This window comes from Mustela erminea, chromosome 10 (genome assembly GCF_009829155.1).
Source record: "Mustela erminea isolate mMusErm1 chromosome 10, mMusErm1.Pri, whole genome shotgun sequence".
NCBI classification, from domain to species: Eukaryota; Metazoa; Chordata; class Mammalia; order Carnivora; family Mustelidae; genus Mustela; species Mustela erminea.
In genome coordinates, this window is record NC_045623.1 from 103351108 (window position 1) to 103631087 (window position 279980).

Genomic DNA, 279980 nt, shown 5'->3' on the forward strand with positions numbered 1-279980 from the left:
GTTAAACATCTGTCTTTGGCTCAGGTCATGATCTCAGGGTCCTGGGATCGAGCCCTGAGTCAGGCTCCCTGCTCATCAGAGTCTGCTTCTCCCTCTCCCTCTGCCCCTTCCTCTGCTGTGCTCTCTCTCAAATAAACAAATAAATAAATAAATAAAATCTTTAAAAAAAAAAAAAAAAAGGTATCCTGTCGTCCAGCTCATTCATCTTTCTTTCTCTGGGAGAGAAAGTGTTCTGAGGCAGAAGGACAGGTCCCAGCAGCTGGAGAGCGTGGCTGGAATTAGGGGTGTGGTGGTGGCCTCGTGACCAGATGGGGAAGCTGTGTCACAGGGACCATTGTTTATAATAAACTCTGAGCCCCGCTCGCATGTTGCTGCTTAACTAGTCAAGCTCGGAAGCAAATGCTGGCGGAGTGAAAGCCATCAGGAGACGGAAGCTCACACTTGAACTTCTGGGGGGGAAGGAACGAAAGGTTCTTTAACGTCTGGGAAGCTCCACGAGCTCCATCCCGGGAGGGTAGGCCAAGTGGGAATTTCGAAGTCTGCAACGGTGCCTACCCACCCTCGCAGAAGCTAAAAGGACAATATCCTCAGTAGGACGGAGCTGCCCAGTGGGCTGTTTGGTGCCCGGGTGGGGGGGAGGGGTCCTGCCCGAAACCCGTGCCCCTCCCGCCTGGCAGGCCTGGCGTGTAGGTACCGGTGCCCCTCCCGCCTGGCAGGCCTGGCGTGTAGGTACCGGTGAGGTCAGCAGGACAACCGTGGGGAACCCGTCACTGTTTCACGCACCCACCCCTAACGGAGCCAGATTTAGCAAGTAGAATAGAACTCCCAATTGCCCTTCAACTTCATATAAACAACAAATCACATTTTCATCTAAGCGTGTCCCCTGCAAGGTTTGGCAACATTGTCGGGTCCGTCCCCTGCCTACCCGAACCAGTCCCTGGGCCAGCACCCTGTCTCCCCAGCCCTCCCCGCTCTGGGGAGGCCGGCTGCTCGGCGAGGTGGGCTGAGCCAGCCCCAAAGCGGGGAACCAGGGTCAGACCCAGATGCAAGGAGGAGCCCAGGATCTGGAAGACACAGAGAAGCAGCGGGGTCAGGCCAAACCTGTGGGGGCAGAGCGGGACCTCAACCAAGATCGGGGGCTCGAACTCTTCAACTCTCGCCTGCTGATGGGCATGCTGGCACCTAGCTTCTCGGAGCCCTCATGGTCCCATCTGTGAGATGGGGAGAATGATACTGCACACAGGTGGTCGTGATGGTTGCGGGGGGTGGGGGAGGGCGCTGAGCACCGTGTGTGGTGTATCCCGAGTGTTCACTAAATGGTAGGCATGACCATAGGCTTACCCGTTACTATATATATCATATCATGTCATTATCAATAATTATTTACCACCATAATAAGCGATTATTGTTCCAGATTGGACTGTTACACGGCCAGCACCTAGAATGATGGGAGGTGCTCAGTGACTATGTGCTGAAGGACTACACCACGGGAGTGACAGCTTTGCCAGGTGGCCAGGAAGGAACCCAGCATCCAGCATCCCACCTGACTTAGCCACCCAGCAATGCCCAAATGATAAATAAACTAGACATGTGGGGACGTAGAAAACCCAGGCTGAAACGTGTGGGTTCATTTCCGCTGAGCTCTGGAAAATCAGACCTTTCTGACCTGGGACAGAAGGTGGGTGGCCTCCCGGTGGGTCTGGGAATCCTGGCTCATCACGGCCCCGTGGGAACGGAGCATGTTGTGATCCCGGCCCTACCCGGCCCTCCTGGCAGATGGAGAGGAACCTGGGAAAACAAATGCAGGACACACAGCCATAGTTTCTATTCCAGATGTCCCCGTCCGCTCTGGCCCTCACCAGAGCCCCAGCTCTGTGGCCGGCAGTGCCGAAGGACACAGCAGCCCCCCAGCCTGGGGCCTGAGCTCGGAGTTCTGGTCTCCCGGTTATTTGGGCAAAGGCACTTGCAAATTCCTGGAGCCCTGAAACACCCCACAAGCTCCAAACTTGGCATGTCTGAAACGGAGCTGCTGACCTCCCACTCGGAACCTGCTTTTCCCCCAGTCTCTGCCTCTGACAGTGGCCCCTCCACTTTCTTGGATCTCATGCCAGAAACCCAGAGTTCTCTTGACACTCTCTTGCACACCGTCTCTCCCTACATCGGAGCCAGCACCAGGCGCTCTGAGCTCTGCCTCCCAAGAATCTCCTGATTCTTTCCGCGCCCCCTGCCACCATCCTTGGCTGGCTGCATCCTGCCCTCCAGGGCTCAGCCCCACTCAGTATTCCTGCCGTGGCCCTCCAGACCTCCTGGCCCCAGCTTGCCCTCCATGCACCAGTCCCTGACTGTGATCCCCTGTCCTGTGTCCCCTCTCCCCTGCTTCCCGCTCAGCCTCCTCGAGGAACACCTAAAAATATTCAAGTCAATCACAGACACAATGACACCTCACTCCTGAATATTTCAACAAGTGCCTTCTAAGATCAAGGACAGCGTCCTGCACCACCAAAATTCTGTTTTCTTGTCTTTTTTAAAAAAGATTTTCTTTATTTATTTCAGGGAGAGAGAGTGCACAAGCAGAGTGAGCAGCAGAGGGAGAGGGAGAAGCCGGCTCCCTGCTGAGCAGGGCGCCCCCCCATCCCAGGACCCTGGGATCATGACCTGAACAGAAGGCAGTGCCAGTGCCGTCAAATTCCATTTTCATACCCAGGAATTTAACTTCAGTGTGGGAGGAGTTTAGACGGTGCAATCGAGGTTTTAATTCCAATAGTCCCTGAAATTGGTTGCCGTCCTTATTTTGCTCGGATCCAGGACCCAACCAAGAATTTCACCCAAGGTCTGATCGTGCACTGCTCTTAGCTCCGTCATCCCTCAGGCAGCACCCGAACCTGCCCACCGAGGCATTTATCCCCCTCCATGGAGCTTTGCTCCTGGAAATGGGACTGAGCCTGGCTCGGGTCGGGCCGTGTCCCCCCCAACCTCCCGTTCCCTAGAGTTTCTGGCCTATAGACAGCACGCAGGCAATGCTTTCTGAAGTTAAATCGAGGAGATGACACACTTCCTGGGTGCTCACAGCTATCCTGTCCCTGTGAAAACCACCCCCTATAAAGGAGGCACAGCTGAGGGGTGCCTGGGTGGCTCAGTAGTTAAGCGTCTGCCTTCGGCTCAGGCTGGGATCCCAGGGTCCTGGGATGGAGCCCCGCATCGCGCTCCCTGCTCCGCGTGCCGTCTCCTTCTCCCGCTCCTCCACGTTTGTGATCTCTCTTGCTGTTTCTGTCACTATCTGGCTTGCGCTCTCTCTCAAATAAATAAATAAATAAAATATTTAAAAACGGGGGAGGGGTGCAGCTGAGGAAGCACTTTGAACTCAGACTCTTGCCACCTACGCCGAGGGTAGAGCAAGCCACGAGGCGAGCAAGGGCAGCTCCGTCTTCCTCGGCGTGGCGTCCTTGGTGTCCTGGTCTGGCACGGAGAGAGGCAAGAGCGGACACCCGGTCGGGGATGTGGGGAGAAGGGCCAACCAGAACATCTTTCTGGCTCTTTCTAATCCATCGCCTTAACCACTCGGCCACGACTACAGGTTTTCTGGATCTTTCCGAGAGTCATTCATCGGCACCCCAGGGCCATGAATGCCCCAGAGGCCTGGGAGTTCTTGGGAAATGAAGACGCGCAGCAAGGTCACAGAAAATGCATCCTGGATGAGGGACTCCCTGGGTCACACTCACTCTCCAAGGCCCTCGAACTGGCAGGGAGAGGGACACGCCGGCTAGAATAACAATGGCCCGGACCGGGTCTTTGGAGGGGCAGGAAGGCTTTAATGGCCCTGCGAGACGGAGAGGTCATTCGGAGTCACCAATATTTATTGACACAGCCATGACTGGTCCTGGGACAGCTGTGAATCAGAGGAACTGCCGGGAATAGCACTCAAAGGCCAGACTCACACTGTCTGACCAGCGGCCCGCTGCGTCCCTCCCTCACCCTTGCCCCCAGCCTCGGGGCAGGAACTTCGCTAGGGCCCGTCCCGCCCAGACTCAAGCACTGCCCCTGGGGGCTGGACACAGCAGGGCGCCTACTTCTATAGACACCTGCCCCATGCCAAGATGACTTTCATGCCTTCGCTGGCTCAATACATCCCATGCAGCGCCTACTGTATGCCAGGCAGGGTTCTAAGCCCTGGATCATCCAGTCTACATTTTCTGAGCCCTACTGTGTGCGAGGCATGCTCTAGATACTGGCTTCTAGTTATTGATCCTTTTTTGGTGCACCTACTATGTGTGTGCCCGGTGTGGGACCAGGATGCTTGACCAGGGGCAACTCAAGACCCAGATCCAGGCCCTGCCCTCACTTCCTTTAGGTCTGGACCATGCTGCTGCTTGGGGCTGGGGGGAAAGCAGTTTTCCCTCTGCTCAGCGGGGATCCTTGAGCCCTGATTGGGGGAGCAGCCCGTCAAGGGGGCGGCAGGGGTGGGTGGCCCAGCTCCAATCCGGGACGGGCATAGCTCCTTGGCGGCTCACAGGGCTGCGCGGCCAGGTTGGCTGCGGCTCTCACCAGAGTGGCCCCCGTTGCTGGGAGACACCGTGCAAAACAGTGCTGGCTGTTCTGCAAACCTGGCGTCACCCCCAGCCCCGAGGCCACTGCAAGGAGCCCAGGCCCTAATTAGAACCTGCCGGCTTGGCCCTCACCCTCCCCAGGCCTGAGCTGACTTCAGTGGCCGTAAAACTTGCAAACTCTTTCCTGTGTGCTCTCTCGGGATACGGCCTGCAGGAGCTCTGGAGGCCAGTCTCTTCCCCTGGCCCGGGACGGGGCAGGTGCAGCTGCGGCCTCTGGCTTCCCGGATGGTGGAGGCTGTGGCTCCCAGGGGTGGGGTTGGCACACTGGCCCATGCCTCGCAGGGTCTGGCACTTGGTGGGCCCTGGCAAGGGACCGCTGGACAAATGAGCACCCCCTCCCCAACCCCGGGCAGAGGCCTCTGTGCGGCATCTTCATGGTTCCGACCTGCTCCAGCCCTGCTCCCTGTCCTTCAAGAGTTGGCCCTGGGGCACTTCCCAGGCTCTTCTCCGGCTTCCACGGCCTCTGTGTGGTCATACCGTGTTGCCCGGAATTCCTTTAGAGTAAGAGACAAACTTGCATCCGTCACCGCATCCAGCACCCACCTCTTGGGTCCCGGCTACGGCGGGAAGGAGCCAGCCAGCCCTCTTGTCCAGGGCTTCAAGATGCCAGAGCTCAGCTTCTTCTCCCTCCAGACCCCTAGAGGCTGAAGCAGCCCGGGCCATCCATGTCTCCAGCCAGGTGGATTGGACTGGCTCCAACGCAGAGGCAACTTCTGTCCAAGCCCGGGCCCGAGGTTTTCTACTTGGAGAAGGTCCCCATGGTTGGGCTGGCGGAGGACCCAGTTCGGAATTTCTGACTAATCCCAGCTGTCCGACCTCTAGTCCCCGAGTGCAGGGGAGCAGCTGGCACGAGCCTTCCTCCCTTAGGTTCTCCTCGGCCCTGCCTGTTGAGGGGTGGCGGGGAGCGGGCCTGGGCTTGGCACCCAGAGGTCTTCTGTGTCCCCCTTTCGCACCCCACAGCCCATGTCAGTTTGCAGAAGGCCATGGTCCCAGCCTTCCAGAACTGTGTACAGTGGTTTCCATCTGGGCCAAGCCCGGCTGCAGGTTTCTTGGAAAGATGGCTGCTCTTCTCTGTGCTCTAAGGGGGTGTCTGTCCACACCATTGGGATTCCCTGGTGGGAGGCCGGAGGGAAGTGTTGTCCGCCAAGACAGGGACTTGAGAGGGCTCCTCCGGACTTCCTGCCTGGGCCACCAGCTGCAGGATGGGCCCAGCTGCCAGGCTGGGAGCAAAACACGGCTCTGTTTTCTGGAAGCACCAATGAGCAAACAAGGCTGTGCTCCCGGGCAGCCTTCTAATCAGAGTGACCTAGGATCCTCCCCGGGAGTGGGGATGGGGGCTGGCTCCGCAGGCGGCAGGCAGAGGCGACATTTCCCTGGGGCAGAGTAGGCAGGATCCCCGTTCTTTCAGTGTGCGGGACGCTGGCTGGTCCTCGGGTGGCCTCTTTCCCCGGGGGGGCAGGCCGCTCAGCTCACGCTCATGATTAGTTACTCGTTTGGGAGCGATCCCTACCGGGACCAGGAGGGGACTCAAAATACTCTGGTTATGACACATAAGGAGGAGAAGGAACTAGCATTTTTAAGCACCAGCTGCATGCCTGGCTCCGCGCGCGACCCTGGGATGCAAGGGGGAGGCGCAGCCCCTGACGGCAGGAGACGGAGCGAAGGAATGCGGAGGCCGGTCCCTGTCCCCGTGGGTGGGGCAGGCCCGTGCGCCCAGAGAATGCGGTCTTCGGTGGGCCGTGGCCCTGGGAAGGAGTGAGGGGAGGAGGAGACGTCTTTCCAGCTTTCCCTCGAGGCTCCAGGCCCCCTCTCCTCCTGTCCCTGCTGTGATCGTAGCAGAGGCTGTGGGGGCCCTCCCGTCCCCCCCCCCCCCCCAAGCCACCTGCCTCCTGGTCTCAGGCGTTCCCGTGTGACTCAGGAGGGTGGAGAAGCAGCCTGGATGCAGCTCAGCATCCTTTTCCATCTCCTCCCGGCAGGCGGCCAGAAGTCCCCACCTTTTCTATGAGACCCGGATGGCCTGCTCAGCTCCTCGGTCCCATGGAGCATATGGGATTTGAACCCTGTTTCCACTCAGGAAAAACCTGGCTTGCCCATGGGTGTGGCTGGCTGGCCTTGGCCGGGGGCCCTGTGCCAGCCGCTGTGCCGCCGCCGGGCCCAGGCTCATACACCCCATACACCCTGACTGACCCAAAGAGTCACTGAAAATTGCTCCAGGGGCACCCGGCTGGCTCCGTCGGTGGGGAGGGCGGCTCTTCACTTTGGGGTTGTGGGTTCAAGCCCCCTGTTGGGTGTGGGGATTAGTTAAAAATAAAATCTTCAAAAAATATAAAACAAATACAATAAAACCTCCGCAGTTGCTGGGCCACTGAGGCCGGGATGGAGGATTCCAGGCTATGGAACCCATCCAGGGGCCAGGCCGCAGGGCCCGGGAGACATCTTCCAGCTCCTGGCCCCGGCCAGGACCTGTTCCTCCCAGAGAAAATGTGGGGCACGGGCACTGGCCAAGCCTGGTGATGAGCCTTGCCAGATGCTGCCATCACCTGGGGTCCAGTGTGAGAGCACCCAGGGAGACCCTGGGCTTGTATGGTGTGGCACTTAAGGACGCAGAAGTTCGCACGACAGTGGGCTTCGGGGCACTGGGATTGCTGGACATTCTAGAGAAGCACCTTCCTTTCCTTCTCCCCACCAGGGTTGGCTGAGATCCTCCTAGGCCATCGCCATTGGGGTCAGCTCCCTGCCAACAAGACTATGGCTAGGTCCTCCTGGCCACTCGGGGGCTGCTGGGGTCCGCCCATTACACCAGGCAGCCCTATAGGTGCCAAGCCGGGGAACAGAGCTGGAACCCACCCCTTCCGTCCCTTGTAAATCATTTACCTTTTTTCTTTTTGTCAATCCTAGAGGAGGTCTTTACTGGGTCCGAAGTTCTGCCCCAGGTAGGTGGATTTGAGATAGTGTAGACAGAGGCTGAGTTCCCCTGTCTCCCTTCCTGTGGTGACTTCCTGCAGGGACAGTGACTCTCCAGGGATCTCATCACCCACCGACCGGGCTTCTGCCTCCTCTGCACACACCCCACCCAGGCCCAGGTGTTTTTTTGGAGAAAGCTCTCCACGGGCGCTGGGGGTTGAGAGCTGTGAGTGACTTGCTGCCCTAAGTTAGGGTGGGGAGGTAAGGGCATTAGGATGAAGGCGAATCCAGGTAGGGGACGTGCTAGACAGAAGGAGGCTGCCCAGAGACCCCATGCCCCGAGCCTGGGACTATGATACTTAGTGAGGCAAAAGGGACTTTATGGATGTGATTACATTAAGGATCTTGTAGTGGGGAGATTATCTCTGCTTATCACAAAGGTCCTTCCAAGAGGGAGGCAGGAGGGTCAGAAAGGGCAGAGATGGTAGGAATGTAGGAATGTTTGTGTCCCCTCAAAATCCATGTGTTGAAACCCCCGTGTGCCTGTATCTGGAGACAGAGCCTCTAACAACGTAAGAGGAGAATGAGGTCATGGGGGGGGGCCCGGATCCCGTGGGGTTCACGGCTTTTTTCTTTTTCTTTTTTTTTTTTTTTAGATTTTATTCATTTATTTGAGAGAGAGACATGCACAAGCAGGGAGGAGGGGCAGAGAGAGAGCTGAGAAGCAGACTCCCTGCCAAGTGGGGAACCTGATGCGGGGCTCGATCCCAGGACCCCGAGATCATGACCTGAGCCGAAGGCAGACACTCAACTGACTGAGCCACCCAAGTGCCCAGTTCGTGTCTTTATAAGAAGGGACACCAGAGAAGTTGTTCTCTCCCCCTCCCCCAGGGCTGTGTACACACAGAGCAAGGCCCCAGCCCCAAGTAAGAGGCCGGTTGGCTACAAGCCAGGAAGAGGGCTTTTACCAGGAACTGAATGGGCCAGATCAGTCCTTGATCTTTCCTTCCCAACCTCCAGAACTGTGAGAAATAAACTTCTGTTGTTTAAGTCATCCAGTGAACGATATTTTGTGTGGCAGCCGGAGCACTAGTGGGGGAGGTGGGGGGGCGCGGTGGAAAAGGGCCCATGAACCACGAACCCAGGAATGCAGGCAGCTAGCTTCTCGGACCTGGAAAAGGCCTGAAGCCTCCAGAAGTCAGCCCTGCCGACACCTTGACTGGAAGACCCTGGCCCCCAGAGCTGTAAGATAATAAATGTGTGTTGTTTTCAGCCGTTTTGTGGCGGTTTGGGACAGTCGCCACAGGAAGGGAACACAGGGGACACATGAGATCTGGCTTGCCCCGTCTGGCCTTGCTTCCCCTTCCCCTGGTGACAGCCCCCAGCCCTTCCTCAGGACACCTCCCCCCTGCCCCCAGCCTCTCCCTGCGTTTGGGTGGAACCGGTGACCTGAGTGTGGAAAGGCCAGAACCGCACGTCTCCTTGTTCATCTCCGGCGGGGGGTGGGGGGTGGCTGCAGGCCAGGGGGTTCTGGGACTCTCACGGAAACCGGCCCCGGGGGCTAAAGAGAACCGCTGTCTCCACCAAGGTGGCGGAGCATGAACGTGAGCCTGAAGCCATTGCTGCCCTCTGCGGGGTGAAAGTCCGCCTTGAAGCGGAGGCCACCCAGAAATGGGGAGCACAGAATGGAGAGTGGAGGACTCTCAGCCAAGCCGGGAGCGACTTGAACTTTGCAACACAGGAGCCACTAGATCCCCTGTTTTGCTTAACCCTCTTCAAGGAGGCATTCTGTCCCTTGCAACTTGAGGCCTCCTAGGGTCATGTCACTGAGTCCCCGCCATCCATCGTAAGCTCCCTTTTCTCAGGTGGGAAAGAAGAGGCTGGCATCACAGCCAGCAGTGTGGCCTTCGTCCCGGCTCTGGCCTGTCTTATCTCGACAGCGGCCGCTTTAGTGTTTGTGGGGGGTAATTAGGAATGACCGCACTGCTCCCCAAATAAAATTGTTTTATTTTATAAAATTTTATTCGGGGAGCTTCCATGAAAACCTGAGCCCTGCCTGTTTGAATATCTTCTACTCATTATGGTTTCGCACGAGGCAGCAGAATCTAGAGAGAGGGAGAGAGCAGCCTCTCCCCAGGTGAGCACCTGCTTCCGTTCTCCTGGCCCCCGGCCGCACATGGAACCCTCTGTCCCAGTGTTTTTCATTCATTCATTCATTCATTCATTCATTCATTCATATGAAGTTTCTGCTCCCAGCGTGGAGCTCAACCCAGGTCTTGAACTCAGGACCCCAAGATCAAGACCTGAGCTGAGATCAGGAGTCAGATGCTTAACCGACTGTGCCACCCAGGCGTCCCTTTTCCAGTGTTTTATTCCATGGTGGTCTGGGAATAGCGTATGTGGGGCGTGGGGGAGAAAACAGGCGTGACTCTGGAGCAATCGCGTGGGTGCACATGTGACATGGCAGAGTAAATGTGTACACAGGCCCAGGCGATCACTATCGGCGGCAGCACAGAAACGGGGCGGGCTGGGCTCCGTCGAGGTCCCCGTGGCTTCCGTTCTCACAGCCTTGGATACACAAGAGCAACCGCTTTTGCTTTGGGGTCCGGGTGTGATACCGCTGTCATAATGACTCGGTATCTTCCACTGGCCCCTCAGATCTTGGCTCCGCCTTCCCCTGATCCCCTCCTCAAGGCTGCCCTGTGCGCACAAGGGGCTCCTGTGCCCTCCGCCTTCTGGCTGGGACGTCCCCCAGCAAGCTAGAGAGAGGGAGGAGGCTGAGGACAGGGGATCCACTCGTCCTGGCTTTTTCCAGTCCATGCCTATGTTAGTTCCCTGGGGCTGCCATCAGAAAGTACCCCAGACTGCAGGGCTTAAACAACAGAAATTTGTTCTGGTACAGTTTGGGGGATCATTAAGTCCGAAATCAAGTTATGGGCAAGGTCGCAGCCTCCCTGGAGGCTCCAAGAGCATCTTCTCCCGGCTATCCTTGGCTTGGGACGACACCGCTCCACTCACAAGGGCGTCTCCTCTGTATCTCTCTGTCTCTGCTCCTTCTCTTAGAGGGTCACCAGTCCGTTTAGGATGCACCCTAAATCCAGGATGACCTTTTCAGCTCAGGATCCTTAAATAATTCCACCTGAAAAGATCCTATTTCCAAAAAAGATCACGTTCTGAGGTCCCAGATGGACATGAATTTTGGAGGACACTGTTCAACCTGCTGCAAAGCCCTTTGGGACTGGCTGCGTCCCCTGATCAAAGGTCATTGTCCCCTTCAAGGTGTCCTGATCTGGTTGACCCTTTTATTCTGGACTTGGATCTTTTGGTGCCTCTGGTGGTAATGGCTCTGCTGACACCAGCCCGGGGGTCTACATTCTCTTTACTCGAGGTCCCCCTGCGCCCCACCTTGCAAAGGGACCCTCCTTGAATGACCTTGAAGTGCCAGCTGCTTCCCGCGGGGATGCTGACGGGCGTACTGACCCGCTCTGGGCCCTTAGGCCATCTTCTTCCACCCTCACAAACAGGGTCTTTTCTTCCCGAATGAAGAGAGACACAGCAAGACTGAGCTCCTTCCTGAAGCGGAGATGGGGCTCGGGTCTGCCTCCAGACCTCTGCTCCCTGCCCCCAGGAATGCCCTCCTTCTCGCAGCACCCCGGGAGGAGCCAGTTCTGTCTCCGAGAGGCGTCCTTTGGGGGCGTGGAGAGGTAGGAAGAGTGGGGGCTGACTATGGGACCTTTTCTGGGTGAATCGTACCCCCACTCCAGTGGATGTATTGGCTCATGTGCTTGAAAAGTTTGGGGTGACAGCCTCACCTGTGCAAGTGATGGCTGAAGAAGGTCTGTGTCCCTCCTGTCAGCTCCGGATCTCTGCGCCGACTCCGCTCTTGGGTGGCTGTGCCTGGGAGGGGTGGGGGGGCAGGACGGCTCCTGACCGCCCCGCTTCAGGTTCCCGGCAGAAAGGGAGTTTCTCTCTCCGTGGTGGCTGCAGAAGTCCCAGGGGAGACGCTGGTGGATTGGGTCACATGTCGGGCATGTGGCTCCTCAAGGGAAATCAGGCTGCTGCTGAGACTCTGGAAAGGGCAGGTGGGGAAGGTGGGCGGAGCTCTTGTCTGTCACCTGCCTCGGTGGGGGGAGGGAGGGGTCGGGCAGATGTGGGATGGGGGCTCCTTCTGCCTTAGCAGAGGGGTTGTCTCTAGCCAGAGACTGGGAAGGAAGAGGTGGGCAGTCGGTCTGGGGAGGGGCATGAAGGTGCTTGGGTGCAGAAGGACACCCTACTCGGCCCCAGGACGTCAGCACCATAAACCCTCCCTAGGGATGGGGGTGCTCCCTCCGAGTCCGCCCTGGCACGGATGGCCCCAGCTGCTCTCCAGGAAGCCTCCGGAAGCTGAGTGAGCAGGACGGCCCCCTCTGCCACATCCTTGCTGTGTGACCTGTGCATAAGCACCGTCATCCTCCGGGCCTCCGTTTCCATGCCGGATAGAGGGGCCTGCTCCCCCTTGTCGAGAGAACCGATGAGGTTCAGCAAGCATCTGACAGGCGCTCTTTGTGGTTCTCGGAAGCCGACCTCCAAGACTCATCTTCAGGCCCTGGAGTCAGGACAGTGTGCCTGAGTGTCTCTCCTGGGTCCCCTCGGTGTCCCCTCGGGTCTTCCTGTGGCCAGGCGGCTCGGAGGCCCATGGAGGCTGGCTGCCAGTGACCTGCTGTCCTTACGGCCCTCCGCCCCCTCAGTCACTGTTTGCGGGCGGCTCGTGTGAGTCACGAGAGGCACGGGAGTGTGGCCATGGGGGCAGGGGCCCCGCTTTCTCCAGGCCGGCTGGGAGAACCAGGTCTGGTGCCAACTTGGGGTCAGGCCAGCGCAGACCGTGGAGGACGATGTATCAGAGCATCTCTAGCTGAACCCAGGCCCTGCCTCCTCCCAGCCGGAGTCACACCTGGGGCCAGCCTATCCCCTGGGTGCCTCCCTCTCCGCCTCTGAAGGGGGGACAGACAATCCCCCAGCAGTGCTGCTGGAGCTGAGCCGGGTGGAGCGCGCGCCTCGCCCGGGGCCGGTCACTGGGTTGGAGGCTTGGTGGCCTGTTGATCGAGCAGCCCAGTGTGGTTTGACTTCACTCCAGTCCCTTGGTCCCCAGCTGGGCTCAGTCACACCGTTCTCTCCTTGGATCACAGAGCTTCCTTCACTTTCTGTTTGAGCAAGCGGAGACCTGGGTGTTCTGATTCTCTGGTGTCGCCGTCACTCTCGCCGCTGCTCTGTCCCCCTTCCTCCTCTGTGTTGGGTTGGGGCCGAGGGGACCGAGATTCAGGGCGTACGGTCTCAGTCATCCTGGTCCTTGCTGTCTCTCTCTGGAAGCCCTGGGCGGGGGTGGCGTGTGGGGGGAGTCCTCTCCCCTTGTCCTTGCCCTCTGCTCCTGTCCCTGGTGAGGGACACCCTTGATCCCTCACCCCCTCCCTGGGTGTAGGATCAGAAAGGGTGACCTGTCCCTTCTTGTGTCATTTGTCTGACCCCAGGGGGGCCCATCCCTGCCCCACCACCTCTCTTTGACTCTTCCTCTTCTGAGAGGTCCATCTCGAAGTGTCAGCCTCTTGGTTCTCTGTAAGTCTCCTTCTTCAGCTTGACCACTGACCCCCCTGGGATTTTTCAGCCCCTACTAGAGGGTGAAATAAAGATTTGACAGACCAGGGAGGAGCCAGGTTTTCTGTTCCAGAGACTCAGTCCAGCTGGGTCTGGGGAAAGGGAAGAATGGTGGCACAGGGCTGCCTTGTACAGGTGTTCAGGTTATGTACTGCACAAGGGGGCCTCAACTTATACAGACACTATTGTCAACATAAACTGACCTGTAGGAGGTATGTGGGTAAGTGTGGGCATGCAGGCCTGTGTTTCTGTGTAGCTGTGGCAAGCCTCCTTGATGCGAACCCCGCATTGTCCTGGACACGCTCAGGGAGGCTCCTGCATCCTGCTGGCGCGTGCGCGCGCGCACGCAAACACACACACACACACACACACACACACACGTGTGTGCAGCTGTGCCATCTCCTGCTGAGCCCAGAGGATGTCTTGAGCTCCCTCCACCTGCACGCTGCTCCTGCACCCAGTCCCCACCCTCACTGGGCTCCTTGGAGGCAGTCCTGGGGCAGGGCTCAAGGAATGAGTAGAGGCCAAGTAAGCGAACGAATGAAGGAAGGGGCAAAGTGACAGGGAGAGAAAGGAGCGGACAAGTCGCTCTGGGCCTGAGTCTGCAGCCTCTCCCAGCCTAGACTGGGGCCTTGGGACCGGTGGGTGGAGCACTGCTTTTGGAGTCCACACCCGCACCCCGCCACCTCAGTGTCCGCGGCCCCGGCAGCTGCTGCAAGCCACGGACAAAGGGAAGCCTCAGAGATAGGGCAGATGCCTTACCGGGGACTCAGCGGGCCACCTTCCTCCCTCCCACAGGCAGCATGGGCTCGCCGGCCCCCCTGGGAATGGGGCTGGGGACTGGGGGCAGGGAGCCGGGCCAGCTCTGTCCCCGCCAGCCCGCGGGGAGGCTGCGGCCCCTCCCCGGGCACCGATGAGAGAGTGGAGCGCAGATCTATTTTTATTTATGAGCGCGTCAGTGGGCTGGCCTCCGTCTAGACAGCTGGTGTTATCGTTCGAGGCCATCCTGGAATGCGCGGCCCCGTTTATTGAGAACAGAAGAGTGTGCAGATTAAACAGCTCATAAAAATAAGCGAGGACCCGACACTGGGCCAGGCAAACAAAGGTAACCGGCTAGGTCAACTGTCGGCGTTGGTTTTGGACACTGGGCTGTTTTCAGAGAAAACGAGATTGGTGCGGCCCCGGGGGAGCCAGCAGGCTTTGCTGAGGGCCCTCGAAGAGATGCCCGTGGGGAGGCTGCTGGGTCTCCAGAGTCTCTCTGAGGAGCTGCGGGCGGGCAGCCATGAAGGAGAAGCCGTCTTGCTCAGGACAGGCGCTCTGGGACAGGTGGGACTCTGTGGACATGTCACCGTCCCCAGGGCCACCAAGCCCCCAGAGCCCCTCTCCTGAGGCTTCTGGCTTCAGCCCAGAGGCCAATGCTGGCTCCCCCAGTTAGCTGCCTGCACAGGGACCCCAGCCCTGGGTGACTGACAGAGGGGACCCGTGTGCACATTCGCCCTGAGCGCTTCCAGGTGCTCGGCGGTGACTCGGGTCTTGTCTTCTAGAGGTCTCCAGACAGGCACGGAAACACGGGCTCACGGCCTGGGGCTCCGTGCTGGGGACTCTCCCGGACCTGCTGCTGTCCCTGCCTCAGTTAAAGAGCGACTGACTCTGCGGGAGGCGGCACCCGGCCTCCTCGCTTGTCCGTCCCAAGCCCGGTGCTGCGTGCGTGCGTCCTCCAGGCGCTGATGACGTCCACTCTTCCCAGGGGTCCGCTTTGCCCATCCAAGGAGCTCCTTGCTCAGAAGCCTACTTTTCTCCCCACCCCCTTTTGAAAAAAGATTTATTTATTCGTTTATTTTTTTTTAAGATTTTGTTTATTTATTTGAGAGAGAGAGAGAGAGTTCAAGCAGGGGGCTCGGTAGGCAGAGGGAGAAGCAGGCAGGGAGCCTGACGTGGGACTTGATCTTACCACCCCGAGATCATGACCTGAACCCAAATCAAGAGTGGGTCACTCACTGACTGAGCCACCCAGGCACCCCAGAAGCCTGTTTTCTGAGTCTGAATCCCTGGCGTCTCTGTGTGTCTGGCACAGATGGGGGGTGGGGTGGGTCAAGACACCTTTGCCAAATGGGACAACAGAGGTGGCGGCCCATCTTCTCTTCATTCCCCCAGGGCTTCCTGGAAGAAAAGGTGGCTAGTCTCCCTCATAGGCGGCCGGGATCCCCTGGAAAGCCTGTCCTCTGGCGGTGAGTCTGGGCTGGTCGGCAGCTCATCCCCAGCTTATCTTTCCAGGAAACTGGGGGTGGGCGATCCCCAGAAAGGGGGGGGGATCAGCTTCCAGGGTCAGCTGCAGGATGCCTGGGGAGAAGCCATAGGACCAGAGGGAGGGGTGTCCCTCGGAGGGGCAAGCATACCCAAGATGCTTCTCTCTCCCACTTCCTCACAGGCAGAAGTTAGAAGACCTCGGGCATGTGTGGGCTTTGCCCGCTCTGTGGGCAGTAAGGCTGCCCCCACCCAGTCCTCACTCAGCCTTTGCAACCCCAGGAGCCTGGTTGGAAGGTATCATTAGTCCCAGCTCACAGAAGAGGAAATCGAGGCTCCCAAAGGTGACGTCCAGAGTCACAGGATCGATGACTCGTACCCCAGCCCTCCTGCCCCTCGCCTGGGGCTACGGGGCCCTTTGCAGATGCACCCCGCGTCCCGCCAGCCGGGATTCCACCAGCCTTTCCGGTTCTCCGTTGAGGGCGCCCTGCTTGTGACCTTCTCTCTTCCCAGTTCTTGGGAGGACTCAGAAGTGAGAGCGGGTGTAGGGGCTGGGTCGGGGGGGAGGGTGGCAGGGAGGAGTTGGGCTCCTTAGGTCCACCGGGAAAGGTGGGCTGGAGGTGTCCCCTGGGGCCCCAGAGGAGCAGGGTCCGGGGACCCACATGCTGTTCCTTCTGTCCCACAGCCACCAGGCCCGGCTCCTCCCAGCGCAGCCCTCGGGATGTCTCCTTAGTGGGAGAGCCAAACCCCAGCGTGCTCATAGAGGATGTTTTCCTGCCCAGTGGACAAAACATTTCTGGCGCTTTCAGGAGGGGACTGAACACTCTGTCCACTTGGGCCGCGTTCGGGTTCCTGGACGGACACAAGCTTGCTTTCCCGTGCAGCGAGATTAATGACACAACCCCCAGCCCTCCCCGCTTCTCACCTGCCCCGCCCCTTCCCTTGTCACCCGCTCCCTCCAGAGCAAACTTCTGAGAAGTCATTCCAAGTGGCCTCAGGAAGTGAGCACTTGAATCATGGGCCTCCTGCGGGAGGCCTCCTCCATGGGGGGGAGGAGCTGAGAAACACCCCCACCCCCACCCCCAGCCGCCCTGAGCCCGGTGAACCCCAACCGTGTCACGTTGGGCACATCCCATCTTGACTGGCAGGCCTGGTCTCTGACCTGACACAGTGGCCTGGATCCAAAGCTGGGTCCTACTGGTGCCTCTCCGAACTTCCCTGGTTCATTCGAGTTTCCAGAGGCTTGAGAATGTTCCAGAACCCCCTGGATGAACTCTGGTCCCAGCTCTGGTCCCCTGTGTTCTTCTACGCACCATGGGAAGGGGCTGGCCTCAAGTGGCCACAGTGAAATCAGTGGGTGGGAGCAGGAGGGACGATCAGGAGAGAGAGGGAGAGGTCCGTGTCCGGGCCTCCCAGGCCACACCCAGGGCTTGGGGGACAGCCCTGGCTTGGAGGGCCTGCTCCAGGGATGCCTCATTGCAAAGCTGTTCTCGAGGTTGTGAGTTCTGTTTTAGACCCTGACTCTCCCGGAGGGCCCAGCAGTAAACATCAGGCAGAACATTCCACCAGCTCAGGGTGCTGGCAAGACACCCCGAAGTTGGGGCCACTCTGCCACCCCAGGAAGGCCGGATGCTTGGGAAATTGGGCTCCTACCCTGGCTCCGCTCAGAGGAGACCAGGCTCGGGCTGCGTGGGAGGGAGGGGCGGCACTGCTCTGCAAGGGCCTGTGGGCTGCGGCCAGGGCCCTGAACCCGCTGGGGCAGGCTGAACCCCGGCGGGAGGCAGGCTGCTAACCAGTAAGCAAGTTGTAAAAACCCAACTCAGACACAACATCTGGCAGCTGCTTCAAATAGTTCTGTGTCTGAGGCCGGAGTTGCTTGCGGCCCTCCAGTAAATCAAACCATGTGCACAGAGGAGCCCGCCCCGACCTGAAGCACCCTGCTTGGCCAGGCCCCAGCCATGCCTCCAGGCCCTCTTTAAATAGCCTGGGGCTCACATTCCATTTCCTTGTACGATCAGTTCGGAGCTGGCCCGGCCGCAGAGGCTACTGAACGTGAGCTAGCACCCTCAGTCCCAAGGAGAGATGGGGGGGGTACATGGCCACCGAGAGGCCTTCCTGCCCCCAGTGTGCAGCCTCTGTTCCTGATGACCCCTGAGCAGGGCTGGCGTCTTCCTAGACCCCGGACCCCTTGCTGTGGCTGGCCAGAGGGAGACCCAGGGAGAGCCGCAGGGCTCCTCACATCCAGGCCCGAGCCGGGCCCCATGACTCCCACACGCAGACTGGTTGCCCAGCCCAGGGAAGCACAGCCACCAGTCTTAGAGCAGGTCTGCTCTGGTGGCACTGGCCATGAGGGGCAGGGGCAGAAGGGAGATGCAGGTACAGCCAATGACGTTAACCCTTACGGCGCCTGGCCCCGGGGTAAGTTCTCCACGCTCATCGTTTTGTTTATCTTCATGTTCAATCTAAGAGGGAGTACACCTATGAACTTTATTTTTTTTAAGACTTATTTTTTATGTAATCTCTACACCCCGTGTGGGGCTCGAACACACAGTCCCCAGATCAAGAGTCACGTGCCCCACCAGGTGAGCTGGCGGGCGCCTCTACGAGCTTTGTTCTAAAGATACCTGTAGAGGGTCAGACGATGGCCCTCAGAATGATATAGGCTATGTTCTAACCCCAGAACTAGTGAATATGACCTTATTTGATAAAAGGGTCTTCACAGGTGCCATTGAGTTAAGGATCCCCAGATGATCTCATCCTGCATGGGCCCTAAACCTAGTGACGGGTGTCCTTATGGGACAGACACAGAGACACAGAAGAGAAGACCATGTGACCACAGAGGCAGAGGCTGGAGTGACAGGACAGCAAGCCAAGGACTGCCTCGGGACCACGAGAAGCTGGAAGAGGCTGGAAGGCTTCTCCCCTGAAGCCTCCAGAGGGAGGGAGCACGGCTCTGTCCACACCTTGATTTTGGATGTCTGGACCCCAGGAGCATAAGAAAATAAATGCGTATTGTTTTAAGCCACCCAGCGCGTGGTGCTTTATTCCAGCAGCCACAGGAACCCAATGCCACATGGAAACCGGGGTCAGAGATACGGAGCGGGGCCACCTAGCTCTTTGTCTCCCTGATTATGAGGCTGATTTTTTAGAAAACTGACCTCGTTTCCATGCAGCAGGACAGAGGCTCTGGGGCCCAGGCAATGTCTTTGCAAGATGCCTTCCTAGGAAAGGCTTGTCGGCCGACCTCTGAGCACACGAGGGCCTGGGGGAGCCGCATGTGGTGCGCGAGGCTTCCTGCTAGCTGCCGTTGCTACTGACCGCTTACTGTGGGCCAGGCTGTGTTCTAGGTTCTTTCCGGACACGGGTTCCCGGAATCCTCGTGGGAACCTCCAGGGAGGACATTTTCTCTCTGTTTTACCAAAGAGGGAAGCAAGACAAAGGGAAGCCAAAGCGGGGGGGCGGGCGTCGGGGAACACCCCCTTGGAAAGCCGGCTGGAGTGAGAGAAGTGGGACATACGGGCCTCGTGGTGTGTGACGCCGGAGCGGAACGGCACAAGGACAGCTAGAGTCCAAGTGCGGCTGGGCGGTTGCTGGGGGCTGGGGAGGGGAGAGGGGAGGGACTCCCCTGAGGGGATCAAAATGTTCTGGAAGCAGATGGGGGGGGTGCCCGTCATCCGGAATGGGCTAATGGCACGGAAGCGCACTCTTGAAAGTGGTGACTGTGATGTCCTATGAGTTTCACCACAGTTTTTTAAAAAGCCAGTTGGAAAAGGGTGAGGTGGGAGGGCCTTGCACCCAGGACCTCGATGCGTCTCACTGTACGCTTCCAGTGTCTCAGAGGGCCTGGGGAAGCAAGTGCGGCCACCATGTCCCAGACGGGCATGGCAAGCCTCCTGAGATCCTTGTTGGAGGTGACCGTCCTGGGTGGGCTGGGGAGCTGGGCGGGAACCCCAGGCTGTCCTGGCCCCAGAGCCCGGGCCCTTTCTGGGGTCTCACAGACTCGACACACAGGCCAGTTCGAGGGTCAAGTCCTTTGTTTTTCGGCTGAGGCTTCTTCTACCTGGGGTCATCGCTACCCCGACGGGGGCTTTGTTCAACAGAATCAATGGGAAGGAACTTCCGAAAGTGCTTTGGTTGAAAAATCTCCCAAAAGGTGGGGCCCAGGGGTGCAGGTGGAAGGAAGAAACGGCTCCTCTGCTCTTCGTGACTTAAAGAGGGGAGACACGAGTAGGGAGAGACGTGGTCCTGGGTGGTGCTGAGGTCATGGGGCAGACCCAGGGCACCTCCCAGGGCACAGCCCCTCTGGATGGCACTTATGCTGTGGCTCCAAGACCTCCATGCAGGCTACGAGCTGCTGGTTCAGCTTTCCAGGGCTAATTTCCTTGGGGAAACTGAGGCACGGGGGACGAGCCCAAGGCTGAAGTTTCCTGCCTCCACTTGGGTATTTTTTTTTAATTTTCTTTTTTAATTTGAGAGAGAGAGTGAGCACAAGCAGTTGGTGGGGGGCAGAGAGAGAGGGAGAAGCAGACTCCCCACTGAACAAGCAGCCTGACGAGGGGCTGGATCCCGCGACTCCAGGATCGTGACCTGAGCCAAAAGCAGACACTTTACCAACTCAGCCACCCAGGTGCCCTCAGTCTGGTATTTTTCTCAGACTGTACAGCTCACACTTCCTTGCCCGGGAAGAGGCTGGTGGTGTGGGCCCAGCTCTGCAAAACCTCAGCACATGCTCTGAAACACAGGGCAGGGAGAGCTGATTTTCACGGAATCTCCAGGCTTCTCTGAGTCATGGACCCTGTGAGCCTCTGAGGGGAATAGGAAAGGCCAGGGGGGCTGCAGGGGTCCAGCCCTGCATCCACCCCGGGGCAACAAACACATCTGACTCAGCTCCAGGGTTGCACAACACAGATGCCTGGGCTCCATTTACTGCATCAAAGTTTCTGGAATTTTGCTTTGTTCCCAAGGTGCCCTCATGATTCCAACGCAGGAGGTACCTGTGAACTCCAGCCAAGGGCCCCCAGGCCAGGTCCTGCTCTCTGTGTGTTTCTAGAAGACACAATCTCGGGGACACCTGTAAGACCCACCCTCAGAAGAGTCAAGGGAGGGATAAAGGAGACCTTTGCCCTTCCTGCCTATGAAGGAGACGCTGAAGGGGCGGCCGCTGGGTTGGGTGGGGAAGACAGAGCCAGGGTAAGTCAATGCCACCTTCCATCCAGCCAGCTGCCCTCAGCCTGGGCTTTTCCCCCGGGAACATTCCCTCCGCTCAGCAAAACCATTATCAGACCGGCAGCGGCAGCTGTGCTCTGGCCCAGGAAGAAAGGTTCCAAAGAAGGGTTAGCTTTTGGTTTTCTAGAAGAAGAAGAAAGAAGGAAGAAGGAAGAAGAAGAAGAAGAAAGGCAGAAAAGGGAAAAAAAAAAGAAGGTCAGAGCCCTGCAGAGGACACGAAGGTTCGAGGCTGGGGCAGGACAGCACGGAGTACACCGGAGGACCGTAAGGCTGGCCTCTCCGCCGGCAGCTGAGCCCTAAGAAGCCCTCGGAGAGCCATGAGCGGCTTCCTCTGGGCTTGCTCGGCCGGGACATCATTTGTTGATTCTAGAGCCCAATCCCTAGCTCATGATTTCCTCCCCGGTTGCCATGGCCCCGTACAGAAAACACAGCAAACTCCTGGCCCCGGGCAGCTCATTTATTTCAAATATTCCTTGCAGCTGGACTCCAACCATGTTTGGGTGTCTGGACTGGAGCATGAACTAATTGCTCTGTCTTCAGCCCCCTCCCCAGCTCCCCCAGCATACTTTATGGTTCAGTAAAGTCCACATTCCTCATCTCGCCGCCGAGGAGGCGCGGGAGGAAGGGCGGGAGGGAAGCCTGGGCAGGAGAGGGAGGACGGCCTCTTCCCATCTCTGGCCAAGCCCCAGGCCGGCTACCTGCTCGAAGGCAGGGTATTAATTACAACCACATGGGCTGGTCTGCAGAATGGTTTTATGAAGGCTGCTCCCTCCAACTCGAAACCCTGCTCCCCGAGAAGTCTCCGGGCAGTACAAAGGGCCTTGTTTTCCCGGGGTTTCCAACCCCCCCCAAACCCCACCCTGCCTGACGCCCTTTCTCCCCCTGGCACCTCCTTCAAAGCCAACAGAGTGCCAACAGCAATCCAGACATGAACTCCAACCGAAAAATAATTCCAGGCCACCCCTTTCCTCCAAACGCATCTGGGGAAGGCATCTAGGGCTCCCTTTTCCCCTGTACCCACCTTGATCTTTGGAGACTTTACCCAAGAAGAAGGAACATTCATCGGAAAGTTGGTTTAGGGATGTTTGGACCATTTTCCAGAACAGAAGTTCATGAGCTTTAAAAGCATCTATTCGCACATTTGCTGGTATGCCAGGCCCTGTTCGAAAGCCTCATTTCACCCTTGCTACCCTCCTACGAGATGAGCACCGTGAGGACTGCCATTCGACGGAGGCTCATCCAAGAGCCCACAGCGAGGGAGGGGTCAGAGCCAACATCTGAACCCAGGTCTGACTCAGGAGTCCCTGTTGCTCGTCGCTGGGCCAACCCACCAACACACTGAAAGAATTTCCCTTCCCTCAGCAACTTGTCCGGAAAAAGAGCTGACACAGTCACAAACAGTGGTCTCCAAACTCTTAGGCAAGGTCACTTGGGGAGTTTGAGAAAACTGCAGATCCCTGGCCTGGTCCCAGAAACGCTGATTCGGTTCAGGTCGGGCAGAGCTCTGAGAAAATGTGCATTTTAGCCAATACCTCCCAGGGGCATGCCAGGGCAGGTGGTCTGAGGAAAGCTGGCTAGGAGGCGGGCAGAGAAAAGGACAGGGGACTTTGGTCCAAGGGCTCCCAGGCCCCCAGACCACACCAATTTTCACAGCACCAGGAGATCCTGACGGGTCCACGGGGAGCTGAACTGCATTCTTGCCAATTCTTTGCAGACGAGTCATGACATGCGATCGTATCTAGTAAATGTCTTGACTATTCACGTATCGCTCACCAGTCCGCTGAAGAAGCCGGATTTTTCCGTCTCCTCTGCTAGGTCATGGGGTTGGGGGGATCCTGCCCACAGCAGCGGGGAGAATAGGTTCGCTGAGAAAGCTCGTCAGTGTCACTACGCGCTTGGCACTGGGGACACAGAAGTGAGTAAAGGACCAGCTCCTTCTACTGCATGTGCAGAGCTTGGACTCAGGAGAATGCCCCCTTGGGCTTCTACTCTGCCCCTAAAAAGCCCACTGTCAACTCAAGCTGTAGGACACTGATGAGCCAGAGGTCTCACCGATGGGCAGAATCCTTCTTATCGGGCTTAGAAAGGCTCAGTCTGGGCTGCAGGCTCACGAACTTCTGAAAAGGGATGGAGACATTTTAGGATCACCTCTCTAGGATTCCTCCTCCTCATGGGGGCTCTGGCTGGCCTCCCCATCCTCAGCCATGGGGTCCCAAGGGATCACCTCATTATCTATTGAAAACTGGACCCGGGGAGGGCTTGGCTACACCCCTTTCCCTTTCCCCCCGAGGCACAAAGAGGGACTCAAAGTGGTTTGGTATTTTAATAAACTCTTCCTTTATTAGGTTACTATTATTAATCATCATAAAATAGAACGGAGTTTCAAAACTGTACAGGTCACAAGGTTCTGGGCGGAGAGGAGAGAAGGGTGGGGCTGAGGTCTGGGAAGCCGGGGGACAGAGGGGCAGAGAAAGGACCAACAGCCACGATTCATCCAGCGCCGGCGGGAGGACGCTGGGTCAAGGCTCCCAAGTAAGTAAAACTCTCTCTTGTGTGCAACATCATGAGAACATGACCCACCCTGAAACAGAAGTGAGGAAAAGTCTTTAAAAGTCTTACAGGTAAGGTTTCTCCCCCGACTTGGAAAAAAAATTCAAATAATAAGGGGGTAATTTTACATTCCTCACCCAGACTTGGCACCAATTTTGTGCTTTAAAAAATATACTCCACTGGAAGACTTGTTTTTTTTTTTTTTTAAAGGTACCCTACAGCAGCTGTTTAAAACATAATTCTTACAGACAAATATATATGTATATATATTAAACATTTTAAACAAATAAAGTCATCTATTGTACCTGTACAGAAATGAGCAGAAGTCAGATTCGAAGCGAGCTGACTTCGAGATCAAAGAAGCGGTAAGCGCGGCTGCAGGGTTGGGGTCTGCTACTTGGGGGGGGGCTGCGGCAGGGAGCCAGGAGTCCTCCTCCTCCGCTTGTTGCCCCGCCCCACCCCGCCCTGCTCCTTGTATGGCTCTGGGGGGTCGCGATGAGCTGAGGCTGCTCCCCCTGGGCACAGAGCCCAGACGGGGACACTAGGCGGAGGCCTGCACTGGCTTCCGAGGGGCCTCGACCTTACTCTGGGCTCCCCGCCCCGCCGCGCCCCTGGCTTCCCTGGGGCTGGAGACCTGCTCATCCTCCCTGCTTAGCTCCCGGCTCTGGCGGAGGCCAGAGTTTCTGAGGATGTGCATGGGAGGTCTCTGCTGGCAAAGCAAAAGCAAACCCCCGACAGAAGACTAAAGAAGGAAATCACGTGCAAAGATGGATGTCTCCTGGCTGGAGACAAGGGGCGCGCCACAGCCCTTGTAGACGGGTCCCCCAAGACCCTCATATTGCATGGGCTCAGGAACCCCGAGCAGAGCCCCTTGGGAACTGTAGGTCCGGGGACCCACAGGGAGACACTGTTGTGCCCATGTAAGGACACACCACAGCCACAGCCCGACAAGAGGGACAGGGGAGACGCACACATCCCGGGGAGGGGCGGGTAGAAGGGAAGCTCCAGAACACTCCGGAGAGAGAACGAAACAAGGTTTCCTTTCTAAATGGAATAAATAAATGGCTTTTGTTATTGTTAAAAGAATAAATACAGGGTACCGGGGGGCTGACAGCTGGGGCTGATGCTGGGTGCTTGTGTGCCTGTGGAAGGTCCCATTTTGGCTTCTGCCTCAGTGTCCGTGAAGAGTTTCTGATGTCCTGAGTGTGGTCTGCTGCGGCGTGGCCCCGCTGGCCTCAGCACCAGCCCTCATCCGAGCACCTCTTAGCGGCCCTGGGATCTGCTCTTGGAGAAGGCCGGGGTGCCTCCTCCTGGGCCCTGCCAGGTCAGGGCAGGGGGCATGGAGATCCTCGTGCCACCCCGAGGGTGGGCTGGAGCTCCGTGGAGGGCTTCCTAGGAGTCTGTTGTCTGGGTCTTCTTCCGCAGAGGGACTGTGGAAACGGCGTGCAGGGGGCTTCTGCCAAGGTCGGGACGGGGAATGGAGGAGCCTGCGTCGAGCTGTCGGTAGCCGGCAGGGGCAGCAGGGGCGGATGGACAGGGGGCCGGGGGCCGGTCCGAGGTGCGGGGCACGGCGGCAGGCCGGCATGGTGGCACCGGGTGGCTGGCGTGCTGGCGGTGCAGGGGTGGAGCATCACTGGTAGAGGAGGTAGGCCTTGAGGGAGGCCGGCAGTGGTAGCGTGTGGATGTCAGCCAGACGCTCCTTCCCCAGGGCCAGGCGCACCGAGCGGCGGCACAGATCCATGAGTGGCAGGGGCTCGGCTGGGGGGACGGAGGAGAGAATGAGGACAGGTTAGCATGGCTCTGGATGGCTCTAGAAGGCTCTAGAAGGAACAACACGAACAGCGACAGCCACCCTAGCGGTACTATGATGTGTCACTATACAATCAGCAACGAGGCAACCTCACATTTTCAATCAACTGTTAATGGCAAACACGGAGAGAACCTGCTCTGGGCCAGGCCCCCTGTGAGCCCCCTGAAGACGCAAACTCATTGAAGAGTTTGTTATGGTTCGTGCGGAGGGACTTAACAATCGCAGGGACACATCACTATTATCGTCCCCACTAAACAGATGACACTGAGGGACAGAGAGCCCCAATAACTTGCCCAGGGTCACGGCGCTGGAAGAAGGAGCCGGGCCCGAGCCCGGGGGGCCCCTCCTCTTACCCAGCCGACGAGCCTTCGCTGCGTGTCCGACCGCAGCGCATGGAAGCCAGCCGGGCCCAGCACGGGCCCCGGCTCCAGACCCCACACAGGAGCTCGGGAAGGGAATCCGCGTTAGCCTGGTGCTTGCGGGTCCCGCAGCCGTCCCCACCACACTGGTGAGGGCGCTGAAGCAGAGGGGGCCCCACGTGTCCAGGTTAGTGCTGGGGTCCGAATCCAGGCAGCCCGGCCTCGGCAACAACATCCTTGGCCACCAAACCGTGTGCTGCCAAGGAAGATGGAAGAAATGCCCGGGAGGCAGGCCCGGCCATCCCACGGCCTGAAGGGGCAGAGTCCGCAGAAACCCGAAGTCCTTGCACTTCTTCGCATCTGACAGGGTGAAGGTCAGGGGCCCAGGCCAGGGCAGGTGACAATGCCAGCCCAGCCTCCACAGCCGGGACCCTCGAGGCTGCCCCCGCACCGCCAGAGCATCTCACAGCCAGGGAAACTGAGGCAGGGCTCATGGTGCTGCCTCGGGCACCTGGATTTGAGAGGAATTTCTAGCCACAGCCTGTAAAAGCACTTCGGTCCTTATGTCCCCAGACAGCCTGGACCTGTCTTCCCCCAAGAGAGGCTCCATGCAGCCCATGTCTCAGATGAACTCTCCTCTGGGGTGGGGGGGCAGGGGGGGCCTCGCTCTCCCTGCCTCCCTGCAGGTGACTCTTCCTGGCGAGCACACCTGCAGCTGCTCAGGGCTGGCCCGTGGTGTTGCAGATCCGGAAAGAGCTAAAGAGACGGGCATCTGTGGCTTCGGCCAGGGTCTCCCCTTGACACTGAGACTCCCCTGTGGCCAAAAACAGAAAAAAAAACCCCAGCATTTCCCTCGAGACCCCATGTCTTCAATGAGAAGGGGATCAAAGTGTGTCTCAGAATATTAAAAATAACATTGAAAAAACTCAAGTGTTGAGGAACAAATGTTACAGCTGGAGGCTTTGGGAGGAAATGGGGGAGTGAGGGCTGTTGAGGTTTTGGAGGGGCCATGAAGGTGTTCTAAAGCCGATCACACAGAGGGTGGCCTAGTGGTCGCGCTCTTTAAACACGGGACTGGTACGGCCTGTGAATCACATCCCGACCAGCTGCTATCCACAGACTCGGGCTCAGGCTTGGTAACGCATTTACTACATTCCCAGCTCTCGGAGAAGGCAGGCAGCTACTCTTCATCTCCCATGGGCCGTCAGCCACAGCGAGACCGGAAAGGGAACTGAAATGATCAGTGTTTTTCATGAAAAGCTTTGAATCGGGGCCATTCCTGGACAGCCCAGGATGATCAAGGGGAGCCTCGGTCAGAGGCAGGAGGATGAGCTAAATTATCTTCTGTCTGTCACCACCTTTGAGGTGGTGAGCATTCCAGACGCCTGGGGAGCAGGGGCGGGCTTCTCCCCAAGCCCACGGAGCCCTGGGTCTCCCCCCATGGTGGGGTCCTGCGCGTGCTCCTTGCCCTCCTCCACTCAGGAGCTCTCTCCCTCTGCCACCGTGGGCCAGCCCCTTCTCCCTCCAGAATGTGGTTTGGACGCCCATGGGGAGGCAAGGGGCTTTCCCCTGGTCGGTTGGGGACCCTTAAGAAAGTATCAAGAACCACTGACTGTGGCCAGAGTGCCGAGCAGGGCTGTGGAGGGAAGGTTGAGACAGAGTTTCCCATATCCCTCTTAGCTTAATGGTTTCCAGGCATCCCATGGGGACCCTCACTAAGAAATGCTTCTAAGCGGCAAAGCCCTGCACACCCTCTGCTCCAGCTCCCTTATTTTTGGTGACAACCGACCTGAAATTAACATCAGCAGCAGCAGGGGCGCCTGGGTGCCTCAGTGGGTTAAAGCCTCTGCCTTCAGCTCAGGTCACGATCCCAGGGTCCTGGGATGGAGCCCCGTATCGGGATCTCTGCTCAGCAGGGAGCCTGCATTCCCCCCCACCCCTGCCTGCTTCTCTGCCTACTTGTGATTTCTCTCTGTCAAATAAATAAATTATATGTTTAAAACATCACCAGCAGCAACTTGCGGACCATGAATGGGGTGCCTGGCAGGGACTGTGGCCCCTGCAATCTACAGATGGGGAAATGGCTTGGGGAGCGGGGAGCCAAGGGCGAGAACATAGACATGCACCCACATTCAGCCAATTCCATAGTCGGGCATGCGGAGGAAGCTCCCGAGAGCCCCTGCGGTTGACCCCAAGGGGTGAGGACCTGTGGCTACCTCCTTCCGCTCCCCCGGAAAGCCTGACCATCTTAGGACCACACTGAGCAATCTAGGTGGAGAGCAGTTGTGAGCCCGGAAGGGATGTGTCTTTCAGAGGCCCCAGTCCCACCAGGATGAGCTGTAGAAGCCGCAGCCGGCACATACAGTGACGCACCACGAGCTGAAAATACGACCAGTCACGCAAGCATCCCACGGATGGGTCTGTTCCTGGGGGACGCAAACACGTGCACAGGTCATCCCCCTCCCTCCTGGAACTTGTAGGGGGCAAGTGATGCACGGGGTCATGGTCTGGCTGCTTTCCAAAGGCCGGGCAGAGAACAGGAGTGCAACCGGACTTGGGTACCGGGCCATGGAAAATGTCTGTCCTGATTTCAGTTGGTCACTGATGGAACCCAAGAAGGCTTCCCCACCTCAATGCCTTGGACGGGGGCCTCCTGACTCTGTATCCAGCTCCACCCACAAAGCCAGGAGCCCACTGGAGTTCCACACCCTGAAGTTCCCAAACAGGGAAGGCCAAGGTTTCTTTGGAGAGTGAATCAGTGCTGTTTATGGGAGCGGAAGGTCGAGGAAGGGTCTCTGTGCTAATTTCCACGTTTCTAGGTTTCTAGGAGGAATGATTACCGGGTGGCCTGTCTGACTGTGCGTGGCCCAGCACGCCGACCCGACCTGTCCACACTCCTCAGAGAGGCTACAACCCCACTCACACCTCCAGGGCCTGCCCCTGCACTAGCTCACGAGCTCAGGGAATGAACTTCAGGTCTGTGAGGTCAAGGACAGGAGTCTCACTCACGTCAAGAAGCACTCCTGGGGCGCCTGGGTGGCTCAGTGGGTTAAAGCCTCTGCCTTCAGCTCGGGTCATGATCCCAGGCTCCTGGGATCGAGCCCCGCATCAGGCTCTCTATTCAGCGGGGAGCCTGCTTCCTCCTCTCTCTCTGCCTGCCTCTCTGCCTACTTGTGATCTCTGTCTGTCAAATAAATAAATAAAATATTTAAAAAAAAAAAAAAAAAGACGCACTCCTGATCCAGCCACGTTCCCGTTCCCACCCGTCGCCTTCACTGGTCCCGAGACTGACCTCCCGCTCACTCCTGCAAGAAGCTTGCACTGAAAATGCTCCGTGAAATGGATTCTAGGAAGTCATGGGTGGAGGTCGGCCATCGCGGAGGACCATCAGCCTACGTGCGCGTTTCCCCTCGACATGAAGCGGTTCTTACAAAAAAGCAGCAAAACAAAACACGACCCCTTGTTCTTGGCAGCCAGGAAACGACGCCTGACGCCCGGCTGGGTGGCTTGGCAATTCTGGGTCCCTGCTCCCCCCACTCTGAGAGCCTACTGTCCTCATATGCCAGCCTTTCGGGGGACAGGGGGCCTAGAAAGATCCCCTCCCTCCTCAGTGGCCTCTCTCCCCCGGATGGAAGCCCCTGCAGGTGCGAGTGATTAGCGTCCCTGACTAGGGGCTTCCTGGAGCGCAGGGGAACAGGTGCAGGTAGGATCCACCACTGGGTGAGGCACCCCGGGAGGGCATCTAGGGAGGCCAGGAGGACCCCAGGAGGAGGCCACCAAGTCGAAAGTCTCCTGAGGAAAAGAGCAGAGCCCTCTCCGAACCCACAATCATAAAAAACCTCACCAAACTTATCTGGGAGCTATAAAGGGGAGAATTTGAAAATGGAGGAACTCAGGGGAAAGCCTTCCTTAGCGGGAGACGCAGTCACAAGTGGTAGGGGCAGGGAAGACCCATGGGGCAGGGACCCTCCCTTGGGTGGTGGCCAGCCTCCGGCTTGCAAGTAGGTCTTTGCTTTTTGCGTCTCAGGGAGGGGGCAGGCAGGCCTGAAGGCCACAGTGAGCCCTGCCTCCTCGCTACAATGGTCATGTCCACCCCTTCACCCCAGGAAAGAGGAAAGTGACACCACAGTCCCTCTGGCTGTGGCTTCAGCCCCAGAAGGTCTCAAGGCCTGAGGTGGTCAGAACAAGTAGCCTGTGGTCAGAGCTGGCTGGACAGTGTGGGGGGGGTCACATAGGGACACACTGATCACTAGCTCTGCTTTTGCTCTGGCTCTGGCCTCAGTACAGGGACAGGGACTCTGCTAGGAGGGTCTAGGGGGAAGGGGACAGGGACTCTGCTGGGGAGGGTGGGCTTGGTGCACAGGGGAAGGGGACGGGGCAGTGCTGGGGAGTGTCGGCCTGGTGCCCAGGGGAAGGCACTACGGACTGCTCACTGCGGCGAGCCCTGCAGCACGGGGGAGGCCCTGCTTAGCAAGTCTGGCTGACCAGCTCTGCAAACCGCTGCTCCCTGTGGAGGTCAGGACCTGGTGTCTGGGGCAGGGTGGGGTGGGGTGGGGCAGGGTGGGGAAGGAGGGTGAGGATGACTTCCCAGACAGCCCAGGGAGGGCTAACAAGTCAGAACGCCTCCAAGGCCGTGACCCCGAGATGATGTCTCTAGCCAGCCCTGGCCAGATTTTCTGCTTTTCACACTCCGCTCCCAGTGGACCACAGACCCCGTCTGGCCATGATATTCCCCCTTCCTCAGTGACCTTGGAAAGTAAGGCAAACTCTCATGGGCAGAAGACTTAGGTGCCCTTCAACCTCACCCAATGGATACCCCATCTGACTACCGTCTCACCTTCCCCTAAGGGGGTGGCCTGGGGGTCTCATGGGAATGGTCTAGAGTCACTGTCTCCACATCTCTCTCTCTATATATATACAATGGGGGAATAGTGTCCCCCTCTTCTAAATTCAGAGCACCTGGAGCCTCAGAATGTGGCCCTCTTGAAAATAGTATCTTTGCAGATGTCGTTACTTAAGGTGAGGTCATGTTGGAGTATGACCTGGGCTGGGCCGGGCCCCGAATCCAACGGCTGGTGTCCCGGTAAGATGAGGACAGACACAGGAGGCCATGTGGGGATGGAGGCAGAGACGGGGGAACGCGTCCACAGGCAAGGACTGCCGGCAACCAGCAGGAGCCAGGACGGAGGCCTGGGGAGGAGTCCCCCGAGCCCTCAGAAGAAACCAATCCTGCTGACACCCGACTTTGTAGTCTGGGCTCCAGAGCAGTAAGAGAACGCCTTCTGTTGGTTTAAGCACGCAGCGGCAGTCATCTGTTCCAGCAGCCCCCGAATCGAACACACCAGCCTTCTCGCTCCTCTGCACACCCAGTGCCCTGTCAGGCGTCTGACCCCACCCAACCCTGACAACTTCAGTCAAGGTCACCAGCGATGGCCTTGTTGCCACAGCTGATGGACACCTCTCAGCCCTCCCGGTGCTCGGCCTGGCACCGCCTCGTCTTTCTAGAAGTCCTTCTTCAACTGTTGTCCAGGCCACTCCTCTCCTCCAAGCCTCATGGCCACTCTGCCTCGTCTCCCTTTCATCGAAACCAGTAACCAGAGAGTTCACGGGACTGATCGCAGTGGAAGACTCCCTGTGCGACTTTTTACCCACACTTTTTCCTTTTGCCTTTAAGTTACCCTGGCTCTCCCTTCAGGGAGCTGGATTTGAGGCTTGCCTCCTGCTTCCTCGTCTGACTGCCTCTTGAGTAAATCCTTTCCTTGCTGCCTCCCAGCAATTGTCTTGGCCGCCCAGCAGGAAAGCAGACTCCGCTGGGTTATAGCATGACATTTCGGGGGGGGGGGTCCTCATCATTAATCAAGACAATCCAAGGTAGGCTCAAGCCACCTGGCACTTGGAGTCTCCACCCAAGACCCAGAACCAGATGCAACCCTCAGCAACACGTTCCCACGCCCATTCCCACTCCCCTTAATCCCTTTCCGTTTCCTCCCGACAAGAAAAATTACAAAATCACTCGACCTCCCATCTGATGCAGAGCTGACGACGGGCCTCTGTCTCTTTATAAGATGCCCATCTGGGCCTCCAGGACTGTTGTGGCAGAGCCTTTGCCGAGGCTTGCCTTGATTCAGCAGAGGAACAATTGTGCTGGGGTGTGCCCCGACTTGTCACAGTGAACAGGCTAGTGTCCCCCTGGGGCCCTGGGCGGTCTGTGTTCTGTATTAGAGCTGGCTCTGTGAACGGGGAACGCTGATGCACCTGTTGCTGGGGGGGGTGATGGCTGCACTGCTCTTGTGGAGACCAGCAGACCAGTGACAGCACGGGCAGCCCAGCAATCCATTCCTCCATCTGCACAGAATGGGCAGTAAGTTACCGAGGGCTATGGTCACTCCTTTGCCAGGGCTAGGGCTCCTGAGATCCTAGGTTCTGGGCAGGAGGTGTCTGGTTCTCCCAAACCCTGCCCATCCTGGCCTAGGGCAGATTTGACTATGGACTTTCTACTACCATCACCTGGGGAGACAGACTCATGGAACTTGCTCTGCTGGTTCCTGAGACCAGATCTGAAGTTACCTCCTCGGGGAGGCTACCTGCCAGAGGCACAGCTCATTGTCCCTGCCGCAAGTCTGATGACCCAGGGATATTAGACTGCACTGGTGAGGTCATTGCCATCACCAGGCCAAAGGCAGAGGCAAGGAGCAAGGGAAAGACGGGTAGTGGCCGCTTCCAAAGAGAAGCGTTTAAGAGGTCCCTCTGCCTTATGTCCTGGATATTTTCTCCGATATTCTCCAAGGCTGAAGCAGGGAAGAGGTGTGGGAGAAGCTGACGATTTGGACGTTGCAAGACCACAGTAAGCATCTGTGCCTCAGACCCCGGCAGGGGGTCCCTGACTGCTCACCTGGCCTACTGGGTGCCAGGCCAAACCTGTCCTGTAGGGACAGTCAAGAGGTGGATGGGCAAAGCTTTCTGCCCCACCCCCTTTCCAGGTTGAGGTCTGAAGATGGTAGAAAGGACCTATGGAAGACAGGGTCAAACATGGGGATGGATAATTCTGGAACTCTGGGATCTCCTGTCACCATGGGTCTCAGCCATGAAGCCACAGAGTCCTCTACCTCCTAAACTAGGACATGTCACCACATGTCCTATTTTCACGTGTGGTCTGAGAAAGGCTACTCCCTTTTCCAAAGGATTGGTGGAAATCATTGCTGATTCAGCCTGTTTCTAATCCACATGTTCTTCTCCAAAGGCCTCCTGACATCATGACTCTACAAGCTCCTCCCAGGGGACCTGGTCTAAAGGAACCAACTCAGAAGCCTCTGGCACCAGAAGAGAGAGACCCTAAACCTATCTAATGAGCAAGAGAGGTCACTGGCTTTCATTTATGTAAGAGGTCCTCATAACCCCAAAATGGCAAATCCCAGTTCAGTAGTATGTTGGCTATTGTGACAGAATTTGGTCAACTGCAGATCAAAACTGGAGGCAGGTCAACCAGAAACAAAGAGCATCTAACCATGTACCCATCCACCTTTCCATTCATCCACCCACACAGCCATCCATCCAACCATCCAACCATCCAACCATCCAACCATCCATCCAACCATCCAACCATCCAACCATCCAACCATCCAACCATCCATCCAACCATCCAACCATCCATCCCTCCATCCATCCATCCACTCATCCAGCCACCCTTCATTCACCCATCCACGAGAAGCTATCAGGTAATCTGGCAGACTCCAGTTAGAATTCTTCACTGAAGCAGAGGCATGCAAAAACAGCCTCTGAGGGTCTGAATATGCTGGGATAGCTACTTAAAGACTTTCTAGTTCCAGTGACTGTAAATTTTGGGGCAGGCGCAGCTAGGACCCCAGGGCCACAGGGAGTCCAGGAACCCTCACACTGGACAAAACACAGGACACTTACGATCGAGTCCATTCAAGTAGCGCATGCGGATCTCACAGTGGCCCCACACGGCACTCACTACAGGATACAGTTTTTTGCCCTTGAGTCCTCGAAAAGCCACTCCCATGTACTGTCCGTCCACAATGAAGCTCAGGGTGCCATCATCCATGTCCAGGGCCACGAGGAATGAGTCAGGGACAATAAATGTTTCATCCGGCTCCAAAAAGGCCGGGTAAGTTTTGCTCGGTTGGTTTTTGCCATCGTGATAGAGCCGGTTGCGCCCCAAGTCCCAGCCCCAGGACTCGTGGTTATTCCCCACGAGGGTCGTGTACCCCACGGAGTGCAGGGGGGCATCTGCTGTCGCCACCCCCACCACAGCGTGTGTGCCCCGCTGCCTCATGGCCCACGTGATCTGCCACACGTGCAGCCCGCGTGTGTACCCGACCTTGCCCCTGATGGCGTCCGTGCTCTGGGCCACCGGATGCCGGTGAAAGATCAGCTTGTCGTCCTCCTTTACAAAGACGTTGAGCGACCGGTCGTTGTTGTTCCACGAGTGGAGCAGCTGGACGTCGTAGGACACGGGGGGCATGTCCAGCAGCAGGTCTAGGCGGGTGGGCTTGCAGTAGTCCAGACCCTGGAGCTCCTGCTTCAGGGGCCGGTACGTGGGGTCCCTCATGTCCACGGTCTTGATCCCTCCAGTGACCTTCTGACCCATGTTTGCCCTTGGTTTCACCTTTGCATGGACTCCTGGGGCAAACTCAAGAGCCGTGGGGCCTCCCGTCCAGTTTGCTGATGAGGCCCAGACAGCGGTCCCAAGGAAGGGTGGTGGGCGGCCTCTGGAGACAGCGGAGCCCTCAGTGTTGCCTGATGGATGGAGAGAGAAACAGGAGGCTGGGTCAGTAGAGGTGCGGGAAGAACGGGCAAGTTGGGAGTCTGAGGCAGCCTGCGCAGACACGTCCCGGCAGCCCGGCTTTGGGGCTCCGGGCACACCAGAGGTGGGACACGCTGCGGCCGTGGCTCTGTCCCTGAGACTACCGCGAGGAAAGAGTTGGCGTGGAGAGGGGGGCCTGGGAGTGGGCAACATGCTCGATGGTGTTGGCTGCACAACCCTCACCAAATACCCCACCATGGTCTCTCAGGGCAGAAGGCCAAGTTGGCACGGGTCCTGAATCAGGCCTGAGGCAGTGGGTATCCTCCTTGGTCAAAGGAAGGGAAAACGTATTTCCCTTGTCTACAGTCTGGGGCGAAGTGAGGCCGTGAGAGGCAGCAGAAGGGGCAGGGCCCCATTTCCCAGCTCCTCTTCTTTTCTAGCACAGCTGCTTCTGGGGGCTCATGCTAGGGAAGGGGACCCAGTGTAGCCAGAAAGCTCACCTGGGGGTCTGCATGGGTGTTCGGCTGGGAGGCCCTAGGGGTCCCCTGGCTTGCTGGTCCCCAAGGCTGCCGCGACCTCGCCAGCAAGTCCTATGTCCCTCCTGGCCCAGGCCACCAGCGACACTCTTCTCATGGCCCTCAGGCTGGCCCCTGGTCAGGTGAGGACAGAGGCTCTCACCCCCTGCCCTCACGTAGTGCTGGACCAACACTTCAAGGACTGCCACTTTCCCCAGCCACACCCTTCAACCAGCAGCCAACATTTGGCCCCTTGGGTCCCAACAGCCCATCTGGGTCGGAAGTCGGAGAGATCTCACTGTGTCTGTCCCGATGTCTCCATCGGCAGTGCCAAGGAGGGGGGCCTGGAATGTGGGGCCAACCGACCACCCATGCCATTCCTGTCCTGTGTCCAGTCTTGGATAAGGGAAGAGAACACGCTATTTGGGTTTCCTGAGCCTCACTGGGGAAGAGCTTCTTTCGGCCATCACAAACCTCCCTGGCCTGTGGGACTCTTGGCTGCCTGGTCTGGGGGACGGGCTCCTGGGACTGAGCAGACAAGGGAGAAGGTAGGCTCCAGGCTGAAAAACTGGAACTGAATGTGCATGCGGGGGCGAGGGGCCTGGGAGCCTGTGATGAAGAGAGTCCAAAGGAGCCCGCTGGGGGGGTGCTGCGGGAGGCCCCTCTGTGGGTGGCAGGGACAGGGCACCTGCTGGGAGAGGGGGGCAGGCTGTGCAGGGGAATCTGGGCTGGGGGCCAGCAGGAGCCGGGAGGAGGGGAGGGATCTGCAGTGGCCTTGCTGCCTCTCATCGCCAGTCTTCTAGCGGACCCAAGCTGCCTCTGTCCTCTGGGACCGCATCTTCAGGGTGGCCAGGCCTCTAGGAGGCTGGCTCTCAGGAGGGTGAATGTTCCTGTGTGTGTCCCCCCCGCCGCCCTCACTGAGCACATCAAGCTTCTCATCGGCCCCTCTCTGCTATGGAATGGAAGCCTGCCTGAGGCACGGTCATTTCTTCAGAGCCAGGCTAGGACCTCTTGTGTCCAATGTATGCAAAGTTGCTACAGAGCAGAAGTGTGCCTCTGCGGCTAGAGGGACCCCCTTCCCCCGGTTCTGGAAATTTCTGTGGATATTGTGACCTCACGTCCTGAAGCCCCAGGACATTCCCAATTTCAAGCCTTCAGGTCCGTTGACTCCTGAGAGCCATCAAACTCTTCAGGACTTGCCTGTGGCCCTGCAGAGGGGGCCCCCATGGCATCGGCACCTGCTTGCCAGGCTGCGTGGGGGTGGAGAGAGCCGGGGTTTTGGTGTGCAAACATGGTCCTCATAACTGTAAGTCTGGGGGCCGCGTGGCTGCAGCCTTCCCTGACTCCTCTCTCCTATGCCTCCCTAGACTCCATTCCAGTAGCCTCCTGAGCTGGGCAGGGTCAGTTCCCATAGTCGGAAGGAATCCATACCCTCCTTGCCTGGACATCTCACTCCGGCAGGTGCCCAGCGACCTCCCTGTACAGGGCCCTGTGGGAAGCCCTGTTTCTGGAGCAAAGCGGTCACTGCCCTTCGGTGGGCTCTGTCCCAGCCTCTCGGCGCAGGAGATCCCAACCCCACCACGGGCCCAGGTGAGGAGTGAGGAGGAGGCTGGGGGTCGGGGGAGACACTGGGCAGGCAGCTGTGTGGGAGAGGGAGGTGGCGCGGAGAAGTCCTTCCAACACGTTAATTTATCTACTTGGAGAGAAAGCGGTGGGAATGGAGAAGAACTGGGAAGGTGGGGAGAGCCGGGGCAGGTCGAGGGTGGAGTGGGGGAAGGGTGATGGGGGTGAGAAGGGGAGAGAGGGAGGGAGCTCTCAGGGCCCTGAGCCGGGACCTGCATGTGTACATCCATACACACAGTAGGAGTACGCGAACTCCTACTGCAGCGACGCGGTGACCAGCAAAGGTCTTGTGCACGGCGCCAGACAGTAAGTGTTCTGCGTCTGCGGCCAGGCAGCCTCTGCCAACTACTCAACTCCGCAAGCAGCCACGGACAGTGCGTAAATCAGTGAGCAGGGCTGAGTTCCAATAAAACTTTATTTGTAAGAATAGGCTGCTCCTTGGTCTAGACTAGGGGCCTCCCCTGAGCTAGACTAGGGGCCCCGCAACGTCATCCCCACGGAGGACAAAGTCTTGCAGGAGTCCCTGGGAGGAAGGGGGACAGGAAAGAGCGTGCGCAGCCCCGTGGGAGGCTCCCGTGCAAGGGCACCCCAGGGCCTGGCCAGGGGCCGGGGCCAGCCCACTCTGCTGCTTCTGGGCCATCCTGCCTTCAGAATCGCCCCCACGGGCCAAGCACTATAGCAACCCTGGAGCCACTCTTGACACACCTGTCACCTGCCTGTTCCCACCCTATGTCCAGGCTACGGTCAGAGCCGACGCTTCCTTCTCGTAGACCTCCCGTTGTCCACACCGAGCCACCTCCTTGCCGTGCAAGGCCGCGAAGCCATCCGGCTGTTCTCTCCTTCCTTCTGTTTTTAAATGTGGCCGCAGAGATCCGCCCTTCTGTGGGGTCTCCTGCAGCTCCGCTAGCCCCGTCTTGGGGATGACCAGTAGGGTTCTTCCCCCCCCATTTGCACCTCCCTACTTTGTCCTCCACCACCGGCACAGCTGCTGGGGCTTCCAGTCCTGGGGGGAACCTGTTCACCCAAACAGCGCCTCGGGCCACTGCCTAGGACTCTGCCTTAGCTTTCGCGAAGCTCCGTCTGCTACTCCATTAAGACGGGTGTCCCATGCTTCCTAAGGCTCCACTGAGACAACGTTCCAGAAGGACCTAGTACAGCTGGCATTTTCTCTTCTGTTTTGTTTTTATTTTTATTTTCTAGGCTGTGTTCTGTACACTGAACAAAGATCACTGTTATCCGTCTTCTTGGTCACTGCACTTGGCCCTGTGATGGATGCTGTTTTTGAGCCAAGACCCAAGTATCTGAGCAGATCAAATTTAAGGTCCCTTCCAAGCCAGGGGCTGGCAAACGTGTTCTATCAGGGGCCAGACAGTAAATATTCTAGGCTTTTCTGACAATATAGAAACGAATGGGCATGGCTATGTTCCAGTGAAACTTTCTTTACAAAAAACAGACAGTGGGCCAGATTTGGCCCAGGGTCCATAGTTTGCTGACCCCTGTCCTAACCCCAGGCACATCGGTTGACGCCATCTCCAAAATGCCCAGACATGTTGCGCCACCCCCCCAGGTGTGGAGTCACAGAAATACTGGTTTGGCCTGTGCAGCTCCTGTCAACACTGGGCCGAGGAGAGAGCCCCCAGTGGATATCAAACTTCAGGGAGGCAGCAGAAGCAGCAGCACAGGCCCCAGCTCTTGCCTTCTGAGAGGCAAATGCAGACGTCTGGGCCTTTCAGGGCCTAGGGTTGTCCTGGGAGCGTCAGGGCCCAGGATGACTCTGCAAGTCCTTAGTGCGTCCCCATGAATCAGGAGGACCCAGACCTTGTCCCTTCAGGAGAAACAAAGCTGCAGGGGTGTGGCTGTGTGGCCGTGGAGTGACCCACGGGCCTAGAACAGGAGAGGCGGAGGACAGAGATGGCCCTGCCGCCACCCCCACCTCCTACGAGTCACACGCAGCCACACGCACGCCCAGAGCCCCGGCAGCTGCAGAACCAGGGCTAATGAGCAGGACGGGCGCCCCATGCAAGTCCAGGCAGTGCTGGCAGCAGCTCCCTCATTCCCCCCGCCGGAGCTCTCGTGCCGAAAGCTCAGACACACATCCGCCGCAGGGCCCTCAAGACCAGCTCTGCCTGTCCCTACCACGGCCATCCCAAGCCAGCCCTCAAGACAGTTTCTTGTACCCCTCCCGCCCTGCCAACCTCTGATTGCCCAAAGAACACACTGTTCTGCCTGTCCTCAGTCCCTGGGGCGCCCCGAAGACCAAAGCCACACCTGGAGCAGGGGTGAGAAGGGCTCCAGTGTGACCCGAGGCCTGGGCGCGGGGGCAGGCAGGGATCTGCCCACTGGGTAGTGGGAGGATCGCTGCCCTCCCGGACAGGCACCAAGACAGCAGGATGGGTGCTGCCACCAGGAGTAACAATGCACTGTGTACATACAGACACACGCGTGCACACAAACACACACACATACACCCCTGTGTGCACAGGCACTGAAATGGAACCAAAGCAATGTTCAAAGGAGCTCGAACTGTAGGACTCTTTTTTTTTTTTTTTTTTTTTTGTTAAGATTTTATTTATTTATTTGTCAGAGAGAGAGCGGCAGGCAGAGAGGCAGGCAGAGGCAGAGGGAGAAGCAGGCTCCCCGCTGAGCAAGGAGCCCGATGCAGGACTCGATCCCAGGACCCTGAGATCATGACCCGAGCCAAAGGGAGCGGCTCAACTGACTGAGCCCCCCAGGTATCCCAGGACTCTTCTTACACGCTGTTCTGGGTTGGAAGCTCCCAGCAACATTTTTCTACAGGTAAAATCAGATTAAAGACCAAAAAGAGTCCGAGGAGAAAAAGAACTGTAAGAGGGTGCGTTGGAAAGGGCCCGAGAGAAAGGACGCTCCTGACACAACTGAGAGTGCGCGAGTCCTAACACAGAACTGTGCCTTGTTTAGGGTCAAGTTCTAGGGCCAGTGCTGGCGCAGGGCTCTGTGCAGTCAAAGTCGCCTGAGGAGGTTCCGGAAATGCCGCTTGGACACGGCCTTGGCTTCTTCTTGGTCAGCTGGGCCACGTGGTTGTCTGCCCCCAGGGAGGAGCAGCTGGGGTGGGGGGTCACTGACACTGAGTGTGCCCCCGAGTCTCCACTCCCCTCTGCTCCCGGCTCAGCCGGGTCCCTCCTCCTACTCACCCCCCCCAAGCCGGCACAGCACCCCCGTTTGCCCCAAGGACAGCAAGGGGAGCACCCACCCCCAAGGTCAAAGCCAAGCACGCGGTGTGAGTGTGTGTCTCCAGCACTGGAGGGCTGGGTGGGGGCGGTGGGGGAGCACACGGGGCCAGGGAAGGAGGACTCACAGCCACAGGGCAGGGACACCTGCATGTCACACCCTTGCCCTGTAAACGGACTTGTTTGACCCAGAAGAGGGACATAGAGAGACGTGAGCAAACACACTCTAGAAGCTTTAAGATTTGGCATTTACTTTGTGTGTGGATAAGATGAAAAGCTCTGGGACTAGGGGTGAGGACTCACAGGGGTCTGCTATCAGCCCAGATGCCACTAAGCCCTATGGTTTGAGCCGGTGGGGCCCCTTTCTCTCGACTGAACACCCCTTATCTCTCCCTCACTAATGCCAATATGCCTCATCTTTGAGGGGTCAAAAGTCAGTTCATGGGTCACTGCAAAAGGGGATGCCTCTGAGACCCTCTAGTGGGCAAAAGCATCCCACCTAGTCCACTCTGCAGCCACCATGGGGTGGGGTGACCCGTGGCTCCAAGACCCATCGGAGCCACCTGTGCACGATGGCATTCCAGGTGGGCTTGAAGCCGATGAGCTTTCCAAAGCTCCTGCTCCCACCGCTGCTACAGACAGCAGGTCTTGGGATGTGCCGTGTTCTTGTCTCCCTCTGTGAGTCATACAGTCAAGGGACGCGGTCAGAGGACCATCTGTGACAGAGGACAGAGAGCCATGCGGGATGCTCAGGGCTAAAAAGGTTGGGGGGATCTCGAGAGAATGTGGGAGAAAGTCACTCATGCACAGGTGTGGGGGGGGTGTCTAAGATATACCCCCAAGTGTAAAACACCCAGCAACCCATCCCTGCAGGATCCTGTCTAGGAAACCCAAGAGCCCGGCACAGGGATGTGTTCACTGCCCTGTAACCACCCCAGCCTTGGAGGGAAAGAGGGGGCCCTTCAGACTGCTCCTGACTTATCAAATGCAACGTGATGCCGTTATATTTTTAAAAGTAAATTGGAGAACAATACGTGCTCCCATTTCTGTAAGAACAGAATTTAAGAAGATTCTATCTGTGCGCATTTACCTGTTTGCAGGCATAGAGAAAGGTTAAAGGAATAAACAGCTAACCTTTCCCAATGGTTAACCTTGGAGGGTGGTGTGCGAGGAAAGATGTGTTCACTTCGAACGTTTTTTTTTTTTTTTTTAAAGAGACAGAGACAGAGAGAACACAAGCCGGGGGAGACGCAGAGGGAGAGGGAGAAACAGACTCCCCGCTGAGCAAGGAGCCCGACATGGGGCTCCATCCCAGGACCTGGAGATCATGACCTGAGCAGAAGGCGGACACTTAACCATCTGAGCTACCTAGGTGCCCCTGAATTTTTTTTTTTTTAAAGGCTCTATGCCCAGCATGGAGCCCAAAGTGGGGCTTGAACTCACGAGCCTGAGACTGTGACCTGACCTGAGATCAAGAGTCAGACGTTAGCCGACTGAACCACCCGGGTGTCCTGACTTTGAACATTTTTTGAATTGAAATTTTTTTTAAATGCTGGTCTTACTTTGGTCGTGAAATGATTTTTAAGCACACACCGAAAAGAATAAAGACTGAAAAATACCGACTGCACCCTTCCACAAATGAGCTGTTCCCAAAACAATCCCTAAAGGCTCTCCACTCGTGTCCCCTCTCTAACGCAAGCACAGGACAGATGTTTGGTTTACCCGGGGACATACACTGGAAGGACCCAGAGTTGGCAGGAGGGCATTTAAAATAAAAGATGGGAATCCCTGCGTACAGCCCTGGGGCCATCCCAAAGAGGGAAGTTATTTCTACAATGATTTCTCCCAAGACGTCCAATTGCACTGTCTCTAAGTCATAATTTTATTTTGCCCGGTAAAAAAAAAACAGGGCAGCTACGGTCTCCGCTGGCCCCAAATAAGAACAGAACTGCTCTGTCCCGAGCCCTGAAACCCACAGTGGTTCTGTGCTCAGGGGAGGCCAGACGAGGAAGGAGGACCTTGGCGTTACCACCCTTGGCACGGGCAGGACCTACTAGTCCTTCAGTTAAAGCCATCTTCCCAAAAGCCCTTTGGGATCCATCAGTCTTGGAGCCCACCTCTACTAAAAAGCATCCTTTTATCTTGTTGTTTAAGAAAAAAAAATCTGTCGAAGGAGTAGTCCTGTCTGACAGAGACACATCCAAGGTGACGGGTGGCAGACGGACGGGGGGCAGGGGGACGGGCACGCGCCGAGGGGGCCACCAGAGAGTGGCAGACACACCACTCACCTCCTTTTAGTCCAAGTCCCCCTCCGTGTGTCCGACTGACCCCAGAACAGTAAAACCATTGTTTTGACCCGAGATGGGGAAAGAATGAAATTCAGGATGCGGAACAAGGTGACCTATTTATAAAGCCTCCTTTCACCTGAAGATCAAATAAACTCCCTCCTCCCACCTCCCCCACCTCACACGTCGTGGTTGCAGCCCAGAATTTTGCAAGAGAAGCACCCCCGGAGCGGTCTGGTACTACGTCAACACAACCTCTGCAGCCTGGCCACGTGGCTGACCGGCTCTGCCTGCTCATTAGGGGTCCCGGCTCCTCGGGAACACGCTTTGGCAGGGGGCGCCCTCGGGGAGTGCTCCCGGCGAGCCTGGCCACGGAGACCCTGACAGGGGGTGCCACCGCTGCCAGGACACATGTCCCCCACCGTGTCCCACCTGCCCGCTTGAGGAGAGACGTCTGGGGACACCCAGGAGGGCTGTGTTCGAAGTAAGGCTCTGCTCCTAGAACCAACAGAAAGCGTTGGTCCCTTCTGGGAAGTTCTGACGAGTGATTTTGGAGAGAAAATCCCGCACGGTCCAGAGCCCTAGCCTCTGACCTCAAAAGACCAAGAAGGCACCTGTTGTAAACACCTACGGAAGGACCCAAATTACTCATGGCACTTTCAGAAAGCGCTCGAATCAGTTGAACCTTGCCCCTGGGAAATCAGCGTTACATTCATACAGAGACTAAAAATTAAAATAAAGAGTCACGCCGCAGCCCCAGACAAGGCGGTGACGGCAACTACCTGTGCCCGGTTCGGATGAGAAGCCCTGTTCTCAGAGGGCCTCAGTGACATGCAGTGACACACAGAGATCTAACCAGAAGTCTACCAAGACAGAGAGCGGCCGAGGAGCCTACATCAGGGGCTGGGCACCCATCAGACTGGGCCCGTCTGGTACCCCAGAGGCAGGGACCAGAAAGGCAGAGCAGAGAGTCGCCCTCGGCCAGGTCCACGGGGACCGTTCACGGGATCCCAGGGGAAAGGCTTGGGGATATTGGGCCCTTCTTGCCCCAACCTGGCTGGGGCCTCCGGGGGAACTGGGGGGCCTTAGCAGTGAAGCCTCCCCTCCCTGAGGCAGGGGCCCAAAGGGGCCTCCACAGGGAAATAAGGGTCCTCCCAGGAGCCCTGGTGTTCCTGCAAGACACTCACTGGCCCGCTCGCTCTGGAGCCCACTGGCCTGGAGCGACTCCCCCTGCCACCTGCCTCAATCATTCCCAGGAGCAGAAATCTGACTGAACCCAGGCTTTAGAGCCCAGAGGCCTGAGTGGGAGCGGGTTATACTCTGGCCTCCTCCAGGGGGACGTGGGAGCCAGGAAAGGTCACCCCAAGACTCAATGGGCTGGCCACCAGGGGGGTGAGAAGGCTGGTCTGGTCTGCCTCTCCCACCCTGCAGACAGAGGTGATGCTCTCAAAGCACCCGGGGGTGGAGAAGGACTGGAGAAAGGGAAGGCTCAGGACTCCAGTGTGGAATTGAGATGCTAAAGCAATCGACACGGCACTGGGCACACATAGTAGGTGCTTAAGACACACAGGAGGTGCTCAAGACACTCTGCACCTGGCCTTCTCCAACCCCTTTTTAACACCAGAGGACACGGATGGGAATCTTGAGTGTCTCGTGCAAAAAAGCAGTGAGCCAGGGAATACCATGGTAGGCACCGGTTATGGCCTTGTGGGGCAGCCTGAGGAGCCCAGTCCCCCAGAGGGGGCCAAACAGCAGGCATCCTTCCCGGCATTGCAGGAAGCATGTGGGGAGGCAGGAAGCTCCGTGTGAGGATGAACAACTTCCAGTGCTGCAGATGAAATAACGTGAGCTTCTTGGGTCAAGAGCAGGGCAGAAGTCCCAAGAACGTTCTCCAGAAGGAAGAGGCGGCAGGGGTGGTCTCCAATGATTATGGTCACAGGAGTGGTTCTCAAAGTGGGGGGGGGGGGGTCCTCCAGACTAGGAGGTCAGCATCACCTGCTGGAGAAGCGACTGCTTGGGCCCCACCCCTGACCCCTGAATCAGAAATTCTGGGTCTGGGGCCCAGCGGTCTGCGTTCCACGGAGCCCTCCGCCAGGTTAGGATGCTGTGTGTGTGTTCAAGGGCATCACAGCTCAACATTTGGGAATCTCGAATCCATACGAATGAACTTCTGGGCTCAGATTGCCAGCAACCATTTTTTAAGCACGGCTTGTTCCATCTCGATTTGAAATATTTCAAATGTTATACGGGCTCGTAAGAAATCACAATCCAGAAACATATACAGAAGACATTAAAGCGTCCCCCCCTCCCGCGGGGGGCAGTCCACTTGGAGCCAAGGATCACACCCACGTGCCAGTCCCCAGTTTGTTTATCCCAGGTCATAATATATTAGTCCCTGTGTACGACCATCTCTGTCACTTGTCTGTAGAGATGAAGGTCAAAGTTGCTTGTAGTGGCGGTCCCGTGTGGGATAAGGGATTTCCCACAGCAGGCTGGCCTTAGACAGCTTCCTCTCACAAGTTGGTGGCCCCCTCTTCCCACATCACTCTCAAAGTCTTGGACCTCAGGGCCCCTACCCCACTGTCGATTTTTAGAAGAAGAAGATCAAATGTCAAAGCAACCTCCCACCGGACTTCCTGGTCTTTGAACTGGTTATGGGGGCTGAAAGGGGCTCAGATTTCTGCACGGCCCCACCGGGCTGAAGACTTGTCACCTGGACCTCGACTGGAGTGCAGCCAAGGAACTTGGAAAGGATTCTAAAAGGAATCAGGGCTTGTGTCTCCTAGTGCAACCTAATCACCATTCCCTGTGTGCAATTTCACGGAACTGAACCGGATGCCGAGGGAGAGGTAAATCCCCACGCCTCACAGGCCAGCTGACAAAAGAACTTAGCCCTATTTCTAAAGCCACAATGGCTCACAGACTTCCTGTTCTATGTTGCTGGACCTCCTCCTCCTCTCCTGTCCACTTGAAAAGTCCTGAAACCCCGGGCCACCCCTGGCTAAGAGGAGTCTCTGCAAGTCCAAAGGCAGCGAATCAATCACTCCTGAACTTCCAGGCTGGCCCGAAGGCCCAGCTGTCAGATCCCCACAGCACCAGCCTGTCACGGGAGGGTGTGGGTAAGGCAAGGAGGCAGGAAGCGGCCTCCCCCGCTGGGGCTCCTGGGGAGAACTATGCAGCCATCAGAGATGCTGGCCAGGAGGACCACGGCAGGACAGGCAAGGAAAAAGGTCTGTGATGGCAACTGAAATGAAGAACACCAACCCTATCTGCCCTAACACTGAATCTAGAACATACTATACAGGCATGAGCGGGAAAAGGGAGGAAAAGGAACCCAGAAAATTGAAAATGTGTCTGTGTTTCAGGTGATGCGCTTTTCTTCAAATTTCCTTACTGTTGTTTTATTATTTGTTATTATTTGTTATTTGGCAAAAACATACGTGGACGGACCCCCAGGCCCACCGGCGGATGAACGGGTAAGCCAGCTGTGGGCCACACACACAATGGAACGTTATTCAGCCTAAAGAAGAATCGAGGACTGACACACGCTACAACCTAGACAAACCTCAAACGAAACACTGATGCTGAAACCAGATATAATTCAAGGTCACGTGTGGTATGAACCACTGACACGATAAAGCCAGAATGTGTGACTCCATAGACAGGAGGCATCCTGGCGGTTGCCAACGGCTGGGGAAGGTGGGGAGGAAGTGGGAATGACTGTTAACGAGTCAGGGTCTCTTTGCAGGGGAAAGAATGTTCTGGAACTAGCCAGAAGCGGTGGCCGCACAGCATCATGAACATACTAAAAGCCCCTGGATGGTACTGTTTTAAACCGTGGTTATATCACGTGCATCTCACCTCGACAAACAAAAAAACCATACAAGGGTGACAAGCGTCCACCTGCCCAAAACCCACAGGGCGGGAGGTGGGTGAGGAAGGGACTGCAGGGCCAAGGGAGGCCCGGAGCTTGAAGAGGTCGGGCTGGGGGAAGGAGGCCCATAAGCCAGGGTTCCACGCAGGGCCACAGACAATGGCATGCCCAGGCAGGGCGTAAGGAGTCTTCTAGAGCTGGGCAGTTGGTGCTCAGGGCTCCCCACCCCACCCCCCTTTCTTTCCTCCACGAGAAAGAGAGCAGAGCTGTGGTTTGGCACGCCCTCAGCCTGGACCCAGCACCTGCAGATCGAGTTTCTCCGGAGGAATCTGGAGAGCGTGCCTGCATCTCCGCGCCGCACCCGCAATGTGCTGGGGGGCGGGGCGGACGACAGACACAGAAGCTCCCCAGTCCGAGGACGAGGTCACGGAAGGACCCCCCCACGGCCCAGCGATCACCATTTGCACCCTCTCCGATGGGGGACTGAGGCGGGCTCAGGAGGGCCAGAGCTCCCAGGTCCCTGCTCGGGCACAGAGCCTGTCCACACCCCGAGGCCACTCCGAGCTGGCCGAGGCCACGCGCTGCGATACCAGGAAACCATCCCACGGTGCAGACCCTGCTCACTCTGTCGACGATGTTGGTGCCCACTGGCCAGTGGCAAGGCCCGGGCTGGTGCGCAGTTGGAGGGGACCTGTCGCCACACGAAAACCTGCTCCCATGGGTTGATTTTCTGGGCTCTCAAGAGGATTCTTGCTCACAGGCCTGGAGAGACCTAAGCCTCGTGGGCTGGGCACCATGCTCTCCCTCGACCCTCTCTGGCTGGACTCACTCATGAAAAACACGGGAAGTTGGGAAAACGGGACCATGCTCAAGGCCTATGTGCATACAGCAGGTGCTTACAAAATATCCGGGTTGCATACTCACCCCATCCCAGAAGCACCTGCTGAACCCTGGGGTGGGGGGTGGGGAAGCACGGGCTTCCCAAGACCCTTTCCTTGTTCCCTAGTCCCTGAGACCCCAACTAAGTGGATGATTTGAAAGTATGGGCCACACGTGGTCGGTGTCCAGGTGAGTGCGACAGTGTGTCACCTTGGCGGGCAGAGAGCATCTTCTGCAGTTGGAAAGTGGTAAGTATGGGCAAAATCAGCAAGACAGTCGCCCGCAGAAGTGATCCAACCTCAGAGGTGGAACGCACCTGTTCAGCTGAAGAACACTTGGAAAACACCTAAGTCCAAATAAGGCGCCTTAGGGTTGGCATTCATTCCAAAAATATTTATTAGGCACCTCCTGTGTACACACAGGTAGAAATCATCGCCTTCACGGAGCTTGGTCTAGTAGGGGAGACGGCTAGCTAGCGATCCTGTGAACAATTAACGCAAACTTCAAGGGCAGAGGTTGGTGTCTGTCGTGTTCACTGTGGCAGCCGCCAGGCCTCGGACAGTGCCTGGGGCATAGTAGGTGCTCAATAAGTAATGACAAAATTTTGAATGACAAAATATCTAATGCAGGGTCAAGCAATATGTGTCGAAGAAAAATAGGGCACAGTAGTAAGGACGGAGCCAGAGATGGGAGCATGGGGTGAGGGAAGGTTTCCCTGATACCGAGACGTGGACGGAGACCTGGAAGAAGGAAGGACGAAAGCGTGCGCCTTCTGGGCAGACGGAGCGGGAGGTACTAAGGCCCTGAGGTGTCAGCACACTTGGCATGCTGGGAGAATGACAGAGGGGCCGTAGGGCTGGAGGGCAGGGGGGAGGCTGTGGAAGGAGGCCGGGTAAGGGCTGTGCAGAGGGCAGGCACACAGGCCTTGCTGACTCTCCAGAGTCAGGACTCTGGACTCTGTCTCCAGTGTGATGAGAAACCAGCAGAGGCCTTTGCGCCGGCAGAGGACCCAGCCTGATTTCTGCTCTCCCGGGATCCTTTCAGGCTGCTGTGGGGAGAAGGGGCTGCCGGCAGCCCGAGTGACTGTGGGGGACCGTCTGAGGCATCAGTGCAAGAATGCAGCTCGAACCTAAGGGCGGTAGAAGCGCCAGGCTCCAGAATGTAACCAGAATGAACTACCTCCCAACAGGTGACATTAGGCCTTGTCCAACGGAAGGGCTTGCTGAAGAGAGGGATTGTTTAAAAAAGCTGGTGGTGAGTGAGAACACAGAGCCAGCACCCAGGAAGATAGTGGCCTAACCCATGGACCCAAGGACTCTTGTGACCTCTCTGTCTGACGACAGCGGAGATACCCGGTTACAAAACAGGAAGGCCATTCAGCCTTGAGCTGTGGTTCTGTGGTTCCCATGAGCCATGTCTAGAGGCAAACACACATCTTCAGCACCCTTGACTGTCCTTCTCTTTATTGTATGTGAGCAAATTACCTCAGGCTTATACCTCAGTCTCTTGTAAGTTTGGTGGCTATCTCTAACCTGTATCAAAATTGGAGACACTGGGGGAAATAGCCCGGTTCCTGAATCTACAGAATGTGGGTGGACCACAGCGACCCCAAGGGCCCAGCTGGCCCCCTTGGGGTTGTCATCTGAGCAGCCCCACTCCCTCTATCCAAGACTTCTTGGAACCGAAACAGGATCAGTCAAGGGCAGCTTGTTTACCAAGTGCCTACAGAGATGGAGAAGACCCAGGCCGTCTGAAGTTGGGCGCTTCAGGCTTCAGCTCCAGGAGCTGGGAGACTCTGGCCAAGTTCTCCGCCCTCTCTGACCCTCAGGTTCCTCCACCACTGCACGGGGTGGGGGACGGCTGCTCGATGTCATGGGTTTGACTTGAGGGTTAAATGAGGAGCTGGTACAAAGCCTGGACTCAGTAAAGACCCAACACTGGCCATGCGTTTGTAATTTAGGGGTCTGAGGAGAAGGGAGGAGGGGGAGGGACGCCGGGAGGGTTTCTGGAAAGTGTCTCTGGTAGCTCTCCAGTGGCGGAATGCGGCCATAGCACAGCCTCAGAGATCGGCAGGGGGTGTCGGTGACTCAGCTCCGTGGCTGCCTCTCGCCACCTCAGGCCTCCTCAGGAAGCGCTCAGGTGCCAACGCTGTAAGGCCAGCCGACGTCTGCCTCGACCGGATGCTCCCTGGTGCCTCCCCATCGCCCCCCGTGGTGCCTGCCCCAGGACACGGTGGCACCTGTGGGGGTGGGCCTCTGGTGTCCTGGGCTCTGCTGAGGCCAGGTGGCTGGGACACACACATCTGGAGAAGTTTCTTGGGAAAGCCATTTGGACCTGGGCTGATGTCTATCCCACTTGGGAAAGCAACTTCCATCTGGGCTGAGTCTATCCCACTTAACACATCTGAGAATGCAAAAGGAAGAAACAGGAAGTGGGGAAAAAGGGAAATTGGCCTGATAACCATTTAATGGGTTAGTCCTGGAGGGCAGTCAGGGCAGAGGAAGAAGCAGCCAGAGTGAATGTGTTTGCTTCTCCAGCAAGCCTGTTGGCAACAACTTTGGAAATGCAAGTAAGCAAGTCCCAGATCGGCCATTTGGGCTGGGCTCGGTCCCCCTGGTCCTAGGGCCCCGTGAGGGCTGCAGGTGCACGCCTTCCGTGCTGGCCTCGGCAACATTAGCCAGACCAATATCAGGAGAGTACTTCCTCTGCAAGCGGGACTTGCCATAAAATACAACCGGCAGGAGGGAAATGAGGGGCAGAGGACGTGCCCCACACCCCTCAAGGTCACGGACGCGGGGCAGCTCAGACCACAGCCCCAGGTGCGGGAGCCCCTCTGCTGCCCCCCTCCCGCTGTGGCCGGCCCCAGGGACCGCCTTCCTGGCTGGGCGGTGAGTTTCCACAGCTGGAGGAAGACCACAAGCTCTTCTCTCCTGCCGAACACACTGGATGTTTCTAAGACCGTCCCAAGTTTCCGTTCCCATATCAAGAGCGCCTCTTTTCTGCTGAGGCAGCAAGACCTGCCAACAAAACAAGCGGCCGGGACCCGCGTTTTCGTAACACAACGCCCTCCCTTGAAACGTGCTGCAGTGAATCACTGAGGTTTAATGGTATCGGCAGCTGGGCCGGGGGAAGGAATCCGTGTGAAAGGCGGACGGCGCAGCCCGAGCCGGTCCCCACGCGCCCTGCCCCAGCCCCCACCCACAGAGCCCACCTCTCTGATTGACAGCGGCCTCTCTCCGGGCCCCCAAACAGAAAACCAGACACGACTGCGGTCCTGCACGGGGAGCCGTCCAACTCCCTCCCCGAGAACACCCTTCCGGGGCCAGGGAACAGTCACCCCCACCCCGCCACCAACCGCGCCTGGAGTCGGCTGGAAATGCAGAGTCCTGGGCCCTGCCCAGGTGGTCTGGGCCCAGGTCCCAGGCAGGCCGCGGAGCGGGCCCTCCCCAAGGCAGCGGCCTGGACGGAACATGCACCAGAAAGGGAACGGAGGGGCGCCTGGCCCTCTCCAGGAAGCAGTCTCGAAACATCACTGGCTCCTCAGAGACCAAATCTAGAAGCTGACAAGGTTCACAGAAGTAATGGCACAGCCTGTCAGGGAGCAGGGGCCCATAAAACAGGCTGTAGAGTCTCTGGCCTACACCTTCTAGAAGCCCCCGCCATGCGCAGTCTGAGAAGACCAAGGTTTTGGAGCCCCTGCTGCAGACCCTCCTGGTCTCACAGTTCTTCAGGGGCTCCCGTCTGCCGGCCCTCCGAGGCCTCTGCAGCTCTCCACATCTCCCCTCAGCAGCCAGCCGCGCCAGCCTCGGCGCTCTCTGGGAGCCTCCCTCGGTCTTACGGCCACACCTGCTGTGGTCCCGACCCTTTCACTTCAGACAACCCCACCCGCTGGAATCCTGTCCCTCTGTCTGTCCTGACACTCTCCGTCCCAGAGCCTCCCCGGTCAGCCTCACGCACTTCTCCTTCTCCCGCAAAACCCTCCCTGCCGAGTCACCTCGGGACCCTGGGTCCTGCCAGAACCCAGAACGCGGGTCCCCTGTGGCCCCGGGGAGCATCCTGGCTGAGCCCCACAGCCCTGCCGGAGACCCACCCCACACGGCCCGCCAGCAAGGGGCCTCACAGTCTCCCGGACACCTACCGGCAGATCCAGAGTTCTGGAAGGTTTCGGGCCGGTGTCTGGGGAACGCGTCAGGAGAGAAGCCCGTGGGCCCTCAGGTTGGGGGTAGAACTGAGGAGTGGAGGCGGCCCCCGGAGCTCCGGGAGCAGGGTGCCCTCCCTGCCAGCAGCCAGGCCCGCGGGTCCCCCAGGCCTCCTTTGTCGGGGCTGGATCAGCCCTGGCCTGAGTGAGCTCCACAGTCACCAAGGGGAAGCGGCCCTTGGTTACCACCGGCCTGGAGAACACAGAAGGCCAAACAAACACTGGAAAGGCTCCTCCACAGACTCACTCCTCGCTGCTGGGAACAATTACAAGGTAATAGGCCAGTTTTTAAAAGCCCTCCAGAAGGGAGGCTGTGGGCCCAAGGGGAGGCCACTTTGTAACCCGTTCCCTTCCTGCTGCCGCTGCTACCGCTGCTCCAGGACCCGGGGACCCTCCCTCCGCCCCCTTCAGGGAAGCCCAGAAAGGCAAGGCTGGAAGTCACAGAGGAAGCGGGGCCAAGGCAGAACCTTACGCGGACGCCGTACCCATCTCAGCAGCCAGTAAGTCAAGGTTTCAAAATGACAGGTGGGCCCGGCTTGGCAGCGGTGGAGGTGACGTCCCTATAGACCTCAGCCCAGCCTGCAGGGGCAGCCTCATTAACAGCTCTGCTCCCTTCTCCCCCTTCCCAGTCCCCTCTGGCAATGACCAGCTCTCTTGTCCCCAAACAACTTGTCAAGAAATGAACAGAAACTCAACAGCTTACTGGGGGCTCCTGGTGGGGCTGGCGGGCGACGGGCCAGGATCACACCCAGGCCACGGCTATCCCCCCTAAGGCTATCCTCTCGGAGGGGGGGGTGCTTCAGGCCCAGTCTGGGCACTGATCACCACCTGCCTCCTGTCAGAGCAGACCCGGAAGCCCAGGCCGTGGCTGTCCCCCAGACGGAGGCACCTCCGGGCCAGGGCTTCGGCTACGTTCCAGGTGCCCGTGAGCAGAAACCATGGGGGCACTACAGTGGGGACAGGGTAGGGGAAGATCTGAGGGACACTCCTCCAGCCCATCTCTAGGGGTCCCTCAGGTGGCGGGGGAAGGGGCACAGGTAAGGAGAGGGTTTTCCCCCCACCATCCGCCACCGCGGATTTATACCAGAGCCTTTAATATTTTCCGGCACTGATTCAAGCCAGGCTTTTTCTCCCCTCTGCCGCAATGAGAAGGAGGGAGCATCCCCCGTTTCCTCACAAGGGACAGACTGCTAGCTCTGGACAAGGAAAGTGGCAGCGGGTCCAGATCCCCAGCCAAAGAAGAGACCCCTAGAATATCTGTCTTACTCTGGGACCCCCTACCCCACTGGGCACTCGGGGCAGGTGTTCTGCCGTCTTAGTTTAGTCACGCTGGTCTCAGGCTAGAAGAGCCAACCCTGGTTTCAGGGGCCTCCCGGGGCACAGAGACAGAAGACATGAAACACACAGACTGGCAGAGACGCAGAGTCAGAGACAGAGATAGAGAGACACATAGAAACAGTGAGAGAAAAACAGACACAGAGAGACAGAGACAGAGACAGATAGACAGAGGGACAGAAAGACAGGATGACGCTGGAAAGGAAGCACAAGGGACAGGAGGCAGGAGGTTGGAGGCCCCAAACCCTTAGCCTATGTCCATGTGGGGCCCCAAGTGGCCAGAGTGTCCCCACCAGGAGGGCAGCGCTGAGGATGTGTGTGGGAGTGGCCTACAGAGTGGCTGCTGACCAGAGGACCCTGCCCAAGCCAGGCAGGAGGGTGAGTGCTCAGGAGGGGGGGGGGGAGGGCAGCAGACAGCAGGTGCACCTCCACCCACCCCCAGCCTCGCCCTGCTCTGTCACCCCCACAGAGAGGGTTTTTTGTCCCCAAACCAGGGAGGTCTTAAAGTTAAGACAAGCCAAGGACCTCATGGACCAGGCAGGCCAGGGGCTCCAGGGCCAGCGAGGGGTCCCCTGGTCATGGGTCCCCAGGTCCCCTGGGCCGTGCTCTGGGCAGAGAGGGCGTAGCAGCAGCTGCGGCAGCTCCACGGGGAGGGCCTGCACCTTGCGGGGTGCCCCCTCTCCTTTGAAAAGAAACCAGTACCTTTCAAAGTGAGGGCCTGGTTCCCCCAGGTACCTGGAGCCAATCTCCCCGTGTCCCTGCCCCACCTGGCCAAGTCCCTGCTTGTCCTAGAGGGACCAGGGGCCACTTTCCACCGCCTCCCTGCCCCTGTCCCAGAGCGGTTCTCTCGGGATGGAGGATGGAGTCTCGGATCCCCACTCCGACATGCTGGGGATTGAAATGGAGCATTTCTAGGACAACCAGACAGAAACTACCAGAAAGCTCCTCCCCTACTCCCTTAAGCTAATGTGGTTTCTTCCAGATCCTCAGGTGTGGACTTTGTTCTGACAGGGGGAGGGGAAGGGGCCAAGAATCACTGGACTAAGACCCCAAAAACCCCGGGAGCACCCCCTTCCCCTTCCTCCCTTGAGGACTCCCCCCCTGGGCAAGGCACCATTGCAGCTTTCCCCAGCAGGAGACCAGCTAGGGAAGATGTCACTGAGCGGTGTCTTCTGTTTAAAAACCCATAAACCGCCTTTCCCATAGTAGTCTTTCTCCTCACACAGTGGAGAAAACGTAAACCATCAGGAAAACGTAAAAAAAGCTTGACACTGTCTTGCTCTTTTCTAACCACGAATGATCGCCCAGCAAAGGCGACGGTCTGCTGGGGTGGGGAGACCGAGGCCAACAAGCCACGGCTGTCTGCGGCCTCAAGGGAGAGTCACAGCAGAAGCAGGTGCATGGCCTGCGGAGGGCTGCAGAGATGGGTGTGGGTGGAGGACGGTGGGATCCGCGGGGCTGTGCCCTTTGAGCGGCCCCGACAGAGCGCTGAGGTTCGAATAGCAGAGCTGAGCCGAGGGAGGCAGGCCGGAGAGACACTCTGGGCAGAGAGCCCGGCCAGTGGCGATGGCCTATTTGGGACCCCGAGGAAGGTCAAGTGATGAGAGCGGCAGGAGCATTTGGGGCATTAATGAGAGAGCACGCGTGCGAGACCGGGTCTGGAGCAGGAAGGTTGGGGGGCCGTGGTAGGAGAGGGGACCTTCCTGGGTGCCACTGCCCCGAACCCTTCCATCAATGCTTTTTGCTTGCTTTCCTGTCCTTGGGAAGAGGCAGATTAAGAACCAGGAAGGAGAGATTCGAATTTTTCTTTTAGGTAGACAAAAGCGCGTTATCGACCCAAAAAATACCACTTCCAGCCAGCAGCGTGAGAAAGCATTGCTGATTTTTTCACCCAGGAGAGCGAGAGTAACGAATACGTCGTCTGCAGGAGGGCGGAGAGAAGGGAAGACAGGAATACACGGGAAGAGGAAAACCCTTCTCCCAGCACAGAGCGGGTCCTCAACGCAAACTGTACCGATGTTCCCAAGGACCTCACCGTGAGGGGGACGCTCTGGGGCACTTTGCACCTGACACATACTAACGTATTAGGTGGCGTGATAATTACTGATCGCACGATCCGCGGTCAAATCCGAACCCCAAGGTCATCTCCTAGCCACTGACCACGACACCAGAGAACCGCCGCCTTCTTTGAAAGCGCCAAGAGATCTTAAAGCCCACCCAGCCAAAATGCTTCGTTTTGTGAAAAAGCGCAGCTGCTGTGGGAGACGGAATGGTGCGTCCCCAAAAAAGGAAAACAGAAAATTCCCGGTAACATCTGATCCACGGCCGGGCATATACTCAGGAGAACCGGAAGCAGGTTCTCGAACAGAATTTTGTTACCCCCATGTTCACGGAAGCATCTCACCACAGCTACACGGCCGAAGCCCGCCGAGCGTCCACGGACAAATGAATGGATAAGCCAAGTGTGGACGATCCCCCACAAGGGAACAGAATTTAGCCTTAAAAAGGAAGGGCATTCCGACAGCACGAGGACAGGATGCCCGATGAGAGAAGCCAGTCGCAAAAAGACAACAAGCGATGGCTCCGTAACTGGGAGGCTTCTAGAGTCATCGGATTCGTGGGCGGCACATGTGATGTGGGCATGATGGTGGACGCAGGGGCCGCGGGATGGGAAGGGGCGTTAGTGTTTCATGGGGACAGAGTTTCAGTTGGGGAATTCGAGACAGTTCGGCAGGTGGATGGTGGTGAGGGCGAATGGGCTCGGTGCCACTGAACTGAGCACCTAAAAGTAGTAAAAACAATAAATTGCATGTTGGGTATGTTTTAGAAGCACCTGGGTGGCTCAGTTGGTTAAGTGTCCGGCTCTGGGTTTTTGGCTCGGGTCATGATCTCGGGGTCCTGGGATCGAGCCCCGCTGCGGGCTCCTTGCTGGGTGGGGCGTCTGCTCGGGGTTCTCGCTCTCCCTCTCCCTCGGCCGCTCCCCTCTGTGTGTGCGTTCTCTCTCAAATAATAAAATAAATATTTTTTAAAATGCTTTGTTTTATATGAAAATAAGGAAGCAAAACCTGAGGCACAGAAAAATTAAGTGAGGAAAGCGGGGGTCCCTCCACCCCAAGCTATGAGAGGAAATGCTGAATAAGGTTTGGCCAGCCCCCCTCAGCCAACCATGGCCATGGCCGTCCACACATTTTTCCCAGGAGCCAAGCTGGAGGGGGAAGTCGGCCCAAGCAGAGATAGTATGTCACCATTTTTTTGGCTAACGAGCTCCTTAGCTCTCTTTGCCAACCTCCCTTTCCCTCAGAATAAGAAAAAGGAGGCCTTGGCTATCGGCAGGTAGCTTCCGGGTGCAGTCTGTGTGGGAAGCAGAAAACCGGGGAGGCCCACCTGCTTTTCACACCGTGGGTGCCTCACAAACCTGACGGGGAGGCAGCACGGGCAGGAGCTACAAGTGCGCTTGAAAAGGAAGATAATTTATGGAAGGCCGAGCCCAAAACGGCTAAGAAGCTGGGACAGGTTGCTGTCCAGGAAATGGCTCATGTCTCCCCTGGTCCCTCGGGGCTGCTCTGGGAACAGACACCACAGTGAGGAGACTACGGTTCTCGGGGTTCTCACAGGAAGGCAGCTTCTGGCAGAGTCTGCCCTGGACTAGGGTCCTCTAAGACACATGGGGTGACTGGCACCCTGCACACCCCATGAGGGCAGCTCGGTCCTCACTCCCGGCTTGAGGGCACAGAAGCCACCGGCCCAGGGTGCCCCGTGGACTCGCTGCCCTCTCCTGCCCCCACCCCCACTTCCTGTGGCCTCTGTCACCCTCCACGCCCTCAGACTGCAGAATCGAACGAGCTGACTTCAGGCCCCAGCCGCCTCTCAAGTCGTGACCTCCTCATCAATAGACTGAATGGCCCCAAACAGCATCTTCTCTGTCTCTCAGCTGTGTGTGAAAATACCGACCATGGCCTTGACCTTGAAACACTGGTTTCCTGCTTGGCGAGGCTCCCACCCCAGGTCCCCCGCAGGCTCTGCCTCCTGCCCCTTCAACACGGATTCTTGACGGCCCCTCCCTCCCTGGAGTTCTCTGCTCTCCCGGCTCTGGGGAGCAACTCCCCTTGACCTTGACCCGTCCAGCAAAGAGCATCGCTCTAATGGCAACCCCCCCCCCCCCCACTCACACAGCTGCCCCCACCCCAGCCCAGCCTCCACGCCTCACCCGGTTTCTGTCCTCATCCTCTCCATCGGTCACCAGATTCACACCCTCGCTTCCCCACACTACTCTTCTTGGCTTCACTGGCGCCAAATGGTATAAACACCTTCTCCCCCACCATTGCTCCAACCTGTCCCCACTCTCACGGTTAAGTCACCATCACCGGCAAGGCGACCACAAGAGTTCCCAGACCGGCCTGCCTGCCCACAGCGTCTCTCCGACCCAGCCCACACAATCCGTCTCCCTAAAACACTCTCATGTGGATGGCTTTCTTCTTTCTGAAAATTTGTAGCTCAAAAATGTATAAAAGGGATGTGTATTTTCTTTTTTAAATTAATTTAGTTTTAAAGATTTATTTATTTATTTGACAGAGAGAGAGAGAGAGACAGCGAGAGAGGGAACACAAGCAGGGGGAGTGGGAGAGGGAGAAGCAGACTCCGCACCGAACAGGGAGCCCGATGCCGGGCTCGATCCCAGGAACCTGGGATCATGACCTGAGCTGAAGGCAGACGGTTAACAACTGAGCCACCCAGGCACCTCAAGGGACACGTACTTTCAACACCTAAAGTGAACAGCTGTCGACAGTCTGTCACATTTGCTTCTGGTCCTTTTCCTGCAAAAAGGTCAAACGGCCAGAGGCCATGCATAGGCAATTCGCACGGGGCAGGGAGTGGTGGGGAAGGTAAATAAGCAAAGGGCAAAGAAACTTGTATGAAAAGATGCCCGACCTCCCTGGTGGCCAGAGACCCACGGAACTGAAGTAACAATGAGCTACTGGTTTGTACCCCCGGGTTTCTACACAGTCAATGCAGAAATCGTGCCCGCTGCTGGTGGGGAGAGAGGAGCGCGCACCCACGTGGCCTGGGCCGTCTGAATGGGCACAGCTTTGGGGAGACGAAATCGGAACGGAAATCATCTGAGCGGTTGCACTCCTGCGGTGCCGGCTCACGAGGATCAAAGCGCCCGTCCTCAGGATGGCTGCGTAACGTTATTAGAGACCCTGCCATTGTCTGCTACTCCAGGCTAAGTGTATTGCCACGGATGGAAGAGCCATCAAGTGGACAGCTCTGGCACATCGGTACCATGAACCACTACACTATACTGCTGACCCTACAGCGTAGCACTTGTACCGCTAGGCATTTATCCAAAGGTTATGAAAATAGTGATTCAAAGGGGCACCTGCACCCCAGGGTTCATAGCAGCCATATCCACAGTCGCCAAACCAGGGAAAGAGCCCAGATGGCCATCGACAGATGAATGGATAAAGAAGATGTGGTCTATACATACAATGGAATACTATGCAGCCATCAACAAGAGCGAACTCTTGCCATTTGCAACGACATGGATGGAACTAGAGGGTATTAGCGCTAAGTGAAGTAAGTCCATCAGAGAAAAACAATTATCAGACGATTTCACTCACAGGTGGAATTTAAGAAACAAACAAATGAACGTAGCGGAAAGGAAGGAAAACTAAAATGAGATGAAAATAGAGAGGGAGACAAGCCACAGGAAATAAACTGAGGGTTGCTGGACGGGAGGAGAAGATGGGGTAACTGGGTGACAGGCGTGGAGGAGGACGTGACAATGAGCGCTGCGTCTTATATGCAGCTGATAAGCCACCGAACTCTACCCCAGCACTAATAATACGTTATTAGTTAACTACGTTAACTACATTGAATTTAAATAAAAAATAAAAATAAAAAACAAGGTAAAGCCCCACCAGTGACCCTGGAGGTATTTCCACGTGCATTTAGAGAGAAAGGCGATGGGGGATACAAAAGGCGATCGTCTTCATAAAATAATGTTGTCCCTAAAGATGTGTGCATAGATATCACCGGGCAGGCAGGGAGGTAAGGAGGTCTTCGGGGTGCATTAACCTTCAATAAGGGTTATGTTAAAGTAAGAACAGTGAGATGATAACAGATGTTGGAAAGGATGGGGAGGCTTGGAAGCCCTGTGCTGTCTCGGGGGAACGTGATCGTGATGAAGCCGTCGTAGAAAACAGCAGGGCGTTTCCTCCAGAAAACTAAAAATAGATTTACCGGGAGACCCAGCCACTCCACTTCTGGTGATGTACCCAAAAGAGACGACAGCAGGTATTACCCGTGTTAACGGCAGCCTCGTTCGCAGAGCCAAAAAGTAGAAGCAACTAGAGCGTCCCTTGATGGATGGACGGGTAAGCGAGACGTGGGACACCCACCCAGCGGGGCACTATTCAGCCTTAAACAGGAAGGAAACCCCGTGACATGCCATAGCATGTAGGGCCCTTGAGGACATGATGCTAAGTGAAAAAAAGTCATAAATAGACGAGGACTTCAGGATTCCACTTACCCGAGGTTTCTTTCAAGAGGAGTCGGACTCTTAGGGACAGAAAGGAGAGTGGCATGGGGTGGGGTAGATAACCGAGTACACTTACCATGATGAAAAATATGTAATTTTAAAAAAATGACTTTTTAAAATGCTGTTCTGTTTGAAAAAAAAAAAAAGTGTCAACAGGCACGAAGGAGGCTGGGGGGGGGACTGCGGCCACCGGCCACCGGGGGCTTAGGACAGCGGGTTCTCACCTACCCCCTGCCCAAAGGACAAACTTCCAACCTAAGGTCTTCCAGAAGAATCTGGTGGTACTCTGGAAAGCAGCAGAGGCCCGTGGCTGGACACGGCCAGAGCGAGGGACCTCACAGGGACCTCACGGGGTCCCTCTCGACTGCGTTCTTCTACCTCCTTCTCTCTGAGCCTCCCACGGGCTGATCCCAGTCAGAAGCCAGGGCCAGGGGCAGCACGGGGCACGGCAGGGAGTGATCTGGAAGGGTGTGGGAGCCCCGACATAAGCCCAGAACTGTTTCTCTAAAGCAAAGTACAATACAGTAGAATATAGGGTGTCACCATTTCAGGGAAAAAGAGAAAAAGTATATTACATGTAATATGTTGTCGCTATGTACTGTAACACATCACATGGCCCACACACGCACGGTCCCATAAGCACAGCGGGTCTGGATGGACCCTCCCCAAGGAAATGACCCCATCTGATGCTCCGTGGAGGGGACTGGGGTGTCTGTGGAACAGGAGTCGATGGGGGGAGACTTTTCACGATTGAATTATACCTTTGGAATTCTGCACCCTACAAACGGTTCAAAATGTTACAATTTTTGTTCATATGAAAAATCAGAAATAGGGGCAGCTGGGTGGCTCCGTTGGTTAAGCATCGGACTCTTGGTTTCAGCTCAGGTCACGATCTCATGGGCCGTGAGATCGAACCCGGCGTCGGGCTCCACGCTTGGCGGGAGCCTGCTTGGAGCGTCTCTCCCTCTGTCCCCCAACCCCGCCATACTCGCTCTTTCTTTCTCTCTCTCAAATAAATAAATAAATCTTTTTTTAAAAATGAGAAATAAAATTGAATTTTTAAAAGAAAAAGAAATTGGAATGGTGGCTGCCTGAGTCTGGGGTGTGTGTGTGTGTGTGTGAGAGAGAGAGAGAGAGAACACTGTTGTTTAATGAGGACAGAGTTTCCGTTTTATAAGATGAAGTGTTCTAAAGACGGATGTTGGCAGTGGACATAAAACCCCATAAATGTGTGCAACACTACCGAACCATACATTTAAAAATGGTTAAGATGCGCTCCGTACTCGCAGGATGTGTCCCCCAGAAATGCATATGTTGAAATCCTAACCCCCAATGTGAACCTATGAGGAGATCAGGCCTTTGGGAGGTGCTGAGGTCAAGAGGGCAGAACCCCGATGAATGGGGTTAGTGCTCTGGAGAGATGATCTCTCTCTCCACCAGGTGAGTACACAGTAAGACAGCTGCATGCCGGCCAGGAAGAGGGTCTTGCCGCACACCACACCTGCCAGCACCCTGACCTTGGACGTCCAGCCTCCGGAACCGTGAGACATGTCCACTGGTTAAGCTTGCCGTGTGCCGTACTGTCTTACAGCAAGCCGAGACGACTAACACAGATGGTAAAGCTTATTACGCGGATTTCACTGCAATTCAAGAAAAAGAAGGCTGGAAAGACAAGCTCTGAGTTACCATCAGTTTGGGGTGGGGACTCAAGGGACAAAAGGGAAGCGGGTCATAGGCAGACGCGAAATTATGCTCCCAGCGTGTCTGCCTGAAGATGCGAATGTGTGGGTCGCATCAGCCCGGCACGGTTGGGGTCAGAGGGCTCGTGCGGGGACCTCGGGATCAGGTGGTGCGTGCTTCTTTGTATTTACACATCACGCATCACTCAGAGTCCCCATGATGCGTGCACACTGTAAGCAGGCACAGTAAAGGTATTTTCGTGGTGGAAAAAAGTTACATACAGAAAAGCACGAGGGTTGAGAGCACCGAACCCCGTATTTTTCCTGTGCAGAATTGACGACTACAAGCCATGCCGATTCAGATCGAGTCATGTCTCCTGGGAGCGCCTGGTGAAAAAAGCCCCAGCACCGTGCACATGTCATCTCCTTCACACGCCACGTGTGGCGTTCACCATGATATCCTCGCCCTAAAGCCATCGGTGGCTCCATCCTCCCTCTAGGATCAAGTCCAGACTTCTGAGCTGGGCACCCCAGGCTGCTCCCACATGCATCTCAGCCCCCTTTGTCACAGAAAGGCTCACTCTACCCCTTTGCTCGCTCCGACCAGCTCCTCCCGGCCCCGCTGCCCTCCATTCGGCTCACACAACTGCCAATGTCAGGTCACCCTACTCACCGACCTGGGAGGCTGTCACTACAGAGCCAGGTGGCCCTCTGGAAGCCCCTGCAAGTTCCACATCACCTTGAATGACAACTAACTAACCAACTAACTAATCCGCCAACCCACCAACTGTAAGGTGCTGTCCCGTTCCTCTCCATGAACTTGTTAGTCTGGGAAGAAACCCTGGTGTATGCCCCACCCTAACTCAGACACCTAGCAATTGTTCCACAACCTTCGGTGAGAAAGGACACCCTGCTTACACAGAACGGTGCTGTGAGACCCACGCAGACTGCCTGGTTTCTCTCTCTTGGCACAGACATGACCACCTGCCCGCCGGCCACTCCAAACCAGCTGTGTGTCACTCAGTGCAACTTTCCTCCCTAGACTCCAGGAAGCAGTCCGAGAGAAGGCTCCCAAAGCTTCATACCACCAAAGCTTCGAGAAGAAAATGTCTGTAGCATGACACCACCCACAGAACATTGCCACAACCCTCTCGTCCACACCCAAGCTCGCTGTCATTCCAGCTGATTGTCCAAGGTCTCCCAGACTCCAGCACCGCCTTCTCGGTCGGCTGTGAGGTTCACCTTCCAGAAGATTCTCCATCCCACAGTTCCGTGCCCTCCTCATACATGCCGCCCACTACCCTGCATCAGCACTCCTGAACATTCCATCACCCCCTGCCTACAAGTTCATTCCCCTCCTGCCCTCGCATGAAGTCCTCTGCCCGGGGCACATGCCCTCCATCCACTCCAGATTTCACCTCTGTCCCCCTCTTCTGCTGTGTCTCCCCATCCAGGAACCGCTCAACAGGTGGCCACCAACCATGATGCAGTACAGAACCACCATCGGACTTTCTCATGCCTTCGGGACTCTTTAAGCTTCCTGCCTGGGCTGCCTCCCTCATTGTCCTGCGTCCCCCGGGGAGTCTCTATAATCGGTCAGAGCGTCAGCCCAACTTTCTACCACGATCAGCGATCCCAGAAAACACAGGGTCCACGCTTACTAGCTTAACTAAGACACAGCAGTGATTCTCAACTGGGGTGATTTTACACCCCCCCCCCAAGGGTACGTTAGGCCACACCTGCAGACATTTTCAGTGGCTGTGACCTAGGGTAGAAGGTGTCTACCTTCTAGTGGTGTGTACCCTAAATATCATCCAGAGCAAGGACAGCCCCTACATCAAAAAAAGATCCTGCCGGTAATGTCACCAGTGCCCCAACTGCAAAGCCAGACGGGAACGGATGCAGTGAGCTCCTGGACAAAACTGTCTTTGTGTCGCCATGAACAGAAGGCCAACCTAGGACACCAGCATCTGGGACTCTATCAGGGCAGGGAGGGGGGCACCCCAACTCCGTGGCTCTTCTGAGCCAGGAGGAAAGTGACCGAGCAGAAACTCCATCCCAACACTGTCCCTAGCCCTCTGTGTCACTCTAAGCGAGACATTTCAACCACATTTCAACTGCCATGGGCCTTACGTTTCTGTTTCTTTGTGATTCTACCATGACCAAGGGCCCCACCTCCTCCCGCTGCCATGATTATCTGGTTCGAGAGGACCAGAACAAGAAAGTGCTGGAGTTGGGGGTGCTCTGCTATGTCGTGGAAAGGGGACATTGACCTGCCCCAGCTCAGCAAACTCTCTGTAGGGTCCACACCACCCCCCCAAGCCCACGCGTGCATCTGGCTGGAGCACTCATCTGTGACGGCAAGGTCAGGGGCTTGCTTTTTGGTGGGTGACAGCAGCTGGCTCTCAGCTGTGCTGGGCCCCATCCTCTTAATCCAGACCAGGGTTTGGCCAACGATGCCCCATGGGCCAGTCTGGACCACTGTCAGTTTTTGTCCATAAAGTTTTATCGGTACACAGCCATGCCCTTCTGTGGCCGTACCATCTCCTGGCTGCTTTCCTGCTTGCTAGAAAGATCCCATGGTCCACAAAATCCAGAGATCCCATGGTCCACAAAATCCCTGAATATTTACTCTCCGGCTCTTAGAGTTCAATGACCCTTGGTCTAGACCTTAGGAAATGGTGTCTACCATGGAAAAAATGGGCCAAACCTCTCCCCACAAATTCCTCCAAGAGCCCGTCCCACCAGGCCCAGGGCCCCACATCCACGTGCCCAGGATGCGACATGATGCCCGAGCCCAGGGTGGGGCCAGGATGCTGCTGTCCGCTGCGCCCCGCCTACCCACACCCTCCTTCCCCGGACCTCGGGGGTGCCTCCTGCCTTCACGAACCACAGCCCCGCACGCAGCACTACATACCAGCCTTTTTTGGTCATGCACGGGATTAGGGAACTTTTCATTACGTATCCCCCGAAAGATACATTGTGCATACATGATACTCACCTGTTTTTGTATCGAGAGATGACTTACGTTATGAAACACACATCAAAAAAACAGAAATCAAACAGGAAGAGGTTAAAAAAAAAAAAATCAAACTACGAATTTCTTCCCCCACCCAGGCAGACCATCTCAGGAGAGTGCCCGGGAGGCCTCGGGTTCCCAGCATCAGGCGGCACCAGCAGGGGCTCGGGCCTCGAGGTCGGGCAGGGGGCTAGGCTTCTTCCCAGTTGGATCACAGGGCAATCATGCCGCTGTGTACCCAGCCCTGAGCACCCGTCCCAGGGGAGCCCTGGGTTGGGAGAGGCTGGGGTCTCCGAACCCAGAAGCCTCCTGGCTGCAGGCAGGAAGCAAAGGATTAGGGACCGCCCCCCCCGCCCCCACCCCCACCCCAGAGAAGGCGCCAGTTCCTCCTTCAACGGCAAACTCCGTGGCACATCCAGGGGGATTTTTGTGTTTTGACTCAGAGGCAATAAGTCTTTCAAATTAAGCCAACGCAGACCGAACTGCAGTAATGAGGAAAGCCCCTCGGACACAGCCAGCTCGGGGTTCGCGCCTCTGCCAGGCCGGGAAGGAAGATGGCGGGGGGCGCGGGGGCGAGGAGTGACCTGTGCCTCCCTTCTGGGAGGTGTTTCCTCTGGCCCAGCAGCCTTGAGGGGTTCTCAGGCCTAACCCCTAGTTCCCACACTGGGCCTCCAGCAGCCCCCGCTGTAGTCCTCCTAGGCCAGGCCACCCACCAGGGAAACACTGGGCCATAGGCAGTGACCCCAGGGGAGCTGCTCAAGGGGCACTTTGGGGTCCTGACCAGATGCCACCCACTGACCTTCTGTAGACACTTTAGGGGACTCCAGGGGGTCCCACAGGGTCATCTGGTGGCCCCTTGGTGCAAGCTCAGACAAGTGACCTGAGCAGCCCTGGGGGAGTGCTAGGACCAAACCCAGGCCTTCCCCAGCAGGCCCGCGGGGTGACACCTCACTCCCCAAGAAATCTCAGGATACCAACAGCTCCACCGACCAAAGGCAGGGAAGGACAAACTCGGCCCCGCAGAGAACATTCTGTGTGACCTCTCCAATGCCAGGGGCTAGCCCAACCACACCCCCGGGGACACACAGAATGCACTCTGACCTCAGGGACTCCCGACCCCTTGTAGCATCTTCTCTCTCCCAGGAGGAGTGGGGCAGACGCACGGACACAAACACATCTTCCCTCGAGGTTTCTGAAGCAAAAACATTCAGCCGCAGGTAGCTTAGTGCCAGTCCAGGAAGCAGGGCTGCCCAAGGGAAAAGGGGGCCTGGCCTCACTGGACCACAGGCTGCTTTTCGAGAAACACACCAGCTCAACCGCCACAAACATCAGCCTGCGGCGAAGAGGGACGTGGAGGCCACGGCTCCCCAGTGCGAAAAGGGCCGTGAGGATGAGGATGCCGGGCTTCAAGTCTGCCACCCGAGTGGGTCTAGACGGCCTCCGAGGGACAGGAGCATGAGAGCCAACACGAGGGCCCACCACCGAGGAGGCGGGGGCCTCCCTTGCCCCCGGCCATGTGCGGCGTCTGCCCCCGAGGTCCTGACCGCTCGTGTCCTCCCAGGGGGTCACCAGCCCGGCCCGGGCCCTGCATGGGACCCCTTCATGCATTCCTCTCCCTGTGCCGCTTCCCTGCTTGGAACCATCTGGAGGCGCCCATGAAACAGGTCATCGCAGCTAAGTTCGCTGAGCGGCCACGATGTACCAGGCACGGGGCCACCTCAGAAACAATGGTCAAACTCTCACGTGCCCTGGTTCTGACTACCTCTCTAGCCTCCTTCCCAATCCTTCCCTGCCACCAGCCTTGCCCACCAGACACAAATAACCACCCGCTGAAAACAGGCACGGGGTCCCTAACAAGTTGGGGTGGGGGTCTTCATGTTCCGGTGATGCAGCTTGATTCTGTCGAGGAGGGCTCCCCCTCCTCACTCCCTGCCCTGGGCCGGGGTAGGTCCTGCTCTACCCTAGGCTCTAGGGGTGGGCACCCGGGCTCAGGCGACTGTATCAGGGCATCACCCACCCCTGTGACCGTGAGACCACTCAGAACCAGTCCTGGGACCTTGGCTTAAATACCTTCTGAGAACAAGGGCAAAAACAAAGAAGGCAGGTGCTTAAAGACCAAGAGGCACTAGCTGATGCTGAGGTTTGAGCCCCTGGATCCAGCCATGCCTGAAACCGTTTGACTTTCTAGTGGCTTCATCCAGTTCAGCAAACCAGCTTCTTTTTGCTTAAGGCTATTTGTACTGGGTTGTCTGTCCTTTGCAAATGGGAAAGTCCAAATGGACTCACAAGACAAGCTTTTTGAAGACTACTTTTTTGCTCATACTGTTTCTTCCACCCAAGCATCCTGGGGTTACCAGACTTCTTTTCATGGAGACTTTGAACAGACATGTTCCCTCTGGAAAGCCTTCTGGCCTCCTCCCCATGTCACATAGATGCCCCCACTCTGTGCCTCTCAGCACCTGTGTATTGTTTACATTCATTAACTGGTCTCTCGAACACGTGCTGAGCACCCGAGCCCTGCCCCTTGGTCGGCTCACTCCAGCGAGAGACACCGTGGCTGGTTTTCTTTCCTGCCTCCCCATCCTTGAAGCAGGCACCAGGCTGCTCTAGTACCCAGCCCAGAGCTTGGCACACAGCGGGCACCAAATAAATGTTTGCTGAAGGTGGAAGGAAAACCTTGCCTCAGAGCAGTGCACCTTATCCATCGACATGGTATATACAAGTGACAAGGCAGAAATCCAAGCCTGTCCAGGAGCAAACCCTACCAGGCCTACCTTCTATGCATCCAGACCGCAGCCATCTTCCCCACCTCACTGGCCCCTCCTGGGCCTCAACACCAGTCTCCTCTGCCCAGACTCTCCAGTGGTTCCACTCACTGAAGAGTAGGTGTCTCAGAGTGGCCCGCAGGCCCCCACAGCCCAGCCCCGTGCACCCCCTCTCCCTTCTCCCCTTCCACACTCTGTCCTGCCTCCCTGGACTTCTGGCTGTTCCCAGCACATGCTAATAAGCCCCTACCTCTGGGTCTTTGCACGTCTTACACCCTCTGCATGGTACCAGGTGAACTGGCCCTCGATACCCGGATGGCTAGCCCCTCACTTCCACCAGACGTCTGCTCAAAGGTCGCGTCATCACAGAGGCCTTTCCCAGCTACTACTTTACATGGCAAACATTCTCTGCCCCCAGCATGTCCATTCCTGGACCCCACTCAGCTCTTCCCCACAGCACTCTCTGATGACATTCTTGGTTATCTGCTTAAGATCTGCTCCCCACTGAGAACATCTGCTTCATAAAGGCAGGTGTCTTGTTTACCTCTATGTTCCAGGGCCTGGAACAGTCCCGGTACACAGTAGGTGCTCAATGAATACTTGTAGAATGAGTGAGTAGCTCCTTCCATTCCACAGTGCCACCGTCCACACTGCCAAGCTCCACGGAAATGCTACCTGCATGGACCGCTTCTGGAAGGTAGAGTCAGACACCCCCCTCTATGTCCCCTATCTGCTCTAGAAACTTCCCCCAATGGATCTGCAGACTTTCTGCCCCCACTTGCCTTCCCGCCCCCTCATTCCTTGAGAACCCAGTTTCCAAACATGGCAAGAGCTCACCCCTAAACAGCCCAAACCATCCCTAGTGGGCAGGGCAGACGAGCCCAGACAGCAGGAGACAGTCTTGGCCCCTTTCCTCTCTGCCTGTGCTGTCTGCCCTTTGGTGGAAAACCCCGAGTCAGCAGTGGGAGCAGAAGCAGGGCTCCGTCAGCTGCCACACACTGAGCCCTGGGGTCCTAACTTCAAGGGTGCACACAAGCCCCCCATTCAGGGGCAGCAGCTGGGCTTCCAGATGGGACTCCCGCAGCCCCCCGCTGCCTGCCTGGCACGGACCCGCTCACAGGGCACCTCCCACGCCAGCCTTGTCCCTACCACCCGCCCCCACTCGGGTTTCCAAGAAAGAATGTGTCTGGTCTGGATCCGACAGTGCTGGCCCCGTGACACGGAGAACAGACTGATTGTCCCAAATGCGACCGTCTGGCCAGTGTCGGCTCCGAGAGGTCAGGGATCACAGGAGTTATCATCACAGCGGGCGGCGGCTCCCAGGCGGCACACCCGCTCCCGGGGAGAGGCTGGGTGCTGGGAGGCGCCGGCTACCCCCTCCTCCCCGCCGGCAGCCACACACAAAGTTCCCTTTATGGGAACACGGCGGGCTGGGCACTGGCAGCTTCAGCCACAGGGAAACCAGGTTTGGGTTTTCTCCGAGGGCACAACTAGGCCTTTGTCTTGACGCTGCTGCATCCCCAGCCGTCTGGCCTCCCTGTCGGGGACACAGTGTCCGGACCCAAGCCCTTCCAAGCGGACCCTTCCGAGGCTGGGCCCAGAGACACCACAGAGGACGTCAAGGGACATGCCAACAGCACCGGACGCAACCCATGTTCCCCACCAAGACCTCGCTGAGGACCTACTATGCGGCGAGCTCGGGGTGGCGGTGGAGCCCGCCCCAGAGGAGGGCGGCACGTGTGACCATGGTGCATCGGGAGGCAATGCACTGACGTGAGGATGTGCGGCCCCACTGTGTGCCGACGCAGAGCCCGCAGTGGATCCACATGATGAAAAGACGCCAGTGCTTGCCCGCCCGAGCCCATGCCAGCTGCATCTGACTCATCGACTCGCAGCTTGCTAAGAGAAGCACGAACTCAGTGGTCGTCCCCTGGGATTTGGTCCCCTATTTTGGCACGCATCAAAGATACGCCCTAAAAAGCGTAGGAAAAAGAAAGAGAAAAAGCCGCCAGGAACCGTGACTGAATGCAGTAACCAGGGTGCCCCGAGCAGGGGTTCTGGAGCTGGATTTCAGGTGCCTTCCCCATGGCTGGTGTGCATGGAGCCTGCACGTGACCCCCTGCCCCTTGGGGTCTGTATCCTGGTTCTCCTTCCTACAGAAAAAGATCCCCCCGAACTTTCCACTGGCTACAGGGAGGAAGGAAGGGAAAGGCACGTAGCCCGTGGCTCTGAGGCCCCAATCGGCGGGGCCCTCCCACCTGCGAGCATCACAGCGGACCCCGACGACTCACCCCCTCTCCGGACACCCAGCAGGGGCGTCAGTGACGAGGACATGGCCTGGTTCCCTGGAGGCCGAGGAGCCCTAGGGATCTGCAAAAGCCACTTCCCCAGAATCTGCCCAGTGGGGCTCCAGGCGCCCAAAGACACAGGGGCAGTCAACTGTGAGCAGAAAACGCGTCCTCGAGGGGAGGTAGGCCTCATGTTCTCCATCCTCCGCTTCGTGCACTTCTGGACGCCAAGACTAAAAGTTAAGCCCGAGTTCAGCCCTCCATGGCAGACAGAGCTCCAGGCCCAGGTGAGGCGGCAACACAGCCCAGCACGGCCCTCTGGGCATCAGGACACAAGGAGCGGGGACCTTTGGGGTCAGCCTTGGCACCCAGGCTACACGGGAACGTCTCCCAAGACTCACCATGACCTCCACCTGCAGGCCCCGAGGGACGGCTCCCCCAGCCAGCTGGGGAGAGACAGAAAAACCCCAGGGATTTTTCGGAAGGAAGGTCCACTGCTGAGCGCCAGGCAGTGGGGCCGGAGGGCCAGAGAGGGGCCCGGTGGGGCCGCCCATCCGCCTCGGCTCCAGCCCAGCAGGAACTGGTCTGTTCTATCTAGACAGTCCGAGCCACCAGCCCAGCCGGGGCGCTTCGTGGAGAGGAAAAGTCTGATGCTCAGAGAGGGTCAGGACTGTGGATTTCCCCTTCCCAGCGTGGCCGAGGGGAGGAGGGGCCGCAGAATGCAGAGGTCCAGGGAGGCCAGAGCAGAGGTGGGGCGGAGCCCCAGAGCGCCTTGCCCCCAGACATTTGCAGCCCCTCCACAGACAGCATCAAAGAGGGACAGCCAGACACAGTCACCACGGGGAAGGTCACATGTGGGTCAGTGCCAGCAGCACGGGAAGGGAGTGACCTCTTTCCAAGGCCCATTCAGGAACCTCCCTGCAAGCCCAGACGTCTGACGCAGCCGGACGACAAAGGAAAGGGAGTCTGGGGGTGGGGGGGCGGAGGTGTCTGGTGGTCCAATATGGCACTCCCCCCCCATCCCAGGGGCCCCCACAGCTGCACCTCCACCCCTGCTGACTGTCGGAGTGGCCAGAGTGGGGCTGATCAGCTCAACAACTTGCCACCTTGCTCTGGTTCTTCTGGCCTTCTGGAATATTCTGCCAATTTTCAGCCTTGGTAGAACCAGAGGTGGTCCTGGCCTCCCCAGAATGTTGGCCCAGGAGCCCGTACACACACATCTCCCCAAGAATTACACCATCTCTCGTAGCTTTGAGGAACACTCGTCACTCTGGGCCTTATTCACAGACACCTGCTCTCAATCAACCATTAGTCAGGTCACCCTATGAACAGGGGAACAACCAACACTAATCCCCCCAAAACCAGTGAACATCAGAGATGGGTTCAATTCCCAGCTCTGACCCTTCCCCAGCGAAAACCTGAGATGTTCGGGTCCTCTGTTTCCCCATCTGCAAAATGAGGACAAGAATCGTATCTGTGTCCACAGGGGTGGCTTCAGGGTTAGGCGAGGCTGGCGCACATGCATCCCAGTGCCGGCTTTGTACTAAGTGCTCCTGAAAAGGAAGGCACAGAGACAGATCCAAGGCAAAGAAGGAGCTCCGGCCCCAGGGACTAAGCCCTGGGGATCTGAGTCATTACTAAAGGATGGCAGCTCAGGGGAGCAGGTGCTGGAAGCCCCTGCCCATTGCTAGTCCCAGGTGCGCGTTACCCAGGATGACCTCTGCCTTTCTGCACAACAGACACGTCGCGGCTGCTCCCCTATTGGGTTGGAGGCTGCAGATCCCAGCTGCAAACAAGCCCAGTGAGCCTGGACCTTGCAGCTGCTGCTCACGGCCCCTACCCCACTCTGCCCATGACCTGCCACCCGGGTTACCCCACCCCGCAGCTGAACGAACGTCCCCCATGAACTTGACCATGCCTCTGGCCAGTCCAATGCCCCCATTCTGCCTCTCATGACTCAGGATGACTCACGGTTCACATCGCTGAAACACGCTGGTCCTGGCATCCATGACACGGTCCGGTGACCCTCGGCAGCTCATTTAAAAAAAAAAAAAATGGTGACCCTTTCTCTCCGTGGGTCTCAGAGGCGATCATGTACAGCACTGAGCAGCCGTGTCTGCCTCCCTCGCCACTGCCTACGCGGCCCGGGCGGAACTCTCACCCACATCTGGCTGAATAGTAAGTGTTCGGAGCTGCCCAGACACCTCCCCGGCAGGTACCAAGGTCAGGGCCTGCATACAAAGGTCACACAGGGTCTGCTCTCCCCCCAAGAACTCGCTCTGAGGCTTGGAGGCCACCCCGTGCCATCCCGGATACTTGGAATTCCACCGCACACATGCTTTCTTTGTAAAGAGCTCTGGCTTCCCGCTGCCTGTTCCACTAACCCAGAAACTTGACACTCAAAGCATCGGGCTAAGTCCTAGGAATGCAAATGCTTCAGGCGCAGCGCCTGGGATGCCTCCGCAGACTGAACTAGAAAGGTTTAAGGGCTTTTGTCAGGTGTGTGTGTGGGGGGGGGTCGGAGGAGAAGGTTTGAGGGGGGACAGGACTATCTCCAACACCTATAAGCACACTGATGGCTTTTTCAGCCAAAGTGTGTCCCTTGTCCAGTCTAAGGAGTGGGTCAGAGACTCGGGGAGTCCGAGATATGTATGGAGCAGAGGCAAAGATGCTTGTTTAAAAAGGGGGAGAGATTTTTCCACTGGCGTCTTGGGGGGTGACCCCTCCCAGTCACACCAACCTTTCATGAAGCAGAACATCCCATAATTCCACCCCACCTCAACAGCCACAGGAGCAGGTATGGCCTCAAAACCGCCAGTGACATAATTGAAAACCCTCCTCCCCCCACCAAGGAAATAAAGAGACCCAGAGCCCTCCACCGGGGCACCTTCAAAAGGAAAGTCATGATCAGCAGGAGTGGGGTTCATTCGGCAAATTCCCACCGAGCCTCACAGTGTCCCAGCCACAGTGTTAGGACCACGGGGTCTGTCCTGGTGGGTGTTTCAGCAACTCCCACACATCTCTCAAGACCCTATAGTGCCTCCTGTCTTCCTCACAAGCCCCACACACAGGCACTGAGCAGGGAGACCGGCCCCAGCTCCTATCACCAGGTGAACCATTTCTCCTGCTCCACTGCCTGAAGGGGGCTGGGTACAGGCTTCCTCTGAGTATCAAGGAATAAATCAGGAACCCTGAGCAAGTCCACGGTGGGTACAAGATGCCCCATCAATGGAGTGCTCTGGGACAATAAGATACAAAGGGGTTTCCTGGCCCTCTAGAACCTTCCAAGACCTGCTAAACAGGAAACAGGCACACCACATCTGTAAAGGGCAGTGGGGAGGACCGGTGAGAGGGGCTTAAAGCCCAGCAGGGGGAAGGAGGGAGGGAGGAGGTGTTGCAGGTAGACCCACAACACAGAGATGCCCCAGACACAATGAAGGTTAATTATCACCCTCGGGTCTGTTTTGTTTCTGCTCTGACCCCCTGCCTAAAACAATGGCTGGCACATAGCGGGTGCTCAGTAAATATTTGCAGAAGGGAGTTTCTGCTATGAAAATTTCAGAGGGAGGCAAAGAGAAACCAAAGTGGGGGGGGGGGGTAGGATGCGCCCAGAAAGAGCGAGAAAGAGACACCAGCCGGATATCTGGGATCCCTGGCAGGGGGCTCTGGCCCTGTCCTGAGCAGTATCTGCGTGCCACAACAGATGTCACTTGACCCAGTGGGAACTGAGAGCACAGATTCCCCTTCACATTTTGGAAAAGGAGAGTACCCTGCCTCTGACCCCAGGAGCAGGCAGGCAGGTGGCCAGCCCAGGGCCAGACCTAGCCAGGGTCCTCCCAGGAAGTCTAGGGCTGGAGGCTTGGGGACAGGCTTCCCACCCAAGGCCAACAGTTCAAGCAGCCGCAGGACCAGTGGGTATGGACTTTGGAGCGCTCTTCAAATGGGCTAACCTGTCTCTAACCACCAGGCTGGACATATTTTGAAGTCCCCCTCTCTATGAGAAGGGGCCCTATCCACCCCCCCCACCCAAACCACGCCAGCCACACCTGGGTCTGGAAGGATCTGACGCCTCAAAGCCACATAAAACTCATCACCCCCTGCCACCCCAATCCAATTCCCCCGTGCCCTGTCGCCCCACGCCCCATGAGGCCTGGAGGCCAGGCAACCTCACCCAGCCTCTAACCCAAGATGGTCCCACCTCCTCCTCAACTCCCAGGGAGGGGGCAGAGCAGGAGGGCCCCGGGGACTGTCTTTGTCCCTCCTGCTGGCCTCTCCTTCTGTCTTTGCACTTCAAGGCTCCAGATAGGGGGTAGCGTGTGAGGTGAAGCCCTGATCTGGGTGGGGGGCGGGGGGTCATTTTCCACGGGCACGGTGAACGACATGAGGCCGGGCCTCTGCCCACCTCCTCTCTGGCCGGCCCGCTGGGTCCACACAGAGCTGCAGCCCGCAAGCTGTTCCTGGGCTCCCCACGCCACCCCCTCCCCTGGGGCTCCCACCTCTCCAGTCCCTACCTACTCCTCAGGGCTTGCTACAGGACGACCCTCCCCAGATTGCGTTCCTGGGTTCCCTCCTGTTAGCTTTCCCTGCACCGGTCACACGGTGTTGTAATCACAGCTCAAGTGACTGTCCCCACCACGGACGGCAAACCCTCCGGGACAGGTGCCTGCCTCGTGCGGCTGCATCCCCAGCCCGCACCGAACGGGTGAGCCGCCGGACGGCTGCACGGGCCGGGGACCGACTGTCTGAATGAAGCAGGCAACTGGCCACGGCCCACACGACCCTCGTGGAGCCCCTGTGATGATTCCACAAGGTGAGCTCTCACGGAAGTGGAACGTGCGACTCAAAAAGGCTGACTGGTCTGGGATCCAGGCCAGAAGCCAGAGTCCAATCCTCGTGGTCTCTCCAGGACGCGGGGACCCCGAGAGCGGCAGCCGGAAGGGCCGTGCTCAGGAACAAAGGAACGTAGCAGGACCGCCCCGTGGGCCGCAGGTGTGGGACGCTGGCCTCCTTCCCGCCCCCGTCCCCCCTGTAGACAGGTGCTGTCTACGCCTCGGGCCGGGCAGCTGGGGAGGGACCGGAGTGGGGGTGGCAGAGCCATGGCTCTGCAGGGCAGCCGTGGCCCCGGCCCACAGCCCCTCCCCGGCCAGGCCGCAGGAAACACCACCCCTCCCTCCCCACACCGCAGCTTCCCAGAACACACGCCACGTCTCCCCAACCTGCCCGGAAAGGGAGTGAGCGCACCGGCTTCCTGTGGTCCCCACCTGGCTGTCAGGGGCCGAGCCTGGCCACTGCGCTTCCCCTGGCTCCTGGGGGACGCCCAGTCACCCCATCTCACCCAGCCCGGGCTCGCCAGGGCAGGCCCAGGGTACTGGGCAGTTCCAGAACAGCACGGGCTTAAAAACCCAACACAGGCAAGGACACGGAGGCAGGACTCCCCTTTCGGTCTTGGCCCATGTCCGTGTGTCTGTCTGTATGCCCCGCTGGGCAAAGCAGGGCAGAGCCCGGCACACAGAGGCTTTTGGCCAACATGTGGGGTGAAGGGAGCGTGGATGAAGAATGAGATACACCCATTCAAGAAGCCTGTGGAAGTGCAGCCCTGCGGCAGGCAGCCCCTCTACCCCTCACCCCTCACCCCTCACCCTAGGAAGGCCATGAGTGTTGATTCTAGCTTCCACCCTGAATCCCAGACACATTACTTGGCCTCTGGGAGCCTCAGTTTCCACATCTATAAAAACAGATAAAACTACAAAAATAGGTTCCCAGATACCTAAACTAAAAATCCCAGAGTCCTTGATTTTGAGGATATTTATTAAGCACTTACGCCACACTGGGTACCCTCTGTGCTCCTAGCGGAGTGGCATATGGACAGCCTCTTCCACCAGTGACAGATCTTTTCCCTCCTTCTCTCCAGTTCTTACACATCCTAAGGTTCAGCATCAACATCACTTCCTCCAGGAAGCCCTCCTAGATTTGCCTGCTAAGAGTAAACTCTGAGTCCCAACTAAGTCCTCCAGAACTCCTCTCACTGCTCATTGCCTTTATGACCCTCTGCCTAGGATAATATTGTTGGGGAGTTAACTGTCTATTTGCCCTCTTCCCTTCCAGAGAGCACACTAGGCAAGTTCTCAAAGGCCAGGACTAAAGATTATAAATTCCAAGACACGTTCCCTCAGAGCAGGAAGGCACATGGGAGGGAAGGCCCCATGCCACCTCAGGCCTTGAATCCCAGTTATGGGAAGGACAGCACCTAAGTTCACCCAAGTCAACGTCCCCATCCATGGGGTACTCTTACATCCCCATTTCACAGATGGGAAACTGAGGCCCAGATCACAGGGGCAGGTACCAGAGCAGGACTCCAGCCACCTCCACCTGATTCCCGAGCCAAGCTCCTAACTGCTCCAGCTCCCACAGCCAGACTATACACAGCTTCCCAAGGTGGTTTCCTCCGGAGCAGAGACCCACGCCCCAGAGACCTCACACAGGGCTGCGTTGGTGCCCTGGGCCTGTGGAATGTATATGGGCTCCCAGATGCCCCAACAATCCCTGATCTCTTGGTGAAAAGCGACTGCCCTGAACCCCCAGGCATCCCCTTCACCAATCAGCCCCTTTGCAGTAACCTTCATCTCCAGCAGCTAAAGGGGTCACGCCCAGGATTCTGCCCACGCCAAATCAGCAAGCTGATAGTATCTGGTCAAGCCTCTGCGGGAAGACACACCCACGCCCGCCCACACCACCCCTCCTTTGTCCCCTGGGGACCGCCTCTAACGTGCCCAGGCACAGCATGCTCCCCAACACACCTGAAGCTGGGGGCAGGCCAGCTGGGGAGCGTCTCCTTCCCAGGCCAGTTCCCCCTGGGGGGTGCCACGAGCCCCACAGTGGGCGAGGCCGGCTGTCCCACCTGGCACCACCGCCCCCCACCTCTCCTGCCTGCAGGGCCGAGTGGGGAAGAGCACAGGGCCGGGGCACCTCCCTGACCACCCGCACCTGGTTCCCCGCTTGTACATGACTAAGCAATTTCTCCCTTGGAGTCCGCCTGCCAAGTGGCCCTGCGGGCGGTGGAACCGCACCGGGCCGCCCTGGGGCCACACGCACTAAACCCATAATTGGCCAGTCCTCTTCTTGGGAAAGAAAACCCCCTCCATGTTTTGTTTTGTTTTGTTTTCCCCTTAAATGAAACAAATCCACCCACGTAGTTACTGGAAACTGAAGCATGTGAAACTGAACCGTTTGCAAAAGGAATTAGTCAGCAAGCTCGTGAGCAGCGCAGTGGGTCCTGCAGTAGGTGGGGCCGCCGGGGCTCTCGAGGTTCCCATCCAGAGTCGGGGGGGGGGGGGCGGAGCGGGCAAGGTCCCTCACGCTGCAGGGGATGCCCCGGCCAGGGCTGAACGTGAGGGCGGGTCTGCTCGCACCAGGTCCAAAAGGGTGAAACGCACTCCTTGCTCTGTGCCCGGACCCCACTTTGGGAAACTCGGCGATGAGAAGCCCTGGCTCAGGCGTCAGCTCCCACCCCATCCAGTCAGTTGAACCCCTGCGGGTCTCAGTTTCCTCATCTGTGCAGTGGGGGCAACAGAACCTACCAGGAGCACTGCCGGATCACAGAGACCATCTAGGTGAGGTGCTTCGGGTCATGCCGCCGACAGGCAGCAAGGCGGGGACTCTGCAGTAGGTGTCTTTTGCTGCGAGCTACGGTGGCGGTGGCGGAAGGACTGTTGCAGGGCTCGGTCTCTCTGGGTCCTGTCCTGCTTGCTGCAGGGCAATTGGCTGACTTGGTTTCCAGCCCTGCTGCCTTACCCAGGAGGCGGCCCTGGGGAGGTGGAGAGGGGCCAGGCCAGGCGCCCACAAGTCCAGTCCCAGATTCCTGAACCCTGAAGCTCCGTGACCCACTGGCCTCCGTGGCCTTGTCCTCCTCACCTGCACAGGGAAGGCTCAGACATTGTATGCTGTGTCGTCTCTTTAAAAAACAAAAAACCCTCTACGTTTTCTGCCTACATTAAAAAACAAAAAACGCCTGGATTCCTGGCTTCTCTTAGGGGGACAAAGAAATGGACACTTCAGTGCATTGGACCCCACTGTCCTGGGTAGGAGAGGCCACTCCTGGACAGAGGACAGACGTACTCTGCTTTGCCACAGTCCTCCCCCCTCCTTATAGCCTTCCACCTGACTCGGGTGTTGATGCTTCGTTTGCGCCTCTTTCCCAGCCCCTGGGGGCATCTGAGTTTGTGACCCAGTTTAAAACCCTAATTTTATGTAGGAGCACGACCTCAGCCACTTGTCAGTAGAAATATCCACAGGAGGTGTCCCTCAGGAAGGTAATTAAAGTCTGATGCTGCAGGCTGATTTTTCTTGGAGAAAAACAAGGTGATGTAAGAAGACCACTGCTCCAGCTTGGCCAAGGGGAGCTCGGGGATGAGATAGTAATGTTCTGAAAATTTTTTTTTCTTTTTTAAAATTGTATTTTTTTTTTATTTGACAGAGAGAGAGAGAGAGAGATCACAACCAAGCAGAGAGGCAGGCAGAGAGAGGAGGAAGCAGGCTCCCTGCTGAGCAGAGAGCCTGATGCGGGGCTTGATCCCAGGACCCTGGGATCATGACCTGAGCTAAAGGCAGAGGCTTAACCCACTGAGCCACTCAGGTGCCCCTGTTCTGAAATTCTTTATGGGATTTAATAGACAATGAGCAGAACCAAGTGTTGGGGGTCCTGCCCTCACTTCCCTAATTTCTTCCCTCTCCTTTTGCTTATGAACCAAAAGAGGGCATCACTCTGCATCTCCTCCTCCCTAGGCATGCAGAAGGTGGGCGGTGGGGGTCAAGGTGCTGGGGTGCGGGCCCCCTAGGAGGGCTGCTTGCAGAACCGGAAGCCCCCGCCCAGCTCCCCCTACCCCGCTCCCCCAGCTGGCCAGCTTGTTTTGTTTATTGGAGGGGCCAGGGGAGGTAGGATTGCATGGACACAGCTGGATCTAGTCACAGCCCAGCAGAGATGTTGAAATGTCAAGAGAACATTTGAGGGCATTTTCAAGTTGTCTTGGTCACTCCTGAAGGGGAAAACACAAGATTCAGGATCTCAGTACCTGCTAAGGGTTGGCAAGCAAGACACAGAGGGGACAGGCCAAGGGGAATGCGTTCTCACCTGGTCTGTGCTCTGGCACCTCTTCCCCCTGGGGACCCCTCCTGTGCCCTCCCCTTTGTCTGACTAAGGCTTCTCTCCTCCAGAAAGCTCTCATCCCCTGGAGCGCTCCAGGCACACCCGTATCACATAATGTAACACCGTGTGGTGACCCAATGGCTCCTGCCTTTTGACCCCCTCCCATCCCAGATCAGGGGCTTCTACACACTCAGAGACCTCGTGGGGGCGTGATTCAAGAGCACAGACAGGGGCTGCACCCAGCCTGACTTCTTGGCCGTGTGATCCCAGGCAAGGTATTTGACTTTTGGTCAGTTTTCCCATCTGTAAAATGGGCATAACCAACTCCATTCACAGGGCTCTTGGGAACAGTACATAATTTGTACAGGAAGTGCCGAGCATGATTCCTGGCACATAGCGACGACTCAGTGTAACAGTGAGCAAACGGGTCTAAACCCAGGAGGAAAAGGTGGTCAGTGTGTACAGTCCACTGGGAAACACACACACACAGCTTGGGTCCGGCTTTGGACAATCGGCACGCACTACTGCCAGTCACCCCTCCCCTTGATAACCTCTACACAGCCCCAAACCCTTCCCCGGGCAACCTTCAACAGGTGCTTTCTGGAACTGTGCCCATCAGGGAGATGACAGGGGAGAGCTTGAGGAGGTCCCTGAGGAGAGCAGCCCATGAGCTGCTGACCCAAGAAACTTCAGGACGACACTGTCTCTACCGGCACAGGCGCTCGCAAGAGCCATAACTGCAACCCCTGCCCCCCACCTCCCGGCTCCCACCTGCAGATCACGCTAGGGTGGGGAGAAGTCATGAACTCGGGTCTGGCGCTGCTGGCCGCCCCACTGCACAGTCACTAGCAATCATCGGAGTGGACATTTACAATGGGTAAGCAGCATGGTGTGTGAATTGGATCTCAGTACGAATCCTGGATTAGCTCCTGCTGTATACACTCTGAGCCCCGAAGAGACAGCATCCCACTATAATAGTCAGCAAAGTCGGGTTCCACCTGCTTTGTCTTTTTAAAAATTCAGGCAAAACAAGGACACAAAGGCAAAAACTTGGCCATCGCAAGGGCCCCCGTATCTCAGTGATTGCTTATTCTCTGGCTTAAGGAGCGAAAACCAACTCCATTTTTCTACTTTGCCCGAACACAGCTCTTTTATCTGGTTCCCCATGGAGGCTCCAAACCCATTTCCAGTAGGAAAACAGAGGTCACATCCCTAACATCCAAAACATGGCAGATCAAGCCACAGCTCACACCCAACACCCAGCCAGTCAGGGCAGAACCATTCTGCCTGGCCCCGACATTGACCTTAATCTACTCCTGCCAGTTTACCAAAATGTTTTGGGGGAAGGGCAGAGGCAGGAGGAGGAGACAGAAGACCACCCCCTAGTCTGCTTCTAGGACAGTGGCCCCCAAACATATATTCAGCAGTTTAATTTCCTCCAAGAGTTAAGTGTTGCACAGAACCGTACTCCCCACCAAAAAAAAAAAAAAAAAAAAAAGGATCAGAGTCAGACTGCTCTGGTTCAAGTGACCCATCTTCCCACTGGGGGCTGGAAGCCTAAGACTCTGCACAGAACCAGGGCCAGGTGATGTGGCATCCGAGTCCCGTCTGGCCATTTCTGGGGCTTCGCGTTTATTCCCTGAGCAGCGCCTTTCCAGACAGATGGGTGTCTCGTGCACAGTGAAGAGACACAGGGACTGTGGTAACGTCGCACTTGGTCATGGACACGTGGGGCTCATGAGACCCCTTGCATGTGTTCCAAATCTTCCATTTAAAAAAATGCACAGAAACACAGACAGTAGAAAGCAGGGGCGGTGAGAACACCTGACGGAGGGAGGCAGCCCGTCTCCGTTCAGGACTCGGCTCAGACATGGTCCCCTGGGCCGGTGCTGTCTGGACCTCTCCCTCGGCGTAGGCACCGCGACAGCCTGGACAGCTCAGCCATTCAGCGAATGCTGGCTGAATGATGAGGGAATTTAAAGCAAACAAACAAACACCTTTATCCTGAGCTGTCTAGACACCCCCAAGTGTGACACAGTGGTGAGGAAGACAGGCTTGCTGGAACCCTGGGGGGTGGGTAGGTATGGGGTGGGGGGAGGGGGGACAAAACAGACAAAATACAAAACAGCTCAAATTTGGCCCAATAGATAGAACTGGAAGGGGCGGGGGGGACATCAGTATCTTTTCGAACACCACGTTTCTCCAGAGATGATGAAAGTTGGTTCAAAGAGACCCTGACATTTATAGATGATTTACGCATCATGAAACACATTCCACACTGCTGTTGCCCCTTAAGATGATTCTTTCAAGCTTCACAAATGCAAGGTGACCTTTCTCATTAGAGCTTCTTGAAATTGGAGCTTCTCGAAATCCCCAAGCTGCAAAGACCCTCGGACAAGTAAAAACCCTCACAGGTCTCCCCCTACCCCCAACTCCAGAGTAATTAAGCAAAGGTCTTCTGATTCCCAGATCTTCCGGATCTGTCCAGGGGCTCGTCCCCCAGAAGTCCATGTAGGTGACCCCAAGAACGTGGCACAGGGCCCCTCATCCTGCCCCCAAAACAGCCATCCTCCGAATCCCGTGTTTTATTTCCAGGATCGCATGAGGCTCCCTGGGATCAACCTAGCCCACAGATCCCACCAATGTGGCCCGTGGCCCGTGTGGCCTTCCAAGGGCGGGAAATCAGCCCCGGCGGGTGCAGGAGAGCCTCCCCATGCTCTCATCCCAGGAGAGGTTGAGGTCACGGGTGCAGCACCACCCCAGCCAAAAACCCCAGCCTTGGTCAGACCTGCAGCCAAATGACCGATGGTTAGTGGTCTGCTGGGAGAGCCCCCCAGAGCGTCCAGGAAAAGGACCAGGGGCTTGATTTGGACTAAGAGGACCTGGCCAGAGTGTTCCATGAAGGAGGCAGAGGCAGGTGGAGACACACGTTCCTAGTTTATCAGTGCCTCCTCGCTTTTGGGGTGCCTGGGGCCGGGAAGGGACGCAAGGACACCTCCTATCCACACTTAGGCCTGGCATTCAAGGCCTCCCTGCTCCCCAGCAGCCTTCCCGTGATCCTCCTCCTCCTTGGGGTCACTCTACCTCCCCGTCCCCCAACATGAGACCCCGCCCCCCAGCTTAGCATGGAGGCTCTCCGGCCTGCCCAGCACACCTGACAGTGAGCTAGTGTTTCCTGCCCACACCTGTCATCTCCACCTGCTGCAACACGGACGCTCGAGGCCTCAGGCAGCTTCGCACGCCTCCAGCGTCAGGCCTGGTGCTAAGAAGGGCTAAATGAGCCCGGTGTGTGGAATCAGACCAGCCTTCCATCAGCCACGCGGCCGTGTCCCCTCTTGCGACTCAGGAAAGGTCTCTGAGGCTCACTTCCCTCATCTGGAAAGAGGGGGGTCGACCCCCCTTTTTTGAAACCCATCGACAACAGCACGCACAGTGCCTCACACCCAGCAGGCGTCCCATCACGGTCCACGCTATTTCTGAAAGAATCCGACTCAGAGCATACAGGAGTAGAGACAGCCTCACGGAAACGGTAGCCAGAGAATGGGCTAGAAACGGCGGAGGGGCAAGTTGTCAAGGACTCCAACAACGAAAGAGCCAACATGCCCTGAGGTGTGACAGGTCGGGTCTTCTCCCGTGCTGGGGGGCAACCCAGCAGTGTTGCCTCTACAAACGGTCCCCCACCCCATCCATGATGATGGCACTGTGACTCTGCAGGGACCCCCAAGGCAGGACCCATGGCTGGGGTGCCGCTGACCCTGGCAAGGGTGGACACAGAGCAAGAAGCTCCATGAGTTACTGACCCCCAGCCCCAGAGCCGGTCCTGGGGGGACACGGGGGACACATGGGGACACATGGGGCCTTGCTGCTCTAGGTAGGGGGGTGGCGGCACCAAGCGGACCTGAGACGAGGTCATGCCACGTCTGAGGCCATGTCACGGGTTTGGGAATGAGAATTTTCCCTAAGAGCAGCATTGCTGTTGACGGGCTTCAAGACAGGAGTGGACCTCATCAGGTGTTTTTAAAAGATCACTGGAAAAAAAAGTTTAGAACAATGAAAAAGACGGCCGTCAGCAGGACAGCGGCTGGGTCTTGGGCGGGGATGGATGCGGAGAGGGAAGCAGGTGTTTACACGGCTCTAGGCGAGCATTTCAGACCAGCCGTCTGAATGGAGCTGTCCCCACCTCCCAGTGGCCCCCAAGCGAGCCAGGAAGGGAAACCCAGCTTCTATTCAGGAAACACTGCAATCTTCCACGCCAAACGTAATTAGCCAGAAGCCAGACACAAAAGGTCCCAGAGTGGATGGTTCCATTTATAGGAAATGTCCGGAATAGGCAAATCCAAGAGACAGACGGCAGACCGGTGGCTGCCGGAGGCTGGGGGAGGGGGCAGGCGCAGTGACCGCTAGCGGGTCCCAGGTTTCCGTCTGAGGGACGATCATGCTGGGAAGCAGGCTGAGGCGGCCACATAGATTGTGAATGTTCTAGACACAACGGAACCACTCACTTCAGAATGGACTGCTGTAGGGAATATGGAATTCACCTCAATTAAAAAAAAAAAAAAAAAGGAGTCAGTAGCACAGAGCGTGTTAAGAGGCCTCTCCACGGAGCCCCCAATTCCATTTCTGCTGGGGGTACCGTCGTATCCCCACAAACCGGGGCCCCCCTGACTCTCAGTGACTCCTTGCGTCCAGGGTGCGGGCCGCGCTGACGGCTGGTCTAGCCTCTCAAGCCACTTGCTGCCGCTGCTCCCCTTCTTGGTGGCAGAGTTTGGTGGGTGCAGGTGCAGACCCGGGTGCAGACCACAGGGCCGGGCTCCCTGCTCCTCCCCTTCTGGCCTCCCCTTCCGAGCCTCTGCCTTCTCGTCTGTAAAACGGGGCAGCACCGCGCTCTGGACCTCACCGACAATATGAAGACCGAATGGGACCTGCCAGCCTCCAGGTGGTCACCGCTGTCACTGGGATCCCCAGCCTGAATTTCTGCGACCGGCCCCTCAAAGCTGCCTCTTCTCCACCTGAGCTCTGCACGTGCCCTTTGTCCTCCATTACGTCCAAACCACCCAGTCCGCCCTTCCAGGGTCCCGGCCCATCATCCTCCCCCCAGGTCCCCAAGACTCCATCCAGCTCGACCTCCCCTCTCTGGGCTGGAGGGCGAGGGGCCTCCCGCAGGAAGATGAGTTCTTCCCAGCTCCCCCCCCCAGCTCTGCAGAGCCCAGAATGTTCTCCCTTGTCGGAACCGGGCTATTTATGGGGAACACGTGCTGGGCAAACTAGCGCAGGAAGCTGCGTCCACCACGAGGAGGCTATCCCGCCGTAGGGACCCATGGCCGAGAGGGTAAAGATGACAGAGCCAAACATGTGGTCACCCCAGAGTCACCCCTCAGCCACTGCCTTGAGGAACCCACATCAGAGCTCACCCTCCCAGAGAGCATCCTGTGCCTCGACCCCCCTCCCCACAGGCCCCCTCCCAGTGTCCTCTGGCCCCTCTGTTCTCTCTCAGCCCCCACCTGGCCACACGCCAGGCCATGCTCACCTCCCACACCCACCACCCTTCCACCTGGAACGCCCACCGACCCCCCAGCCCCCCGTCAGCCTCTCCAGCACACCCTGGGACGGTCATCACCAGCGTCTGGCCGGTCTCACCCGCTAGACGGAGAGGTCTCTAAGAGCGACACGCCTCCCCTCCGTCCTTTGTATCCTCAGCCCAGCAGACTGGCTGCATACTGTAGGTGCTCAATAAATGTGTGAATGGAAGAATAAATGACGAGCAGTCCAAAAACACCCAGGAGAGGGGGCTTGTTTTGGACGGGGTTGTTCTGGTCTTCAAACTGTAAACTTGGCACTCGGGTTCTCAGACAGGCAGGTCTGTGGGGGGCGATGCCACCACCTACTAGCATGTCGTGGCCAGTGCTGGAGCGCGTCACCTCCCTAAGACCTCACGGCTGCCCCACAAAGGGGCTGTCACCCTGCATGATCAGAGTGGTGGAGGCTCTGAGGGAAAGCCCGGGTCTGGGCTACCTAGACGGCAAAGGCTGGGGAGATTCAGGTCTCCCCAAGCCCCCTGCCCAGAAGCACCACCAGCCGTGCCCGCCCCCCTTCCCCCAGTCCAGCGGGGCACTGGTCAGCCTCCCTGTGGTGTCTTGTGCAGGGGAGTGTGTGTCTGGCTTGGGTTTCTGGGTGGAAGCTGGAGGCCCCGCTGCCTGCCTCAGGAACGCCACATGAGCCAGGAGGCCAGGGAGGAGGGAGACGTGTGGAAATCAGGTTTTTAAAATTAAGTGAGACGAGTTTGCGTAGCATCGAGGTAGGAATGTGCTGGGCTGGTGAGCATGGGAATGAGGCAGGGTGGGGGCAGGAGGGCAAGGCTGGGGGGTCAGCGAGACATAGATGCAGGGGATGGAGGCTACCAGGGACATCAGGAGGCAGGTATGCGGGAGAGCTCTAAGGACAGGGACGGGCACAGGGACGGGCGCTGGGGAGGTGGGGAGCAGAGAGACGGTGGCGCTGGGAGGGGAGGACACCGGCGACTGGTGCCGAGTATTCTCTAGGCGGGAAGGAGGGGTGATGGCCCCAAAGCAGCAGGGTCAGTGAGGAGCAGCAGTTGGGACAGTGACATCCAAGATCTCCTGGAAAGATCCAGAAGTGCCAGGGAAGTGAGGAAGTAGAGACCAGTTGTACTGAGCTGGGAGTGGGAGGCAGGCTGGCAGGCAGTGGCTGAAGGAGCTGCGCCCCTCTAGCCCCGAGGGCAGCTCTGGGGGCTGTGACCAAGGGGAGCCAGAGCCCTGGGCCTCCCCCCGCCCCCCACACACCCTAGGCTCCCCAGGCCCCGCGAGCTCCCACAGGCAGCCTCACCTTGTGTCTGACCAGCAGGAGGGGGCAGCAGCCTGTGGGGCTGGGCCGGTTGCATCCAGGAGGGGCAGGGATCAGGGCCCCCTGGACCCGCACTCTCCCTCCCCGACCCCAAAGGCCCACGAAGCCCCTCCCGGGAGCTGGTGCTCCCAGGCAGTGCCATAAACAGAGAGGCCGTGTTCCTCCACGGATGAATGTGGTAACTCCGCACAGTGGAGTTTTCATCTGCTGGGAAGAGTCGGGGAGACAGACATGGTGAAGGCCACACACCACATGTGTGCTTCAGCCAATGGGGCATGAGCGGTGGCTATGACGGGAAGTGTGAGGTCATGTGCATTTTACCATAGAACGAGATTTAGGTATGAAACCCCTGACCCTAGAGGGACCTTCCCACAGGGCCCTTGGGCAGCCAGGCACCCACCGTGGGGATCCTACACGCCCTCGCTCTCAGAACAAGAAGGAGCACACGGCCCACGATGAGGGTCTCCCCCGGTTCTAGAGGAAAAGGCCAGAACCAGGGTTCTATTCCTGGGCACGCCTCCTCACATGCCAGAGGCCCCTCAGCTAACCCCCCTTGGAAAGAAGGTTCCACAGTCTCTGTCTCCAGCCCAGGCTTCTCTCTAGAGCCCCAGGCCTAGCTGCCATCTGGACACACCCACAGACCCTTTCCACCTGGGAGAGGCTCCAGGCGGCTCCACGAGCCTGGCCCCCAGCCCTCTCTCTAGGGTCACCATCCAGACTGACCCTCAACTGGCCTGGAGGCTCCCAGACATCTGCAGGTCTTCACACATCTTCACACCCCGTGTCCAAATAGTTACCCGGCCTGGGGACTCCACCTTGAAAACACCGCCAGCCTCCGCCCCAACCAACGGGAAACAGATGCAGGCACGCAGGGACGCAGTTTAGTAATCACGGGCCCGAAAGCAGAGCCAGAAGCTGTTTGGCCACAGGCAGCCTCTCTGGCAAAGGCTGTTTGCAGCTGTGGCCATTGTCAGGACCCTGTCACCAGCTAGATCCTGGAGCCCCCACCCTGTGGCATTTATGTCTCCCATGCCCTGAGTCTTGGGCCTAAATCACCCACCGCCTCCCCAGGGTGGGAGGCACCTGTGCACTCCTCCGTTGGCTACCCATATGGTGGGGACTTCAATCAAGACGGTTAAGCTTGGGTCTAAGCTTGGGTTGAGGACCACGCTTGTTAACGAACCACTTACACATCCCCTGCAGCCCAGGCCGTATCTCAGATGCCCGTGCCCACCCAAGGCCCAGCCTTGATGAGGGCGTGAGGCAGGGCTGTGCCTTTCAGGTCCCTCTCCCCATCTCCAAGGGAGGTCCATGGGGAGCCGAGGTCTGTTGTTTTTGTGGGCTGTCTCACCACCGACCAACAGACTCATTTATTTGTAATGCTGAGCAATGAATGGGGCTTTTAAAACACAAAATAAGCAAGAAGCTTCCCGAAGACTCTGGGGGGGGGAGGGGGTGGCGTCCCAATGAGCTGTCCTCCCCTTGCCACAGCCAGGAAGGACCCTCAAGTCCCAGCCAGGCAGAGTGTGCTTACCCCCACCTGTCCCCTGGGTGTCAGTCTACCTCTTCCAGGCTTGAGATCTCGCTTGAATGCTTAGCAAGCACTCACAGCCTGATAGCACGTCTGAGGTTTGCTTCCGAAGAGTCCGGCATGAGTGTGTGCACATGTACATGGACACGTGTGTGGGTGTACACGGAGGTGTGTGAGTGTGGGGGTGTGTGTACGCATCAACACTTGAAGCTGCTGGGGAAACCTTATACCCTTCCCCCAGCTCTGCTATATATTTGCAATTTTCCATAATAATAAAGTTTTTCATTAAAGAAAAGTCAGCACATGCTTCTTGAAGAGAAGGTCACCTGTACTGATTAAGGGAAGCACCCTGTACTGATTAAGACAGCTTGAGCACCAAAGTCGGGGGTAGGGTTTTGCTCCGCTACAAGACGTTGGCCAAGTCGTATGGCCGGCCGTTCCGACCCCAGGACGAGGTGGATAGAAGGAGAACCTGCTCGCTGCCCCAGGGTTCTTAGGAAAAGTACGAGGGTTAATGTGTCAAGGACTCAGGTCAGAGCCCGGCACTAGCACGGGCTAGAAAACCGTTTGCTACTATCACACCACCATCATCGCCACCTTCATCATCCTACAACGGCAGGCCTGGGAAGCACATGGCAGGACACGCCCTGCACTTGACCAAGAGCTGGACTTTTAGATCAGGAGGGACTCACTCCAGCAGAGGCACACCGACACCTGCCCTGGGCTCCTGTGTGATGAAGATCCTCGTTCCCAAACTCCTCAGGCACTAAAAAATAAACTGATTATGGCCACGAGCCACAGCCTATTTCTTGAAAAGAACCGGTGTGAAATTCCTGGACAAAACTCTCAACGTTGTAGCATCGGAGGCTTTGCTAAATGTGAAAATGCATCGGTAGGCAAGACTCTGCTCATCCCAGGAGGGGGAAGGTCCAAGAAGGGGACCAGGCCCAGCCAGGAGAGCACAGTTTTCATGGTCCCTAGTGAGGAGGGGCAGAGCTGGCCTTTGCCAGCTAGCCATGTCCTGTTCCCAGGCTCCATAGGAGAAACAAAGCCTCTACGCTGATTGCCCAGGGGCCCGAAGCTTTTCAGGAGGCAGCCCCAGGAGCCCACTGGAGGGCGGTTTCAGTCTTGCTGGAGTAGACCAAGGAATGCAGCCTCACCCAGCAACACAGTGACATCACCCAGGGCCCCCAGGCAGGACCACTCCTTCCTAAGAGCCGTGCAACCCCCAGAACCCACGATCTCCCCACAGCCCTGATCTCCTTGAAGCCAGGTTGGCCCCCGCTTGGCTCATAATTGTCAGAACCACTGTGGTTGATTCTTTCTACTTCCCTGGTGGTAGCCAGGCTGGGAAAGAAAGGATTGGTAAAATCATTGCATCGGGCCACTCCGCACCTCCCCACCTGCAAACTCTCTCTTTCTCTCTCTTTCCTGCGTAACGCACTCTGTGCAGAAGAAAAAGCAGTAAGAAAACAAGAAATGGGGGCTCCTGGGTGGCTCAGTGGTTTAAGCCTCTGCCTTCAGCTCAGGTCATGATCTCAGGGTCCTGGGACCGAGCCCCACATCGGGCTCTCTGCTCAGCGGGGAGCCTGCTTCCCCCTCTCTCTCTGCCTGCCTTCTGCCTACTTGTGATCTCTCTCTGTCTATCAAATAAATAGATAAAAATCTTTAAAAAAAAAAAAAAAAGAAAGAAAACAAGAAATGCTTAAAATGATCTAATCCAGTCCATCACCTCACAGCTGTGGAGACCTGAGATGTCTGGCCCATGACCTCAGCACCAGAGGCAGTAATATGGGGCAGCACCTGGGGCTCCGGAGACCGTCCACGGCCCCAGCTCTGCAGTGCGTGCGAGTCAGCCACCCTCTCGGGGCCTCTGCTGGGAGGGAAAGTTTGGCCGACATCGATGCCCTGTAAGTCAAGCAGAGCTTCACGTCGATGCCCTGTAAGTCAAGCAGGGCTTCCCCAGCTCCGGGATGGATGCCTCAGCAGAGAGAAGCCAGCCAGTCTCTGCCCCTCATCTAGCACTTTCCACCACCCAGAGGGGAAGTATCAAAAAGGTATAGGACCGAGAAGGGATGTTTGCTGTCCTCACACCCAACAACCAGGAATGAGATTCTGGGCCCCCTCCCCAGCTGCCCTACCCCAGGAGAGAATTCTGCCAAGGACAATGAACTGCGGTCCCCGGGGACGGCGTTTTTCACCATCACCACCTGTTAAAACTCAGCTCATGACCAGTTTCTGATGCTACCGGCTAGAGTGTTTAATTAAATATTACTCACTCAGGAAGCAGCCCCTGCCAACTCACCCCCAAACCGCCTGGTTCATTTTCAGAGAAAAAGAGGGAAGGAGGAGCCGCCTGCGTTCTCCTCGGCCAACACGGGAGGGGCGACAGGTCTGCACGGCCCACTTACCAGAAAGAACCAAGCAAGCAAAGTCAAGCTAAGCAGCTCTGGTCACCAGCAGCCCCACTGCTGGGTTACCGTCGATGGCACACACACATACACACACACACTCACCCCAGGCACACACTCACTCATGCCCACAGACACACAGAAACACTCAGAGACACACAAACACAAACACACACTACATGCACACTTAATCTCACACAGACACACACGAGATACACCACTTCGACTGGCTCAGACACACCCACACAGGCAGGCTCAGAGACACACAGACACACAGGGTCACCAGACCTCGCGCACACACACACAGACGCACACTCACTCACACACTCATTTCCAGTCTCCCCGCTGGGCAACCCACCCCGCCAGGGGCCAGTGAGCATTCCATGAGCCTCTGCCTTGAACGGGAGCAGGACAGTTACCCAGTCCCCACGCACCCCAGCCGCGCGCTGAGCCATGCCGCGGTGCCACCGACCGACCCAGGCTGCTGTGGTTTCTCTGTTTCAATCGATCGGCTGACACAACACTCGGCTCCCCCCTGGTTGCCGGGAGAAGCTGCGGCGGCTCCGGGACGGCGGAGAGGGAGGCGCCGCCCGGGGTGTCGCCCCGGCGGGCTCCCCGGGGGAGGCGCTGCGGGCAGGGCGGGGGAGCCCCGAGGGGGCCAGTAGGGCCGCGCAGCAGATCCGGGTCCCGACTGGCGGGAAAAGCGAAACTAACTTCGCGGAGCGGGGTCGCGCTGCCCCCGTGTGGGAGGGGCGGGTCAGCGCCCCCGGCTCGGCCGCAGGGACAAGCCGCGAACACCGAGGCCGGGGGGCGCCGGGGCACCTGGACGTCGGTGGGCGCCGCTGCGCGCCTAGGGTCCCCTCCCCGGGTCTGCAGCGGCCGAAGCTCAACCCCGGGCGCGACGGTGGTCGCGGCCGCCGGGACTCCCTCCCTGACTCGCCCTCGCAGGTGGGACCTCGGGCCCCCGCGACCCGCAGGCGCCCGCAGCCGCAGAGACGCTGGGCGGCGCCCTCGCCCCCCTCGGCCGGAACCTGTGGCGAGGGAAGGCTCCCCGCGGCCCCCAGCCGGTCCCCAGCGGGACCCTCACCAAACAGGTCCCCCGCGCCCACCACTCGGCCCCCGAGCGCCGCGATCCCCCGCCCGGACCCCCGTCCGCCCGGTGCCGGTGCCCCGCGATGCCTACCGCGCCAGGGAGGCCGCCGCCGCCGCCGCCGCTCTCCGGGGCCGAGGAGGCCGGGGCGCCCGGGCCGCGCCCGCCGCAGGGAGCGCACTCGCCTCCTCCCGCGGCCCCGGCGCCAGCGCCTGGAGCCTGGATCCTGCTGCGAGCGCGCGGGCGGCCCGAGCGCGACTTCTGTGCGAAGAAGAAAAAGCAGGCGAAGGCTTTAAAGTGCGGGGAGCGGCGAGCGCCGGGGGCGGGGCCCAGATGTCCCGCCCCGCCCCGCCCCGCCCCGCCCCGCCCCGCCCTCGCCCCCGCCCCTCGGCCGCGGCTCCGACTCCGGCTCGGGTTCAGGCTCCAGCGCGCGGGTGCTGTGCGCCCCAGGGGCGGCCTCAGGGCGCTGGGCGCGGGGCGCGGGGTGGCGGGGGCGCCCCCTGCGCTGGGCGCTCCCTCGGCCGCCCCGTCCTCCTCCCGCGCCGCCGCCCCACCTGGAGGCCTCTGGGGCCCGCGGGACGGCACCGGAGCTTGGGTCCCTCCGGAGGCGTCTTTGGGAAACGCCGGGCGGCCTCCGCCGGGCGAGAGGCCGGAGTTGCAACACCCGGAGGGCCGCGACCGTGCGGGGGAAGGGGGCTTCCTAATAATAATTTTTAAAAAATCTCTTGGGAGGGTGGGGTTTGTTTCAAGAACCTTGGGAGCAAGGCCTTGTTTGCCTCATCTGGAATTCCCAGAAGTTTACGGTTCCTTAATTCGAAGGCACAGGAGAGGAGGCTGTAGGCCGGCAAGATAATCCGGGGACTCTCCGCCCTGCCCCTGCCCCCATGCCTTTCCCATTTGGTACCCACAGGGACTGACGGGGGAGCAGGGAGAGGGCTCTCTAAACTCCAGGACAGCCCGGCCCGGCCCCTCAGCTCAGAGCATACAGCACACGGGGCCTCCATGAATGTTTGTTGAATGAATGAGTGAGCGATTGCCTGGCAGGTCCTCCAGCCCCAGGACTGCTTACATAGTGTCTTGGGGCTCTTGCTTGGCTCCTCAAAGGAATTTTCCTCTGCAGCCCTAGAACAGGCACGTAGTAAAGAAATCTGCTTTGGGGCGCCTGGGTGGCTCAGTCGGTTAAAGCCTCCGCCTTCAGCTCAGGTCATGATCCCCAGATCCTGGGATGGAGCCCCGCATGGGGGCTCCCTGCTCAGTGGGGAGTCTGCTTCTCCCTCTCTCTGCCCCTCCCTCCACTCATGTTCTCTTTCTCTCTCAAATAAATTTTAAAAAGAAATCTCTAATAAAAATGAAGAAATAATAAAGAAATTAGTGTTTTAAGAGCAAAATCTCCCTGTATTTCTCCACCCCATGTGTGGTGTCCACTGAAGGGGATGGGAGTTAGCATTATTGGAGCTGTGACGCCTAATGTGGTTTCCTGTTATTTCATCTTTACCATAACGCTATAGGGCAGGACAGTTGTCACACTCCTAAAGTGAAGGAGCCCTACCTGGTGCAAGGGTCCTGTTGGATCAGAGCCTCAAGCCCAAACGGACCCTGTTATGGTTCCAAGTTTCTCGCATCCCCATGCCGAAAATCAGTTGTTTTGTTTTGAATTTTAAAATGACCAAGGCTGGGGTTCCTGGGTGGCTCAGTCGCTTGGGCATCTGCCTGGGGCTCAGGTCATGATCTCAGGCTCCCTGCTCAGCAGAGAGCCTGCTTCTCCCTCTCCCTCTGCTACTCCTCCTGCTTGTGTGCTCGCTCCAGGCAGAGTGAGCTTCACTGGTCCTTCTGGTGGCTCAGTCAACAACTCCTGGTTCCAGTTGTCTAGGAGCCCAACTAGGCAGCCACTGTCAACAACCCAGGTGCGGTTGGGATTTAAAGAGAGCCCAGGACTCCCTTCAGCCACTTCGCAATGTGAGGACTGTTAGCTGTCCCAGGATGCGATGGCACGTGGGAAAACGGTGAAAACATCCGGGATGGGAAGGGTATCTTTCCAAGTTACTGGTATACCTGGGAGTTGACTAATTCCTAAAAAGTACAGCCACCTCTGTGCTTGGGATCTCTTCCTTGGAGGAGTAAGCATGGTGGGCTGGGCTATATAGGAAGTGTGTGCCCCTTGTCTGGTGCTGTCCTCTCCTGGGGCTGGGGGTGTGGCCTGGTAGTCCTGGGGCATGCCGCTGTCAGCCTCCTGCATAGGATTCCTCCAGGCTTTACCTCTTACTCTGGACGAGACCAACTGGGGCAGACTGGGGCAGACTGCGTGTAATTCAAGTGGCGGCATCTGTTGAGTGAGGGCTGGAGACCCCACCTTTGATGTGAGGGCCCTGAAACAGATGGTTCCCAATTAGGAGTCCTCAGCACTCCCACTCCCCCCTCCTTCAGCATTAATCTCGAAATCTCAGCTCTGAGCCAGTCAGATAATTAGATCCTGCTGACCTAAATTTCCCAAAGGAATCTCTGGGGAGTGAACCTTCCTCTCCGCCAGGACTCTGGGCAGGTAGGTAGGACCAGGCTGGAGAGCTGGTCATCCAGCAGTGACCCACTGCAGCATGGATGGAGCGTTGTTGTGCACTGGGGCCAGATTGTGGGAAAGGGGTGTATACTCACCCTATCAATGTTGATACTGTTATTTGCTAAAAAGATACAAAGTCTTGAAACATTGTGACATCAGCTGATAAACATCTAGGAATTTGAAGACTGACTCATGTCTTAAACTAAGTATCTGTGCTTCACAGGGGTAAGTAGGGAGGGGGGTGGTTCTGGGCTCCTGGTGATGCCATCCCCCGACTCCACCCCTCCAGCCCCCACACACATTTCATCACTGGCATCAGCACACACAGTTTGTTCCCTTCTGTAATCTGTTTCAGGAAAATGACGGGAAGAAATTAGTAGATAGCAAATTACTATCAGCTGCTTTTTCGGATGATGGGAAATCTGTCCAGAGACGGCTTGGACACCTTTGAGCCCTCTGAGCAGAATCTGCTGTCCTCACAAGATCTTGTCTCCTGGGGCACCCATCTTCTCTGGGTCCCTTTTGCTGCCTGGAGTAAATGGACAGACAAAGAATTTGGAATTAGACAAACCCCAGCACTGCCTGTAGGACGTAGGTCTATTTTCTTTAGACAGAGACCTATAGTCAGTTACTTAACCTTTCTGAGACTCAGGTTCTCCATCTGTAGGACAGCTCTATGTGTGCCCCAGGATTTGCTGGGAAGGAGAGGGGCAATCCTCCTACAAATATTGAGAGCAACATGTGTGGGGCAATGTGTTAGAATGAAATCAGAGATCTTTGAGGAATTTCAAAATAATAGATGCATTTTAGAAACTATTATTATTCACAATTAAAAAAAAAAAAACTTTTCTTGTAAAAGCATGGATCTATAACACCAAAACATGGCAAGATCCACCAGAAATGAAAGAACACCCAAGCATATTAATGTAGGCCCATTCTGCACCCCCAACATATCTCATGAAATGCAACTGAAATAGAGGGGACCTTATTTCACAGAATTTTGATCTTACAGCATTCACGACCTGGTTCATTTCATAGACTCTCACCCTTAAAAGGTTGTGGGGCTCCCACGAGTCATGTGTTGTTAGACAGCGACACCTGCTGGCAGAGTGTGGTATTGCAGTGCAGCTCTATCAGACATTATTAATGATCTAGAATGGAGGAAGGGAGGCAAAGGGGGGTTTCCGTAGCTTTAAATGAGACACTAGGTGATAACCAAGATTGAGGAGACTTCCTGTGACCTTGAGAAGAGATGATCTTGGGCTTGTGACACTACGTATCGCAAAGTTCTTCAAAAACACCTCCAGAGAAGTAAAAGTGAGCAGCGGGGATCTCGGTGCCCGTCTTAACTCTTTACCAGTCTTTTGGTGTGTTTTTTTGGACAACATCTTCAATACTACAGAATTATAAAACCCATAGTAGAAGTGAAGTACCCTCCGAGAATTTATTCATTTTCCTTTCCATTCCTTCCATTTCTTTCCATTCATTTATTCATAATTCCTTCAGTACTTTTTAAAAGCTTAAATAGTGAGGGACTGAATGAACAAATACTGAACAGCACTATTCTGCATGCTGGAGAGAGAATAGTAAACAAAACAGACCAGGTTCCTGGCCTTAGAGAATTTCAGGCTAAGGGGGAGAGACAATGAGCAGTAAGCGAGATCATTTCGGATAGTAACACGTGATCATAAATAATCACTCCATGTAAATTTGCTCCATGGTCTATTTTCTTTAGACAGAGACCTATAGTCAGTGGCCTCAGTTCATACTTTCAGACTCTGCCTGAAGATTCTAGAAAGTTCATCCTTCTGTTCCCAAATGACAGAGCAGAGACCTCCAATAGTCGGGGACTCGTTTTTCCTTCCTGTCCCCAACATCAGGGCTTGCTGTGATTGGTAGACACCTTGAAAATGAGTCCAAACCGCCTGGTCTAGCCTCTCTGTTCCATCCTCAGCTCAGCGTGTCCCGGTCCCCAGCCAGGGGGTCAGCCCCCACCCCCCACCCACTCAGCAAGCACTTCCTGGGAAGAAGCTGTGTGCTCCTCTGGGCCAGGAGCTCGTGAGGTTAGTACTGATCCCACGGGGACCAGTACGAAGAGAGAGGATGGACCAGTTCCCATTCCGCTTCACTCCTAGACAAGCATCTCCACTAGCGAGGAACATGGGGCCTGCCCCGCTTCTGCACAGAGCCTGGCCAGTTCTGGCTGGGATTGCTGATGCCCGGTCTGGCTGGGCTGTTCCCTCATCAGGGATGTCCTGAATCTTTCTCTCCAGGGGATAGCAAGTTGGAAGAAGGAAGAATTAAGGCATCCAAACCCATACAATGGCTACATATATATATGTAGCCATTGTGTGTGTGTATATATATACACATACACACACACATATACATATATATATTATATATACTATATATTTTTTTAGAGCGACCATTTATTGAATGGTGACTACCTGACTCACCCCAGTTTAACCCTGTTCTGAAGCTGGGAGGAGAGTGCGGGTGCCCATCAACGTGATGTCGAATATAATAATAATAATGGTCAGCACTTGCTGAGAGCTTACGTGCCAGGCCCAACAGGCACGGGCTGGGACACTGCCTGCTCCCGTGAGCCTGGGGTGAGGGGTGAAGATGACGACCCCACACTACAGATGGGAAAACCAAGATCCGATGGAGGAAAGAACTTGGCCGTGGGTTGCACTGTCCTAAGGGACAGAGTGACAGAGACTGGTTTTGCCCCAGAGGGGTTTGGCTCAAAAGTCCACACCAGTATTCTGTGTAGTTTCTTAGACCTGAGACAGTTCGCGAAGGTCAAACATGAAGAAAAAAAAAAAAAAGGAAGAAAGAAAGGAAAAAAGAAAGAGAAAGGAGTAGAGGCAGGCTATTGAAAAATATGGCAATAAGTATTCAAAATAATGGCTAAAAAGAGTTGCAAGCAGTCACCTCTTGGGTGTTACCACTGGGCGTGGGGGGTGGAGCAGGAAATTGCTGGGGTGTTTGGTTTTGCTTGTAGCCCTCTGGTATTTTAAAAACTATTTGCATGTATTATTTTGATTCAAATACAAATCGCGAAAAGGAGCTTCAAGGATACACAAGGGATCTCCAGTGTCCCCCCACTGACCCCACCCCGCCCCACAGCCTTCCCCCAGAGACAAGCCCAGATCTGGGTGGCTTCCTGTGTGTCCTCCAGACCCCTTTGCTACCACAGGGCAGGCACACCCCACCCACCTGGGTCCCCCTCGTGCATCTCTTGCATTGTCTGTCGTGGAGACGGCTCCCATCCAGGCACAAGCGTCAAGTGTCTCTCGAGTGTTGCACTGTGGTTGTGGCTGCACACCTGGCCTGGTCTGCCGGCCGCAGGGGGCCCTGGGTGAGCTCATCCCCAGGTGCCTGTGGCCCCATATGGACTCAGCCACCAAGTCGGGAGCAGAGCCATCAAGCCCAGTGACCTTTCGTCCCAGGCAGAGTTCAGACCCAGAGTGAGAGCTGCTGTCCCGGCCACTGGCCACTTTTGGCACAGGCCTGCGGAGGGATCTAAGTCAGTAAGCCCGTGGCCCTGAGCATCAGAGCCTCCCCGCCCACTTCTTGTTCTATGGGCCATCTGGTTGCCCTTGTCCTGGGGCTTCTGTGCTCCACGGATGCCCAGTGTCTGTCTGGATGAGTGGTGTCCTGGGATCCCGGGTCAGCCAAGTGCCAGCCTGGTCCCCCAGCTGCCCCAGGAATCCCCTCAGGAACGAGGGAGTCCCCTCCCTGTCCCCCACCCCCATGTCATGGCCCCATCCCCCCGAAGAGAGAGAGAGAGCTGCATCAGCTCCGTGTCCAAGAAGCTGAGTCTGGGTGAGGTCCTCAGGGCGCCCACTCAGAACCCAGAAGGAGGACGACTGGGGTGGAGTGAGCTGAATTTCCTTTCTATTTAAAGAAAAAACCCAAGTCAATATTTTTAGTTGCCGGCGAAGACGTAGCCTCCTTTGCCCAGGGTCCTCCTCTGTGGTGCGGCTGGGTGGTAGCTGACCCAACCTGCCGGGGGGTGGGGGGGGCGGTAAGGGGAGGCAGAAGCCCAGGGAGGGGGGTGGTCTGTCTCCCTGAGCTGTTTCGGGACACAGGCTGACATCTGGTTTTAAGTGAGGGGTCTGTTTTTCTCCTCATTCAACCAGTGGGTTTGCCTGGAGCTCCAGAAGAAACCTTCAGGAAATTGGTGGCAGTTTCGAACCTGGGCTCCTTCTCGCCTCTGGATTTGGTTCAGACACCAGACCACCCAGGCGGCTGGCACTTAGCGAGCGTGGGCTGAGCCCTGTCTGGAAGCCACATCTGGGAGACACTCCACGGCGGACGCCGAAATCCAGGGCCATCTGCAGGACTGTCAACCTGTGTTTTTCTGCGCCCAGTGGGCCGGGCTGTAAGAAGATGTTCATGGTGGGGAGCGGGGGTCAGCTCTGTCTCCCAGGGCGGCCAGGAATGACCCAGGGACCAGCAGAGACCCAACAAGAAGCTCTGCACCACCCTTACCTCCCAGCTCCCCCCCAGAGGGTTCTGGGCTTTGGGGCAACGTTAGGTTGGTGAAACCTCAGTTGTGCTGGGCAGAGCGAGGGCAGGGGAGAGGCTGAGCGGCCTGTCTGGGCTGGGCTGCCAGATGGACAACTTGGCTGGTGAACCGGGTCCGTGGCTACCGTTGTGGCCGTTACGGGGACACTGAGAAGACGACTCTGTGTCCTCCAAGGGACCAACACACACCTGTGGGTAATGTGAGATCCAAACTGCTGATTGGTGGCCTCCGGGCCACCTGTCCCTGGAGCCCTGCGGCCACCTGCCCTACACGCAGCACCGGAGGGAGGATCCTCTGTTCCCGGGTTTGAGTCGCTGAGCATGGGGGCTGCATCTCAGTCACCCCCGTGGGAGACGGATCCCGGCTCACGGGGCATCTGCAAGTGTTAGAGGAACAGGCTTGGTGGGTGGGCTCGTGGCCCCCGCTTTCATTGTCACTGTGCCTCTGGCCCCACGGACATACTGTGGCGGTCTGGTGCTGAAGGCCTCTTTGAACCCCCGCTCTGACTGTCCTTCCCAGAAAGCAGGGTTTGTCGTCCTGGTTCATAAGGGGGGAACTGGGCTCACGGGGGTCCAATCATCCCCACTGGTCGGCAGCCGAACAGTAGGGTCCAGATTTGAACCCAAATCTTTCTGACTCCAGGGGCCAACTCTTCCCCTCCCAACGTGCAGTCTCCTCCCCGTCATCCTGGAAAGGGCAATGTCATTGAGAATCCCGTGTCCTCACTCCCAGCATTCTAATGAGGGGACAGAAATGTGCCGCAGGTGGCGTGCAGAGTTACGGGCTGCGGGGCCTGGCCTCGGGCCAGAAAGGAAGCCGTTGTTGGCAGCAGCCCCCCTGAGACCGGGAGAGGGAGGTGTGGGCAGAGCCGGCAAACCCCGGCCTCTGCCGCTGATACAGAACACGCGGCTACACAGCCCGATGACCTGCTGCTGATCCAGTCAGTGACAGAGTCAGCAAGCACCTATTTGGCACCAAGTGTGTACCAGGCAGGGGCGGGGTGGACAGGCACAGTGATGAGGAGTCAGCCCTTGCTGGGCTGGTGGGGAGAAGGCCGGACGACAGATCATAGCTTGGTGTGGAGAGGGAGGCCCCGCTACCTCCTTCCTGGCCGAGCCCCTGACATGCATCGCTATTTGGGGCATGTATGACTCCGGGGTGAGCTGGTTTGGCCGCCGGGCCAACCCCTTCCTTGCTGAGCCCACACACCACGGCCAGACCCGGCAGGACCCCTCCTGTGTGAGAAGCATCTCGATGACCCCCACCACCGGGGAAGTGATGCTCGAACTTGCCCCCCAAACTACCCTCACCTACCTCCAGTGGGACTATTTTTACAAGTCTTGTGTGTTATATTGGAAAGGGATGGAATTTTGCTTTTTGCCCAGGGTGGGTTGTTTTAGCATAAAAATAATATTTTCGTTCAACTCTTGCAGCAGGAGTTCCCCCCCAACCCCAGGACTTGGTGTATCTTTGGTCCTATGTCTTCAAGTCTCCCCAAATCTGGTGGTGACCCAGTCCAAGAAGCTGGGACCAATCTGGGAAAACGTCCATGCTCCTCGGCTGGCTTCAAGGCCTAAGGCTTCTGTCACCTCTGCTATCCACATGCACTGCCAGGATGGCTCCCCTCTGCAGTCCAGGACCCCATGCAGCCACCTACCCCATTCGGGCTGCCTGGGATTGCCTGGGTGGGCCCCCACCCCCTCTCCAGGCCCATGTCTCCTCATCCTTCAAGACTCAACTCAGCACCTCCTCCTCCAGGAAGCCCTCCCAAGCCCCAGGTAGGGCTCAGTGCACTGCCTGTGCCCTCCGTGATGCACCCCCCCCCCCCAGAGGGTTCTGGGCTTTGGGGCAACGTTAGGGTGGTGAAACTTCCCTAGTATTGAGCTTCTGATTTCGTTTCAGAATGATGTTTCCTATCTGTCCGCACCGTATTACCCAGGACTCTTCAATTGCAAATGACAAAAATCCAACCCGATTAGTTTAAGCTGGAGAAAAATGTGAGACTGGGTGGCTCATAAAACTGGTGAAGGCATGGGAGAAGCAAGCCTTGGGGGACAGGGATGTCAGGACCCCTCGGAACTCCTTGTCTACCTGGGTTCTTTCTCTGGGCCGGGAGCCCTGGCTGCCTGCACCCCAGGCAAACCCACAACCACTCCTCAGTCACAGGAGAGAACCCTGTTCCCACCAGCTCCGGGTAGGAAAATTCCAGGGACGGTGTCTCAGCCTGGGGCCCAGGCTTTGGGTGCACGTGCATTGGGGTAATTTGAGCCGAGCTGTGTAAGCAGCTCGGTAGGAAGGTCTGGACCCATAGTGGAAACCTCAGGGGGCTGGGGCAGGCCAGGGCTGTGGGTCAGGGAGGAGTGCCGTTCCCACCCCCGGGACTGAAGGGGAGAGACACATGGGGAGGCGATGCTGCACCAGCCCCCAGACCTTCCTTCAAGGACGAGGGCACCCTTCCCAGCTGGGGTGATAAATGGTCCACCCCACTCTTGGCCTACGAATGCACCCGGCGGGAGCCTGTGCGGCCCAGATTGGGTGGGGGAGGCCAGGAGGCCGATGAGGCCGGAGCAAACAGAGGGGAGGGTGGGCGAGCTGAAGACACCTGGGCATCAGCCTCCCCTCTGATGGACCCAGCCTCGGGCATCGGCCCTCCTTCTGGGGGAGGGTGTGAAGGGGTGTTGGAAAGGTCGACACCGTAGTCCTACATCCCGTCAGCACACACTGGACCACTGGGGTTGGGGCCTATGGCAGGGGCTCCTCTCTTCAGGGTTTAGGACTGCGGATGAGGCCCGCCGGCAACGGGGGGGCAGCGCTGAGCCCGGACAGGTCTGCTTGTCTCGCTGGGACCCTTTCCGCAGGGTGTTGGGGGGCAGGCCGAGGTGTCCTGAAATCAGGCCCTGCAAAGGGGCCTGGGGTCACTCTGCTGGGATGGGCTGGGCCGAGCCATCTGGGCAACCCGCCTGCCGGAGGGGAGCTGCTGGGCGAATTCTGGGGTGGGGGCAGGACGACAGGGTGGCCTGGAGCTGGCTGAGGGAGAAGGGAGGACATCAAAGGAGCCCCTTGTCGGGACGAGGGAGGCCTGTTTCTGGAAGAGTCACCTGAGCGCTGGTTCTCGGGAAGCTCTCCACCGGCGACCCTCCGCCGTGGCTCTCAGAAGACAGGTCGCAGCCTCAGCCCAGCCCACAGCGGCCTCCGTGCCCCCTGACGTCCAGACCCGGGGCTTCCCACCTCAGGGGACCAGCCCTCCGAGCTGGGAAGGTCACCCCACTCGAGACAGCAGCGGCGCCTCCTCGGTCTGGGCCCCCCTCCGCTGCATCCTGCGGTTTGCGACAATCCCCCAGCATCTGCGAGGACCCGAACGTGGCCGAGAAGGGAAAGGGTGCAGAGGCCTTGGGTGGGAGGCCCTGAGGGTAATTTTAACCGTTTGTTGAGGGATGTCGGGAGATGGGGGGCCGAGTCCGTGTTGGAGACCAGAAGCCACTCCTGGGTGTCTCCCCTGGAACTCCTCTCGGCGCGGGGGGCATCAGGGCAGGCCACCCGAGGAACTGGGCCTGTGAACACAGCCCTGGTTTGGGTGTCTCGGGGGATGATGGCTCCTGAAGTAACTTTATAACTAGAAAACCTTTCGGGTGGCTGTTTCGGTCTCTGGAACACGGAATACCTGCTGAAACTATTATTTCTATTAACTAGATTGCCCTGATCTCTAAGGACCGACAGGCACCGAGTGAGACGTATGAAACTTTCCAGCACGTGACAGATCCATGTGGGTCTGGGGCCAGCACGGTCTCCTGGGGGAGCGGCCCGCCGGTTGGACGGATCATACCCCCCATCCGAATCCAGCCATCTGCTCAGAGATGGGCCCTACACAAAGCCCCAGGAGGAGAGACGGGGCAGGGATCTGACCAGGAGAGGGAACACGGGGCTTGCCTTGAAGCTACATCCACACAAGACTTGACAAAGACTGAGAACATCTTAACTCAACCACATCCGAGATGGGGGGCAGGGGGGAGGCTGATAATGGGGTTGGGGGAGCGAGACGGTTCTCCAGGCACCTGCTGGTGTGGCCATGGCAATGACCCACGCTGGACAGACCAAAGTCCTCCGTGGGCTCCCAGGCAGAGCCGTGACCTCACACTCTTTCTTCCTCTGGAGTCTCGGGCCATCCAGAAGCTGTGAGCTGTGGCTTCCCTTGTGGGAAAGCCTGTCTACACACACCCAAGATCCCCAGGTAAATTGGAATTTCAAATAAACAACAAATAATGCTCGAGTATACTATGTCCCAAATGTTGCATGGGCCAAATGTCTACTAAAACTGTATTTTTGTTCTTTATCTGAAATTCCAATTTGCCTTCATGTCCTGTAGATGTCCCTGCTAAATCTGATGACCTTAACGAAAGCAAGCTGAACTAGGTCAGCTTCTCGGCAACACAGCCTGACCTCCCTGAATTCCAGGCCTTCTACGGACAGGAGCTGGGCGCTTCCGGGTCTGGTCTGAGTTGGGTTTCTGTCACTTGCGAGCAAAGGAGTCGAGATCAGAATAGCCAGTGACGGCCACAACTGGGGAAAAAAAGCAACCTGGGAATCCAAGGGCTTGAAAATCCAGAGAGTAGCACCAAGGGCTTGAGAACTCTTAAAGGAGAATTTCTGGGGCTGGAGCTCTGGCCTGCAGTCCGGCAGGCAGATGACCCCCCGCTGACCTGGAGCCTTCCCGCCTCCTTTCGTCTTCAAACTCCCCCCTCCTTTTCTTCCTGAGCCGCTGATGATTGGTGTGGTCATTGCTGTCCTACCAGAGTCTGTTGTCCCACTGCAAGGTAATTCATGTTTACTGGGTCATTTTAAACCACACACTTCCATACATTTAAAATAATTTTGCAGTATAAAACTCTTTCGTTAGAGCATGATCTCCAGCGGACAAATGCTGGAAAAAACATACGTGTTCGGTGACAGGGACAGGAACTTCGTCAGGACGCTTCTCTTCCTGGGCTATAACGCACGCGTGGACACCCAAGTGTGAAGACATGAGGACACAGAGAATGGTCGTGAAAATACAGGCGTACCGTAAAGCAGCCTACAGAAGCCTGGCCTGGCAAAGATCAAGTGCCCGGAGGGGGACCCCTGAACACAAAAACAATAGGTAGGCATGGCGGATAATTTTTCGCATTTCACAGTTTTTATGGTATTCTTAATACACAACTAGAAAATTTACCTTTAGGAAGTCGCTTTCCCTCTTGGTTGGAAGAGGGAAGGGAAACAGACCTCAGCTTTGCAGCCCTTGTAGTTAATGGAGGGGCCAAATGAGGAGGCGGTGACAGCAGTGAAAATCCGGGTCACCCTCCCGCCCAGCCCCCACGTTGCTCTCAAGTTCAGCAGTCAATCCCCCCCCACCCCCCCAGTTCTGTGATTTTTCTTTCCAACGAGGCTTCTTCACACAAAAAAACTTGATGACGGTGTCCACAGGCGGATGGCGGGAGCAGAGTGCAAGGTCCCAGGTGCAGGGGCCGAGCTTGCTCCCCTTTATCATGCCCCCACCCCGTCACCCCAACACGAGTGCTGGCCCCGTTGTCGCCACTCCAGGCCACTGTGAACGTGGGAGATTCCGTCTCCCCGGGGCCACACCCGCCTTGTCCCCCACCATCAGCCCCTGGCGTCGGCTGCCCCGGCTTGGAGAAGCTCTGTGGACCGAGCCCTGAGGAGGCCTTCAGGTCCCCGGCGACAGCCCAGTTCTCTCCTCACCCACAGACACCTGCCTCGGGGCCCACAGCAGACCCTCCTGAGCCTCCCTTGGGGACTCACCCCTGCTGGGGTGGCCTCCCTGTGTTACTGAGACGGCCCTGCTCAGTAGCTACCCCCGCAGGAGGCACACATGTCCGGGTGTCGTGTGAACAGGGACATCTGGACCATCCCTGAACCCCTGAAGCCGTAGCTGACGATTCGTCCCGTTTTCACGATCGCCCTCCAGCCACTCGCGCACACGTTTACCGCCCGGCCTCTGCGGTCTTGGTCCCCGGCGGGCCGGTGAGCAGGTGGGGGAGTGGACAGACGGCAGCCAGGGGCGCCCAGCCATGCTGTCCCCTTCTGTTGGGGGCCCGGCAGGCAAGCAGATGCCCCCCAGGGCTCTGGCTGTGTCTGCACAGAGCTCGGAGGAGATTCTGGAAAAGGCCAGCGCTTCCTGAGCTTGTCCACCGAGAGCGCCTTCGACTATCTGCACGTCCCTGCCTTCTGCCCTCCGGCTGGCTGGGCCAGAACTTCAGTCAGGAAAAATGGTTCAAATGAAGCAATAACCAGCAGCCAACGTGGTCTAGCACGGCGCCAGCCAGCACCGGGGGGCCTCCCCGGACTGACCAAAGCCTGGCCCCAGACGGGGAGCTCTGCCCTCCCGATTGGCCCCAGCCTCCTCTCGGGCCAGCACAGGGTTTCCGCTGGGCTTCCTAGGACACCCAGCAGCCCCCCCAGCTGTGGTGTCTCTCGTGCACCCCCAGCACGGGTGACAGCCCTCTTCTCGCCCTGCAAATGGTCAGCAGGCAGAATCCCGGCATGACTGCACTCGGGGGCTGGGGAGGGCTGCTTGGCTCTGCTCTCTGCCGTGTCCCTGCCTCTCAGGCTCCCCGTGGTGGGCAGAGGGTCGCCAGCAGCTCCAGGGCAACTGGCCCTCAGGTGGGTGGCCAGGGACCCGGAGGAGCTTTGGCCCCCATCCTCGAATCACTCTGGTTTGACCAACCTGGGCCACAGGTCGCCCAGAACCAGTCGCTGCAGCTGTGGGTGTTGGGGGTCTTGACCCGCCAGGACCCTGAATACAAGCACGTGGAGGGTCCCCAAAGTGGGGGGGAGCAGGTACCTGTGACTCTCAGGGCTGCCTTCACGGCTGCTAGCTGGGCCCCGTCATCATGAGGGCCGGTAGGCGGGGAGCCTGTCTCCCTGGGTTTCTGCAAGGACAGCACCCCCTCCCCAGCAGGGAGTGGGAAACCGACACTGGTTTTTCCCCCAGCTCTGGGCCATCTCCTCCAGGAAGCCTGTTCTCCGTGTGCTTCCCAGGCGGAGGCACAGTCATGGGCCGCCTGCAGCCTCTGGTTTCCGCCTTCATTACTGACTACGGTCCTCCCTTCTTCCCCTGGGGACTCTGGGCATGTGTCTGTCCCCCGTGCCTCTTGATCCCTAGGGACATCTCCCCTTCTGGATTAAGCCCGTGGTTCCTGTCGCTGCCTTGTGAAGTCACCACTCTGCTCGGGTCCCACAACCAGCAAGTCTCCGGCTCCTCTGTCCCCAGTGGTTCTGCAGTTTTACCGAACCCCCCCCCCCCCCAAATCTTTATGTTTCTGGGAACATGACACAGGTGGTAGGTGAGAATCAGGCAGAGCACACAGAAAAGACCAACGATGGTATCAGGCCCCGCGGCTTTCAGAGATGCTCCCTCCTGCCGTCTCCCTCTGGCCCAGGGCTTCCCCAGCTGGTGGGCTGCCAGCAGTGTTGCGGGGGACGGCTGAGGGACCCATGAAGCCCGGTCACCTGGCCCACCGAGGTCTCTCCCGGGAGGCCTATGGGCTTCGAGCAAATGGGATGCAGCCACTCTGCGGCGACACACCTGCGTGTGAAGAAGGGACGTACGCAGGTCCTCCCTTGGGGACCAGACTCTCCCCTCCCCTGCGCCAAGTCCCACTCACAGCACAGCGACCAGGTCTGTCACCCACACACCCCGTCTCCCGCAGGAAAAAGGAGAGCACAGCTTTTGGCAAAACAATTTTATTGTTTAAAAAATACATGATCCATTTGACATACAAAAAGTCATTTTAAAAACCCTGTTCTGAATGTGTCTCACTGTCTAAAACATCTCTAAGTGTCCGCCGCTTCCACAGAAACCAGGGGCGGTCGGTCTCCTCGTGAACGAAGACAAGGCACATCCCTGCCACTCGCCAGGGAGGGCTTCGCGTCTTGGGTCTCCCCACCGCACAAGGACACGGTCCCTCTGAGAAAGGAGGTTCTTGCCTCTCTGCTTGCCAGGCAGAAGCCCAGTACGGAGTGTCCCAGCACAGGACGGTCAGACGCGGTCTTGACCGCGACACCCACTGGTTTCCATGCTGGCCCCGCGCCCCATCTAGGTCTCTTGCCGGCCGGGGATCAGCTCAGCCTTCCCGGCTGGAGACAAGACCCCGCACTCAGCCCTTGGTTGGGGGACCGGGAGGAGGAGGCTGTACAGGTCCCACCTCGGAGAGCTGATGCACTCTGGGCCCTCGACCGGAGCTAACCCAGCAACCCGTCCTTTCCTAGTTAGGTATCTCATGATGTTTTATGACCGACCTCTCTAGACTTCCGTAGCGGTACAGCTAAACACCACACTGACGAGTTTATGCAGCATCTGTTTGCACTTCCACTTTCACAGCGAACTACTAGCCTTTCAAATGTGCTCCCTGGGCTCTCAGCAACCAAAAACGTGTCTGTTTACCCGGCCTGCACCAGAGGGGAGAAAAGATGCAGAGACTTCCTGCAAAACACCCGAGAGCGGGGCAAGGGGTGTAGACAAAGACCATCCTAGGGAACGGACACACAAGCAGAAGCATAATTCATCGAGCCCCCCGCCCCGTCCACCTTCAGGTCACGCACAGACACAGCCCCTGGGGGTCCGCTTTGCAAACAGAAGCTCCCCAGGGAGGATGGTTCCCCAGAGAGATCACTCTCCCCAGCTCGCTAGGATTTCAGAAATGCCTCCTCCAGTCCTGTGCTGGCGACAGGGCTGGTGAGCTTGTGCCTCGCTTAGCAACGAGCCGTGGATGCCGCGCTCACACCTCACCCGGGCTGCCGACTGGGGGCCAGGGAGCACCGCCTCTGGAGAAGACATCTGCCACTGCAAGTCCCCAGAACGAAGGGACCCTCACTTCCACGGAGACACCACAGGGTGTGAGAGGGGCCCATGGCCCGCCAGCACCCCCCGCAGGCCCCCTAGCACCAGATGGAAGCTGGACAGAGCCGGTGGCTCGGGTGAGCTGCGGTGGGCAGAGGGCCGGCAGGGCCCACGGGGGAAGCCAGCCACACTTCCAACCAGGCGACACTCATTGCTGGAACAAACATTCCCAGAGCCTCTGAGCACCGGGTGGACCAACTGAGCCGCTCGCCCCTGTGATCCGGCCAGACGCCCCCTTGGGCTCCTGTTAGCGGCCGACGCTGGTGTGGCTGGAGGAGGGGACCCCGGAATGAAGCGAGCAGCCCCTCGAGTGTCCCCAGCACGGGCTGCAGCTGTGGGCCCAGCAGAGGGTGGCAGGAGGTCCCGGGGCGGGGGCTGGGGGTAGTACAAGCAGCGAGGCTGACGGCAGGGGACAGCGGGGTGACACTGGGTGGCAGCTGCCCTCTCACGGCCCTCGGCCCTCTGGGTTTGTCTTTCAAGGGGCGGGCGGCCGTGGATGGCACAGGCCGGCCACCATGGGCCTCTCCCTGGGCCTCGTGCGTTCTCGAACACGCCGCCAGGCAGCTTCTCTACAAGCAGCCTGAGGTCTGCAGGCTCCTGTCTCCTTAGGAGAAAAACCTAAAAAGATAAAACCGACACAGACTGAGTCTATGCTGCTTATGTGAGGCCGCATGTGTTTTTGTTGAAAATAAAATTTTTTTTGTCCCTGGAAAACTAAACAGCGGGAAACTACCCCTCAAGGGCCTATGGAAGCGTCCCCCCCTCCTTTCTCTGCCACACGGTCCCCAGCTCTCTGGACAAACGGGGAAGCGAGGGAGCGAGGCAGAGCAGCAGTGAGCTCTGGGCCCCGGGGACAGCAGGCCTGGTCCTCCGGGGGGATGACCCGGGGAGGGGGGCACTCTGGCCCGCCAGGCCCAGGGTGGGACTAGAGCTCTGTCTGCAGAGAAGCGAGTAGCAGCAGTGGCCAGCGCGACACGACTGTTGTGACTTGCGGTCAGCAGAGAACCGTGCTCCCAGAGCAAACTCGGAGTCTGGCTCACGACCACCTGGAAAGCCCCTCCCTTCTCTCCCCACAGCACATGGGAAGGGGCTCCCTCTAGAGATGCTAATACCAGCCCCCCAGGTCCGAGAGGACAGGCAGGCTCCCGCCCGCCCCTCGGGGAACCCTGGCCCGTGGCATCAGACAACTGCTGCTCTGGTGTCCAAGTCTCTACAAACAAGGACCCCCTCACGTTCCTCACTGGGCACATGAGAGAGTGGAGGCCACTGAGCACCGTGTGTCGTGCCGCCCTGGTCCTCGTCAACCGCTCGAGGAAGTGGGGGGGCAGAGCGGCACCCACGCTGGGGCCACAGCAGCCTCGCTGCAGCAGACGGGCCCGCAGCATGAACCTGGGAACAGCCCGGGCTCCCGCCCCTGCGTGCTCCCTCGTGGTCCCCGGGTGAGCTCGACACGCAGGCTCCCTTCTGCACCTCGGGGCCTCGGCTCACGGACAGCGTGCAGCTGGATCAGAGCAGCATTTTCCGAACTATGTATCAGCTCAGTCTAACAGGCTCTAAGCAGCTTTTCTCAAACACAAAAAATAGAAACTGGAAAGCGTCTCATGTCCTAAGGTAAGAATCCCTTCATGGAACTTGTGCGTGAGGCAGACTCGCACACGAATGTGATCACAGACGCCCGGGGTAAGGTGTACTTCCGGCCGTGGGTCATGGTCCGGAAAGGCGGAACACCACGAGTCTAGGTGACCCAGTACAGGACAAGGGAGCAAGCGGACGCAGGGGAACACTGGCAGGGTCTTCTGGTGGACTTTTCTGCTGTGATCTCAGAACACCACTTGGCCCCCCTGCCCTGGCCCCCGCCCCTGACCCATCCACGGATGAAGGCAGGACCCTCCACTCGGACGGGAGGTCCTGGGCTCAGGCCCACACGGAGTCACTATTAGTCAGCAGTGGTGACATCAAGGGCCTGCTGGCCTACGCTGTAGCGGTGTTACAACCACAGAGGATGAAGTTCCTGACGAACACATGGGGGCGTGTTCAAGGCCAAGGGCTCCTGGGCTGCTGGGAGGGGAGGGGAGGGCAGGGACGGTGCAAGAGCGCCCCCACGTGGCCACAGGCGGCACCGGGCCTGCAACCGTCCGTGTACCCTCAGGAGCACGAGCCCTGGAGGCAAAAGAAAACCGCTAAAACGCAGACCCCCAGACACAGAGACTTGCCGACCCGGCAGTGGGGAGAGCTTTGCCAAGGTCAGCTCTCCCGGTGTAAGGAGAACTGTCCTGTCGGAGGGTCGTGGGAGGCCACGGGGCTTTGAACACGAGAGCCTTTCCCACGGAGAACCCCCAGCTCAGGCCCCGGAATTCTTTTCAATCCATAGCCTTGAAGAAAGTATAAACAATCAAAAGCAGAGAAATACGTCTGCCAATGACGATGACGTATTTCCTCACCAAGGAAAGCCCTCAGGGTGACACCAACAACGGACACGAGGTGTGACTGTAAAACAAGAGAGCAGCCACCCGGGAAAAATCGGGCTCATTCCCTCCCAGTCCTGCCTTGGGAGCATGAGCATGTGGGCAGCTGAAATACCAACTAAATGTGTGAGAATATTTCTTAAAGGAATTTAGAGACACCCCACCCCTCGCCACCGTTACCGGCCGGCGCTAATGGAGAACAGAGCACCCACCTCCTCTCCACAGGGGCTTCCCGTCTGTCTCCCCAGGCGGTCAGTGTGTGGCGGTGCCAGGAGATGCAGCAGGAGGGGCCAGCAGACAGCAGGCAGACAGACTCCGTGCCCCTGAGAGGTAGTGTGAAGGGGGGGGCTGCAAACTGGTCAAGTCCCTGAGAAGCCCGTGGGCAGCCAGCGCCGCCTGGGAACCGCAGCCGCCCTGGGCGGAGGCCCAGCCCCTGTCTGGTCAGATCAGAGCCCCTGGGTGGTCCGGACGATTTCCCTCACATCTCTCCCCACAAACGACGCATCCCCATCACAGAAAGACTTAACCGGATCTTGCGTGGTAAAGCAAGAGAGTGCACTGAGAGTGGAAACGCCCACAGGAAGTCTCCTGAGGTGTAAAGGACCCTCTGGAGAGAGGGACCCCTGGAATGGCCGAGTCAGCGACGCCCGCTGCGCATCACGAAGGGGTTGGCCAGAGAATGGAGAGTGGGCAGGGGGCCTCCCCCACACAGAGAAGTTCACCTACGGACAAAGGGAGCTCCAAACACCACTTGCAAGAAACTTCCCACTGTTTGCTGCTGTATCACTGCTACCGCCCTTCATCTGTCTGCGGGACAGCAGGAAGACAGAGGGGAAGGGAACCCAGAGAGACAGAGCAGGAGGAAGCAGCCACAGAGAGGCCAGGACAGTAGGCTAAATGCCAGAGGCTTGGGAAGAAAGGGAGGGATAGAAGAAATGGCCAACTCGAGGTCTCCAGACGGTTTCTAGCACCTGCTTGGCATGGGCACTGTACCTGATGGACACCTGTGCCCCCGTCTCACTACTATCCAGTCTTCTTTTCCCCAGGAGCCAGTTCAAGGATCACCTCCTCCAGGAAGCCTTCCCTGATTAACCTTAGCTGTTGCATTACTGTTGAAGTTAGGCGCTTCCACACCATCTTATTTTGTGCTGGCTGGTGTTATCGTGTAACTGCTGCTGGTATGTTCTTAGCGTGGCTATTCCTCTCCTGACTTGGACTGGAAGCTTCTCAAGAGCAGAGCCTCCATTTCTTCCCTGTGTCTGTGTCTACCCACCACAACTGGATAGAGACTGTCAAAGGGATTGGGATAAGGCCCGGTCCTTTCCTCTCTGGGGACTTAACCCTGAGGCATCAGATTCCAGAGGGCCAGGGCAGGTGGCAGGACTAAGGAAGGGGACAGGACGGGGGAAGCAAGGGTGGGAGTGAGCAAAGGCCAGAGGCACCATCATCCCAGGAAAGCCTCATAGTCCATATACCAAACCAGCTGGCCAGAACTAGGCAGGACCCCCGAAATGGGCCACTTCTTAGGCTGATGGCCCACACGGCTCACCAGCAAGGTGATCTCCCGCTTCATCCTGCCCATGACCAGGATGGCCACCTTGCGGGCACGGTTGATGAGCGGCAGGCTGAGGCTCATGCGCTGGTGCGGCTTGGAGGGGCTCCTGGTCAGCACCACTGGCTGTGGGCCCTCCAGGCCGGCGGGCGACTGCGGGAACAGGGAGGCCGTGTGCCCATCCGTGCCCATGCCCAGCAGCACCAGGTCGAAGCTGCTGTTGGTCACCAGGGCCGAGATCTCACTGGCATACATCTGGGCGCCCTGGTCCTCCTCGGCACAGAGGCGCTGGTGCAGGTGCACCGGCATGGGGTGGACGTTGTAGTAGGGGACCCTCACGTGCTGCAGCAGGTGCGCCTGCAGCCCCTGGAAGTTCGACTCCGGGTCGCGAAGCGGGACGCAGCGCTCATCCACCAGCCACAGGTGCGTGTGGGCCCAGGGGAAGCCGTAGTGCCGGGTGGCCAGCTGCTGGAACAGGGGCACGGGGCTGGAGCCGCCTGACAGCGCCAGGTGGAACTCGCCGAAGCGCCGCACCGCCCGCATAGCCGTGGCCTCGATGTCATCGGCCAGCTTCGCGATCAGCTCCTCCGGCCAGGCCGAGATCAGCGGGCTGTCCCGGTACTTAGACTGGAGAACCTGGAAGTCGCTGGGACTCGGAGCGGAGCCTGGCCCTGGCACCAGCTGCTCCGGCTGCTGCTGGGAAAAGCGCAACTGGGTGCCAGTAAACTCGAAGTCCAACAGGTGCCCGTTCTCAGCTCCTCCTGGGTAGAGGCGCGGGGCCTCGTGGGCCAGGCTGTCCAGCAAGGGGGTCCAGAAGGCCCAGGAGGCCAGCAAGTTCTCTGTGGTGATGAACGAGTCCTTGCGGCCGTGGAAGATGTGAGATATGAGGACAGAATAGGCGTCCTGCTCCCTCACGGGGCTGTACACATAGAAATCCGACAGGGGGCGCCCAAAAAGGCGGAGCCCGGGCCGGTCCCCCACTTCCTTCCAGCTCCCGGAGGGCAGGAAGGGCCTGAACAGGTTCCGGCTGACCAGCACGGCGGGACTGCCCAGCTCACCGTGTCCGATGTAGAAGACGATCTGCCGTGGCAGGCACTGGCTCTGGTCCGCCACCCAGCGCGTCTCGGTCTGGGCGCAGTAAGCCTGGTTCCGGAACAAGATCCGCACGTAGCCCACTCTCTCATCCAAGGCTTTGCCAGACATCAGGATGAAAGGGACGCCCTCCCAGCGAAGGTTGTCCATGTGAACAAGGATGCCTGAGGTGACAGGGGACAGCGGAGGTGACGCTTGGGCACAGAGAGCCCAGGACTTCCCAGCACACCCACCTTCCCTACCCTCCCTCCCCATCAGCACTTCTTGTCTCTGAGCTCCTCCTCTAGGCAGGTGCCTTTGAAGCACCCCAGGCCTTGTCATGCTCAGCCTTTCTAGCATCTACTCAATGCCCAGTCAGTGCTCGAAATGCAGCCTCTGAACCACCTCAGCCACCCCTCCGTGAGGTGCCTTACGGTCCTAGCCTCCCTGCCCCAGCAAAGAAAACTGAAGTCTCACGGTGGGGGGTGGGGATGCTTCCCTCCCACTTGCAGAGCACCCGGATGTGCCTGAGCCAAGGCCAGACAGGGGAGAAGGGGCAAGGCCAGGGCTCTGAGCCCACAGCAAGGTGGTGAGCGGGTAAGGGGGGGTGTGCAGGGGCAGGAACATGGCAGTGGGAGCCAAGAGCTCAGTGCCCTCCTGACTCGGGTCCCCAGCCTGGTTTTCCTACATACTGCCTCCACGTGACCTTGAGCAAGTGTCTGAAGTTCATGGAGCCTCTGGTTTCCTGACCTTGGAATGGGAGCAGTGATGCTGCCTGCATCCCGGGTCCGTGCCCTCAGGTATCGAGGAGGTGGCCTCTAGCCAGGGCCTGGCACATCCTCAGTGCCCCACGGACAGCCGCCGCTCCTGGGGAGGAGCTTATTACCTGCAGCCTTAGGGGGCCAGGTCTCTCCGGGGACACTCTGGGCCCGGGAACGGTCCACAGCACGGCTCAGGAGGACGTCTGTCTGAGCAGCAGGGAGACTGCCTGCTGGAGGTGCCTTGGGCTGTGGCCGGACTGATCTGTAGCCTCCCTGGGGGGCTGGTTATAGGCGGAAGCTGGGTCTGTCCCCAGCTCAGAGAGCTCCAGAAGCGTGTGTGGATGCGGACCGAACTGAGACCACCGCCGGGGTGCCCGTTAGTGGCAACAGGTAAGCTGCTGCCGAAAGACACCGGAAGGCCAGAGAAGCGAAGGCCCTTCCTCCTTGGCGACGAGCCCCCTGGTGAATGTCCCACCTGAGGTCTCTTCCAACCCAAACCAAAGGGCATCTGGACTCGGGAAGCTGCTTCCAGCGGGGGGCAGCCCCGGGGCCCACCTGCGAAGGTCGGCGTCAGGCTGTGGAAGCTGTCTGGCTTCTGCTGCTCTCGGCGCACCTGTCCGCTGTACGCCTGGTACTGGCCCAGGACGGCACTGTCCTTGTGCAGGCCCCGCAGAGCCTGGAAGGCCTGGAGCTTGTGCCGCAGCACGGCCTCTGAGCTGCTGACGTTGTAGGGCAGCTCCATGGCCACGAGGGTGAGGACCTCCGTCAGGTGGTTCTGGAGCACATCGCGGATGACGCCGTACTCCTCGTAGAAGCCAGTGCGGCCTACACGGGAGGGGGTGGGGAAGCAGGGGCTGTGAAGAATCAGCAAGGTGCAAGACCACCCCAAGGCACATGGGGACCCCCTACCCTGCACCCCAGCCCTGTGTACCCACTCTGCAGCTGGTGACCTTAGACCCTGGGCCAGAGAGCTTATAAAAACGACTTAAGCCAGAGCCAACCTCAGCGAGAGAAGGAAGGAGGGTGTCTCTGAGCATTCTAAGTGAAGCTGTCCAACTCCTTGGGCCTTCCCAGGAATCTGCGTGGGGAAGGGTCTGGTGCCAGCAGAGGCCAGAGGGCGTTTATTGGCCGATGTGAGGCCGGACTCCTGCATCCCGCGTCCCACCCCCGGCATCCGTCTGCAGGTGTGGTGCTGCTGGGGGCGGCGGCATCACTGCAAGGGCCTAGGCTCTGGGGTCTGTGTCGCTTAGGAATGTGTGATCCCAGGCATTTCCTGACATCTGGGTCTGCTTCTGCACCCTACCATTAAATGGGGTAAATGGAGAGAGCCGGAACATCCACACTCACAAGATCCTGATGTCGAGAGGAAGAAACGTGCTCACTTTGATAACATGAAAACCAATTTTGAAAACAGGATATAAAACGACCAGTGTATTTAGAACTTCAATAAATGAAAAACGCAACTGGATATTGGAAATTCAGTGGGTAGGTTTTATGAATTAAAAACAGGTGGAAAGAGTCATTAGAAGACAGATCTGAAGAGATCATCCTGAACGCAGGATAAAGGGACAAAAAGAAACCTCCCCCACACACGGTATGCATCTCCCTCAAAACTAAACAACAAACTGTCTAGAGACTCTGACCTACATAGAAACAATAAAGAGAAGCAAAGAAGTGAGCTACCCAAAATCTGGAATAGTTAAGGAGAGAAAAAAGGATAGGATTTGGGGAAGGACACAATAAGGCTCCTTTTAAAAAGTGGCTTGGTGGGTACACTGGGGTCTGCGCTACCATACTTCTTCATGCTATGCACATTTAATAGGAATTCTTCTTTATCTAGTCAATGTTTAATTCAAATAAGCAAAAAGCAGCGGCCCCCGGTTTAGACCTGCCTGGTCCCGCACACTCCCTTACAGGGGCCACCCGGGGTCCTCGGCACCAGCGCTGAGCCACCTGCCCCAGCCCGGCCCATGGTGCTCACTCACCGCCAGCTGGACAGCGAGCAGGACCAGCCATGACTGGCAGAACGTGCCCTGAATGCAGCCCAATAGGCCACGTGTCGTGGGGCAAGAAATTAACCCAGAAGCCCGCTCCTAGGAAGGCACCTTTGTCCTCAGCAATAGGAGCCTGACTCTCGTTCTCAGACAGAACCTGACAATCGAGCGCAACAGTGCCTCCAAAACACCAACCCCCCCACCACCTCTCACTGCCGAAACAATGTCTGAGTACCCCCAGCCGCACAGGGTTCTGGTTTTCAAAGTTCTTACAGTGTGGCCGAGAAGACATCAAGAAAAGCCAGTAATTCCAGGAACAGTGTCTATCGGTCTGTTTACTCCTAACAATCATGATCTGTAAGGAGGTCTTACTTTGATTTCTTTTTTTCAAGATTTATTTATCTATTTATTTGACAGGAGGAGACACAGCAGAAGAGGGAACATAAGCAGGGGAAGTGAGAGAGGGAGAAGTAGACTTTCCGCTGAGCAGGGAGCCCAAAGTGGGGCTCCATCCCAGGACCCTGGGACCATGACCTGACCCGAAGGCAGACACTCAACGACTGACTCACCCAGGTGCCCCAGAAGGTCTTACTTTTAAAACACAAATTTTAATTGTAAAAATACAAGGAAACTGGGATTCAGAGAAGTTAGGTAATTTGCCGAGGGCCACACAGCTGACAAAGGAGTAAAAATGAGACTGAACGCAGAGCCTGCCATTCTTACCACCCAAAGAACCCCCCCTTTCAATGTCCCACTACTCCCACCTAAACCACCACACAAGTGAACATTAAACTCAGGAGGGGAGCTGAATGGCACAAGTACCAGCGGCTGGTGGGAGTAGCAGGAAGAGGCTAGCAGAGCTTTGCCGGAAGGATAGACCTAGGTCAAAGGTCAGGGACCCCAAAATCCTAGTGGAGCAAGTCACAGTGGGAGGAGGACAGGGCAGGGATGGTGTCCCTCAGGACCGTTAAATGCCTCAGCTGCAGTCCAGTGGTGCCTCACAGGATGATGGGCCCTGCGTGACCAAATCTTCCAGATTTTTAGGAGAATATAAAGGTTTGGATTAAGTTGAATCTCGTGATTTTTGTTAAAGATCCTATTTATTTATTTGAGAGCAAAAGCGCGAGGGAGAGGGAAAGAGAATCTGAAGCAGATTCCACACTGAGCACAGAGCTCAACGGAAGGCTCAACCCCACAACGGTGAGATCATGACCTGAGCCAAACCGTAAGCTGGACACTTAACCGACGGAGCCACCCAGGTGCTTCAGAATCTCGTGATTTTTAAGTGTGCACAAATAACTGATTTTTTTTAATGCTGTGTATCTCAAAGAAATACATATGTGCGTGGACTCTGCCCTGGGCCACACCCTAGCTGGGGTACATATCACGAACCAGAGGACAGAGGCCCCAACACACAGTGTGTCCGACAGCGGGAAGCCCGGCCTGGCAGAAGCAGTGGTCTGTGATTCAAAATAGCAGAAATCCAGAACAGACGGAAAGGGACTTGTAAACGAGGCTGAGAAGTCTCCAGGGCTATTAAAAGTTCTTTACTTCCACCAGTTAAACAGAATTACCATGTGGTCCAGCAATTTCACTCCTGCGTGCGCACCCGAGAGAAATGAAAATGTAGACGCACGCAGACATAGGTACACAAACTATTCACAACGGCCAAGGACTGGAAAGAACTCAAATGTCCATCATCTGCTGACAGGTGGATAAAATGTGGCCTCTCCAATAGTCTGTTGGATATTATTCCCACGAACGACAGAAGTCCCGGTGCCCGCTGCCATGCAGACGCACCCAGACATCGTGCCGGACGCCGTGCGCTCGGCGAGAGAAGCCAAACCCAGAAGGCCACCCGCGGTGTTAGGTCGCCTGGACGGGATGTGGCAGGAACAGGCAGATCCACAGACACAGTGGGTCGGCGGTTGCGCGGGGCTGGGAGGGACTGCGGACGAGGATAAGGGGTGCGCGGCTTCTTCTGAAGACAATACGAACGTTCTAGGGTTGCCTGTGGTGGCTGCACAGCTGTGAGTATATTAAAATCCACTGCACTGTATGTTTTAACGGGTAAATTGTCTGATATGTGGCTTGTATCTCAAATAAGACTTTTTCAAGCAAGTGTTAGAGCAGGAAGGGGAACCCCGACGGAGGTGCCGTGGGCCACGGCCCTCTCCCACCCACCTGCCGGACGACCTTCCTGCGAGGGGCCTGGTGGTGATGCAACCAGCAAGGCAGCCCTTGGGGCAAATCCGGGATGTAACTAGGGCCACAGAAAATGAAGTGACAGCAAAACGCAAGGCATCAGTCAGGAGATGAATACAGGCTGTGTGGAGGCAGATCCGGGTTGTGACCTGGAGTGTGGTCTCCGGAGGCGGGAGGTACGGGTTCACGTACCCGCTCTGTCGCCTTTCAGCTCTGCGACCCCACATGAGCGGTCCTCACTCCCTCGTAAGTGGGGGACAGTGGCATTCCCCCGAGTCGGGCTGCCCTGAGCAGTAATGAGTTAACCCATGTACGGGGCTGGGAACGGTGCCTGGCACACAGGAGGCGCTGGGAGGTCCTGGCTAGGATCTGTGTTATTACAGGAGCTGCAAGAGAGGGGCTACCGGCCAGGCGACACAGGGGACCGTCACCACCTGGAAATAAAGAAGTCTGAAAACACAGCTGGTGTTTCCTGAGAGAAATTCAATGACCGTTTACATTCGACATCTACTGAATGTGCAGTGGTGACCGTATCGAGAAGGCCGCAGGCCACAAGGGCTAGAGATATCCTGGATTTCATGAAATCCCAAATGCCCCCGATGGCAAAGGCATCACTGTTTTACAACCGCTAAGGAACAGATGGGCCGCTGGCCACGTCAACCACGGCGCCCCATCAGTGGTACATGCGACTTCAGAGATGGTCAAGTGTAAAAAAAAAAAAAAAAAGAAGTGTCCTGGAATCAGTGAATTGCATGGTTAAAAGTATAAATGGGATATTTAAAGCTTCGAGAACAGATGAATTTTGGATAGAGGAACACAGCAGGATCCTTAAAAGCCCTGTATCTGTTTACTACTCGTTAGCGTAGCAAACCCCTCAGTAGCCCTCTTCCTGTTTTTATCCTCTCTCCGTCCGTCCACGGGGAGAGAACGCACGGCACAGGTTTGCCACCCGCTGGGTAAAAGAGAGCTTCCTTTACTCCTTAATTTCAAGCTTGGGGGGGGGGCACCCGTGTTTAGCACAGCCTCCCATCCCTTCCTGAGTCCTTCTGCCTTTTCGCCTCGCCTCTGCCGGAGAGACAGCCACAGGACGGGAAGTCAAGTCAGGGGCCCCCGCTCTCCTGACAACGCCAACTGCTCTGGTTTATTCCCTAGTGACCACCAATTACTGTGGCTGATTTTTCCTGAAAATGATCTATACTGACTCCTGCTAGCCTTTCCTAGACTGAACGCTGAGGGTGAAAACCCACTGATGGGTGAACAAGGACAGAAAAAGCCCCGACCGCTTCGGAAAAGTGGAAGCGAGCCCTCCAACCGCCCGGCTTCCCCACGGCTCAAGTCCTGCACCGTCCACGATCACAAGATCGCAACATCGCCAGCAGGGGAGACCCGCTTTGCCCCTCCGCTGTGCTGCCGCTCAAACCTTTGTGGGTTAGCATCCCATCGAAGGCAAGAGAAGCAGTGTCCCACCTGCTTAAAGACGACTCCCAAGGGGCGCCTGGCTGGCCCAGCTGGTAGAGCGCACAACTCCTTATCTCGGGGTTAGGAGTCTGAGCCCCACGTTGGATGTAGACATTACTTAAAAATGGGAGCTTAGAGGGGCGCCTGGGTGGCTCAGGGGGTTAAAGACTCTGCCTTCGGCTCAGGTCATGATCCCAGGGTCCTGGAACTGAGCCCCACATCGGGCTCTCTGCTCAGAGGGGAGCCTGCTTCCTCCTCTCTCTCTGCCTGCCTCTCTGCCTACTTGTGATCTCTGTCTGTCAAATAAACAAATAAAATCTTTTAAAAAAAATACAAGCTTAGAAAAAGTGGGGGGCCACACTGGGCTCCCTGCTCAGCGGGGAATCTGCCTCTCTCTCTCTCCCATCCCCCTTCTTGTAGTCCCTCTCTTGCTGTCAAATAAATAAATAAAATCTTAAAAAAAAAGAAGAAGAAGAAGAAGAAGAAGAAGATTCCCACAAACCCAGCAAACTGGCAAGGACAGGAAGCACAGGAGCACCCATGCAGGCAAAGCTATAGGAAAACTAGACACAGACACACTGTTGCAGATGTTCTAGAAAACAGTCTAATAAGATGCAACACGAGCTACAAAGTCATTTCCACCGTGTGGCCCAGTAATTCCACTTCAGAAGCATACTCAAACGGAAAATATTTTTTTAATGCTCATAAATGTTCTAGAACGACAGTGGTTGAACAACTTTGTGAATATGTCAACTACTGAACTGTACACTTTAAGAGGGTACATTTTCTTTTTTTATTTTTAAGATTTTATTTATTTATTTGACAGATAAAGATCACAAGTAGGGAGAGAGAGAGAGAGAGAGAGGGAAAAACAAGCTCCCTACTGAGCAGAGAGCCCAATGTGGGGCTCGGTCCCTGGACCCTGGGATCATGACCTGAGCTGAAGGCAGAGGCTTTAACCCACTGAGCCACCCAGGAGCCCCTAAAAGAGTACATTTTATGACACGTGAATTATATCCTAATTTTTTAGAAGCTTGCAACGTCCTATTTAAAATAACAAAAAGTGAAAACAGCCAAAACATCTCATAATGGGGCGATTCATTTTCTGTGACACAAACAGAACAGAAACACGGAGCTTATACACTGTACAGACTGTCGAAACATGGAAGTTTAAATACACATTCGCATACATACATGAGACAGAGAGACGCTGTCAGGTGAAGGACGGACACAAAGGAGCATTAAAGACCAACGAGGGTCTATACATCAGCCAGCACGAGTCACGGTGAAGTCATGGGGAGCCGTGAAGAACACTGCCACTCCCTCCCCTTGTCGGCTTGGAAGAACAGCATTCTCCTTTGTCAAGTATTTCCACGTATGTGATTTCACTTCATCCTTAAAACAACCCCAAGAGAGGTAAGGGGGTTACCGTCATCATACAGAGAGGTGCTGCGGAACACACGCTTCAGAACCGGGACCAGAAACCCCCCTACCATTGCCTCCATGCTGTGGAGATCTGGATCGTCCCAGGAAAACACGGAGTTAAGAACAACAAAACTGAAAGCTCGCTGTGATCCCTCCCAGGACCTTCGGAGTAACTAAGAATAAAAAGCGGGGAGGGCCGAGGAGAGAGCAGGTCTGCGGGCTGGCCGGGGTTCTCTCCAGTCAGGAGGCCTGGCAGCTCCCTGAGCTCACCCTGAAGACAGCCCTGCAGGAGGACACGCACCAGGCTGGACAGCGGGACAGCGGGCACGCGGCTGGGAGGACCCAGGCCGCCTTGGTCCCTGTGCGAGAGGCACGACGCAGCCACTCTGACCCTCAGAGGTCAGCATGCACCACGCTCCTTCCCCCCTGTGGGAACAGGGACCCTCTCAGGCAGGGACAGCTACACCATCCTCACGAAGTCTCCCTCTTTCTTCCTGCCAAAAAAAAAAAAAAAAAAAAAAAGCCTTCCACGCAGAGGAGAAAGTAGGGCAGCAAAGAGACGCAGAGACGCTCCGAGCCCATCCCGGCAGGAAGGCCAACTGCCAAGGGCCTGGGCAGATCCTGTGGCCACAGGCACAATGGTCAGAAACTGGGGTTCTGAGGGGCCACAGACCTTGGATCACATTCCTGCGCCCCCAGAAGAGAGGGCAGCCCAGCCTGGACGGCTGTGCCTCGGGCCACTCGCAACGCAGCCCTCCTTCCCACGGGGCCTCCCCGGTGGCCACAGGGAGGGCCAGCAGGGGTCCTCTCCACGCCAGCCAAGGTCACTCCTCGTACAGCCAGGGTGCTGCAGCTTCAGGCCAGCCCAGCCCCCCAGGGCTTCTGTGGCTCTGGAGACTGAGAGGAGCAGGGACCTGGGACCGGGAAGGATGCTCTTCCCTTCCTCCCCCGTCCCGCTCTCTCCCTCCTGCTGTGCGGCGACCAGGCAGCCGGCGACCAGGCGACTCCAGCTCCAGGCCGCGGCAGGGAAGACGAGAGCTGCTCACACAGCCCCAAGAAGGGGGGCAGCCGGCCTCACCCGCTCGGACGTTTAGGGGTGAGAGGAGACACCCAAACGACCTTGCCACTCGGAAGTCCCCTTCCCAGGGCCTGCAGAAGCTTGGAACCGGAGTCCTCCTGTTCCCAGGCCTGGCGTATCCCCAACAGCCGGGCCACCCTGGAGCCTCCCTGCCCAGGAGTCAGCAAGGGCTGCGCAGGCCCCGGGCAGGGGTGGGGAATCCGGAGAAGGGAGACGGCCACTGCGCTCTGCCCTTCTGCAGCTTCACATCAGAATACTGGGCTCTAAAGCCCGCCTCCGAAACTTCCAGACCACGCTCAGTGTCACTGCAGCAGCTGGCCTGCTAAGCACACTGAACCACAGCAAGGCATGGTGACCTCCAGCAGGAGCGCAGTCCTTCCTCCTGCCCTTCCCAGCCCCAACCCCAGCAGAAGGCCCAGCCCAGGCCCGGATGTGCTGGTCACGGGGCTCCCTGGGCATGGGAGATGGGTGCAGGGCCCACATCTCCTGCCCTCTCCCTCCGGCCTCAACTAAAGTCTGTCTATAAGGGGCCCCGAGGGACGGGCTCCAAAGCAGGACCCAGAGGGGACAGCGAGGATTAGTGTTTAAGGCCCCAGAGCTGCACCAGGCCACTTTCCCAGCATGCAGAGAACGCTTGTCCTTCTGGGTCCCCAATGCTCAGGAATCAGGGAGAACACACAGTTGCCAGAGGCCCCACTTGCTATGGGGACGAGCACAGTAGTGGGAAGTCAGCCCCCATGAACCTGGTCTGGGCCCAAGTATGCGACCCGCAGGCAAACAGCCCGACCAAGGAGAGCCAACCCCCAGGACAGCTGCAGTCCCACGGGCCATCTTCGACAAGCACAAGCAGCTGAAGGAGCCCGCTGGCCACCCCCTTACTGGTCCTAAGCCCCTCCGGGGCTAGTGGGTCCCCTGCTGCCTGCTAGCTCTGGGTCTCTCTGTGCCTCTGGGCTGAAGGCACAGGGCCCACCAAGTGAAAAAGCCTTGTGCTCTGGGGCATGGCAGCAGGGAGACCTTCCCCTCAGACCCCACACCCTGCAGGCAGCTGGGCCTCTGCCTGGGTCCCACACGGCAGTCTGGAAGGCAGAGCCACTGTCCCCTCCCTCCTGGAGCACTGCTGTGCGCTGCTCTCCGAACCGGAGATTCTCCCTGCCTCGGGCCAGGCCTTGGCAAACAGACCTGCCTAGGCCTCTTCCTGCCTTTCGGTCTTACTTTCCCCTTTCCTTTTTCCAAAATCCCAAAGTACCTTTGCTAGGATGAGCCAGCGTGCAGTTTGCCTGGCCCCTGGCTCTGCAGGGTTCCCGCAAAAAAAAAAAAGAAAACAAAACCCAAACCTACAAATGATGTGAGAAACCAAAAGGAAAAGAAAGGGGCAAGAGGGTTGGAAGGAATAAGGGGCAACAGCACAACTGGTAACCCGGACACCACAGCCCCTCCCCAGCCCAGCGTGGGCCCAGGAAGGACTTGCCAGAAACGGGGGCGGGGACCCAGTGTCCCAGCCCTGCTGGTGGCTGAGACAAGTCCAGGCAGGAACTGGTGCTGGCCTACAGAAGGGGTGACAGCGGCACCTTCCCAGCCTGCTCCAGGCTCTCAGCCCTGGGTCTGAAGCTCCTCCCTCTGCAGATAAAGCAAGAATGATGCCCTGCACTCACCCCCACAAGGACAGGCACAAGGAGGCTCAGCCTGAGCCCTGCCTAGGACAGGAGGGAACGCTGAGAGGGTCGAGGCAGGTTCCTGAGACTCACAAAGGCTCAGCGCAGTGGAGAAAGGGCCTCTGTTCCGGTATGGGCTCCCAACCGGAGAAACCAAGCTCCTCTCAAAGACAGCGATGCCCTCAGAGCCGTGGCTCCCGGGCCCCAGGCCCCCAGCCCTCCCACTGCCTGCCTGTGGGGTTCATTTTGGAGTCTCTCCCAAGAGACCCTCCCCCCAGCGAACCTGCGCGGTGGCGGGGGCAGAGCCAGGCCTCATACCCTCCGCACGGCCACCTTCCTCACACAGAGCCTCTAGCACTGGACACACTAGAAGGGAGGGAAGCTGGAGAGAGTAACCGAGGGACGGAGAAAGAAGAGGAAAAGGCAAATAGAAGTACACAGACCTCCCGGATCCCCCAACCTGGGCCTGGGTGGGTCAGCAGCCTCGGACCCTCCAGCTCGGGCTGCAGAGAGCAGACCATGGGACAAACGGGAGGCAGCGGTGCCCAACCTGGGGGCCAGAGCCGGACCGCGCCCCGAGGGCCCGGTCCACCACCTCCTGCCCCGTGACCTCGGGCACGTCCCCAAACCGCACCTGTAGGTGGAGGCTAATGAGAACCCACCTCATTCGGCCCCTGGGGGGACTGACACAAGAATAATTAGCTTCTACAGTCTTGGGTAAGAACAGATGCTTTGAACGTAACAACACGCCCCCAGCAGGTGGAGAACTCCCCGAAGGCCAGAGCTCCGGGCAGCCTCGGGAGCCACAGCCGTGTCCGCACCGCCTCACCGAGCAGGGAAGCGACACGTGCCGGGGTCACCTGGCAGAGAGAGGCCCCAGGCCCCAGGCCAGTGCCGCTCGTTCCCTTGGTGTTTGCTCGGCCGTCTGACGAGTGTGCCAGGGGCCAGAAAGGAGGGGCCTGGCGCCCAGGGTCTGCAAAGACGCGCACGGGCCGGAGAAGACCCAGAAAAGCCTGGAGGGCAGAGAAGGGAGGCACGTGGCCATCGGAGAGCCTGATGGGAGCCGACCTCGTGGAGAAGGCCCCTGAGCAAAGCTCCCCAAGAGAGCGGCAGCCGAGCCGGAACCGGCAAACAGGAGGGAGGGGAGGAAAGGAGCAGGTGAGGAGCAGCATCGAGACAGCCGGCGCCCCTGCATGATCTCCAAGTCCGAGGGGCCCTCATGCCGCCCACAGGGTCTGTACCGTGTCCACGTGAAACTCAGGTATGTGCTCCCGGAGGGCAGCGAGGACCACGAGGGCTTCACCTGCAGGCGCCCCAGGGCTTAGCCCAGTCCAGAGCTGAGACCACACGCCAGGCAAAACCTCCCTCCCAGAAGCACCGGCCATGGGAGCCTTCAGCCCACCACCTCATCAGGCACAGGGCCGGCGGAGGCCACGGAGCGGGCGACCCTCACGCACCTTCTGCGTCCACCGTCTCCTTCATGATGATCTCCACCCGCTCCACGTGGTGCCGGTTCCAGAGGCCGTCCAAGGCCTTGCGGTTCTGGTCTCGGAAAGGCAGGATCTGAGCCACGGCCTGCCAGGGAAGGAGACCGGTTATGCCGCCGGTTCTCAGGGTGAAGAACGAATCCTGACTCCAAGGAAGGGCCCCAACTCCTCTAGCCCCGCTCCCAGACGCTCTCAGGAGCCCCCGTCCCTGGACCTCAGGAAGTCCTCGCTCCGTGCAGACTCCAAGACCTGTTAAGTGACCTCCACAGGGTCAGCAGCATTTTATTTTGCAAGGAAAAGCAGATTTAAGATTACTTACCTTCTATCACCGTCAACTTCTCACAAAAGAAAGCTACTATAACGCCAAAAAAGGAGCAAGAAAAACTTCGGACTGGATGCATTCAGGAAGTGCGCTTTTCTCGTTTTCCCAGAAGCAAGGGGAAAAGCTCTCCAGGTCAGACCCTGGTCTGAGGCGCGCTCTTCGGGAACGCTGCAGCTGCAGACAGGGCTGGCTAGATGGCGACGCCTCTGTCCTGGAGGACTGGGAGGTGTCCCCCCACATGGCCGCGGGCCCACCAGCCTGGTCAGTACTGAGGAAGACTGCACCGTGCGCTTTCTGCTGCGGTTTCTAGGAAGAGACGCGCCATTGGCACCTGGAGGGCAGGGCAGGCTCGGAGCGGAGTGACAACGCGGCCCCCCCTCACCCAGGAGCTCAGCCCCAGGCTCCGCCACGGAACCGTAGGGTCCCTGCTCACTGGAAGATCTCATCGCCAGCCTTCTGGCTCAAAACAGAACTCAGGAGGACAGAGACAGTAAGAAAAGGTAGATGGGTATGGAATAAGTTCATTCTAATTCTCACCCCACGACCCACACGAAGCCAGGCAGACACCTGTGCAGAGGCCAGAGGGCAACGAGAAACAAAGCGCTGGCCACGTGGACGAGGGCCACGCGAATGAGAGCCACGCATCCTGGCCTGGCTGCTCGGCTCTTCCTTCAGCCTCCCGCCACCTGCCCACCTGCGGGACAGCCACGGGAGCTCCGATTTCACAAGGGCCCTGGGCTTCATCCCACAAGCAGCAACGTGGTTGTGTCGGTGGGGTCTCCCACGCCCAGCTCGCGCCATCCCTGGCACGCTTCCCGCTGAAGCTCACCTGCTTGCCCAGGTAATGGTCCACCCGGTACATCTCCTCCTCTTGGAAAAAGCTCCTAAGTTCCGTGGCCAGCTGCTGGGCTGAGAGGCGGTCGTGGCCAAAGGGCTTCTCCAGGACAACCCGCAGCCAGGCGCCAGGGCCTGGGCGGCAGCTGCTGTTGATGCTGCGGGCAATGTCCGCATAGGCGAAGGGGGGCACCGAGAAGTAGAAAATCCTGCCAGCCTCCCGGAGGCCTTCGTGTTGGAGCTGTGCCTCGATGTCCTTGCTCAGGGCCATATAGTCCTCACTCGTCCTCAGGCGGCGGTACTGGCTCAGCTGCTGGAACCGGCCCCTGAGTTCGGCACAGCGCTCGGGCGCCACGTCCTCAGGACAGGAGAGGGACTCCAGGACCTTGGCAACGAACTCCTGGCCCTGCTTGGTGGATGTCAGAGCAGCCCCGTGGAAGCTGAAACTGTAGCCCTTCCCCACCTCATCCAGGTACAGCTGGAACAGTCCCTGCCATAAGTATTTCTTGGCCAGGTCTCCAGTCGCTCCCAGCAGGATTATGGAGACATGTCCCTGGAGATCCTGGGCCTGCAGGCCGGCCAGAAGGACCATGCACACTGCCACTGCGAGCATCTTCCAACAGCCAGGCCGCCTGGGCAGAGGTAAGACACACAAGGAACAAGGAAGGATCAGACATGGGTCAGGTGGCTGGGATCTGGAGGTAAACACATTTCTAGGTCATCGAACATTTCCTGCCTGGCAAAAAACCACCACGTGTTTTCTCAGAAAATGTTATAATCCCACAGCCTGCCCCTCCCTCTGCAGCAGCCTGGCTTCTGTGCCAGGAAGCTGGTGGGTCGGGAGCCTACCCTGTAAACAGGGACTATGCCTGCGAAGGTGGTAGGCTCCTTGCTAGAGACGGGCGACGGGGTGCAGGAAGCACCAGAGAGGCCCTCAGGGCAGCCATGGGATTGGAGCTGTCCACTCTCCGACCACAGGCAGGCTCGTCTGTGAGCACAGGGCGCCAGGACCACTGGGGCACGTCAGGAATAGGGAGCAGGCCTTCAGGCGAGACGGGCCAGAACTACGAGAAGCTACGATCACCCCCTCTCCCTCCTCCCTTTGTTCTCCCCACTTTCTCTGGGCTCCGCGCACAAAATGATTATCAGTCACTGCTACAGTGCAGTGATAAAAAACAAAGACACTGGGGGCACCTGGGTGGCTCAGTCGGATAAACTCAGGTCTTGATCTCAGGGTCGTGAGCTCAGGCCCAACACTGGGCTCCACACTGGGCATGAATTTAATTAAAATAAAACACTAAACCAAAAACATAATCTCTGGAACCAGCTGAGGTCGAATCCCAGCTCAACTCCTTACTGTTGGACCTTGAACAAGTACTTAACCTCTCCGTGCCTCAGCTTCCTCATCTGCAGTGGGGTAACAGTGACCTACGCCATACGGTTATTACAAGGACAAATGAGCGGATATTTACAAATGCTCAGGACACTGCCTAGGGCCCAGGAAGCACTCAAGAAGCAGCAGCCGTCACGGTGGTCAGCCAGTGACAGCAGCAGCACTCAGCTCCGTCCTTGTGCACAGAAGAGCTCGCTGCATCCGGAGGAAAGCCCTGGAAAAGGACCAGCGGCATGGATTCCGTGACAGTTTCCCTTCCGCGGACGGCAAAGCCAAGGCCTGGGTGGTGAAGGGGCCCGGGCGAGGAAGGGGCAGCGGGATAGGCACCGGGCTCTCTGTCCCCTGAGCTGCCACCCAGCAAATGCCTGCTGTAACCTCCCTGAGGGGGCCTCCCCTGGGCTGGTTTCCAGCCTCGCTTACAGCAGCTGACACACAGGAAAGGCCAGAGGCCTCGGACTTGCCACAAAGTCACCAGTGAATTTGCTTTCCGTTGCTTTCTGCTCTGACCAAGGCTGTGGGGCTTAATGTGCCCCATTCCTACTCCTCAGCTCCCCTGTTCGTTTCCCAGCAAGGCCAGTGCTTTGGCGGAAAGGGAGAAGTGGTGACGGGAAAAGTCATGGTGGCCAGCGACTCGGCTCTCCAAAATCACGGGGCCCTGGGGCCCAGCGGGGGGCACCGGAGCGGCACTGGAGGACTCAAGATCCCATACAGCAGGCATTCCCAGATGAAGGACTAGCCCAACCCTCGACCCGGAGGCTCTAATCTGTTGTTCAGGTAGGGAAACTGAGGTTTAAAGAGACACCTGGCCAGCCTGCCCTCCTGCACGCCTATGCTGTCCTCCATCTTGAGGGACCGGAGATGCCCTCTGACAGCAGCACCCCGCAGCCCACCTTCCCCTGTCTCCTCATCTCTGGGTCAGTGGCCGAACCAAGGGGAGGGGGCCACAGCAGTGTCCGCACACCGGACATGTCCACCACCGGGGCTCTAAGCGGAGGCTCCTGGGACCAGCTGAGCGGCCTCCCGGGCCTCACCTTACACTCCCCACCCCCCGCATGCTCACTCCCAAATCAGATGGGCCGCGGGACCATTCTACTCTCTTCTCCCGCTTCCCAATCCCTGTCCTTGGCCCTTCATGCGTTTCTTTCTGAACTGGCAATCGCCCCGTCCAGAGGGAAGAAAAAGCTGCAAGGTCAGTGCGGGAAAGAGGCGGCGAGAATCCGAAGCCCGGAGAAGAGCCTGGGGAAGGAGGAGCCTCCAGCTGGCAGGCGGCGGCTCAGGGCTCCTGATCCGGCACCGGCAGCCAGGACCCTGGACATGCCAGGGACAAGAGGCGGAGCTCGGGAACCTCAGAGAGCCCGGACAGGCAGGTGAGGGAGCCCCAGGGGCCAGGACCTCTACCCCCCACCCCAGAAGACTGCTGAACTGGCATGTCCCAAAGCCGGAGCCTCCAGTCACCGTGCCTAGCAGTTCCTGCAGTCCAGTGCAGGAATGTGGCATTTCGGGCCGAGGATCAGGCTCAGGACCACCTCCTCTGAGCTGTGGGATCTACTTAAGTCACCTGCTCAGTCTGGGCCCTCATTCCCTAACTACAGAACAGGGCCAATACCACCAAACTAAATAGGGGGTTGGAAGGTTGAGCTGAGGTGACACAGGTGACAAACCCCTATGTTGACTACCTGAGCTAAATGGAAGGCCCCTCGTGGCTCCTAAGGTGGGGGGGGGGGGACACAGTGCCACTAGTGTCAGAAGAACCCACGCACGGCCCCCGTCTCAGGGGCTGCGGAAGGCAGCGTGGAGGGACAGACCCGTCCCACTGCCCAGCCCCACCCCGATGCCCGGCCCTGAGAAGGGGCGACCAGCGACGGGTACAGCTGTCCTCCCTGCTGCCCCCACAGGGACATAAACAGGCTCAGAGGAGCCGCCCACCCAAGTCAAGATCAGGGTCCCAGCCTGGGAGCAGGGGAGAGGCCACAGGGTGGGCAGATGGCTCCGACCCCCAGCGCTGCTCTTGCTTCTGCTGTGCCGTGAGGTTCTCGAAGGTCCCTCTGCGGCCCTGCCTCCCGCCTCCTGCTCCGGGAGAACAGGCCTGGGGACGCCTCCTAACGTTACACACTCGAAGTGAGCCCCGAAGCATGGATGTGGCGTTCCTACAGCCGGGACTGCCCGGAGCGGTTTCTATTTTTAATTAACAAGTCAGTAAGAAAACCGCTGCTGGAAGAGTTCCCGCCCGGCCGCCGCTCCTCGTCTACGACAGGAAGACACTTGGCTGGAGGACCGCCACCTGGCTGCCCCCAGATCCCGAGCTCTCCCCGGAAAGGAGACAAGCCCCTTCCTATCAGGGAGACGCCGGCTCCGCCTGTCCACGCCTGTCCACGGGGCGGTCAGGGGCTGAGACCTCAGCCCCGCGGCAGGGCCAGGGAAAGAGCACTCGGCGGGGAGCAAGGAGCGGCTAACTTGTGTCATTCAGAAGTTGAGACAAACCTCTCTGAAGCTTTACCTTCAGGGAGGATGCACTTTCATTTCTAACAATTGCTATTCAAGGTCCTTGCCGGAAACACTGCACCCGGAAGCGCAGGCACGCGGCTGTGGGGCCGGAGGAAGACCTTCTTCGGACAGGCTCCTCTTAGCAGCAGGCCTGACGGGGCTTGCAGCCACAGTCGGGGGCACATTCCAGGCAACCCCCCACCCCACCCCAGCCCAGCCCGAGGGGCTCCCATCAGGCATCTGGTAGACTCACCTTTTAAAGTGAGTCAACATTGCCAGAGCTGTGAGCGCTGACCTGGCCAGCCAGAAGGTTTGGATTAGAACCAGGGTTCCCGCCTTTGTTTCTGGGGAGCACCCCCACAGCCGTGCCTGCCCCGTCCGAGCACGGACACAGCGTGTGCTGGCGCTCCCAGGGCAGGGTGGTTTCCGGTGAACCACGGGAGGAAACGGCTCTGGTCCTCTAGTCCCAGCCGACAAGGGGCGGGAGAAAGGGACGAGGGGGTAAAGGTCGGTGGCTGCCGCAGCCCCGTCTTCTTTCCCAATGCCACACGGATACCTTTGACCTCTACCTTCTGTCTGCCAAGCAGGAAGGAGGGACGTTTTCTCCAAATCACAGCCTGGGAGTTTGGAATTTTTGAAAGAATGCGTGGGAGTAAAACCAGACTTCAAACTGGAGATCATTTCTAACCAAAGGGGGTGAGGGGACACATGCCTAGTCCCCTCTAGGATCACTGACTCCAGGGTTTTTCCTGTGTTCGCCTTGTTCGGGCCCATCGGCACCAAACGCAGTCACGTTCGGTGCAAGTCAAGCCCTTCAGCTGCTGTGAGACCTGTAACCCTTCCCTACTCCCCCTGGGGGCGAGACTGGGGACAAGAGTTATAAGACCAGGCTCTGGGACCCTTTTCCCTCCCTGATCTCAGAGAAGCCTTCACCTATCACCTCTTTCGTTTTCGTTGTCTTGGGTTCCCGTGACCCCAGGGGTGTATTCAAGCCACCCTGCACCAGGACACAAGATTCAGCTGCTACATTTTCAGGAATTTTTCAAGCCAGGTGTTAAATACAGCCATTATTAAAAACCAAATCACGCAAACTTATAAGCAAATAAACTGTATTAAAAACAAAAGTAATAAATACTTATTACTGCTCATCGTTTCCTAATGATTTGACTGCTTTTTCCTCTCCACCTGTGCTCCTGACATCATTAGCAGCTATGGTATCTGTAAGGTGAAGATATTCCATACTGAGAGGCTTGCCGTGGCCAGCGCAAGAATATTGCACCACAGATATTGGCAAATGCTGTAAATCGGGCTCCTTCCCCATCACCAAGCCCCGCCCCCGCTGAGTCGTTACACATTTACCAGCACACAACACCAGGCCTTCATCTCCATTCTGGGCTTTCTCCCCCCCAACTCCAGGCTCACACCATCAGCGGGTACTCCGACACCAACAGCTGCGTGCCTACAAGACTGAACTCTGTTCAAAACTGAGCAGACTTCTCCCCCAGCCTGCTCCAAATGCAAATTTCCCCAGCCTCGGTGAATGACAACTCTATCCTTCCAGGTGCTGAGGGTAGAAACTTGGCGGGGGGAGGGGGGTGTCGTGGGATCTGTTAGCACATCCTGTAATTTCTGTCACCCAAATTTACCCAGAACACAACTACTCACCACCTTCCGCCACCGCACTCTGCTCCCAGCCACCATCACCTCTGTTTGGATTACTGTAGAACCATCTAACTGGCCTTCCGCTTCTGTCCACATGACACTCAGTGGCCTCTTCAGTGCCTTCCACCTATTACCTCCTCGCTCTCCTCTGCCCCTTGCCCCTCTCTAGGCTCCAGCTTCCCATCCTCCTGCCTCAGGGCCTTTGTACTTGCTGTTCGCTCTCCCCGACCTACTTTTCCCTGCCGATGTCCACACGCTTCACTCCCTCACTGACTTGAATTCTTCGTTGAAATGTCACCTTCTCCGCGAGGCTTTCTCAGCCGGCTCCGGAAAACTGCAAACCTCCCAGCCCCCTCCCGCTCCCTGCTTTCTCTCCGCAGTACGTATCGGTCTCTAATATACTGACTGTGGAAAGTGTATTTGTTTGGTTTATTCTCCGCTGCCCCTTCCCTCAAGAATGTAAGTGCCAACAAGGGCAGGGGGTTTGGGGTTTATCTTCAGTATCCAAAACGGGGCCCGGCACACACAGAGGTTACACTCTAAGGATGTGCTGAATGAACCAATAAAATCCCATCAGTAGAAGGTTCCTGCTACCCGTGTAGGAGCCATTTGCATCTAAATGATGGCACGAAGGAAAATGTGTCTACAGCTGACCTCAAGCACTGTGACCCGGCACCCAGGCACAGCAGCTTCCTAACTCTACCAACACTATTACTAGTAAGAGAAACGTTTACAGAGTATGTCCCATACGCCGGATACGAGAGCTTCACGTCCATCACTAGAGTTAAATTCTTGCCACAACCTATGAGGTAGGTATCATTATTATGCCCATTTTCAGAACGGAGTACAGAGGAAACCGAAGTGCCCCGAGGGGAAAGTAACTGTGGCAGGGCAGGCAGCTCAGAGGTGATGGGATGTGAACACAGGCCGTCTGGCCTCAGCACAGACCTCCCGCCTAGCAGGAAAACGCGGGACCACAACCCCCAGCGGTGAAATTTAAAACACTGTATTGGCGTCGACACCGATTCTGCTCCAACAGGGGTGTACAGAGTCTATATTTCTCTCGCGTGTTGCAACCACAGAGCAGGAAGACAAGCGGATAAGCCGCAGAAAACGGGCAATCCCTGTAAAGCACATGGCACAATGCTTGGCATGCGGTAAGCTCCCCAGAAATGTTAGTTTCTGTTATGATTAAACCCACAGCAGCATGGGTAAAGGTACTTTTCTTGCTAGCTTCTTGGAACAGCTACAAGATGAAGTGAGTAGCCCACAACAGAAAAAAAATGCCAAGGAACAGCTCATCAACAGCTTCATGACCTCCCAGTCATACTGACAAAAAAATCAAAGACATACTATGTTAAAAAGGTTCAAAATCCCCACTCCAGCCCTCGAAGGATTTATAATCTGGCCTTAAGAATAAGGGTGTAAACCCCTTCACTCTGTAGCCACAGGCCTTTCACCTAACGACCCCAGGACCTCTTCTCCAGCTGTGAAATGGGGATCCATCCACCGCATTTCCACATTGGGCCAAAAAAGCTCTGATCGTGGCTGTGAAAAATACTTTAGGGGGCAATGGTGTTAAGAGCTCTCCCAGACAGAGAGCCTCTTGGCTCCCAACTCAGGGAAAACAAAAAGCAAAAAACAGACTTCCTGCTCTGCCCCTGGGTCAGGGTCTGGCAGAATCCACAAGGAAATCTGGAATCCGACCTGACATCTTACCTTGTTCAAATTCCACCAAAAAAGTGAGAAGTGGCTAAGCCACTGATGACCACAGGTGCCTCCTGGCTTCCCTTTTAGATGACCTAAGACCATTTGACTGTAAAAGTAACTTAGTGAACTCCAGTCTTTGGATAAAAATAACTTGAAGGTTTGCCTAGACTGGTTATTGGTTGGGCGGTCATGTACCTCAAAGAAAAGTTACACAAAGTACTCTCAGAAAAATGAGCTCTGTTCGTGCCAAACAGGGAGCATTTTCATCTCAGGTGCTCCCAAAACTTCCCAAAAGATTAGCCTCACAAGCTCAAAAAGTCTGCCCACCAACCATCACCGCAAAGAATGTAGAAAATAATTTAAAATATGCCCACTCTACACCCGTCTCCCCCAGTCCGCTCCCTTTCATGAGCCACGGGCCCTGTTGGGAGGACAGGGGGTTGGGTGGGCAAAGAATTTAGGTTTATGATCTTTCCAGAAGTTCTCACTTCCGACTACATTCAAGTTTAAGCGAGCTGGTTTTCAGAGATGCAGATCGGTTCACTTCTGGGAAACTATACACTGGACGGGGTCTTGCCGACGCTAGATTAAGCGGATCCCAGGGGAAAAAGCACCGGAGTTCCTCCTCTGGTCGAGCTGCTTTCCAGAAAGCCTAGGGACCTGGCTGCCCCCTGCAGCCAAGGGGTCTGCACGGGGGGAAGTGAAGGATTTATTTTGAGGGCGCGGGGTTGGGAAGGAACTCGGGCAGACGCGAGACGCTTCCCAGCCAGAAGCCCGAGGAGCTCCCGCCGCGCGCGCCCAGCCTCCTGGGCCACGGGGCCCACCGACCTCGGGCTCGGCCCCGCGCGAGCGCGCAGCCGCCGGCCGCCACCGGCGACGCCCGCGGCCGAAGGAGCCAGAGACCAAGCGGGGGAGGCAGCTTACTTCATCTCGCCCGTCACTGCCGGCCGCTTCTCCGGGAAACGTGGGCGGCGGCGGCGCTGGGCGCGGGGCTCGGCGGGCCGGGCTCGGGCCAGGCCGGGGCCCCGCGCATCCTCTTCCGCAAGCGCCGCCCGCCCCGACAGGTGCGCGTCACGCGGCCCCGCGTCGGACGCGCGCTCGGGTTTCGCCGAGAGGAGCCGGGGAGGAGGGGCGACGGGCGCGGAGGGCGCGGGACCGAGTCCGCCCGGCCGCCCCTTCCCTGCCGCACCCGAGACGCGTCGGGCCGGGCAGCGCGTGGGGCCCGGTGGGCCTGGGCCCCAGACCCCGGTGGCCTCGCGCGCGCGCGCGCAGTGGGGCGGCTCAGGAGCGCGCGCGCAGTCGGGTCCCCGGAGAGGGGCGAGGGGCGGAGGCGCAGGCGAAGCCACGCCCCCCACCTCAGGGTCGCCGGAGCGGGGGTGGGGGAGGCGGGGCCTCCCGAAGGATTTCTCGGTTAGCGTGGATGGGGCGGGACTTCAGAGCCACGTGGGCGGGCAAGCGGGCCTCCTGCGCTCCGGCCTCCTGCCCTGCCCCCAGCGCGCTGGGTTCCGCTGTGCGTCCGAGATACCCCAACCGCCGGGGTAGTGGTGGTGTCGTGGAGGGCGCCGGGAGGTCGGTTGGCTGGGTCCTCCCTGGGACCTGGCGTGAACTGTGGACCCGGTTACCCAACCTCCTCTGGCCTTGCCTTTCTCCATCGGCAGAGTAGCTGGGCTCGTCCCACCTCTGACTCACCGAAGTGGTGATTCAGGGGTCGCAGAGCACGCTAGGGCCATCTCTGCTTACACCCATGTGACCTGAAGACCCAAACCTGTACAGTGGGGGCAGTGGGACGGTGTGCCTCAGCGGGGACCCGGCCTGTGACAAGTACTCAGTAAATGGGCGCTTGCACCTGGGTGGCCTTATTTGCAAGAGAGTAAAAGGGACTCGGCCTTCTCTGCAGGGTGGTGGCGGGGTGTGTACGTGAGAGGACATGGTCAGCGGCGTCTTTCAGCACACAATGGACAGTGCGCCAGTGCTCTACCCCTGTCCTCACCACGCAGCCACCTCGTGCCTGCTTTTCTCCCAACCCCATAGAGCTATCAGCGCCCCTCCTGGCGCCCCGCCATGAGCAGGCAGCTCCTCCTTCCCGAGTGAAGATCCTGAGTGACCTCGGGTTAATGAAGGCAGGGCCACCCAGGACCGCTTCCTGGATGTAGACCACCCAACCCCCGGCCCCTCATCCCTACTCCGGGAGCATCTTCTTTCTGTCCCTCCTCCAGACCCACCTTCCTCCCAACACAGGGACAGGAGAATGCAGGGTCACTTCTGCTGAAGGGTGCAGACCACCCAGGTCGGGGATTCTGACCGGAGAGGAAAAGCCTGTAGCAGCTTTTTAGTTCAGGAAGGTTCCTTTAGAGATAGAGCATCGAGAACTAGCTGAGGGAACTTGGCAGTGGCCAGCAAAGCTGAGCGGGGCCAACAGGCATGATTACCACACAGGATATTGGGCAAGAGGGTTCCAGGAAGGCCGGGAGGCTGAAGGGGGTGGGGCCCCACTGCAACCAAGCCCAGGGGGCCATCTGGGGGCCTGCAGGGAGCTGCCAGGCCTCAGGAAGAATTAAGGCCATCCTGGGTGGGACCCGGGTGGAGGGTCAAGGAGCCAGGTACCCACTGGGCTAGAAGGAGGCAAGAGGGTCTGGGGCAGGGCGGGCCAAACAAGTCTGGATAATGCTGGGACTCGTGGCCAAGAGCCCTTCCCATGTTCTGTAACCCTGCATGCGCCATACCTCACACAGCGGTGTAAACTGAGGCCAAGGGAGGTACAGATGGGAGAAGGCAGGTGCCCCAAACTGAGTTGAGCCCAGGGGATGTTTCCCAGGTCCCTAATACGACCATCACAAGGGTGATTTGTGGGTACCTTGAGGGCATTTTTTTAAAAAAATCCAATGGGGGCAACTGGGTGGCTCAGTCGGTTAAGCATCAGCCTTCAGCTCAGGTCATAATCTTCCCAGGGTCCTGGGATCAAGCCCCACATTGGGCTTCCTGCTCAGTGGGGAGCCTGCTTCTCCCTCTCCCACTCTCCCTACTTATGCTCACTCTCTCTCTCTCTCTGTGTCAAATAAATAAATAAAATCTTAAAGAAAATATCCCATAGCCAAGTCAAATTCTTTTTTTAATTAATTTTTTTAAAGACTTCGTTTATTTATTTGACAGGGTGAGAGAGATAGCGAGAGAGGGAACACAAGCAAGGGGAGTGGGAAAGGGAGGAAGCAGGCTCCACTGAACAGGGAGCCCGTGCGGGGCTCAACCCCAGGACCCCGAGGTCATGACCTGAACCGAAGGCAGGCGTTTAACTGACTGAGCCACCCAGACACCCCACAAGGCCTTTTTTTTTTTTTTTAAGATTTATTTATTTATTTATTTGACAGAGATCACAAGCAGGCAGAGAGGCCGGCAGAGAGAGAGGAGGAAGTAGGCTCCCTGCCGAGCAGAGAGCCCGATGCGGCGCTTGATACCAGGACCCTGAAATCATGACCTGAGCCGAAGGCAGAGGCTTTAACACACTGAGCCACCCAGGCGCCCCCCTCAAGTCCTTTTTAAAACGATTTATTAATTTATCTTAGAGAAAGACCACAGGCACCCGCAAGCAGTGGGAGAGGGAGAGAGAATCTTGAAGCAGACTCCGGGCTGAGCCCAGACCACCCCCTGCCACACACACAGGGGGCTTGATTCAGGCATTCCAAGATCATGACCCGAGCTGAAAGCAGGAGTCATCCACTTAACTGACTGAGCCACACGGGTGCCCCAGTTACAAGCAGCTTATTAAGAAAATGCGTGCGCCCACTTAGGTGTCGGGGGGCGGGATCTGAAGACTGTCGTGAAATGAACCTCGGATGTTCATTCCTGTGCGCCCCACTGGTCCTTCCGCTCCCACACAGGGATCTTGTGATGTTTTCATTTCTCTACCCTCCTCCCTCACTTTCAAAGTCCTTATCTCAGGCTGGTCCTGACTCTGTAACCTTCTAGTCTGATCCGGACCATTGCTTCGCTTTCTTTCCATCATGCAAACAATTTGGTCTCATTCAGGTGCAAGAGGATTGCCTCCCCCCAAACACACAAACCTAAAACCTTGTCCATTTGGGCCTCTGACATTTGCCTCCCTAAAGCTTTTCTCATTTCTGTACTCCCAGCAGCTACGAGACACTCTAAGCTACATCGTGGGGGTCCAGCTGAGCCCCAAGCACCCTAGAGGGAGCCAGAAGAAAGGAACAAAGCCCCCTGGGGCCTCCCGCAACCCAGACTGCGTTGGTGGCTTCCCACCTCTCCAGCAGCACCCTCCGGCTCTCTTCGTGAAGCTGATTTTTTCCTCTTCCTAAACTGGGGAGTAGGCAGAAGTCAGGGTTAACTCAGCCTGCTTCTCAGGCATGGAAAGTGAGACCCAGAAAGATGAATGACTCACAAGAGATGTCTGTGGAGTTAGAAATAAAATCACGTTGCAGTTTCTATTTTCAGAACCACTCACTAAGTCAGCTCTGCCCGTTCACTCGGCGTTTTGCACCGGGTGGGGAGGGGGAGAACAGGTGTTGTGGATTTTCAGCCACAAGTAGATCTTTTCATCCCCAGGCAGGAGGAAGGAGAAAGCTCAGCACTTTTCTCCCCCTGAAGATGTGCTTCGTCAAGTCCACATGAAGTAGCTTCACACGGTTTTTCTGCTGCTGCCATGACAGTGTACCCCCATTTAGTGACTTAACACAAATGTGTTATCTCACAGCCCTATAGATCAGAAGTCTGGCAAGGGCGTCAGGGGGCTAACACCCCGGGGCTCCAGGGCTGTGTTCCTTTCTAAGGCAGCACTTTCCTTGCTCATGTGGATGCTACTAGAAGTCAGCTCCTTGAGGCTTACAACTGAGATCCCTGTTCCCTGGCTGGCTGTCAGCTGAAGCTACTCCCAGCTTCTAGAAGCTACCACATTCCCTGACGTATGGTCCCATTCTTCCGTCTTCAAAGCCAGCCGCAGAAGGTTGAATGCTTTGATTTCTCCTTTTTTGGGTTCATCTCTCTGACCTTTCTGAGAAAAGATCTCTGCCTTTTTTTTTTTTTTTAAGATTTATTTATTTATTTTGGGGAGAGAGAGAGAGAGCAGAGGAAGGGGGACGGGAGAGAGAGAGAGAGAGAGAGGCAGACTGTCTGCTGAGCACGGAGATCAACATGGGGCTTGAACCCATGACCCTGAGATCATGATCCAAGTTGAAATTAAGAGTCAGACACTTAACCAACTGCATCATCCAGGTGCCCATTTTTTTAAGGTCTCTGCCTTTAAGTACTCACATGATTAGACTGGGCACACTCGAGTAATCCAGGACAATATCCCATTTTCAGAGTCCATATCCTTAGTCACATCTGCAAAGTCCCTATTGCCGTGGAAGGTGACATTCTCCCAGGGCCCAGGCATTAGGGCCTGGAGATCCTCAGGGAGTCATTACTCTGCCTACCACAAACGATCACTTTCCAGACTCTCAAATCCTCCTGACTGTCCAGGATCTTGAGAACTTTTTACTAATAGCTTTACTAAGATATAATTCACCAACGATCTAATTCACCCATTCACAGAGCAAAATTCACTGGCTTTTAGTGCGTTCACTGGGTGATGGGACCATCTCCAATACCAATTTAGAACATTTTTATCACCCCAACAAGAAACCATATATCTCCTGGCACTCATTCCCCATTTCTGCCCAACTGTCTCAGCCCTAGGCAGCCTCTAATCTACTCTCTATCTCTGTGACTTGCCAATTCTGGACATTTCATATACACGGAATCATGTAACATGTGACATTTGCGTATACGTGCGTTAGATACACACGCGCGTTTAATGTGCGCCTAGACAATGTTTTCCAGGTTCCTCCAGGTTGCAATGTGTATCAGGGCCTTATCCCTTTAATTGCTGAGTAATAGTTGATTGGATGAAGAGGCAACATTTTGTTTATCCACTCATCAGTTCATGGACATCTGTGTTACGGGCTGTGAATGCGCGCATACCCGTTTTTCTATGGACACGTTCTTATTTCTTTGGCATGTACACCCAGGAGTGGAATCGGCCCGCCTAATGGTAACTCGACAATTAACTTTTGGAGGAACGGCCTGACAATTTGGCAGAGTGGCTCGCCAATCGACGTTCCCACTGACCGTGTCCGAGCGTTCCTATTTCTCCACCTTCTGGCCAACAACACTTGCTATTAACTGACTTCTCAATCGCAGCCATCCTCATGGGTGTGAGTCGCTATCTAATCGTGGTGGTTTTGATTTACGTCTTCTTGATGGCTTTTCACATTGAGCACCTTTTCATGTTCTCCCATTCTGTGGGCTGTCTTTTCACTGGCTTGATGGTGTCCTTTGAAGCATAAGAGTAATTCCGTAATGATGTCCCGCTGATCTGTTTTTCTCTTTTGCCGCTTGTGCTTTTGGTGTCATAGTCTAAAGAGCCTTTGCCTATCCAACATCATGGACATTTACGCTTGCAACTTCTTCTATGAGTTCAACAGTTTTAGCTCTGATATTTAGGCTTTGGGTCCATGTCGAGTTGATTTTTGTGTATGATGGGAGAGGAAGCAGGTCTAACTTCATTCGTTTGCACGTGGCTATCCGGTCATCCCGGGCCACTTTGTTCGACTGTCTACATGATACAGTCTGAAAACATCTGTTTGGATAGCTTGTGCAACACTGATGTGACCAAAGTCCCTGCCCAGTCCAGTGGGCAGACCCTAGCAGACCAATACCCGGCAAATAGTGGATCCTTAAAAAATGCTGACAAATGTTGGGAGAAGGGGTGTGGGGTTATGGACATTGGGGAGGGTATGTGCTTTGGTGAGTGCTGTGAAGTGTGTAAACCTGGCGATTCACAGACCTGTACCCCTGGGGATAAAAATATATTATATGTTTATAAAAAATAAAAAAATTAAAAATAAAAAAAAATGCTGACAAATGAATGTCATGGAAGGTGGGGGACCAGTGTCACCAGGCTCGGGTGTCAAAGTCCTCTTCGCTTTGCACACAGCTGTGAGTCACGCTGGGAGCGTTTCCTCTAAGCGGCCCCTTGGCAGCAGTCTGGGGAGGCGCCGTGGAGCCCTTGGGTAGGAGAGGTAAACCCGTAATGCTGCAACAGTCCGAGCCAGATCTTTATGGGGGTGGGTCTCGGGGGCGGGGGGGGGGGGGAATCCCAAATTTTGTTCTGAGGCTGCCCAGGAGGTCAGGAGTCAAGGGAAAAGCAGAGAGAAGACTGGGGAGCAGCTGGCCTGGAATGTGCAGCGGGACAGGGGACCTTGAATAACAAAGCAAGAGGCTCCCTGTAGTCAAGGTCAATGTTTCTTACCTTAAGCTTCAAGAGTCAAAAGCAGGGAAAAGCTCTGGGCTGGCAGATGAAATGAAAAGATAAAAGCGCTGGCAGCCTCCCCAGACATCTCTGCACCAGCAAAAGCTGCATCGCATCCTTCGGGCCAAGTGGAGACACAGCCTGGGGACAGCCAAGCTTCTGGAGCAGACGACGGATGGGCCTGGGGTCTGGGGAAGGACAGGGCACCCTTGCCGGGAAATGGGATGGTCAGCAGGACCTCATGAGACAGAGGCTGCCTCTCCATTGGCTTCTCCAGGAAGCAGGCACAGTCTGCCTCTCCCAGCCTTGACCCTGCAGTAGTCTGGCGGGGGGTCCAGAAGTTGGGGGCCTCTTGGAGCCAGCAGCTCCCAGGTGGCTGTGGGGTCACCAGCCCCACTTCAGACGTGGAAATACAGCTCAGGTACCCCTCATACATGACTCCAGGGCTCCACGCCAGAAACACTGGCTCGGGGGACACAACCGTGGGCAAGGCCCAGGCTCGCAAGGAGCTTCCACTGGAGTCCAAGTGGGGGGTGCCGTGGGGAGAGGTGACAGTGACAAGCACAATGACCACAGAGAAACAGAATGAGGGGGTGGAATGCCCGGAGGCAGGGAAGCACGCAGCTTCTCTGAGGGACTGGGAGGAGGCCCGTGTGGCTCGAGCGCGGAGCCAGAAGTGGCCCAAGATGGCTTGTAAGGCACGGGTGAGGAGTGTGGCTTTTATGCTAACTACAGCGGAAGGCTCTGGGGGATTATAAGTAAGAGAGCAACGCAACCACTTTTCATTTTAGGAGAGTCCCCGGGGTCCTGGGCCACGGGTTTAGAGGAGAAGCACATGGAGAGAGTGGGGGTGGGGCGGTTATCAAAGGGTCTGGGGTAGGGGGTGGGAAGTGGGACCCACAGCTCCAGGGTGTTTTGAAATGTGTTATTATTTCAAGTAGGTATGGCAAGGCCTACAGATTAATAGACCCTGTCATTGGAAAGGTAGTTTGTGACCGTCCCCAGGAGGGAGGACATGCTAGGCCACCTACACCGGGCCACGTGGGGAAGCCCCAGGGTCAGCCAGACGCAGAGGGAGCCAGGGAAAATGTGCACAAGGGCCTTTATTGTGGTTTCCATGGGAAAGCACGGGCAAGGCCGGGGAAGAAGGCTTAGGTAAGTTTGGATAGTTCCGGCAGGCTCTGGGCACGGGGGCTGCCCCCTGGTTGTCTGTCCCTGGTTCTGGGTGATTCCGGCAGGTGGCCCTGAGTGGGACAGCCTCCTAGCGTCGGTGGTGGGGAGTGTGGACTCTGGATTGGTTGGTTTGTGTATGAAAGGCACAGTGCAGGGTAAATCATTTATAATCTCTAGGAACTGGAGGAGAGTCCCTCCGGCATCAGGTGGCACATGCCAGAGCATCGGGGGCTCCTGGATCTCGTGAAGAGAAGCTTGAGGGAGGACATCGACAGGACTAGCTGATGGGTTAGACACAGGGACCAGGGTGGAGGAATCACCAAGGAGGCCACCTGGGCTTTGTTAACGCAGCTGCGTCCCTCCACTCTCAAAGTCCGTCTTTGGGGGTTCCGAAACATAGCTCCCCCCAGGGAGCTTCAACTCTTCTAGGGGAGACCAGCTTCAAGGAGGGAGGGTCAGCAAGTCAAATCAGTGGCATTAGGCTCCCTGAAGCGTGAGCGGACCTGGCCTGAAATCACAGAAATATTGCGAAAAAGCCTTGCATCATACATTCATAGGAACCCTTTAGAAGTGCTATTTCTGGTGGACTTACATTCATTTCAGAAACCATGACCTCCATGGAGAGGGGCTCTGGTGCCATAGTCCGGGTATGTAATGCTTCCCTAAACCCACCTTATCAATCTTAGAAAATCTCTTCATAGGAGTTTAAGATGAAGCCTTTCAAACATACACTCTTTTAGGGGCGCCTGGGTGGCTCAGTTGGGTAAGCATCTGCCTTCGGCTCAGATCATGATCCCAGGACTTGGGATGGAGCCCCACACTGAGGTCCCTGCTCAGCAGGGAAGCTGCTTCTCCCTCTGCACCTCACCCCGCTAGTGCTCTCTCTCTCTCTCTCTCTCTCTCAAATAAATAAACAAAATCCTTAAAAAAATAATAAACATATAAAGATATACATATACTTTTACTCCATGTAAACAATTGCTTTTTAACTTTCTTGTTTTGTAAGATCATATTTCATTAAATCCGATTACATGTAACAGTAAATAACTTCTCTTATTACTTTGATTCAAGTAATTGAATTGTTGATTTCAGCAACAGCACGCACGACATAAACTAATATCTGTGTGCTTCGATTCACTGGCATAGGGCTCCACAAGCAGTGGGACGGCTGAGAGACTGACGTCTGTCCCAAAGCTATAAAGAAGTCTCTCCGTGGAATAGAACCGGACTGGTAAGGGACCAGAGGAGCAGGGGATGGTGTAATACCTAAGGGAACATTCTCGAGTCTTGCTAATTTAGATGTCACAGAGCATCTGCTGTGAGGGTGGGAATATTGATCACCGTTGAGAAATTTGATTGTGTGGTTTGGGGCAGGTGACGAAGGGCTCGAGGGCTTTCCCCGACCAGCACCCCCTTGAGACTGGAACCCTCCCATCACATCAGCTGGAATTCACACATTTGAAAGGATCATCCAGCACCTGTGAATATCTATTTTGATTGTTCTCTGGCCTCTGTTTCGTGGGCAAGGTCTCGTCAACTATCCTGTAAGCACTTGGAGAGCAAACTGTCTGGTGGCGACTCTATCTTATGAACATAGATCTCTGCAACACCCAGGACCAGACTCTCCTTAGTACACACTTTGGGTTTTTTAGAGTTTATTTATTTATTTGTGAGAGAGAGAGAGAATGAGCATGAGTGCAGGGAGAGGAAGAGGGAGAAGCAGGCTCCCTGCTAAGCAGGTATCTGAATGCAAGTCCTGATCCCAGGACTCCCGGATCATGACCTGAGATGAAGGCAGACACTTAACCGACTGAGCCACCCCGGCATACCCCTCTTTAGCACATTCATCAATATAACAAAACTGTCCTCTGGCAGATCTTCGTCAGGTCAACTCTTTTTTTTCACATATGCCCAAAGTCAATTTGGTTGTGCATTAAAGGACACTGTCGCGAGAGGGGGGAAAGACAACCCGCAGAATGGGACAAGATTCTGCAAATCGTATGTCTGATATGGGATCAATATTCAGTAGAAAGAAAGAGTTCTTACAACTCAGCAACAACAACAACAACAACAAAACAACCCGATTCAAAAATGAGCAAAGGACTATGAACAGGCATTTCAAAAGAAGACAGACAATAAGGTATACGGTGACCAATAAGCACATGAAAAGATGCTTGACATCATTAGTCTTTAGGGAAATGCAAATCAAAACCACAGTGGGAGCCCACTCACAGCCACTAGGAAGGCTATCATTGAACAAACCAACCAAAAATAGGGAAAGCAAGTGTTGGTGAGGATGTAGAGAAAACACAACTCTCATGCACCGCTTGAACAGATAGAAATTGGAGCAGCTGCTACAGAAAACAGTTCAGAGGTTCCTCAGAAAGTTCCACATAGAATTGCCATATGATGGGACACATGGGTGGCTCGGTGGGTTAATCACGTGCCTCCAGTTCAGATCATGATCCCAGGGTTCTGGGATTGAGCCCTGCATCGGGCTCCTTGCTTAGCGGGGAGCCTGCTTCTCCCTATCCCCCTGCTTGTGCTCGCTCTCTCCCTCTCTCTGTCTGTGACAAATAAATAAATAAAATCTTAAAAAAAAAAAAAAAGGAAGTACCATATGGTCCAGCAATTCCATTTCTAGGAACGTACCCCGAAGGATTGAAAGCACGGGCGCAGAGACTTGTACACCCATGTTCATGGCGGTGTTATTCACAACAGTCAAAAGGTAGAAACACCCCAAGTGTCAGTGGACAGATGAACAGACAAACGGAAGGCGCTCTGTCCACACAATGAAATGGTATTCGGACACGAGCAGGAAGGACATTCTGACACCTGCTACAATGTGGATGAATGCTGGAGGCGTTTATGTTTAGTGAAAGGAGCCAGACACGAAAGGACAAACGTCGTATGACTCCACTTACACGTGATACGTACAACAGGCACCTTCAAGGGGACAGAAAGCAGAATGATGGTTGCCAGGACCAGGAGGGGGGAGATGGGGAAGTAGCATTTAATCAGGACAGAGTTTCTGTTTGGGGAACATGAAAAAAAATTGGGGGGATGGATGGTGATGACGGTTCCTCAACATTGTGAATGTTTAATTCCACGGAACTGTCTGCTCGACAATGATTAAAACGGCAGATGTCATGTATACTTTGTCACAATTTAAAAAATTGCCAAAAAGAAACGTGAAGACACATCGGGGTAGCATCCCATGGACAAGGAGCTGAGAGGCATGTGGTTTGGGTGGCATCACTTGACCAGTGGCCCCGTGTCTCTGCGGCACCCCAGGATTAGGACAACCCAGTCATCCTTTTACTCTCGTCTGGGAGGGTCGGACACAGGGAGGTTAATCCCAGAGGCTGACATCCACCAGAGCTGGGACAGCAACCAATGTTCGTGCAGCAGAAACGGAAACTTCTTCAAGGGACCAGACCCTGGCCCACTGCTCCCTGTTCCTCTCGATGCCCCAACAACAGCCTGTCTGGCTGCGATTTTATTGTAAAAGGTACATATTAGCTTAAGTCAGACACTTTGCCTCAATGACCAGTCCAGTAAGGGAAAGTGTTGAGTATGTGTAAGTCCCCGTTACTAAATCAAAAGGCTCATGAAATTCCAACACGTGCCAGGGGCTCTGAAACACGACACTCCCAGAACCCATGCAGTCGGGTAAGATGACAGTGATGCTCTCCTAATGTCCCTGGAATTAAGCACCACGTGGAGGAGGCCCCCAAATGAGTTTATTAAGCTCCAGGATGCTGGGTAATGTTAGAACGAGGCTCTCAGATATTTGAAGAAACCTAAATTGCAAATAGAGCCCTAACGAGTGCAGCTCCACGTAAACAGGTATCTGGAGGGGAGGCGGGAAGCAAATGGAGCCCTACTTAATGCACGAGCTAATTGTGTTTCCCTGCAATTGGGACATCAACCCTGACATGTCTTAAAGCTTTTGTGTGTAGCTGGTGAACAGTGGGGCTCACTGGGTGCAAAAGGAAACAACTTCCCGTTGTGGACCCGCGAGGGTGTTCTAACTCCACCCGGGCATGGAGTTGGAGGATGAAATCCGAGTTTTCTGGCCTCTCTCCAGCCAGGATTTTAAATGTCCAGTCCCATATATTAGTCAAAGTTACAGCTTCTCCACCCCCCCCCCCAGCTCCTGGGGGTGGGGGGCAGTGCCCGTGCACGCCTCCACCTGCTAGCTGTAGTCCCTGCCTCTTCCAGAATCCCGGCTGGGGCAGGAGGAAGACACAGAAGGGGGCAGGTGAGGTTTACCTGTGCTGGGAGGTCATGGATTCGCATGACTGCGCTCCGCTCCAAGTTCCCACAGGCATCTACAACCTGCCACACTGGGCTCTTTGGAGGGTGTTTGGAGACTCTAGCAAGGAAGAGCTCACACCTGCTGTTCTTTTGCTTCCTGTGAAAACACCTCCTCTGGCCCATCCTTTGTTATTTGTAATTCCAGCCCCAGACCCTGGAGATTCGAACTCATCCTCTGGACCGCTCTAAGCCTTCACAGCTCATCTGGCTGGGAGGACCCAAGGACCCTCCCAGACCCACAGCGGGTCTGCGGTAGCTCCCTCCTCAGACCCGAGGTCAGGCAAAGAATGTCACTGCCAGGGGCTGCTTTAGGCAGGCGCCCCCTCCCCGCCTTTGGATTGCTCAGGCGAGGGTTGCATCCGGGCACTGGGGAACTGTGCCTGTCGTCTGAGTTCTCTTTCCAGAAAGATCCCTCCGGTCCAACGGAGTGAAGGAGAAGACAAGCCCCTACTCCTCCACCAGGGGGCGATACTCACAAGACGCTGACCCATGAAGACATTCTTTCCCTGACCTCAAATGGGCGGCCTGCTTTTTCTTCCTCAAAGTAGCGGGTGCAAAGTGGTCCAGCCGCCCACACCTCACCCTGGAAGGGAGAATCCTGGCCTCTAAAGACCGAGGGTAGCCAGGGTCCCATTTACTGCCCTGCTACACACGGTTTTCATGACCAAAGACGGCAGGCAAAGCAAGGATTTCTCTCTGTCACCTTTTGAGAGTTTTGCTTGATACTAAATCTAAAAGGTGAAAAATTCTCAGCAGAACTTCAGGGACCCGTGTGAATCACTGACTGACTTCAGGGTGCCCAGAAAATTGCTCCAAAACACCAGTCACGGGTAAGAGCTCCAACAGCTCGTCAAGGTCTAAAGACAGGAAGCGCAGAGAGTCACAGAAAACCAGGTATATATTCTTCAAGGAGTTTATTCTTTGCCTTAAAAAGATTCTTTTAAAATTAGATTTTAGACATAAAAAGTCAATCTGCTGCTGTATCTTATTACTCTTCCGATATATTAAATTGTGCCCTTGGTGGCTTAGAACTGTAAACAGAAAAGTCTATAGAACGAAACAGTAGCCATGTTAAAATTGCCCATATTTTTAAAAAGTGAGCCCCTCCCACCCAGGTGTCCTAATGAATGAGGCAAGAGGATGCAGTGTTCTACTGAGCCTGTTTGCCCACCCAGTGTCCATTCCCCCTTTCTTCTGTAACAGACCCTTGATTTTATTCAGGGCGGCAACATACACAGTTACAACACTGCATTTAAAGTTTCTCTTGCAGCTAAATACGGCCACATGTCCACATTCTAGCCTATGCAATGTAAGCAGAAGTTGTCAGAACTGATGAAAAGGGGGACAGACTGCTGGCATATTCTTTTTTTCATCTTCTTTTTTTTCATATTCTTCCTCCACCAGCTCCCTGCTTCTTGCCTGGAATGTTGATGTAACAATTGGGGTTTCAGCAACTCTTTTGGCTCATGAGGCAACTGTGAGACTGGAAGACGAGAGTGGAGGAAGAGAAAGGTAGGAGCAACTCGGGTCCCTGTTCACCAAGTGGAGCGAAGATATCCCAAGACATTCGACCTCTGCAATATTGTGTGTGTGCGCGCGCATGCGCGTGCGTTTGTGTGTATGTGTGTGTGTGTGTGTGTGTGTGAAAAAGACACGTCCATTTTATTAGTCTCTTTATTTACAGCTTCTGTCATTTACACAGTTCTTATCTGTCACATCTGTCATAAAGGGCCACTTAAGCACCAGTTGTTTTCTCTTGCCTATTTATTTATTTAAAAGATCGTATTTATTTATTTGACAGGCAGAGAGCACAAGTAGGCAGAGCAGCAGGCAGAGGGAGAGGGAGAAGCAGGCTCTCCACTCAGCAGGGAGCCTGATGTGGGGCTTAATCCCAGGACCCTGGGATCATGACCTGAGCCAAAGGCAGCTGCTTAACCAGCTGAGCCACCCAGGTGCCCCCTCTTGCCTTTCTAAACCAAGCAGGTAGTGAACATAGAGCGTTCCTAGATAAAATACAGGACACCCAGGAAATCTGAATTTCAGATAAGCAACAAACAACTCTTTGGTATAAGCATGTCCCAACTATTACATAGAACCCAACTCATACTAAAAAAACAATTCGTTGTTTATCTGAAATTCAAATTTAACTGGGAGTGCTGCATTTTTATTTGCTAACTCTGCCAGCGCTAACGGAACAGACTTTTTTCCTGCTGTTACTCATGATGATGTGTACGGTGGTGCTTCAGGGGCCTACTGAGGCGTGCAGGGCTATTAGCCCTTCTGTGAAATGGACCCAGAGGGCTGTGCTTTTCATTCTTACTCCAGCCTTCATAACGTTTCCTTATCGTTTTTGGGTGTCAGTCTACTAGGAGCCCTGTCCGTTGCTCTGAGCAGGCCTGTCTGCCCTGCTCCTCTCCCCCTTGATGACGAGCCCTGGTGACCTGTGGGCAAACAATGTTCAGAGCATATGCCCTGCAGCTGGAAGTCTGGGTTCTACCTCATGCACCGCCCCCCCCCCCCGCCCACTTTCAGCCCTGTGACCTTGGGCGACTCATCGGACCTGTGTGGGCTCGGATGCCTGCCTACATGTTAGAGCTGCCTCGTGGGTTACGTGAGGCTTAAATGGGGGAAGTGAGGGAGCAGGGCCTGGCCCTTAGTCCGCCCTCCGCAAACGCAGGAATTGCCGTGCGGTGGGCTGAGCAACCGGGTGATGAAACGGGAGAAACAAAGATCTGAGGAGAAAGCTTCTATGAGCAAAGCATGAGCAACAGGGATGCGGAGGAGGAGGGCGGCCGGGGGCTGAGCGCTGAGGTCACGGGAAAGCACGAAGACAAACACCCGGCCAGGGTGGGTGATGCCAACGGGGCGCGTGGGTGTCGTTCTGTGTCTCCCCAAATTTACACGCTGAGGCCCTGACCTCCAGCACCTTCGCATGTGGCTAAACGGGGGGATGGGCGCTTTCAAGAGGTGACCGGGAGGTCCTGAGGGTGGATGGAGCCTGGTCCAGTCTGGCTGGTGGCCTTAGCGGACGAGAGGCTGGGACAGAGAGGGACACCGCGAGAGAACCCAGAGAGAGGACGGCCGTCTGTGCGCCAGGGAGAGGCCTCCGGAGGGACCAGCCTTGCCGACACCTTGATCTCGGACTTCCAGCTTCCAGGACTGAGAAGATAAATTTCTGTTGTCCAGGCCGCGCTCTGCTACCGGCCGCCCCAGGAAACTGGTAGAGGTGACCAAGCAGAGGGCCCTGGAAAGACGGCTGCAGGCCGGGGGACGACACAGCAGCTGGTCCCTTTCTCCAGCAGATACTATCACTGCTACTGCTGTCCTTCCTGGTGTCAGGGAGCTCAGCCCTGAACACCGTCCTCCCCGTGAGGCGGGCAGAAGCCTAAGTGAAGGGCAGACCAGAGTGGCCGGTGCCAGGCTAGGGGACGGTCTGGGAGGGGGTGAGGAGCAGGGACACAGGCACCGGTCGGAAGAGGCTCCAAGGGTGAGGGGGCAGACGAGAAGGGGCCGGCTGGGGAAAGTTCCAGTGAGGAAACTGCAAGGGGCATTTTATTTATTTTTGCTAAAAATTTTATTTATTAGCTTGTCTGAGAGATAGAAAGAGCACAAGCAGAAGGAGAAGCAGGGTCACCGCTGAGCAGGGAGCCTGATGCAGAACTCGATCCCAGGACCCCAGGACCATGACCTGAGCTGAAAGCTGACGCTTCACCGACTGAGCCACACAGGCGCCCCTGCAAGGGGCATTAAAACAACAACAACAACAACAACAAAAAGCCCAAAGGAGGCTGTGCTGCTGGAGCCCAGCATGAAGGAGAACAGCCAAGAAGAGGTGGGGGTAGGGGAGGTGGGCCTGGGCCCCAGGGAGGCGTTCGCATGTACCCTAAGATGAGGGGCGCTCAGAAAGGCTGTGCCCAGAGAGAAGGAGAGCTCCTTCTGCGCTGGGAATGGCAGGGGTGACTCCCAAGGGCATGATCTGAGCAGCCAGAATTCGGGCTTCGGGGGAGCCGACGTCCACTTAACGCAGGGACACCGGAAGTCCCCAAGTGATGGAGGTCACAGGTTTGCCTGGAATTGATGAAGAAGTCCACCAGGCACGGATGGAAAAAGAGAAGTCTGCGGCTTCTCCCGCACACAGGGCACTGCTGTGGTGCTGAGGACACAGCAGCAAGGGGACAGCCTGCTTCTCTGCTCTCGGGGAGGTGGCATTCTGGTCAGTAGGTGTGGGAGCCAGGCACGACAGACCAGCTCAGAACAGAAGTACAGCGGGGCCAGGAAAGGGCGAGTGGGTGCTGCTGGTGTGCTGTTTGGAAGAAGGGAAGGACTCTCGGAGAGGGGACACTTGGGCACAGACCAAAACATATGGGTTCCATAACCAGGGTGGTCACCCCAGGAATGTTTCCTTGCACCAGAAATATTTTTTATCTGCCTTCCGGGGCCTGGAAATACCCCTATCAGACCTCTGCAGTGCCGGTCTTCTCTCTCCTGTCCGACACAGACACCCCTGTGTCAGGATGAACCTCCAGCAGATGGGTTGACCGTCTGTGCCGCGCAAGCTCACTTTCAGCCCAGGGTGGACAGAAGTTCCGTCTCTCCACTGCTCTGCACACAGTAGGTGTTCAGCAAACACTTTTTAAACGAACAAGTGCGAATCCCCACAGAGTCCCTCTGTGAGCTGCCAGAGCTGATAATCGCGCGCGTTTATGATTCTGTTCAAACATACCCAGAGGCGGGTGGGGAGGGTAGGAGGCTGCGGTAGGATCGCTGACAACGAAGAAGCAGGAGACAGAGGCAATGTCACTATTTGAGGCGCAAGGGTCGGTGCTAATCAGAAGAAGATGACATCTCGCTTTGTCATCCCTCAAGCAGCATTGCTCGGGGCAGAACGAACGGCTCCGGGCGGTTATCAGCATACCCGGGGTAAGAGTCGAGGCGGAAAAGCCTTTATCTCCTGTGGGAAACAGAAGCGCCCTCTCGTTACCCCCTCCCTGGCGATGGTGGTTTTGTGTTGGGAAGGAAAGCGCCCAAGCACATGGAAGTCATCACAGAAGGCTTTACTCATCCGGAAAGGAAAACCACAGTGGCACGTTGACGTCCCTGGTCCCAACCCAGATGTTTGGCTATCGGAAGGTCGAGGGACTTTTTATGAGTTAAGATGTAGGGAATCTCCTGAGTCAGATAGCGATCTGCAGCTTATCTCCGGCCAGCACCCACCCAGCCCTTCAAGCTGTACCTCCTCCCAGAAAGGGAAAGACCCTGAAATCAACTCTCGAGTAATTTCTTAGAACGTCGGCCAGTTAGAACCCTTTCCCTAGGTGTCACCCAGTTTTCTCCTGTTGTCACAGGACTTAAAAGAGAGCTGTTGCGTATTAACTTCACAGGAGGCTGCCAGGGAAGAAAACGGGCAGCATCAGCCTTTTACCCCCTGTGCATGCACAAGGCTCCGGGCCAGCGCGGGAGACTCAACAAGGAACAGGAACCCTGCGTATTTTTTTCCAAGGTCTCAGTCAACAGGGTCATTTGTATGCCAAAGATACAAGCACCTAGGGATGAAGGAGAAATCTATTATATATTAAAGCTTGTTCTTGAAAAAAGAAAAAGAATCAACAGATTTGTTAAGATAGCAGGACCCATAATGTTGTCAGTTCCAAAAACAACCATGGTTCCTAAGTTTCTTCGTTCCTATTGATTTTTTTAAAGATTTTTTATTAATTTATTTGAGAGGACAAGTGGGGGGTTGGGGGGAGGTTTACAGAGGAGAGGGAAAAGCAGGCTCCCTGCTGAGCAGAGAGCCCTATGCAGACTCCATCTGGGACTCCAGGATCATGATGTGAGCCAAAGATGGATGCTTAACCGACTGAGCCACCAGGTGCTCCTTTCCTATTGATTTAAAAACGAATGCATGGGGGCACCTGGGTGGCTCAGTGGGTGAAGCCTCTGCCTTCCACTCAGGTCTTGATCTCTGGGTCCTGGGATTGAGCCCCTCTGCTCAGCAGGGAGCCTGCTTCCCCCTCTCTCTCTGCCTACTTGTAATCTCTCTCTATCAAATGAATAAATAAAATCTTAAAAATAAAATAAAAACGGACGCATGTTTCATGTTAGTTACGGACCTGGGAGTGTTTTCCCAACCACTAGTGACCAAGTGAGAGGTACGGAGGCAACACCCCTCCATTCCTAGGATGACCCCACACGCTCCCCTGCACAGTCCTACGTGTCAGAAGGCTCCAGAGGCCACCCTAGGTAGGGACAGCAAAGAGTGGCATCCGAAGGTAGATCAGCACAGAGCTCACATCCAGAAGTGCCCAATAAGTAAGTATTTGCAAAAGACACAAACATGAGATGTGGGTTGGATAGAAAATCAGTGGTGCCAGGTTGAGAGAGCGGGGTCCACGGCCCCCGCACAAGTAAGCAGGAGTGTGGCTCCGTGCACACATCCCGAAGCCGGCCAGCCTACCTCCTGCCACTGCCACGGAGCTGCATGACCCAGACCTCTTTGTGCCTTGTTTCCTGGACTGTGAAATGGGGAATGATAACGGTAGTGCCTCAGAGGCTGGTGTAAGAATTAAGTAAGTCAACACAACCAGAGAACATTCCACAGATGTAGCTACCCACTTCTAACCAGAAGGACCCCCGTTATGGCATCTTTTAAAGACTAAGATGGGATGGGTAGGCATTGCATCTCATCACGACTGGTTCTCATCGGGAAGCCTTCTATGGACAAGGTAGTGGGTTGTCCTGCTGGAATCTGTGAAGATGACCTTCTTTGGAGAAAGGGGTTTTGTAGATATAATTTGGATCTCAGGATGAGGCCATGCAGGGTTAGGGTGGGCCCCACAGCCAATGACAAGTGTCCTTATTACAGGGAGGACAAAAAGAAGAGGAAGACGCCCAGGGAGGAGGCCGTGTGAAGACGAAGACGGAGACGGGTCGGGTGCGCCTACAAGCTGAGGACGTCCCAGAACTGGGGGGCCACCACCAAACCCAGCAGAGAGAGGCATACAGTAGATGATCGCCCAGAGCCTCCAGAAGGAACCAACCCGGCCAACATCTTGATCTCAGAATTCAGGCCTCTGGAACTATGAGACAATACATTTCTACGGCTTTAAGCCTCCAGTTTGTGGCCATTTGTGACCGCAGTCCCAAGCAGACTAATACAAATGATATTCTGGTCTCAAAACTGGAGAACGCCGAAGAAAGCTTGCCTTTCTTCCTAAGTGGTAAGCAGGGAAGGAAGTGACAGTGCCCCCACCACCACTGCCACCTCCGCCTGAAAGACTTAAAATCCCTTGGCCTATCAAGGGAGTGGAAATTGGAGGGCAGAGCAGAGAGTAACCCTCAAGGTTATGTGAGGAAGTGACAGATGCAGGTGGCTTCCCTAAGAGGAGGGTGATGACCAGAGCAGGGGGAGGGTCCCAGGACAAAGACTCTGAACACCCAAATCTTAACCCAGGTTCTGCACTCTACCAGCCAGGTGGTGACTGGGCGTGGGGCCCCACCATTACTTGGGTCTTGGCTTTCCTGTCTATGACATGGAAGGACTGGGGTCCCCTCCGCTGGGAAACTCTGTGGACACGACTGCGGCCATCCCCCATGGCCACCTTGGGTGCAGTTTGGAGGACGGTGCCAATAGACCGACTGCAGCAGGTCCTTGGCTCTGTCCCCCAGCACAGCCTTACCTGTCTGCCAAGGCCCCAGCGCAAGGCAGGTGGGTGAGGGCAGCGGGCGGGGGATGCAGCGTCCACTGTGGCCGTGGCGCACTGCAGCAGCGTGGCCGAGGGTGTCCCAGGCAGGACGCAGGCCCCAGAGCCTTCCCTCCTAGTCTGCTTAGACACAAGCCACACGCACCTTGTCGTCCGTCCTTCAGTGATGAAAGGTACATGGAATGGATGCACTTGGTTCCTCTGAACTGAGTGGCCCTCCCCCACTTTCTCCTCTATTGTCCTTTCTCAGACTCTGAGTTGGCACTCAGTCCAAAATCGGGGAATCCTTACTTCTCCCCGCACCCGCTCCAGCTTCTGGGTTCATCTATCCTGCATGCGCTATTTTAACCGGATCCGCATTGAAAGTGCTTCACTCTCCTGGAATGTTCCCAATTAAGTCCCTGGGTCAGCCGCCAGTGATACGAACTTGCAGAGAGGCAGGGGCAGCAACTTTCAGAATGACAGACACGTCAGGACAAAATTTACACTCTGTGGCTGTCTCGTACATTTCACGTGCACACAAATCTCTTAAACGGGATTTTCTTGACGGAAAGCGAAAAAGAGACATTTCCAACCCGTTGAAAATTTGCCAGCGGACAGAGAGGAATTTTCCTATTCTTTTTACCCTGGGTCTTCCTCTGTCCTTTTTTAGTAAAGTGATGGTGTGGACCGTCACTCTGCTCCCTCCGGGGCATCAGCCTCCAATTCCCAAACTTCAGAGCAAGTCCCACCTTTTCCAAAATGTGGTCCCAGAGAGGAAGCAATTAAGGGATTCTGCAGTCCCTGTCTTTTCCTTCTTCTTGTTCTTTTTTTTTTTTTTTTTGCAAGAAAAGCATCTTCAGGTGAGCAAATGCGGGAGGTGGAGCAAAGCCTTGAACCTGGTTGTGAGGAAGTGTGGGGAGGGAGGAGGTCCTTTGGAGATGTAGGAGCGGGCATCTTGCAGTGTCAGGGGTTTAAATTAAACGGAGGGGAGGAGGAGAGACCATCCCCGCCGCCTGCAGCGTTGAGTCCGGGCATCATTTCGGTGCGGGGACCCAGCTGACAGCTCTTATTTTGGGTCCTGCCTCCCCAACAGCAGTCTGCAACTTGCCGGCATCCGGGCAGCACAGCAAAGCTGATGAGCAGAGGAAAGAGGTAACTTTCAGGGAGGGGTGTGTTGCTTTCTTGACGCTACATCAGCTCATTTCACAGGCTCCTTAGGCAGCCGGCAGGGAGATCCCCTTTCCTTTGGGTTTTAGAAAGCTTTCTCCTCTGAGGAGCTTCAGCCGTCTCCCTGCACTTTGCGGAAACTCTGGGCTCAATGAAGTTCTTCCAGGTCCTTCCCCGCATGGCTTTCCAACGGAGCAGCGCAGGGAAAGCTGAGTCAGTCGCCCACAGGGGTACCTTTTGCAAAATAATTTTAAAATGTTGTTCGAATTATTATTTTTCCATGGCTTTCCTTCTCGTGTTGGGGTCATGCGTGCACCTTGTGTGTTCATTCTGCTGCAAACAATGTTAAGTTTGCGGAGGAAAATTTTGGTGGGGGTTTTACGGCTTAAAAAAAAAAAAAATTCTATTCCATTGCAGTCCTGCTGCAGTCCCAGCAACCTGGTTTAGCTGCAGAGGCTCTCACGGTGCGGTCTGCCTCTCCTCTTTACCCTTGCTAGAGGCTGAGTCTCTGATTCCCACCTGCCCGGCTTCTCTAAGCCCCCCGTCCCCCATCTCCTTGCCCACCCGCCATCTGCAAAGGACCCCGTAAGTGAGCTGATGTCCGTGACACTTGGGGTTTGAAGGAGAATTTGGGCACTGCAGCTTTAAGAATGCCGTACTGCGAAATCTTTCTCCTTCAAGTGACTGCAGAAGCTCAGCAGCATTGGGAGGAGGCAGCTGGGGGTGGGGGTGGGGGAGGAGGAGGGGCAGCAGAGGAAGGAAGAGGGGGCGAGGGAGGGGAGGGGGATAGAGAAAAGGAAAAGGATACTCACTCTCTGGTCAGCTCATGGGTACTTCATCCTGGGGAGCGCTCAGCCCCAGGCAAAATCCGAAAGCCCAGTCGGGACCTTACTTTGGGTTGGTTTTCCTCTCCCACTTGCTTGGGGCAGGGGACCCCCACAGACTTACTGATGAGTTTAAGCTCAGTCCTTCCCCTTGGTGCGCGCACACGCGTTTGTGTCTGGTTAGCTGGCTCTTTAAGTTACGGGGGATCGGTCCATCTCTGTTGTGATGTTTCCCAGGCCGGTTGGAACCCTAGAGCTAGAGCGGAGGTGCAGCCTTACTCATTGGGGTGGAGGTTTTCTTCTTTGGGGTAAACTGAGGCGAGCTCTGGAAGGAAACTCAAAATGCAAATCACTATTTGCCATCATGGGAGCAGCAGCTGCTGCATTTCAGCAGGGATGGATTCCCCCCGTGTCAGTAGTCGGTACTGAATGATGCTGCATGGGGTGCCAGGCAGCAGGGGTGGGGGTGCGGGGTCCACGAGGGGCTCGTGGTGGCAGGAGGGCACAGCAGCCAAAGGCACACTTTCGGAAGTGGAGTTTTCGGGGGTGGGGGTGGGGGTAGGAATGAACAAGCAGCCTAAGGCCCCTGAGCTCTGGTCTCTGGGACCAGACTCCTCCCCGCCTGGCCCAAGGGCCGCCCCAAAGCCAGCTGCTGCCTCAGTAGGTTCTGGCTGGAGGAGCTCCGAGGCTGGCTTGCTGGCATTCCCGGACATGCCGTGCTGGGCTCTGGGTCTGCACTGAGAGTGATGTCACTCAGGGCCAGCGCCCGCATCTGTCCAGGTCATCCTGGGCGCCGGAAGGGCTGAGCTCCTCCCAATTCTCCCCAAGCAAAGGGTGTCCTTTTACCAAAAAAAGAGAGCAAAAAAAGCCAAAAGACCCATGTCCCGTCGCACAATAAATCGGCATAGAGGAGGCGCAGCAAACGTCTTAGATATAAATTATCCAGGCAAGTCCCTGCAACAGCGGCGGGGCCAGGCCTGGCACTGTGCCATGACCTCCGCGGGTTCCTGCGTCGTGTTCTGGTCCTTGCTGTCCACAGAGCCAGACTGGAAGGCTCATCCCCAGAAAGTCTGCCTATGCTCCTGCAGCCGCAGAGCTGGGGCTAAAGCTCCTTGGGGCACGACAGGCTCGTATGGTACCTTCTGGAGGCCCCTGGGGAACGGTGAGCTCATAGACACATACTTTATAGGGTCTTAGACGGCATAAGCACCAGACTGGAAAACACCCCACCCCCAAATTCAGAGTGTCTCTCGACTCTTCTACTTTGGCCATCCCAATTCTGTCCCTAAGAGCCCTCTCTCATGCTACAGTCTTATTTACACATTCCCTGTAAATTTAAAACCCTCTCCAACTGCCCCCCACTTACAAATCTGGGGTGACTATGGGGAGGACCCCCTGGTGATAGCGGCCACTTCATCTTTCCAGACAGCCATCCTTGGCCGTGCCAGGTTTCAAGACTGGTACCTAGAGATCAGTCACTGGGGTCTCACATTCTAGGGGGTTCTGAGGTCAGCTTGTGTGGAACCGAAGTGCAACCTCATTGGGACGGCACCCAGAACTATCCCCCGCCCCGCCCTGGAAGCTGCTAGAACATGCCCTTTGGACAAACCTTGATGAGTTTTCCCTCAACAAAGGGACAGAGGTGTCGGTGGCCTGGCCACCCTGGGGAGCAGAAGGACAGAGCTGGCTGGCCCCGGCCAACCCCTCTCCCACCCAGGGCCTCCCCATCCAGCTCTGATGACCACCGAGCCTCTTCCATAGCTGCAATCAGTTCCTTTCCATCTGGAATGAGCCAAGAGAAGACCCTCTAGTCAGTGCAAAGCCAGTGCCATTGTGTCCCTCCACTGCCTGCCATTCAAGTGTCCTCATCTCTGGTCCTCTTGGGGAGGTCGGGGGTGACTAAACCTTCACCCCTGCCCTCTGAGGGGGAGCAGGGAATCCTGAGCCCAGACCCTCTGACCCCGGCGGGTGGCGTGAACGCATCGTGAGATGAGTGGAGGGGCTTCCTCCTGCAAGGGACCCTTCCCCGCAGACAGGTGCCGCCTGGGCTGGGGGTGACACAGAAGGCAGCTGGGGAAGAAGCAGTCAAGGGGACAGGGGGAGACCCTCAGGGTTGGATAGGTGGGGGTCAGGGCCTTAGCCCCCACAGGCCCATGGATGCTCTAGTGTCTGGTCTCAGACAGGGAGGCCAGCTGCCCAGGAGCTGGGGAGGCGAGAGCCGGCCTGGGACAGCAAGGGACCAGCCCGTCCTGGGTTTTGTCAGGCAGAAAAGCCAAGGACTGTGATGGGTGATGGCCCATGCATACCCCCATAACCCCCAAGACCGACCCCCTAGCCACAGGCTGTATGATGGTGGGAGTGAGGAAAAGAATCCTCCCCCAACCCTTCTGCGGGTCAGATCTGCACCGCCTGTGCCTGACCCCCCCAGTGACATCTCGGTGGGAGACATGGGCCTGGACTGCTCTGTAAAGAGAATTCTCCCCCCCCACACACAAGAGTCCTGCAGTCTTGCCATTGTCGAGAGGGAAATGAGGCTAGAGCTGGTCCCTGAGTTGGGTGGCGGCTGTGCCCCTGGATTCGGGGTGCGGGGCGGGCGGGGGTGGTACATCTCGGTCGGAGGCCTCGGGGCACCTCGCAATGCACCAGCGCTGACTCAGGGCTTCTCCAGCTCTCTCTCCTCGCGCACCCCACCCGCTGCCCCAGCCTTGGCCAGCCCGGCCCTGGCTGCTGCTTCTCCAGGCCGCCTTCCGCAGGGGCCCTTGGAACCCCGAGCTGCTGCAGGCCCTCCCCCGCCCTCCCCGCCGCCGGGGCCAAGTCAGCAGTGCGGGCTGCAGCGGCGGGCGGTGCAGAGGCCCTGCACCACTGCTCCCGCGGGCTGGCGGCTGGCGGGCGGCCGGCGGCGCTCCCGGGGCCTCGCTCGCGTCCCGACGGCCACCTCCCGGCGGCGGCGGCGGCGGCTGCGCGCAGCCAGCGCCCAGACAGGACCCGGCCCTGATTGGTGCGCTGAGTGAGTCTCCGGCTTTATTTATACCACCTTTTCTTCGCGACTCGACTTCATCAGAGTTGATGGCTGGGTAGGAGGCAGCCTCCTGCCTGGTGGGGCGGAGGATGGCAGCCAGGGCTCCTGCCCTGATGGGCTCCTCCAGTCCTGGAACCAGCCATCTCCACAGGAGCTTGGATCCTGAGCACCCACCCAGTGGGGGGCATGCTTTGGAAACCTCCAAGGAACCGCGAGAGGTGCCATGCCTCGGAAGGATCAGGAGGGAGAAGGCTTTGAGAGGAGACAGGGAGAGCTGTGACCCAGACCCTGGCTTTGGACCTCCTGCTCTGAATCGCGGACGCTGGTCTGGAAAGCAAGGCTGCCTTTCCAGTTGGGGGGTAAGAAAAGGATTCCCAACTCAGGCATCTTCTTGGGTGTGAGCGGAGGGACTTTCAAGGACCACATTCTCGAATGCTCCCACTCAGGATTTCTGGAAAAGCTTGAGGAGACAGACTGCGGCATGGAGACGGTGGGAGAAGGGCTTTCTCCCCGGTGTCATGGAGTTAGGAGCCGAAGGTTAAAGTTGGACATGGAGGAAGTCCAGCTTCCCCTGCAGAGGGAAGCCAAGCCAGCCAGTGTGGGTGGGGCCCTGGAGTTGCTGACCCTCCCGGGTGATGGAGGGCCGTAGGTGGCAGGAGCCAGGGGTCTAGGGCTCAAAGAGGGCAGCCCCAGGGGGTTTAGACAGCACCTTCTGCCCGAAATAGCAACCTCTGGGGCAGGTCGTCCTTTACGCCAGCAGCATCAAAGTGCTGCCTCCTCGTCCCCAGGGGCCTGTTCCTGGCAGACGCCCCATTGCTTGGCAAGATGGGAAGTGATGTCACGCTGCGTACGGGAGCCTGTTCTTCAGGGGCTGCTCGTGGTTCTGAGACAGTTCAGAGACCGGTGTCTCTCAGGGTCCCGGACCCTGGGACTTCCACAAGAAGAGCCCCGGGGCTGGTAGACACCACTCTTCAGTGTTGCCCCACCTCCTCCGGAGGCTGCCCCAGAAGCCTGCCTTGCTCTGGGACGAGGAGGCCGATGGGAGAAGGAGAGGAGGAGATGGCAGGGGTCCGGGGCTCCAGAGCCGGCTCTGTGCTGAAGTCATCAGTTTGGGGGGCCTGTCCAGGCCCATGGCTGTCCCAGGACTGACACCAGGAGCCCAGCTAAGCCTGGGGCACTGCGGCTGCCAGTCTTCCTGCCAAGGACACGGGGACAGGCGGTTCTCCAGGGGACGGCCTGCACCTTCCAGTCGGAGCCAACTGGCCCGGTGAGTCCCTGCGGCTCCTCCAGGGTCTAGGTCTGAGGAAAAGGTCATGAAAGTGAATGGAGGGCCTGGGTTTCCACGGGAAGCGGGATGCTGCTGGTGTCCACCTGGCAAGGCAGCAACCCCAGAATCCTGAAGGCAGAGAGTGCCAGGGAGGCAGGAAAAGGCTCCACGGTGCTGCTGGGATCCTGGGGCTAATGGCCCAGACCCCGACCCCATGGCTGTCCCACTGACCATCCTGGGCTTTCCACCCAGCGTGGAGTCAGCAATTTCTCTGGCATTCTCACTCACTGCAAATCTGATTAAGGATCAGAACCTGTGTTTCCTTTTATGCACATTAACTTGAACCTACATGTGGAAGATACTTAGAAATCATCTGGTCCGGGCTGCAGACTCCCAGTTGAGGACAGGGAGCCCCAGAGATCACTCGACTTGCCCAAGGACACCGGAGGCTCTGGGCAGACCTGGGAGTCCCTGGGACATGCCTGGACCTGGCATGTGGGAAGAGGATGAAATCACCAGCCCTGGACTCACCCCAAGTCTGGGGAAATAGGACAAGGTAAGGAAAGTGGGGACCGGGAGGTAGCACAGATCTGAGTTCCTGAGGACCATGGGCAGAACTTACTGGCCATCGGCAGTTCTGCCCTAGGACCTGGATGCTGCCTTTGAGCAGATTTACAGCCCGGCCGGTTTACAGTTCTCATGGGGTGAAGAGCTGCTGCATCTTTTTCTCAATTCCGGCAAAGTCCGGGGGCTGTTCTCGGAGCTGTAACTCGGGCTTCCTCCAGCAGAGGGCGCCCGAGGACGCGGGAAGGGAGCCCGGCGGCTCGCGGCTCACTGCGGGGCTGGCGGGCTGCGGAATGGGGTTTTTGGTTTAATTTCATTCCACGCGGTCAAGCCACAGAATGGTTCAGGATTCTGTTTCAAATGCTCGAATTTCGGTGGCAGAGGACAGATAGGACTGCCCAGCAGCAATGCTAAACTGCAGGATTTTCAGGCCCCCCTTTGGGCCTCCGGGCAGGACTTGTGCCCACCCCTGCTTGGGGAAGCTACAGACTGGCCGCAGCAAACCCAGACGGGGGTCCACATGGATCAGCCACTGGGTTTCCTTGCTCTCATCCCAGCAGCCCTTCCTGACGACCCGCCTTCCTGTCACTTGTCTGGGGGCTTCTCCTCCGAGTCTCAGCTCACTCTTGTGTCCTCCCTGGGGTTCCCCTTGTTCGGTGCTGATATGGTGTTGCGAGTCGGCCCAATCTGAAAACCCTTGAAACTAAAACGCTGTGTCCTGATGACCTTCAGCTGCTTGGAGGTGAATTAGCAAAGTTACATAGAAGACGGTTCGTTTTCCGACGCCACGAGATTACCTCTCTTCTCTGGGACACAGCAGGTTGCGTAGATGACACGTTTTCTTTCACATTTAACGTGGTAGCTTCTTTGCTCTCCAGCTGAGGGCAAGCCAGAGACTGTCCTAAGTGCTTACGTGGGCAGCGCACATGCTCACGGATAGAAGGGCCACAGAGCGGGGGAGCTGCCCGGCCCCTCATTAGGATGCCGGTGGTGTTTGTGCCAACAGGACCGAGATGGGGACTGTTGACCAAGCAATTTGACGAGGGCGGTCTCAAATGGCCAAGAGGCCATGCTAGCTTTGTGACTCTCTGACAATGTGCAGTTATTAGTGTGTTTCCCCTTACCCATGATTTTGCCCTCTGTGGCTTCCCACCCTCAGTCGCGGTCCCCAAGCAAAAGATTCTCCTCCCAAGGTACCGTCAGAGCATCAGTAGTAGCCCGAGGCTGCGCCCCGCGCCTCGTCATGCCCCTACCTTCGTCTCGTCACGTAGGCATTTTATCGTCTCACGGTCACAAGGAGAATGACTACAGTGCGCTTAGAGACAGAGAGAGACCACATTCACGTAACTTTCGTTCCATTTTCATTCTCATAACTGTTCTTCTTTATTCGTAGTTGTGACTGTGCCTCATTTATAAATTAAACATTAACTCAGGTGCACACACCCAGGAAAAAACCTTGGGGTTACCCAAGGTTTCGTGTACCCTACTGGGGGTCTTGCAATGCATCGCCTGCAGATAAGGGAGGAGTGCTGCGTATCTTGAATCCAAGGGATTCTGGATCAGACTTTCTCGATAATATGACTCAACCCAACAAGAATTTATCAGGCATCCACTGACGTAAGAACTGGGGCTATGAATAGGTCCAAACAGAATAAGGTATAGTCCCTGCCTTTAAAAATCAATAGCAATTTCACTGTAGGACAATATGGTGGCAAAGCCCCAAGGGATGGAGGTGCTTCTTAGTGACGGAGTTGACAGTTCTGTGTCTACCTTCTCCTCCTGGAACCAAGTCCTGGTCAGGAGGGGACACTCGGACATTGCGCTGGTGTGATAGACCACTTCAGTTCAGAAGCACGGCTAGTGGACCCATCCAATCCTGGGGCTTGGATTCCAGGGCATGGGTTAATGCCCGTGGTTTGCTTTCTCAGGGGATCTTGCTCTGGGGTCTGTCTGCTCAGGGTGGGGCATTTGGCCTGGGCTCCACGTTCAAAAGAAACTTCAGACTTCTTTTATAAATTTTATTTAGTTATTTGAGAGGCAGAGAGAGAGACAGAACAAGCAGGGGAGAGGCAGAGGCAGACGGAGAAACAGGTTTCCTGCTGAGCAGGGAGCCCAGTGAGGGACTCGATCCCAGGACCCTAGGATCATGACCTGAGCTGAAGGCAGACGCTTAACAACTGAGCCACCCGGGTGCCCCCTTCAGAGTTTTTCTATCAGTCTTAGTAAACAGCACAGTTTTCTTGTATTGGGGGCAGGGAGTGGATGTTAAAACCATTCTGTTTTAAACTATTAAATATTTCGGGGCTCCTGGGTGGCTCAGTCATTGGGCAACTGCCTTCAGTTCAGGTCATGATCCCGGGGTCCTGGGATTGAGTCCCGCATGAGGTTCCCTGCCCAGCTGGAGGCCTGCTTCCCCCTCCCCCATTCCTTTCCCTTGTGTCCCCTCTCTCTCTCACTGTCTCTCTCTCTCTCTGTGTGTGTGTCAAAGAAATAAATAAAATCTTTTTTAAAAAATCAAAATGAAAAATAAAATAAAACATTAAATGTTCGACAGATCCATTTTTTTAACCCTATTTTGACATTTCTTCCTTTGGCAACCTCCCAGGTCCCCTACAACATGGAAGTGTTGGGTGTCTCCTGTCCTCTGAAAGGCCAGGCCACACCCAACGCATTGCCACTCTGTGGTCTAAAGGTCACCTTGCCCTGCAGCCCACGTACTGCAAATAGTCCACTCAAGGTCTTGGAGCTATCAGGCTTCCTTCCGTGTCATAAATGTGCTTATTTCACAATAGGGATAGACAAGGCTCCAGTGTTTTTTTTTTGTTTTAAGTACTAATTTGGTTTTTCTTCTAAACAGGGAGAGTCAGATAGAGCTGCCTCATGATAAAATTGTGAAATTGTGAAATGGGCCAAACTTGCCTTTGATGCCCCCCTTCCCTGCCTTTACCCCACTAGCCTACCACAAAGGGACCCAGGTCACCATGGAGCTTCGATCTGGTGCCTTTGTTCAGCCTGGTGGCCTGAGGTCCATGCTTATGTTAGGTCTGACGCATCTCTGTCTCTCTCTCTCTCTCCAACTTTAAAAAAGTCTGCAAATTCTGTTGGGGGCACCAGTGCACACGGGTCTCTGGAAGGCACACGCCCACTCAGACATTTCCTGGGGACTGCAGTGCCTTAGCTCAAGGGAGAAGTTCCTCCTGGCAAAATCACCCTTGGGAGAGAAGGCTGGCGAGGCGCACTTGGGCAAACCTGCCTGGTACGCACAGGCCACCGTTGGTTTGGTCTTCATAACTTCTTTGCTTCTCTAGGTCCCTGAAGGCCAACTGCTCTCCCAGGGCGTTCCTTCCGGGCAAGTGGAGAGACACAGCTCCCGAAGAAGTCGGGTGAGTGCCTTTATCTCTTCCCCTCAGGAGTCCAAATGTTTGCCGCACACAAGTCTTCGGGGGCTGTGCTAAGCCTTCTGCCTATTTATAGAAAGCCCGGGGTGAGTCTAATCCACAGCTCACTGTGATGGCGGCGGCCGTGACCACGAACACGTGAACTTGGCAGGATCTGCCGAAGGACTGAGGATGGGTATTGGGGCGGCTGAGTCCAGAAAAGGGGGTTCTGTTAAGGACAATGACTGGTGTCATCCGTGGGAGTCACCCCATGGTCCTCAGATACTTATATGTCCTGAGACGTGGGTGACTTTCCTTCTGGCTTTCTGTTGAGCTGTCATTCGTCAGAGCAGACTTACCTTCGCTGGGCCGCCCATTCCATCAACGCCGTGTCTTTACACCAGCTGCCTTGTCTCACGAGGCCCCCGCCTGCGCTCGGGCCTTGTCAAGGCCCAGGTGTGGGATTCTCTCCCCAACTCTTGAGCAGGTCGGGATGACCCTTTCCCCTATAGAACAATCCGCGCTTCCCACCGACATGCGTGCCGTCTCTCTTCCTCCTCCTCCTCCTCTTTCTCCTCTTCTCCTGATTAATCAGTAGAATAATGTAGTTATCGGCATCAGAAATAGAGGGTTCCTGTTACTATTTTCTGAATGAGGAGAGAATTGCCGCTTCATCCTCCACTGCCCTCTGGCCGTAAGAGAGGAGGCCATGGCGTAACCACGGCCCAGGGTTCTCCTTAGAACTGTCACCTCTAAGGTCTCGCTGGGGAACCAGGACAGACACGGGCTCACAGGCTACAGCCTCTGGTTCTCATTCGTGATGATGAAGGTGGTGACAAGGTTGGCCGCAGGGCCCTCGTCTGGTTCCTCCGGCCTCCTGGGCAGGGGAGAGGACTTCTCGGCGTGGTCCAAGACCAGCGAGGAGGCAGCTGTGGCTGGAACAGAGTGAGTGAGTGGGGGGAGCAGGAAGCCGTGCGGTCGGGAGTCAGTTGGGGCCAAGTTCATTTGAATTTCTTCGGCCACAGAAGGGACTTTGGCTTTGACTCTGAGCAGAGGTGAGGAGCCACTTTGGAGCAGAGGAGAGAAGTGACTAGATTTCATTCAAAATAGGTCACTCCTGGACGCGGTGCCGAGGACGGGCTTTAGGGAGCGAGGGCCCAGTAAAACCAGGTAGGACGCTGTGACCGTCACCCAGGCAAGAGCACGACAGTGGCTTGGACAGAGTGGGAGCAATGACCGTGGTGAGAAAAGCAGAGAAGGATCTGGATTCTGGCTGTCGTCTGAACGTGGAACCAGCAGGCTTTGCTGACGGACTGGATGCTGGGGGGATAGAGTGAGGAGTCAAGAGAGCGCTGGAAACGGGGTTCCCTGCTGGAAACAGGGGGTTCCCCTGCGTGGAGAAGAGGGGGAGACTTCAGAGAAGCAGCCTACGGCGGTGTCAGGTGTGGTTAGGACTTCGGTTTGGGATGTGTCCTGTTTTCAGATTCCTATTGCGCATCTATGAGACTTTGAATTGGCTGTTGGCTCCCAGAGCCTGGAGGTCAGCAGAAAGGGCGTGGCGGCAGATAATGGTTTGCGGGTTTGCGAGCAGCGTACAGATATGTGGTCACTCAGGGAAGGTGTGTAGGCGCACTGAGTCCTGGGGTCCCCCGAAAGAAAGAGGGTGTGGTTCAGAGGCGGAACCAGCAGAAGAAACCAAAGAGTGGTCAGTGAAGTAGGTGAGAACCAAGAGAGTGGCACCCAAAAATCCAAACAGAGAGGGAGAAAGCATTTCCAGGATCAGGGAGGGATGAGCTCTGTCCGGTGATGCCGATCGGTCAAATAATATGGGGACTTGGAAGGGGCCACCATGGGGTTTAGCAGCACAAGGGTCATCTATGACCTTGATGAGGGATGAGTAGAAAGAAGCAAGCTTCAGAGTTGCCTCCCTAGACCCAGCTGGCAAGAAAGAAGCTCTGTGGGACACAGGCTTAGGGAGTGAGGACACCACAAGCTCAAGGGAAGACAGTCCTTTCTGCCCTTGGTCTCAGTAGGGACAGTCGCAGCTGCAGAGCCCGAGACCTTGTACTTGTGTCTCCAGGGACTGCAGAGAGACAGGTTTCAGCCCGTTAGTCTGTGGGGCCCACCACCTCTATTTCTGGTCCTAGTGGGAGCTGCCAGGCACGCAGACCCTGCCGTCCAGCACCAGGGACCCATCAGACCTTACAAAATATTCTGCAAACTCAATCACCCTGCTACCTTTGAAACACCGTCCCTGTCCCCATATTCAGACAGCTGCCTTACAATCAGAATGCACTGGCTGCCTTGATACAGAAAGGCCGTCCACCTTCAGCTAATTCAAAGAACTGAAATTTAGTGACCAAGGAAAAGTCGCCTCACTGTGTCACGTCTGGAGATCTCAGACCCCAAAAGTGGATTGCCACGGAGACTCTTTCTGATACCTATTACACTCCATGTAATCAACGGTGTCTTAGAGGAAGCGTAGGGAGCCAGGCCCCACGTGCTTGGGCTCTTTCACCCAAGGCCCCAACATAACCCAGTGACAGCAAGCCAACCCGTGATATGGCCCCGTTGGGCCATTTCCTGATGCTCCAGCTTTCTTCAGGATGGGCTTGAGAACAGCACTGTCCAAGATGGCGGCCACTGGCCACGTGCTACTGCTTGGAGGGACTGAGTGTTGCCTTTGACTTGATTAATTCCGGTGGTCACGTGAGGCTGGTGCTGCTGCAGTGGACAGCAGAGACGTGGGACTTTACCACGATCACAGACAGTTCTACTGGACAGCACCATAATACTTTCAACTTTTTAAATCTGAGGGGAAGTGGTAGAGAGGAGGCAGCTGAGGGTTTCTGAAATTGTAGGTAAAATTTTGTGTGAGATGACTCCTTGTTTTTTTTTCCTTGGAAAGGATTCGTAGCTTTCATCAGATTCTCAAAGGATTAGGTAGCCCCCAAGGGGCAAAGAACCATCAATCTGAAACAACAGGTAGTACTACATAATGATAATAATACATATATTATCCTTATTTTAAGATTTTTTTATAAGATTTTATTTATTTGACACAGTGAGAGAGGGAACACAAGCAGGGGGAGTGGGAGAGGAAGAAGCAGGCTCCCCGCTGAGCAGAGAGCCCAATGCGGGGCTTGATCCCAGGACCCTGAGATCATGACGTGAGCAGAAGGCAGATGCTTAACAACTGAGCCACCCAGGTGCCCCTTATTTAAAGATTCTACTTGTTTATTTGGGAGAGAGAGCATGAGCAGGGGGGTGGGGCAGAGGGAGAAGCAGACTCCCCAGTGACCAGGGAGCCCAACACAGGGCTCCATCCCAGGACCTCAAGGTCATGACCTGAGCTGAAGGCAGATACTTAACCAACTGAGTAGGCTCCACACCCAGTGTGGAGCTTGAATGGTGACTCTCGATCAAGAGTCACCTGCTCTACTGACTGAGCCAGCCAGGTGCCCCTATGTATATTATATAATAAGACACATACGCATACCTTATGTAATATATGTTATGCTATGGGGTGGCAGCTGGTTTGTTTAACCAGAGAAATGGGCCTTTCAAGGTTGAGTGCTGTTCATATTTCTGACAGTGGAGTCATGAAGCCATCTCGGAGAGATCTTGAATTGGGAGGAGACACCCAAGGGTCCCTTTGACACTCATTGGCTTCTGGGGACAGGCTAAGACTCAGTCCGGCTGAGGAAGGGCTGTAGCCACGGAGAGCTGGGAGGCTCCCTGCAGTGGAGGTTGGAAAGGAGCCTGGAAGTTTGTGGTGGGCCAGGAAGCCTTGGGGAAGGAAAGGGTAGAGTCTGAGATGGACCAGGATGGCCCTGATGAGGTCAGCCAACAGGGAGGAACACACCTCAAAAGCATGTGGGGAATGAGTCACCTGAAGCCCACCTCGGCAGCTGGAAGTCCTAGAGAAGCGGGGAGACTGCATCCCGATACACAGGAGGCTATGGCAGCACTAGCAGGGAGTTGCGGCTGCTTCTGGAGTTAGACCACCTGGGCTCATGTCCCAAACTAGCAGCTTGACCTTGGGGAGCTCTCTAACCCTTCCGTACCTCGGTTTCTTCATCTGTAAGATGGGAATAATTCAAGTCTAGTGTTTTTATGAGGATTAAACAAGGTCATTTCTGTAAAGCACTTGAGCCTGAGCTCGGCCAAGGGAGACCTCCCAGTGCAAGTCTTTGTTAAATAATCCAGTGTGGATTGGCCAGACTTCGTGTCTCCAAAGAGCCTGACATTGAGGGTGGTGGGCCAGCCCTGTTTAGGACATGGGTCTTTCTCCTCCATCACCTGCCCAACGGTGTCTGGGAAAACCAGCAGCCCTCAGGCTGTTCATCCCGAGTCTGTTCCGGAAGGATGATGGGGGCAGCAAGCAGCACTGGCAGCCTTGGGTGAGCGGCTGCTCCCAGGGTTCCTTGGGGAGGGGAAAGTGGGGCGGATTCTTAGGACAGAAACTGGCCCTAATTTCCTCTTGGAGTTGGAGCAATGGGAGGTACCAGTTCTGCGCATTTATGAGAGCTGTGGGTGGGACAGGTCTCACTTCTCTGCACTCAGCGCTGGGGAGTTTTCACTCCAGTAAAAATGGAGGGACCCCCCCATTCCTACAGCCTTTGTTAAACAGTGCCCCTGTGTTCTGAGGCTTACTCTGCCTTTGGAGATCAGCAAAGGTCTGAATCCCAGGTCTGTCACTTTTTTTTTTTAAGACTTTATTTATTTATTTAGAGCTTGACGAAGAGCAGAGGGAGAGGGAGAGAGAGAATCTCAAGCAGTCTCTTCACTGAGCACAAGAGCCAGACATGGGGCTTGATCTCACAACTCTAAGATCAAGACCTGAGCCAGGGGAAAAGAGAAAAAAAGAGACCTGAGCTGAAGTCAAGAGTCAGATGCTTAACCAACTGAGCCACCCAGGCGCCCCAGGTCTGTCACTTTGGAGCCGTAAGACCTTAAACAAGGATGTGGGATGAAAGCTTCTGTGAGCCTCAGTTTATCACCTGTAGGATGAGCATAATATTAAGGCTCTCATAGAGCTGTGGGGGGTCAAGTGAGATCAAGTCTATAAAACACATAGCTGTGTATAACATATATAATAGGGACCCAATAAATGATAGTTAATAATGTATATATGCAAGCAAATATATTAAATACCTATGGATCGATCAATCAACCCATGGATAGATACCTCCTATGAATAAGCTGACCTCTCTCTGTCTTCAGTGACAAAATAGGTTGATTTGAAGCATTAGCCGAAGGGTGACTTTAGGAACTGGAAAATAAACAGAACTTAAAACTATGTTTAGTTGAAATGCCCCGTCAGCACAGCAATGAGTAAACATTTCAAAGTAATTCTCCCTTTGTACAGCATTTTAACTTCTTACATTTATTTGCTATTTTTAATCCGGTGGCGATTTCTTCATCAACAACCCGTCAAGTTGGGCTTCCTTATTCAGAGACGGGGCCTGGAAATTTGTGCTTGCCGACACAGGGCTCTGGGCGCTAGGCGGGCTCCCCGGGGCACCCCCACAGGCCGTGTGGGCACACGCAGACCCCCCTGCTCTCTGATGTCGGGGCTGCAGTGAGGAAAGCCCTTCTCCCACAAGAACCCCTTCTTCTGCGGGGCCCAGTCGGGGACCCTGTGTCCCTCTCGGCCTGTCTTAGAGAGCCTAACAGACGGGCTGCCCCAGCCTAATGGCCACTTGCCGCTGAGACGGTCACAGCCAGGGGCCCTGGCATAGCCCCGCTGACACCCCTGTGTTACCCACAACCTGGATGACATCTTCTAAGTCGGCGAGTTCGCAGTTAGTGACTATTGGGGTATGAGTACTTTGAGATGACCCGCTAGGTTCTTGCCCCGCGTATCTAGCCAGTAAGGAAGAACAATTGCTCCTTTCTCTTTTTCTGCCGAGATATAACGGACTTGCCATAAGTTTTACCACTTAAAAGGGTGCTGTTCAGTGGGTTTTAGTGTATTCCCTGAACTGTGCACCCTTCACCATGCTCTAACCCCAGGATATTGTTATCCCCACCCCCTGCTTTTTTTTTTTTTTAATTCACAGTTTGGGGACAAGACTGATCGAGAGGCTGTCCAGAGAGTGGGACTCCTTAGGGACTCCTTAGGCATCTGTGGTTACAGAGGCCTAGAGGCCTCTGGACGCCTCGTTTCACAGCCACATCTAGGGATGCAGATTCTACGCAGCTGGGGGCTTACGTCGAAGCTTGTTCATGCTACTTCCGTAACCCCTCCTCTCCACAAGTTAGGGTATGTGTATGTCTAGGTGCTGGAAATACAGACAGGCTCCGTGTCCTTGAGCCTGGTGGGGCTGGGGACAGGTGAGACAGACTTGGGCACCTACTATGTAAAACAATTCTTGCTTACACAAAAAGGCTGAACAGGGGAAAAAAAAAAAAAAAGTAAGGCTTGGATATGGTTTGGCCTCTCTGGATGAAAAAGTGCATAAGAATCTAATTCTTTAGTTGCCAGAACCTGGTGTCTCCAAAGGGAATTCATTCACCTGTTGGCTGCCCGGGTCAAGGCCTTTCAGTGGCTCTTCAAGGAAAGCAAGAAGAGACAGGGCCAGTGAGGGCAGAGGCGCTCAGCGCACTCGCAGGTGTCTGTATGCATAGAGCGGAGAGCTAATGCATCCCCAGGGCCTGGCACTCCCCAGAGGTCCCTTACATGAGCTGGGGTGTCCGAAAGCGTGGCAGTGTCCAGGCACTCTTTCTAGTGCTTTGTATCCAACTGCCCCAAGGGGCAGAGGTCCCACAGGATTTACTGAATCTTCACTATGAACCTGATGCTGTCTGTGCGCACAAGGACACCAAGGCTTGGAGAGGCTAAGCAATCTGCAAAATTGAGGCAAAATCACAGGGCTTCAGGAGTGAGTCTGGGAATCTCAAAGGCACACCTGGGGTCCTAGTTCTGGCCATACTCCTCCCTGTGATGGTGGCCAAAGTTTACCCTTCTGGTCCCTGATGTCCTCACCTGGAAATAGGGGCAGTACTGGTACCCATCTCAGGACCGTCTGAAGATTGAACAGCACTGCCTGCAGAAGGGTTCAACATGATGCCCGGCGCTGAGAGCACTCCAGGCAAATGAGCTGTTATGATTGCTCAAGGTCATTAGCAAACCAGGAGCAGAACCCACTTTCCTTTCCATCACCATGTGCTTCCTCCAGAGTCACTTGCCGCATTTGAATCTTCCTGAGACTTTGAGGATCTGGGAAGGCCGTCTTCACCATGTCTGCCCCATGGTGATGGCCATGGGGGGGATGGGGCGGGGGGCCTGTCCCCTCTCCTGCTGCTGGTGTGGGGAAAGGTCAGCTTGACCTGCAGCCAGCCTCCTGCACCTGGGCACTCTCACCCGCTGGCTGGCTCTTTCCTCTTCTAGGACTGTTCTAGAATCCCTGGAAAAGTCTGGGAGACATTGGGCTCCACACGGACTAATCTCTGAGCCTCAGGATCCTCCTCCATCAGATGGAAGCAGCGCACACCTGGCCTCCACTTGCTCCCCAATGTGCCCAGATGTGATTGCCCACCTGGGCGGCAGCCGCTTGCCTGTCGCCCCCACAAGGGACGTTTTCTCCTCAGTACCAGACGAATCAGCTTCAGTTGTCGCGTCAGGGAGCCAATGCACCACCAACTCAAAATGACCCTGACCTTCAGTTTTGTCCGCATGGAGGAGACGGGAGCCGACTAGGTAGGTCACAGATGCATCGCGCGGAGTCCTGGGAGCATTGTGTGGGTCTGCGTGGACGGTTGGCCTCTCACACCGTCCCGCAACAACCCTGAGGGCAGAAACACTTGCAGAGGGAGCCCCCGGGCTGCTTGGCTCAAGGTTCCGAGGTCCCGACCAGGTGGGACTGGGTGGGATTTAAGACGGTCGGGAGCGGGGTAGTGGCCGGGGATCCGCTTCCCCACAGCAGAGAGAGGAAGGGGAGTCTTTGGAGCCGCCTCTGCACGTGCGCCCCCACCAACCCCGAGGGCGTGAGGGGAAGGCACCGTGGAAACCGCGAGAAATGGGAGGCGCGCATCTTGCGGGCGGCCCGGCTCCTCCCCGCAACTCCGTCCCCCGGACCCCGGAAGGCGGGTGCGGGAGGCACGCGCCCTGCCCCGCGCCCTCGGCTCCGAGCGCCTCCTGCTCCCCGGGCAGCGCCGGACCCAGGCCCCCCAGCGGCCCGCAGCGCCGGAACTTGGGAGCGCGGTGAGCGGGGGCGGGGCGCCGGGCCGGCGGGCGGTGGCTTGCGGCGGGGCGCGGGGTCCCGGCCCTGGAAGCCCTTCCCCGTCTCCTTAAATCCGCGGCTGCGTGGGACCTCGGAGCTCTCCCGGCGGGCAGCGTCGGCGACGACAGATCCAGACCCGGGACACCTCCTGCGCCCACGCCCGGGACGCGACGTGCTGCCTTCTTCCCTGTTCCCGGGCAGAGGCCGCGCGGGTGGGCATCGCGGCGAGCGCTCCGGCTTTCTGCCTGCTTTCTTCCAGCGCCCCCGGCCCGCCCGGGCTTCGGGCCGGCCGCGGAGGGGCGAGGGGCCCCGGAAGGGTGGCGATGGCCGTGGAGCCGGGACGTGGGCTCCGGGAGGCGCGCCCGGGCCCCCGCGGTAGGCGGACCGGCCCCCCGGCCGAGCGCGCGCCGTCTCCCTCCGGGGCGCCCCGCACCCCCCACCCCCGACGTGACCCCGGCGCCGGCAGCGCCCCCGCCCCGAAGCCCGCGCAGGCTGGCGCCGCCCCCAGCGCCGCTCCTGGGGCCACCTGGCCCTTCCCTTCTCAGGTGCCCGAGACGCCGGCGCCCCACCCGTCTGGGGCGAGCCGACTCCGGGGGTCTCGAGCTGGAGCGCCGTGTCCCCCGCCCCGGGGCCGGGTGGTGCGCGCAGGAGGAGGACCCAGAAGCGGGCTCTGCCTGGGCTTGCCTGGGCTTGTTCAGAGCCGGGCTGCTTCCCTCCGTGACCGCGCAGATCCGCGGGGATTTCGAGATTTTGCCGGAGCCGCCGCCGAGCCCCGGGAGGAGGGGGCTGGAAGCCCGCGCGGCTTGTCGCCTCGTCCCAGGGTGAGCGCAGGTAAGCGCTTGTGTTCTCGGTCTGTTTGAGAGTTCGGAAGGAGGGAGGCAGGAACTTATTCAGTCATAATAATGGGAACGCTGTTGAATTGTGTGGCCTCCGAGTCAGAAGGAGAAAAATTTCCAAGAAGCAACAAAATGCTCTTTGATTTCATAATCTCCGGAGAGAAAGGATTCCTTTTCTGCGTTTTGCGTGGCTGGTGATTTCTTTCTTCCCCACTCTCCGTGGTGGCTGCGGGAGGGCTCCCTAGTCCGGCGGTGGACATGGGGCCTCTGGTTTTATTGGCGCTGCTTCCCGACCTAAATGGGAGCAAAGACCTCGGTCTCCTGAAAGTGGGGGCGCTGAGACTGGCTGGCTGCCCACGGCGCCCCCGACAGATCTCAGCAGCTATGAAACGTCCCGTGGTCACAGGAGTGTTTTACCCCCGGTCCCCTCGGCCAGGCCAGCGTACGTTTGAAAGAGAGGAACAGAAGGAGTTTCAGCTTTCCTGTCCCCAAGGGGAACATGAGCCCTCCTCCCCTCCAGCGCCTAGTGGCCAGAACCGGTGGGCTGGGAGCTGCAGGTCAGATGGAGGCTGGATCAGGAAATGGCAGTGTGGAGGACCCCTGCCCCAGGTTAGGTGGCTGTGGCCTGGTAGCTGGGACAGGGCCCATGCTCCTGCGCCTTCACTATCTCAGGGAGCGGAGGGAGCAGCGTGGCTCTGCGGAAAGACCCAGGGCCTACGCCCTCTGGGTACATTCAGGTTGGTCTCCTGCTCTAAGGAGTAGCTGGGCTTCCTGGACCCCTTCAGCTGATGCTGAGAGCCACATGGGGGGGGGGGGGGAACACGCAGAATGGCTCACTGTGGGCGTGGCCAGTTCTGCCTCTGCCCCCAGGTCTGAGATGCCTTTGGGACAAAGGGCCACTCCCCTGAGTCTTGGCATCCCAGCCTCTGCCGTAAGGGCCATGCAGTGGTGGCTGAGCCGGTGCGCTGGGCAGGATGGGTGGCTGGGCAGGGGGTGAGGCTCCTGTACTTGCCAACATTCTCTTTGGGGGTCTGTCCAGGGGCAGAGGGCTGATAGGACAGCATCAGCTGGGACCTTGGGGGCCCATTGACATCTGGGTTAGTGGCCTGTCTCTCGAGCTTCCCAAACTTGAGGACTGGCCAGGACTGGCCTGCTTTGCCTTGCCTGACCCACTGCCTGTCTGGCCTCAGGGATCCCCTGATTAATAGATGTGCAGCCACGAGACTGCACTTTCACTCCTTAAGCCGTGCCCTTGGTGCACATCTCAAACCTAAAGTCCCCGGGTCCTTCCGTCACGGCATGGAAGATAATACTTCCCATCAGCCGTGTGAGCTGATTGCGGTCCTCGCCCTGCACCTGCCCTTGTCCTGGGCTGGGAGGTGGAGAAGATGGAAGTACAAACCATGCAGTGAATGCTGCCCCTGGTTGTAGGCTGCCCAACCTCCGGTCACAGGAGATCAGATGTAGGTTGTAAGAGAAACTAGCTACCTGGGACTCATTCATTCATTCCCTCAGCAGATACGGACTGAGTCCTTGCTCTGTACCAGCATTGGCGTTAGGAAGCAAAAGGCACATCTTTGCTTTTGTGGAGCCGATCTTCTGTTGGAGGAAACAGGTGGTACCTGGACACGATGAACGTTTGTAACGTGTCAGTTGTGATAAATGCCGTGGAGGGGCAGGAAGGTGGAACCGGCCAAGAAGGGGTTGTTCGTGTTGATGGGGAAGGGAGGGGTTAGGTCATTGAGGAGAGACCTCAACGGCCCAGGAGAAGGGTCTTTGGGCAGAAGGGTCAAGAGTGCGAAGGTTCTCTGTTTGGTGCATTTGTGAGAAGCTGGCAAGAAAGCCAGTGAGGCTGGAGGTGAGTGAAGTCAGGCAGGAGCCAGACCATCTAGGGCTCTCTTTATGTGCTCTGGGGCTTAGAAATCTTCACATTTTAAAACTATCACCCTGGTGATCTCAGGGTCCTAGGATAGAGCCCCTTTTTCTCTCTATCAAGTAAATAAAATCTTTAAAGTGAATAAATAAAACGATCACTCCGGCTGTTGTGTAAAGACCATGCAGAGCCAAGAAGGGTGGCAGGGAGACCTCCTAGAGGCTGTTCTTGGGCCAGAAACTACAGGGGTTTGGACTGGGCTGTAGCGTGGAATAGAGGCATAGGGTTGGAAGGGGGCACGAACAGGATGTACTGCTGGGTGCACGTGGGGAGATAGGACACAATGTGGAGGAGACAAAGACGATGCCAGTGTCTGTGGCTTACGCAGTCGGGTAAATTGTTTCTTGGGGGCGGGGGATGGGGAGCAGGCTGCACGGTTTTATGGGGATCTGGAATTGTGTTTTGGCTCTAGTGTGTTGCCCCGTTGGACACCCAACTGGAGCTGCTATTGGCTGCTGGAACCTGGAGCGTAGGAGATTGGTCTGGCAGGGGCATCGGTGTGACTAAGATGGTTCCTCATGCCATGAGATTGGGCGAGGTTGCTGAGGGGCTGGGTGGTGGCGGTTTGGGGGAGAGCAGAAGGTGGAAAACAGTCATCTTGCAGAATCGGGAGCGAATGGATAGGAGAAGGGACAGAACAGTGCCTGGCATGTGGCAGATATTTGGTAAATAAGTTTGTGGGATGCTTAGACGGGTAAACGTGTTCACAGTTGCACGCGTGTGTGGGAGTGGGGTGTGCAGAGAGGAAAGACCAGCTGGGGGGTGACATAGAGTACTCGGTGCTGTGGGATTTCAGTGGCTCACAGGGCTGTGGAGAGGCCAAGACAGTTCCGTGGCTGTCGAAGGGACTGGGACTGAGCTTGGGTGAACAGCCAGGGCTCCGAGGCCGCTGGGAGAGAAGGGAGAGTCACATCAAAGGGGATGGCATTAACGGAATTAGGAAGGCACGAAGTATGTTTCAAGGTGTGTTCCAGGAGCTGGACTGCGGATGGCTGGAAGGTTCTTAGCAAGGGAGAGCTGGTGCTGCTGAATGGCGGAGCCCCCCGGGGACCCAGGGGGAGCAGCCGGAGAGCCTGCCCCCCCCCACCCTGTCACACACACCCATAGAAACCAGTGCCTTTATCTCGTAGGCTGACAGTGACGGCTGCTCACGTGTGTGCTGCGGGGGGAGGCCAGCGGGGGCTACTTGAATGAACTTCAGCTTCAGTGATTGAAGGGTCCTTAGGAATGAAAGCATTTGGTGGCTGGTCTCTGGGTCTAGCTGCAGACGCTGTACTCAGGCAACTAGATGCCAGGGTGTGGACTGGCTTTGTTCATTCTTAAGCACCTCAGTTCCCCAGGGGGTTCTGCCGTGTCCACACAGCTCAGGGTTTTCTGGTCAAGGATGTGGTGTCCGGGCCCACCTCTGTCTGCCGCTAGCTGCGCACATCTACAAACGGGACTTAACCTTCCTGGGTTTGGTTCTTCTTCTTCTCTCCAACTAGGCTGATTATGTCGGGACCTCCTTTGGAGACCCGTGGTGTAAGTACCCGAAGTCACGTGTATAGACCACCCCCAACCCCAGCTCCCGGAAGACATCCACAGAGATCCAGAGCTTTCCCTGCCCAGATATTCAGTGCTGTTGATAAATCAAAAGAACCTTTCTCTACACTGATAGTATTTAATGAGGTTTTTGGAGCTGTTTGATTGATTTTTGCATTGCAAATATCCCTCTCAACTTCCCCTTCCTAAAAAGGAGGCTTTCATTTTCGTTGCTGTTGCTAACTAGGAAGGCAGATATTTAAATGGAGTAAAATGGAGGCACCTGGGTGGTTCAGTCGGTTAAGGGTCCGACTCTTGATCTCAGTTCAGGGCTTGATCTCAGGGTCATGAGTTCAAGCCCCTCGTTGGGCTCCACACTGGGTATGGAGCCTACTTGTTTTTTTTTTAAATCATTAAATGGAGGAAAATGCCTTGGGTTGATACAGATGAAATGCATCCTGCTCGCCAGGTTGCTCGCTATGAGCAGGAGACAACAGATGGCCGTGTGTCGTGGGGGGCTCCCGTGCACGGAGCCCACAGTGGTGACCGGTCTCACCCTGGGGCCGCACCTTGACCTCTGTCATTTGATGCGTGGCTTGCCCCCTTCTGAGAGAGGTCCTGGCTTACTCCTCCCTACTTCCCACATGACCTCTTGCAGGTGGGCACGGCTGCGGAAAATTCCCTTCACATCCCCTGGGAAGAAAGGGAGGGTCCCTCCGCAGGACCAAGTGTTGTCTTGGCAGTGGGAGGGTGGGGGGCAGGGGTGAGTTGGCTTAGACCAAATCGGTTCCCAATCCTGGTGTTAAACCTTTTCTGAGGCTCTCATATCTGGTCATGATAAAATTCATGAACATAGACTTGAAATTTCAAAGTGGATACGACTACTGTCCTCATAATCCATGTATCATGAAACCCACCCCCAGTGGTGGGGCAAAGCCAGTGTCATATCCTAGACCATGTGATCGACCCCCGAACGATACAGCCCCTCCTCCAGGACCTCGGCAAGGCTGGTGGTTGTCAAAAGTGTCGCCAGACCCCGAAGGTGATGAACGTCCCTTGCCTCTGACCTGGGGAGGTGGAGAAACAGCTCCTGATAATCTTCTGGGGAAGTTGCTGGCTCAGAGAGGGAGCTGTGTGGAAGCTACTCACCCCGGGTGCCGCCCAGCTGTCTTCCTGCCCTGATAGCCCCTCCCTGGGCACAACCAGATGAGGGGTGCCCGGTGGGATGCCGACGGACTCTGAGAGACTGCGCTGGCCTTTGGGGGCAGACGTGGAATCAGCCAGGGTAAGACCCACAGACCGGTCAGCGTTCACCTGGGGCCCCTTCCCTTTCGGTCTGAGGCGTAACGCCCCTCACCAACGGTGCCACTGTTCCAAGCCCGCACCCCACTTTGGCGCCCACTGAGGATGGTCCTGTCCCCTCAAATGCATCTCACCCCCCAAAACACTGCAAACCTTCCATCCCCTCAGAGCCAGCCCCTCATAAGCCACAGCATTCAACACCGACTGGGGGAAAGGAGCGGACTCCACCCCGCCTCTCTCATTCTCCCTGCACCAAAGAATCACACCTTCTCTCAAATGCTTCCAGAAATGTGAGCTGCCGCCGTGTTCGCATACCGCTAATTATGCTCATTTATGTGAATTGTTTCCATTTAAGCCTAATTACTGTACTGGAGGCTAACACTTCTGCTTCTCCTTAAATATGTGTCAAATTAACTTTGTTACGAGTTGTCTTTAAGGCAGCAGAGAAACATAAAGAACATCGTCTGCGAGTGCGATGGTCCTCGTTTTACCCCTAGTTTCCTCAGGGGTTACTGGGCAAGAATTGAACATTTCTCAACCCATTTTAACTCTGGTCCTCAGAGTCACTAGGAGGACCCCAGGAGGTGGTCATTAGTACCCCTTGATCGACCCCACGTCCAAGGCTGTGGTCAACGGCGGATGAGGCAGACCGTCGCTGCCCTCGTGGACTTTGTAGTCCCGTCAGGACGGTAGAAGGTGCCTAAGTCATGCATAAATAACAAACATTTATGGAGCTCTTACTGTGTGCCAGGCACTGTTGTAAGCACTTTCCAGACCTTATGTTAGTTAATCCCTGTGTCAATGCTGTGAGGAAACTATTGTCCCTGTTTTACATATGAAGAAACATAGACGTAAGTGTGGTCACGGCAGAGCCAGGCTCCAACGCAGGAGGCATGACTCAGCTGCTGCCGAGAAGGGGTGGCCTGCGGGGTGCCTCGGGAATGGAAGTGGGCGTGTGGGCGCTGTGGGAACTGGACTGGGGGAGGGCAGCGCGCCACCTTTGCTATATTCTGTTGGTTGGAAGCCAGTCGTGGGTCTCTCCCTGACAGGGGAAGGGATAGCACCCAGGTGTGAACACCAGGAGGCTCCCATCACGGGAGCCACCTTGGGGTCTCTCCACTGCAATTTATTTATTTAACAGAGAGAGAGGGAGAAAGCGAGAGAGAGCGCGCACAAGCAGGGGGAGCGGCAGCCTGGGCGGGGGGAGCAGACTCCCCGCTGAGCAGGGAGCCTGACATGGGGCTCGATTCCAGGACCCAAGGATCATGACCTGAGCCGAAGGCAGACGCTTAACTGACTAAGCCACCCAGGCAGCTGCCCGCCACCTCGCCCCAACCACCAGAATTTCTCACTTTATTTGTGGATCTTTTGTCCTTGTAGATTCCTATCCATGCCGATAGTTTGTGACTTAAAGAAAAAAGCGGTTAGGACACCAGGCAGCATTTTTGGCATTTTTTTCCTGATCCGCTGTATCACAGGTATCTGCCCTCCAGGGAGTTAGTGCTGTCATGGCTATTTCCATGGTTAAACGGTCCCAGGAATTTTGTAAGAGAGAAGTCAAGCTTGAGGCAGAGTCAGCAGAGAGAGGAGGAGGAGCCTGGTGAAGAATTCCGACGTTTCTCCAAAACTTGAACGTTCATCCATTCGCTGATGTATCCCTGCTTCCTTTCATTCCTGTGTCCGTGTGTCCTGCACACTTTGGCGAGCTCCTTCTGCACCGTGCATTCCATATCAGCTGTTGGGACACCGTGGGTGGTTTCACTCCCTGTGGACTGGGGACCAGCCAGGGCCCACTTCAGGGAGAGGCAGGCAAAGGGAATAGTATGCTTCTTCTTTTCTTTTCTTTTCTTTTCTTTTCTTTTCTTTTCTTTTTTTTAAAGATTTTATTTATTTATTTGACAGGGAGAGAGAGAGGGAACAGAAGGACAGGGAGAGGGAGAGGGAGAAGCAGGCTTCCCACTGAGCAGGAGCCTGATGTGGGACTCGATCCCAGGACCCTGCGATCATGACCTGAGCCAAAGACAGACACTTAACGACCGAGCCACCCAGGCACCCCAACAGTGTGCTTCTTACAGCAGAATCAGCGCAATTCACCTCTTCCTGCCAAACCAGATTATCCCGTGAAACGTTCATGGCTGTGCTGTGACCCGTGGAACCGTGGCCCGAGGGTCCCCGCTTCAGAGCACGGGGCTTTTTTTCCGATTGCGCTTAAGATCCTTCCCTTCCCTCTGTTCTCTGCCCCTCGCTTGTCTCCCTTCGGTTTTGTCGGTGAACCCGAGTTCAGCCAACCTTCTCCGCCGTCCTGAGCTTCTGCTGCTGAATCACTGTGGGTCAGGGACTCCCATCGCCGTGGCAGGTCCGCACGGTGTGTAAGGTTCGAGGGGATGAGGGGGTCTCCAGGGCAGCCAGCCCCGGCCCCGGCATCCGAGGAAGAAAGCATGGCTTTGATGTATTGCTTTCGTTTAATAGTAGTCGTCATTTACCTGGTTTTGCATTTCGGCTCCCTGTCCCCTCGGGGTGACTGCACCTCCAGGGGACTCTGGGTGGACAGAATCTGTAGAATCTGTAAATAGCCACAGAACACCACGTCGGAGGGGTACCCGTACCTTCTGTGGAAGGGCATGAACTTGGCCAGAGGATAGAATTTCGGGCTGCTCAGAGGCCTCTTTCTCACTCCTCCCTTCCCACCCCCCTGCATCTTACCTCCCCCCCCCCCCCACCCCTGCTGCTATTTCATGAGTTAATGGATGACTCCAGGGGTGTGTTTCCTTGGCGGCTGTACAAGCTGACCACAAACTGGGGGGCATGCAACAACAGAAATTGACGCTCCCACAGTTCTCGAGGCCAGAAGTCCGAAATCCAGCAGGGCTGCGTCCCTCTGGAGGCCTGAGGGGCGGGCAGGAGCCAGTTGGCAAAGCTAGCAAGAAGGATGCTCGGGGCAGGCCCAGCGGCCGGAGGTCCAGCACCCGGGAGCGGCAGACCCCGGCCCGTGATCTCAGAGAGATCTCCCCTGCCATCCCCACGCGGCCTCCTTCAGTGAGCTGGTTTGTGGCTGACATTTAAAAACGAGAGTTTTGCTCTTTTGGTCTAAGCCAGACAGCAGGTTCACTGTGCACTTGATGCAGACATCCCCCGACCAGGGAGAGGCTCCCGCTCGCCCGTGATGAGTTTGCAAATCAGGGCGTCTGGTATTCTTCCGAGGGCAGGTTTTGCTCGGTGAACCAGGGGTCGGGCGAGGTCCGAGGACGTCCAGGACTTGAGGGTGTAGCTGGAAAGTGACCCATCGGTAGGTGGGAACAGGAACAGAAGGGACAGCACAGTGGGGGTCCACTCACATCCGTCGCTTATAACATCTCCTGGGTCAGCCTGGAGCTGTCCAACCTTATTTGGACCCTGGGTCCTGACGCTTTTATAAACAAACCCCGTGCTCGAGCCCTTCCTTTGGGGGACGGCAGTAGGTTCCCCCATTAATTCACTGTCCAGTGGAATCGTATCTGACTCGGCTTCTGTGTGTCCCCTGTCCTCCTCAGCCCTGCATCTCAGATCACCAGTTTTTAACCCCCAGAGCCAGCAGCCCTTGCCAGGACCCCGGACTCGGGCTACGGGGAGAGGCTCCCCTCTTGCAAGCCCCCCTTCGCCGCACCTGTGTGAGTGAACGGACTTCTCTGTCCAGCCCACCGGGAACATTGTTTTAGTTTGCCTTTGTAGCAGATATCCTTTTTTTTTTTTAAGCATTTTATTTATTTATTTGTCAGAGAGAGAGAGCATGAGCAGGGGGAGCAGCGGGCAGAGGAAGAAGCAGGCTCCCTGCTGAGCAAAGAGCTTGATGCGGGACTCGATCCCAGGACCTTGGGCTCATGATGTGAGCCAAAGGCAGACGCTTAATGACTGAGCCCCCAGGTGTCCCTGTAGCAGAACTTCTTAAGCTGAAGACACATTACACACAGACTTTAGGTTATTACTCTGAGTATTATTTTCTTATCTACTTATTTTTCTTACAACCGCTTATGATGTATATGGTATTACTAAAATGTGATGGTTTACGGCCGAGCATTGTACCTCAAGTTTTGCCTTTGATATTAGGGGACAGTTGATGCTCACTAGAGTGTCAGAGTTTGTGAGTTGTCCCATTGGGTCAGCCCCTGTCCCCCCAGCTCTGGCCCTGTCTCTATGTGTCTGGGTCCCTCTCGCAGGACAGGGGATCTTGGAAAGGTGACCCCGACGTGTGAGCTATTCCCCAGGAGGGGGGTAACCAAGCCAGCGGAGGGGAGCCCGGAACGCGTGATGGAAAGACGTAAGAGGTCGAAGCAGTGGGGATGATGCCGAGCTCAGGCCTGAGGCTGAGGCAGGATTTTAAGTGGAAAATCAGGTCTCAGGTCCAGAGGGTCGGGAAGTGGGGTGCAGTGCCTTGTTCCAACTGAGAGCCGGCTGGGTAACGGGAGGTTGGCAAGCTTCCGGATTTTAGCTGCGCATGACTTTCCTTGGTGCGAGCCTCAGCGGTGAGCGATGGATCCAGAACCTTATCGGGGTCTTAGGAGATGATCAGTGGGGACGGCCGCCTGCTCAGGGGTTGTTGGCAGGAGACATGGGGATGTTGGGCCTGCAGACTCCTCCCACCAGGTCTCCTGGCCTTGCTCGTGAGCTGGTCTTCTCATTTCCTTGTTTGGCACCAGGCGCTGTCTCACTACCCTTTCTCTTTGGCCTTTGTGGCCTTGCATGGGGTGGTTTCCTGGGGTCCAGTGACCGGAAACAGCAGCCCGAGCAAGCCTGTCGTGGGCGTTCCCGGAGCAGGTGAGGTGTGTTCCCAGGAAAGTGGGTGTCTGTACGGGATAGTCTGTCTCATTCTTTCCTTTCAAGTGTCCTTTTAAGATGATAAAATTAGTAGTAACTCATGAAAAGTCAAATGATCCGGAGGTAGAGAGGCTCATGGGTTAGGCCCATGTCCAGCCTGCAACTCCCTGCAGCTCCCAACTCCCCAAAGGCAGCCACTGTAGGCCCTGGGGTCATGTCCTTCCCGTCCGCCCAGCTCCGGGTTTGGTTTCCGGTGACTGTGTGCTGAGCTATGGCAGACCAGGGAAGACTCCGAGGGTGCGATGTGCTCCTTATGTTGCTGGAGCCTCTGTCTCTGTGGGACTGACATCCAGGCTGTGCAGCTAGGCCCGGGGGTACCCCTGGATGTGTCTGCCATCAGCTCAGCTCCGGACCCCTGGGGGCTCACCAGGCAGGGGCTTGTCTCAGGGGGTCCAGGGTGGACCGCCGATCTGCTCCCAGCTTCCTCCCGGGGCCCTGCCTTCTTGAGCTGTGAAGGTGGGTGTGCCTGGCTCTCCCCTCCCCGCCCCTTGTACTTGGACGTGGGGCCTCGGCCGTTCCACCGGGCTGGCAGGTCAGGAACGCAGAAGGACTCTGCTTTTATTTATTCAGGCAAGACAGAGTGTGTGAAAGGTCACCAGCGCCTGTGAAGCACCTGCCCCGGGTGAGGCCGGCGGCCGTGACGGTGGCGGTGTCATCCATCTTTCTCCCTGGCTTGGGCGGGAGCCCTTCAGAGCCGAGCCGCAGTAGGGCAAGCTCAGAGGTCCGGAGCCCCCGGCTGGCGGCTGGGCAGCTTGCCCAAGCTGCGGTCTGTTCCCGGGGTCCCTCCAAAGATGCAGAGCCCGTGCTCTCCCAGCCTCATCACAGACTGGAGGGGCCCCCACCAGGGGCCCTCTAGGCTAAGGGACATGTCCGGTGACTAAAGGTGACCGTTTTCCCAGGACTTTTAAAGAAGAGAGAAAACTCTTTTGCCTCGTGTTACGCTGTTTCTCGATCAAAGCACTGCTGACATTTGGGGTGTGGTGAGCCTCAGTGTTTGGGGGTGTCCTGTGTGACATGTAGTCGTATCCCTGACCTGTACCCACTGGGTGCCGGGGGCACCCCCCACCTCCAGTTGTGACAACCCAGAACGTCTCCAGACATTGCCAGATGTCCCCGGGGGGCAAGTCACCCCTCCCCGCCCTTTGAGACCCACTGGACTCCAGGCTTCAGAAATGGGCTTTCTGTGACCATCGCTTGGGCGTGTGAGCTGCTTCTCGCCCGGGAGCAGTTTTTCTTTGTTCCTTTTCCAAAGGGCTGACCTCATCGGGCTCATTTGTTTGTTTCTTGACTCACGCTGCTGTAACCACAGGCAGGCTTCCTACTTTGGGGGATCCCAAATGACTTATCATGGGACTTGATATGTAAATTTGAAAGGTTCTTGTCTGCTACATTGGGGGCAGAAGGCCTCAACTTCTTTTTCAGGCCTGTTTGCTAAGTGCTTCCCTCGAGTCTTTCAGAGCACGGGGCCATCCAGCTGAAGATTTTATCGCAAGCACCTTTTGCAGTTTGGTTTTCTGAAATCGCTCAGCATTTCTCTCCCATTAGGTTGGGTCTTAGCCCAGTGACTAGCAGATGAGCTAAGGGCCAGGGCGGTCTGACGTTGTCTGGGGCTTGGGGGATTTTTCTGAAAGCCTGTGACCCAGGACTGGCTGTTGGAAGGGGAGGAGGAGGAGGAGGAGGAGTGAGCCGTAGGACAGACCCACCGGGGTCATGCCCCCCAGTGCTGTGCATCAGGCTCCTTGAGCAGGGCCGGCCTGGCTGCTATCTCCTCTGGGGACCAGAACTAGCTGCTGACCCGGAGATGGGGCTTCCCAAAGCACAGTGTTGCCCCGAGGCCCCACCTGGCCCAGGCATCTTTCCCATTTCCTCCTTTGAGGAGCGGGGTGACCCTCCGGGAAAGAAGGATGGCTCTGCCTGAGTTCCACCAAGCTTCTCGCCCCTGGCAGCTTTCCCTGCCTCACTGTCTGCTCAGGGAAATGAATTCCGGTTTTCTGCTAGGGCCTTTATACGTAGCGTCGGCCCTTGCCCCGGAAAACCCCAGGTATTGGAAGATCTCGGCTGTGCCCACAGCTCTTGGGTGCCGCCGTTCTCTTCTGCGGTGGCTCCCACAGGCTCAGCTTACTTGGCCTCCTCCGTAGCACGCAGATGAACTTGAGCAGTGGTTGGAATGCCCCCGCCACCCCCCGCCTTCCTCCTTCCCACACACCTATGCTGTGAGCTCACACGCTCGCTACGGACTTGCGCTTGGCGAGCCTCAGACAGTGCAGGGGAGGAGAAGCTAGATCTGGCCGCCAAGGGCACTGAGTCCCGGATGGCAAGAGAAAGGCCCGTGTTGCTCATGGACCGGGTGCCACCAGCCCCACCAGCTGTGCCATCAGTGCCCCCGTTCAGACATGAAGCTGGGACCCCCTCTCGCAACCCAGACAGAATCCCAGGTGCTCGGTGATCCTCCGTGGAGGCCTGGAGACCAGTGAGATAGGTGGGCCCATGTGTGCCCAGAGCAGAGTTTTGAGGGCGCCTGGAACTTGCCCTTTGCTCCCTGGGGCTCTTGTCCCTGCCTTCACCTGCACTGGGGCCTGGCAGAGCTTGGAGGCTTCCGGATTCCAGTGTCGGCGGTGGCCAGTCTGCTGGAGTAAAGCTGCTTTCCCAAAATAGCCACCCAGAGGGAAAGAGCAACCCTGGAATTTGATCGCAGTGATGATGACCATGGTGGCCTCGCTCAGGCTCCTGGTCCCAGCTCCACCTCCCTGACCGTCACCCAGGAACTGGAGGTGGGCGTGGGAACCGGGTTTCTCCTGTCTCCTCTTCCTTTTACTTTCGCACCAGCAGCTTTAGAGTTAGATAAAGAAGGACTCAGGAAAGATGTGTTGGTGCAGAGGGACCGGCGGTAGCAGGGGGAGGTGGGGGTCACAGGATGGAAACAGACTGGGGAGCACGTCTCCACAGGTGAACGCACACCTACGGAGGGGCCCCAGTGCTGGCAGCGAGCCCAGCCCCCTGGCAGGTGAACCCAGTGCCAGACCCGGAGGCGGCAAGCCCGACAGGTCAGACAGGTGGAGCCAGCCGTGCGGTCCGTGGTCCCCAATCCCTGGTCCGCCCTCAGCCCACAAAGCAGGTAACTACCATTTTTTTTCCCCCCTGCTGCTGGTTTAATTCAGTATCTACCTCAGGGAACACACCTTGAGAAAAAGATCTTTGGGATGAGTGGAGAAAATCACAAATTTGTTTCTAGAGGATTTACTTGGGGGGGGGGGTGGGATTTGGCCTTGGTATTAGGAAAACATTACTAATTGTCTGAGCTTTTGTTCCAAAAAGTAACCGTCTTACAGAACCTGGTTGCTTAACAGAGAGTGGGGGGAAGGCAAGGTCCAGAAATGGTACCCTAGGTGCTCACTGATCCTTATTGGAGGGCTGGGGACAGTGCTTTTTTAGTAACTATAGGTGGAAAGCCCGTGCAAGGCTTTATGGTGGTTAAGGGGCTGTTTTGCTTTTCCGTAAGGTTGGGGGTTGGGCTGGGGGGTGCCTCTGCCCAGCGGGGCTCAGCATTAAATCAGGGCAGGACCCTCAGACCCTACTCAGAGAAACATTTTGGGGCGGGAGGGGTAGTGCTGGGCTTCTTCCGAAACCCAAATTTATGTTACAGCTCCTTGGGCTGGATTTCATTTTGCAGTTGTGAAGTTCTGAAATATCTCCTTGTGAGAGCCTATCTCCAGCTCTGTACTTAGCCCCCACTGTACTTAGCCCTTAGTGTTTTGGAGGATTTCCGGCCTTAGGACAGGAAGGGAGCACAGGTCTGAAGAACAAACCCGGGACCCTCCACCAGAACGGAGGACTAGTTCTGTCCTCTTTGACATGGTTGAAAGTGGAAGAGCCCAGAACAGGGGCCACCTGCCTAAACTGTCCTCGCGCAGTCTGCGTTTTCAGGGAGAGGATGTATGCCTGCAGCCACTGAACAGAGGTGTTTTTGTTAAACAGTTTCCATTTTTTCCAAGGTAATTTGTGATGCCCAAATTGCTTAGATTATAGGATGTATCAATTAGAATTCCTTCTTCTGAGAGTAAGAGACAAGTCCTACTCAAAATGACTTAAGGAATCAGAACAGTAAACATTTTATAAAACAAAAGTCCAGAGGTCAGCAGCTTCAGGGTGGGCTGTATCCAGCAGCTCAGGGATGTCAAAGAGTTGGGCTCTCTCCATATTTCTGCCCAGCCGTCCTCTGTCTGTGGATGTTACCGTCTACCAGCTTCCTTCCCAGCCAACCCTTCCTGGGCCTGCCTTGTTATGAGCGAGGGAATCCTTCCCAAAGACCCGGCTGACTTTCCCACACATCTCATTGGCCATAGTGATGCCTCAGGTCTGGCCCCAACCCATCGGTGGCAAGAGAAGGGGCTGGCATGAGGCATGTGTCTTGAGGAAGAGAGGCTTAGTTTACCTGAACCCCAGAGAGAGGGATGTGGGTTTGGAGGCGTCAGTCAGGATCTGCTACATTGGAAACTTGGGGGGCAGGGAGTCAATAACTGACAATTACACTCACTCCTAAAGTACCTATATTTTATGCTCTGTTCTTAAGGCAAGGGCAATTCTAGACAATCAGGCGTCTGTTGTTTGCTTCTTGCTTCCCAGACAAGCCCTCTCCCCACTGTGCATCTGGGTTGGGGGTCCTCAAGCATTTGAGCTGTTCTCTCTCTCGATGAACCTGCTGCTCCCAGAGCTGGCTGTTGAAGTCCTCCATCTGGTAAGGACCAGATTGGGAAACATGAAGGATTCTAAATATTCAGAAGCGTTAGACGAGCACATCCCCAGCTCTGCAGAGGACAGAGGCAATAGGCTTCTGGCCAGCAGCCCCCAAGAGCCAGCAGACATGGTCGCCATTCACCCAGGGATGCTGCAGGACCAGTGGAGGGACAGGCACGCACCAGTGTCAGCCACCAGGGACTGTGTGACCTTTGCTCTTTCCTCCAGTGCAGGCACGGGTGGCTCCTGACATTCAGGAAAAACAGGGGTGCTCTCTGCCCCTCTGGGGAAGCTGGTTCCCCTCAACCTGGACAGATGATCATTTTTGAGGCTGAAAACATCCAAGTAAGTCTTTCATGGCCCTGTCCCGGAGATTCCCCCACTCTTTTCTTTTATGTTTTTTCTTAACCTTGTATTTAGGCTTCTTTGTTTATTTATTTTTATTTCTTTAAATTTTATGTAGTTAACATACAGTGCAATATTGGCTTCTGGAGTAGAATTCAGTGATTCATCACTTACCTACAACACCCTCCTACGTGCCCATCACCCACCTAGCCCGTCTCCTACCCACCTCCCTCCAGCAACCCTCAGTCTGTTCTCTATAGTTATGAGTCTCTTAGGATTTATTTCCCTCTCTCCTCCCCCCCTTTATATATGTTTGTCTGTTTTCTTAATTAAGTTCCACATATGAATGGGATCCATACAGTACTTGTCTTTCTCTGACTTATTTCACTTAGTGTCTTACACTCTAGCTCCATCCATGTTGTTGCAAACAGAAAGATTTCATTCTTTTTTTTAAAAAAATATTTATTTATTTATTTATTTGACAGAGATCACAAGGAGGCAGAGAAGCAGGCAGAGAGAGAGGAGGAAGCCGGCTCCCCGCTGAGCAGAGAGCCTGATGTGGGGCTCGATCCCAGGACCCCGGGATCATGACCTGAGCCGAAGGCAGAGGCTTTAACCCACTGAGCCACCGAGGTGCCCCAAGATTTCATTCTTTTTGATGGCTGAGTAATATTCCATTGTATATATAGACCACATCTTCTTTATCCATTCATCAGTCAATGGACATTTGGGCTCTCTCCATTGTTTGGCTCTGGTTGATAATGCTGCTGTAAACATTGGGGTCCATGCATCCCTTCAAATCTGTATTTTTTTTTTTAATCTTTGGGTAAATACCTATTGGCACAATTAATGGGTCATAGAGTAGTTCTATTTTTAACTTTTTGAGGAACCTCCATACTGCTCTCCAGAGGGGCTGCCCCAGCTTGCCCTCCCACCAACAGTGCACGAGGGGTCCCCTTTCTCCACTTCCTCGCCAACATCTGTTCTTTCATGTGCTGTTAATTTTAGTCATTCTAAATAGGTGTGAGGTGATATCTCGTCATGGTTTTGGTTTGCATTTCCCTGATGAAGAGTGATGTTGAGCATCTTTTCATGTGTCTGTTGGCCATCTGGATGTCTTTTTCAGAAAAGTGTCTATTCATGTCTTCTGCCTATTTCTTAACTGGATTATTTGGATTTTGGGGGGTTGAGTTTGATACATTCTTTAGCCATTTTGGATCCTAACCCTTTATCAGACATGTCATTTGCAAGTATCTTCTCCCATTCCGTAGGCTGCCTTCTAGTTTTGTTGACTGTTTCCTTCGCGGTGCAGAAACTTTTTATCTTGATGAAGTCCTAATAGTTCATTTTTGCTTTGGTTTCCCTTGCCTCCCGCAAGGGAGAACTAATAAGAAGTGGTTATAACCAAAGTCAAAGAGGTTTCTGCCTGTGTTTTCCTCTAGGATTTTGACAGTTTCCTCTCTCACATTTAGGTCTTTCATCCATTTTGAATTTATTTTTGTGCATGGTATAAGAAAGTGGTCCAGTTTCATTCTTCCGCATGTTGCTGTCCGTTTTCCCAACACCATTTGTTGAAGAGACTGTCTTTTCCCACTGGACATTCTTTCCTGCTTTTTTGAAGATTAGTTGACCGTATAGTTGTGGGTCCAATTCTGGGCTCTCTATTCTGTTCCATTGCTCTACATGTCTCTTTTTGTGCCAGTTCCGTACCGTCTTGATGATCACAACTTTGTAATAGAGCCTGAAATCCAGAATCGTGATGCTTCCAGCTTTTCTTTTCTTTTTCAGGGTTGCTTTGGCAGTTCTGGGTCTTTATACAAATTTTAGGATTGTTTGTTTTAGCGCTATGGAAAATGCTAGTATTCAGTAGGGATTACAGTAGCTGCACAGGCGGCTTAGTTTGTTATAGACATTTTAAGGATGTTCTTCCAGTCCACAAGCACGGATTTCCACATCTTTGTGTCCTCTTCAATTTCTTTCATAAGCGTCTTAAATAGGTTTTTTTTTTTTTTAGATTTTATTTATTTATTTGACAGAGATCACAAGCAGGCAGAGAGGCAGGCTGAGAGAGAGGAAGGGAAGCAGGCTCCCTGCTGAGCAGAGAATCCGATGCGGGGCTTGATCCCATGACCCTGGGATCATGACCTGAGCCGAAGGCAGGGTCCCCAATGCACTGAGCCACCCAGGCGCCCCGTCCTATAGTTTTCAGAGTACAGATCTTTTATCTCTTCAAGTTTGTTCATAAGTGTCTCATTGTTTTTGGCACAGCTGTGAATGGGATTGACCCCTTGATTTCTTTTTCTGCTGCTTCCTTATTGGTGTATAGAAATGCAACAGATTTCTGCACATTGATTTTATATCCTGCAACTTTGCTGAATTCATGTATTAGTTCTAGCAATTTTTTGGTGGAGACTTCTGGGCTTTCTGCATACAGTGTCATGCCATCCGCAAATAGTGGAAGTTTGACTTCTTTCCTTACTGATTTGGTTACCTTATATTTCTTTCTGTTGTCTGACTGCTAAGGCTAAGACTTCCAGTACTGTGTGAAATAGAAATGGGGAGCGTGGACATTCCGGTCTCATCCCTGACTGTAGGGGAAGGGCTCTCAGTTTTTCCCTGTTGAGGAGGGTATTAGCTTGGGTCTTTTGTATATTTTTGTATATTTTGTCAAATGCTTTTTCTTCATCTGTTGAGGATCATCTGGTTCTTATCCTTTCTTTTATTAATGTGATGTATCATGTTGATTGATTTGTGAATTTTTTAAAGATTTTATTTATTTATTTGAGAGGGAGTGAGAGACTGAGAGAGAGAGAGCATGAGAAGAGGGAGGGTCAGAGGGAGAACCAGGTTCCCTGCCGAGCAGGGAGCCTGATGCCGGGACTCGATTCTGGCATTTCAGAATCACAATCTGAGCTGAAGGCAGTTGCTTAACCAACTGAGCCACCCAGGCGCCCCTGATTTGCGAATATTGAAACTCTGTAGCCCAGGAAGAAATCCCACTTGATCGTGGTGAATTATTCTTCTCATGTACTATTGAATTCTCAATTATTGAGAATTTCTGCCTTCATGTTCTCCAGCGAGACTGGCTTGCAATTCTCTTTTTTAGTGTGAGATCCCCCACTCTTAAGGCAGGTTTCTCTCTGCCCGGCCTTTAACCTGGATTGACGTCACTCACAGATCTGGACAGGTCCCCGAAGCTCCTCTGGGCCACCACCACCTTCCTGCCACGGGGTCTGGTTTTCTGGAGGTCAGTGCAAGAGCAGAAAAATTCCCGCATCATTGTGAAATGCAAGAGGAAGCCTAACTAAGGTTGGTGGTAAAAATCTTCGGATTCCTCTCCAAGCCTGGCAGGGGAGGGAGTGTGGGGTGCAAAGCTGTGACTCGTTCCCAGCGCCACCGTTCTGCCCCCAGATCGGGCATTTTAAAAGTGCTTGTTCTCATGGTTCAGAACTGCTCACAGTTATAACTGGGTGCGGCTGTGGTTTCTTGCCCATGTCCGTCTTCATGCACCCCCCCAAGGCCCAGGACATCCTCCGCCCTCCCGACCCGCCCCTGCCCCCCCCCCCCCCGCAGGCACGGGGTCAGCCCATCACAGGTGCACACTCAGAAGCTGATGGCTGCCGAAGAAACATCTGTGCTTGCTGAGACGTGCACTGTAGGATTGGGAAGGTTTCCTGAATGAATTTCCACATCTCCTGGATGAAGAGGGCGCCTCTTTTTCCAGGAATTGGAACATCCAAGAGCCATGTTGCCAGAAGCCACTTTCTCTTCAGTGCCTAAAATTTAAGTGCTGGGAACTTAAAACTCCTCGGTAGAGATGACTTCCGGTTTTCTTGTATCCCTCCCGGCTCCCTGGACCAGCGGTCCTGACTCTGTAGGGAGAGGTTTTGGGCCTGGGGCTTCAGAGGGCCCCTGTTAGGACAAATGAACTGAAGACAGAATCAGGGCTCTGAACCGAGCCCCAGGCCTTTGAAGTATCTTGTGTTAATGCAGCAGAAGCTCACCTGGTTGCTGAACCGAAAGCCCTTCGGTAGAAGAGAATGTCCGTTCAAATCTAAGTACGTTCACTCTGACCTTGGGTTGCAGCTTTGCAGGAAGGTCTGACGTGGTAAAAGCCTGCTGACTTGTGTGCTGTGTACTTTGTGGAACACAGATTTCAGCCACTGACTCATTATTCACCCTTGTTCTGGCCTCGCCTCTCTGACTGGAAAAATTGTCCCTGAAGTCCAGGCTTCCCCTCCCTGACTGGGAAGACTGTCCCCAAAGTCTGAGCCTCCCCTCTCTGACTTAGAAGACTGTCCCCAAAGTCTGAGCCTCCTCTCCCTGACTGGGAAGGTTGTCCCTGAAGTCTAGGCCTGCCCTCTCTAACTGGGAACATTGTCCCCGAGGTCCAAGCCTCCTCACTCTGACTAGGAAGATTGTCCCTGAAGTCCAGGCCTGCCCCCTCTGACTGGGAAGACTGTCCCCAAAGTCTAAGCCTCCACTCTCTGACTCTCTGACTAGGAAGATTGTTCCTGAAGTCCAGACCTCTCCTCTCTGACGGGGAAGATTGTCCTCTCTGTCTGAGGACCCCAGACTCCAGAGGAGGAAGAAGGAGCCCCTCCTGGCTACCATAACTGCCAGCTCAGCTCTGGTGTCCGGGGAGCAGCCTCCACAGGCAGCCACGGCTTCACCCAGGTCACTCACTGCCTAGATTGAGAACATGGGGTTCAGCATGGAGATCGGGGACAGGGGCTGCTTAGCAGTAGAAGACACATCTGGTCTTGCTTTTCTGAGCCATCTTTTCCTTTGGTTTATTTTCTGAGCCTGAGGGTAGGCTGGATCCAAGAATTAGGAGTTCCCTCATCTCCCTCCATTAGTGCTTTTGACCTCTGCTGGGGTTCAGCGCGTGCCCCATCCCTGAGAAACACACAGGTACCAGGCTGACTTGACCTTGACAGCGGTGCCAAGGACCAGCCTGAGGCCAGTGGGTGCTGGTGAGCTCGTTCCCGCCTCTCACAGCCCATTTTTGGGAGGGTCAGCCCATCCCAAATGCTGTTCTGAGCTCAGACACCAAGCACGCCACTATTGCTTAATTCCCGCGTCGCTGTCTTTACCTTGGGGACCCTGCTTCTGTTTTCAGTATTTGGGGGGTCCCCTGCCTCTTCCAGCCAGCCCGGGTGTTATTCAGGCTCCTGCTTGCCCCCGTGCTGACTTGAGGACGGCCAGTGTGGAAAGTGCCGTTGGGCCGATCCTGGGCCCGTGGGGTCAGAAGCTGCAGCACGAAACCAGGAAACCCGCTTCTCCGGAGCCCGCACGTGGTTCTTGGACGCAGGGCTCCAACCTGACAGAGCCACTTAACCTTTGAGATAAGACTGGACGTAGCAGAGGCATATTTTCCACGCTGAAAGGCCATAATTAAAGTCTAGTCTGGCTTGGTTTTTAGGCAAGGCATCACGGGTTCATCTGTCTGGGGGCAGAAGACTAAGCTAACAAGAGACTGCCACCAGCTACCACTGGACATTTAGAAGCCAAGGAAGGGGGCGCTGTGTGCTCTGCGTCTTGCTGAGTGTGGGGGAAGCCCAGTGAGGGGACAGCAGGTGAGCAGAGACCCTGCCCACCTGGGAGCTGCTTTCGTCCACTGCAGCTTGCCTGGAACCCATTTCTGGGACCTCCTGGCCTGGGGCAGGGGGCTCAGTGACCCTCCCAGCAGCGCCCCTGTGTGTCCCTGCCCCCACACAGAAGAGGAACTATCGGTGGTCCACAGCCAAAGCAGCTGGTGGCCAGATGTTCTAGCAGCCACCATGATGGGCTCCTCGAGTCAGCCTGGCTGGACTGCGGGACCCAGTCATTCAACCAATCACCGAGCAAGGCGCTGCTTTGGGCCCATGCGGGTGGCGTCTACGATCCGTTGACTTTAAAGCTTCACCTCGATGACGTGGGTGGGCCTCATCCAAGCAGTTGGAGGGCCTTCAGAACAAAGCTGGGGCTTTCCTGAGGAGGAAGAGACCGCACCTGTGGACTGCACTGTCAGCTCCTGCCTGAGAGCGGCCGGCCAGGCTGCCAGGCGGCCCTCGCCAGCCCCAGTCATGTGAGCCAGTTCCTTGAAATAAATCTCTTCATCTCGATCTCCTTCTGCTTCCGCTTTCCCAGTAGGATTCTGACTGCTCGGCTCCCTCAGGGGCGCCCAGGATGGGGGAACGGCGGGGGTCGCTGTGTTCGTTCTCTTGCTCCCCGTTGGTGCCCGTAGCCGTGCAGATTGACGACCACTGTCCCTTCCTAACTTCTTCTCTTCCAGGCAAAAGCTGACTTGGTCTTTTTTTTTTTTTCCCCTCCGGGTCGGTGAGTCGCAGGCCAGCCCGGCTGGGATCTGTCGCCGGTCCCCGCTCTCTCCACGGCCACGTTCCTTCCTATCCGCAGGGCGGCGGGAGCGAGCGGTGAACAGGCCCGCACCCGGGTCGTCGGCGGGGCCAGCTGTGAGTGTTTCTTTGGCAGTGTCTTAGCTGGTTGTTGTGAGTAATACTGAAGGAAGCAATCAGCAAGTATACTGCCCTAGAAGTGCTGCACACTGTTGGGCCCGAGGGAGGCGGCGGCGAGAGGCGACGGAGCCGGGGGAGACGCCGGAGCCTGGATGTTGGAGGCTCTGCCCCGCCGTGTTGGCTGGTAAGGGCTTCGGGGGGGGGGGGGGCAGCGAGCTCTAGGGCCCTTGAAGCGGTCTGCTCGTGGATGTTGAGGGGAACAAAGCTCCCCGCAACCCTGGGCTGGGGTATGGGGTGTCTCGGGCCAGGAGAGGTTTGCACACTGGAATAATAAAAACCAACATTTAAAAGTAAAAAAAATAAATTAAAAAACCTCAACATTTACAGAGCACTTTGTGCAAAGCCCTGTCCTAAGCGTTGGAAATGGTGTCTTTCAGGAGCTAGTGTCTGTTGTTACTTACAGAGAAGAAAACAGACATAGGAAGTGCCAAAAGTCACAAGGGATGGGACAGAAATGAGGGACAGGATTTGACCCCAAGCAGTCTGGCTTGAGAATCCATGTCCTTGGAGACGGGCCTCAGGGGCATTCCTGCCCTGTGGACCTGTTTTGCAGACGGGCTTGACCATAAACACACGTACGCTGCTTCTCCCCCGCCACAAGGCAAGCTGTGAAGGCAGTCCTTAGCTTTGTCGTTAGCTTTGGCGAACGTGCCTGGGTGGGCATTAGGACGTGGGTCTGCCTTGGGGAGGATTTTCCTTTTCCGCCCTCCCAGGCCCAGGATGTTGGCGGGAATGAGAAGTTGCTGGTGTGTCTGCCCCAGCGGCTGGTGAGAAAGGTGCCTCCATGGGAGCTCAGCAAAAGACAGTTTAATCCTCTGGGTCCGCCCAGCCTCACCCGCAGATGCCAACTTTGGGTCCAGTGAGCTGCGCGGCCAGCTGGTGTCCCATGGCAACAGGAAGTGGACCCAAGCCACCAGAGGTTGGAGAGCTACTTGGGGGTGTCTTGGACCACAAGGCCCATCCATGACCTCCGGCGGACCTGGAGAAGCCATGAGGGGGTGGGGCTCCTGGTACCTTTGATGCAGGCCAAGGACAACACGCGCTGTGATCCCCCCCCTTCCCCATGCCCCCACTGCTCCTCCGACGGCCACGGCCCGCGGCCCTCCCCTTCTCATGCCCGTCTGCCTCGACTCCGTCTTTTTTGGTTCTGTCTTGCCGACCTCGGTACTTCCTAGCGCCGAGTGGGGCAAGATGGGCCTGTTTCCATTTGGACCACTTTATGTAAGTCGGAAGACCCCTTAGAAAGGTTTTCTGAGTCTAACCTTGGCCTTGAGACACCCCTTCTGGTCCAAGCCAGTCCTCTCTCTCTCAAAGCTGGAAGCACAGTGGGCAGCCGGGCTCCCTTCAGCCAGTGGATTCCTGCGGGAGTTGTTCGTGTCTCCTCCGGTGCTCAGAGGGCTCCAGAGACGGCCCTTTTGTGGCACACATCGGCCTGGCCGCGCCCCGTGCCCACTTGGCCCACATTCCGCTCTGCCCCCCAGGCCCGTGGAGCCGGGCGTGGGCTGAAGTGAGGCGGCCGGAATGCCCGGAATGCGGGCCGCCGCGACCGCCGGACACTCACGTCCGCCGGACACTCACGTCCGTCGCGGGAGATCTGACCAGCGCGGGGCTGGGGACGGCGCTGAGCCGACGTCTTTACATTCTTCCCAGTTTCAGGCCGACGCGAAGGACGCCTGCACTTCTCCCCACCGCCTTCTGACTCATGGTCTCCAACTTTTGAATTAAAGGGGCCACACTCTGGGACTGTGATCTAACTGGCCTGTTGGGTCCCGGTCAAATTATTTGCGAGTAACCTCTTTTTGCATCTAGCTTGGCTTTCCATTAGGCCGACACAGAAACCAGAAAAACACTGATTCTCGGATACGCTTCCCCTGCAGAAGTTGCCGGATGAAAAGTAAGGACACCCACAGCCGGCTTCGCTTCCTTCCTGGTCTTTGTAGGAAACCCACGTCTTTGTGGCAATTTATTTCTGAGTCTTCAGACCAGATAGGCAGGATCTGCTCCAACATCTTTGTATCTGACAGTGGTAGGGAAATGGACTCGGATACGGATCTAGCCCTTTGTTTTTCTAGAAGGAACTGTGGAGACAGGCAGAGCAATGCTGACTCTATGGGAGTGAGTTTAGAGTGGACTAGAACAAAGAAGGGCTACTTCTCTCTCTCACACTCGTGCACACATGCACATGCACACTGGCCATGGCCTTGGGGGCGCCCACGTGATCAGTCAGTATCTCTGGTGGCATCCCTGTGTCCTGGACCCTTGGCCTTCCCTGAGCCTCCCTTTGCTGTCCCCTAATGGCAGGGTCAGCTTCGTGGGTGTGTCACCCGTGTGCTTAGCTGGGCCTGTGTGTGGACTGTCACCAAATTGAAATTTGTGGTAGTTTGGGGGCAAGGGTTCCGTGTTTTCAATTGCCCATGAATTGTGTCACTGTTTCTGACGGTCAGCCCTCCATAGACCTTCAACCTGTGGGTCACAAGGACTCTGTGGTCCTGCATCAAACTCGTGACCCAGTTTGGGATCAGGCCTTGGTGCCCACTTGCCAGGAGGTCCGGGCCCAGAGCAGGTGCTCCAGCAAAAGATGGTGACTGACTCACCCTCTGGGTCAGGCTGAGCAGAGCTGAGTGGGACCAGCACCCTCCCTCCGGCTGAACCCAGGGCCACGGGGGGGATACACACAAGTAGGGAGCTCAGGTCCTGTGCACCAGGCTGCGTCTGGCGGTGATCAGAAACTGGTGCATCAGAATTTGGGGAAGGATTTTATCAGTTTGGTGAGCTGTATCTATTTGGGGATTTTATTAATTTGCTAGGGCTGCCCTAGCAAAGAATCACAGACAAGGTAGCTTGAAAAACAAAATTTTTTTTTTCTCTCCGTTCTGGGGGTTAAGTCCAAGATCAAGGTGTCAGCAGGGTTGGCTCCTTCAGAGGCCTCTCTTGGCCTTGGAGACGGCCATCCCCACCCCGTGTCTTCACATTGGCTCCCCTCTGTATCCATCTGTGTCCGAATTTCCCCTTTTTATAAGGACACCAGTCCTACCAGATTAGGACCATCCTAATGAGCTCATTTTAACTTAATCACCTCTTTAGAGACTCTGTCTCCTAATGAGGTCACACCCTGAGGTTCCAGGGGCTAGTCGTTCAACATATGAATGGGGGAGGGGAGACACAGTTCAACCTGTCTTGGACTTTTTCTAGGCACTTCAAAATCTCGTATTTTTTCATCGCTCCGCAATCTCTTTCCAGTCTGAAAAGGTGAGAAATCGTTGACTCCCGGGCCTGTGCTCCAACACAGGAGGAAACAACATAAGACTCAGTGGCCCCAGAGTGTGGCTGTGGGTGGTTGGTTGCTCAGGGGTGTGAGGCGTGGGTTACTTAACGCGGCCTTCCAGAGAGACACCGGAAGAGTGATGGCGCGCAGGATGGGAGCCAGCTGTCCCCCGAGTCCTGCGGGGCCTGAGGGAGAGGAAATGAGCGGAGCAGGATTCTGGTCAGAGCTGGGAGAAGACCACCAGGCTGGGGGGGGAGGGTTGGAGTCGGGGGGGGGGGGTGGGGTTCAGAGGCTGAGGTCGGGAGAGCAAGAAGTACGGTCACCTGGGGTGTCCCAGGAGGCAGGGCCAGGCTTCTAATGGTGGCTCCCAAGTGGCCCTCCAGCTTTGGGAGCCCTAAGACTCTGGGTCAGGCCTGGGCATCTGTACACTTAGGAAGCGCCCCATGCGAGGTGATAATTATTGAAGCTGGTTCATGACTTTCTGGGGGTTCGTATACTTTCGTACTAGTTAGAAATTTTCCATAACTAAAGTGTTTTGTTTTGTTTTTTAAGAGAGGGAGGGGCATTGGCTGGCTTCGTTGGTAGAGCACGGGACTCTTGATCTCAGGCTCGTAAGTTTGAGCCCCCCCACACTGGGTGTAGAGATTACTTAAAATCCTAAAAAGAGAGAAGGGGGGAGGGAAACTCCCAGAAGCTTCTGCTGCCAGCCCTGGTTAGGACAAAGGTGGGAGGGAGGAAGCCTTGAACTTGTGCCTGGGCTTCCCCTGACCTGGGGGAAGCAGCGCCTCCTGGTGGCGCGAGGTGGCACTACTCATAGCAGCATCACGACTGGCGATCAGGGTCCAGGACAGCCTGTGTCCCACCGGGAAGCCAGGCAAACCCTCACGGTAGGCTCTCTTGCCTCGGACCCCTGTGCCCATCTAATGATGCCTGTGGACCCAAAAGATAAAGGCGAAAAATAAAATACATGGAATTTCAAAGCGGAACAATTACAATGCACTGTAATAATCAAAACAGTTGATAAAGCCAATCTTGTTGTAGGGTAGATACGTGCCCCTTGCCTGCATTTTTTTTTAAAGATTTTATTTATTTATTTGGCAGAGAGAGATCACAAGTAAGCAGAGAAGCAGGCTCCCTGCCGAGCAGAGCACCCGATGCGGGGCTAGATTCCAGGACTCTGAGATCATGACCTGAGCTAAAGGCAGAGGCTTAACCCACTGAGCCACCCAGGTGCCCCTAACAGCATATTTTTTTAAAGCTTTTATTTATTTGTCAGGGAGAGAGAGCACACACAAGCAGGGGAGTGCACGACATAGACCGGTCGCTGGCCTTATCAAGCACTTATTCTGCAGAGACACAGGTGATCCCATGTTCCTAGTGAACATACTAGGTAATATAAAACAATGTTTCTTTTAGAATTGTTATATAATTCTTCACAGAAAACGTTTTCTCTTAATCCCGTTTGCTTTAAAGCTGAGCTTTCAACCTAGTGAAGCCCATGGTCCCACTTTATAAAACAAAAGGAATTTTCTATCTTCTGGAAGATTCTGAAGGGCTCCTGGGATGGAGGGGTGTTCATGCCTTTTATCTGCTCACCAAACTCATTAAAAGTCACTGCTTATTCACAGAAGCACTATTCACAATGGCCAAAAGGTGGAAATGACCCAGGTGTCCATCAACAGATGAATGGAGAAGCAAAATATTTGTACAATGCAGTATTATTTGGTCATAAAAGGAAACACAGCACTGTGCACAGGCTACAATGTGGATAGACCTCGGAGACATTATGGTAAGATGAAAGAGGCCACATCCAAAAACGCTCTCTGTCCTCAGATTCGGTTGGTGTGAAATGTCCAGAAAAGACAAATCCGGGGCGCCTGGGTGGCTCAGTGGGTTAAAGCCTCTGCCTTCAGCTCAGGTCATGATCCCAGGGTCTGGGGATCGAGCCCCGTGTCGGGCTCTCTGCTCAGCGGGGAGCCTGCTTCCTCCTCTCTCTGACTGCCTCTCTGCCTACTTGTGATCTCTGTCTCTCAAATAAATAAATAAAATCTTAAAAAAAAAAAATAACAAATCCATGGAAACAAAAGGTATTAGTGGTTGCCAGAGCTGGGGAGGGGAGGCAGAGTTTCTGTTTGGGGTGATGAAAACGTTTTTGAAGTAGGGGCAATGCCTACATAATCTTGTGAATGTCATCGATGCCACTGATTTAGGTATTTAAAAAATAGTTAAATGGCAATTTGGGGGGTGATTTATATTTTACCACAATAAAAAGAACAAAAGACACTGTTTAAAGACATCTTTCCGGTTTCCCTGAATCATTGCCTCACCCCCAGTCATGCAGCGTCGCAGGTTCCCATACTCCGTCCCTGGTGCTCTCAAGTCTTGTGGTTTAAATGCTGCCTTTCTTCTGACTGCCTCCAATTTCTATCTCCAGACAGGACCTCCCCTAGGACCCTGACCGCCCACCACTTGGCTGGTCCAACAGTAATGTAATGTGTCCAGAACTGACCCTCCTGCTGTTGCCTCCCCATACACCTGCTCCCTCCAGGGAAAGGCAACTCTGTCCTTTAATCTTAGAAGTCTAGAATCTTCCTTGACTCCTCCTGGGCTCACGCTCACATCTGAGCCTCTGGTAAATCCTGTCATCTCTGCATCCAGAACATATCTATGACCTCAGCCTCCACTGTTGCTTACCTAGATCGTGCAGGGGCCCCTAAGCCAGGCTTTATTGCTTACACGTAGCTCGAAGCACACCTCTGCTCAGCCCTCCAGTGGCTCCTGTGTCCCTCAGTGTGCGAAAGCTAAAGCCCTCACATTGACCGAGGGCCTTGTGTGTTCACCCTGCCTCTGTCTTCCTCTCCCTCTCCATGGCTGCACCAGCCACAATGGCTCCTTGCTGTTTCCTGAACACAGGGCCTTTGCATGTGCTCTTTCCTCTGCCTAGGATGCTCTATCCCTGCGTGTCTCAATTCTTGTTCTCTCACTTCAGGAGCGTGTCAGATGCCATTAGAATCCCCTCTGCTGGACACCGAAGTACCACCATCATCCTCCGGCCCAAGCGCACCTGGCCCTATTACCTGGCTTTACGCCTCTCCCACACTTACCACGGTTGGACACATTGCATATTTGTTGATTGTTTGTCATCTCTGTCGGCCGGAAGGTAAACTCCTGGAAAGTAAGGACTTGGTTTCCCTCCATGTCATAACTTCAGATAACGAGCAGCCGTTCAGTCGGTATGTGTGGGATGAACAAATGACCGGATCCCTTGATTCACTGAAATTGTACAATATTCTTCAAACACTACTTATAAGCACGAATGAATTACTTGACATATGTATAATAATTCCACTTTACAAAATAAAACTCTGGGCTGAAGACCCTCAGACCTATATTCCTTGCACTGGTTGGTTTTGTTTGTTTGTTTGTTTGTTTTTAAAAAGATTTTTAAAGATCTTTTTCAGCAGTCGCTAAACCCCATGTGGGACTCGAATTCACAGCCCCAAGATCGAGAGTCAACGCACTCCGTGGACTGAGCCAGCCACGCGCCCTGTCTTGGTTGTTCATGGGGGTTAAGGCAGGCCCCGGGGTTCCTTCTGTCTTCCTTCTCCACTTTCCTGGAGGCCACGGTCCTGGCGTGCCTGTCCGTGCTGTGTGGCCAGCCTGGGAACCTCAGCATTCCAGAAAGGAAGGGCGAGCGGGAGGCCACATGCCGTGTTTTAAGGCCCACGCTTAGAAGCAGCCCATTGCCGCCACTCACCTTCCGCAGCTGAGGCCTAGTCACATGACCACACTTGGCTGCCAGGGGCTCCAGGAAAAGTGGTCTCTGGCTGGAGGGTTGTGCATCCCACTGCTACTGCTTGGCCAAGGAAGTAGCTGCTATTGGCTCCATTTTAGAGATGAAGAAACTGAGTCTCAGAGAAGTTAAATCACTTACTCCGGTTGGTGCCACTAGCAAACGTTGGCCTTCTGGCCCCGAGCCCAGCCAGGGCTCTGTCTCTACCTCCAAAATAGCCGCTGGTTCACAGCAACCCTGTGAATTCTCTGCCCCTATTTTCTGGATGCGGCACTGGAGGCTTGGCAAGGTGAAGTGGCCCCTGTGAGGTCACGTGGGGCATCCTCCTGTCCCTGTGCATAACAAATGACACACTTGGTGGCTCCTGCAACCACACCAGCTTATTACCTCACAGTGTCTGTAGGTCGGAGGTCGCCGTGACTCCACTGGGTCTTGTGCTCTGGCTGTGGCGCTCCCGGCGGGGCGCTGGCCAGCTCTGTCCTCGGCTCCCTGGGTGCAGGTCGCTGCGGGTTCGGAGCCCCGTCGTTTCCCAGCAGCCCCTGCCCTGCCTTCCCCGGCTCACAGACCCACTCACGACCCTGCGGCGGGCGGCGGGATCCCCGCGTCACATCCCCCTCGTAGGACTCTCCCCCACTCTTCCCATTTCTCTGACTTCCTCTTGTGCTACGAGCAAAGAAAAACCTGCTTCTTCTGAAGGGCTCCCCTGGCTGGCCCAGGCCAACCTGAATAACGCTCGCATCTTGAGTTGCACTGACCTAGGACCTGACTCAGCTCGAGCTGCTATGACAAAAACACCCCAGATGGGATGGCTTAATAGACAGACATTGATGTCGGGTGGTTCTGGAGGCTGTAAGTCCCAGACCAGGGAGCTGGCAGACTCGGTTCCTGGAGGGAGCCCACTCCCCAGCTTATCGATAGATAGCCGGATGCCTCTCTGTGTCCTTCCATAGCCAAAATGCCTGGTGTCTCTTCTTATAAGGCCACTAATTCCATCACGTCACCCCCCCATGACCTCCTCTAAGCCTGATCACCTCCCCAAAGCCCCCCTTCCTAATACCATCTCTTGAGGCTGAGGGCTTCGAATGGATTTGAGGTGTGGGTGGGGATGGTACCTTCAGGGCATAACAGGCCGTCAGCTACACCTTCAAAATTCCCTTGCAACACCATTTAGATGCATGTCTAATGAAATAACCAGAGGACAGGAATCTTGGCCAGGCGAGGGTTGGTCTTTGGAATTCTGCGTACCAGCTGGGGTCAGGACAGGGGTGTGAGATTAGAGCTTGGGTCTCCACTGAACCCCAAGAGCTCTCTCCTGGGGCCAGCCATGTCCTTGCTGGCAGAGCTACCTGCCAAGTGAGTCCCTTTCCCAGCTGGTCTTTGGAATTCTGCGTGCCAGCTGGGGTCAGGACAGGGGTGTGAGATTAGAGCTTGGGTCTCCACTGAACCCCAAGAGCTCTCTCCTGGGTCCAGCCATGTCCTTGCTGGCAGAGCTACCTGCCAAGTAAGTCCCTTTCCCTCCAGTGGCTTAGCTCTTTAATGAATCCAGGCATCTGGGCACTACAGTACGGGGGGCCCAACCCACGGGCTCCTCAAAACTGGGACCCTCCGGGTTTCTGCAGGCAGCAGGGCTGGGTGCACAGCAAGCCAGGGGAAGCAGCCTTCAGAGTTTGGGGTTGGGAAAGGGAGGCTCAAGGTGTTGGGAGAGAGTTTAATACATCCCACCGAGACTCGAGGGCTTCTGTGGGAACACAAACCCACCCAAGGGTGCCCTGAAAGAGGATGGAGACCCCTGACTCCAGAAACGTGGCTGGTCAGCCTTATCCTGGCCTTGCAGGTGTGTGTCCCAACGGCCCCATGAGCATGCTGAGGCTTGCACAACCTCCTTTGGGGGTGGGGGAGTACAGAGAGGGGCCAGTGTGGGCCGGGTTCCTCTACCATAGCTGCTGCTCACTATGGTGCCGGGGCAGGAAAAAGCAAGATGGGCCATATTCACCTCCAAACAGGGAAGTGAGAAAGGTGGCCAGCCCACATTTCTAACAGCAACATAAGGAAAAGTCCCTTTTCTGTTCTAGTTCTTAAAGTCACATACATGAAAGGGCACCTGGGTGGCTCAGTCGGTTGGGCGTCTGACTCTTGATTTTGGCTCAGGTCATGATCTCAGGGTCGTGAGATCGAGCCCCATCTGCCCTGGGTGTGGAGTCTGCTTGAGGTTTCGCTCTCTCCCTCTCTCTCTGCCCCTCCGCCCCCCCCCCCCAATCAATAAAATAAACCTTTAAAATCATGTACACAATGTGTTACACGGGTTGGCGTTATGCTTGGAACATCGTTCAGGGGTCCTCTGATTTAGAGACATCAGATTGTCACTACTTTTATGGCTGTTCGGGGAGGATCTTTGTGCCGATGACTGGGGTGGGACTGGGAAGAGAAGCGAACCAAAGCCAATCTGCCTTTGGAGCCCCTGGCCACGGCTATGGGGCTCTGCACGTCCCGGCCCCTCCTTTCTGCAGTCAGGCAGCTGATGTGCGGGGAAGACTGTTGCCACGAGCCAGGATCTTGGACATGGAGCAGCAGACAACGGCCAGCTCGCTTGGCTCAAACTCTAGAAAGATGACTTGGGGTCCAAAGAAGACTCCGTCTGAGTTTCTTACCAATTCCCCAAGGAGGAGCGGGGATGGGGGTGGGAGGACTGGGAGACCAGAAGTGGAAATGTGGCTCGTAGGACATCGAATTCCCTGTGGGATGCCAATGTCAGTGACAGCCTGAGCCTGAGGTCTCTCTGGGTTCGCTGTCCGCTGGGTCGGGCCTCCCTGGGAAACCAACAGCCCCAGGGATAGGAGAAGCAGAGCCCAGGAACTCTGTTGAGAGATGGGGAGCCTGGAGTCGCTGCCTCCCTTTGGTGGAGACCACACTCAGTGGCTTAAAGACACCCAGCAGGCTGGCAGTCGTTAAGTCTCCCTTCCTGCTTAGTGTCCGGAGCCACCGGGCAACTCCAGGGAGCTCAGGCTGTGGAAAATTAGCTACAAGCTTAATTGGAAGTCATCTGAAGCTGTATCATTGCATGTCTTTTCCCTCCCCTCACCACTTGTCCCTATAGTGGGAAGTCAGAACGGTTCTTTGAATGTTGTTTCCCAGGGCAAAGGACACCAAGCGATCTCCTGATCCAACTTACCGGTAGAACAGCCAAGCTCTCACCTGGGAACGTGGGCAAAGGGCTTTCATCTCAATACAGCAGGAAAGATAGAGTCAGGCTTGGTCTGTGACAAAGCAGCTCGCCCGACCTCTCCCGGCCCCCTTTCTCCCTCAAATACCCAGAGGATTAAATGACTCTAATCTTGGGGGGAGGGAGACGGGGGCAGTCCATTCCAGTCGCTTGACCAGACGTGTGCCAAAGCCCAGGGCTGGTTGCACAACCCAAGCCTTAAACTGTTCACATCCGGGAAAAGCTGGACGCCTTCGCCGACGGCGCTCTCTGCTGGGGTCCGTCCACTGTCTGAGGTCCTCTCAGGAGGAGGTCGGGGGGTTCTGAAATGACTCTGAAGGAACACAGCTGTCCTCGGCTCTGCAAAGGCCGTGGATATGCTTGCTCAGGCTTCTGAGAATTATTTTTAGTAATTTTTTCCTGGTTAAAAAAGAATAAATGCTCATTCCAGCGTTGCTAGTAATAGCCCAAACCTGGAAACAACCCATATGTCCAAATGCAGTAGGATGGATACTATATCAGCCACACAACGGAATACTATACAGTGATCAGGATGAATGAGCTTTGTGTGAGAATGTTGAGCCAAAAAAAGAAGACACAAAAGGAAGATAGAGTGTGATCCCATGATGTAAAGTTCAAGACAGGCAAACTGTACCCTTTCATTTAGGGATGCATCCATGAATGGTTTCGTTAAAAGCAAGGAAGTGACTGAAGGGGAAGAAAGGTTTGGGGAGGTTTCTGGCGTGTTGGAAATATTATATTTCTTGATCTGGGTGGGTTTTGTTGTATCATATTAGATTGTACTTGGCTCAGTGGGTTAAGCCGCTGCCTTCGGCTCAGCTCATGATCTCAGGGTCCTGGGATCGAGTCCCGCATCGGGCTCTCTGTTCAGCAGGGAGCCTGCTTCCCTTCCTCTCTCTCTGCCTGCCTCTCTACCTACTTGTGATCTCTCTCTGTCAAATAAGTAAATAAAATCTTTTAAAAAAAAATCCTTAAATTTTTACTTATTTGACAGAGAGAGAGAGAGAGAGAGGTCACAAGGAGGCAGAGAGGCAGGCAGAGGGGGGGGAGGCACGCTCCCTGCCAAGCAGAGAGCCCAATGTGGGTCTCGATCCCATGATCCTGAGATTATGACCTGAGCCAAAGGCAGAGGCTTAACCCACTGAGCCACCCAGGTGCCCCTCAGAATACAATGTTTTTGAAAGACAGATCCAAAAAGGCCTAGGCCTATGATAACCTTTGCCTTTGAAGAATCAAATGCAAAAGCAAACCTAATGTACACTGAAAACCACAAAACATCACTGAAGGAAATTAAGGACGACCTAAATAAAGGGAAAGACATGGCTAAGAGGATTTAGTATTTTTACAATAGCATTATCCTCCGCCTCCCCAATTTATATACAGATTCAAAGAAATCTCTTTCAAAATCCCAACTGGCTTTTTTTTTTCTTTTTAAAGAAATGGAAACACTGACCCTCAAAGTGATACAGCATTGCAGGAGGCCCTAAACGGCCAGAGTAATATTGAAAAAGAAAAACAACATTGGAGGACTCACACTTCCCCATTTCAAAACTCACTACAAAGCTACAGTAACCAACGACTGTTGTAGTGGGAAGGAAGGAAATATAGGTGTAACCTTTCATGAGCTGGGACTAAGCACTGGGTACTTAGATAGGACACCGCACAGTGACCAAAGGGGAAAAAAATAGGTCCATTGGACATTGTCAAAATAAAAACTTTTGTACTTTCAAGGATATAGCATCAAGAAAGTGAAAAGACAACACAGAGAAGGGGAGAACAATTTGGAAGTCATATAGCTGATGAAAGTCTGGTATCCAGAAATGTAAAGAACTCCTACGCCTCGATACAAAAAACAAAACAAAACAAAACAAAAAGAGGCAAGAGATCGCAACAGACCCTTCTCCAGCAAGGATATGCAAAGGGTCAACCAACACATGGAAAGATGTCCCGCCTCATGATGACCTAGAGAAATGCAAAGCAAAGCCACAATGAGGCACCACTACCCACACCAGGATGGCTGGAATCAAAAAGGCAGATGAGAAAAAGTGTTAGGGAAATGGAGAGAAATTGGAACTCTCCTGCATTGGGGGAGAGGAATATAAAAAGTTGCAGCCAGTTTGAAAAACAGTCTGGCAGTTCCTCAAAAAGTTACACACAGAGTTACCATATGACCAGCAATTCTATTCTAGGTAGTACCCCCAAAGAATTGAAAACATGTGTCCACACAAAAACGTGTACACAGATGTTTATAACAGCATTACTCATAATAGCCAAAAAGTGGGCTATCAACATCTAAAAATAACAAATGTGGTGTGTGCATGCAATGGAATCTTGCTCAGCATTAAAATAAATGAAGGTATTGATACAGGCTACAGTGTGGATAAGCCATTAAAACGTGCCAAGTGAAAGAAATCAGTCACGAATGAGGATTTAGTATCTTATTATTTGCCGGGAATAGGCAAATCCACAGACACGGAAGGAGGGCTAGGAATCCATGGGGGCGGAAGGGAGGGGGTAAACGGAGAGTGACTACTACCAGTTCCTTTTCCAAGTGATGAAACCCTTGGGGAATTAGATAATGACAGTTGCACGGACTTGTAACGGTTGCACAGACTTGTGAATATACTGTAAACTATGGAACTGCACACTCAAAGGGGCCAATTTTGTGGTATGTGAATGGTATCTCAATTAAAAAAAAATAAGAAATTTTTAAAGAAGTAAAAACCAATAAGTCGGAAATTAATATTTCACTACAAAAGAAACCCTAACAAGCTTGACTTTACTTTTTGACTTTATTTTTTTTTAAGATTTTATTTATTTATTTGACAGAGAGAGATCACAAGTAGACAGAGAGGCAGGCAGAGAGAGAGGAAGGGAAGCAGGCTCCCTGCTGAGCAGAGAGCCCGATGTGGGGCTTGATCCCAGGACCCTGAGATCATGACCTGAGCCGAAGGCAGCGGCTTAACTCACTGAGCCACCCAGGCGCCCCTTTTTGACTTTATTTTTAAGAAATAAATGAAAACACTCCCTTCGCAAAGCAACCATCACTACCCTGTGAACAGTCCGGGTACCGCTGTACGAGGAAGGATGGTCACACTCCACGGTTGTTCTGCCACTGGTGGAAAGAACGCCTCGGCCCCTCCCCCAGCGCACAACACCGCACACCAGCTGGCTGAACGGAAGGTAACATTAGCCCTAAAAATGCCAGCCCTTCCCTCTCCAGGACGGGACGTCCTAGCCATCTGGCTAGAGCACGGGTGGCCCTGGCGCGGGAAGGGAGCCAGGCGGGGCGCGGGGACGCGGCAAGAGACGTGGGAGCCACGGGGTGGGGGCGTGGCTCGGGATGACGTTCGGGGGTCCAGGCGCCCCGCCGCGGACCACGCGCTAAGCCCACGGGGAGGGCGGTGGAGGGCGCGCGGCCCGGGCCGGAGGGCGCGGGGTCGGGGGCGGAGCTCAGAGGGCGCCAGGGGCTGGGCGGAGCGCGGAGGGCGCCGGGGGCGGGGTCGGGGCGCAGAGGACCCCGGGATCCGGGTTGGGCCGGGAGCGGGAGGCGGGGGCGGGGGGCACCGGGGCCGGGGTCCGGAGACCGCGGGCCGCGGCCGAGGGCGGGCGGCTGAGGGCTTAGGGGTGTGGGGCGAGGCGTGGAGGAGGCGAGGGGTGGAGCGCGGGGGCTGGGGCGGGGCGAGGGGCGGGGCGTGGAGGGGGCGGGCCGCAGGGCCGCGGGCCCGGAGGGACCGGGAGTGGCCGGGACGCGAGCCGTGGGCGCGTCTGTGCCCAGACGGCGGCGGCGGCGGGAGCCGCACGCGCGTCCCGGCCTCTGTCCCCGCGGCGCCGCGGCCCCGGCCCCCTGCCCGCCCGGCCATGCCGTCGCCCGCGCCGCCCACTGTGCTGCTGCCGTCGGAGCGCGCCGTGGTGCTGCTGTCGTGCGTGCTCTCCGCGCTCGGTTCGAGCCTGCTGGTGGCCACGCACGCCCTGTGGCCCGACCTGCGCACCCGGGCCCGACGCCTGCTGCTCTTCCTGTCGCTGGCGGACCTGCTCTCGGCCGCCTCCTACTTCTACGGGGTGCTGCAGGACTTCGCGGGCCCCTCGTGGGACTGCGTGCTGCAGGGCGCGCTCTCCACCTTTGCCAACACCAGCTCCTTCTTCTGGACCGTGGCCATCGCCCTCTACCTGTACCTCAGCATCGTCCGCGCGGCGCGCGAGCCTCGGGCCGGCCGCCTGCTCTGGGCCTTCCACGTCGTCAGGTGCGTGGCAGCGGCGCTTTCCCTCGAGTCCCCGACCCCCACCTGGGACCTGCCTGCTGCCTTGTGGCCCTTGCGCCTTTCTGGCACCCGCGTCTTGGTCAGAGCCCTGGCCGGGGGCGCAGAGGGTCGTGTCTGCTCGTGTTCCGAGGCGGTCGGGGGCCGGCGGGAAGACGCGGGCGGAGCAGTGGACCTGCCCTGAGCATCAGGGCAGAGGGCACCCCTTTGGGCAGGCTACGGAGCCCGAACCTCCCGGAGAGGTGGGGGGCCAGCGCTCAGCCCTCGTAACTTGGAAGCACCTGGGGAGATGGCGAGGACACCTTATGCCTTTTGACTCCTGCTTCCCTGCGTTCTGGCCATCTCTGCCGCCCATGGGGAGAAGCTCCTCCTTCCCAGGCTGAGGGGGGAGATAGGTGCTGCTCCCGGCTGGAGAGGGCGGCGGTGCCCAGTCCAACCCTGTGCCACAGTAGGTGTGATGCGTTCAGCCACTCCCAGGCTGGCTACTGGCGGCCAAATGCAGTGTCTCAGCGGGAAGGTTTAGAGAGTATGGTCTTCATTCAGTATTTTGTCCTTGCTCATCTCTAGACCCAGATGATCTGGACTCTGTAGGGTTCAGAACCTCTGAGGGTGAGGTCAGTGGCAGGGGCTGGTCTGAAAGAGGGCCCCCAGGTGCCTGGAGTCTATGACAGTAGAGTCAATGGAGGGCTTTGCCTGGCCCTGGCATTAGAGGCACCTCATCAGGACACCCTTGCCTGTTGCAGGTCGCCCTTTTCCTGGTGTAATTTCCCCAGTCTGAACACTGATGGTGTCCTGCACTCCATGCAAGGCAGGAATCCTACAGGGCTCGTTGGTCCTTGGCCCTCTCCCAGATAAGAGCACCCAGTACTGCCCTAATTATAGGACCTCGCTGTTAAATACTTGAGTGCTTTCCATGGGACTGAGGACAGTCAGCACTTTGGCAGAGACAGGTCACCTGGATGTCACAACGGTGAGATCACAAGCCTGCAAGAGTCACTTGACCTCTGGGGCTCAGAGCTGCTGGATGAATGCCAGCTGGTCCCTGGGAAGCTTAAGTGACCTGCTCCTCAGCTGTTCATGTCAAAAGTTTTTCAGGGAGCCAGACAGGGCCTCAGATGCTGCAGAGACCCCCCGGGGCCCCCTTTCCTCCCCTTGCAGCTTCCCCTGCCCCCCCGTCGCCCTGCTGGCCTCTGCCTATTTCAGAGACCCAGTCCTGGGCAGTCTGGCTGGGCGTACACCAGAGTTCACATACACTTGAGAAGGAGCCCCAGACTGGACCTTCCTTTGCCCAGAATCTCTTCTCTTCCCCCCTCCCCCGCTCTTAAAAAAAGAATATTTATTTATTTATTTATTTATTATTTTTATTTTATTTTATTTTTTTAAGATTTTATTTATTTATTTGTCAGAGAGAGGGAGAGCAAGCGAGCACAGGCAGACAGAATGGCAGGCAGAGGCAGAGGGAGAAGCAGGCTCCCTGCCGAGCAAGGATCCCGATGTGGGACTCGATCCCAGGACGCTGGGATCATGACCTGAGCCGAAGGCAGCCGCTCAACCAACTGAGCCACCCAGGCGTCCCAAAAAAAGAATATTTAAAAGCAGTATATTTTTTAAATGATGGAGCGAGTCTGATACATCTCCTGTAGAAAAGTATTTTCTAATGAACCTGAGTTGGGAGTTTCTTCCTTTCAGTCCTAGGGGTGTTTTCTGTGATGCTGGGAAGAGGCCTTCTAAGAAGCCAATTGGGAGTTGTTCATCTTGTCCTCGGAATGTGATCCATCAACTTCTCAAAAAAAATTACCAGGCTGCCTGGGTGCCTCAGATGGTTAAACCTCCAACTCTGACCTCAGCTCAGGCCTTGATCTTAGGGTCGTAAGTTTGAGGCCTGCACTGGGATCCACACTGGACAGGGAGCCTGCTTTAAAAAAAAAAAAAAAAAATTACCTATATCCAAGCTACAAAGGGAGTTTGATCATTTGTTCTCTGGCGTTCCCTTTCAGAAGTTAGCTCTCAGCACCTTGCTGGTCTAAGAGAATTGATAGAAAACCCGTCTGACAGGATCATTTATTGACCTAGATCCTCCCAGGCCATAATGCTAATGACCTTGCTGAGGGCTCTCCAGTGGCTTTCTTTGGAGTATGAGTTTATAATGGTTAAAGACCTGTTGGCCTGAGAAATCTCATCTTCAGACAGAGGCTCCTCAGGTATCCACTTTTAACCAGCTCAGCCTACTGAAGATCGGTCCTCGCCAAACCTTCAGTCTGGGAAGGCATTTTAAAACGTGACAACGCAGAGGTTGAGAATGTCTGTTGGAGTTTTTATGAAATTATTATTTTTTTTTAATTTATTTATTTATTTGACAGGCAGAGATCACAAGTGGGCAGAGAGGCAGGCAGAGAGAAAGGGGGAAGCAGGCTCCCCGCTGAGCAGAGAGCCCGATGTAGGGCTCGATCCTCGGACCCCGGGATCATGACCTGAGCCGAAGGCAGAGGCTCAACCCACTGAGCCACCCAGGCACCCCTGAAATTATTATTTTTTTAAGATTTTATTTTTAAATGATCTCTACACCCAAATTGCTGCCCAAACCCCAAGATCATGAGTCACATGCTCTACCGACTGAGCCAGCCAGGTGCCCCTAAAATGTTTAAAAAAACAAAAAACACAAATATCCTGGTAAATGGCCAATGGAGACATTGCGACAGAAGTGTCAGAATGGTTCATAAATATATAGGGGAAAGTTTCTCCCATTAGTAGTCAAAACAATACAAATTAGAACAATGAGGTACATTTTCTTATTAAATTGGGAAAAAAGTAGGAAAGCAGAATACTAATTCGATAAATGCTGGTAAAACTGTTATTTTCCGACATTGTTATTGGCAATGGAAACTGGGATAATCCACATAGAAAGTATCTGGTTTGTACCCTTTGATCCACTAATCCTATTTTTAGGGACCTCGTCTAAGGAGATAATCCAAAATACATTCAAAGCCGTAGATACAAAGGAGTTTTTGTGGGAATTTGGAAGCAACCTGAACGTCCAAAATATAGGGGAACAGGGGGTTACTAACCGTACCCCACAGGAAACGTTACGTAGCCATCAATACTGGCTGTGAACATGATAGAATGTTAAATGGGAAAAAAAAAAAAAAAAGCCATCTCTAAAACTGGACCACAGGAAGCAGGAGACCAGATAGGATCCTACACCACACCCCTTCCCAGAAAGGACTTGCACGATGCACGACCCCCGCAGGCCCCATCGTAATACCTGAGCAGGTTCCCTTTACAGAAAGACTTTTTTTTTTGCCCACTGGGGAAGGAAGGCAACTTAGACTTTAGGCTCAAGGAAATGGTATTTTATCATGAGTTGCGTCTGGCTCCAGAGTTCTTTCAAAGTGCCGGTCCATTCTTGAGCTCATTGGCCACCAGTAGTCTTGTGCTGGGCAGGACGGTCACTCTCTAGTCACAGCTCATGAGATTTGCCTGAGCTCACGAAGCTGTAAAGGGTTATGAACTCCAAGGGTCGGTTCTCCATTTATGATCTTGTCTTGTCTCTTGACCTGAGGATAATTCTTAAGATTAGGATATCATTACACAATTTATTTGTAACTTTCCAGATTTCTGCCATTACAAACATGGTATCACATTGGCTTCTGTCTTCCGTGTTTATTTTTCTGGAGCCATTTAAGAGTATAGAGTGATGACTCCAGAACCCCTAAATCCTTTGGTGTTTTTCCAAAGGAAAGGGACCGTTTCTTAGGTGAACACGTACACCTTCCAGAAGCAGGACAATGGTGTCACCCAGAACAATGCTGTTATCGGAGAGAGGACTTTACAGGGATGTTGTCTGTCTCCTGCCAGTGTCCCCAGTGGCAAAGGGACACCCTTGGCTTGTGTCTGACTTAGTTGTCCGGTCTCTCTCTTGTCCGGCAGTCCGCAACAATTCTTTTTCCTTGGTGTTTCAGGACACTGACGTTTTTGAAAGGCGCAGGCCTGTGGTTTTGCAGAAGGTCCCTCTGCTGGGCTGCCCCGGGCTTCCCCACAGGTGGTTTCTGGTTCTGCACGGGGACTGGAATCCCATGCAAAAATCTTTGCATCGCCCCCTCCCCGGGGACTTGGATTTGTTCTGCCTCTGGGGGCAGGAATTCTGATCGCCTGGTGAAGGTGTTTCCTGCTGGTTTTACAGGGTAGTTACTGTTCTCCCTTTTGGTAATGAAAAATACCTCGTGGATATAAAGACCTTCCTACTCCTCAGATTTTACCCACAAGGTTAGCACATGTCCAATCTGACAGTATTCTGAAAGTGAATTTCCTGTTTTTTTGCTGCCTTTATAAGGTTGCGTGAGAATACCTAGCATCCAAGGGAAAGTCCTGGGTTAAGACGCCCCTCCCTGTCCACTGGCCGTGAGCCGTGGAGGCAGCCTGGTACAGACCCCCCTGACCCCCGTATTTCACAGTCATGTGCACGTGCATCTGGGAGCGTTCACGCTGCTCACCTGAGAAGATGTCCAGGAGCTCAGGGCCCCCCTCCCCGGACCAGGTGTTATGGGGTGTCCTGTGAGCAGGGGAGAAAGGCTAGGCTGGGGGGGAGCCTCATTGCCTCAAATCAGAAGAAAGGGTCCTGGCCAAGCCAGCCAGATGAGGCAGTCATAGGCTTTCTTCAGGCACCAGGTGGGAATGGGTGTGGGCCTGACCCATGGGCCCACCCACGCTCTGGAGGTTTGCTTGGGGATTCTAGGGGAAGAGTCTGTGGTTCCCAAGTTCTCCATCAAGACCGCTGCTGCAGGGAGTGGGAAGTTCTAATGTAGACAAAAGGGGAAACACGGGGCCAGGAAGGGGAAGGTGCTCTAAGCTCTTTGACAGGGAACTAGCTCACTGTGGGGCCCAGTGTCGAGGCCCCAAGCAGGTGTGTCCGAATGGGGGAGGCACGTGGCAGCTGCTGGAACAGCACCCCATGTCGCTCAGGGCTCCCCAGAATGACGAGATTTGAACTGGCTTTGCTTTTGCCCCCTGAGAAGTGTTCAGAGGCCACTGCTGCCTTGTGAGGTATCTATGTGGTGTTTTGTGTGCATGGGAAGAGGCTGTGAGAGAGAGAGCAGGGGCTGCCCTTGACCCTCCGACCGGCTTGGCCGGGACCTGAGCCGTGTCTCTGAGCGCGGCAGGTGGCTTCCCGATGCCCACCCGCGCTGGGCCGCTCAGGGGTGTGTGCTTACCAGTTCCTTTGCACACCCCACTCCCTTCTGTGGCTGGTGCCACAGACTGACCTCGTGGTGGCCTGGCCAGTGGCTGGCCGGTTCCCTGAACTTCTCCCACGACCTACGCCTCTGCGCCACACTCAACAATAAGTGCCCTTTGTTCGGGGAAGAAACCTCCGGGCTGCTCCCGGCCTTGTGAATCCTTCCACCAGGCCTGGTTCACGGCAGCCGCACTATGCTCTGGGCCCAGCTCTGTCTTGCCCCCGGGAGCTCTCTAAATTGGCACATTGTTGCCCAATAGTTTTGTTCTCAAAGCATTTTCTTTTTCTTCTTTTTTTTTTTGAGTTGACCTTTAAGGCTTTCCATAGACCACACAGCCAGGGGCCAGGCCCTGCTGTTTGGGGGATAAGACCCTTCTGTTTCTTTCCCAGCAGGTGCCCACCCCCTGGTGGAAAGATCTGTAGGTGGAGTGAGGTTTGGGGTGAGGGGGAAGTGCAAGAACCTGACAGTGTGGGAAGGAGTGAGCAGACCTGGTAGCCTCAACCCCGCCACCGTGACCCTGGGGCAGAGGTTCCAGAGACCGCGGGCGGGAACATCCCCATCGGAGCAGAGCCGGGGACTCCGAGGGAAACCCAGAGCATCACCATCCAGAGACAGGCCCCCTCCTCGGGGACACCGGGTAGATGCCTGGGAATTCGGGTACCGGGGATGGCTTCCCGGCCACCTGGCTCACCGTGTGGTGCTTCTGGTCCTGCTCCTCTGGAGGAGACTGAAAGCCAAAAAGATGCTGGGGCGCCTGGCTGGCTCAGTCAGAAATGCGTGCGACCCTCCGTCTCAGGGTCGTGAGTTCAAGCCCCACGATGGGCATGAAGCCTCCTTTTAAAATAAATAAATAAAAATAAAAACAAAAGGATGTCACGTTCCAAAGCAGAGCTCCACTTGTGAGAGACCTGACTGGCTTTTTGTCAGTTTACCTTTTTCCCCTAAGCTTGCTGAGGAACCCCACCCGCTCTGTCAGCCCGGTTGTGGTGGGGTCCCTGGGCAATGGGCACCTGGGTCTCCCTTGCAGTTCGTAGAAAGCCTCTCTTTGTCTGCTGGGGCTGCCCTAGCAATGTACCACAGCCGAGTGGCTTAAACAAGAAAAGTCCATTTTCTCACAGTCCTGGAGGCTGGAGGTCAGAGACCGAGGTTGACAGGGCTTTCCTCTGAGGACTGTCTCCGTGGCTTGTAGGTAGCCGTCCACACCCCATGTCTTCCCATGGTCTTCCCATTGTGGGTGTGAGAGGGGGGCTCCTGATCTCTTCATATAAGGATGGCGGTCGGGCTGGGTTAGTGCTCACCCTCCAGAACATTCTATTGGTCACTCTAAAGACCCCCATCTCCACCTACAGTCAGATCCTGAGATACCAGGGGTTAGGACTTAAGCATAGGAATTTGTTGGAGGGGGTACCCAACTCAGCTCTTAACAGCCTTTGAGGGCGGATGAAGCCGACTTGGGGTCTGGCCTCGGTTTCCGGGTGAACCCAAGGGAGGGGCGTGGACATTCGGAGAAGGCCTCAGTGTCCCTCCAAGTGGGGGACTGTGCTCCGAGTGTGGTCTCCCAGGCTCTCTCCAACCCGGTGACCCCAGCCCTGCTTCTCCTCAGTCTGAGTCACAGGTTTGGAGAGAAGGGGACCAAACACCGTTCACAGCATCCCCTGCATGGGGTCCCGTGGCTTTCTTCAGCGAAGCTGCCAGTTCAGTCTCTGGTTTCAGTCCTGAGTGGGGCACCCTCTCCTCCAGCCGTCTAATCCCATCTCCCCAGCCCGGCTTCGTCCGGAGTCTCTGAACATTTGAGCTCAAGGCCCAGCATCTCCTAATGTGCATGGCTCTGGGGCCACCTTGACAATCTGAGATCTAGAAGGTGGGTCGCGAGCCTCGAGACGAGGTAGGACAGCTCCCTGGCAGGTCTGGTCTGGCCACATCCCGGCATCAGGGTGAGCCTTCGAACCGTATGTTTTCTAGGTCATAATCAGCTAAAGTCCTTGGTCTTTTTCATGTGCTATTATTCAGTGATATTGCTTTGGATTTTGTTAATGTTTTGGTTGCTGGCTTCTCTGGGGGGAGGGGGAAAAAACTATTACATGGTACGTGACGGAAGATGGAAATATGCATTTCTGGAATGCAGGGATCATGTCCCATGTCTTTGTGAAATGCTTTCTAGATTCACGGTGCCTACAGCTCAGGCTGGCCCCCTGGCCGGAGCATCGCTTGGCTTATCTGAGGTTGCCAAATATACTGACTTTCTCCTCACTCTTCAGATGGAGAACCTTGGGGCATCTTCAGCAAATTACGCTTTTTCTATCTTCAGTCCATTGGCGTCCTGGAGCCAGCTGGGGAGACCCAGTTATTAAATTTTAGGGCGTTTTAGGAGCTGATTGCTAAATATAATCATTAATAAAAACTAAATTTATATAAACTTATAATAAGTTGTATTAAAAACTAGTAAAAATAGGAAAAACTACGTTTTTAAAAAGATTTTATTTATTTGAGAGAGAGAGAGTGCAAGAGCATGAGCCGGGGGGTAGGGCAGAGGGAGAGGGACAAGCAGACTCCCCGCTGAGTGTGGACCCCGAGATCATAAGGTGGGCTGAAGGCAGATGCTTAACTGACTGAGCCACCCAGGTGCCCCACTAAAAACTACATCTTAATTACTTTACTATTATCTGTGAATTATTTACAACTATTATATCTGTGGTATGGAAATACGGTCAGAAATACTGTACATCTGTCTCCAGCCACATGTGCTGATGGCTTGAAATTAGTCCTAGGGGGAATGTTTGCCCTGTGGAGAATGGCAGACACGACAGATGAGGGCTTGGTTGGTTGTTCTGCTGATTGTGTAGAGCAGAGGTCAGCAAACTTTCCCTGTAGAGGACCAGAGCAGGTGTTATCTGCTCTCTATTGCCACTGTTCGACTTCTGCCCGTGTAGCCTGAAAGCACCCCAAAACAATACACAAAGGAATGAGTGTAAATGAGGCTGTGCTGCAATAAAACTTTATTTAAAAAAGTAGAAAGCACACCTCCAGCCAGATTGGACCTGAGGGATGGAGTGTGCTGGAGCCCTTCTCTAGACTTCAGGTGATGGAGAAAATATCAGTAGGAAAGATGATACTTAAAAGTGTTGCTTGTGTGAACTTCAGAGGTGGTACCCACACGGGGTCCGGCGGGAACCCGGGTATTCAAGGGGGTGAGAAGAGGCGGTATCCTGGAGCAGGAAAAAAAAAAAAAAGAAAGAAAGAAAGAAAAGAAAAGAAAAAATACTCTTCCAGGGCTGGGAAATGAGTATTTGCTCCCACAAGGAAACCACTCCCTGGTCACCATTTCTCTCGTCCCTTAGGTCTTCCTTTTTTCATATGATTCTTATATGGGAAGGAAAATGAAAACACAACCAGCTTTACGTCCTGAAACTACTTTCATTTCATTCCAACCAACACGTCCCGTGAGGCTCGGGTGGCTATCCGGAATCCGCCACTAGGATCGCAGCGTGTGGTGTGATTACTTGCAGACTGGGGGCCTCTGGGGGCCTCTGGGGGCCTCTCGTCTTTCCTGTCAGTTAAAGTAATAAATGTCCGTGTGCAAGCATACATCTGTGCACACGCACACGCGCACAGATACGTCTGTGTGCGGAACCTGTTGCTACGCGTTACCAGCACCACAGCGCCCAGCCCCACAAATTACAAGTCCGGCAGAGCCTGCTTGGCTGGGTCCGTAGACTCTCCTCCCTACCCGTCCATTCCCACCCCTCCCCTGTATTACTTCTTACCACCTCCGCTGAAATACCTCTCGAGCAGCTTCTGGCCACACGTGCTTAGATTCAAATAGTGACTCTGATTGATCAGCCCACATTTTTTTTAAGATTTTATTTATTTAACAGAGAGAGAGATCACAAGTAGGCAGAGAGGCCGGCAGAGGCGGGGGGGATGCAGGCTCCCCACGGAGCAGAGAGCCCAATGCGGGGCTCGATCCCAGGACTCTGAGATCATGACCTGAGCACAAGGCAGAGGCTTAACCCACTGAGCCACCCAGACGCCCCAATCAGCCCACATTCTTAACCCGTGAAAGCCCTCTCTGCCTGTTGGGACTTCTCTCTGGCTATTTCCCAACATAAACTTGGCTCCAGGCGCACCCAAGTCAGAGAGAGGAAATGCATCACTTTGTAGATTTCTTACCCTGATGAGAGCCCAGAGTCACGAAATGGGGTCTGTCTCCGGGTGGGGCCCAGGTCTCCTGCGAGGGCCACCAAGATGCTGAGGAAGGAGAAATCACTGCTTATGAGTTGGCTCCTTCCTCCTGCATGTCAGCCCTGTGCGCTTCCTTCCAGCCCCGAGGGCGCCCCTCCGCTCCCGGGCAGCCCCCGGCAGGGTGAGCTGCCCTCCACACCAGGCTTTTTTTGGTCAGTCGGTTGCAGGGTTCCTTGGAGGAACCCAGTAAACCATAAAGTGATGAGTGCAGTTTTAGTACCTTAAAAGCCTTTTACTTGGGCACCTGGGTGGCTCAGTCTGTTAAGCATCTGCCTTTGGCTTGGGTCATGATGCTTGGGTCTTGGGATCGAGCCCCACATCGACAGGGGGTGGGTTCCTGCTCAGTGGGGAGCCTGCTTCTCCCTCTCCCTTTGCTCCTCCCCCCTGCTCATGCTCTCTCTCTCTCTCAAATGAATAAATAATCCTTAAAAAAATAAATAAAAGCCTTTTACTTCTTTTTCAATGACAATGACATCCTTGCAGCGAATGTTAAGGAGTGACTCGGGGAAGGCCGTCTCCTCCACTGGCCTCAGACTTCGTTCATTCAGCAGGTCCTTGCTTGGCCCCCACCAGGCGCCAGGCGCTGTTCTAGATGCCGGAAAGCACAGAGCACCTGCCCTCACGGCGCTCATAGCTGGGACATACATTGTCTCCAGATCCCAGGACACCGTGAATCGTTAAGTGGTGACCCTGTATTATGACAAAGCAGTTTGACACTAATCTGTATCAGCGTCACAAACAAGTAACCCATTAGATCAAGCGTTTAAAATGGACAAACTCCTGGGAGTAACTTGGTCCCTTTCTTGTAACCCTTTAACTTCTGTGGGTTTGTTGTCCCTTCTGTGCCTTTGTGATGTCAAGGAGAACATTCCCACCTCCCCCACCTTCCCCGCTGAGGGGGGAGAGTGGATGCGGAGGGTGAGGTAGCTCTGCCTCATGCCCTCATCTGGGCCCCCAGAGGCCAGTATGCGAAGGGGAGCGGGTCAAATAGGCACCTCCGTTCTGAAAGTGCCCAACGCAGAGTCCTTCCAGGCCCGGGGAGTTGGCTTTCTCTGTCCCGCACAGCCCCGCAGCATCTGGAGAACCTGATTGAACACAGCACTTCTACTCATTTTGGCAAGACTAACATGCAGCTGTGGTCCCATCATTGTTCTAGAACTTTCTCTCAAAAAGAGTTGCTCCTGGCTGGCTCCGTCAACTCAGGGCATGCAACTCTTGATCTCAGGGTTGTGAGTTTGAGCCCCAGGTTGAGGGTAGAGATTCCTTAAGTAAATTAAAAAAAAAAAAAAAAAAAGCCACTGTTGCTTACACAGAGCTCTCAGCATATAACCGATTTCTGAGCTGAGTGTCTCAACGATGACAGGGTCCTGCTTATACATGGCCTGTCCTCCAGCGACTGACCTGGGCCATGGCTCCCAGGAGCAGAGACGGCACAGGCCCTCCAGGCCAGAATCCTGGGACGTCGGACACCACACAGGACCTCAGTCAGACCCACTGACACACTTACCTAGTCCCACGTGCCAGACATGCTCCCCTCAGTTTATTCCCATAGTGACCTGCTCTCTTCTAGGCACCGTGCCCGTCCCCACTTTGTGGAGAAAAACACGTGTCGAGGCCGAGTGGGGTCAGGGCCAACTTGGGCCCTGCTTCTTGCCTGGCAGCCCAAGCTCTGAGCGCCCCCAGGGTGCCCACGAAGCCTGTGTGTCCCGCTGGCCCGTGTCAAGTGCTTCGCAAGCAGACCTGTGCGGGGACACTGGGAAGCTCCTTGGGGCTTGGCATTATCTGGCCGTGTTGCCATCAGGGGAAGCTCTTGAAAAGTCAGCCTGGCACTGCCCTAAGAGGGGGTCCCTGTGCCCGGCCTGATGCTTTAGAGGCCCCCCCTTTGATCTTTGCCAGGAATACCCCTTCTCAGAGAGCAAGGAGCCCTCAGGTCCGGAGAGATGTGTCTACTACCCAAGTCCCTTGTCCCCCTTCTAGATCCTGCTGCAGGTGCGCGGGACTCCGGAAGTCCCTGCTGCGGCAAAGCCAGGCTGCCAGCATGTAGACCCCAGACCCAGGCGGCCAAGGGGGCTGTTAGGTGAGACACAGGCACAGGCCACTCTGGGGGCAGGAGGGAGCCGCCCTCCCCGAGCCGCAGCCTTCTCGCGCCCATCTCCAAGAAGCCCAGCAATTCTAAATTACAGCTCGGCCTCCGAGGGGCTGGGGGGGGTGTGGGTCCAGGCAGGAGGCCAGGACATCCCTGCGTCCTCTGCCCCCGGCTCTGTGACAGTAGGGTAGGCCTGCGGGGCTGGGGCAGAGCGGCGCTGGGGGCGAGGGCAGTTGAGGACCCCTCCCCCACTTTCTCCAGGGATGCCGTGTGGTCCGGGGTTTGGGGGGGCGGCCCGTGGCTTTGCCCCTTCTGGCTCTGCTGGGAGCAGGGCCTGACCGGGGCTGCCCCCTGTGCCTGTTGTCCCTCAGCTGGGGCGTCCCGCTGGTCATCACCGTAGCCGCTGTCGCTCTAAAGAAGATCGGCTATGACGCGTCGGACGTGTCCGTCGGCTGGTGCTGGATCGACCTGGAGGCGGAGGACCGCCTGCTGTGGATGCTGCTGACCGGGAAGCTCTGGGAGATGCTGGCTTACGTCACGCTGCCCGTGCTCTACTTCCTCATCAGGAAGCACATAAACAGGGCGGTAGGTGCCTGCGGCCGCCCCCTCCCCAGGCCCCCAGACCACAGCTCCAGGCGGCCGTGACACCCTAGCACGCGGTGCTGGGCTCCGCCACTCAGGACAGGCCAGGGGGACGCCCCATGGCGATCGGGTTTGCTAGTTATGCGGTCCCGGAGGGAGTGGGTCCTGTCGCTCTCCGTTGTGGACAAGGAACCAGAGGCCAGCAGAGGCGAAGGGGCTCCCCAGACTCACCCAGCCCCTGAGGCCCAGGCCCTGTGCGTGGCCTCTGGGAGAAGAGCGTCCAGCCTGTGATCTGGGCACAGGCCTCTACTGCCCCCTCCTGGCAGGCCTCCAGGATTGCTCCACCTCCAGGGGAGTGCATCCCAGCAGTTGAACTGGGATGCCCTTGAGAGACGGGAGCGTGGGCTTTTGTACTGCGACACGGACGCCACACCGCGTCCCCTGTGGCCACTGAACGTGGGTCATACACGTAGACTCTTCAGGGTCTCAGGAGCTCAGAGAGCAAGAGCTGGGCTGGCTGGAAAGTCCAGGCAAGAATTTTTTTCCTCTGACGATGTGGCCAGATGATTCCTTGTCCTTAACTGCGTGGCTGACAGGTCGCGGGGCGGGGGGGGGGGGGGGGGGGGGGGGGCGGTTCTGCGCGGGGACAGGGCGGGAGCGCCGAGGGGGCGTCCGTATCCGGGCCCCAGGATGCTGCAGCCATTCTGTTCGGGGCTTTGTCTTTGCCCGTTTCTTGGAGGCTGAAACTGCAGGGGCATGTGTCCCCTGTCTTGGGTCTTTCGCGGCATCCTGTGACATGGCGGCCGTTTCCGAGTTTGTGGGGTGCTCCCCACGGCTGACTGTGCTCCCGCCTGTGGATTCTGGGTCTAGACTTCAGGTTCTCTTTTCACTCAGAAAGTCCACTGCCTCCCCCACCTGCCCCCACCCTCTTCCGATACCGCGGGGCTTACCAACAGGCCTGGAATCTGTCTTCTTGCTGGTCTCCTGCCTGGACCGGGGGCACCCTTCTTGGCTCCTTTTTTGCCCTGGGAAGGTTCTGGATGCCCAGGCTGCCCCTCTGCAGCTGCTCTTCTGTGGGCCTCTCTTCTTCCTTGGCCTTTGCGGGGAACCTGGGGCCGTGCGTGGGAAGCCAAGGGGAGAACCAGTCCTCTCTCACAGCTCTGCAAGTGTTTTCCAGAAAACGGGAAGACTAGTGGGCAGGGAGGTGTAGGGGTTGTTCTCTGCCTCTAGCTAGGAAGGAGAGCTAAAAATAAGTCCCTCTGGGTGGCTCTGTTGGTGAAGTGTTGGACTCTTGGTTTCAGCTCAGGTCATGATGGGGGGGAGGAGGAGGGGGATCAAGCCCTGAGCCAGGCTCAGTGCTGAGCGCAGAGTCTACATCAGATAGATGTAGACTTTCCCTTCCCCTCTGCTCCTCCCCCCACCCCGCCTCTGCTCATGCACCCCCTCTCTAAAATAAACAAAAATAAAATTTTTAAAAAAGATTTTTATTTATGGGACAGAGAGCACAAGTAGGGAAAGCAGTAGGCAGAGGCAGAGGGAGAAGCAGACTCCCCACTGAGCAGGGAGCCCGATACGGGGCTCCATCCCAGGACCCTGGGATCATGACCTGAGCCAAAGGCAGATGCTTCACCAACTGAGCCACCCAGGCACCCCAAAAATAAAATCTTAAAACAAATAAATATAAATGAACTGGAACAAACTTTGCAAAGAAGAGGGCAGCCGCCCTGCTCCCCTGTGCACTCACCGCACCCCTGCCAGGCTGCTCTAAGCCCCAGGGGAGGAAGGCAGGAAGCAGGTGCTGAGCAGGGCAGCCTGGGTGCTCAGAATGTCAGTGTGTGTGACTTCTCCCCTCACCTGGGCTGTCACAGGACACAGGACCAGGCTCAGAAACACATCTCTGTTATGAGCAGTTGCACCTTTTTTTTTTCTTCAAGATTTTGTTTATTTATTTGAGAGGAAGAGAGAGAGACAGCGAGAGCAGGGAGGAGAGGGAGAAGCAGATTCGCCGCTGAGAAACGAGCCTGATACGGACCTCAGTCCTAGGACCCAGGCACCGTGACCTGAGCCAAAGGCAGATGCTTAATAACTGAGTCACCCAGGGGTCCCTGCATCTGTTTTTACAAATTCAGTTGAGATCTGGAAATGGAGCTTCCTGCCTTCCTCTCACTGAAGGGTGTTCCCAGGTAGGGAAGCCCAGAGCCTGTGCCTGCTCACTTTTTCTTCTGCCCCAGTTTTGGATGGAGCCCCTCCTTCATAGCCTTTGCCCTGGGGGAGCTTGCATTCTAGAAGGGGAGGGCAGGACGATAATAAGTTACAGGCCTGATAAATAAGGATGAATGCCATCTAGGAAGGAGGATGGTAAGAGCTACCAAAAAAAACAGGCAAAAATAAAGAGCAGAATCTGGGGACCGGGCTACCTGGGAAATAACCTATGCACTTGAAATGGGATTGTCAGGAGGCCTCCTCCAGGGGGCGACATTGAGCAAAGGAACGAAGAGGGTGAGAGAGTGAGCCTCCAGGCAGATGGGAAACAGCACTCCAGATGGGAACAGCTAGTGCAAAGGCCCTGTGGTAGGGTGTGCCAGGGGGGAATATGTTTGGGGAATAATGAGGAGGCCTGTGTGGCTGGAGTAAATGAAGCGAAAGCAGCAAGCATGAGGTCAGAACTAGATTAGAGTCTGAGACCTTCAGGTAGAACTGAATCTGACTTAGGTTTCCAAGGAACCGCGCTGCTTCCGGGCTAAGAATTAGACTGCAGCGAGAAGGAGTTTGGGTGTGAGGGCGACAGAGGAAGACAGCTAAGACAGACTTGCCGCTGCCCAGAGGAGTGGTGGTGGCACTTGGACCGGGCTGGTGGCAGTGGCAGTGGACAGGGCATCGGGGTTCTGGCTCTCTTTTGAAGGTGGAGCCTGCAGATCTTGGCCAGAGGAGGGACGTGGGTGGCAGCAACAGGAGAGAGTTTGCGGCCCTGGGTACCTGGAAGGATGCGGGTTTGTTGGCCGAGGTGGGGCAGTGCACGCTAGGCCTGGGGGTGAGGATCCTGCGCGGCGCCCTGACACCAGAGATGTCAGCCGTGGTTCAGACCCCCGCACGGGGCTGTGCAGCATGCAGTGGGGTGAGGGCGGCAGGGCAGCCCGCCGTGCTCACCCCTGTTCTCCGCGTCGCCTGCCCAGCACGAGGCGCTGTCGGAGTACCGGCCCATCCTCTCGGAGGCACACCGGCGGCAGCGCCACGCCGCCGCGGCCGACAAGAAGCTGATCCTCATCCCTCTCGTCTTCATCTGCCTCCGGGTCTGGAGCACCGTGCGGTTCGTCCTGACCCTCTGTGGCTCCCCGGCCGTGCGGTCACCGGTGCTGGTCGTTCTGCATGTATGTGGGCCTGCCCTCCCTGGCCCTGGCCTCTTCCCTGCCCCCACCCCCAGCCCGGGAAGGGTGTGTGCTTCCCAGTGCACTGGCTGGCAGGGATCCTGGTTCCCTGCCTGAGCCAGGGAGCCTTAGTGAGAGAAGGGGGAAGGGCAGTGAGGCTGTCCTCCGGCCCAGGAGCATGAAGGGGTCTCCATGGGCCTGGGAGTGATCCTGGCCTTCCCACCCCAGAAGGCCTGCACATGGGGGTTGCAGACCAGCCTCAGTGGGGGGAGGACAGGTTCTGGGGTCCGCAGCACTTCTCAGTCTCCTTATGTGGGCACGTCCGCCCGCCTCCAGCCCTGGCACTTGTGCCTCTCCTCTTCTCCCCAACAGGGTATCGGGAACACGTTTCAGGGCGGCGCCAACTGCATCATGTTCGTCCTCTGCACCCAGGCCGTCCGGACTCGGCTCTTCTCCCTCTGCTGCTGTGGCTGCTTCTCCCAGCCTTCTGCCGAGAGCCCGGCTGGCCCTCCCAAGGCTCCTGCATCCTCCAAGACAGGAGAATCTCAGGGATCCAGACATACCCCGGATGAACTTCCAAGCACCTGAGCTTGCCCCTTCCTGGTTCTGTGCACAGGTGCTGCCTCCCTGGGGACACATGCTTCTGTGAGTCCCAGCCGCAGAGAGTGGGGGCAGGCACCCACTGGTGCTTAAAGCCTTCTGCTTTTGAAGCTCTTGACCCCCCTTGTGGGGGAGCAGCCACAGACTCAGCTGCTTCTACCTCCTAGACCCTCAGGTGGCACAGCCCCACTCCCACCTGTGTCCTGCTGCACGCAGGGGCACTTGCCTGCATGAGGGTCGGCAGTGAGATCGGTACGTGATCACTGTCAGGTTGCCTACCACAGGGCCTTTGCACTAGCTGTTCCCACAGCTGACCACACAGCACTGTTTACAATTCGAGGGACCCACACCTAGGGGAAAAGCACAAAGAGATATATATATATATGTATAACATACACCCATCCTAAATAAAATGCCAGGGATTACCACCCCAGGTGCGTCCCCCAGTTAGATGTCTCGAAGCTGATTTTTGGTTTGTCAGAACATTGAGATTGCCCAGAGAGCCCAGCTTTTCTTGGATAGCTTTGCTGGCCAGCAAAAGAGCCAGTTCCCTTTAACTAGGTGGAAGGTTCCCATGAGGTTTCTGGGTATCTGGTCTCCTTGGGACGTCCAGATCCAACCCTCGATGCAAATTGCACTTGACTTGCCAGTCTAGGCTAGAACCCAGACTCCTGCCTGCCTCCACCAGTCTCTTTAATACCCAGTTCCCTTCTCCTTCGCGAGAGCTGGAACAGAGACAGGAAGAGGCATTGCAGGGAGTCCCAGTGGATGTTGGATGCCTCCTAAAGACTGGACAGGTGAGCTGGGGAGGGATTTGGCTGATTCACTTCCTGGCTTCGTTTTTCCTAGGCAGGGTGACCAGAGAGTTGGTGAATGACCCAAATAACAGATTCCTCCAGAAGGTGAAACTTTGGGGAGTGGGTTGGGTGAAGTGACACACGCGTCATGGGGTGATTATTTACATTTAAAAGAAAAGGATCAAAAATAAACCCGTATCTCTATAGTCATGGCTCTTCCACCAACATTTTCCTGTTCCTTCAGAAAAACGTTTCTCTATTAAGTCACAGAAGCCACTGGCTAAGGCGGCAGGTGTTAGTGTCGCGGCAGGCGGCTTGGGGAGGGAGAGTACAACTTCAGCCTATCCATGTCCCTCCCCTGGGTTCGGTCAGAGCTCTGCCAAACCGAAGTGATCTTCTGAACCAGTAAGACGTTTCCGGATTAAAACCAGCGCCACCATACTGTGGATCCCCATTTTATTCTCCAAACCAAAATCTGTCACAGGAAGAGAGTCTGAAAGAAAGAGTTGTCAACAGAGCTATATCCAAAATGCTCATTTTTGGTTTCCTTTTTTTTAAGTTTTCTTTATGAAAATCAGCAAGCGGTGATCATCCCTCTTACGACTCACGGTAAGCCCTGGGCGGCCCTACAGAAAGCTACTTGCTGGTAGGCCGAGCTCCTTTTTTTTTTTTTTTAAGATTTTATTTATTTGTTTGACAGACAGAGATCACAAGTAGGCAGAGAGGCAGGTAGAGAGTGGGGGGGGGGGGCGGGGAGCAGGCTCCCTGCTGAGCAGAGAGCCCGATGTGAGGCTCGATCCCAGGACCGCTCATGACCTGAGCGGAAGGCAGAGGCTTTTACCCACTGAGCCACCCAGGTGCCCCCCGCCTTTTTTTTAAGATTTTTAGGTAGGCCAATCTCCTTACGGAAATGGCCAAGATAAGGGGAATCCAGGGACTCCCTAGAGACGGTGGGTCTTAACCAGTTATGATCATGGGCCCATAGCTGGTTAAGACCCTCACGTTAGCTTCTGTGTTGGAGCCGACATTCAGGAAATTGCTTGCTGCAGGAAAGAAAATGGTTGAGAGCTGAGTTAGCCTGCGGGCCACGAAGCCTGCGGTGAGAACAAAGCCTGCTCGGAAGGGGGCCCCAGAGTCTGGCTCAGACGGCAGTGCTGGCTGCCCGGCCCCAGCGCGGCTCCCACAGGACTGGCCAGACCTGGACGTCTGCCCGCAGGCCGCGGCCAGGGAGGCCCGGGGGGCAGGAGTAGGGGCTCCGGAGAATCCCTGGGCCGCTGGGGACCCCTCCGGTTCTCATTCCTCTCGTTTGATGCCCCTGCTGTGTGCTGGCTGCTTTGGTCAGAACCACCCAAAAGTGACCCCCTGGTCAGAACCACCAAAGAGTGACCCCCTGGCTTATCTTATTCCCATCTCCGCTCCCCCGGCTGCCCGCCGAGTGTCTGCGGAGCCCAGATGTGTTACTGTGGTTGGTGGAGACACGAGGGCAGGGGAGGGGTGCGGTCGGCGGGGGCGGGGCAGGGGCGGAGCTGAACCTCTGTGGGGTTCAAAACTGAAATGTGGTGGGATGAAGTCGTGTCTTAGGAGCCCAGGAGGGGCTCCTGCTTCCGAACAGAGCAGGAGAGCCTGCCTTCCTCTCGCGCTTGGCTTGGCCCCGGGGGTTTCTTTCTCTTCCACCAGCCCTGCTGGCGACCCTCCCCTGCGGCCTCCCGGCGCAGACACGGGCAGGTGCTGCCGCCCCATCCGGTGTCCTCAGCCCGCTGCCCTCTCAGGCACTTTCTGAACCTCGGTCTTTGAGTCAGGCACGTTCTGCCTCTCTGTGCTTCTGCGTTCTTTATGTTTGTTTGTTTGTTTTGTCTTTGAATAAAGAGTATTAATTGGCCTGGGGTTAAGGGTGCAGCACAGAGCTCCTCTTATGTACACGACAAGAAGAAACATTGTACAAGAAACTTTTTACAAACGTCCTGCCCCGGCATAATAACAGCCCGAGGTCTTTTTGGCCGGTGCAAAACTGTATTGAAACCCTGGGTCGAAGCCAAAGTCTTGCTATTTTAAATTAAATAAAATACTTATTTTTCTTTTCTGTGTTTGATAAACTGTTTTGGCTCTGATGGGGTTGCAGGGGCGGGGCGCGGCGGGGCAGGGTGGGGTGGAGGCGGTATTGTCCAGAGGCGCCTGGGTGGCTCAGTGGGTTAAGCCTCTGCCTTTGGCTCAGGTCTTGATCTCAGGGTCTCGCTTCTCCCTCTCCCTCTGCCCCTCCCCCCACTTGTGCGCTCTCTCTCTCTCTCAAATAAATAAATAAAACCTTTATTTAAAAAATACACATTTGTCCAAACTCACTCACTCAACACCAAGAAGGGACCCTAACGTGCTCATACAGACACTTGATGACTATTTGCCCAATAGGTTCGTCCAAGGTCACGAGCACAGCATTCTGGTGGAGAGTGTAGGTAATGGGAAAGGCCACGCGTGGCGTGTGTGGAAGTCGGGGTATACGGGCGACCTCCGCACTTGCCCCTCACTTGCACTGTGAACCTAAATCTTTCTAAGAATCAGTCCTCATAAGATTAACTAATTGAAAATACACTGGCTAGCCCCTAGAAATGGCTTGCATCTTTGTTACATTAATTTTGCTATAAAGAAGCAACAAGCACAAACTTCAATCGTCCTGAAAGAGCAGTGCCTTGTCCTGCCTCTTCCAGGCCATCACTGTGATGAGGTGTTTCAAGGGGGCCCCGGGGGGGGGGTCGGTTTTTTATTTTTTTTTTAGATACTCTCTCCTTTGCATTTTCCCCCAAGTCTCTAACCTAGATGCGCCATGCTTATCTGTAAGAGAATGGGAGAAGCCTCTCTCCTGCCCACGCTGAGGAAACTTCCCGCGACCCTTCGCCCCTCACGAGGGGCCATGTGCCTCTCCCTGTCCGTCATCCTTAGTCACCTCGTCCCTGACCTTCCTGCCCACCTCCTCGTCCTGCTCGGGGAGGTCCTGTGCACCCCCCACAGCACAGTCTGCCCCAGAGACTCCAGACTGAACCACAGGGGCTACAGGAAGAGGCCAGCCTCCAGCGTGCTCTGGCACCTGTCCCCGTGTCCCCCCCCCCACCACCCCTGCAAACAGCAGGCCGGTCCATGCTTGCAATGTGCATGTGTCTTACTGCTGACAAGCAATTCGGACACCAGCTGGGAGTCTGACAATTCAATTCAATTCTGACACTCTCTCCCTGGGGACAGCATCAGGTCCCACTGGTGAAGGGCCTCGTCCCACAGGACCGGCCCCCCCATCCCCCCTCAGATGCCAGTCTCAAGTGACCTGTGCTTCTGACCAACCAGCCATGATCAGAGGTTCCCATGACCCCCTCCCCAGAGGAGGTCATGAATTTGCTGGAGTGGTTCACAGGACTCAGAGAAACACTTTACCTCCTTGATTACTGGTTGATGATAAAAGGCTGTAACTGGGCAACAGCCAGGTGGAAGAGATGCATGGGGCAAGGCACGGGGGAAGGGTACCACTCCCCCCAAACCTCTGCGTGTTCACCAACTCAGAAGCCCTTCAGATCCCCGTCCTCTGAGATTTTATGGAAGCGTCATTACAGGCACACAATAGCCCATCTCTAGGTTATATAGGGGCTTTTCCAAAAGTCACCACTAGGACATAAAGATGCCTTTACCACTCTCAACACTTGGGAAATTCCAAGGACTTTAGGATCTGTGCTCTAGGAGTCAAGCTAAGATCCGATATATATTTCTTATTAAATCTCAGATTTCCAGGCATGCCCCTTGTTGTTGGCTCTCCTGGGAAAGCCCCTTCTTTCCCTTTTTGCCTGGCCTTTCACTTCTGCCCTTAACCAGCTGACAGCCCCAAGGTCACCTCCCTCTGGTCCACGGCCTTCTAAAGAGACCTCTGGGATGCCACAGTGTCTACAGAGATGACTCTTCCAGCATGTTCTCCCAGAGACTGCCCCGTTCCTGGCATATAGCCAGCCTCTATCCGGGCCAGCCCAGCACACACACCTACCAGGTAAGAAACTCTGGGGAAGAAGTGAACTGCTTTCTGAATGAATCATGTGGGTCCAAATCAACCAACCAACAACCCCCCCTCCCCCGAAATACTTATTGAAGCAAGAGTCCAGAATCCAGGCTCCACAAAGTAAGGGTGCCCACCGTGAGGAGGTCAGGACATTCTTAGCAGCTATAGCTAGAGTTTCCTGAAGTCTCACTGATGTGGCTTCAACTGGGGACTCTGACTCAATGGCCAAGAAAGAATTCTTGAGACATTTTCGGTGCAAAAAAGGTGGTTTTATTAAAATACGGGAATAGGACCCCTGGGGGCAGAAAGAGCTGATCCCCAGTTGTGAGGCGAATCTGATTGTAGACCTGGGGTGAGTAAGGACAAAGGAAGTTTCCAGATTGTCATATGTCAAAGGAGACTTCCAGCGTCCTGGAGGGTGGGTTAATATTAAGGTTGCCTTTTGCCAAAGTATTACCATCAACTTGGCTGGGCCCCTAGGAAGGTCACTGCCGGTCCCAAGTGCTTCTCAATGGGCTGTAAATCACAAGAGATTTAATTTGATCTATATTTCTTTTACCTTTCTTCTCCACGTCCTTCCCCCTTGAATAATTTTGACCCTTAAGTCTTTCAGTTTGCTGTGGGAGGAAGGTCTTATCTTCTGTAACTTCATTTTGCTGAATGGGGGTGGGGGGGTAGGGGCGTCCCTACCTATGGGTCAACATTGGTCAGCTGGGGACAGATCCACATACGAGTTACGAAAGGCAGAGGCAGCTGAATCCAGAGTGCTTGCACGGATCTTCCCCAGTGGAAAGGACCATCTGTCAGCTTGAAGTTACCGCAGTGAAGGAGTCTGGGCACCAGGTGGAAAGAGACCTGATCAGAATAACAAAAAGAAAACAAACAGAGCCCAAATAAGAGTCCTTTGAGAGTTGAGAAAATCCTCTTCCGGTTCAGAGGTGGGGTGGGGGGCAGAGGAAGAGAGAATCTCAAGCAGAGATTCCTCGGGGCTCAATCCCGGAGCTCTGAGGTCGTGACCTGAGCCCAAATCAGTGCTACATACGCTCTGGCTTTTAAGGCACAATTTTGTCTTCCCAGCCACACAGAACTGGTTAGGGTGAGAGCTGAGTTATATTCATGTCATTTTCCAGCTGTTCAAACGACGATACGCCCAGGGGGTCCTGTTACTATCCCACAGAATCACAAGCATGAAGATTACCTGTACGTGAGCTGTTTCTCGGACGTTTACCTCAAGTTGTCTCACTTAGGAAACATTCAAAGACGGTAGAATTTAACATCTGCAAAGATGTGTTACTGAAAAATAACTTTTTTCTCTCTAAAATCATCCTTATTTCTAGAGATAGCCAACTCCAGACTGATTTATTTGTAAAGCAAGTCCCATTTTAACAAACTTAGCCTAATTATTGACATCAGCTCCGCAAAAATAGTGAGAGATGACATAGATCTTTCAAAATCCACTTTGCTGGAATTTTTCGTTAAGGAATCTCAGTTGAAATTGAAAGACCCGCGGATCCCCTTACCCAAGAATTCAACACTGCCACAGGATGCAAACAGCAAGAGGTTCTTTATTGTAGCGCGGGCGCCTGCGGGTGGTCAGCAGCTCCTGCTAGCTGAGCACACCAGGCTGGGGTGGTGCAGGATTTTTATAGACAGGTACATACAAGTCCCAGATGGGACGGGGCCGATTGGCTGACAATTTGAACATTTGAAAAAAGGCATACTTGGTGTTAGTGGATTGGCTTTGGAAGACCCCCGTGCGCGAAGAGAAAGGCGGGAAGGGGAAACAAAGAGGGGAAGTTTGACCTTATTACTCAGCAGAAAGGCATCCTGTCTACGTGACTATGCAGCCCCCTGTCTACGTGAACTACGTGACCATGCAGCCCCCCTTGCCTACGTGACCATGCCTCGGCTATTAGGAGAAGGTATCTTGTTCAAATGGAGACAAGTGTCATGCCCTAAAAGCCAAGCGGTTACAGAAAGGCAAAAGAGCAGTTAAATTGAATTCAACCCTGGGGGAAGGGTCTTTTCATTGTAAGGGGAAGAGGGGTACTCTGACACAACAAAAGAGCAGTTAATTAGTTAACGACGGGGGGGGGGGTCTTTCATTCCCCCCTTTTTCTTTATCATGGATAGAATCTTACATCCATTTGTCCTGTTCTGGCACTAAGTCAGTCCGGGGCTCGGTTTGCTTAAGGAGTTGATATTGCTGCGTCAGTACCATGGTCTGGATTACTGACAAGCGGTCTTTTGTGAATTGAACAAGCTTACTTATGATGCAAGGGCCGAATGATAAAATCAGTAACAGAATAATAAGGGGGCCCAAAAGGGTGGATACTAAAGTGGTGAACCAAGGTGATCTATTGAACCAGCCTTCAAACCAGCCTTGCTGGGATTCAAAATCTCTTCTCCTCTGGGCCAATCTCTCTCGGAGTTTATCCATTGTCTCCCTAACCACCCCCGTCTGATCAGCATAAAAACAGCATTCCTCCCTGAGGGCTGCACACAGTCCCCCTTCCTTTAGGAATAACAAGTCTAACTCCCTTCTGTTTTGTAGAACGACCTCGGAGAGGGAGGTCAAGGATTTTTCTAAGGCCGTGATCGATTCCTCTATAGCTTCTAGATCAGCGGTCATGGCAACTTGTAAATGCATAAGTTGGTTGCTTTGAAGTAAGGCGGAAGTTCCTGTTCCAATCCCTGCCGCTACCCCCCTGATTCCTAATAATAAGGCTATCGTTAGAGTTATGGGTTCCCTCCGATATCGGAATCTCTCTCTCCCTTCATAGAAGTCGAGGATGGTTTCCGAACTATGGTAAGTTATTCTGGGCCAAAGTTGGACTAAAATGCAGTAATCTGCAGTGGCATTGAAAAGCCGGGCAGCAATACAAGGAGTTAAACCGGTGTTACAAGCCCAGTATGTTCCATTGAGTGCTTCCAAATAGTAATTACCGGGAGTAATGGCAACAGTCGTGTTACATAGTGCTTGATGAGAGGTGAGCACTGTGCCTAAACATAGTCCTTGGCCGGATACTTCAGGGAGGGTTATTCTGTGTCCAGGGGAAGAAGTGCAAGTAGTCGGGGGGTTGGTATGGTTGGTAAAGTTAGCGACAGTAGCTATACCTTCATAATAAGGGGGGCTGGGGACGAGGCAGAGCCAACAATCCTTAGCACGAATGGGATCGGAATAATTAAGGGCTTTGTATGCTCCTATTATTAGGTTAATGAGTCGGTCTCCAGTCCCAAGAGAGGGTGTGCCTAGAACCGAGGATACAGGGGAGGAGGAATTAGAGGAGCCCTTAGGGTGGGGGGGGTTATTTCTCACTGGAGCATTAGTGATGGCGGGTGACTGACGAGGGTGAGGGGCTATTTGATCTGATAAGACTGTGTTGGGCCCTATCGGATAGGTCTGGGAGTTTTCAACCTTAAGTTTGATCTTAAAAATGACGCCTTTATCCTTTCCTGAGAGACGCCACCTGAGGCCCCATGTTTTTCCCGCTATCCATTGGGGAACATCGGTAAATCGGGGGCGAGAGAAAGTAATGTTTAGGGGAAGGCAGTAGCCTGAGGTACAGTTAGGGCCTAGTTTTCCCCCTAAACAAACTGGATCCTCATCCTCATAACCGTACGTCGGGATTGGTTTAGTGAAGTTACGGCGGACGGTAATAGAATCCCAAGAGGAAGTGGGTTTCCAAGAAGCATCCCCTGTAGTCTCACATCCCCATTGGGCACAAAAATACTCCTGGTGGCCTCCACATCTGTGAGCCGTGGCGCGGTCTCGACCATCCTTGGGGCACACATAGAAATCCCTATCCGCTAGATGGCATCGGCTGACAGGATTCCGGCAGCCCTCAATGCTGCTTGTCCACTCTGACAGTGCTCCCGTCATTATGGGTTTTAAATTAGAGGGATCCGCGGTGGGGATGTCCCATTCGTTTAGGCCTGCGGCTAGTTGGCAGAAGTCAGGGGTGAGGGTAGGCCACCAAGTGCCTGGGGTATGTAAGCCCGTAATGGACCAGACAACTTCCCCCGTCTGAGAGATGACCTGCCAGGTTAATTGCTTGGGGAGATGTGGGCTAGCACCTTTTATAGGGGAAAGGAGAGAATAAACAAAGAGTAAAACTAATGACGAATGAGTCTTATCTTTAGCGGATTTGGGGAACGTTGGACGGTCCATCCCGAGTTTTGAGGATGTCCGGTTTGTTCTTTCGGGTGTGCCGCTTTTACGTGGGAGGCGTGGATCCAGGCTGCGATTCCGTCGCCGTGGGTGTTGTCAAGAGTACCGTGTGGGGCCCTTTCCAACGAGGTTCAAGGTTTGAGGCTCGATGTCTATGGACCCAGACGGTGTCCCCGATTTTATAGGGATGAGGCCGTAGTGAGGTGCTAAGTTTCTCCTCGTAGGCGGCTGCCAAGGGTTTCCAGACCTCTTGTTGCACCAGCTGCAAGGCTTGCAGATGGGCCTTCAGCCGTGTTGAAATCCCAGCGGGGGCGGGTCAAAGGGAAGGTAGCATCTATCACATTAGGGAGTTGTGTGGGCCTTCCCTCGTCTCCTAAGACGTTCTTTCTGGCTTCCAGGAAAACCTTTTGTCTCTCCTCGGTGGTGAGAAGAGCCTGCAAGAGTTGTTGGCAATCGTCCCAGGTGGGCTGATGTGTGATTAAAATGGATTCAATTAAGGCGGTTAGGGCTACGGGGTCCTGTGAAAAAGAAGGGTTATGGGACTTCCAGTTGTATAAGTCAGAGGCTGAGAAGGGCCAATATTGGAGGTTCCCTGCCCCTCCCCCTTGGCGCAGGGGAAAGAGCTTGGAAGTTCCCTCTTGTGTCGGTTCCCTGCGACCCCTAAGTCCTCCCACCATTGGGGATGGTGAGGAGCGGCATTCTTCAGGTGGGTGTTCAGGTTCCCCTGCGGAATTTTGCGCCTGCGCAGGAGGGGGAGGATGATAAGGGGGAGGTTCTTCAGTTAGGAGGTCTATTAAGGGGGTGTCCTCAGGAGGAAGGATCTTTTGTGGTTTGGGGCGCCGCGGGGAAGAGGGGTCGCTGCTAGAGGAAGAAGAAGATTTGGGAGGGTCAGTAGGAACTACAGGATATAGGTTAGAGGAAGGAGGAGGTTTGGGAGGGTCGGTGGGGTTTGGGATAAGGTGTGGGACAGGGGGAGCGGAGGGTACCGGGGGAGGAGTAGTTAGTGGAGCAGCAGCGGCCGCACCAGCGGCGGCGGCAGGGGGGCGGTGACGGGGGGAGGCGGGGAGGAAGCGGAGGAGTAGTGTTTGGGAGGGGTTTAGGCTTTGGGTGAGCGAAGGGAGAGACCCAAGGAGGAGGGTTATCAACCAGGCTTTCCCAGACTACGATGTAAGGTACTTGGTCCGGATGGCCTTGGGGGTCTCTGGTCAAAGACTTGCTCTTTGACCTGCAAAATAACACTAATGTTAACGGTCCCACCTTTGGGCCACCCAACATTGAGGGTGGGCCATTCTGAAGTACAGAGAGTCTGCCATTTTCTTCTTTTGACTTCCACCGACAGGTTATTAGCTCGGGTTTGGACGTCTCTCCAGTGACCTAAAGTGAGACTCAGAGGGGTGCTAAGAGTCTGTCCCATCTTAGAATCAAGGGAAACCCAAAGGGCAACGAGAAAAGCACACAAGACACACAAGACAATTAACGAGCCAGCAAAGAGAAACGCTGCGCGATTTCGGTGCAACACCGAAAGTACAGATTCAGACGGCCGCGAGGAACTACGAGTTTCCTCTGAGGCCCACAGACGGACGTATCCCTCGGATACTTGTGGGGCCCCAAAAAACCGGGCCCCTCTGATCCCTGGGGCGTCCCCCAGGGTGGCAGGGGAGAAGTCCGAGTTCGTCAACGCCTTCTCAAGCTGCCCAGAATACAGAGCTACTACGCGTAGTAGTACAGTCCTATACAGGCGTATAGGCAGAACAGACGAGAACACGAGACAGGAGACAAGAACACAGTTATTAAAACTTAAATGCTGGCCAGCTTACCTCCCGGTGGGAGTCGGTTGGATCCTTGGGCAGGAGTCCGATGATCTCGGTGGGACCTCCAAATGAAAGACCCGCGGATCCCCTTACCCAAGAATTCAACACTGCCACAGGATGCAAACAGCAAGAGGTTCTTTATTGTAGCGCGGGCACCTGCGGGTGGTCAGCAGCTCCTGCTAGCTGAGCACACCAGGCTGGGGTGGTGAAGGATTTTTATAGACAGGTACATACAAGTCCCAGATGGGACGGGGCCGATTGGCTGACAATTTGAACATTTGAAAAAAGGCATACTTGGTGTTAGCAGATTGGCTTTGGAAGACCCCCGTGCGTGAAGAGAAAGGCGGGAAGGGGAAACAAAGAGGGGAAGTTTGACCTTATTACTCAGCAGAAAGGCATCCTGTCTACGTGACTATGCAGCCCCCTGTCTACGTGACCTACGTGACCATGCAGGGCCCCCCCCCCCCTTGCCTACCTGACCATGCCTTGGCTATTAGGAGAAGGTATCTTGTTCAAACAGGAGACAAGTGTCATGCCCTAAATGCCAAGCGGTTACAGAAAGGCAAAAGAGCAGTTAAATTGAATTCAACCCTGGGGGAAGGGTCTTTTCATTGTAAGGGGAAGAGGGGTACTCTGACACAACAAAAGAGCAGTTAATTAGTTAACGACGGGGGGTCTTTCAAAATTTCAGTAGCCTCTCTAAGCCAGGATCCAAGCCAACACTTGCCATCAGACATGCCTGTAACACCTGTTTTAAAGTTTTAGAATATAACTGAGGCCCAGAGCTGAGAAAGAATTTTTAAGATGTTTCTGGTGCAAAAAGGTGATTTTAATAAAGCTCGGGGACAGCACCCGTGGGCAGAAAGAGCTGCTGTTCTGAGATCCCGAGAAGTGGCTGATTAGATACGCAGGGGGTGGGGAGGTGAGGACAAAGAGGTGTTCAGAAGGGCTGTCGGATGCTAAAGCAGACCATCAGGATACTGGGAGGCTTGACTACTGTCCAGCCAAGGCTGTTTTTCCCCTAACGGGGAGACTTTGAGAGTTTCCCGATGGAATGTCACACTCCTCCATCACGCATCCTTGTCAAAGAGCTTTGGGTTTAGAAGAAATTCAGCTTTATTTACATTTCCTTCCGCCTCGGCCTCCCTCAATTTTATGGGGGGGAGGGCGATGTTAGGGTTTCAGCAGCTGAGTTATGGGTCTCTGGAAGTTAGACTATTGATAAGAAAGCCTTTTCCTTGCAAATCACTAGGACATTTGTGAACTGAGGGAGGCTCGGGTCGGTCGTACAAGATTGTGATCTCTACAGGTCAACTCTTTGTTTTTCCTTTAGGGCAACCAGGAGTGCCTGAGGAAGGTCACATCGGGCCGTGGCGGGGAGGGTACTGGGTGTCAGCTTCTCTTTTGTCCTCAGCGCCCCTTCTATCCCCTCATCATTTCCCCCTGAACAGTTTTGACCCTTGAATCTTTAAGGTTGTTGAAGGTGGAAGGTGTCATCTTCTGTACCTTCTTCCTGCGGAATAGGGGCGTCGAGCTGTCCCCACCTATGGGTCAGTATTGGTCAGTTGGGGAATGTTGGGGGAAGTTACGGAAGACGGAGGCAGCTGAGTCCAGCACTGACAGGACGGAAGCATCTCCGCGAGGGGTCAGGTTCATCTGTCCACGTGACGTCATTTTAGCCGAAGGGTCTCGGCACCAAGTAGAGAAACACTGAAGGAGGCAACACATTAAGATCAGTAAGGCTAGAAGAACGAGAAGCCCAACAGAGATCTTTAATCGCTGACCATAATCCTCCTTTAAACCAGGAACATAACCAATCCCTGAGAGAGGAAGAAGGATTTTATAGAGCCTCAATTTGGGCATTCCTATTTTTTATTAGTCCTGTGACGTTTCTGCAATAATCTGGGATGTACACACAACATTCTCTTTTGATCACTGCACCTGTGCCGCCCTGTGCTTCTGTTAGAAGAGCTAAGGCCATTCTTTTCTGTAGGACTGCCTTGTGCATCTGTGTGACTTCGATATTAAGTAAGGAGACGCGACTTCGTGAATCACTGAGTGATTTCACGGCGCATTTATGAAGGGCTTCTACCTGCCAGAGGATGGAGCAAAAATGGATGTTAAATGATCATACCATTTAAAATAGATTGTGTCCATCTTTGCTTTAAATTGGGGAGATTAGCAGCAGTAGTGATAGTTTGAGGAATGCGTCCATGAATCCAGACAAAACCTAAGGTGCAGAGACCTTTCACTGCAGGGGAAGCCAGAGTCACGGCTTAGTTCCACACACCTGGTGGGTTCCATTTGGAGCTGGCTGGCCATCTGCTGCCAGGTCACCTTACCCAATCAAGAGCAAACAGTCAGCAGCCCAGAGTACTATTATTTGGGAATAGATTTAACCCTACTGTCATTTGTATTTTCAACAGGGGCATCTGACATCTGGTCGAGTAGAGTAAGCAAGATTAATAACCTCTGAACAGTTACACTTTACGGAGAAGTTCAACGGTCAGGTCCAGGCGAAAGGGTAACTGTGTTTAGAGTTTGACAGATTTCAAGTACTATTTTAAGCATATCTATAAGCATAGCCTGATATTTAATAAGTCACCCTCCTATCATCTGTTGGCAGCCTTTGGTTTCTAAGATACTCTGGACCTGCTATGAAATCATGACCATCAGGGACTGATCTACAGTGAGCTTTGAGGCTCCTTTTACCAGGAGGGCTGTTCTCTGTTTAGCCAAAGCCTTTACTTGTAATTGTATCTCAACAGAGGTGGCTTCTAGGATAAATATGACTACAAAATAATACCATTAAGAAGACCTCTTTGAGGTAAAGTGTTAATATTCTTTTTTTGTTTTTCAGATTTATTTATTTATTTGACAGATAGAAATCACAAGTAGGCAGAGAGGCAGGCAGAGAGAGGAGGAAGCAGACTCCCCGCTGAGCAGAGAGCCCGATGCCATCCCAGGACGCCGGGATCATGACGGGGCCGGGATCATGACCCGAGCCGAAGGCAGAGGCTTTAACCCACTGAGCCACCCAGGCGCCCCAAGTGTTAATATTCTAATTACAGAAGATTACTGGCAAGTGGGAGAAAACTTGTCAAGAGATAAGGGCATCCCCAAGTGCATCATCCAATCCAATCATAAAGGAAGTGGGGCCATCCATTACCTCCACAAGTCCGTAGTTAACCCTGTGGAGTGGGGTATGCTCTGGCTTTTAGGAACAGTGTCATCATCCCAACCACACAGAACTGGTCGAGGTGCTAGTTGGGTTATACTATTGTTGGGGAATTAATCCCACTTTCCAACTGTTTAAATAATTATGTGCCCATGGGGTTCTGTTATTATCTCTGCGGAACAACAAGCAAGAAGATTGTCTATATATGAGTTGCTGTGGTCATTTCTCTAAAGTTTACCCTCAAGTTTTCTAGTTTAGGTTAACAACAAACATTTAAAAACCAGATCTAGAAGTTAACATCCACAAAGGTGTATTATTGAAACATAATTTTTCTCTCTAAAATAGGCCTCATTTCCAGAGATAGCCAAATCAGGACTAATTTATTTGAAAAACAAGTCCAGTTTTAACAAACTTAACCTAATAATTTACATAAGCTCAGCAAGAACAGCAAGTGATCCTATAGATGTTTTAGAATCTGCTTTGCTTGAACTTCCTATAAGGAATCTCTAGGTTGAGCTATGAGTGGCCTCTCCAGGCCAGAAGCCGAGCCAAGTATTCGCCGTCAGACATGCCCACAACACCTGTAGATTGGGGCAGAGTCCTGTCCTCGAGGTCCCCAAAGTACCCTTGAGGTTCCTGCACCTGCCAGGATGTGACATTCTTGACTCACCTGGTGAGGCTGCTGGGAGCTCTCTAAGCAAGGTATCAGGCCAAGAGTTCCAAGGGGCTTTATGACTCCAGGTTTCATAAAGTCAAACTTATCTCTTAAAGCTGTCTGGTCACATCTGAGGCTATGCATGTCTCTCTCAAATACAACATTCGAGTCAAAGCCTTGGTAAAATAGCCCATGTTGGGGCACCTGGGTGGCTCAGTCATTGAGCATCTGCCTTCAGCCGGGGTCGTGGTCCCAGGGTCCTGGGATCGAGCCCCACATGGGGCTCCCTGCTCAGCGGGGAGCCTGCTTCTCCCTCTCGCTCTACCCCTGCTTGTGTTCCCTCTCTGTCAAGTGAATAAATAAAATCTTATAAAATAATAATAACCCATGGTTCCGATGGTGTCGTCTTACAAGGAGAACAACTTCTTGAACTTGGGCAAATGGCTAGGACGGCCGTGGAAGAAGGAACACTTCCTGAGACCTTTTGAGTTTCAGACGGTTCAGACAGAAAGCTTGAATGCTTTGATTTGTTTACAAATGAGTATTTCTGCATTTCTTTTTTTTTTTTAAGATTTTAGTTATTTATTTGACAGAGATCACCAGTAGGCAGAGAGGCAGGCTGAGAGAGAGAGAGGGAAGCAGCCTCCCTGCTGAGCAAAGAGCGCGATGTGGGGCTCCATCCCAGGACCCCAGGATCATGACCTGAGCCGAAGGCAGAGGCTTGAACCCACTGAGCCTCCCAGGCGCCCCTATTTCTACATTTCTGTAAGTCAGAGATATCTTAAGAAAAAGTTTCCTTAGTCTGCAAGAGCAAACATTAGAGAACCAGCAATGTTCCTTTTTTTTTTTTTTTAAGGTTTTATTTATTTATTTGTGTGAGAAAGAGAGAGCACAAGCAGTGGGAGGGGCAGGTAGAGGGAGAAGCAGACTTCCCACTGAACAAGGAGCCTGATGCGGGGCTGGATCCCCTGACCCTGGCATCAGGACCTGAGCCAAAGGCTGACACTTAACAGATTGAGCCACCCAGGCGTCCTGCCAGCAATGTTTCAAACAAAAGTCACAACACTATAATGTTCTAGTTAATTTAGCCCCATGTTACTAATTCTGGTTTAGTTTGAACGCAGCTTTAGTTTGTTCTGGAAATTCTTACCTATTTCAGTTTTAGGATTTTAAAGATTTTTTGTTTTAATTTGACAGAGGAGATCACAGATAGGCAGAGAGGCAGGCAGAGAGAGAGGAGGAAGCAGGGTCCCTGCTGAGCAGAGAGCCCAGGACCCTGAGATCAGGACCTGAGCCAAAGGCAGAGGCTTTAACCCACTGAGCCACCCAGGCGCCCCAGTTTTAGGATTTTCAATAGGTTGAATACCTGTATTTGTCCTAAAAGTCCTTTCTGTGAATCTCCTGAAGATGAAACTCATTTTACAAGGGAATTAGAATAATTGTAAATGACAAAAGCTCAGAATGGACATGGTTACATAGAGCAGGCAAAGACATCGGGTCATCTCTTTGACACACAACACTTCGATACTTAAAGTACCAAGTGATGACCTTATCAAAACATTAAAACTTTAGGAATTGCATAGAACCTCTGAAATAGTTATAGCCTTTACCCTAATGTCACCCAAAGTCTGTCACTGGTTGAGCAGTAACTTCCTGAGTAACTTAGCATACCAAGGAGAACGCCTAATGAGTTAAAGAGACTTCATTTACAATTTAAATCTTGTGAAAATTTGTTAAAACCTTTGAAAGTTTTAAGCTCATGCCTAAGTAGGATTAGGATGTTAAAGATCTGACAGGCAAATTGTAGAAACTGGTTTTTCTAGACAGACAAAGAGAAAACAACTGTTTACATTTTCTTCTTAACAGCAGATCAATTAATTTAAGAAAACTCTGTCTTTCTGGGCGTCTGGGTGGCTCAGTGGGTTAAGGCCTCTGCCTTCTGCTCAGGTCGTGATCCCAGGGTCCTGTGATGGAGCCCCGCATCAGGCTCTCTGCTTAGCAGGGAGCCTGCTTCTTCCTCTCTCTCTCTCTCTCTCTCTCTGCCTGCCTCTCTGCCTACTTGTGATCTCTGTCTGTCAAATAAATAGATGAAATCTTAAAAAAACCAAAAAAAAAAAAAGGAAAAAAAAGAGAAAACTCTGTCTTTCTGAACAGAGAGAAAGCAGCCTTTCATTCTTATAGAGTGTACTTTAAAATCCGTCTATTTAAAAAATAAATAAATAAATAAAATCTATTTCAATCTTAGTCTGTCCTGACCACAGCTAAAATTCCGTTCCAGGGGCGCCTGGGTGGCTCAGTGGGTTAAAGCCTCTGTCTTCAGTTCAGGTCCTGATCCTAGGGTCCTGGGATCGAGCCCCGCATTGGGCTCTCTGCTCAGCAGGGAGCCTGCTTCCTTTCCTCTCTCTCTGCCTGCCTCTGCCTACCTGTGATCTCTGTCTGTCAAATAAATAAATAGAATCTTTAAAAAAAAAAAAAATCTGTTCCAAAGTTTTCCCATCACAAACCTTCTACAACTTTCCTTTTCATTCAGATTTTGTCCAAAGCCATTTCTCTCCAAACAACCAGTCTCATTTAGGACAAAATTACCTTCTTTTACCTTCAGCAAAAAGGCATTCCCATCAGTCATTTAAAATTCTGCCTTCTTTAGAAACCTTCATCTCCAGTGAAGACTAAGGAGTAACCAACTGGGAACGATTACAGCAAAATTCTTTAGATGTTTACCAACAGAGTTAAATATCCTTGGTTTCTTTGCAATAAGAAGTCAAAAGCACAAACCTATGCCCATTAATAATGACTTAACACTTTATCCTATTTGGAAAGACCTAGATGTCCAATAAACTTAGTTCCATTTATCATTCAAACAAAACTTTAAAGTCTCAGGTTACCAAAGACTTGGAAAGCTCTCTGAACAATTACCCATGAAAACTCTGAGACAATTAACCACCAGTTTAGTCATCTTTTTGCTAACAAATTGCAACAGAGATAATATGAGCTTATTTGACCTTCAGCAAACCTTGATAGAATAAGTTCTACATTTAGTGCCGACAACTTTAAAGACATGTCTGTCTTAATTAAACCAACAAACCAACTTAGTTCGAATACTGACTTATGTTCCACCTGGCCCACCCCGTTTTCAGTTTTTATGTGAGACCCTGGTGGGGGGGGGAATCCGGAGTGGGGGGATGTCAGGTCCAGGCAGGGCTCTTCTTGCTCCTTGGCAGTGAAGGGGGAAGGAGCCAGGGGCCCGAGGCACTAAGAATGGTCTAGAAGCCAGTTATGCAGGCCGCACCCAAGCTGGTGCAGAAACAGGAGAAGGCGGAGATAGAAGATACAACGTGTTGCCAGAAGGCAGAGAAAGTGGTCCGGGCTTCAGAGCTCACAGCTCTAACAGAGGAGCAGACCCCATGCTTTCCCGCCAACAAGGGGGGGAGGGGGTGGGCGAAGTCAATGAATTTCCCTGAAACAAAGGGAGTTTGGGCAGCTGCTTGGGAATATTCCTTAAAGTCCCCGTTGAGAGGGAGACAACCCAGATGACTCCAGTTATAGCCATTAGCCCAGGAACCGAGTAAGGGAGAAGCCCCCACGTCTATTAAAAGAAACAGAAAAAGAGAAAGTCAGAGTCCCCTTTGCTAGGGACGGCCTGCGTATCCTCCAGCAACCTGGGTTAACCAGGAGGCGGCTTAGTCAGATAATTACCGTCCAGTATGTCAGGCGGGGGTTTACTAGTCAGACATAAGCAGGTAACCGCATTCTTTGAGAGGCTCTTAGGTCAGGGTCCTGGTGTAGAGCAATGAAGGCCTCGCTATGAGCAACGAAGGTGCCCTGGGCCCTTTTGCCCTGTTTCCTGCAGAGATCTCACCGATAGATCCCACGGAAGCCATGTGGTGTTCCAGGAGCTCAGTCCTGTCCTAAGTTTTGCAATCTGAATTGTTTCTAGGGGGTTAAAAGGCACCCCAAGGGGGAGTCCTTGGGAACTGAAGAAGCCTGCGGAGGCCATACTCCCAGAAGAGTAAAGAAAGTCCATTACCGAACCCCACCCCCGACTCCTGGCTGGTGTCCCACGCAGGAGGTGTCAGAGATTCCCGGGTGTCAAAAGCGACTGGAGGCGTCCCTCACACAGGACATCACTATCGATCATGTGCGGATCTGGAAGTTGCGCTATTGCCCTGCCATTTTTAACCCCTGGAAAATACTAGAAAAGTTTTTGCAAGGGGGAATTACCCAACTTTGTAGCTTTAAGTAGTTAGTAGAGGACATTGACAGAAAACTGTAAAGATAGAAATCCATCATGGTCTAAGCGACATTCCAACACATGTGGTCCTTACAGCCAACTTTCCTAGGAAATGGTCCCCCGTTGGGTTTTAATTCATTCAGGTACCGGTTTCAGCCGGCTCCCAGTAGAGGTCCCGCGGCCAGAAGTGGCTAGACCAGGGATGTGGAGGGGATCACATTAGATCAATCAGAGGAAACCTCACACGGGAGTCTTAAGATTGGCAGCCATCCTGGTGACTTAGGGGGCTGTCCTGTGCCCAGGAGAGACAACTTTCTATAAGAACAGGAATAAAGAGAGGGCATCAAGTTTCTGGGTCTTATTACCATTCCGGCCAGGGCACTGACTTCCAGCCAAAAGGCAGACTTTCTCCTCCCCGTGGAGTAGCCAGGGGCTAGAGGATTACAGCCTGAGCAATTGACATGAAAGCTTCCAGCAAGACCACACTCCTCCCGGGCCCCCCCCCCAAACGAGAAGAAAGGGAGAGGAGAGAAAGTCCTCACCAACTTTGCCCCGAAGCTGAGTCCAGACGTCAAGACTCAAAGCCCCTCATTCAGTGCCAAATGATGAAGATTTAGACTATAAGTGGGGTCCAGAACCAACAACCAAAAAAGAATTCTTAAGACATTTCTGGTGCGAAAAAGGTGAGTTTTATTAAAGCACAGGGACAGGACCTGTGGGCAGAAAGAGCTGCTGGAGTGGCTGATTAGACACTCAGGGGGTGGGGAGGTGAGGACAAAGAGGTGTTCAGAAGGGCTGTCGGATGCTAAAGCAGACCGTCAGGATACCGGAGGTTTGGTTATCTCCCAGCCAAGGCTGTTTTTCTCTCTAATGAGGCTCTAACAGGAAGACCGTTGAGAATTTCCCGATGGAATGTCACACTCCTCCATCTCGCGTCCTTGTCAATGAGCTTTAGGTTTAGAAGAAATTCAACTTTATTTACATTTCCTTCTGCCTCAGGAACTGAGTTATGGGTCTCTGGAAGTTAGGCTATTGATAAGAAATCCTCTTCCTTATAAATCACTAGGACATTCGTGAACTGAGGGAGACTCGGATCTTGCAAGATTGTGATCTCTACAGGTTAACTCTTTGTTTTTCCTTTACGGCAGCCAGGAGTGCCTGAGGAATGTCACACATGTCCCAGGGTGGGGGGGAGGGGAGGGGAGGGGAGGGGAGGGGGCGGGGGAAGGGGAGGGGCGGGGCATCAGCTTCTGCTTTGTCCTCCGTTTGCCTTCTGTTCCCTCATCACCTGTAGATCTGGGTGCATCCCTCTTCTTGAGGTCCCCAAATATCCTGAGTTTCCTGCTGCTGGAACCTCAGTAAACAAGGTCTCAAGCCAACATTTCCAAGGGGCTCTACTGGCACCATGTTTCATAAAGTCAGCCTCAGTTCCTTAAAGCTGTCTGGTCACATCTGAGTCTATGCATGTCTCTCAAATGCAACATTCCAGCTAAAGCTTTGGTAAAGTAACCCGATGTTTCCAATGGTGTCCTGTTACGAGAACAGCTTCCTTTTGAACTTATGCAAATGATTATAATTGCCGTGGAGGAAAGAATACTTACTGAGACCTTTTTTCTAAAAAAAAGAAAAATGAAGATTTTTTTTTTAATTTATTTGAGAGAGAGCACAAAGGGAGAGGGAGAGGGAGAAGCCGACTCCCGGCCAAGCAGAGAGCCGGATGTAGGACTTGATCTCAGGACCTGAGCCACCCCGGCACCCTACTGAGACCTTTTGAATTTCAGCGGGTTCAGGTGGAGAGAAAGGCTAGGGTGTGCTCACAAATGAATACTTTATCACGTTTCCATAAATCATGTATATCTTAAGAGAAAGTTTCCTTAACCTGAAAGCACAAACATTAGAGAACCAGCAATGTTTCCAACAAGAGTCACAAAACTAACAACGTCTTCTTTGGGTCACTCAGTTCCACATTATTAATTTTTTGTTCAGCTTGCATGCAGTTTTTTAGTTCTGGAAATGTTTATTACCCATTTCAGTTTTATGATCACAAAGATATCAAATACCTCTATTTGTCAAAAGCCCTTTCTATGAATCTCCTTGAAGGCAAAACTCATTTTGCAAGAGACTCAGAACAGTTAACTATAAATGACAAAGGATCCAGAAATGGACACATTTCTTTTGCGTCTGTTCTCCATGTCATTACTATGTTCGGGGCGAAAGGAGGCAGCGCTTCTCAGGGACGACTGCGGTGCGGAATTTCTTTTTCTCTGGTGTTCTTGGTCATGCCGCCTTGAAGAATGAAGAGGTAGACCAGACCAGGGTGGTGAGTAGCAAAACAGTTTATCGAGCAATGGTAGAAAGCTCCCGAAGAGGGATGGACCCAAGAGAGTTGCCAATTTGGCGTTTAAATCTGAGTTTTTCTTTTTAAGGTTTTATTTATTTATTTGACAGAGAGAGAGAGATCACAAGTAGGCAGAGAGGCAAGCAGAGAGAGAGGGGAAGCAGGCAGAGAGCAGAGAGCCCGATGCGGGGCTCGATCCCAGGACCCTGGGATCATGACCTGAGCTGAAGGCAGAGGCTTTAACCCACTGAGCCAGCCAGGTGCCCCTAAATCTGAGTTTTTTTATGTGCTTTTTGGTGTGGGTTGATTAACCCTTGCTGCACCTGTCACCCAAACAGGTTTTTGTCCACGTGCTCATCTACCCATCAGATAGGAAAGGGCAGAGGCCTCCCTCCTGGGTGGTTCTGTAGCCTCAGGGTTCAAGAGGGTGTTAGGACAGCTAACCTTTCCTTGCCTTCTGTCACATACAAGTTGTAAGTCCTCCCAGGAATAAGACTTAGAGCTGGGGCACAGAGTAAAGCCTAGAATAACAGGACAGGGGCTCTTTCCTTTTAAGGGTAGTTTCCTCTTAGGACCAGGAGTAGGGCGTGGGGGCGGGGGCTTGTCTCTGAGTGCCTTTCTTCTGACTGTCCTGCACTAACTACACGTGTTGCACGTCCGAGTGAGGAAAAATAGTCCTGGGACAGAGCCTTACTGCATCTCAGAACGGACCGGGCCACGTGGGGATATCAGGGGCTGCTGTGAAGTGCATTTCAGGGCGGGTCTTTCAATGCACTTTGACTGGGCAAGGATCAAAATGCCACACACGTGCGCGTGCGCGCACACACACACACACACACACACACACACACTTAACCTTCTATCTATGATGAGGGAGGGAGCAGAAGGCTAGCTGAAGATGAAGCTGAACACCCTGTAACCTCCCCCCGTACCTCCCACTCCCCAGTGACACCAGAACAACCTAAATTTGACAATGACAAGGCCTCCTGGTATCTTGTAGGCCAGTCCTCTTTAGCATATGAAATTTCTTTCTGAAACCTCCCTTACTTCCTTCAATGAGAGAGAGAGAGGAAAAAATATATATATATATTTTTTGTTTTTTTAATTTTTTTTTTAAGGTAACCCGTGTGCCCATGGTTGGGCTTGAACTCACAGTCCTGAGATCCGGAGTCTAGCCGGGCACTGGGATCATGATATCACAGATTCGGACTAGTGGGCATCTGAGGTAAAACTTTGGAAGTGGACTTCTGAGTTTTGGGTGTAAATGTTGCTTGAGGCTTTCTATTACAGAGCTGACGAGAGTCTCTGGGAAGTTCTTCCAGGGGACTGTGAAGTTCTGTGCAGCTTCCATCCTTCTGGGCCAGAGTCTCGCGGGAAAAGGCAAGTGGCATGGATGCTGATGGCCACGTCATCTTCGTCAAGCCATGTGGGGGCAGATGGGCTGCGGCCGAAGAAAGGGAGCAGGAGAAACAGGTGAGCCCAACAACCAGGCTCGTGGATAAGGGGGCTCTGGAGGGAAGAAAGCGGGTCAGCCACCGTGCTGCCATTTCTATGTCACTGCGGGCAAATAACCGTGACCTCCCTCCGCCTCAGTTTCACCTAACACGGGACTAATGGCACCAACAGGAGACCCGATGCTCAGCCTCATATACTGTCAGCCTTTGTCGTGATCTCTAAGTGACACGAAGATTCTCCTCCTGGCCCCGCCCGACACAGCCCCCCCGCCCCATCTTCCTAAGGCTCCCGGCCCAGCAGTCCTGGGAGGCCCGAGAGGGGAGACTCTTGGGCCTCCCCAGTTTATCAAGTATTTGAGGAATTCCTTGTGACTGTTTCGCCAGAGGTGGGAGGAGGCCCTCCCTTCGGCGAATCCCTTCTGTAGCTTCTCTTCTTCCGGGCAGACAGCAAATTCCTGGGTTTGCCTGGGCCCAAGGCACTGGGGAGAAGGCGTTCTCCCAGCAGCCAGGGCTGGTCTTCTGCTTCTCCCCTCCCCAAGAGCAGAAGGCAAGAGCAGGGAGTCAGGACAGGTGCTGAGCGCTGTCTGAAGTTGGCCAACCACTAACCCTAAGTGAGAGCTCAGGATGCCGCGTAAGGCTAGAGGGTAAGTCTGCTCTGGTGGGGCTCAGATCCGGGAAGCCTCACAGCCGGGCTTCTCTGATGTTTGTGAAGGAGAGCTGGTTCAAATGCAGTTTCTGAGCGGGTCTGGGATGGATGGAGCCTGTGAGTCCCCATTTCTGGCAAGCTCCCAGGTGCTGTGGCTATTGCTTGCCGGTAAGCTAGCGAGGCCTGGAGGAACTGTGCTTCTGCGGCCTTCAGGTGTATGAGCGGGTGTTGCATGGTTTGACTTCGATGGGAATTGGAGTGACCCGGCAGCCCCTGTAGGGCTGCTGGCTTCCCTAACCCGTCCCTCAAGACCCCAGGTTGGAGATATAAGATGCGTTCTCTGGCCCTGTCCTTTGAACTAATCCCATGGGGTGCCGTAAGTGTTCAACAAAGGCGTGGAGCGGACTGGGCCTGTGTGTTGATTTATAGCCTTTGCTGATAATGGTGATGGAGGCTAATTGCAAATGATGTAGGGGAAGTGGGCCTCGGTGGGAAAACCACACCTTACCGCGTTACATTTCCTAATTCCACAGGGCTCTGCCTTATACCGCCTTGGAGCTTACAATTCTGCAAGTTGTAAATAACCATCCTAGCACAAAATACTTGCCTTGAGGCACTAAACCAATGCTGTATGGAGAGGTTCCTTGACTGCCCTCCCGGGAAGCCACTTTAGATCCATTCCTTCCAGCATTCCTGATCTATAAACCAGTCAGCTCTTCAGATTCTCTTTCAAACCAGTTAAAACAGCTGCCTGGGTCCCTCAGTAGTGAGTTAAAATCTTTAACACCTGCTTTTTAAAATTTGTACTAGAGTCATAATTTTTAACCTTGGGGGAGAAGAGTATGCTTTAACTTTATTAACATGCCTCTAGACACTTTCTGGAAAGATACAAAGTAGCCCTGAGATCATTAGACACTGTTTCAGTATTCCCTTGTAGGAAGGTGAAATTCACAGAACATGAAATTAACCTTTGGGAAGTATACAACTCCCAGACATTTAGTACATTCACAGCTTATCCAGGACTCTATCCAGTTCTAAAACGTTCCCATCCCCCCACCCCAAAGGAAGTCCTACGCCCATTAAGCAGTCCCTCCCCACTTCCCTCTCCCCCCGCCCCTGGCAACCACCAATCTGCATTCTGTCTCTATGGATTTACCTCTTCGGGATTTCTCATATAAACGGAATCATGCAATATGTACCTTTCTGTGCCCAGCTTCTTTGGCTTAGTGTGATGTTTTGGAGGCTCACCCAGCATGTAGCAACACTTCATTCCTTTTTATAGCTGCATAGTTCATTGTGGGGTATATGTCACTATTTGCTTATCCATTCATCCATTGATGGACATTTGGGCTGATTCTACCTTCTGGCTATTGTGAATAGTGTTGCTATGAACACGTGCATACTTACCTGCTTTTAATTCTTTCGGGTATATATCTAGGAGTTGAATTGCCGAGTCATAAAGTAAATCTGTGTTTAACTTTCTTTCTGTTTTCCACGGCAGCTGCACCATTTTGCATTCCCACCAGCAATGTTCCAAGCCTCCCAATTTGTCCACAGCCTTGCCTACAACATGAATGAAACCTGAGGACGCTATGCTGTGTGCAATGAGCCAGTCACAAAAAGACAGATACTGTATGATTCCGCTTATACGAGATGACTAAAGTAGGCAGGTTCATTGAAACAAAAAGGCAAGTGGAGGTTGCCTAGAGCTGGGGGGAAGGAGAAATGGGCAGTCGACGCGGAGCAGGCGTAGAGCCTTAGTCTCGCAAAGTGAGAAAGTTCAGGCGATCACTTACCCCACATAGTAGATAGAGCAAACTGTATACTAAAGATAGGAAGCTTTGTTGTGTGTTTTTATGACAGTTCTAAACAAAGAGCTGTCTACCTATGGTAATGTGTAACTGAGGGAGGCCCCTTGGGTCCCCGAGGAGCCTCGTGACCCCCCTGGCTTTCACGCTTTCTGTCCATGGTTCTTGGGGGACACACCCGTTTGTGCCTGTGCACGCTGATAAGCAAGGTCAAACTCTGTTCTTGTAAAGTCTCTGAAGTTTACTCACCAGGCATGTCGGAGCGTGACGGGCAGCCTCCCTGCCCTGGCAACGCCTGATCGAGTCTTGAGCCAGATTCAGTGTCAGAGCTCCTAACCGGCCTAAGGAGCAAGAACGCTAACTCGGATCTGATAGGTTTTCTCTGCTGAGCTGAGTTCCAATGGCCAGATGGCCAGCCGGGGTGGCGTGCGGTTGACCCCACTGAGCACCAGGCTTGAAAAGTCCTAGGTCAACAGACCGGACCCCCTCCACCTCCCCTACACTGCCCCAGGACCACGGGTCTGGATAGCTGGATGCACGCTAGGACCTGTTCGTCACCGCTTCCTTATCTCAACCTGGAATGGAGATGACCCAGTCCCTTCCCGCTCTGCCTTCGAATCCAGCAATCCCGTGTGCACACTGCTCCTGGGCAGGCAGCCTCGGTCTGTGCCCCCATGAGGCCCATGCCGGTGTTTCTGCTGTAGCACCATGCACCTGCTCCTAGGGAACCCCACGTTCTACTGTGTGGCACATAAAAATAACAGGTCTTCCAGGGGAAAAAAAGGGTTGGGGCAGACCCACTTAAATCCCATGCATTTTTTTAACCTGAACACAAAACCAAATCCAGTCACACCACCAGCGACCCCTTTGCATTATACAGAGCTTTGTCATATGTCCACACCAATTGCAAGGGACCTAGGGAAACGCAGTCTTTATTTTGCTCAGCCAAGAAGTCCTTCCCCAAATTCTATTACTGTTGACAAGGGACTGAGCAAATGGATTTGGGGTTGGGGGAGCCACAGCAGTCTGTTCAAAAAAGGCCTGCAGCAAAACTTGAAGATTCCAGAACATTCCTAGTAGAAGTGAGAGCAGCAGTGACCCAAAGTCCTGGTATCTTTGGTCTCAAAACAACCCAGGGATTTGCCCCCCTGCCTTCTGGTGCTACTTCAACTTTTTACATTTTTGTTGAATTTTCCTACATAAACTGGTAATTCTGAAAAGCTTCGTTTTCAGAAAGATCATTTTGATTCTTCATTGCAACAGTCATACAGAAGTCGTCCTGTTTCACTGCCCTTGGTCCTGTCAGTCAGCAAGTCTTGTCACTTTTATAGCCTAGATATTTCTCGGATTAATTGACTTCTCTCATCTTTTCCGCTACCCTCCGAGGGCAGGTCTACAGCAAAGAAACTGCTCCCTCCCCTCTCCCCCAAGTCTGTGAACTTCTGTTCCCTCTGTGGTTCACCTCCAGGTAGCCACTGTGAGTTTGGAAGAACGCAAACCTGATCACTCTCGAAACTCAACGCCTTCTCTCTGCTCCTAGGACAAAAATCGAGCTCCTTAATGCACGTGGTCTTCAAGTACTAAGTCTAGTCTGGCCCAGCCTGCCCCGCCAGCCTCCCCCCTACACTCTTCCTCTTTGCTTTGTGCTCCTTAGCCACACTGACCTTGCAATTTCTTGATGGCATTATACTCCGACCACAGGCCTTGGCCCATGCCGTTCCTGTCTGCAAGGCCCTCTCCACCGCCCCCTCCCCACCCACCCCCTTTGCCTGGGTAAGCTCTTTTCCTACTTCCTTCCTGTCTGGGCTCAAGCTCACATTTTTAGGACTGCTTTCCCGGACCGGCCCTCCACCCTCATCTCTAGAGCTCTTTTATTGTTGTAAATTCATCAATGTGTTTATTTGGTTAAACTGTGTCTTCAAGTAGAGTCTAAGCCGCCTGGGGCAGAAGGCAGTTTTTCTCTTGGAACCCTGTTGCACTCCCCTTCCCGTACAGCATTAGGCTCAGTAAATATGAACGGAGGGGCGCCTGGGTGCCTTCTTGGGTTAAGCATCTGACTTAACCCTGACTTGAATTCAGGTCTCAGGTCATGATTTCAGGGTGCTCAGTAGGGAGTTTGCTTGAGATTCTCTTTCTCCCTTGGCCCCTCTTCCTCCTGGATCTCTCCCTAAAATAAGTCTTTTAAGGGGTGCCTGGGTGGCTCAGTGGGTTAAACCTCCGCCTTGGGCTCAGGTCATGATCTCAGGGTCCTGGGATCAAGCCCCACTTCGGGTTCTCTGCTCGGCAGGGAGCCTGCTTGCCCCCCTCTCTCTGCCTACTTGTGATCTCTCTCTCTCTGTCAAATAAATAGATAAAATCTTTAAAAAAAAATAACAAAATGAAATAAGCCTTTTAAGAATAAAATATAAATGTAAATATATACTAAGATCAAAATCACCTGTGATCTCACGTTCCAGGATAACCACTGTTGTCAGATTCTGATAAGTCTCCTAAGGTTGTGTGCGGACATATTTACATTTTATGTTAGTGATAGCACTTTGGGAGTTTGATTCTGGGACTCAGATCCTCATGTCAGAGTCCCTGACCACACTTCCTGGGTCACGAGAGGTTAAAGAGGCCCTCTTTGGGTCCTTTGTCCCTCAATGATAAAATCCTGATATAATAAAATCCCAATATAATATAATATATAAATTATATAATAATATAACTAAAGTCCTAATATAATAATCCTCCTAATGAGGACCCAAACTGTGTGGAAGGTGGGGAAGTGGGGCAGGAGGGCCCTGCCAGGACCAAGCATGGCCCCATAACTGTCCACTTTTCCTTTAAAAGGGATTCCTTAGCTCTTGGTAGAGGTAGTTTCAAAATAAATGCAGTTTCTCGGAGAAACTTGTACGTGATCCTGGGACACACCTCAGCCTGTCCTTGGGTCAATCAGTGGTGTTCATTAGTGTCATTTTTTTTTTAAAGATTTTATTTATTCATTTGACACAGAGAGATCACAAGTAGGCAGAGAGGCAGGCAGAGAGAGAGAGAGGAGGAAGCAGGCTCCCCGCGGAGCAGAGAACCCGATGCGGGACTCGATCCCAGGACCCTGAGATCATGACCTGAGCCGAAGGCAGCGGCTTAACCCACTGAGCCACCCAGGCGCCCCATTAGTGTCATTTTAAACCACACAGCAAAAATAGGCTTCAACTGGCAGGTTCTTCGAGTCCAGACCGGGGCCGGGCAGGGAGGGCAGGGCCCAGAGGCCAGAGTCTGAGACGCCCCCCCAACTTGGAGATCATTTAAGGGGTGGGGTGCAGACCATAGACCCCAAGTCAACCTGCCAGGGGTGTGCCTCCAACTGGCGGCCCATTCCCCCATCTGAATGCCCAGATCCCCTTAGTCCCAGGGCCCTTCCTTGGGCTCAACAGCAGCTGGAGACCCCAGACTGCTGGGCCCAGTCCCTGGGCTGGGAGGGTTGGAGCAGGGACAGACAGCACCTACGAGGGGTGCAGCCCCCAGCCCTCGGGCTCGCTCCTGGGAGCTCCCAGTGGCAGGAGCCCAGGCAAGGGGCTGTACCCCGTTGGCTGGCCCTGCTGGGGTGCTGGTGACACATGGCCATGCCTGCAATGCCTGAGTCCCACAGGAACCAAGTAGGGCCTTGCTGGGGCTGGGGAGGTCAGGTGCCGGGCAGGGGATACCCCTGCCCCCCCCCACCCCTGCCACCTCCCCAAGCACGCTGTCATTCATCACGCAGGAGGCCAGGGGCAGGTGGGCCTGGCCATGACTCAGGGCTGCCAACAGAGGCCACTTCTTTTTGTTTGCACAATCTGTGTCTTTCCCTTCACCCCCTCCCCGTCTTCCCCCACCAAAGTGCATTTTCTTTGGAGAATTCTCCAGAGCTCTCTGAAATGATTGGGAACCTCTGGTCTTGCCAAACCTTCCTTGGGCGTCATGCTGTGACACAAGAAAGGACAGGGAATGAGCTGGTGGGGAAAAATGGCCAGTCCTCTCTCGCGACAGGGTCACAGTGGCCCCCAACGCACACGCACAGGCTCTTTGTCACCCTCCTCACAGTCTCCCGCAGGTAAGCCCCTGGTCACAATTCCCAAGCCTACTACTGATGTAGGAACGGCGTCCAGCACACAGTGGACTCCTGGTTATTTATTTGGGAAAGGATGGGGGTACGCCTGGGTGACTCGGTTGGTTTGAGCATCTGCCTTTGGCTCAGGTCATGATCTCAGGATTCTGGCTCCTGGCTCAGCAGGGAGGCTGCTTCTCCCTCTGCCTCTGCTGCTCGCCCGCTTGGGCTCTCTCTCTCTCTCTCTCTCTGACAAATAAGTAAAATCTTAAAAAAAAAAAAAAATGGGGGAAGGAGGGAGAGGAGTGGCTGAATTAATAGATTTGCGCCGCAGCAAGTAAAACAAGAACTATATCCCGTAAAGGCAAAAGCCCGTGGGCCTTGTGGGACTCTGCTCTGGATTTTGGCCCCTTGCCCCGGGCTGCCCCTGCTCTTCCAAGGAAGCCCACGCTCCAGCCGCGGCGCCGACACGCGCTGAGCACAGGAGGCGGCTGTGGCCTCGCCTGGCAGAGCCGGTGAACCCAGGCCAGCAGCCCTGACTCCCTTTCCCTGCCCTGCAGATAAAGGCATCTGAGCTATTCACTGCCTATACAGAAGTGATGATCACAGAGAAAGTCACATCTTCAGGCCCCTCGGGTCCTCGCAAAGGAAAATACACTCTCCGAGCTAGTGTGGCCCGGTTATTTGAGGAAAAGCGGGCTCCCAGAGGGACGGGCTGCGGGCTTCCTGGTGACCCTAACCCTTGGCCTCATGCTATCTGGTACGATATGGGGCCGGTGGCTTTCCAAGTGTTTGTGACAGAAATAACTCCGGCAGCCACTCATCACGAGCCCGACGGGTGGAGGTTCTGGGGGAGCCACGGCCACAGCCCGCCCCATCGGGCAGGCGCTGCCGCCGGTGCTGGGGGGAGGGGGCGCCCGCCGGCTGAGCCAACCCCCAAGCTTTGCATTTAAAAGACGTGAAAGGAGACACGCACGCACACACCTCGGGGCTCCTGAAAGGGTTATTCAGTGCGGGGCTGGCTGTAAAAATGCTATTGGCTGATCGTTGGCGCGGCCAAAGTACAACCCGAATGTTTTCTCTCTCCATTCAGTGCTTTTGTTATTTTGGCTGAAAGGAAGTCGCAGGCGCTCCCCTCTGGCAAGCCCAAGATGGAGCAGCAGAGCCCCACCAAGAAGGAGGGGGTAAGTGGGCCTCCCGGGGAAGGAGGCAGCGCCGAGCGGCCGCTGCGGACGGCTGCTCGGCTCTGCTCCCGGGAGGGACCGGGCTCGCTGGACGGAACCTTCGAGCTCGCTTTGACAGGGACTAGGAGACGGATTCAGGGACACTTAGATTTTGGAGACTGGCCGGGGATCATTCTCCCCGAACAGCCTTGAAAAGTACCTGCCGCCAAATTGAAGACGGGTCAAGGCTTTTGTTGTCCCCAGTGCCTTACCCAGAAAAGTTGGAGGAGAAGGGCCTCTGCCCTCCCCGCCCCACCCGGCCCGGCCCCACAAAACCCTTGCACGATGTGGGTGAGCTGCTTTCCTTGATTTGTTCTGATGGGGGCTTCGGGACACTGGCATTCGGTTCTGGGGCAAGTCACGCACGCGGCGAGGCCGGCGTGGAGAGGGTTAGGATGCAGAGAAGACTCAGAACCGACTCGAGCCTCATTCCCATCTGGGAGCAGGGATGCCCGGCCTTTGAGAGGAGAGGCTCCCTTGTTTTCAAGACAAAAGAGTTTTCTGGCCTCTCCCCTCCTGCCCCACTGCCCTCGCTCAGAGAATTTCGGCTGTCCTTCGAGAGTCTCTTGATTGAGGAGAATTCGGGAAGACCGAGCCTGTGAATTTATCACGAGGAATTCGCATTTTAGGCATTGCGGCGCATCTGCTTGTATTTGTGGAGACAGAGGTACCTGCCCGTGCCGGTGATGCCGGAGCCGGGCGCGGAGGGGAGCCCGGTCCACAGACAGGTCGAGAGCACTGCACTCTGCGGGTTCAGAGCGGGTGTGGGAGGCGGGAGGTCCTGGCTCTGTTCCTGCTCCATCCTGTTCAAGCTGCGGGAACTTGGGCACGTTGTTTAACTGCTCTGTGCCTCAGCCTTCTCATCTGTAAAATGGGGATAATAACCAGACCGCCCCTAGGGCTACTAGACCAATTACCTGGCCTGTAGTGGGTCCCCCATAAATGTTACTACTTTTGCTCATCCTTTAGAGCGGGGCACGAGTGGCATTTGGGGTCTGAGGACTCTTTGCTGTGGGGGCCTGGCCTGTGTATTGCAGGCCGTTTAGCAGCCTCCCTAGTCTCTTCTCATTAGAGGCGTTCTTGTGCTGCGAGAATTATGTTTTGAAGGTTACTGAGCCTTCCCATGTGGATCTCGTTTGACTCTTGCAACAACCAAGAAAGATGGGCGTGCTCAGCCATTAAGGCCTCTATCTCCTAGAAAAGGGGCTGTGAGTCCTCAAGAACGTAGGGTCTTGGGGGCCACCAGAGGCCCTCATCGGGTCTGTGCCCTCTTTTCAAAGAGGAACGCCCTGGCCAGCTCTGCCCTCAGATGAGGCCACAGGAGAACAGAAAAGCCTCGCGAGGTGGTCCCTGAAAGGAAGCCACACATCTGGAGAGGATATGATTAAAATGGTCACATGCAGCAGGTACGGGCAGATTCTAGCTAGATGCCTGCCCCCTGGATTCTCCAAAGAAAGAAGCCCTCGCTCCAAGGGTGGGGGAGGGGGTGGGGGGTGGGGGCTGGAAGCCTCCCCTTCCCGGCTGCCTGAGTCCAGACCTGCGCCTTTGGACAAAAGCCAGGACACGTGCTGGGCTTCCTGGGATGCATGAAGACGAAATGATTCCCGTGGTGGCTATGGGAATATCTGCAGGTTACTGAGGGAAGCCCAGGGAGCATTTTGGAGCCGTGGAAAAGTGGAGGGGCCTGGGAACCCTGCAGAGAGCTGGGGCTGCGTGGGGCCGATGGAGGGGGCTCCGTGGGGCTCTCTGTCTCCCCATTGGCTGTGTGACCATGGCCTCATTGGCCTTTGGGTTCCTCCTATGTAAAGAGAAAAGACCAGAATCTGACCAATGTGCATCAAGAATTTTTCTTCCAAGAAAAAGGACTTTTGGCCTGAAGGGGGAAAATGAGCCAAGTGTTTTTAGAAAATGAAGACATAATTTTTTTGGGCGGGGGGGGGATGTGCCTCCATCAACAGCACACCTAGCGTGATGGGATAAGTCACTTCCCCTCTGGTGTGATCGGTGTTGGTGATGAGAGCAGGGCTGGGTGTAGAACTCACTATAAGCCAAGTGTTTTTCATGTATGAACTCATTCATTCTTCGCCTCAGTCCTGTGAGGGAGGGAGGGCCGTCCCCATTTTACCGGGGAAGGAGCCAAGACAGAAGTTCTGTAACTGGCCCAAGGCCAAACAGCCAGCAGCAGGAGCGTAGGATCCGATCCCGGGCCCTTGTGCTGCCCCCCCCCCCACCCAACCAAGCTCAAAACCACCAGAGCCACAAGGCAAGACACCTCTGCTGTGCCCCAGCCACACCTAGGCCTCCCTTTCTGTTTGTGAACTTTGGGATCGAAAGTGTGAGAAAGTGAGTCGAAGAGTTTATCATTCATAAGAACTAACTTTTCTGGAGACGTTGGAGTTCTCCTGGGAGATTCCGGACGGCGGGAATGGCTGTAGGAAGCAGATTCCCAAAGGGAGCTGTTTGGGGACAAAGCTCCTTTCCCAGCACCCTTAAATCACATCCAGTTGGAAGCCACGCCCTGAAGGTGGCTTTTGAATGAAGTCTGGAAATGTGTTCGGTGTTCTGAAACAGGAAGCCAGTTTAGTGTGGGCATGAGGAACGTGCAGTTGCTCCCGAAAGCAGAGCTGGGTCATGGCTCCCCTTGGCCTCTGAGGAGACACCCCACCCCCTTTCATGTCTGAAGGCCACTTGTCACTTTTACAAGCTGCTGGGAGACCTGGGCCCCTTCCCTCTCATGCCCTACTCCAGCCCAGTACTAGATCTCTTTCCCTGCTGGAAAGCCTGCCCAAAAAAAAAAAAAAAAAGGGGGAAAGGAAGGAATGAAGGAAGGAACAAAGGAGAGAGGAGGAAGGAAGGAAGAAAGAGAGGAAAGAAAGACAAGAGAAAAGAAATAGGAAAAGAAAAGAAACTGCGGTTTGCTTTTAATGCCTTCTAAATATAGTACCTTTCCTGAGAACGTAACTCACAGACCATGTGATTTACCCATGAAAAGTATACAATTTGGATAAAATACACAAATGTACAGTTGTGCAGCCATCAGCATGGGTAAGTTTAGACCATTCTCATCACCCCTAAAAGAACCCTGTGCCCCGTGGCCGTAACCCACATCTCTCCCCAGACCCTGGCGACCACCCAATTACCGTCTGTGTCTCCCTAGATTTGCCTGTTTCGGACCTTTTGCAAAGACGAAGGCAGACAGCAGGGGCTCCTTTGTGACGGGCTGCTTTCACTTAGCATGTTTTCAAGGTCCAGTCACCGTGTGTCGTGCGTGTCAGTCTGTTGTCTTTCCTTCTGGTGGAGTCGTCTTCCATGGTCTGGCTGCACTGGCTGCACGGCACCTGTTGATACATTCATCAGCTGATCCGTATTTGGATGGTTTCCAGCTCAGGGCTGATAGGAATCATGATGCCATGAACATTTGCTTTCAAGTGTTTGCATGCACGTGTCTTTCTTTCTCTTGGAGGGACACCTGTGTGTGGGACCGCTGGGTCATACGGTTACTCTGTTTAACTTTGTGAGGACGTGATGGTCCTCAGAGCTAGTGCTTCTGCCCTGGCTCAGCCACGCCCCTCACCCAAGCCCTGTTCACTTCTGGCTCCTCTTTTAAACCACGTCTGTGTTTTTGTTTTTGTTTTCCTCTGTAGAGCTCAGTACAGTGATAGTTAAACTATTAAATTATAGGTTGGGTTTTGTTTTTTTTTTTTAAATGTCTGCCTTCCCCACTGGACCGTGATGTGGAGGGGGCCAACCTGCTCACCAGACTGTAGCATGGTGTCTGGAATAGAGTCAGGTCTCAGCCACTATTTGTTTAATGAATGAAGGCATTTGGACAGCATGGTCAGCGAGAACCTACCCAGAATGTCTTTACGGTTTTGACGGAGGGTAACCCCTGACTCCTCCGGGTCCAGAGAACGTGCCTGTAGCTTGAATTCAGCGAGGAAGACAAAGCACGGACGTTAAGTTGTACGCTCTGGGCTTGGAGCGTCTGCGGCTGGAGTTCTTCCTCGTATGTGCCCTGCGATCTCCTAAAAGCAGTCGGGTCACCGGCAGTCCGCCCGTGGTGCCTGGCAGTGTCCTGCGATCTGGGGCACCAGCCGCCCCCCACCCCAGAGGAGCTCTGCTAAGGTCTTCAAACCAGAGGACCCACCGGAGTAGCAAGCGGTCAGGAGGGGGCCCTGGGCAGTTTGAGTGAAGCCTGTTGTGTTTCTAGTGAGTCATTTACGTGGAAGAGAGTGGGAAGAGGGAAACCGCTCGTCCGTTCCCTGCCTGCTCGTCCGTTCCCTGCCTGCCGCCTTCCTCCTCTCTCCTGACCCGCTTCCACAAAACCAGCAGTAGAACCCCCACAGGGGAGGGACTTCGTTTTGCTTTCCCTGTATCCCCAGCGCTTAGAACAGTGCGGGCTCCCGAGGGGGCCACCGTCTGTTGGAGGGATGGAGGGAAGGAGTGACTGCCCGGAGCACTTCCCGGGGAGCGAGGGCCGCCCCGTCTTGCATCTGGGGTGAGGGGGGCGCGCGCGCGTGTTCCTTCCTGTGCCCTCCCCACCTCTAGCAAGCACGGGGTAGCGCGGGAACCCACTTTGTCTCCTGGGCACCAACACTGCCCCCCCACTTTGGTCACCTCCTCCTCATGCTGGCCCCAGGGGATGGCGGGGGCTCAGGAGAGACTGGAAACCAGAGCCCATGCTTCTTACCCCCCTTGCCAGAAACTTCCTGCTGAATGAACCCTTTGTTAATTCCTTTGTGGAGGGAGGAGAGGGCGAGGTTTCATTTGTGGGGCCTCCGGGCAGGTCTTGCCTCGCTGCTGCTTGGATGTTAACAGGCTCGTGCTCTCCGGGGGCTCCGGGGACAGGGCAGGGATGTCTGTGGTGTCTCTGCCTCCGGCCTGGCTCCTCAGCTCTCTGCAGAGGTGCTGCTTGGAGGGAGACCCGGGGACCTCGGCAGCCGTGAGGGAGCACATGTCCGCGGGACGGGGCCTCCGTGGGAGCACGGAGAGGAAGATGCTCCAGGGGCGGCTTCTGAGAGCCACATCCAGGCCCCGGTCAGTGGATTCATCTCCGCAGCTCGATGCTTCCGTGATTCAACCTTGCAACAACTCTGGGGGAGTGTGATTGACCCTCCTTTTAAAGAGGAGGAAACTGAAGATTCTAGCAATTCAGCTAGAAAGTAGCAGAGGGGAGATGCAAGATGAAATCTGTAGATTCTGAGCCCCTGGGTGGCTCAGTCGGTTGAGCGTCTGCCTTCAGCTCAGGTCATGATCCCAGGGTCTTGGGATCGAGTCTCGTGTCAGGCTCCCGGCTCAGCGGGGAACCTGCTTCCTCCTCTCCCTCTGCTGTTCCCCCTCTCTTGTTCTCTCTTTCTTCCTCTCTCTGTCAAATAAATATCTTTAAAAAAAAAAAAAGAAATCTGTATATTCTAGAGAAAAACTTTTTCCACTTTTATTTTTCTCCAATTTTTCGTGACCTTACTAACGACTTCCCCCTCGTCATTAAGTGTTCAGTTTCCTCCGTGTCAAAGGGGAACATGATCATAGAACACGCATGTTTGAGTCCCCAGAAACCTGTATTTAAATATTTTCTCCTCGTGCCTGTTAAAGCAAAAGTCCAGAGGCTCAAGGAAGTTAATCACGGCCCTAAAGAAACAGTTAGAATTGTTCACATTTTCTCCTCTTCGATTGTTAGGGGAGGACGTGGGCGCTGCTGGCTGCTGTCCGCAAACACGGGCACGCGGTGGGGTGGTGGGGAAACATTTTGGACAGAGGTAGAGTGTTGGAGCAGGTGAACCTTCGGTGACTTTCTGACCCAGTGGTACTCAGGGGCAGTCGCTTTCCCCAACCAGCCCGACATCTAGCGATGGCTGGAGACACCTGGGGACGGGTGGCCCTACAGTGCATCTGGGACAGCCCCCCAGAGCAGAGAATCATCTAGCCCTTAAATGCTTTGGCTCAAGGAACTTTCTACAAGGTGGTAGAGGTAGGTGTTGAGACAGGAGCAGCTGAAAGACAACAGATCTCCAGATTTGTCTTGCGTCCTTCTAGAAGACTTTGGGGTAAAAGTTCCCTTGAATCCCAGCTGCTTCCTATGACCTAAGTCAGGGTTTCTCCTCCCACAGAGGCTGACGCTGGTACTTTCACTGGCGACGCTGATAGCTGCCTTTGGGTCATCTTTCCAGTATGGGTACAACGTGGCCGCCGTTAACTCCCCTGCCGAGGTAAGTCGCTGGGGGTAGTGAGACGCAAACCCTCCATCCCTGCCAGTGGGTTGGGGTTTGGAGCAGCTCGTGCCTGGAAGTGGCCTCTGGGGTGGCGGTCCATGCATGCTGGGGCACATGGTGGGCCCTCAGGTCACGGGGGAGGGAGATACCCACAAGACACAGCGCAGGCCCAAGGGAGTAACTTGTGAGCCCATGGGGGTGAACCGGGTGCCTGGCCTTGGCTTTTCATGGACAGTCAAGCCTGGCTGTTCACCCACGGGCTGGCCTCGGGGGTACAGAGGGGGGGTGCTCTGGTCTTCCCCAGCCTTGTACTCTCCAGAGGAGTCTGGAGGGTCAGAGGTCGTCCAAAGGCCTAGAAGACGGGTTAGCTACGTCCTGGGCAGGGTGCCTGTCAGAGGCCTGGCATCTCCCCGCCCCTGCTAGCTTCTCTTCGTACCACTCTGTCCCTCCTCCCTGCCACTCTCTGGTGTCGCTGTCTGTGTGCCCAGGTCATCCCGGGGGGGGGGGGGGGGCTGACAGCCCACTGTGTGCTTTCTGCAAAACGGGGTCAAGTTATTTTGGTGCTGTCTTCCGCTTTGTTCTCCAGCTCATGAAAGAGTTTTATAACCAGACCTACTATGAGCGCAACAATAACTACATAAACGAGTTTTCCTTGACGTTGCTGTGGTCTGTTTCCGTGTCCATGTTCCCGTTTGGAGGCTTCCTCGGCTCCCTCATGGTCGGCCCTTTGGTGAATAAATTTGGCAGGTAAGGCCAGGTGAATTTCCAGCTCCTGAAATTCCCAGACCCCGACCATTCAAAACCTAAGCCTAAAGCCGATATCGGTTTCTTTTGTTGGTGAAACTAGGTAATAACTGGTGTGATGATTTCTGTTTTCTTTCTTTTTTTTTTTTTTTTTAAGATTTTACTTATTTGACAGACAGAGATCACAAGTAGGCAGAGAGACAGGCAGAGAGAGGAGGAAGCAGGCTCCCTGCTGAGCAGAGAGCCCGATGCGGGGGCTTGATCCCAGGACCCTGGGATCATGACCTGAGCCGAAGGCAGAGGATTTAACCCACTGAGCCACCCAGGCACCCTGATTTCTGTTTTCTAAAAGGGTCTTAAGAAGACCTGATGTTGACCACGTGGCGGGGGACGGAGGCAGGGTCTAGACGTGGGTGTGGCGGGTCTCGGGCTCTGGGGGCAGGTCCAGAAAGACCAGAATGTACTTTCCAGCTCCGGACTCGCTCCCTCTCTCTGTTCTCCTGCCTTGCAGGTATGTTCCTTACCAAAACCAAAACAGGTTCTCTCCTCCTCTGTGTGTGTGTGTGTGTGTGTGTGTGTGTGTGCGTGTGCACGTGCATGTGTGTGTGTGTGTATGTGCGTGTGTGTGTGTGCTTTTAAAGGATTCAAACCCAGGTAACAGGACCACGATGTCAGTCCCAATGTAGGTCACAGCACAGTGTTCTCGAACTCTGCTTCCCAAACAAACACAAACTCACTGCTCTGTCCTTTTACCTTGGGATCAAGTAATACGCAAAACTGAGCCCAAATTAAATTCCCGTGAAACTCTGAAATGGCTGAGATGACTGTCAGGCCTTCCGGGGTGAAACCACATGGTCCCGGGGCAACTCTCACTAGGGGTGTTGTGAACGTCAGGGGCAGAGCTCCTATCTTTGCCCCTACTTCTAGAAGCATTAGAGGTTGTATATTTGATTCCAAAAAAGGTCCTTAAGACATCACACTCTCGGGGCACCTGGGTGGCTCAGTGGATTAAGCCGCTGCCTTCGGCTCAGGTCATGATCTCGGGGTCCTGGGATCGAGCCCCGCATCAGGCTCTCTGCTCAGTGGGGAGCCTGCTTCCCCCTCTGTCTCTGCCTGCCTCTCTGCCTCCTTGTGATCTCGCTCTCTGTCAAATAAAATAAGATAAAAATCTTTAAAAAAAAAGAAAAAAAGACATCACACTCTCTCGTGTAAATTCCATGGGCATGAGAAAGCGGCCTTGTTAGTCATGGTATGTAAGATCTCCTCCCCTCCAGCCCCTTCCCTTGGCGAACGAGCACACAGACTAGGTGAGGTCAAATCATCTTGGCCACATATCTTGTTAGCTTGAGAGTCAAGGCCAGAACCCAGTGTCCTCTCCAGTATTTTTCAAAAAGAGTCCCAGATTAGAAACATCCAACCTCTGCTTTGGGATCTAAGATTCTGAGGTCTTCCTGGGAGGTTGGTGTTGGACCTGGCAGTTCCCCCTGCCGGCCAGAGCAGCAGTCAGGTCACAGATCTGCAGGCCAGGTCTCCTGGAGTAAAGGACTTGGGTCCACGCTGATCCGTTTGGTCCAGATGAGCAGACAGTTGCTTGCCCAGCTGTCTGCTTGAGAACGTGATAAAAATGCTATTCACTGGCTTGTGGTTTCCTTGTATAACCGTAGCAACTAACAGTTCATTGAGGGGTTCCTGTGTGCCAGGCTCTAGCCTTAGCTTGCGTTTTTAGAGTTTTCAGGGTTTGGTTTTTTTTTTTTTTTTTTTAAGGGTTTTTAGTTCCTCCAGTCCATACAACAGCCCCATCCCCTTTTTCAAAATGGGAAAACTGAACACAGTGATGCTGTCCCTTAGCCAGGATTATATGGCTGGGAGGAAATTCCATCTCTGGGCCTGTCCAGGCAACACTGTTGCATCAGGCGAGTATCTTCTCGATCTGTTGCTTTATTGCTTAGTCACACACATAGTATCTTTTTCATACAAGATGTTTACACGTTCAAGTGGTCAGACTTAAACTCTCATTTACGGTTTTTGCCTTTTGTGTCTGAAGACAGCCTTCCCCACCTACCTGGAGTCACAAAGATAGACTTCTGTCATTTAAAAAATAATGTTACAGTTTTGTTTTTCCCAGACAGATGTGGCATTTTAACCCTGAAAGATTTTTCTGTACGCTGTTGAATTCAGTCTGCTAATATTTCATGTACGATTTTTCCATCTTTGTGATACCCGTGAGGTTGACCCTATACATTTCTTCTAATGTCCTTACCTGATCTGGTTTCAAGATTCTACTAACATCATGCAAGTTGATGATTTCAAAAACCCTTAAGTGTGGGGCGCCTGGGTGGCTCAGTGGGTTAATAAGATTCTGCCTTCAGCTCAGGTCATGATCTCAGGGTCCTGGGATCAAGCCCCGCATCAGGCTCTCTGCTCAGCGGGGAGCCTGCTTCCCCCTCCACCTCTGCCTGCCTCTCTGTCTACTTGTGATCTCTCTCTCTGTCAAATAAATAAATAAAATCTTTAAAAAAAAAGAAACCCTTAAGTGTATTGTAGTGTTCGGTTCTTTCCCTCTGCTCCCCGTGACCGATGCGCTCTGCACTGTGGTCATCTCCATTGGCTCCCACGGAGATTGTGCCTTGGCCAGGCTGTGCACTTGACCCCTCTCCGCCTTCGATCACAGACGGAAGCAGCAGCAAAGCCCACTGCTATAACTGGACAGACGCTTGGTGAACATCTGTTAAACGAATGAATGAATCCTCCACCCGGACTAACTGACATTTCGTCCTCTGCAGGAAAGGGACTTTGCTCTTCAACAACATCTTCTCCATTGTACCTGCGATCTTAATGGGGTGCAGCGAAGTCGCCCGGTCGTTCGAGATGATCATTGTGTCCAGACTTTTGGTGGGAATATGTGCAGGTAAATAATGCGGGGCTGAGCTACCGCTCTCAGGGAGGAGGGGCAGGTGCTGGGGTCTGGACCATTCTGGGGCCACTGGAGCACGCAGGCGCAGCAGAAGCTGCTTGTTCCTCTGCCCTGAACTAGAACCCTGGAGGCTACACTGAGTCTCAGGTGCATTCAGGGGCAAGCGTCCCTGTACCGCTCCCTACAGAGAGAGCCCTTGCATGAAAGAGAGAAATCCAGGATCCTGTGCAGAGGTGGGCTTCCATCTGGCCCTTTGTCTGTGTTTTCTCAACAGCAGGCGGCCAGTGAGTGGGCGGTGACCCCTGATTAGTGAGCAGCATTTTTTTTTTCTAGACAGACTAGACAGTGTCGTGTGTCATAAAGATAAGGATTGTCTTCTGGAACTTTTGCTTCGCTTATTGATAATGTATGAACATCAGGCTGCAGTGTCAAACGTGTTTCTGTATTTTTTACTGTGGGTCATGGCTAGAAAAGCATGACAATCTAATGGACAAATCCCTCCTAACGAGGGCAGGAAGGTGAAGTTTGCAAAGGGCTCTTCAGAGGTCCTTTTGCACTTCCTCCTCCCTGGCCCACCTGCTGCGCAGAGTAAGGACTGGCTGGGGTCTCTCGCCTTGCAAACCCTCCAAAGCCACCCTTGAAGTCTGCGCTCCCCCACCATTGCTTCCGACCAGAGAGATGGGGCTAAAACCGTGCTTGCGACCTTCCCCTGACTTGGCATTCTTCTGTAGACTGTAGTTCCCAGGCCTGGGGGTGGGGGGCAAGTCAGATGCCCACTCTCGGAGCCTTGCGCTTTCCGGGTGGGCCCCCAGGGTGAACATCCCCAAAATGCCGCATCCTGGGCGCCTTGCCAGCAACCCCACACCCGGCCCTGGCAGTGCCAACGTGTCTCATTTTCCCCTTGCAATCACGGGGCTAGGGGTCGACGGATATCTGGGCCGCATGTCAGCAAGCCACTCAGTGGGTACAGGGGACAGTGGGGGACGCAGCAAGGAACCTGGTGTCAGGGAAAACGGTGAGGAATTGAGGGGCCGGAAAGAAGAAGAGGAAAATAAGATCCTTGAAGAGAGGAGAGGTCCTATGGTGGACAGAGTGATGGGCCCTGGGACAAGCTTCTCTCTGCTTCCACTGCCGAGCCCCGAGGGCGCCTGGCCTGACTCCCCCGCAGCAGGGCTGGGCTAGCGATTCTGGGAGGCACCAGCTCTGGGCAGGTGCAGGCAAGCACTTTTCTGTGGACCATCCAACCCTTTAGGGTTAGTTCCAGTGGGGAGCTATTAGCTCCAATAGATAACAAATCACAAAACGCTCATCCTTTACTCTTAAATAAGCAGGACTTTCAAGTCCGCGGGTCTCAGAAGTTTTGGCCTCAGGCCCTTCTGACCCTCTTAAAATCACCGAGGCACCAAAGAGCTTTTTGCTCATGTGGGTTGTATTGGTCAATATTTACAACTTAGAAGTTGCAGCCAAGGGGCGCCTGGGTGACTCAGCGGGTGAAGCGTCTGCCTTCGGCTCATGATCCCGCATCCTGGGATGGAGCCCCATGTCCTTGCTCAGAGGAGAGTTTGCTTCTCCCTCTCCCTCTGCTTCTCCCTGCCCTGCTCATGCTCGCTCTCTCTCTCAAATAAATAAATAAAAATCTAAGAAAGAAAGAAAAGATTGCAACCAAGATATGTTCATTTAATTCATTTAAATGGTGACCAGAAGCCCGTTATAAGAGCTATATATGCTAAAACCAAAGCACCTAACGAGAAGAAGGGCATTGCTTTGCATTTTTGCAAATCTCTTTAATGTCTGGCTTCTCCAACCTGCTTCTGAGTTCCAGTGGCTATGGTACCACGTCCCATGTAGCCTCTGGAATGCTCCACTGTGTGCTCACGGGAAAAGGAGAACGAACCGGTGCTATCTCGGCATTCTGAGAAAATGCTTTTGATCTCACAGGCCCCCTGAGAAGGTGTCAGGAGTTTCCTAGGTCCTCAGGTCCCATCTGGCTCTCACGTCCTAACCCATTCACGGTGCGCTCTTTCACAGAGCTCCCGAGATAGTCAGGAAGCTGAGCGAGCCAGCAGCCGGCCGCTCAGACATCCTAAAAAGGAAGGGAATGACTGCTCTGCCAAAGAGGGTACGGGGGCAAAGGACGCAGAGACAGACAGCGGGGCCTGAGACTCGCTGGCTCACCGTCAGTCAGCTCACGTGGCAAGAACGCCAAGTGCTTTCACCGAAGGGATTTCAAACGTAAAAGGCACCTTCTCCGACTCCGTCCCAACAGGCCCGCTGGGATTGCCCATTGGAGTCACTTTTGAATCAGAGCGGGAATTACTTTCTACCAGCACAAAGGGGACCCCGTCCTTTCACAAACCTCCTGATGTTTGCCTCTTGGACTTCCGTCCCTGTCATGGGGAGTACTTGTTGCGGAGATGTGGGGTTCCCCCCACCCGCCGGGCCCTGACTGGTGACCACGGAGTCCGCCCCTCGAGGGCCCCTGCCTCCTCCCAGTCCTCTGGGCACTAGGCCTGCGGGGTCTCCCCATACACATACCCCACCAGACTTCTCAAGGCTGCTGCAAAGACGGACTCTCTTTGCTCTGACAGCTGGGAAGGGCCAGTGTGAGTAGCAGCGAGCCTCTGCTAAACACCAAGCAGACATCCTTGGGCAGAATCGCCAGGCTTGAACCCTTGGCTCTCAGATGCTCCCTCCTGTCCGGACGTCATCCAGTACCCACACGCTGCCAGCAACTCCAACCTCCACGCACTGCCACACTGTTCCCTCCACCTCCCCGCGGTCGGAGCCCCCTCAGACCCACGTGTCTCTGAGCCCCAGCCTGACTCCTGACGGGGTGTTCAATACTGGAACTCATGACCACCCACCCAACCTCCGTCCAAGATTTTAGGCCTCTTGTTGGGCTTCTGGGAGAATTAGATGGGATGATCTATGTGCAAATACTTCCAAGCCTATAAAATCTAAGTCCCACCTGTTCTTCCTTGTTCCAGTAAGACGAGAAAACTAAACAGTGGGTGTTCAGAAGTGGCAATTGTCCCCCGATATACATTCGCGATTGTGATGCTTGCAGATAGATGGGGTTGGTGGGCAGGGGTCCTGGGCCCCATCAGAACAGCTTCCCCCAAGGAGCCAGGGGGAGAAGGTGCTAGACCACGCCTGGGCTTTTCTTCCCTGGCACCAAGCCAGCTAAGGGCAGCCCAAGGGGTCAGGCCACCTGTTGTCCCCTGGTGCCGGCGACGAATCGAGAAGCAAGGTTGCTTGTCGACAAACTTCTGGGCTCAGATGACCTTTCTTCCCTTACAGTTTAAAGGACGAAGAATTAAAAGAGGGGTTGGCTTACTCTCGCCGTTTGGAGACGGAAGTTTCCGCCCAGCTGCTGTGACGGCTGGATAAGAGTAGAGAGTGTTTGGAGACACAGCTTGTCCCTGCCAGACTTAATGTTTCCTGACGGTGTTTTTGCTTCAATCCCCTGCCAGGTCTGTCTTCCAACGTTGTCCCTATGTACCTGGGGGAGCTGGCCCCTAAAAACCTGAGGGGAGCCCTCGGGGTGGTCCCTCAGCTCTTCATCACCGTTGGCATCCTCGTGGCTCAGATCTTCGGTCTCCGGAGCCTCCTGGCCAACAAGGAAGGTGAGGTCCGGCCGCCCCAGACGCCAGGCCTCCCTCTGCTGCGACTGGATGCTTCTGCGAGCTGCTCTCTCCTCTCGGGTCGGCTGGCAGGGCTCACCATGCTGCCCGGCCCCCACAGGGCTGGCGCAGCGTTTGCACAGAACAGGCCCTCAGTACATTGGTGGGGACCGTGTAGCTGACATTTCCCAGTCCCTCAGAGGACATGGATGAGGGGCTTTGGAAGGAGCGAGAAGGGAGAGCTGTTGCCGGACCTTCTCCCAGCTTCCTCGCTGGCTGTCCACACAGGGGCCCAGGGCTTGGCGGTGACGGCCACCGGGGCTCCAGGCTGTGTGCTTGAGGTTTCCTGCCGCCGCCTCTCCAGCCTCCCAGCAACGCTGCTGGCGGGGGGGGCCCTGTGATCATTCCATTCCATAGGCCAGGAAAGGGGGGGTCAGGTGGTGAGCCGCAGGGCCGGCCCCCACCAGAGATCCTGACTGTGAAGCCAGTGACTGCACCTGCTATGTCCCTCCTGGAGAGCCCAGGCCCAGCACATAGTAGGTGCACAGTCACTGGTAACTACACTGCTTCTGCATGATACCCCCTTCAGGTCTCAGGGTTCGATCCTCAGAAAGGGAGATCGCCCTTAACAGTTACACCAACCAGAACATAAAACGTGCTTATTGTGGGCCAGGCCCCAGGTCTTCATATTATTTCCATTCAATCCTCCAAACAACCCTCTAAAGCAGATCCCGGTTTTACACCCCATTTTACAGACGCGGAACCTGAGGCACAGAGAGGTTGGGTAATACGTCCCTGGCCTCCTTAGGATGTGTGTCAAGGTGACTTGGGCCGAGGTCCATGTTTAACGGCCTCTGTCCCCCTTTCAGTCACTCTTGTAAGGAGCAGGGGCCAGAGGTTAAGGGGTGAGTTCCTGTCTCCCAGCGATGGCACGTAAATGATCGGCAAGACGCAGGCAGTCTGCAGAGCCCCAATGTCCCTGGGACGTGCTTGCTGGTGTGCAGCAGGGAGTGGCCGGTCCTGCCCCAGGAGGGGAGCCTCAGAAAGGGCGGAGGGCCTGGGGCAGGGGTGGGGGAGGCAGCAGGACCAGCAGGTCCAGACACGGCCAGGGGGCAGAAACGCAGGAGTTCTTTGTGCATTCAGGGAACTTGAAGTGCCCTGCGGACTGCATCTGTCCATCCTTTCTTGAGACTATTTCACTGGTGGTTCCCTTGCTCTGGGCGGAGTGCATGGAGGGCAGGCAGGTGACAGGTGCTCGAGAACAAGGCAGGCAGCCCAGAAGAGAGTAGCGGTGCAGGGGACGGGTGGGCAAGGCACAGAGGACGAGAAGGAGTCAGCAGGGCGTCTGGATTTGGCAGTTTGGCGTCTCCAAGAGAGTTTCTCTGGAGGGGGTGGGATGGGGGCGGAGCCAGACGGCAGTGGCCCAGATCGGAGACCGGTCCACACCTGCTGTTGGCCGTGCTGGACGATGGAGCCGGGGCAAGGGAAGGCTGCGTTTGCAGGCGTGCGGTGGGGTTGTCCTGGCACCTGCGTCATGACGTCACGTCCGTGTTAATCACCCGAAGAGCCACTCGAGCAGGGCCTGGCACACGGAGGTCCACGTCATCACGGAGTGTGAGCCCTTGGGGAACGGGGCAAGGGGCAGGGTGTTAGCAGCCCCTAGAAGGGGCCCAAACTACTCATTGACTCGCCGGGACATATTTATCGTGAGAAATCACACAGAGAAAGAAGAGCGCATAAAACACAAACATACGTACGTTTGCTGCACCCGAAATCAAACACCGCGTTTGGTCTGGACGCAGGTCCAAACTGGAGCCATGCGGGTCAGCCTTCTGTGCGCCCTTGACCCCGGCCTGCCCCACCCCCCACCCGTGCTGACATTCATCAGCCCATCCTTCCCTCTCCCCGTAGCTGTTTACCACGTTTTGCAAAGGCCGCGTCAGTCTTCTTCTGGCTGTCGCGCGCTCGGTGCGGGGTCCAGCGTCAGCTTCTGCCGCCGGCTCCGTCGCGTTTGCTAACTTTCCCGTGCGGTGTAGAATTCTGTTTTGCGACTACACCGCGCTTCATGTATCTGTCCTAGCATCGCAGACATTGGCCTTGTTTGTGGTTTTCGTTTCTAGGGTCACTGCAGCTCGGACCGGTCCAGTTCAGGTGTCCCGGGGGGCCCGGCAGAGTCCTGGGCACGGGAGGGGGTCCCGTGTCACCAGCTCTGGGTCCGGCTCTTAAGGAAACTAGTCTGGGACAGAGCGGCCAGCTGGGGTCCAGAACAGGGGAGTGCGGGGGGGCGGGGACAGAAGGCAGGTGACTTGGCAGGGGTGGGCGCTCACGTGGGCACTGGCTTCCCCGCAGGCTGGCCCATCCTGCTCGGGCTGACCGGGATCCCGGCGGCCCTGCAGCTTCTCCTCTTGCCTTTCTTCCCCGAGAGCCCCCGGTACCTGCTGATTCAAAAGAAGGATGAGGTGGCTGCCAAAAACGGTACGGCTTTACCGTGGGGGGCAGGGGCTTTTCCTTGGGTGGGGAGGGGCAGGGGATGGAGGCCGCGGCGGCCCGGCCCCGGGAAGTTGGGACCCCCCGAGCCCACCCCCCTGCTCCCCTCCCCCAGCGCTGAAGAAGCTGCGGGGCTGGGAGGACGTGGGCTCGGAGATGGAGGAGATCCGGCAGGAGGACGAGGCGGAGAAGGCGGCGGGCTTCATCTCCGTGCTCAAGCTGTTCAGCATGAGGTCCCTGCGGTGGCAGGTCATCTCCATCATCATCCTCATGGGCGGCCAGCAGCTGTCGGGGGTGAACGCGGTACGGGGGCTGTGGGGCCGGGGCGGGCGGCCGGTGTCCTCGCGGGGCTCGCCAGACCATGGGCGTTGCCGCGAGGTCCCCACCAGCCTCCGGGGGTCCCTTCCAGATCTACTACTACGCAGACCAGATCTACCTGAGTGCAGGGGTGAAACACCATGACGTCCAGTACGTGACCGTGGGCACCGGGGCCGTCAACGTGCTGATGACCGTCTGTGCCGTGAGTCCCCGACAGCCACTGGCGATGGAGGCATCTGAAGAGTTGGAGGGAGGGGGGTCCTAGCTGAGGAAGAGCTCGATCTGAGGTGCCTGAGGTCCTCGTCTCCCGCCTCTGGGCTTCTGTCAGATGCCAGCCTGTGCACGCCACCCCCAGGATGGAGACCCTGCCCCCTGACTCTGGAAGCTTCCACCGTAGGAAGTGCCTCCTCCCCAGTGTCTGACATTTGGGGCTCTTCCTGTGCCAGGGGCAGATGGCACTGCTGGCCTGGGTGGTGTGGCAGCTGCTGGGGGGCATAGCCTGCCCGCTTCTCCTCACAGATGCCCCTTCAGAAAGGGGAGTGTGGGGGCTTCCTGTGAAGGCCGCTGTAGGCAGAGGTATGCCCCCCCTTCTCTGGCGGGCCTCCTGGACCTCCAGCTTGCCCTGTGCCCCCTCCCTTGCAGGTGTTCGTGGTGGAGCTCCTGGGGCGGAGGGTCCTTCTCCTCCTGGGCTTCTCCGTCTGCTTCGCCGCCTGCTGCGTGCTGACGGCCGCTCTGGCCCTGCAGGTGAGGAGGGGGCTTCTGTCCACCCCCTGCACCCTCGCCTGCATCCCAGGGAAGAAGAGCGGAATGACCTTTGAGCAGCCGCACGGAATCAGATGCCTGGGGACCATCAGCCCCCGTCGCCCTCCCCACAATGCAGCCGTAGTGCCCATGGATGGCTGGTTGTCCGGGGGCGTCCGAGCGGGGCTGCCTGGTGGAGGAGCCAGGAGCCTTCCTGTCCCAGCCCCCGGAGAGCCCCTGGCCCTCTGGGGACCAAGGTTTCCGACGTTCCCCATCTCCAGTTGTCCCTGCTTTGCCAGCTGTGATCCCACCTCTTTGCTCCCCACAGGACACGATCTCCTGGATGCCTTACGTCAGCATCGCCTGCGTCATCTGCTACGTGGTTGGACACGCCCTCGGGCCCAGTACGTACCCCAGCGCTGGCTCTATGCTGTGCTGGTCTCCTTTCTTGCACCATCAGCCCTAGAAACCTGTTCCCCGGAGAGACTCCTTGGAGACTCTGCGGGACGCAGCCCCAGAATGGCTTCTCTTCCTGCCTTCCTGTCGCCCAGGGGTTTGGACAGAGCATAATGAGAGTGAGAGCAGAAAGCAGCCTTGACTGTGTGGGTTGAAACAGGGGCTGTGTGGTTGGCCTAGAGATCCTTACGGGCGGTCACAGGCCCCTTTTCGGGACCTCACGCAGTGTCACCTGTGGTGCCCAATTCCTCCTGTTGACCCTCTCCTCCTGCTTGGCCACCAGCTCGGGAGTTCCCGAGACACGCTGCCCCTTCGGTCCCGATGCCTCAGGCCACCTGACACGGCAGGGGCTCCGGGGCGTCTGTGGGCCTGCTCTGCTCCTGCTCTGCCTCCTCTCCCGCTCTGTGCCCGCAGGCCCCATCCCCGCGCTGCTCATCACCGAGATCTTCCTGCAGTCCTCCCGGCCGGCCGCCTTCATGGTGGGGGGCAGCGTCCACTGGCTCTCCAACTTCGCCGTGGGCTTGATCTTCCCATTCATCCAAGTGAGTGTGCCCCGGGGGCCCCAGATGTGCAAAGCCTCGGCAGTAAGGGGAGAACCTCCTCGAGAAAGTGAACCCCGATGCCCTTCCCCCAGGTGGGCCTCGGACCTTACAGCTTCATCATTTTTGCTGTGATCTGTCTTCTCACCACCGTCTACATCTTCCTGGTTGTTCCTGAGACCAAGGGCAAGACATTCATGGAGATCAACCAGATTTTCACCAAGATGAATAAGGTGTCAGAGGTGCACCCGGAGAAGAAGGAACTGAAGGACTTCCCGATCTCTGCTTCGGGGCTGTAACGCAGAAGAGCTGATAAGCGGGTCTGAGTGGAGCATCCCTCCTGGGCTTTCTTCCTGACTGCCAGGTGTCCGTGGACATCTGAGGACCAGCCCGGCGTGGAGCGCAGGCCTCACTGCGGCCGTCCAGAGGGCTTCTGCGTTGTCTCTCTCCACACTGACCCATCACCAACCCCAGCTCGCAGTGAGCAGGCGCCCCTCACCGAGCTGGGTTCACCATTGGGTGGCCCCTAGTCACACCAGCTCTTAGGACCAAAGTCATTACTGGGGCGGCAGGATGGAAGGAACCCCATCTGCCAGAGAAACGAACTCTTCTGCAGTCCCACGGGTCTGCTCGGGACCGGAGGCAGTCTTCCTCCTGCCGTACCCATCTCCAGAAACACCAGCCCTGGAAAGTGTGATGTCCCACGTAATGACGTCTAAGAAGCTGGGACAGGTTCTCGCGGGGACTTTACCGGAGTTGAGGATTGTTAATCGTGAATTATATTGCTGGAGGACGATGGCATTGCCTCTGTGTGCTCAATAAAACACGTATGATCACTTCTCACCAACACCTGCTTCGTTCCTGTGGGGAGTTTGTGCCGAAGCATCATAGCCGCTCCAGGGTACGGGTCTGTCCCGGGATCCCGGGATCCCACTGCCTGGACAGGGCCTGGCGTGCAGGAGGCCCAGAGACAGTATTTGCTGGAGGAAGGGGAGCAGTGAGAGCTGAGGCTGTCGGAGAGTTGTGATCTTTTAAAATTTGGGGTCCGGGCTCTTCTGCTCGCCTTCAGCTGTGCAGTGAACACCGAGGGGCCCTGAAAGTGAGACCGGGAAGGGGGCCCAGGAGAAGGAGGGTTGCCTCTCCTCCCTGACTCCCGAACATACAGCAGAGCTGGAGGCTTTTGTTAGAGACGCGTGTGTGTGTGTGAGACAGGATGTGAGATCTGCTCCCCGGTGTGAGGGAGGCAGAGCCAGGGGCCGTGTCGGACAGAGGTAGGATTGAGGAGCAGCCTTTCTCAGGGTAGAATGGGGATCCCACTGGTGATGATTTAAATAACTCGAAAGAGTAGCAAGGGCCCAGCACCCCTGCCAGGGTTGGACCACCCTTGACCTCCTGCTGCAGGGGCCTGCCGTGCCGAAGGGGCCCGGGAAGCAGCCGCACACGCAGGAGCTCTCAACATAGGAGCCGTCCAGCGGGACGTCAGGATGCAGGAGGTGGGAGCTCCTGTCCTTGGTTCTGCCCCTTGGTGATGGTACGACACGGGCTCTTTGCCGGGCTTTCCTGCACATGAGTTTCCTCTTCTGTTAAACAGAGCTCATAATAAGTATCTCCCATGGTTACGAGGATGAAGGAACATGTTCGCGGTGTTTAGATCAGCGGCTGGCATGTATTACGTACTTAGTTATTTTTAAGAGCTTGAGAATGAGCATCGATCTTGAGGACAAATAAAGCCACAGGTACGAATGCAGAGAGAGGCCACTATCCATGCATAACTGGGATTAAGCAATGAAGTCAATGGATGGCAGGTGGTAGGAGGCTTCTCACTGGTGCAGATAAGCCAAGACACGGAGCCCAGGATAATCCACATGGCCCTAGATGAGCGTCGGAGATCCAGGCATGAGCTCACGTCAGCTTAATACAAACACAGACAGCTTACCTACAGAAACAGGCTACCTGGGGGTTCAGTTGGTGAAGCATTGGACTCTTGATTTGGACTCAGGTCATGATCTCAGGGTCATTGGATCAAGCCCCACATCAAGAGCCTGCTTAAGATTCTCTCCTCCCGGGGGGCACCTGGGTGGCTCAGTGGGTTGAGCCGCTGCCTTCGGCTCGAGTCGTGATCTCAGGGTCCTGGGATTGAGCCCCGCATCGGACTCTGCTCAGCAAGGAGCCTGCTTCCTCCTCTCTCTCTGCCTGCCTCTCTGCCTACTTGCGATCTCTGTCTGTCAAATAAATAAATAAATAAAATCTTAAAAAAAAAAAAAAAAAAGATTCTCTCCTCCCGGTGCGCCTGGGTGGCTCAGCAGGTTAAGCCTTTGCGTTCAGCTCAGGTCATGATCCCAGGGTCCTGGGATTGAGCCCCGCATTGGGCTCTCTGCTCAGCAGGGAGCCTGCTTCCTCCTCTCTCTCTCTGCCTACTTGTGATCTCTCTCTGTGTCAAATAAATAAAATCTTTAAAAAAAAAAAATTCTCTCCTCCGCCTCCTCTCAAAAAAAGAAACACTTGCAGACATGCGTGTTTCCATGGGTTAGGAGCTACAATAGGGAGGCATGGGCCCGGTGCTGGCTACACAGCAAGGAAGGTGTGGGATCAGGGAAGACCCCAGGGCCTCCCCCGTGCCGAGGAAGCGGCAGGAAAGGGAAGGATGCACATTCAGGTGAGCACAGCGCACGGCGGTGTTCAGGGGAACTGCAGGCTGGCCAGCGAAGCTGGAAAGGTGTGGGTCCTCGTGAACCAAACAGTCTGAACGGGGTGCTCGACACAACCTGGGCACTGGGTGATTGCTGAGTCCGAGGAAGGGCTGTGGCAGTACTAGGGACTGAGGGAGGGGGACTTGGGTCGGGGGTCAGTTGGTAAGAAATAAGGGGGGCCCTGCAGAGGCAGCAGCGGTCGGGCCGAGACGTGGGAGAATTCAGAGACAGACCTGTAGGATTTAGGGACCCCCTCAGCCCTCACAGGTGAGGCACCTCCCACCCTGCCCGGTTTCTGACACACCAGGCGTGGAGGGGGTCGGGGTGTGGAGCGGCAGGCTTCGGGAGAAGACACTAACATTTTGGACATGTGGAGATGGAGGAACTCATGAAATACGTGAGAAGTGTCTAGAAGGACAGGAGTCATTGTGGCTCTGGAGCTTGGGAGAGAGAAACCACAGTCACATAATTATTATAGTATATTGATAATTGTTGTCTTTCATTGTTAATTTCCTACTGTGCCCAGTTTCTAAATTCAACTCGATCACAGGTGTGTATGTATAGGAGAAAACATGGTGTTCCCAGGGTTCGGTGCTATCCGCGGTTTCGTGGGGGCTGGGAGGCGATCCCCCATGGATCAGGGGGCGGGGGGCTCCTGTATTCCTTGCTCCCTCCCTTCACAATGCCCTTTGGAGTGTCTGTTCTATACATGAGCAGCACCTAAATAAAAAATAAATATTAAAAAAAAAAGAAAAGAGAAAGGGTATGTGCTATGGCGAGTGCTGTGAAGTGTGTAAGCCTGACGATTCACAGACCTGTACCCCTGGGACTAGTACAGTGTATGTTAATTTTTTCCAATTTATTTAAAAAAAATGTGCATACACAGGAGGTTGGTGTTCAAAACTTTATTACTGATGGAATAGTCCTGCGGGCAAGGTTTGGAGACCACAGGGGGCCCATCTGGCCACCAAGAGGAGCAAAGATGGAGAAGAAAGGGCCCTTGGGAAAATTGGAAAGTGTCAGGAGGTCGGAGGTTCTTTGGATGCTGACCAAGGTCAGTCAAGGGCAGGGCAATTAGCAAGTGAGAGCGATGGGGGTAAGGAGGGCTTCGGGGCTCACTAAGTGTTTTCTGAGTGGCTCAGTCTTGCTGGGAGGAGTGGAGGAGGTTCTGAAGGAGCAGAGCGAGGCTGAGCTGACCGGGGAAGGAGCATCCTGCGGAGAGGTCACCAGCCCCGGGATGACGAGCGTGCTCATGACCCCATCAGGCAGGCGGCAGGTGGCTTTCACCAGCAGGTTCACACTGCTGGATTTCACCGAGTAAAATTTAGCGGACGAAGGGTGCCTGGCCGGCTCAGTCAGTAGAACATGGGACTCTTGGTCTTGGGGTCATAAGTTTGAGTCCCACATTGAGCACAGAGATCACCTAAAAATAAAATCGTTACACGTGCCTGGGTGGCTCAGTCCGTTAAGCATCGCCTTTGGCTCAGTTCATGATCTCAGGGTCCTGAGGTCGAGCCCCATGTCGGGCTCTCTGCTTCTCCCTCTCCCTCCTGCTTCCCCGGTTTGTGCTCTCTTTCTCATAAATAAATAAGTAAAATCTTTAAAAGAAAACCCACTCCTGGTAAATAAATAAAATAAAATAAGATCAATAAAAACAAAATTCAGCTCTCAGCCCAAAGGTTCCTCCTCAGAGACACAGTCCCTGTGGGCCCCACTGAAGCCGACCCCTCGCCACCCACTGGCTTCCAGCCCATCGCCTGGTCCTCATGACCTTATTGTTATTTGCATTTCTCGTATGTGTGCAGTTTGGGGGCGGGGGGACTCCTATCACTAAAATGCAAGCTCCATGAGGACAGCAGGCTGCTGGACCTTCGTCCTTGAAGCAGCCCCCTGATGCCCAGGGCCAGGCATGAAGGAGATGCATAGACAGGTCTCCCAGGAGGAACTGGGTGTGCGGGCAGCCGTCCTCATCCCCCAGTCATCTGCCGCCTCCAGCTGAGCTCAGCCTGGGCTCTGCTGCTCCCCATTTTCAGGGGCCAAGAATGGCCCCCCCATAGTCCCTGACCATAGCCCCGTCTCCCACAGAGGCTCCAGATCATGCTGGTGCTAGTGACTCTGAGGACAGCCTTTGGCTTGGCCTTCCAAGCCAAACAACATCATCATGGTCAACACACCCAACAGGTGGGCGCAGGGCGGGTGGAAGGCAGCTCCCACCTTTCTTCCAGCCGTACGCCCCTGGATGCCCACCTCTGGAGACCGGGGCTGATTAGAGTTGCTCCTCCCCAGAGTGTCATCCTTTCCAGGCATAGTGGGACAGAGGGGTCGGGGAGAAGTAGATCTGAGTTCCCCATCTGTGGCTTTGAGTCTTCCTCCCAAGTGCCCTTCCTCTGGGAAGGCCACTTGCAGATGGCAAAGAGAAAGGGGTCAAGGAATGAACCACGGAGGTTCAGGTTCCTCCCTGAACCATGGAGCATCAAGGGTTTGGGACCAGGATGAGGGGAAGCAAAGGAAAAGAAGGGGTCCGTGTCGGGTGGGGAAGATCTGGAGGGCAGTGTCCCCAAAGCCTCGTAAGTAAGACTCGTATGTAAGACATACAAGTCAGGGGGGAGGGAGAGCCCCTGCTGGTGAGCCTAGATGAGGAGCGAGAACTGACTTTGGCTTTGACCTCATGGAGGACATGCATGACCTTGACAAGAGCAGCCGAGGTGAGAGCTGGAGGCCAAAGCTTGACTGGAGTGGGCTCGAGGGACCGTGGGCGGGATGGAGGACGGATAGTGAGGACAGGCAGCTATTTGCAGGAGTTTTACTGAATAAGGGGGTGAGGGAGTTGTGTTAGGTTTTATAGGGCAGGAGTCTTGTTTGTGTACTGAGAGGGAGTAGGCAATAAAAAAAGGAAGGAGCAGTGATACAGGACACATAGGGGACAACTGCAGGGAGAAAGTCTATGAATGGGTCATATACCCATTCATTTGGGTATATGAGCTCTGCCCCACTTTTACGATGTCATTCATTTATAGCTGTATTTTATTCACAAATGTTTCATAAGGGGCACTGCCCTAGTGGCTCATGGCGGGTGTTAATACACCCACAGTGATCTTTTCTCGGTCATGAATGCACCATCACCATATCACCCTGTATATGTCATCTCCACAACTGATGAGGAAACTAAGGTTTATAGGGAGGTAGATCCCCTGCCTAGCGTCACACAATTAGTAACAGCATTTCTTGTTTTTTTTTTCCTTAAGCATGATTATTTTTTTTTTTAAGATTTTATTGAGAGAGTGGGGCGCCTGTGTGGCTCAGTGGGTGAAGCCTCTGTCTTCGGCTCAGGTCATGATCTCAGGGTCCTGGGATCGAGCCCCACATCGGGCTCTCTGCTCAGCAGGGAGCCTGCTTCCCTCCCTCTCTCTCTGCCTGCCTCTCTGCCTACTTGTGATCTCTCTATCAAATAAATAAATAAAATCTTTAAAGAAAAAAGATTTTATTGAGAGAGAGAGAGAGAGAGTGTACAGGGTAGGAGCAGGGAAGGAGAGGGAGAATCCCAAGCAGACCCCCCGATGAACAGGGAGCCCACTATGGGGCTCGATCTCACAACCCTGAGATCATGACCTGAGCCCAAACCAAGAGTCAGACACTTGAACGACTGAGCCACACAGGCATCACTAACAGTGGCTTTTTAGCAACTTATTGTGCAGTCTGGCTCCTCGTCTCACCCCACATTATAATAGGCTTTAACAACAGAGAATCAATTGTGTCCTGGAGTACTGGCGGAAACAGCCTTCAGTACAATGACAAGGGGCCGCTGAGAACATTACATCATCATCTCTCCTGAGAAGCCCAGGGTTCTTGGCTGCAAAGGGAGCAATGTTTTCCAGGTCTTAAAGTCATTGTGAGGTTTCATCATATAAACTACTTGGGGAGACACAGAACATTCAGATCCCGATGCTTCCATGCTCTTACACTGTCCGTGTTTCTTCTCGGTAGCTTGCTGGGGTCGTTGATAGTTGGCCTGCCGGTTGACAGGTGTGGCCGGTAAAGATGTGTTGCTGTCACTTAAACCACACTGTTCTCTAGGCAGTTGTGCATTTGGTGGGGAGTTGGTGTGATCTTGGAAATCAAGAAGCCTGAAGCCTAGTCCCTGCTTGGCCTCAGACACCATGTCCTGGAAGCAAGCCCTTGAATTTCTCGGGATTTCTCCCCATGTCCCTTGCACAGAACAGCATTCCCTCCATCAGCCGCCCCATGTAGGCAGCGCAGCCTTGGAGAGCAGAGTGCTAGATGGCACTTAGTGCATGCCTTCCCAGCACTTCCAACAGGTGTTCAATAAGTGCTTGATGACGGGGTTGAATTCCTGGCCAGGTGCCTGAGGGCTCCGAGCTGTAACAGCCCCAGCCCCTCCCTGGGCAATCTCGGCAGCATTGTGGTTCCGAGGTTTGGGGTTCAGACTGAGTCACTGCACATGCCCCTGTCTCGTGCCTCGTGTGAGAGTGAACAATAGTTCTTTGTACTTTGGTTAATGCAGCTGGGGCTGCTGCAAGGACATGACTCCGCAGATAAGGAGGGATTCCTAGGTCAAGGTTCCCAGAAGGAAGGGTGTGAGCTGAGGTGTCAGGGGAGGCACCAGGGCCTTCCCTTTGGATTCCACTCTTTGTTTTTGTTTTTTCAATACTTTATTTTATTTTTTAAAACATTTTTGAAAGATTTTATTTATTTATTTGACAGAGACACAGCGAGAGAGGGAACACAGGCCGGGGGAGTGGGAGAGGGAGGAGCAGGCTTCCCCCTGAGCAGAGAGCCCGATGTCAGGCTCAATCCCAGGACGCTGGGATCATGACCTCAGCTGAAGGCAGACACTTAAGGACTGAGCCACATCGGCGCCCCTTAATATTTTATTTTTAAGTAATCTCTACACTCAGTGTGGGGCTCAAACCCACAATGGCAAGATCAAGATCACAGGCTCTCCGGACTGAGCCAGCCAGACATCCCTCCAACCTACTCTTCAAGGTTCACAATCACACTTGGATTTGATGTGCCAAGGTTGGCAGTTCTTAGGAGGGAGTAGAAAACACTCTAAAGAAAACTATCACTTAACAAATTATGGCCATTCGATTTTCACACATAAAAGAAAATATTGCCAATTGAAAATTAATTCTTTATCATAGCAGGACCATAGGACTTCTTCCTCTAAGCACCTGATTAGCAATCTGCCCGACGTTGTGAACTTGAATGCAGAAAACAGGCAGGATAGTGTAATGATTCCGTAACCAGGATTCTTTGTCATTCAGGCCGTGCTGGTCTCACCTTCACCAAGAGTGACTGAGCTGCTCTCGAAGCCCAGGCTTGGCCGCCGCTCCCTTGCCTGAAGCCCACGGTCCCAGAACGCGGGATCTCGGTGACGGTCTCATCACTGCCCCCATTTTACCGTTGAGGACCCTGAGCCCCGAAAGGGCAGTGGCATCAGCCTTGTGCCCGTAGGGTCTGGACAGCCCTGAGCTGAGCTGAGGCTCTCTGGTGCTCGGAAAGGACCCGGGGTGGGGCAGGCATGCGTGGGCTGTTGGTTCTCTTCCGCCCGGTGCTGGCTGGTCACCTACTCTCAGGGTTCGGGCCCTGATGGCAGTTCTCATGGGGGTGTGGCCACTCCAGGTGGTTGAGAAAACCGGTGTGCATACCTGGTGAGCCTTCCGTGTTGCCTAGCAGGTGGTTTTCGCAGCAGGAGGGGTTCCTAGGTTTCTGTTTGGAGACACCCACACCCACACCCACACCCACACACACACACACACACACACTCCCGGCAGCAGAGCGCACCCCTCCACCCTGCTGCTGACTGACTCAGCGCACCTGTGTCCATCAGGGTCCTGACGGTTCTCGAAGGTGGGCAGGGAGTAGGGAGACCACAAAGGTTGGTGCAGAGCCCAGCGCCCCCCGAGGCTGGTGCTTTCCCTCCCTTCCTGACCTCCTTTGGCAAGACCTTCATCAAAGCTGGGGGTGTGGGGTAGGCAAGGACGCCGTCGTTGCGAGTCAGCATGGGGCATGGAACCGTCTGGAAGGGGGCGGTGGATCCTGGGGGCAGCCAGGGAACATCCAGCCCCCACATTTGTTTTCAGACACTCCCCTTCACAGACTCGTGGCTTTACAACCTTGAAAGGCATCTTACGGATCATCTAGTCCAACTCTGCCTCACATCTGCTGTGGGAGTCCCCTGTTTGGCATTCCTGATGCTCTGCCTCTAGCCTAGTCTCTCTTGAATACCACCAGTGACGGGAAGCTCCCTATCTACCAAAATGGCCATTCCTTTCTCCTTCCCCCTTCCCTGCTGTTTCCAGTTAGCACCAGCTGTCACCATGCCCCGACACCCCACTCCACCCCCTAGGTC

The 279980-nt window shown here is 55.2% G+C and overlaps 4 protein-coding genes and 4 long non-coding RNA genes across 22 annotated transcripts; 5 read left to right on the top strand and 3 right to left on the bottom strand.

The window, feature by feature from the left end:
* Positions 1–9816: 9816 nt before the first annotated feature.
* LOC116568008 lies at positions 9817–26143 on the top strand. The gene is made up of 3 exons (XR_004276472.1): positions 9817–9828; positions 11719–11724; positions 26070–26143. It is a non-coding gene; the product is annotated as an uncharacterized LOC116568008 (long non-coding RNA).
* LOC116568009 lies at positions 14137–15803 on the top strand. Its single transcript, XR_004276473.1, has 3 exons — positions 14137–14241; positions 15291–15364; positions 15565–15803. It is a non-coding gene; the product is annotated as an uncharacterized LOC116568009 (long non-coding RNA).
* On the bottom strand, positions 24276–133256 carry LOC116568006 (SPRY domain-containing SOCS box protein 1). Of its 8 annotated transcripts, XM_032303424.1 has the most exons (6): positions 131799–132200; positions 124477–124638; positions 123621–124260; positions 122440–122557; positions 111726–111995; positions 104150–110594 (listed from the first exon to the last, which is right to left on the bottom strand). In XM_032303424.1, exons 3-6 carry the CDS (start codon positions 124236–124238, stop codon positions 109231–109233), a joined length of 2370 nt encoding a protein of 789 aa, XP_032159315.1. In that variant the 5' UTR covers positions 124239–124260; positions 124477–124638; positions 131799–132200; the 3' UTR covers positions 104150–109230. The 8 variants fall into 8 exon arrangements, with proteins under 8 accessions (XP_032159317.1, XP_032159320.1, XP_032159318.1 ...); XM_032303426.1 differs by lacking the exons at positions 104150–110594; positions 111726–111995; positions 124477–124638; positions 131799–132200 and adding exons at positions 24276–24914; positions 33243–34085; positions 127756–131437 and having other exon boundaries at positions 123621–124257; XM_032303425.1 differs by lacking the exons at positions 124477–124638; positions 131799–132200 and adding an exon at positions 133097–133256 and having other exon boundaries at positions 123621–124257.
* Positions 133257–169574: 36318 nt separating this feature from the next.
* LOC116601014 (translation initiation factor IF-2-like) lies at positions 169575–196221 on the top strand. 7 transcript variants are annotated; one of them, XR_004289886.1, is made up of 5 exons: positions 169577–170632; positions 183191–183359; positions 184868–184979; positions 185207–185323; positions 188430–193595. XR_004289886.1 is itself a non-coding variant. In XM_032361591.1 (3 exons), the coding sequence occupies exons 1-2, from the start codon at positions 170125–170127 to the stop codon at positions 185305–185307; spliced, it is 609 nt and encodes a 202-aa protein (XP_032217482.1). In that variant the 5' UTR covers positions 169575–170124; the 3' UTR covers positions 185308–185323; positions 196208–196221. The 7 variants fall into 7 exon arrangements, 2 of the variants coding, with proteins under 2 accessions (XP_032217482.1, XP_032217481.1); XR_004289889.1 differs by lacking the exon at positions 184868–184979 and having other exon boundaries at positions 169607–170632; positions 188430–191965; positions 192671–196114; XR_004289885.1 differs by lacking the exon at positions 184868–184979 and having other exon boundaries at positions 169599–170632.
* On the bottom strand, positions 176831–178251 carry LOC116601016. Its single transcript, XR_004289891.1, has 2 exons — positions 177683–178251; positions 176831–177128 (listed from the first exon to the last, which is right to left on the bottom strand). It is a non-coding gene; the product is annotated as an uncharacterized LOC116601016 (long non-coding RNA).
* Positions 195947–199588, bottom strand: LOC116601015. Its single transcript, XR_004289890.1, has 3 exons — positions 199287–199588; positions 198211–198379; positions 195947–196036 (listed from the first exon to the last, which is right to left on the bottom strand). It is a non-coding gene; the product is annotated as an uncharacterized LOC116601015 (long non-coding RNA).
* A 6238-nt stretch (positions 199589–205826) lies between these two features.
* GPR157 (G protein-coupled receptor 157) lies at positions 205827–223976 on the top strand. Its single transcript, XM_032361589.1, has 4 exons — positions 205827–206363; positions 218309–218522; positions 221693–221887; positions 222257–223976. The coding sequence occupies exons 1-4, from the start codon at positions 205981–205983 to the stop codon at positions 222470–222472; spliced, it is 1008 nt and encodes a 335-aa protein (XP_032217480.1). The 5' UTR covers positions 205827–205980; the 3' UTR covers positions 222473–223976.
* A 20856-nt stretch (positions 223977–244832) lies between these two features.
* LOC116567493 (solute carrier family 2, facilitated glucose transporter member 5) lies at positions 244833–271764 on the top strand. Of its 2 annotated transcripts, none has more exons than XM_032302558.1 (13): positions 244833–245162; positions 252757–252847; positions 258994–259092; positions 259682–259842; positions 262623–262747; positions 266227–266379; positions 268726–268851; positions 268979–269166; positions 269273–269383; positions 269824–269925; positions 270251–270326; positions 270793–270920; positions 271013–271764. In XM_032302558.1, exons 1-13 carry the CDS (start codon positions 244954–244956, stop codon positions 271214–271216), a joined length of 1773 nt encoding a protein of 590 aa, XP_032158449.1. In that variant the 5' UTR covers positions 244833–244953; the 3' UTR covers positions 271217–271764. The 2 variants fall into 2 exon arrangements, with proteins under 2 accessions (XP_032158449.1, XP_032158450.1); XM_032302559.1 differs by lacking the exon at positions 244833–245162 and adding an exon at positions 245618–245787.
* The last annotated feature ends 8216 nt before the right edge of the window (positions 271765–279980 follow it).

Coding starts and splice junctions, on each gene's coding strand:
- LOC116568006 (XM_032303422.1), bottom strand. CDS start 128,276: ATGGGCCCGAACAAGGCGAACACAGGAAAAACCCTGGAGTCAGTGATC. Junction 111,996..122,439: donor GGAGACGGTGGACGCAGAAG/GTGCGTGAGGGT, acceptor CCTCCCGTGTAG/GCCGCACTGGCTTCTACGAG. Junction 110,595..111,725: donor CCTGACGCCGACCTTCGCAG/GTGGGCCCCGGG, acceptor CTGTCACCTCAG/GCATCCTTGTTCACATGGAC.
- LOC116601014 (XM_032361591.1), top strand. CDS start 170,125: ATGGCCGTGGAGCCGGGACGTGGGCTCCGGGAGGCGCGCCCGGGCCCC. Junction 170,633..185,206: donor TCGTCCCAGGGTGAGCGCAG/GTAAGCGCTTGT, acceptor TCTTTCCTCCAG/TGCAGGCACGGGTGGCTCCT.
- GPR157 (XM_032361589.1), top strand. CDS start 205,981: ATGCCGTCGCCCGCGCCGCCCACTGTGCTGCTGCCGTCGGAGCGCGCC. Junction 218,523..221,692: donor GGAAGCACATAAACAGGGCG/GTAGGTGCCTGC, acceptor TCGCCTGCCCAG/CACGAGGCGCTGTCGGAGTA. Junction 221,888..222,256: donor CGGTGCTGGTCGTTCTGCAT/GTATGTGGGCCT, acceptor TCTCCCCAACAG/GGTATCGGGAACACGTTTCA.
- LOC116567493 (XM_032302558.1), top strand. CDS start 244,954: ATGTTGCTTGAGGCTTTCTATTACAGAGCTGACGAGAGTCTCTGGGAA. Junction 259,093..259,681: donor CCGTTAACTCCCCTGCCGAG/GTAAGTCGCTGG, acceptor TTTGTTCTCCAG/CTCATGAAAGAGTTTTATAA. Junction 270,327..270,792: donor TGGACACGCCCTCGGGCCCA/GTACGTACCCCA, acceptor CTGTGCCCGCAG/GCCCCATCCCCGCGCTGCTC.